This window comes from Triticum urartu, chromosome 2A (genome assembly GCF_056163025.1).
Source record: "Triticum urartu cultivar PI428250 chromosome 2A, HENAU_Tu73, whole genome shotgun sequence".
Classification (NCBI taxonomy): Eukaryota; Viridiplantae; Streptophyta; class Magnoliopsida; order Poales; family Poaceae; genus Triticum; species Triticum urartu.
This window is the reverse complement of record NC_141874.1, coordinates 461,258,550-461,546,907: the sequence shown is the minus strand read 5'-3', so window position 1 is coordinate 461,546,907 and position 288,358 is coordinate 461,258,550. Positions and strand designations below refer to the sequence as shown.

At 44.8% G+C, this 288,358-nt stretch overlaps 1 protein-coding gene across 1 annotated transcript; it reads right to left on the bottom strand.

The window, feature by feature from the left end:
- Nucleotides 1-5,147: 5,147 nt before the first annotated feature.
- On the bottom strand, nucleotides 5,148-6,526 carry LOC125541673 (uncharacterized). Its single transcript, XM_048705018.2, has 3 exons — nucleotides 6,070-6,526; nucleotides 5,647-5,944; nucleotides 5,148-5,561 (listed from the first exon to the last, which is right to left on the bottom strand). The coding sequence occupies exons 1-3, from the start codon at nucleotides 6,378-6,380 to the stop codon at nucleotides 5,328-5,330; spliced, it is 843 nt and encodes a 280-aa protein (XP_048560975.1). The 5' UTR covers nucleotides 6,381-6,526; the 3' UTR covers nucleotides 5,148-5,327.
- Nucleotides 6,527-288,358: the final 281,832 nt, after the last annotated feature.

Sequence of the window (288,358 nt, the reverse complement as noted above, 5' to 3'; positions counted from 1 at the left end):
AGCCTCTTGGCTGACTGTCCAGCGAATGCTTTTATTCAATAAAGCTCTCTAAAGTTCCCCACAAAAAATGGACTTATGACTGAACTGAAAACATACATAACTCTGTCCTGCAGAATTTTGACAAGTTTCCTAGACCAGTTTAGCTATGACCGAACTGAACTGAAAACATACACCATAGTTCTGTCCTGCAGAACCTTGACAAGTTTCCTAGATAATGTAAATTGACCTGAAGAACAACGGATTTGACTACAATATCGTTCTCACACTACTACTTATATTTTACATCATGTGGGGTACTAGAAACTCCACATGACCGTCGTCCATGCCCAAATTTAAGACGGCGGCGACCATGGTCCCAAGAACCGCCACACCTGCAACGGCAATGGCGGCAAACCGTCCAACCTTGCATGTAGCCCATCTGCCTCCCTCCGTCTTCCCCATCTCGCCGGCCGCTGCATTCTCACCTAGCGAGAACAGGGACGTGGACGCGGTAGATCCAGAGGACAATGTGCTCGACGAGAAGCCGCAGCTGCAGCTACAGGGACAGCGCGGGATGGTACACTCGCAGGAGCAGGAGCACGAGGAGGCGGCTGCCATGGCTGCTACAGCGACGAAGGGCGCGGCATCTCCGGAGCATACGCTGGACGCGTCTTCCTCGTAGGTTCGGATCTTGCCACCGCCGTCGACCGTGGCGTCGGTGCTAGCACTGGCGCCGCCGCTGCTGATCTGCTGGAGCGAGGAGATCAGCTTCCTCGGCGTCGTCGGCGAGCGCCCTACGAGTATAGGGCAGAGGTCCGGCGTTATCGGGCCGGCACCGGTGACGATGGCCGAAGAAGGCGAGCCGGCGTTGGTGGTGTCCGAGCGGCTACGGCGATGGCGCAGCCGCGGCGGCATGGCCGTGGAAGTGGAACGGCTGGCCTTGTATTCATCCCAGTACATCTCCAGGTCCCTCAGCCGCCGCTCCAGACAGTCGACACGGAAGCCAACAACGACGTCGTGGTCGCAGGCAGGCCGACGGAGCGCGAGGTCGTGGGGGTGGTGGGGGCTGGTGGCCGTGCTACAGGCGCTCATGCCCGTATACGCCGCGCCGCGGCGAGAGTGGAAGCGTGGAACTGCGGCAGCGCGAGACGACGGTGGCTAAAATAGAGGTGGGTGGTTATGCGCACGATGCAACGAACTGCCGCTATCGTAGGCCACTGCTTTCACGTTCGACGGCCCGGGAAGCGCGGAGGGCTCGCATTTTGAAATGGCGTGAACGACGTTTGCCCGTTGGATTGATCAAGAAAACCAGCCATCCAGCCGGTTCAAGCCCACTAACGCACGTCCCACAGTTGTTCCACGCGCTGACGGAAAATGATCAGAAACTGCGCGCGGTCCGTAAGGGCATGTACAATGGTGCTATCTTAGGAGTGCCACGTAGGATAAATGATGAGGTGGAGGAGAGAGAACTTGTAAGAAAAGGCTTGTCTTCTCTTATTTAAGATAAGACAAGAGATGATCTCTTAGCACAATTTGTCTCATCATGTTTTAAGGAATTGCTAGTTATTGAAGATAAGGCTAAGATATAACTCATTGTAGACATACTTTTTTGTCATCTCTAAATTACATGTAAGACTTAAGATAAGACTATCTTATCAACCATTGTACATGCCCTAAGGAGGCAGGGTAACAGATTCAATTCGAAACGCAGAGAGGAAGTAGGGCCAAAGCAGATTGAATCCAAATGCAGAAGCGATCGAGATGGCACACCGCGCTTTCTCCTTCCCGCCGGACGCGGTTGACGCGGTTGGTAGGCATCTTGGAAATTTCACTGTAGGCTCTTCTATGTGTTATTGTTAAGCAGAGTAGATTGCTTCAATTTAAAGGTTTTTGTTGTTTTCTTCAATGGATTATTTTTTTGTCTGTATGATTGTATCATCATTTTGCGACATGGTATCCTGATTTCTTTATCAGTTCTATATACATTATATATTTTTCCAATTTACAACTCAATTGTTCAATAACTTGCAGTAAAGCTCGTTACTTAATGCAGAATTACTTTAAACCAGAATGTGTCGCCTTTCTCTAATTGTTGTGACTGAACTCCAGGTAGTGATTGGAGAAGCAATATGTTCTCCAAAGTGTTCTTCTCAGCTCAAACTCATATGAACTCGGATGAATAGTAAAATCCAAATAAATAAATAAATTCTGATTTTTTTATGACAAACTTTGGCAAATATTTTCAATGCTTGCAAAGTTTTATCATGAAATGACATTTGTGGAAGTCGTGGCAAATAAAAAAAAACGATTCTCCAAAATGCTTTCGAAAACATTTTTTTTTTAGCATCAATTTTATTTTTTTGCCACGACTTTCACGAATGTTATTCTACGATGAAACTTTGCAAGCATTTAAAACATTTGTCAAAGTTTGCCATGATTTTTTTCAGACTTTTTTTGAATTTATTTTCATTTTTATATTTTACTGATCACTCGAGATCAGTTAATCAGCGTCGTGTTCTCCTGAATATTGACCTTCTCTATGTTCTATCTATTCATTTCTTCCTTAGTATATTCTATGTTCTATCTATTCATTTTTTCCTTAGTATATTGGTTTCTTCATACCGTGTGTGAGCATATTTTTGTCGTGCAAGAAGTTGAAACTATCGGCCTACTAACACGAAACACATTTATTAATAGGTACTTTAGTGTGTCAGTTTCTCCTTCCTTAATGGAAATTAGTGCGTCTTTTTTCAGTTTCCTATCGTCACATCTATAGGAGATTGCTCCTCTTTTCGACAAGTTCCCCAACGACGACGATCTCTTCAACAACATGACAAACGACACATCTGCTTTCGCTGCTTTGTATGTTATATCTATGCTTTCTGTTAGGGTTAGTGTTCGGAGTACTACTAATAGCAATCCTATTCCGACGTCAATGATCTCTTCGACTACATGGCAAACGGGACATCTGCTTCCGCTGCTTCGTATGTCATTCTATGCTTTTTATATGTCATTCTATGCTTTCTGTATGTCATTAAGAAAAAAGGGTTTCCACCCACTTTGTATTACAAAGCAATCATCCGATACAACCATCGATAGGGACTGAAACGAAAGCAGCACAAACACGCCCCAAAAAAAAGAGAAAAAAAGAAGAAACAAATGCCGCTAACGGCGGATCGACAAAAACGACGAAGCCTCATGACTGTTGCGTTCACCGAAGATCGCCCACCAAGTTCCGAGACTTCGAAGCGCCGGTACCAAACAATACCTCCAAGAAGGGACGCAACGATGACTGACGCTGTTGCCAAGGGTTTCCCCCGATACGCGGCAAGGAGAGAGGAAGGGTAGCCCCGACGCCCTCCAGGAAGGTCCGGCGGCACCCTCAAGCGCCACCGCGTCGGTGTCGGCCAAGCCAACAGGGATTTCTCCCGATCCCGGCCTCTACCTCAGGCACTTCAGAACTCGTCACCGGACCAAACCACCACCCTGCGCCAACACGGACACGAAGCTTCCCACGCTGTCTCACCACGGCACCGCGAAGATGGTCTGCACAATGAAGAAGATGAGTCGGGACTAGGGCAGCAACACCGTCGGCATACGGGAGGGCCCCACCTCCACCGTCTACGACGGCAGCCGACCGGACGCCATAGCAAGAGCCTACCGGCCCGTGGCCCCACATGCCCGGCCGGGCCCTCAAAGGCCCGGACAGCTCCCACCTCCGCGCAGCAGCTGGCATGTCGGCGGCGCCGCTGTCCCAGTCCAAGCCGCTCCCCAGCCTCCCCATACAGAGAGCGTCGCGGTCGCACCGAAGCCGACCCGCAAGTACCCAGAAGGGACCCTACGAGCCCAGATCTAGGCCGGGGACGCGCCACCGGCCGGCCAGCACCACCGGACCGCCCCGCTGCCAAGAGGCGGCACCACCACGGCAAGCGACGCCGGCCTCCACACCATGACGTCGGACCGCCACCGGCCGAGGCGCACCGCCGCCGGCCATCACTGCTCGAGCAGGGGAGGGCCGCGCGCGGGGAAGGGCATGCCCACCGCCGCCAGCACAACACGACCGAGGACCGGCGGCGCACGCTGACAGCGGCGGGAGGAGGGAGGGGCGCGGGGGAGGGCTGGAGGAGCGCGGTGGAAGGGCGCCCATCCGCCTTGCTCGGGGGCGTGGAGGAGGGTGGGGGAGGAGAAGGGGAGCAGAAGGGGGAAAGGGCTGGCGGCTCCGACGGGCTCCGGCCGCCATGGCGGTGGCTCCGCACGAGAGAGCCCTTCTGTATGTCATTCTATGCTTTCTGTTACGGTTAAGCCTCTTTGATTCACAGGGTAGAAAGATCAAAAGAATAAAAAAATTATAGAAAATGAGATGACATGTATCTCAAATTCTATGAGTAGGAATAGAAAAAAAAAATGACCTCTGATTCATGTCATAGAATTTTTCATTGAGTCTAGACTAATGTTTATTTTTTTTTGAAATGTAAGAAGAATTCTTCCATAAAAATAAAATTCCATTCGTATAAACCTAAGGGCCCTAAATGAATTTTTCTTATAGAAGTCCTATCTTATGCAGTTCCTATAATTCTATAAGATTCTTCTAAATCAAAGAGTGTTTGTTATTACTAATACTCTCTCCTTTCACTTTTGTAAATCGTTTCATTTTTGTAAATCGTTTCATGTCTGAAATGCCTTCAAGGTCTTTCATTTTTGTAAGTCGTTTCATTTCTGAAATGTCTTCTAAGGTCTTAGGTCTTATAAAAGTAAACAAAGGGAGTAGCAACTTTGAAACGGAGGGAGTGAAATGTCTTCAAGGTCTTAGGTCTTATAAAAGTGAACAATGGGAGTAGCAATTTTAGAACGGAGGGAGTGGTTTCAACAATTTGTTATTTGTCTCGATTATCTTCACTATCATGCTTCCCCCAAAAAAGAATCTTCACTATCATGTTTTTTCAACCGGAAAATGCCTAATTATTCAACAGACGCGGGTGTCAAACTTTTTTTATTCCCCGACTTGTGAGTTCAAAATCAAATTTGTTTAAACTCGTTCAAGTTTGACCAAGTCTAACATCTAGAACATGAAGTTACTCTTTTGAGATTCTGTATATATTTTCATACTATGTATTTTGTGTTGTAGATCTTGACACATTTTTTGAGCTGGCCAACCTTTTAAAAGTTACTTAAAATAAATCTAGAACTTCAATTATGTTGAAACGAAGGGAGTACTACATTCACACGGAATTTCAGAAATGAGAAGCGAAGACCCAAATGTACAAACACCGGTCCACATACAGGTAAGCAACGTTGAAGCTACAGAGCACACTACGAGCGCAGCCGCGCAACGAACACGATCATCGATCTCAGTCGGCCTTCTTGGAGACCTCCGATTTTGCCGCACCGTCATCATCGAGCGAGGACAGATCCCTTGCTCGCTTGTCCTCCGCCGTCTTGGCGTACACCTCGTCGCGCGTGTGGAAGTACTTCTCGAACGCGCGGGGGAGAAACTTGGGGATGAGGAAGACGAACAGGTTGGTGGAGAAGTAGACCAAGTTCGCCACCGCGAGGTACCTGCCGAACCACACCCAGGCCTTATCCTGCATCACGCCGCGGAACGCGATGTTCAGACACACGATGGGAAAGGATTCATATCTGAAACTGGAAATCGTGACATCAACGCACCTGAACGGGGGCGGTGCGGGTGATGAGCTTGTTGGTCCACACTTCGTAGACCCAGTCGACGATGACGAAGACGCGGCGCACCGTGTAGAGAAGCGGCACCAGTGCCCTCAGCGGCGGCGAGAAGACGCCGAGCGAGCCCACGATGTTCTCCGTGAGGATCTGGCACGAGAGCAGGAACAGGTGTGGCGTCGCGGAGCGCACGGCGGCGTCGTCGCCGCGCGCGAACCCGCCCAGGACGTGCGCCAGCGGCAGGAACAGCCCCACCGTGGTGCCCATCACCACATACACCTGAAACAGCCTGCTTGCGCGCGCGCGCACAATTAATCATCCAGAACAGTGCATCCAAATATATACAAGAACAATCCCCACGTGCTAATCAAGTTAATCTTCTCTGAGGAGCGCGGGTTAGCGATGAGAACTTACTTGCTTCCGCGGAAGATCTCCTGGGACGCGGCGGAGTGGGCGGCGGCGGCTTCGTCGTCGAGCTTGCTGTGGAGCGAAGGGAAGGCGAGGCGGGAGAGGGCGAGGAGGTAGAGGGTGGTGACGACCGGGAAGGCGAGGTCGATGAGCGGGACGAGGCCTGACATCGAGAAGACCATGATGAAGGCGACGAGCTGGAGCTCGATGACGCGGAGCGAGCCCATGACGCCCCCGAGCATCGCCGACGACGGCTGCCGCTCCGCCCCGTTGTCCGGGTCAGACCGCGGCGCCACTGCCAGCGATATTCCCGACATGGCAGCTACCTCAATCAGCCCCCTATCAATCAACAGCTACGGCAGGTGCACAACTGATCGCCGACCGCCGGAGAAATGAACAGAGCAGCACCGCGGGACTATAATTTACGAGAGGAAAGCAGAGGAAGGAGTAGCAGGAACTGGGCAAGAGGGAGTGGGAGTATTTGTTTGTTCGCTGGCGCCGGTCAGATGGGATACGTGTCCGGGCTCCCGGCGGGGCACGTACAGGGCCGAGGACACGAGGGCTGGCTGCGTGGCACTTTTGGGGTAACGCATTTTCATTTTTCTATGCGACGCCGTCTAGTTCGGGCACATCTGTCGTCCATGCTCGCGCCTGGATGGTTCCATCGGGAAGAAAGGAAAGAGAGGAACAGCGTCGAGGCTCCAGGATGAGATTGCCTGATAAGGTCCTTGTAAGGCTTCTAGCAGAAGATTACGTAAAAATCATGGATATTTTCAAAGGGATTTCTTTTGTTATTTTTATAGATAGATCATAAAATCGTGGAACAATAATTTTCTAAAAACATGTAATCCAAGATAAACAAAATTATCGGCTCCACCGAGGTTCGGGTCTGCTTAAAAAATAACTCATCCTTGAATGTACTTTATGTTTATTCTTTTGCGAACTCCATCCAAAATAGATTGAAAGACGAGCCACTTCAATTATCGATGCTGACAGGGGTGCTTAAAAAATCATTTCTTGTCTAAGCACCCATACTTATTTATACTCCTTTCGTCTGGTGAAAAATGTACATATAAAAATTGTAGGACAAATTATGGAATGAAGTAAAAAATGCATTTGAAAGGTACAAACCACCATCTTTCTCTTTAATTACCCAATCCCCAATGAGCTAAATGCATATAAAAATTAAGAAGACCATGCATAGAGTGTTATTGGTCTTAATTACCATGTGGTGAGAGAGAAACATTTTTTCTACTTTAAAGTACATTGAGAAGATATAACATAGAAATACATCCTTTTATGGACAAATTTTGAAGCCAAATGCATACTCTTCACCGAACGGAGGGAGTAGAAGACAAACACTTAATTAGGCACCATTGTTATAAAGATAAGCACCTGATTCTTAAGAAAAACATGATTTATTTCAGTAAGCATCTTCTTAAGCGTTTTGCACCATAAAAGGCCTAAATTATATCATGTGCCTTTTAGATTAGTTTAGTATAGATAGTTATGCGAGTTATCTAATTTATTTATTAATTTTGATTTTGTGCTTCATTTAGTGTTTAGACCAAAAGATGCATTGTCTAGTCAGATGTCCTCACATAAATGAATCTCTTACCCATCTTTTATAACCAAGGAGCCAAAATGAAAAGGAAGTTTCTTTGCCCCATTAGACCAACCAAAAAATGCGAGTCATTAGGTTTTCAATAGACTAGGGACACAACTTTTTGGCCTAAAGACTTATTACGCAACATGATTTGTCAACGTCACCTTCAGTAAGTAGTTTGAAGTTTGAACAACAATTTACTAAGTAAGGGTGTGTTCTGATGTCCCCTAGCTTCCAACTTCATGAACTCCATACTTGGAGTCGGGCCGAACGTTTTTGCTCCAAGAAGCTGAATCTGAGAAGGTAAGGCAGCCCATAGTGCAAAATTACGAAGTGGAGAAAGCCTAGCTCCACCCAACCGAGAAGCTAAAAGTTCGTCATAGTTACACAGAGTTGCCCCGCCAAAGAAATTGATTCGTTCTCCTCCCCTCGAAACAAAAAAACCTACCGCTACACGAGCAACTCCCATTCTCGTACATAGGGCTGGCCAACCTGGACTGGTTCCAGCCGGCCCGTTATGGCGCTAAGGCAGGCCAACAACGCTTTGTGGACCATGTTGGCGATGGTGAAGCTCAGCGATGCTTCCGAACAGGATTACTTCGCTACATGGAGCAAGAAGCTGCGTTGGGAAGCTGGAATCGTGGAGTTTGGAGAGTTGGGAGGAGTTCCGAACATGCTCTAAGACATCATTCTTGGCCTGCAGGTCGTGAATGTCAAGGCCACCTTAATTTTTTGCCTACAAACCACACTTCATTTGGTCGGTCGGCACTTTTTCTTTCACTATCTTCTTGCCAAAAGAGTCTGGATCTGCAATAATGCAGCCTTTGCGAGACCCCTCTTGGGAGTTGGAAAAAACAGAGCATATAAAGAACAAAAAATGTGAGGAGAAAATTGATCAAGACCGCCCGCCCTCCAAAAGAGAGCAACTTCTTTTTCCAACTGCTCAACCGTTTTCCTAAGCGCTCCTCCTCATGTTTCCACTCTCACCAGTGAGACGCTGATAATGAATCAGAATTTCAGACATTTTATCAGAAATTGGCCTTTTGCACAACCTAATAGGTAAGTGTAAACCAACTGCGCTCACTCGCTTCTCCAAAGTAGAGAAATTCACTTTTATAGAAGTTAACTTTAAGGCCCGGCATTTTCTCAAATGCTGAAAGCGAGTTTTGCATGTGAAACCTTATCCAGTTCATGTTTCATACAAAGAATTATATCATCGACATATTGTAAACTAGAGAGGCCACCATCCATAAGGTGTGGCGCTACTCCTGCAATTTGACCATCATATTTGACGCGATCAATCAAAATAGCTAGCATGTAAGCAACAATATTAAATAACACTTGATACATAGGGTCATCATCACGTAGACATTTCTTGTCTGAAAGCAACAACATATGTCATTATTGACTTCGACAGACACACTACCTCTACTAACCAAATTTTTGATCCACTGGCGCCATTTATTGGAGAATCCTTTCATTCTTATGGTCCGTTGAAGGAATGACCATAAACTACTCCACTCATGTACCCTCTTGGTCCAACCTCCGAAAAAATTGCCAAAGATTCTTGGCTCTATACAAAGATTTGCGAGAAGTGAATATTGTTGGGTGCTAACTCTAGGCCACCAGACATCTGAGGGCCAACCAGCACTTTCCGCGTCTTTGGACGTGGCCGAAGAAATGCCACTGATGAAGCCTCTATTGCACCCATCCAAGTATCCAAGCCTCCCCTAGCGTCGCCCTCCCAAGGGCGGCTCGAGGACGCCCTCCCTTCGTCTGCCTCCACCCCATTCGGATATCCCCTCCTCGCCATCGTCGGAGGCAGACTCCGGGTTCCCTGGCGGCCGCTGATGAGGGCGACGGGGGGTTCTCGGTCACTCTACTGCATGGCAGGGGGCTAGGATTTGGGGTGGCGGCCCTTGGTGGTGCAGGCAGCGTTCTTTGGCGCGGTGGGCCACTTCCGCCCCACCGTGTGGGCAGCGGGTTGGTGGTCGGCTCCCCGTGGTCCTCCTGCTCCAGATCTGAAGATGACTCCTTCCACATGTGTTGCTACCTCTCCCACGCCTTGTCCGATCGAATCCGGTATTCGAGGTCGTCGTGGGGTGTGGAGCCCTGTATGGGGGTAACATGTTGGCCGACGCCGCCAACCACATCGTTGGCGGCGCTTCGGGTGTCGCTCCCTTTCCTAAACCTGTTCCCGGGTGAAAGTCCACAACCATTGGTTGGGCGGTGGCAGTGCTTCCTGATAACCCACAAGTATAGGGGATCGCAACAGTTTTCAAGGGTAGAGTATTCAACCCAAATTTATAGATTTGACACAAGGGGAGCCAAAGAATATTTGAAGGTATTAGCAGCTGAGTTGTCAATTCAACCACACCTGGAGATTAATTATCTGTAGCAAGTAATCAGTAGAAAAGTAATATGATAGTTTTGATAGTGGTGACAGCAACAATAGTAACGGTAACAATGATAGCTGTAATTTTGTAGTAAGTGTAACAGTGGTGACAGCAGTAGTAACTTAGCAAGAACAATATAAGATAAATTCGTAGGCATTGGATCGATGACTTGTTGGATGATATTCATCATGAGACAGGTATAATCTAGGGCGATACGACACTAGCTCCAGTTTGTCAATATAATATAGGCATGTATTCTGTAAATAGTCATATGTGCTTATGGAAAGAACCTGCATGACATCTTTTGTCCTACCCTCCCATGGCAGCGGGGTCCATATTGGAAACTAAGGGATATTAAGGCCTCCTTTTAATAGAGAACTGGAACAAAGCATTAACACATAGTGAATACGTGAACTTCTCAAACTACGGTCATCACCGGGAGTGGTCCCGACTATTGTCACTCCAGGGTTGCTGGATAACACGTAGTAGGTGACTATAACTTGCAAGATCGGATCTAGAACATGGATATAATGATGATAACATAAACGGTTCAGATCTAAAATCATGGCACCCTGATACGTCTCCAATGTATCTACTTTTTCTCACACTTTTCCTCTTGTTTTAGACTCTAATTTGCATGATTTGAATGAAACTAATCCCGGGCTGACGCTGTTTTCAGCAGAACTACCATGGTGTTGTTTTTATGCAGAAATAAAAGTTCTCAAAATGGAACGAAACTTTTTGAGGATTTTTTATATCAATGATAAGAATTTCTGGAGCCAAGACCTACCGGAGAGGGGCCCCTGGGTGGGCACAATCCACCAGGGTGCGCCCCCCTCTCCTGGCATGCCCAGGTGGGTTGTACCCACCTGGTGGCCCCGCTGACGACCCCCCTGATACTATAAAATCACATATTTATAGAAAAAAACAGGGAGAAAGAATTATCGCGATCCACGAGACGGAGCCGCTGCCAAGCCCTGTTTTTCCTCGGGAGGGCAGATCTTGAGTCCATTTGGGGCTCTGGAGAGGGGGGTCTTCGTTCTTTGTCATCACCAACCCTTCTCCATCGTCAATTCCATGATGCACCCCACCGGGAGTGAGTAATTCCTTCGTAGGCTCGCTGGTCGGTGAGGAGTTGGATGAGATTCATCATGTAATCGAGTTAGTTTTGTTAGGGCTTGATCCCTAGTATCCACTATGTTCTTAGATTGATGTTGCTATGACTTTGCCATGCTTAATGCTTGACACTTTGGGCCCGGGTGCCATGATTTCATATCTGGACCGTTTATGAATTCATCATTATATCCATGTTCTAGATCCGATCTTGCAAGTTATAGTCACCTACTACGGTTATGATCCGACAACCCCAGAGTGACAACAACCGGGCCCACTCTCGGTGATGATCGTAGTTTGAGGAGTTCATGTATTCACTATGTGATAATGCTTCGTCCCAGTTCTCTATTAAAAGGAGGCCTTAATATCCCTTAGTTTCCAATATGGACCCCGCTACCACGGGAGGGTAGGACAAAAGATGTCATGCAAGTTCTTTTAATAAAGCACGTATGACTATTTATGGAATACATGCCTACATTATATCGATGAACTGGAGCTAGTGCCGTATCGCCCTAGGTTATAACTGTCTCATGATGAATATCATTCAACAAGTCACCGATCGAATGCCTACGAACTTTTCCATATTGTTTCTGCTAAGTTACCACTGCTATGATCACTGTTACACTTGCTACAAAATTACTACTATCACTGTTACTATTACTATTGCTGCCATCACTACTATCAAAACTATCAAACTACTTTTCTACTAATCACTTTGCTGTAGATAATTAATCTCCAGGTGTGGTTGAATTGACAACTCAGCTGCTAATACCTTCAAATATTCTTTGGCTCCCTTGTGTCGAATCTATAAATTTGGGTTGAATACTCTACCCTCGAAAACTGTTGCTATCCCCTATACTTGTGGGTTATCAAGACCTTTTTCTAGCGCCGTTGCCGGGGAGCATAGCTATATTTGTTGAGTCACTTGGGATTATTATCATATTATCACTATGAAGAATCTGAAGGATCCTAAAGTTCTACTTTAGATTCACCTTCTGTTATGAGTAAACTTGCGACACCACCACATGCTATTAATTCTGATATGTCGCAAGTTATTGATGATGCTACTTCTACTATGAATGATGCTTATGATGATGCTAGTACCTTGCTTGATAATGATGATGTGCCACTTGGTGAATTCCTTGATAAACAAATTGCTAGAGTTATACAACATGATGTTGTTGAATCTGATGATGAGCTTGAAACTGAATCTCCTGAAACACCTGCTAGAACTAGCCTTCCTAGATATTAATTGCCTAAGGTACTGGAAGGTTATGTTATGAGTGAAGAAGCAACTAGAGATATTCTGGCTTGCAATGATAGAGATGATCTAGAGAAATTATTACACAAGTATGAAGAAAAATCTCTGAATGCTAGAATGAAATGTGATCCTAAGTTTGCTACTTCACTTATCTTTATTGATGACAAGGATTATGAATTCTTTGTCGACCCAGAGTTAATTACTCTGGTTGAATCTGATCCTTTCCATGGTTATGAAACTGAAACTGTTGTGGCACATCTTACTAAGTTGAATGATATAGCCATCCTTTTTTACTCATGATGAGAAAACTCATTATTACTTTATTCTCAAACTATTTCCTTTCTCATTAAAGGGTGATGCTAAAGCTTGGTACAATACTCTTGATCCTGGTTGTGTGCGTAGTCCCCAGGATATGATTTATTACTTATGTGAAAAATATTTTCCTGCTCATATGAAACAAGCTGCCTTACAGGAAATATTTAACTTTGCGCAAACTAAAGAAGAGAGTCTCCCACAAGCTTGGGGGAGGCTTTGCCAGTTACTTAATGCTTTGCTTGATCACCCTCTTAAGAAAAATGAAATACTTGATGTCTTCTATAATGGACTAACCGATGCTTCTAGGGACTTCCTAGATAGTTGTGCTGGTTGTGTTTTCAGGGAACTAACTGTTGGATAAGCTGAAGAATTATTAAATAACATATTGAAAAATTATGATGATTGGACTATTCCTGAACCACCGCCTAAACCCACTCCGAAGAAGAGGGGTATATTATATCTCAGTCCCGAAGATATGCAAGAGGCAAAGAAATCTATGAAGGAAAGAGGTATTAAAGCTGGGGATGTTATAAATTTACCCCCTATTGAAGAAATACATGGGATTAATACACCACCACTGCCTAAGGTGGTAGAGGTAAATTCTCTTATGAACTTTAATGATACTGACAATCCTCACAATATGCATCCTAGCCAATGCCTTTATGAGTTTGAAAACTACATTAGAAAACAAGATCACTTCAATGCAAATGTTATGAAACAATTGAAATAAAATTCTGATATGATTGCTCGATTGAGTGACTTGTTATTTAGACTATCAAATGATGTTAGAGGTGTTGTAAAGCATGCTTCTATGGTACAAACTCAGTTAGAATAAGTTTCTAAATCACAAAGATAATTGCTTGATGAAATGAATCATAATATGCATGACTTTGCTGTTAGAGTTGCAACTAGAGGAGGTAAAATGACTCAGGAACCACTTTATCCTGAGGGACACCCTAAAAGAATTGAACAAGATTCACAAAGAGCTAACACTAGTGCACCTAGTCCTTCCAAGAAGAAAAAGAAAAAGAAAAATGATAGGACTTTGCATGCCTCTAGTGAACCTGAAATAGAGATACCTTCTGATAATGATAATGAAATTTCTATCTCTGATGCTGAAACTCAATCTGGTAATGAACACTCACCTAATGATAATGAAAAAAATAATGCTGAGGTTCATGAAGACTCTCAACCAAGCAATGATAAAGAACCAGACAATGATGTTGAGATAGAACTACCTGTTGATCTTGATAACCCACAAGCTAAAAATAAAAGATATGACAAAAGAGACTTTGTGGCTAGAAAACACGGTAAAGAAAGAGAACCATGTGTTCAAAAACCTATGCCTTTTCCACCCAAGTCAACTAAAAAGAATGATGATGAAGAATTTGAATGCTTTGCTGAAATGCTGATGCTAGTCTTTTTGCGTACTCGCTTGACTGATATCTTGAAAATGCCTCCTTATGCAAAGTATATGAAATACATCATCACAAATAAGAGAAAAATACCGGAAGATAAAATCTCCACTATGCTTGCTAATTACACTTTTAAAGATGGAGTACCTAAAAAACTTGGAGATCCGGGAATACCAACTATACCTTGCTCTATCAAAAAGAACTATGTGAAAACTGCTTTGTGTGATTTAGGAGATGGTGTTAGTGTTATGCCTTTCTCTTTATATAAAAGACTTGACTTGAATAAACTCACACCTACTGAAATATCTTTGCAAATGGCTGACAAATCAACTGCCATACCTTTGGTATCTGTGAGGAGGTGCCCGTTGTTGTTGCTAATGTTACTATTTTGATTGACTTTGTTATACTTGAGATGCCCGAGGACGACAACATATCGATTATCCTTGGTAGACCCTTCTTGAATACTGCAGGGGCTGTTATTGATTGCAATAAAAGCAATCTCAATTTTCATATTAATGGTAATGAGCATACGGTGCACTTTCCAAAGAAACAATTCCAAGTGAATGGTATTAATGTTATTGAAAAATCTCCGACAATCACTATTGGAAGTTTTCAAATACCTCTACCTACTGTCAAAAAGAAATACAAAATTCTTATTGTTGGGGAAATGCATATCCCCATTGAGGTAACTTAGTGAGTTATGAAAGTTCTTCGGTTTCATGCTAATCAAAAGTGGTTGTTAATAAGACTTGATCAACCTTATTAATGGATCATTTTTTAACGGTATGAAGTTGATGAATTTAGTAAGCACTACTTTCTGTCCCTACTTTTTATCCTCTGTTTTTATTAGTTAAATAAAATAAAATGCCATGTTTTGTCTGTTTTCTGAATTTCCCATGCAATAAAAAAATGACCCAAAAATAAAATTTCTTAGAACACCCTGAAAAATTTATATGATTTTTTTGTTTTTGATTATTGAAGAATTTTTGTTGCAATAAACATCAGAGGGAGGTGCACCAGGTGGGTTGTGGTCCCCACGTGGGCCCTCTCACTTATCTCTTTATACCACATCATCACCTACCTCCAGAAAAAATCCCCATTGCTCTCTCTCCCGTGTTCTTGAGCTCAAACCCGCGGATTTTGATCTCTTTGCCCGAAGCTCCTTTCCCGAAACTATTTCGGGGGATTGTTGCTTGGTATGTTACTCCACCTTTTGTCCAATTATTTTTGTTTTAGTGGCTTATACTTTGAAAAATTAGCTACTCTTGGTGTTGCTGTAGATGTGCTTGCATGTTGAATTCTTAGTGTTCTAAGTAGTTTGAATGCTTGCTATGGCATCTATGTATCCTTATGAATAGTTGCTATCAATCTTACAAAGTTTTGTTGATAAATTTTTTTCACTCAAATATTTTTATTTTCAGAAAATTGAACGCGGACATGATGAACCTATTTGGAAGGAGTTCTTCGAGGAGACGATCCTCGGGGTCATCTTCTAGTGACAGTTCTGCTCGTCGGTCTTATGTTGAACCAAGTGAAAGTTCCACGCGAGATGCCGCCACCAAGACATGCTTATGGCCTAGCGATGAATATATGATGCGTGTGGGCATTAAGGAGGAATTTGAGCAATATGTGCACAATGCCAGCCTCGGTCCCTACCTATCAGATAAGTGTGTACAACACCAACTTCTCACTGAATCATTTGTCAAAGGATTTAAATATTTCCCACGTGAGTCTAGGGTGTCGTTTATGCTTTATGATAATCCTTACACTATCCCATTGGAGAATTTTATTTACCATTACAAACTATCATTTTGGGACTCGCTTGATGAGCCGCCAACGGTTGAGTACGAGTCTTTCTTGACTAGCCTTTACTATGGTGAAAATAGGGGAGTGAGACAAGGAAGAATAAAGAGCATTCATTTTCCTGCAATTCAGTATTTTGCATTATTTAATGGGACATGCATAGTAGGCAAGCAAGACTGTATCATATTTGTGCGCCAGACTTGAGCCTCCTTCACACCGCTCTCACTGGTGAAAGGAATTATAACCTTGGAGCGATTGTTGCACGTAGACTTCAGCACAATGCTAACAGTGGTTGGTTCTATGGTGAAATTTATGCCACGCGTTTAGCACGAGAGCTGGGTCTTTCGCCTTTGCCCTTTGATCCTATCCTACCCACGCGGTATTTAGATTTTGACACTTTGAAAGAACACAAGATCCCTAAGGGAAAGGTTGATAATTTCACTTACAATCTAATGTTTAACCAAAAATCTATTGTGGACACATATTTGCCTGCGCCTGCTCTTTTTGATTATAACTGCAAGGGAAGATATTTTGTTCTTGAGAGCGAGGCCCAGGCAACGCAGCAGTGGTGGTGGCACGGCGTGCTGATGCATCCGCACCGAGAGCCTCTATGAGCTACCACGCCGACTACTACCCTCCAGGATACTGATCGACTACCAAGTTAGGCCAAAAGCCTAAGCTTGGGGGAGTACGTGTCTCTCACTGACATTACATTCATGTCCACTTATTCTATTTGTCGATGTTCACACTTTTTCATTGTATCATCCATGCTTAGATTTATTTTCTTGCTTTCTTCTTGTGTGTTTGAAAAACTTTAGAAAAACCAAAAAAATTAGTTGTAGTTAATTTACTTTCTATGCATGCTTAGTAGTAGTACTAAAAAGAAAATCCAAAAAGATTTCCTTATTCTTCTTTTGCTTGTTGGGAGCTTTCCCGTGTAAATAATTGTAAGTGCATCTAGTGCCACCCCTAGTTGGTTTTGGAGTATTGACGACAAACCTAGTTGAGGGACTAATGTGTTTGTGAGAATTGCAGGATAACACAGGTAGAAGTCCCTCATTGATTCGGTTTTCCTACCAGAGATGACCCCTAAAAATGTATGAAGACATTGAAGTCAAAGGTGGTATATGAAGACATTCACATTGAAGACTATGACAAGAGAAGACACCACATGAAGCCTATGGAGCTCGAAGACTTAGATCTTTCGTAGTTCTTTTTCTTTTGTGTTGAGTCATAGGAACCACCGTACTGTTAAGTGGGGTCCAAGAGAACCAGTCAGAATGACTGAAGTGATGCCTAACCAAAAACCTATGTCTTCGAGTGAAGACTATGAGAGCGAATCTTGTCCAGAGTCGGACAAGTCAGCTTTGCTTGTAGCCCAAGTAAAGTTGCCGTGTGAGTTTGAAATCTGACCGTTGGAACACGTGTTAGTTCCTTAGTGACCCAGGGTCATTTCGGACAAATCAGGTCGGGTTGCCAAGTGGCTATAAATAGCCCACCCCCTACAACCATAAACGGTTGGCTGCTCAGATTGAGAGTACGGCTTTTGTCGTTTGAGAGCAACCCACCTCGAAGCCTTTGAGAGAGAATTCCTTGCGAGGATAAAGCCCTAACCACCCAGAGACAAAGAGAATTGGGCATCACTTAAGTCTTCTTGTCTGTGTGATCTGAAGACTTATTACACTTGAGGACTGTGCATCCTCCAGCCGGTTAGGCGTCGCGTTCTGAGCATCCAAGAGACATTGTGGATTGCGGGTGAACGAAGTCTGTGAAGGTTTGGGAGTCTACCTTGAAGACTTACCAGAGTGATTGGGCGAGGTCTGTGTGACCTTAGCTCAAGGGGAATACGGTGAGGACTGGGTGTCCTGAGCTGCGTGTTTAGGACTGGGTGTCCGGGACTGTGTGTCCTAAGGTTTAAATACCTAGCCGCCCCAACCAGACGTACAGTTGTCACAGCAACTGGAACTGGTCCAACAAATCATTGTCTTCAACGAGTCACTGGTTTCATCTTCCCTTCCCTTTACTTACTGTTGCTCCTTGTGAAGTCATTGTATGTTTGCACTATCTTTTGTCTTCACTGAGTGACTGCATGTTCTGTATGGCTTCATAATATCTTCCTACCTGATCCTTACTACATTGCTGCTATTAAGTCATTGTGCTTTCACTTTATTGAATACTTGACTATGGCTTGCTTAATGTAGTCTACCTTCCGCTACATGGTAATAGGTTTACTTCTATCGTTTGTCTTCATGACTTCCACGTTTTGAAGGCTTTCATAAAAATCGCCTATTCACCCCCCTCTAGTCGATATAACGCACTTTCAATTGGTATCAGAGCAAGGTGCTCCCTTGTTCTGTGTGATTCGGTTTAACCACCTGGAGTTTTAGCTATGTCGACTGCAGGGATAATTAAAGTCTCCGCTGCATGCCCCGTCTTCGATGGAACTGAATATCCCTACTGGAAGAATAAGATGCGCATGCATGTTGAAGCCAGTGACGTCGATCTATGGTATGTCGTTGAGAACGGCATTCCCAAGGCTGGAGAAGGTGTCACTGCTGCTGATGTCAAGAAATTCGTTCAACTGGACTCTACTGCCAAAAATATCATCTGTGGTCATCTGACCAAAGGACAGTATGGCCGTGTGAGTGCTTTGAAGATATCTAAGCTGGTCTGGGACTGGCTCTCCAAGGTCAATGAAGGCATCTCAACCCAGAGAGATCAGAGAATCAGTGTCCTTCGCAACCTCTTCAACCGCTTCAAGCGAAATGACAATGAGAATGTCCAGCACACATTTGACCGACTCACTGACATCACAAATGAGCTTCAAGCCCTCGGCGCTACTGAGATCACCAAACATGAAGTCGTCAAGACGCTACTGAGATCACTTGATAGTTTGTTTGACATCCTAGCCCTGATGATTCAAGAACGTCCTGATTTCAAGACACTTGATCCATCTGACATACTTGAGAGGCTCAACACACATGAGTTTCAGCATTCTGAGAAAAGAATATCTACGGTCCAAACTATGGGCGAACTCGTGCCTTGAAGGCAAAAGCTGTCTCCTCATCTGAAGAAGAATCTGACAGCAGTTCTGATGATCCCGAAGACATTGGAAGGGAACTTGCTATGCTCGTGAAGAAGTTCCAAAAATTCACCAAGAAGAAAGGCTTCAGAAAGTCTTCCCGGTCAAGCTCAAGGAATGATGAAGTTTCTGCTCATGACTACAAGAAGAAGAAATACTCAAAGTCTTCTTCCAAGTCTTCCTCAAAGTCTTCATCACACAAGAAGAGCTCATCTGGCAAGGCACATGCGTTTGTTGGCAAGGAAATGGATTCAGAGGAGGAGTCCGCTTCTGAGGAGGCGGAGGTGGAGTCTGAGGAGGAGTCCGACTCAGGCGTCGCAAGTCTGGCTACAGCATACGTTGCCAAGTCCATCTTCAATATTGAAGACAATGACCTCGTCACCGACACTGATGCAAATGACAAGGACTACTCCGCTTCTACCTACTGCTTCATGGCACGCGGTGCCAAGGTAAACACACGCACTACTCACTATCAAACATCTAGTGACGATGACTCTGATTGTGATTCAAAACCCAGCTACAGAACATTTGCTAAAATTGCAACTGAACAACAGAAAGCTATGGAACATATTCAAAAACTGTTAGACAGAAGCGATGATCTGTTAGGTGCTGAAATGACTCGATCTGAATCCTTAATTGAAGACATAAAAAATCTTCACGTTAAGTATCAGGAACTTGAAAGTCGTCATGAAACTCTCTCAACAACTCATGAAAAGCTTTCCTATGATTATCTTCAAAGGAAGCAAGATCTTGAGAAATTGAGAGAGGCTCATGAAGATCTTCAAAAAGAAAGCGAGTCACTTCGTGCCAAACAGATCAGTCCCGCTCAGGAAGGATTTGAACCACAATGTCTTAAATGCATTGAGCGTGATAATGCTACTTCTGTTGCTGAATGTTCTACTGCTACTACTGTTGCAATATCTTCAACTGTTGATGTGGTAACTAACCCCTCTGCTGAGGATACCACTACTATTGCTGATGAGAATGCTAGGTTGAAGACATTGCTTGAAACAGGGATGTACAAAAGTCTTAAAGAGCATCAGACACTATGTGATGTCCTCAAAAAGCAGATACTGAACCGAAACCCGAGGAAACAGGGTGTTGGGTTCATAAGGAAAATGAATGCTGATGGCTCTTACTGGAAACCTGAGCAGTACCCCAAAACCATGTGGGCTGCTGCAAAGGAACCTTCAGTGGACCCATCCAATCTATCTGGCTTCACTTGTGCTAACCCCATTATCATTGATGAATCCTTTGATGCAAACTATATATACTGTTTAAGAATCAGAATGGTGAAGTGTTTGCCAGGTACATTGGTACTAACTGCAGGAATGGACCGCCTATGAAGAAGATCTGGGTTCCGAAAAGGTGTCTAGAGAATCTTCCTGTGAATGTCATCATGACACCTCACGTGAAGAAGACAAACCTCAGACCAAAGGCTTCATACGGTCCAAAGGCTTCATACAGACAGAGGACTCACCTGAGTCGCACTAACGCAAATGTTTTGCAGGGAAACCATACTCATGCATATGAATTTGAAAGCGGTTCATCAAACCGCCATGTTCATAAGACCAAGAACTATTCTGCTTATTCTTATGAGTACTATTGTCCGCCTGCAAGACTGTTTGCTGGGGCTCCAAAGCCAAAATTCTCAGATGCTACACTTAGACTTATTGCTTCTCAGCCACCCTTGAAGATGTGGGTGGCTAAGAAAGCTTAAATCTCTTTTGCAGGGAAAGGTCTCCAGCAGAAAACCAAAATCGTCTGACGCCATTGCTAGGGACCTTAAACATCTTGTAGGGCGCAAGATCAAATGCCTGAATGGTCTTACTATCTACTTCGTTCCTGAATCGCTTGCTACTCTCCCTATTAGTCCTAATATGGATCTAAGCTTTCATAACCCATTGGTTCGTCAAATGTTTTTGCTTCACAATGCTCTTGGTGAAGCCTACCCCCCTAACTGCACTGTAGGGTATGACACCAGCGTCTTCAGAATGGATTATTGATAGTGGGTGTACAAATCACATGACTGGCAAAAGAAGTCTTCTTATGGACTCAACCTTACGTCCATCCGACAAGAGCCACATCACATTTGCTGACACTGGTAAAAGTAAGGTATTGGGTCTAGGTAGAGTTGCAATCTCAAGGGATCAACACATGGATAAAGTCATGCTTGTTGAATCCCTTGGCTTCAACTTAATGTCTGTCTCAATGCTTTGCGATTTGAACATGATCGTAATATTTGGAAAATATCGTTGCCTTGTACTAATGGAATCTGACAAGTCTCTAGTATTTGAAGGGTATCGAAAGGATGATTTTTACGTAGTAGATTTCTCAGCAGGACCACAGCTTGCCGTATGTCTTCTAGCAAAAGCTTCAGAATGCTGGCTCTGGCATCGGAGGCTTGGCATGCTGGCATGAGGAACCTCCACACCCTTGTGAAGAAGAAGCATGTCATAGGCATCGAGGGCGTCAAGTTCAAGAAATATCACTTATGCGGTGCCTGTGAAGCAGGGAAGATGACGAGGGCCAAACATCCCTCGAAGACAATCATGACCACTACTCGACCCTTCGAACTGCTTCACATGGATCTTTTCGGTCCCACTCATTACTCAACTCTTACTACTACTGCTTGCCTCTATGGCTTCGTTATTGTTGATGATTATTCTAGATATACTTGGGTGCTCATAATCCTTTACAAGACTGAACTGCAGGATGTGTTTAGATGCTTCGCCAATCGAGCTATGAACAATTATGGCGCCAAGATAAAGCACATCAGAAGTGACAATGGCACTGAATTCAAGAACACTGGCCTTGATACATATCTTGATACCTTGGGCATCACACATGAATTCTCAGCCCCGTACATGCCACAGCAGAATGGCGTCGTCGAACGCAAGAACAGAACACTCATTGAGATGGCCAGAACGATGCTAGATGAATACAAGACCCCAAGAAAATTCTGGCTTGAAGCCATTGATACTGCATGCCATACAATCAATCGTGTTTATCTTCACAAGCTTCTGAACAAGACATCTTATGAGCTCCTTACTGGCAAGAAGCCAAATGTCAGTTACTTCAGAGTATTTGGCGCAAGGTGCCGGATCAAGGACCCACATCACACCTCAAAGTTTGCACCAAAAGCACATGAGGGTTTTATGCTTGGATATGGAAAGGATTCGCACTCCTACAGAGTCTTCAATCTCTTTCATTACAAAATAGTTGAAACAGTGGATGTGCGGTTCGATGAGACCAATGGTTCACAAAGAGAGCAGCTGCCAAATGTGCTAGATGAAGTTCCATCCAGTGAATCAATCAAGCTAATGGGAACTGGAGAAATTATACCTTCTGAAGCTCATCCTGAAGAAGAACTTATCATCTCAGCACCTGATCAACATGAAGACAATGCTCAGCCTGAAGACATTCCTTCTAACAACGACATTGATCAGCAAGAGCAAAGTCTTCACCCTGTACATCCTCGCGTTGCCAATGAAGTGCAGATTGAAAGAATAATTGATAGTATCAATGCACCCGGTCCACTCACTCGTTCAAGGGCAACTCAACTAGGAAATTTCTGTGGGTACTTCACATTCGTCTCAATAACAGAACCCAAGAAAGTTGAAGAAGCCTTCATAGAACCTGAATGGATTCAAGCTATGCAAGAAGAGCTTCAACAGTTTGAGCTGAATAATGTATGGGAACTAGTTAAGCGTCCTGGTCCATGGAAGCACAATATAATAGGAACCAAATGGATATACCGCAACAAGCAAGATGAGCATGGTCAAGTTGTCAGAAACAAAGCTCGTCTGGTTGCTCAAGGATATACTCAAGTGGAAGGCATTGACTTCCATGAAACATTTGCTCCTGTGGCTAGACTTGAAGCCATACGCATACTGCTGGCCTATGCAAATCATCATAACATACTTCTATATCAAATGGATGTGAAGAGTGCTTTTCTCAATGGCAAGATTGAAGAAGAAGTGTATGTTGCACAACCGCCTGACTTTGAAGATCCAAAACATCCTGACATGGTATACAAGCTCAACAAGGCACTGTATGGCCTCAAACAAGCCCCTCGGGCCTGGTATGACACACTCAAATACTTCCTGAAGAGCAAAGGCTTCATACCTGGTTCCCTAGACCCCACTCTCTTCACGAAGACATATGATGGTGAACTGTTTGTGTGCCAAATATATGTGGATGACATTATCTTCGGCTGCACCAATCAGAAGTACAGTGAAGAGTTTGGATATATGATGCAAGAGCAATATCAGATGTCCATGATGGGAGAGCTGAAGTTCTTCCTCGGTCTTCAAATACGACAACAACGCAACGGCATCTTCATATCTCAAGAGAAGTATCTCAAAGATTGCCTGAAGAAGTTTGGTATGCAAGACTGCAAAGGCTTCACAACACCAATGCCAGCCAAACATCATCTGGGTCCCGACGACAATGGTAAAGAGTTCGATCAAAAGGTATACCGCTCCATGATTGGTTCTTTACTTTATATATGTGCATCTAGGCCAGATATTATGCTTAGTGTTTGCATGTGTGCTCGATTTCAAGCGGCACCAAAGGAGTCGCATCACTTAGCTGTGAAGCGAATTCTTCGATATTTGGCTCACACCCCAACTCTAGGATTATGGTATCCAAAGGGCTCAGAGTTTGATCTGGTTGGATTCTCGGATGCTGATTATGCTGGTGACAAAGTTGATCGCAAGTCTACATCAGGCACATGTCACTTTCTGGGACGATCACTTGTATGTTGGTCTTCAAAGAAGCAGAACTGTGTATCTCTCTCCACTGCTGAATCTGAATACATTGCTGCTGGATCTTGCTGCGCTCAGCTTCTGTGGATGAAGCAAACACTCAAGGACTATGGCATTCATCTGAAGCAAGTGCCACTTTACTGCAACAACGAAAGCGCCATCAAGATCGCCAACAACCCAGTTCAGCACTCGAAGACAAAGCACATTGAAATTCGTCATCACTTTCTCAGAGATCATGTAGTGAAGGAAGATATTGATATCATACACGTCAACACTGAAGAGCAATTGGCAGATATCTTCACCAAGCCCTTGGATGAGAAGAGATTTTGCAAGTTACGATGTGAGCTAAATATCCTGGAATCCTCAAATGTCCTGTAATCAGGCACACATCCTAACCCTAATGCATATTGATGACTTAGATGTGCAACACATGAAGTAAAGTATATCTTCAATCAATGAAGACATACATTCTAAGTGTGAATACATTAATGTGGAATTTGACTCCGGAGCGCCACGATAATTGTGCGCCGTGTCTGGGTGTAATACTTCCTATACGGTGGGTAACGCCACCACCAAATGTTCTATTTTGAAGTGTTTCACTCATGGCGTTACCTTGCAATGTCTTCACATTTGGTTTGGCTTCGATCTCAACATATTTTCATGATTATCTTCACTATGTTGATTATATATATATATATTGGTGTTCTGTCCTCTACAGCATTCACTTATAGCTATGTCTTCATTGTTAAATCTTTTGAACTAAGTGAATGTGATCGGACCCTAACCTCTCTATGCTTTCTATCTCAAATTCTATCTCTCCAAATCATATGCATTCTATTGAAACTGTCGAATGTCTTCTCTGCGTCCTTGTCAGCAGAAGATACATAGACAACCATTAAGTCCGTTTTCAATGCTCATTCCTCCACATGAAACCCAGAGAAGTAGGAACGACCACCCGACAATCCAGGCGTGCGTGAGACGTGGAACAAACCCCAAAATTCCGCATAATGGCCACGTGTTCCTCAGATGCGAATCGCCAGGGGCACCTGTATAATAGCGCAGTGCCGCCCATGTACCTATAAATTCACACTTCACAGCGGTCATTATCTCTTCTTCCACTCTCGCACGAACCCTAGCGCCACCGCTAGCCCTCGGCGACGCCAGCGACGAAGCGCTTCGCTGCCGCAACCTCTCCGACGCCGTCTTCACGCCGACCGCGAACATCGTCCTCTCCGCCGTCGCCGTACGTGTCTTCCGTCGCCAAGTTAGGGCACGGAAGATCGAACTGCTCGGCCTCATCTTCCACTTCGTCTAGCAGTTCTTAGTGTGGTAAATAAAACTTCCTTTTTACAGCACCGTTGATGCTATGGATTTGTCACTTTCTACCACAAGTAGTTTCTATTCACACAAGTTAGATCTCTCTCATACTGCATCTCATAACATGCCTAGTATATTCACTTATGCTTCACAAAGTAGTTAGATTCCTCACTTGTACTGATCTGTGGATTCGTACAAATCTGGAACCAACTCCTTATCTATGAGTGAATGTCTTCGCACGATGAGGTCAATGTCTTCTAAACTGATTTATCTTCAAAATCTTCTGAGAATGCATATGACCTCTTCCCCTTCCCTCGCACCTTAATGCTGTCACAGGTACATGTCCGTGGGAGAATCCTTTGGTTCTCATAGTCTGCATTCATTTGCAGAATTCTTACAGCATCACATTAATTCTCCCGAAGCCAGTTCCTGTTGGTTCAGCAAGCGAAAACCTTTGAAGCCTCTGAACGTGTCGAAGCCTTTCAAGTTAAAGTTTATGGCTTCAGAGAAAGCAGCAAGGAAGGGTGGCAGAAAGCGTCGTGGAGAAACATCCAGAGATCTGCCAGAAGAACTCTCAGAACTGTACAAGACAGATCCTGAAGAGGATTACAATCAGCGCAAGACCCGAATCCAATGGATTCGAAGATATTGGGCAGAACAATGGTTCAAATACCGATGAACCCAGGAATATGCTGAGAAAAATGCCATCAAGAGACCGTGGGGAGACATCCTGTACAAGAATCTTCTACCCAGGTCCAGAGATGAAGCCATTGCACAAGGCTTCTATCCCTGCATGGTCCGTGGCCACAGCCTGCTGATGCACACCCATCATCACTACTATGGTGTCGTGACGACAATCTGTTCAAGCGCAACTTCCAGTTTGCCCAGAACTCAGCGAAGCAGAACAAGAAGACTTTGGGGTTAGACTTCAACCCTGGTCCCTCAGCACCAAGGACAGATGGCACATGACATACAGAACCCAATGTCATCGGTCCTTTCGACAACCTTGAAGGCCTCATCACCCGCATCTTAGTTCAAGGGACTGCAGTGAATGAGCCTGCAGCTGTCGCTGATGAAGCGCCTGCAGCGCCGAAGACAAAGAAGCTGAAGAAGCCTAAAGCTTCAAAGCCTGCCCCTTCACCAAAAATCTCACGGGCGAAGCCACTGGTAACTGCACCTCCTGAAGACAGTGTGCAGTCCGAAGACTTATCTCGCATCTCCAAGCCCCAGAAGGTCAAGATGCCTCTGCCTCACACCGGACAAGAGCTAACTGCTGCTGCCATTCTGCGCAATGACGACATTGATCTGTCAAGTGATGAAGATCTAGCAGATGACGCTCCTGAGCAACTCATCAAGAGCAAAGAAGAAGCAGAAATCTTCAATGATCTGCCTCTCTTTGATGTGACCATTATCAACAACTTCATTGACGAGTGGTTTGACACGCTAAACATCAGCTTTGAAGATCTGCAACTACCAATTGGCCTCAGTGTCGCCTTCCAAGGTGCCATTGCTTCAGAACTCGCCATTGCCCAGCGCATTGTTGAACTGAAGCAAAAGATTGACTATGAAAAGGCTCAGTTCAAGAAGCATATGGCCAAGCTTAGCGTGCAGGAAGTGAAGAACTTCAAGAGTATGATGCACGAGCTCAAGGAAGCCTTTGTAAAGAAACGTGCAGAAGCTCAGGGTTCGCGTGAGCGCATGAAGACTCTGGCTGACAGATGTGTGCAAGCCTACAATGAGGCTGAGAAGCGCAAGGCCCTTGGGCGTCCTGGCATCGACCCCAGGATGGCCGCAAAGAAGAAGAAGAAGCCTGCTACGGCTGAACCTGATGCACCAAGGCAGGAAGCAGTTCCGATTGTCTTCCCAACTAGACTGACTGGCTCGAAGCCAAAAAGCCGGTCAACCGCTTCAGAGCTCAAGAAGACAAGGACTGCTAAGGCTGAAGCCAGGAAAAGGAAACATTCTGAAGCCTCTCCAACTGCCCCCTCCAAGAAGAAGAGGAAGACCAAGAAAGATCGGGCTGCTCCCACAGAGCCCTTAATAGTTGAACCCATTTCTATGGTCTATCCTGAAGCTGAACGCCAACTGACTATCCATGAGCCTGCTTCCACAGAGGCACATGAAGCTGAAGACTTTCCAGCAGCTGATCCCATCGCTGCTGAAGACATTGGTCAACATGACAATGTAGAAGATGGTGCAGTCCTTCCTCAACTTGAAAACAGCAAACTCATCAGCATTGGTCGTCCACTGACGCCAATTGCACAGGATGCTTCATGGGCAGATCGCCCACAAGAGGAAGAAGACTATGAGGCCCAGCCCACTCCAACTCCACAGGCGTCGCTCGCGTTGCGCAGGCTTCGCAAAGGTCCAAGGCCTCAAGTCTCTGCTGAAGACAATCCGGCTGCATCAGCCGCAGAAGAAGAAGTCCCACAAGTTCCCACTCCCCTGTCCCACCAAGAAGTAGTTCTCAAGGAGAACATGCTTGTGACCGACCCTCCAGCTCGTCAAGTGGAGGATGAAAATCTTGAGGCTGCCACAACCACCAATGAAGCTAATGTGGAGCCCTCCCCAACGGAAGAAGAAGACAGCGAAGCCACTGATCTAGTCACTTCTGTTCCTGAGTCTGCTGCCGGTCCATAGTTCGACTATCATGTTGAGCACAGGCCTCAGGTACAGAAACCAATCCCAAGATTGCCAAGGTTCCCAGGTCCTGCATCATCACCTGGCTCCTTCAATATCAATGGCTTCAGGGCAGACAACACATTCTTTGATAGCTCCAGGAACCCCTACTCAAGGGAAAGGATATCATCTGATCGGTTCTGGAGCTATCCTCAGCGAAGCTATTACTCATGCGTTCTTTACAACCAAGGTCGCATCTTCCCACACAAGCGCCTTGGCATTGAAGCCATAGCTGGTCTACCCTGTCTGGAAGAAGCTTTGGATTGCTTCAAGGAAGTTGGACTGCTGCCGTTCGTTACTGACCAAGAGCATTGGAATGAAGAGCTGCTGCTCCAATTCTATGCCACACTTCACATCCGCGGGTACAACAGAGATCCGAAGACTTGGGTCCTGGAGTGGATGACCGGAAACATTCATCATGAAGCCAATGCATTTGACATCATTGAGCTCACTGGCTTGCCCACTCCTGGCGATCTCTACGAGCATGGCTGTCAGCTGCATAGTGAAGCTATTGAGAGCATCTTTAAGAGGCCGGAACCTGATATGAGTCAGATGCTCAGCATGATGAAGCTATTGCCCCAAGATGCTGCTTATCCAACAGAGTTCTTCGTTGAAGACCTTGAGTATCTGCCAAGAACCATCTATCACATCATCAGGCGAACTCTCTGGCCCATCAAAGGGCACTCTCCAAATGCCAAGCTTGAGGGTGCAATGAAGACTTTGGTCTTCTATATTCTTCATGGAAAATGCTTCAATGCACAGGACTTATTCATCCGCCAACTTGCTGCATCAGGCTCTGATCTGTTTGGCTTGAAATTCTACGCCCCATGGGTAATGCGGCTGATTAAACTTCACTCCGATATCTCATATCAGCCATCTGCTCGCAATCATAGAATTTTTCTGCCTGATGTGGATATCTCTACTGAAGCCATCTATCCCGAGCCTGCAAAGGAACCTCTAAGTCTTCACAATGCAAAGCATCAGAGTTTCTCACAGAACATTGAAGGAGTTGAAGCAGTCACTCGGGTGTATCCTTTGGCTGGCACTACACGTGCACCACACCCTGCGTCTACTGAAGCCACTGATAGTACAACTACTCCAAGACCCAAGAAGCGCACTCGTGTTCTCAACGACCGAGAGCTTCTTGTGGCTCTTCATCAGAAACAGGATAGGCATCATGACTAGCTGAAGCGTCAAATGAAAAGCCTCTTGGTGGATGTTAATCGCATTCGCAATCTTGCCACCAAGAATGCTTTCGTTGCCCATGAAACCTGTCGCCGCACATGGAAAGGGCTCACGATGATGTGTTCTGAAGCTGATATTCAAGAGGATGGCTTCACTGAGCGATTCAAGTTTGACTCCACACCTCCTCGAAGAGCTGTGCTGCTAGGAACTCCATCCCTTGAAGACTCTGAGTTCTCTTCATCTGCTGCAACAGTGACTGCCAGAGTTATCGAGGATGAAGATGATGCTACTTCACCACCACCTCCTTCAGCACGCGTCAACTCTGCTCCAAGCTCTCCAGCACCGCCAAACACCACCAACGACCCTGCTACTTCACCTACTCCGCATGGGAACGAGTAGATGTTTTATGTCTTCAAACCTTTTTGGTCCTTACTGACAAAAGGGGGAGAAGCATATGAGGTTGATAGTCTTCAAGCGGGTCCATATGGGCGGGTGCTTTATATTTTGCTTCGTGCTTACAACTCTCGTTTTGCTACATTTGGTTCTTTGAGTTGTAACACTTAAACTCAATGGTCGTCTGCTACTTATTTGCCACTTTGTTTTGCGATAATAAATTCCGCATGTGCGACGATAAATTCCGCACTTAGATCATTCTGCAGACGTCCATTTTCCATTATGCATTGTCATTATCTTCATATACTTTCACATGCATAGTGGATTGTCATCATAAGTTGAAGTGGATCTCCACAAGTACAACCTGCCATGTGCATTTGCATTCCAGAAGCAAATTACTTATATGCACATCTTCAGGGGGAGCCCTTGCAACTTATGAAGACAATTCCTTATCCTTTACAATTTCACAGATTATATTCCCCGTTGAAAACTTCAACTAGTTTTTCATCAATCACCAAAAAGGGGGAGATTGTAAGTGCATCTAGTGCCACCCCTAGTTGGTTTTGGAGTATTGACGACAAACCTAGTTGAGGGACTAATTTGTTTGTGAGAATTGCAGGATAACACAGGTAGAAGTCCCTCATTGATTCGGTTTTCCTACCAAAGATGACCCCTAAAAATGTATGAAGACATTGAAGTCAAAGGTGGTATATGAAGACATTCACATTGAAGACTATGATAAGAGAAGACACCACATGAAGCCTATGGAGCTCGAAGACTTAGATCTTTCGTAGTTCTTTTTCTTTTTTGTTGAGTCATAGGAACCACCATACTGTTAAGTGGGGTCCAAGAGAACCAGTCAGAATGACTGAAGTGATGCCTAACCAAAAACCTATGTCTTCGAGTGAAGACTATGAGAGCGAATCTTGTCCAGAGTCGGACAAGTCAGCTTTGCTTGTAGCCCAAGTAAAGTTGCCGTGTGAGTTTGAAATCTGACCGTTGGAACACGTGTTAGTTCCTTAGTGACCCAGGGTCATTTCGGACAAATCAGGTCGGGTTGCCAAGTGGCTATAAATAGCCCACCCCCTACAACCATAAACGGTTGGCTGCTCAGATTGAGAGTACGGCTTTTGTCGTTTGAGAGCAACCCACCTCGAAGCCTTTGAGAGAGAATTCCTTGCGAGGATAAAGCCCTAACCACCCAGAGCCAAAGAGAATTGGGCATCACTTAAGTCTTCTTGTCTGTGTGATCTGAAGACTTATTACACTTGAGGACTGTGCATCCTCCAGCCGGTTAGGCGTCGCGTTCTGAGCATCCAAGAGACATTGTGGATTGCGGGTGAACGAAGTCTGTGAAGGTTTGGGAGTCTACCTTGAAGACTTACCAGAGTGATTGGGCGAGGTCTGTGTGACCTTAGCTCAAGGGGACTACGGTGAGGACTGGGTGTCCTGAGCTGCGTGTCCTAAGGTTTAAATACCTAGCCGCCCCAACCATACGTACAGTTGTCACAGCAACTGGAACTGGTCCAACAAATCATTGTCTTCAACGAGTCACTGGTTTCATCTTCCCTTCCCTTTACTTATTGTTGCTCCTTGTGAAGTCATTGTATGTTTGCACTATCTTTTGTCTTCACTGAGTGACTGCATGTTCTGTATGGCTTCATAATATCTTCCTACCTGATCCTTACTACATTGCTGCTAATAAGTCATTGTGCTTTCACTTTATTGAATACTTGACTATGGCTTGCTTAATGTAGTCTACCTTCCGCTGCATGGTAATAGGTTTACTTCTATCGTTTGTCTTCATGACTTCCACGTTTTGAAGACTTTCATAAAAATCGCCTATTCACCCCCCTCTAGTCGATATAACGCACTTTCAATAATTTTTCTCGTTTTTGCTTTTCCCTTTTATTTGCTTGTTGAAGAAAACCAAAATCTCCAAAAATATTTCAGTGTGTTTCTCTGAAATTCTTTTCTTTTATTCGAGTTGTACCGAGGAGAAGACGTATCTACTTTTTCTCATGCTTTTCCTCGTCAGGAGAGGGGGGTGTGTCCTGGTGGGTTGTGCCCACCCAGGTGCCCCTCTCCGGTAGGTATTGGCTCCATAAATTCTCTTATTTGATATAAAATTTCCTCACAATGTTTCGTTCCATTCCGAGAACTTTTATTTCTGCACAAAAACAACACCATGGTAGTTCTGCTGAAAACAGCGTCAGTCCGGGGTTAGTTTCATTCAAATCATGCAAATTAGAGTCCAAAACAAGAGGAAAAGTGTTAGGAAAAGTAGATATGTTGGAGACGTATCAACTCCCCGAAGCTTAAACCTTTGCTTGTCCTTAAGCAATTCAGTTGATAAACTGAAAGTAAAAAAGAAAAACTTTTACGAACTCTTTAGCTCTTGTTTGCATAATAAGCTTAAACATCACCCAGATTTTCAGCCAACATTATAACTAACCATGCCGACAATAACTCTTAAAGATTATATTAACTCATATCAATGACATAATCAACTAGCGAGCAATAATAAGACATCTCAAACGGCAACACGTTGTCAAACAACCATGATATAATATGACAATAGTGGTATCTCGCTAGCCCTTTCTGAGACCGAAAAACATAAATGCAGAGCACCTCCAAAGTCCAAGCAGCGACTAAAAATTGTAATTCATGGTAGAAAAGATCCAGTCATGATGCACCCACCATTAGCTACACACAATGCATAAGTCATGACAGCTGTGCTCTCAGGTTCTGGCGCTTGTTTTAGAAGGTGATGACACAACATAAAAGTAAATATATAGTCCCATCGCAGAGGGAAGCAGTGATTTGTAGAGGTGCCAGAGCTCAAGTTTTTAAAATAGAGACAAATGATATTTTGAGACATGCACCCTTCTCATTTACTTCACGACCATCAGATATCAATATCTTCCATGCTAAACACGCCAGTGGCGGTTCCCAAGCGATAAAAGTAAAGGTTTACTCCCCCTCCACCAACAATCACATTCCACGGCTTGTCCGAAACAACGGGTGCCGTCCAAACGAAAAACAGTCACGGGGGAGTTTTGTTTAATTATTTGCATTTTTGAGTTTGGGATTAGGAATCCCTATTACTGCCCTTTTCTTGTGTGATGGTGAGTGAATAAACACTCGACCTGAGAATAACCCGCTTAACATGGAAGATACCGACCACCTCCTGTCGTTCCATGAGCGATCCAAGCACACAAAAGGTTATTTTTAGAAGTTTTTTAGAGGTGGCACATGCAAATTTACTTAGGACGGCAGGGTAATACCGCATATAGGTAGGTATGGTGGACTCATCTGGAATAACTTTGGGTTCAAGGTTTTTTGATGTACAAGTAGAATTCCCACTTAGTACAAGCGAAGGCTAGCAATTAGATTGAGAAGCGGCCAACTAGAGAGCAACAACGATCATGAACATGCATTATGCATAAGTAACATTGGACAGTAGCATGAGTAGGATATGATCACCATGAACATAAATATCATAGAGGCTATGTTGGTTTGATTCAACTACATGCAGAAACATGTGCCAAGTCAAGCCACTCGAACATTCAGAGGAGGATACCATATCATCATACTACATCACAATCATTCTAACGCAATGTTGATATCCAAGATAAATCATTATCCACTCCCAGCTACTTATGCATGGCATGAAAAACTATAATCTCTAATTGTCATTGCAAACATGTTTAATCATAATGGGTTGAATCATGGATACTAGGTTAAACATATTTACACAAACAGAAAAAGTCGAGTTCATACCAGTTTCTCTCTGCCATGACTATTTCATCGAATATCGTCATTATTGCCTTTCACTTGCACGACCGAACAATATGAAAATAATAATAGTGCAAGAGTGCCATTGACTAAGCTGGATTCTGCAAACATTTTATTCAACAAGAGAAGACAAGGTAAAATGGGCTCTTTATTAGATCAACAGTTATTCATATGAGAGCCACTCAACATTTTCATCGTGGCCTTCTCCTTAGTACAACTCGAATAAAAGGAAAAGAAATTCAGAGAAACACACTGAAATATTTTTGGAGTTTTTGGTTTTCTTGAACAAGCAAATAAAAGGGAAAAGCAAAAACGAGAAAAATTATTTACATGGGAAAGTTCCCAACAAGGAAAATAATAACAAGGAAATCTTTTTGGGTTTTCTTTTTAATATTACAACTAAGCATGCATAGAAAGTAAACTAACTACAACTAATTTTTTTTGTTTTTCTAAAGTTTTTCAAACACACAAGAAGAAAGCAAGAAAACTAAATCTAAACATGGATGATACAATGAAAAAGTGTGAACACCGACAAAATGAATAAGTGGACATGAATGTAATGTCGGTGAGAAACATGTACTCCCTCAAGCTTAGGCTTTTTGCCTAAATTGGTAATCGATCAGAAGCTTGGATAGTAGTTGGGGTACTGAGGAGCGGGCATCCACTGATCCCACTGCTGAGGCTCCTCCTCTGCCTCTGCAGTAGCCTGAGCATTCCGATAGGCGATGATGTCTGCAGGCATGATCCTATATCCGCCTCTGGCAAAAGAATCAAACAAAGCAGGAGTAGGCAATGGAATAATATCACGAGTTTCAATGCTAAAAACCGGGTTACAAGGAATAGGAATGTCAGAAGATTTATCATCAGTAAAATGATGGTGATCCATGGCAGCACGGTCTAGGTAAACCTTGGTCAAAGGGTAATCATGAGGGCGTGTCTCAACCTCGAAGTGAGCCACCAAACGAGTAGCATAAATCCCACCATGAATTTTACCCTTGGATTTATTAAGGTGGAGGCGATGAGCCACAATAGCTCCCAAGCTATAAGTATTGTCGCCCTCTAATGCACGAGGCAAAACAACAAGGTCTAGTGAGCTGAGCACACCCACCTTCTCCCTAGCAAGCAAGCATTTTGCAATGAAAAGAGCAAAGTAATGAACCGCAGGAAAATGCAAACCAGCGACAGTGATAGCTGACACCCCTCTCTCATCTTCCACTGTCAAGGTGTGATAAAATGTCTCAAACTCTGCCGGCCTAGGCTCGGCTAAGCTCCCATCAGAAGGGATCATGCATATGTCATAAAATTCAGTAAGTGGTATCTGATGGTTTTCAGCATATAAATCAAAACTCACTTCAGGAGGATTATTCCTTGGCAGGAAAGTAAAGCTTTGAACAAAGATGTTTGTGAGGATTTGGTGTTGTTCACACTCATCTGCGATGAAGTTGGTGAGGCCGGCATTAGCAACATATTGTGTGAATTCCTAAAGGATTCCAGCCTCTTCCAAGAACGAGGTGTGCGGCCATTCACACGGCCGTACTTCCTCCAACCTCCGAGGATGAAGATCACTATTAAATGACTCCCCAATAACACCCTTGGAGTTCTTCTTAGAGCCAAACTTCCTAAAGATATTCATGGTTTTCCGATGAACAAAATTTTGAAATTTATTAGCCCACAAAATTTTCTCAACAAAACTTCACAAAAATGATACCAACTACTCATAGGGATACATAGAGGCCATAACAAGCATTCAAACTACTTAGAACTCTAAGAATTCAACATGCAAGATCATCTACAACATCACCAAGAGTAGCTAATTATTCAAAATATAAACCACTAAAACAAAAATTAATTGGACAAACGGTGGAGTCACATACCAAGCTACAATCCCCAAAACAGTTTCGGAAACGGAGCTTCGAGCAAAGAGATCGAAATCCGCGGGTTTGAGAGTAAGAACATGGGAGAGAGAGCAATGGAGATTTTTTTCTGGAGGTAAGTGATGATGTGGTATGAAGAGATAAGTGAGGGCCCCCACGTGGGAACCACAACCCACCAGGGCGCGCCTGGGGGTCCTGGCACGCCCAGGTGGGTTGTGCCCACCTGGTGCACCTCCCTATGATATTATTTGCACCAGAAATTCAGAAATATTCAGAAAAAAATCTTATTGAATTTTCAGGGCATTCTGTGAACTTTTATTTTTGGGTCATTTTTTATTGCACGGGAAATTCAGAAAACAGACAAAGCATGGCATTTTATTTTATTTTATTTAACTAATAAATACATAGAACAAAAAGTAAGGACAAAAGGCAGTGCTTACTAAATTCATCAACTTCATACCGCTCAAAAATGATCCATTAATAAGTTTGATCAAGTCTTATTAACAACCACTTTCGATTAGCATGAAACCGAAGAACTTTCGTAAATCACTAAGTTACCTCAATGGGGATATGAATGTCCCCAACAACAAGCATTTCATATTTCTTTTTGACAGTAGGTAGAGGTATTTGAAAACTTCCAATAGTGATTGTCGAAGATTTTTCAATAACATTAATACCATTCACTTAGAATTGTTTCTTCGGAAAGTGCACCATATGCTCATTACCATTGATATGAAAAGTGACCTTGATTTTATTGCAATCAATAAAGCCCCTGCAGTATTCAAGAAGGGTCTACCAAGGATAATCGACATGTTGTCATCCTCGGGCATCTCAAGTATAACAAAGTCAGTCAAAATAGTGACATTAGCAACCATAACAGGCACATCCTCACAAATACCGGTAGGTATGACAGTTGATTTGTCAGCCATTTGCAAAGATATTTCAGTAGGTGTGAGTTTATTCAAATCAACTCCTTTATATAAAGAGAAAGGCATAACACTAACACCAGCTCCTAAATCACACAAAACAGTTTTCACATAATTCCTTTTGATAGAGCAAGGTATAGTTGGTATTCCCGGATCTCCAAGTTTTTTAGGAACTCCATCTTTAAAAGTATAATTAGAAAGCATAGTGGAGATTTCAGTTTCCGGTATTTTTCTCTTATTTGTGATGATGTCTTTCATGTACTTTGCATAAGGAGGCATTTTCAAGATATCAGTCAAGCGAGTACGCAAAAAGACTGGCCTCAGCATTTCAGCAAAGCGCTCAAATTCTTCATCATCTTTCTTTTTAGTTGACTTAGATGGAAAGGGCTTAGGTTTTCAAACCCACGGTTCTCTTTCTTTACCGTGTTTTCTAGCCACAAAGTCACTTTTATCATACCTTTTATTCTTAGGTTGTGGGTTGTCAAGATCAACAGGTGGTTCTATCTCAACATCATTGCCTGGTTCTTTATTATTATTTGTTTGGGTATTCTCATGAACCTCATCATTATCTTTTTCATTATCATTAGGTGAGTGTTCATTACCAGATTGAGTTTCAGCATCTGAGATAGAGGTTTCATTATCATTATCAGGAGGTTTTTCTATTTCTGGTTCACTAGAAGCATGCGAAGTTCTATCATTTTTGTTTTTCTTTTTATTTCTAGAAGGACTAGGTGCATGAGTGTTAACTCTTTGTGAATCTTCACTACTGCAGGATGCTGCTAACGTGACACTACAATCAGAGACCCTTCGACAAAACTGTGTGCGATGCAATAATCACAAATAGTGGTGTAAAAGAACCGTCAAAAAGGCGCAAAACATTTGTGATGGCGGAGCCATCAAACACGATTCATATTTTAGTTGCGTGTGTGATGCAGGGCATACGGTTTAGTTCAATGAACTGTTTGCGATGATGTGGAACAAAAGAAACGGGCAGCCAGATGAAGGCGTGTGTGATATACAGCATACGGTTCACTCGGATGAACTGTTTGTGATGAGGAGGAACAATAGAAACGGGCAGCTAGATAAAGGTGTGTGTGCGATTAAGGGCATACGCTTCAGAAGGATTAACTGTTTGCGATTAGGCAACTGGACAGAAATGGGTCAGCCAGATCAAAGTGTCTGCGATTGATGGCATACACTTCACACGGATAAACTGTTTGCGATTAGCCACAACAAACTGAAACAATTAGATAGATCAACGTGTGTGCGCTAGACGGCACACACATTCTAATTAAAAAAAGCGTGCGCGATGGTAATAATGAGCGCGCACGGTTGTTGGAACAAGACGTGTGCTGACATTGCCTATTGCGGTGCACCCTATGGTGCAAACGCCACGTACGCGGCCGAGAAGGCATACGTGCCCACGTTACGCGTTTCAGGAATAGTGCCACACTTATAACCGTTAGTAAATTTTGAGCATGCGTCCCGTCACATTCCAAATTGCAAACTTGTTCACACTGATCAAAACCTAAACGGTTTCCCACTTAGGAGCGTATTACTACTTGGTTATAAATAGTACTACTCCAAGATGACTGCACATTCCTCCTCAACTCCTCATCCACAAAAACAAACAAGTCATTCATCATCGTTCCCTTGCGTCTGCCATATGGCCAGCATGAGTTCTGGGTCGAGGGATTGCCACCAGGGAGATGCGAGCATGGAAGCGGAAGCATGAGAGATGTCCCGCCTCGCCGCGAACGCAGCCGGCATGTCCCACCGTGTGGCCGTAGCAGCATAGAGGTCCCGCCGCGCCGCCAAAGCAGCACGTAGGTCCCGCCGTGCCATCGATGCGACAGACTGGTTCGACCGTGCCGCAGAAGCAGAAGAGATGTCCCGCCACACCGCAAATGCAGCAGAGATGTCCTCCCGCGCCGCGACAGCCTGAGAAAATGTCTCGCGGGTAGGCGATGACTCTTACAGGCGCATCCATGCGATCGTCCATAGCCAGATGGATCAGATCTCCGGCTAGGCGAGGTTCCTGGACGACATGAAAGCCTCTTTTGAACAAGCTACCAGTGTCATCCGGCAACTAAATGAGAGCAATGCGAAGCTTTGAGCCGAGCGCGACCTGCTGAGGGCGAAGATCGTCAGAAGTGCAGAGCAGCAGGAGGAGACCACTGCTTTGTTGAAGAGGACCGACGTCATCGTCGAGAAACATATGGACGAGAATGCCATGCTGCACATCGAGCGTAGAAGGCTGGTGGAGGAATCCGTGGATGCTCTCAAGTAGCATCTTGAGGACAAGAAAGAGCTCATCGCCGCTCGCCGCGGGGACTAGTTCCCGCAGCCTGCAGAAATGCATCAAAAAAGTAGAGATCAACGAGCCCGATTGTTGTCTTCCTTCTACTTTTGCCCTTGTGTATTTCGGGCGTTGCCGCATGTTACTTTTTTTTAATTATGTTCCTAAATATGTAAGACAATTATTATCCACTGTCATCGTCCTTATATTCATCATGCTTGCTATAAGTCACAGTTGATGCTATATAGGTTCGTCAGATCTTACATCAAGATCTGTGCAAAACTTTCTTTTCAGATTTTCATTTTTCTCTCGTAAAAATCTCAGCCCAGTGAGACATATAGCCACGCGGTAGAACATGGGCTCGGGCGCCATTAATGGAGACGTTGGGAGGAAGGTGCGCGACTGGTAGTGGTCAAAGGGCTCTCCTCCCGATGAGCATGCGCAGGGGTCTGATCGCACGCCTCCCGTACTCAAATAACTACCCCACACGGCACCTCCTAGCTAATAAAAAAGGGGACGTGTGGCGGCACGTAATTGTTAAGTAGAATGCCCACGGTTTCAATAATACTTGTGTTACCGATTTGTAACGTGACAACACTTGTTCCAAAATGACTCTGTTGATTGTTAATGTGTGCGGCTTCGCAAATCAGACAGAAAAAATTACCACAACATGTTGGTGCCATGTCATGACACCATGCCAAGTTTCATGATTTTCAGGCGTGTTTTCAATTTATAGGAATTAAAAAACCAAGTTTCTCAATCTTTCCGGCTGAGCCACGATGCCCAGATGTTTCAATCTCATTCCCATTTCTTGCATGGGACCTAGAAATTCACCCAAGGACACACATGTGATTTTTCAAGCAACTTTAGTGCATTGGAGCATGTGCTTGTAGTTAAAATTTGAATTATGCACATTAGATGCCCAGAAACTCAATTAATGTATAAAAAAGGCCAAACAAACCCGGAATAATTCCAAAATTTAGCACTATACTTCTATTTGGTCTAATCTGCCTATGTAAAAAAATTAGGGCGGAAGAAGGCAGTGTACGTATGTCGTTTCACACACAGAGGTGACACGTTCCCTCTCAAAACCATGAGCCTTCTTGAGGGAAGCTCCGGTTTGCAAGAAGCTTACGCCAAAGCTTGTCCCAATTTGTCCAAAAAATTTACCGCAACATGTTGGTGCCATGTCATGACACCATGCCAACTTTCATGATTTTCAGGTGTGTTTTGGATTTACAGGAATTAAAAAACCAAGTTTCTCAATCTTTCTGACCGAGCCACGACGACCAGATGTTTGAATTTCATTCCCACTTCTAGCATGGGACTGCTACCACTTGAGCACTGCGTTGGTTTTCCCCGAAGAGGAAGGGATGATGCAGCAAAGTAGCGTAAGTATTTCCCTCAGTTTTTGAGAACCAAGGTATCAATCCAGTAGGAGGCTACGCGCGAGTCCCTCGTACCTGCACAAAACAAATAAATCCTCGCAACCAATGCGAATAGGGGTTGTCAATCCCTACACGGCCACTTACGAGAGTGAGATCTGATAGATATGATAAGATAATATTTTTGGTATTTTTGTGATAAATATGCAAAGTAAAATAAAGGCAAAGTAAAAAAGCAAAGGAAATAACTTAAGTAGTAGGATATTAATATGATGAAGATAGACCCGGGGGCCATAGGTTTCACTAGTGGCTTCTCTCGAGAGCATAAGTGTTCTATGGTGGGTGAACGAATTACTGTTGAGCAATTGACAGAATTGAGCATAGTTATGAGAATATCTAGGTATGATCATGTATATAGGCATCACGTCCGAGACAAGTAGACCAACTCCTGCCTGCATCTACTACTATTACTCCACTCATCGACCGCTATCCAACATGCATCTAGAGTATTAAGTTAAAAACAGAGTAACGCCTTAAGCAAGATGACATGATGTAGAGGGATAGACTCATGCAATATGATGAAAACCCCATCTTGTTATCCTCGATGGCAACAATGCAATACGTGCCTTGCTGCCCCTACTTTCACCGGGAAAGGACACCGCAAGATTGGACCCAAAGCTAAGCACTTCTCCCATTGCAAGAAAGATCAATCTAGTAGGCCAAACCAAGCTGATAATTCGAAGAAACTTGCAAAGATAACCAATCATACATAAAAGAATTCAGAGAAGATTCAAATATTGTTCATAGATAGACTTGATCATGAACCCACAATTCATCGGTCTCAACAAACACACCGCAAAAAGAAGATTACATCGAATAGTTCTCCACAAGAGAGGGGGAGAACATTGTATTGAGATCCAAAAAGAGAGAAGAAGCCATCTAGCTACTAACTATGGACTCGTAGGTCTGAGGTAAACTACCCACACTTCATCGAAGGGGCTATGGTGTTGATGTAGAAGCCCTCCATGATCGATGCCCCCTCCGGCGGAGCTCCGGAACAGGCCCCAAGATGGGATCTCATGGATACAGAAAGTTGCAGCGGTGGAATTAGGGTTTTGGCTCCGTATCTGATTATTTGGGGGTACGTAGGTATATATAGGAGGAAGGAGTACGTCGGTGGAGCAACAGGGGGTTCACGAGGGTGGAGGGTGCGCCTGGGGGGGGGGGGGGGGGGTAGGCGCGCCCCTACCTCGTGGCCTCTTCTTTTGTGTCTTAACGTAGGGTCCAAGTCTACTGGGTCTTGTTCGTTGAGAAAATCACGTTCCCGAAGGTTTCATTCCGTTTGGACTCCGTTTGATATTCCTTTTCTTCGAAACCCTAAAACAGGCAAAAAACAACAATTCTGGGCTGGACCTCCGGTTAATAGATTAGTCCCAAAAATAATATAAAAGTGGATAATAAAGCCCAACAATGTCCAAAACAGTAGATAATATAGCATGGAGCAATCAAAAATTATAGATACGTTGGAGACATATCATGCATCCCCAAGCTTAATTCCTGCTCGTCCTCGAGTAGGTAAATGATAAAAACAGAATTTTTGATGCGGAGTGCTACTTGGCATAATTTTAATGTAATTATTCTTAATTGTGGTATGAATATTCAGATCCGAAAGATTCAAGACAAAAGTTCATATTGACATAAAGATAATAATACTTCAAGCATACTAACTAAGCAATTATGTCTTCCCAAAATAACATGGCCAAAGAAAGTTCATCCCTACAAAATCATATAGTTTAGTCATGTTTCATTTTCGTCACACAAGAATGCTCTCATCATGCACAACCCTGATGACAAGCCAAGCAATTGTTTCATACTTTAGTAATCTCAAACCTATAAACTTTCACGCAATATATGAGCACGAGCCATGGATATAGCACTATGGGTGGAATAGAATATAATGAGGGGGGTTATGTGGAGAAGACAAAAAAGGAGAAAGTCTCACATCAACGAGGCTAATCAATGGGCTATGGACATGCCCATCGATTGATGTTAATGCAAGGAGTAGGGATTGCCATGCAACGGATGCACTAGAGCTATAAATGTATGAAAGCTCAACAAAAGAAACTAAGTGGGTGTGCATCCTACTTGCTTGCTCACGAAGACCTAGGGCACTTAAGGAGGCCCATTGTTGGAATATACAAGCCAAGTTCTATAATGAAAAATTCCCACTAGTATATGAAAGTGATAACATGAGAGACTCTCTACTATGAATATCATGGTGCTACTTTGAAGCACAAGTGTGGCAAAAGATAGTAACATTGTCCCTTCTCTCTTTTTCTCTCATTTTTTGGGCCTTCTCTTTTTTTATGGCCTTTCTCTTTTTTTGGGCCTTCTCTTTTTTATGGCCTTTTTTTAATTATTCCTCACTTGGGACAATGCTCTAGAAAATGATGATCATTACACTTCTATTTATTTACAACTCAATGATTACAACTCGATACTAGAACAAAAGATGATATGAATGCCTCCGGCGGTGTACCGGGATATGCAATGGACCAAGAGTGACATGTATGAAAGAATTATGAACGGTGGCTTTGCCACAAATACTATGTCAACTACATGATCATGCTAAGCATTATGACAATGATGAATGTGTCATGATAAACGGAATGGTGGAAAGTTGCATGGAAATATATCTCGGAATGGCTACGGAAATGCCATGATAGGTAGGTATGGTGGCTGTTTTGAGGAAGATATAAGGAGGTTTATGTGTGAAAGAGCGTATCATATCACGGGGTTTGGATGCACCGGCGAAGTTTGCACCAACTCTCAATGTGAGAAAGGGCAATGCATGGTACCGAAGAGGCTAGCAATGATGGAAGGGTGAGAGTGCGTATAATCCATGGACTCAACATTAGTCATAAAGAACTCACATACTTATTGCAAAAATCTACAAGTCATCAAAAACCTCGGCACTACGCGCATGCTCCTAGGGGGATAGATTGGTAGGAAAAGACCATCGCTCGTCCCCGACCGCCACTCATAAGGAGGACAATCAAATAACACCTCATGTTTCAAATTTGTTACATAACGTTTACCATACGTGTATGCTACGGGACTTGCAAACTTCAACACAAGTATTTCTCAATTTCACAACTACTCAACTAGCAAGACTTTGATATTATTACCTCCATATCTCAAAACAATCATCAAGCATCAAACTTCTCTTAGTATTCAAAACACTCATAAGAAAATTTTACTAATCTTGAATACCTAGCACATTAGGATTTTAAGTAAATTACCATGTATTTAAAACTCTAAAAATAATCTAAGTGAAGCATGAGAGATAAATAGTTTCTATAAAACAAATCCACCACCGTGCTCTAAAAGATATAAGTGAAGTACTAGAGCAAAACTATATAACTCAAAAGATATAAGCGAAGCACATAGAGTATTCGAACAAATTCTAAATCATGTATGGCTCTCTCAAAGGGTGTGTACATCAAGGATGATTGTGATAAACTAAAAAGTAAAAACTCAAATCATACAAGACACTCCAAGCAAAACACATATCATGTGGCGAATAAAAATATAGCTCCAAGTAAAGTTACCGATAGAAGTAGACGAAAGAGGGGATGCCTTCCAGGGCATCCCCAAGCTTTGGCTTTTAGGTGTAATTAGATTATCTTGGGGGTGCCATGGGCATCCCTAAGCTTAGGCTCTTGCCACTCCTTGTTCCATAATCCATCAAATCTTTACCCAAAACTTGAAAACTTCACAACACAAAACTTAAAGTAAAAAATCTCGTGAGCTCCGTTAGCGAAAGAAAACAAAAGACCACTTCAAGGTACTGTAATGAACTCATTCTTTATTTATATTGGTGTTATACCTACTGTATTCCAACTTCTCTATGGTTTATAAACTATTTTACTAGCCATAGATTCATCAAAATAAGCAAACAACACAAGAAAAATAGAATCTGTCAAAAACAGAACAGTCTGTAGTAATCTGTAGCTAGCGCAAGATCTGGAACCCCAAAAATTCTAAAATAAATTTCTGGACGTGAGGAATTTATCTATTAATCATATGCAAAAATAATTAACTAAATAGCACTCTCCAAATAAAAATGGCAATAGTTCTCGTGAGCGCTAAAGTTTCTGTTTTTTACAGCAAGTGTAACAAGACTTTCCCCAAGTCTTCCCAACGGTTTACTTGGCACAAACACTAATTAAACACAAAAAAACAACCAAAACAGAGGCTAGATTTAGAAACATTACAACCAAGCACTTTTCCAGCCCTCTCATGCTATTAGTATCTCAACCGTCGGATCTGCACTTCTAGGCGTTTTTGGCCGTTGGATGCACCTTCCACCCCGCTCGGAGCCCTAAACGGACTGGGCCGATGCTCCCGCAACAAAATCAGCGATCTGCTGTTGTTTGGGCCTGCCGGGCCGATGCTCCCACTACATGCATGAGCAGTCCTCCCCTCGCCCCCACTCCCTGACGGCCTGACCTCTCGTCTCTCGTCTCTCGTCTGGGATTCAGTTGCGCAGCCACCGCCGAAATCCCCATCCCCATCCGTGGAAGGACGCCTCTTCTTCGCCCAGCCACCGCCATCCTCCTTCTCACGTTTTTACCCTCAAGATGCAACAGGAAGAATCCCCTCCCCGCACCCTCCACTCCACCCGATCTCTCCAGGTGCGCCGCCGCTGTGGTCGTATCCGCAGAGAGAAATAGAGAGAGGTGTGGTGAAAATGTCAACGGCGGGCCAAACGGATCGCCAAGCACATCATGCGGAGTGGAGCTACTCAGATCGCTGCCCTTCTAGACCGAGCCTGCAAATCTCGCACGAAAAAAGGAGATCATGGCAAAGGAGGCGGCCGGAGTCACTTCCTCCATCCGTCCTCTACAGGTCTGTGTATCTCTCCTACTTCTGTGCATCCTCCGTCACCGACCAACCCAGTCTCATTCCAATCCCTCGTGTGCGAGTGATCGCCTAGTGCGAAGCGGCACGAAGCCATGCGTGCTTCACCGATCGATGCGGGGTGAGGGGATGTAGGGCTTCACCGATCGATGCAGGGCGAGGCGATGTAGGCGGCCGATGCGGGGAAGGAGAGGGGTTTGGAAGCGGCTGTCGTGGCGCGCTGGTTGAACTCGCAAGGGCTACTATGTGGTTGCAGCGGACACCTCTCGGGGAAAACCTAGGCTAGGCACCGACTTCATCGTTCTAGTCCTTCGGACTCGATCTGAATCTCTTCCTGCTTGTCAAGTAGGTCGTCAGCCACATGTGCGTTGCCATCCAAGTTCCAAGATGGCCTCTGCCCTGCTGCACTTACTACAGGCTGGTCGTCCTTGCCTACAGGTACATCTCAAGATGGCCGCCGCCCTGCTGCACTTGCTCCACGTTGGTAGTCGCTTGCCTACAGGTACAGTTCTCCTTCCCCCTTATGCCATATGCCTAGGCCACAGGGGAACGCCATGCTTCAGAGGACGAAAACACGAGAATCATCCCAAAAGAAATGGCTGTAGACACTCTCATGCAGCTTGCTAGGTCTTAGAATATCTGCTTTACGCGAGAGCTTTGACATGATACAAGGCCCCTCACAATTATCACTGATACACTCGATTGAATCATGTGAGTTCCATTGTATCTATTTAATCATTTTTTCTACTTGTTCAAGATATTCCAAATAAACTCAAATTTCTCTTAATTCTTTTATGTACAGTTTGATCGTTTTCTGAAGTGTAAAATTTATGTTGGTGATACTTTTTTAATTTGTTCTTTCTCTTTTACAGAATTGAGCAGAAAGAAAAGAATATGATTTTTTGTTTGCTTTAACAATGAAAGGTTCGTACTTGGAAAATACTTCAATTCTGTCACAGGAGTTGATGCTCAAGTTTCTTATGCATTTAAATCTGAGGGGAAACCACATGCAGAAAAATTCAAGAATCAGTTGTATAACCAGGTTTACCAACATCTATGTGTTTCTCTTATTTATTTTGTGCATTCATTACTATTTTTAATTTCTCTCTTCATCTCTTGAAATTAGTACAGTAACCAATCCACTTTCTGATTTGCTGTGCAGCAACTATACTAGAAGCTGGGATGTACAACGAGGATGGTTACGTGCCTCTTTTAAGTTATCCAGTGTTACATTAATTCTTTTCTTTGTACTAATTTGGTAAAAAAAGTGGAATTCCATCTTTGAAAAATGATGTTAGTGAGCATCTCAATTTAAATTTTTACATTCCAAAATAGTCAAGTTTTTTACGTGAAATTTTATTTGGCTCGCATAATTCTTGAATGCCTTCCATGGGATGACAGGAATCTTGCTCATCTAGCAAAATAAAAGATTTCGAAAATAATTGGAAGGTGGGAAAACTTGGAATTTCTCGGAGGTATTGTGATGGCGGTGCCCATGTAGTTTGGGAAATTTTGCTTTCAGCTTGGATGAAGCTTTGTCATAAATGACGGCACATATAATCTTAAAGGTAAGAGGCTTTAGTTGCTTATAAGTAATAAGGTTTATACATCTTGTGGTGGATTCAACCTACAAACCTCATAAAGTGCTCCCCCAGTGTTCGACTAATCAAACCCTGAAAGCTTTCGCTGATGGTATTTAAAAAAAGTTGTGTGGTTACAGGTTTCCTACATTTTTTGGTCACCATGCATTTCCTTCCCATTTAATAAATGAATTTGCACAAAATAAATAGTCAAATTTTAACTTCTGAGATAGGGCAAAGTCAATAACAGTGGAACATATAGTATGTTAAATGTTGATTGCTCTGGCTTACATGATGATAGATTGCTTCTTGAGAGCTCTTTTTGTACAGAGTAATGCTTATACTGGACATTTGAGGGGAGGTTTAACTCAATAGATATTGTTACAGATTGTTTTCTTCTTATTTTTTGAGTCTACCTGATTTGTGAGTTTAGCACTGTAACGATTGATATCTAGAACTCTTTTAAATTGGTGTCGTAGTTGCTTTACCCATTACTAACTTACCATTCTCAAACTTTTTGTATCACATATTTTTGTGACTTTGCACTTGCCTGTTGCCTCTAGGTAAAATTTCTAAGCAGAGATAACATTGATATATGTGTTACAATACTTACTATGAGCCATATGTGAGCCCTTTTCCTTGCAGTTTTATGGTTTTTTTCATTTTCTGTTGTCCATCAATTAGTTGAACCATTAACATGACTGCAAACTATTTCATAGGTGATCCTGGGTCCATGACTAAGATTTCGTCCCACTAGCGCAGCCTGAGCCCACTAAACATTACTTTTATTATACTAGGAAAATATTTAGGCTCGGAGAAAATAAGTAAAGAATAATATTCTTTAGGTTATGAGCTTATCATTTCTAAAGCTTGGCCAGCTTCGATCATCATGACCATCTATGACAATAATAAATTGAATATTTCTCCTTTTTTACTATATTTGTAGTGGACTTATCGTTCGTATGGGTAATGTAGTTTACTAATTCCGTGAGAAGTACCAAGAGGACACAATGTTACAATTGGAACTATTTGTAGCTCTTGACTTTCCTAGTTAGGTTGTTATCCCATGGAATAACTCTCTTTGTTCTGCCTGTTTAGGATAGACTCTGACTTAACCAACTTCGGCACTCTGAAGTTTTGCTACAATGCTCTTCTCTAGCTACTGAGCTCCCTCATTTTGTGAGATTTAGTTAATCTATGCGTTCCTCTTATTCCACAAAGTAGAAAGTTGGCAAACTATTTGACCATGTGTACGATTACATGCAATTATGAGTACAACATTTCGTGTATTTCGTTACAGCCCAAGCTAAGATATCTTCATTTTATTATAAGATCAAAGATACATAATCAGTAAATCTACATGCTTTCTTATATCATATTGCTGCATATTAATTATTTGTGCTGTACTAATGTAGGATGTGGTTGTATTTGATCGAAAGATCCAGGTTGGGAAAGGCACATTTATTTGACAAGCACAAGTAATGGAAGGACCAAAAGATCCATATTAGGAGGACACCGTTCCAAGGTACAAGCACATGTCATGGAAGTATTGCTACCAGTGGTTGTAAAGTCCACATTTCAGTATGTGATGTGGATGAATGATGTTATATCTTCTTGCTTTGTATGTCTAATTTTATGATAGTGAAATGATGGATGTTGACTATTGGACAAGTGATGCCAATTATTTTACCTTGCTAATTTCTAATGAGTAATGCAAAATTGTCTCGGATAAAAATGACTTTACTTTCCAATTTGGTGATCAAGAACTCCCTTATATACTTATGGAACTTATTATCACTATATTGTCAAAATAGACGGGTGTGGCAACACGCGCCATCATGGATCTAGTAAATTATTTATTACTAAACAGGAGAAAAAAGCAAGGAATAAAAATAAAATTGGGTTGCCTCCCAACAAGCGCTATCGTTTAACGCTCCTAGCTAGGCATAACAAGCAAGGATAGATCTAGGTATTGCCATCTTTGGTAGGCAATCCATAAGTGGCTCTCATAATTGATTCATAAGGTAATTTAATTTTATTTCTAGGAAAGTGTTCCATGCCTTTCCTTAACGGAAATTGGAATCTAATATTTCCTTCCTTCATATCAATAATTGCACCAATCGTTCTAAGGAAAGGTCTACCAAGAATAATAGGACATGAAGGATTGCAATCTATGTCAAGATCAATAAAATCGACGGGCACATAATTCCTATTAGCAACAATAAGAACATCATCAACTCTTCCCATAGGTTTCTTAATAGTGCAATTCACAAGGTGCAAGTTTAGAGAGCAATCATCAAAATCACGGAAACCTAACAACTCACACAAAGTTTTTGGAATCGTGGAAACACTAGCACCCAAATCACATAAAGCATAGCATTCATGATCTTTAATTTTAATTTTAATAGTTGGTTCCCACTCATCATAAAGTTCTCTAGGGATAGAAACTTCCAATTCAAGTTTTTCTTCATAAGATTGCATCAAGGCATCAACGATATGTTTAGTAAACGCTTTATTTTGACTATAAGCGTGAGGAGAATTTAGCACGGATTGTAACAAGGAAATACAATCAATCAAAGAGAAATTTTCATAGTTAAATTCCTTGAAATCCATAATAGTGGGTTTAGCAACATCTAGGGTTTTAATTTCTTCAATCCCACTTTTATCAATTTTAGCATCAAGATCAACAAATTCCGAATTCTTGGAACGCCTTCTAGGTAAAGGTGGATCATATTCAGTCCCATCATTATCAATATTCATATTGCAAAACAAATATTTAATAGGGGACACATCAATAACTTTTAGATCTTCATCATTATTTTCATAGGAACTAGAAGAACACGCTCTTATAAAGGCATCTTTCTTAGCACACATCCTAGCGGTTCTTTCTTTGCACTCATCAATGGAAATTCTCATGGCTTTGATAGACTCATTGATATCATGCTTAGGTGGAATAGATCTAAGTTTCAAAGAATCAACATCAAGAGAAATTCTATCAACGTTCCTAGCCAACTCATCAATCTTAAGCAATTTTTCTTCAATCAAAGAATTAAAATTCTTTTGCGAAGTAATAAATTATTTAATATTATATTCAAAATAAGAGGGCATCTTATTATAATTTCCATAAGAATTGTTGTAGGAATTACCATAATTATTAGAGGGATTACTAGGATAAGGCCTAGGATTGAAATTTCCTCTATACGCGTTGTTACCAAAATTGTTGCTACCAACAAAATTCATATCCATAGATTCATTATTATTCTCAATCAAAGTAGACAAGGGCATATCATTAGGATCAGAAGAAACACTCTTATTAGCAAATAATTTCATAAGTTCATCCATCTTTCCACTCAAAACATTAATTTCTTCTATCGCATGCACCTTTTTATTAGTAGATCTTTCAGTATGCCATTGAGAATAATTAACCATAATATTATCTAGGAGTTTAGTAGCTTCTCCTAAAGTGATTTCCATAAAAGTGCCTCCCGCGGCCGAATCTAAAAGATTTCTAGAAGCAAAATTCAATCCGGCATAAAATTTTTATATAATCATCCACAAATTTTAACCATGAGTAGGGCAATTACGTATCATTAGTTTCATTCTCTCCCAAGCTTGTGCAACATGTTCATGATCAAGTTGTTTAAAATTCATAATATCATTTCTAAGAGAGATGATCTTAGTGGGAGGAAAATACTTAGAGATAAAAGCATCTTTGCACTTGTTCCATGAATCAATACTATTTTTAGGCAAAGACGAAAACAAAGCTTTAGCACGATCTCTAAGCGAAAAAGGAAATAGCTTCAATTTAACAATATCATTATCCACATCTTTCTTCTTTTGCATATCACACAAATCAACGAAGCTATTTAGATGGGTAGCGGCATCTTCACTAGGAAGGCCGGAAAACGGATCTTTCATGACAAGATTCAGCAAAGCAGTACTAATTTCACAAGATTCAGCATCGGTAAGGGGAGCAATCGGAGTGCTAATAAAATCATTGTTGTTGGTATTGGTAGAGTCACACAATTTAGTATTATCTTGAGCCATCGTGACAAGCAAGCAAACTAACACAGAAGCAAACAAAAAGCAAGCGGGCAAAAAGAGGCAAATAGAGAAAGAGAGGGAGGATAGAGAGAGAGGGCGAATAAAATGGCAAGGGTGAAGTGGGGGAGAGGAAAACGAGAGGAAAATGGCAAATAATGTAATGCGGGAGATAAGGGTATGTGATGGGTATTTGGTATGTTGACTTTTGCGTAGACCTCCCCGGCAACGGCGCCAGAAATCCTTCTTGCTACCTCTTGAGCACTGCGTTGGTTTTCCCCGAAGAGGAAGGGATGATGCAGCAAAGTAGCGTAAGTATTTCCCTTAGTTTTTCAGAACCAAGGTATCAATCCAGTAGGAGGCTACGCGCGAGTCCCACGTACCTGCACAAAACAAATAAATCCTCGCAACCAACGCGAATAGGGGTTGTCAATCCCTACACGGCCACTTACGAGAGTGAGATTTGATAGATATGATAAGATAATATTTTTGGTATTTTTGTGATAAATATGCAAAGTAAAATAAAGGCAAAGTAAAAAAGCAAAGGAAATAACTTAAGTAGTAGGACATTAATATGATGAAGATAGACCCGGGGGCCATAGGTTTCACTAGTGGCTTCTCTCGAGAGCATAAGTATTCTACGGTGGGTGAACAAATTATTGTTGAACAATTGACATAATTGAGCATAGTTATGAGAATATCTAGGTATGATCATGTATATAGGCATCACATCCGAGACAAGTAGACCGACTCCTGCCTGCATCTACTACTATTACTCCACTCATCAACCGCTATCCAGCATGCATCTAGAGTATTAAGTTAAAAACAGAGTAACGCCTTAAGCAAGATGACATGATGTAGAGGGATAGACTCATGCAATATGATGAAAACCCCATCTTGTTATCCTCGATGGCAACAATACAATACGTGCCTTGCTGCCCTACTGTCACTGGGAAAGGACACCACAAGATTGAACCCAAAGCTAAGCACTTCTCCCATTGCAAGAAAGATCAATCTAGTAGGCCAAACCAAGCTGATAATTCGAAGAGACTTGCAAAGATAACCAATCATACATAAAAGAATTCAGAGAAGATTCAAATATTGTTCATAGATAGACTTGATCATAAACCCACAATTCATCGGTCTCAACAAACACACCGCAAAAAGAAGATTACATCGAATAGTTCTCCACAAGAGAGGGGGAGAACATTGTATTGAGATCCAAAAAGAGAGAAGAAGCCATCTAGATACTAACTATGGACCCGTAGGTCTGAGGTAAACTACTCACACTTCATCGAAGGGGATATGGTGTTGATGTAGAAGCCCTCCGTGATCGATGCCCCCTCCGGCGGAGCTCTGGAACAGGTCCCAAGATGGGATCTCGTGGATACAGAAAGTTGCGGCGGTGGAATTAGGGTTTTGGCTTCGTATCTGATCGTTTGGGGGTACGTCGGTGGAGCAAGAGGGGGCCCATGAGGGTGGAGGGCGCGCCTAGGGGGGGGGGGGTAGGCGCGCCCCCTACCTCGTGGCCTCCTATTTTGTGTCTTGACGTAGGGTCCAGGTCTCCTGGGTCTTGTTCGTTGAGAAAATCACGTTCCCGAAGGTTTCATTCCGTTTGGACTCCGTTTGATATTCCTTTTCTTCGAAACCCTAAAACAGGCAAAAAACAACAATTCTGGGCTGGGCCTCCGGTTAATAGGTTAGCCCCAAAAATAATATAAAAGTGGATAATAAGCCCAATAAGGTCTAAAATAGTAGATAATATGGAGCAATCAAAAATTATAGATATGTTGGAGACGTATCAGGGACCTATAAATTCACCCAAAGACACACATGTGATTTTTCAACCAACTCTGGTGCACTGGAGCATGTACTTGTAGTTCAAATTTGAATTATGCACATTAAATGTGTAGAAACTCAATTAATGTATTAAAAAGGTCAAACGAACCCGGAATAATTCCAAAATTTAGTACGATACTTCTATTTGGTCTAATCTTCCTGTGTAAAAAATTAAGGCAAGAGAAGGCAGTGTACGTATGTCTTTTTGCACACAGAGGTGACACGTTCCCTCTCGGAACCACGAGCCTTCTTGAGGGAAGCTCCGGTTTGCAAGAAGCTTACACGAAAGCTTGTCCCAATTCGGCCAAAAAAATTACAGCGGCATGTTGGTGCCATGTCATGACACCATGCCAAATTTCATGATTTTCAGGCGTGTTTTGGATTTACAGGAATTAAAAAACCAAGTTTCTCAATCTTTCCGGCTGGGCCACGACGCCCAAATGTTTGAATATCATTCCCATTTCTTGCATGGGACCTAGAAATTCATCCAAGGACACACATGTGATTTTTCAACCAACTTTGGTGCACTGGAGCATGTGCTTGTAGTTTAAATTTGAATTATGCACATTAAATGCGTAGAAACTCAATTAATCTATAAAAAAGGCCAAACGAATCGGAATAATTCCAAAATTTAGCATGATACTTCTATTTGGTCTAATCTGCCTATGTAAAAAATTAAGGCGGGAGAAGGCAGTGTACGTATGCCGTTTCCCACACGGAGATGACACGTTCCCTCTCGGAACCACGAGCCTTCTTGAGGGAAGCTCCGGTTTGCAAGAAGCTTACACCAAAGCTTGTCCCAATTCTGCCAAAAAAATTACCACAACATGTTGGTGCCATGTCATGACACCATGCCAAGTTTCATGATTTTCACGCGTGTTTTAGATTTACAGTAATTAAAAAACCAAGTTTCTCAATCTTTCCGACCGAGCCACGATGCCCAGATGTTGAATTTCATTCCCATTTCTTGCATGGGACCTATAAATTCACCCAAAGACACACATGTGATTTTTCAACCAAATTTGGTGCGCTGGAGCATGTGCTTATAGTTCAAATTTGAATTATACACATTAAATGCGCAGAAACTCAATTAATGTATAAAAAGGCCAAACGAACACAGAATAATTCCAAAATTTAGCACGATACTTCTATTTGGTCTAATCTGCCTGTGTAAAAAAAATTAAGGCGGGAGAAGGCAGTGTACGTATGTCGTTTCGCACATGGAGGTGACATGTTCCCTCTCAAAACCACGAACCTTCTTGAGGGAAGCTCCGGTTTGCAAGAAGCTTACACCATAGCTTGTCCAAATTCGGCCAAAAAAATTACCGCATCATTTTGGTGCCATGTCAAGACACCTGGCCAAGTTTCATGATTTTCAGGCGTGTTTTGGATTTACAGGAATAAAAAAACAAGTTTCTTAATCTTTCCGGCCGAGCCACGATGCCCACATGTTTGAATTTCATTCCCATTTCTTGCATGGGACCTATAAATTCACCCAAAGACACACATGTGATTTTTCAACAAACTTTGGTGCATTGGAGCATGTGCTTGTAGTTCAAATTTGAATTATGCACATTAAATGCCCGAAAATCCAATTAATGCATAAAAATGCCAAATGAACCCGGAATAATTCCAAATTTAAACACGACACTCATGTACTAGTTGCATGTTCACTGTACGTAAATGTTCTAGCAATTCAAACACCATCCTTTCCCTCCGTAACACCATTTTGTCTTTCAAAACATAATGAAAAAAAATCAGGTATAGCACAAACAGTTTACTAGAAAGAATCGTGTGGGATGCGATATAAAATATCTTGGCGCACCGTCTTGTCTGGCTTACGCAGGAAGCTTCATCGTCTATAGTCCACCGCCCCCGCCTGAACCACACTTGTGCGCCAGTTTCTCGCGGCACCGAGCGAATTTTTTTGCCACCACAGAAATATCTATCTCCCTGCCCCCTCCCTCCCACCAAAAGCCACATTTCCACTGTTCCTCCTTGCTTTCCAAGTTCAAACCTTCATTGCTGCTTACCGGCAGCTCAGCCTCCTCGCCGGCGACCCTTCTTCTTGCAGCGCTGCCTCCTCGCCAGCTACCCTTCTTCTTGTAGCACCGCCTCCTCACCGGCGACTCTTCTTCTTGCAGCGCCGCCTCCTCGCTGGTGACCCTTCTTCTTATTGCGCGGCCTCCTCGCCGCTGACCCTTCTTGCTGCGTGGCCTCGTCGATATGGCCAGGTAATCCACACCCACCCACACCATCCTCCTCCTTTCCCATCCCACATGCCCCGACCGACGGCACGACAACTTCCATCGAAATCACTGCCCCCCTCCAATTAGGCACCACCCACAACCATTTTGCACGCAGTATAACATGGAGCTCAGTAGCATGCGGCCGCACGCGCGCACGAGGTCTCTATGGCTGCCATGTGCGTCGACCGCCAGATCTTGGAGGAGCACCTCGTCTTCGAGGCCACCGTCGACACCGCTATGCGGTTGTCTACTTTAAAATATAGTTCGTGTTGTTTTCTCGAGGCCAGCGCCAATGCCTTCTAATGATTTGTCCTCTGTAATGTTAATATGCAATCTGATGTTCAGTTAACAGTTTGGTCCTCTGAAATGTAATGTTCAGTTAACACTTTGGTCCAACAATTGCTAAATTTCTTAGTACTGTTCTCAAGCATTCTTTGTTTTGTTAACTGTCTTATCTTCTAGTACATGTTTCTATTCTGCAATGTCGTGCTTAGTTAACTATTTTGGTTCATTTGGTCTGCTATCTATTTAACTGTTTAGTTTGGTTCTGCAATTTGATTTTCATTTGTTGTGGGTACAACTTTGTATTGTTATGCATGTGACACCAATCGAGTTTGGTTGTACTCAATACATATTCTACTGATAGTATGGCAACTCTCAGTTAACCTGATCAAGATCTTCCTTATGTGTGTTGCAGGGAAACAATGGGAGACACCGCAGTTTACCCTCGAGGTTTGTTCAAGCAGGGTCCTTTGGCTAATAGCACATTATTTTGCAGTTGCAGGAATCATTCTAATATTTGGGTTTCTTACAATTTGGTCTTGCACATGTAGGTCCTGCTGTCAGAGGCTTAGACCCACTGTTCGATCCATTTTTCATATGGGGAAATGAGATGTACATGAATATCAGTCAAGTTAAGAAACTCAAAAAGATTGTTAGGATGAAGAAACTTGCGACGAATAACAGCAAGATCTGTGTTTGCACAATGAAGAAGACATTAGTCAACTATAGGATGGTACTAACTCTTTTACCTTGTTTTTACCCCTTGCGCCATTTAAAAATTTATAACAACAATCTATGCATAGCTTTGTTTTCAGAACTTTTCAAAGCACACTACTACATGTTGCTGCTAACGCGACACTACGATCAGAGACCCTTCGACGAAACTGCGTGCGATGCCATAATCGCAAACGATGGTGTAAAACCCATCAAAAAAGGTGCAAAACTTTTGCGATGGAGGATGCATCAAACACGGTCCAGATTTTAGTTGCATGTGCGATACAGGGCATACAGTTCAGCTCAATTAACTATTTGCGATGAGGAGGAACAAAAGAAACGGGCAGCCAGATGAAGGTGTGTGCGATATACAACATACGGTTTAGTCGGATGAACTGTTTGTGATTAGGCAACACAAAAGAAACAGGCAGCTAGATGAAGGTGTGTGTGATATACGGCATGCGGTTCACTCGGATGAACTGTTTGCGTTGAGACAAGAGAACATAAACGGTTCAATATAAAAAGATGTGTGTGATACATGGCAAACCGGTCTGTAATCAGAAATATGTGCGAATACCGATAATAACAGAAATGGTTCCCTAGTGTGGTTCGTGTTCATCTGATCATCATCTCCTTCTTGTGCTAGCTCGATGTTTCTTCTATGCTAAGTTTCCATTAATTAATGGCGTTTTATGAACACGCCACCGTTTCCCGCCATTTCCTCACCTATTTCCCGCCACCCAGCGATATTGCGCATAGGCGGCGCGCGACGCACAGAGGCGACAAGCGTAGCATGTAGCACATCCACCTTTTCCAAGCATGCCAACCTACCAAAGCGCCGCCTCTGCCATCAACCTCGTCGACGAGGAAAACAAGCAGGCGCCACAACCCGTCGAGGCTGAGGCGCTCCCCGGCAACGCGATGGACGACGCCGTGATGCGCATCATCACTAGGGTTGAGCAGACCTTTGGCGCATGGCGCTTGAGCACCAAAGATCAAGATAGGCATGCCAGCGCCGACGGCTGCGGCTCGCCGCACAACATGATCGATGGCGCGCTGCAGAGCAAGCTAGGTGCATCCGCGCTGATAGGCTGCGGCTCGCCGCACGACGAGACTGTTGGTGCGCGGCAGAGCGAGAGGCGCAGCGCGCCGCACAACAAGAGCAGATCCATCGGCGCTTGCCTGCTGTCAACATGCCGTCGAAGCTGGGTACACATCCGGTCAGTACCCCCATTCCTCGCCAGGAGTGGGCAGAGGCCCTTAGCGCCGTACTTGCACTAGAGGCCGGCCGCGCCATACTTGCACCAGACGCTCGCCGCGCCATTCACATGGGTGCCGCCGTTCGCCTTGTCCGCGGCCCACTGGATGCCAACACGCTGGCCCATAGGATCGACTGCCTCCTTGGCCCAGGTGTCCACCTGGGCGCAATAGAGGAACATGGCCGTCGCATCCCCGAGCTGGTGATCTCCGATGAAATAGCCAACTTGGAGCTTGAGATCGCGCTCCAGATGTACCGCGAGCGTGTCGACCGCTTGGACGAACGCCTCCATGAGTTCAGGCAGAGCCAAGAGCTACCATAGGCAAGGGCTGCTGGTCATGGTCTCATGGACGCGTTTTATTTTGAAAAGTCGTTTCGACGTGGATAGCTATCTATTCACAGCAATCATAGTATTGTTCTGTTTCAATGTGTCTACTCTGTTTTCCATTCTTATACGTTCTGTTTCAATGTGTGTATATACGCTTTCCATTCTGTATATGTGGATGATAACAACTAGATTCAAATTAGTATACAAAACCAGATAGAAAATGGAATTCATAATATATATATATATATATTAATTTTCATTAGTTCATCACATAATATATATATATAATATCATCACATATACATGATGATACTTAACTACTAGGTACAATGCATAAAATTGAAAACAAACAATACTAAAACTAATAATCCCTCCTGGGGCCAGTATTCCGGCAGCCCCTCGCCAGCAACTCCCCGGTGCGCGGTGATGTAGGGTAGGAACCCTATAGCCTGATCTTTCACAAAAGGAGCGAATCCCGCGATGAACACGAAGAACACGAGGAGGGAAACGAGGGAAAAACACGAGGGGAACACAAGAGAACACTCAAACCAACAAGAATGATCACACATGCGCTGATCCTCGAATACATAAGAGAAGATACACGATCCACGGACAACTAAGGACGATACAAGGGTAGCCGGTCTTCTCCGTGAGGAGGTCTTGAATCCACGGGGGGATCTTCCCTTAGAAAGGGGGCTTGAATCCAAAGGGATCTTCTCCGAAGAGGCCGCAGTCTCTCGCACGGAGGAGATCCGATATGGATGAGCGCAGCTCTATCTCTCAAATGAGCTATCACAACGCTAACCCTAGAAAGGAGGAGGTGGAGGAGTATATATAGTCTAGGTCCACGAAGGGGTAAGTGAGGGGCGAAAGGGTACATGGGCTTCGGCCCGAGTGTCTGCGCGCAGGCAGGGCCGGAAGTTCTAGGGACGGCCGGAAGGTCCGGGCGCCGGAGGTTCCGGGCGAAGGTCCGGCCAAGGTCCGGGCTATCCAGAGAGTTGGCACACTCTCGGACGGCTTCGATGCGTCAGGGCCAAAAGTTCTGGGACGGCCGGAGGTTCCGGGCAGCGGCCGGAAGCTCCGGGCTTTCCAGAAACTTGTCCAGGCTTCTTTTTCCTTCTCTTACATGCTTCCCTCGCGGATGGTGTAGTTGTTCCTTGGTGCTTGCACTCCTCCTCGACATTCATGAACCTCCGACAATACCTATGCATGCACGATGGAGGGTCAAGTAGTATACCATCCTCGAAGGGGTCAAGTGAGCACGTGTAAAGGAGAGGATTCACCTTTATGTATGTGAAGTAGATGTCGCACGTGTCACTTGCCGAATGAACTCTTGATATGGTGATGTCCATAGGATGCTCCGCATCACGCGGCGTCTTCCAAGTGCGGAGGTAGTACTCCGCCTCCTCCGCCTTGCAGCGCTTGATGTACCGATCAGCCTCTTGCTGGCGGACGTGCGCGGCCGATCTTGCCATTTCATTGGGCGCCCACCGGAGCTCCTCGTCGGTGGCACGCTGGAGCTTATTGGCCCACCTCCACGCAGTGACAAGGCGCCCAGCGTCTATGACCTTCCTCGCAAAGTACCCGTCTTAGTACACCTCCTCGGCACGACGACGCGCCCGCCTCCAAAGCTCCGCCGCCTCCTTTTTCCAGGCGGCATCACGGGCTTCACAGGACGCCTGGTACTTGGCTTCCTCCTCCGCCATCTCCTTCTTGAATGCCACTTTCCTGGCTTTCTCAGCCGGCAGCAGCGACTTCCACAGACAAAGATTGTACTGGCCCCAAAACCAATCCAAAGTTGGGGGGGGGGGTCCGGCGCAAGCTCGTCAGGCGGCGCATAGGGGTCCGCATCGCTGCTAATCGAGTGAGCGTCCTCGGGGGGCGGCGACTCCTTGTCGGCGCGTGGGCAGACCGATGGCACCATGGCAGAGATTTGAGAGAGAGAGAGAGAGGGCAAGCGAGGGGAGGATGTAGATGAGAATGCAGGCGGGACGACGTGAGCAAGGTAGTATTTATTGGCGGCCGGTGTCGGGGTTTCTGGAACGACACCTACGGAATCACAGTGAATCCCTACTACGGTTGACAGGGCGCGGGGCTGTGGAAAGAGCGGGTTTAGAAAATCAACGCGTGGGGGGGGGGATTTTATCTAGGTTCGGGCCGCAAACGATGGATAATACCCTAGTCCTGCTTTGGTGTATATTTTGGCATCCCTGTGTTCTTGAACTAGCTGCGGTGCATGCCTAGCCCAAAAAGTCCCAATCCTTCTTCAGTACGCCTTGGGCCTCCATTTATATGTCAAAGGGGCTGCCACAGTGACACACAGGAGGCGGAAAGTGTCTATAATGTACAAGTCTATCCCTGATATCATGGGAAAAACGGATTTAATGCGCTGCCGACGTGTCTTCTTGCTTTATCGGGGACGACAAGGAAGCTCGTCTTGTCTGTCGCCGCCTCGCCTCGCTTCGACGCGCGTCCAAGCTGATGAGGCATGCAGCACCACGCTGGCTGGTTGGCTGCTGCGCTGGTGCGGTGGCAGGGTCTTCACAAAGATCTGCATGCCACCACACATGTGCTTGCCTGGTTGGCCTAGAAGCTGCATGCTTCCACGTAGGTGCGTGCCTAGTTGGCAGGTTGGCTGCTGCATCGGAACGGCCATGGGGCAGTGAAACCTGGGTAAGTGCGGGCCTGGTTGTGACCCCACAGATGTCCTCGGCAAGGTTCTTGTCGGGGTCTTGTGGGCGTCCCCGGCAAGGGTCTTGTCGGTGGGCCTTCGTCTTCTGGTTCTCATCTAGGCTTGAAGGCCTTTGGTTTCCACAAAGATCTGCATGCCATCGTGCAGGCGCTCTCGAGCCTCGGTCTTGATGTTGCCGACAGCGTCATGACCCTCAGGCGCAAGGGTGGCGGTCTTGCTGGTGTTGGGTAAGTTGCCCCGACAAGGCTCTTGCCGGGCAGCGTAGGTCGTCCTCTGCCGGGGGAAACCCACCTTGCCCCTTCACTCTTTGCGCCTCTGGTTTCAGTGCTGCTTTGGTAGTCTTGTTCCTTGCTTCCTCTGCCCCGCCAAGCGTGGCCGCATGTGTGGCTACATGTAACGCCCCGGATACAACTTTCCATATTTGTACTCCGACTCTTGCCTTTTCCGGAGATGCTATATGAGTTTCCCTTCGTGGTTGGGATTTCGTCTTCGTTTTGCATTTTGTTCGTGTCATGCATTTCATATCATGTCATCATGTGCATCGCATTTGCATACGTGTTCGTCTCATGCATCCGAGCTTTTTCCCCGTTGTCCGTCTTGCAATCCGGCACTCCTACGTCATCCGGCGTCCCGCATTTTTGAGGTGGTTTGGATGACGGATCCGGCGTCCCGCACTCCTTCGTCATCCGTCATCCGAGCCATATTTATGTGGCCGAAAACCTCTCTCCATTTAGACACTCCAAACTCCTCCTACCTATAAATATGTGCTCCTCCCGCATTTTTCGCGTAGTCTAACCCTAGTCATCTCCCTCCTGCGCCGCTGGACACGTCCATCCCGTGTCGGACGCGTCCACTGCCGCCGCCACCTCACTCCGTCCAATCAAGACTCGCCACGTCATCTCCGCCGCCGCTCCAGGCCAACCCCCGCGCGCCACCTGGCCTCCTGCCTCCTCCCCGCCGCCGCGGCCCGCCGGGCCCAGGCGCGGCCCGTCGAGGCCCGCGCGGCCGCCCGAGCCGCCCCCGCGCGCCGCTTCTCTGCCGCTTGCGCCCTACCGCCTCTCCCTACTCGCGCGCCGCTCACCGGACCCCCCGAGCTCCACCGCCGCGCCGGAGCGCGCGCCGCCCGACGCCGAGCTGCCAAGCTCCGGCGACCTCGCCCCGCCATGTCGCCCGCAAGCTCCACCGCTCGCCGGATCCAGTCCGAGCTGCCACGCCCATGCTGGAGCCGCTCCGCCTCGCCCCTCTATCGAACTCCGGTGACCCTGCCATCTCCGGCCATCCTTCGGTGAGATCCGCCCGGGTGGATCAGATCCACCAGGTCGCCGAACCAAACACGTCGTCCCCATGCCCGGATCCCTCCGTCCCGGGTCGAGCCCGTCCCGCGTTGACTTTTCGCGGAGGTGATTTTCTTCTAAGTCCCCGGATCTGCAACATTTTCATGGCATGTTCATTACATCATAACTCCATGGCCGTAGCTCCGTTTCATGCGCATGATATATCAAAATGTTCATCATGATGTGCTCTTCATTTTGTTCCATTGTGCCCTGCTTGTTTGAGTCCATCTTGATGCCCAAATTGTAGATGCAAGAGTGCTATAAAATGTTAGTTACTGTTTCTTAGCAGAGTATGAGCATTTGTCATTTTTGCTACATTTATTGTGTGCTGCATATGGGCATGAGCTCTGCATGTGTTTTGGGCTATGCCATGCCATCTTTACAGGGGTGTATGCCATGTATTTTGGTGATCAATGTGGTGACTAGCACAAGCATGCAAATTAGCTCTCGTAATATTGCTGATTTCAGAGACTTAGAATTTCACTAAGTCATTTCCCTGCTGTTATTTTTTATGCCATGTATTCATGTTGCTACAGTGAGATCCATGCTTCTTTTGAGTATGTTCAGTAAGGATGATTTGGGCATATGGTTGTGCCTATCCATCCATGCCCCTGTTTGAATTTATGGAGTGCCATAGAATGACTTAATCTTGCTCTACTTTTGCTATAAAATGTTCCTGGCAGATTGTTTACATGTTAATCAATTTTGCCAAGGTTATTGTAGTTGATCCATGCATTCTATGAGCTTGTTCTTGCTTTGGCTAGCTTCATGATCATGTCTTCTTGCTGGTAGTATGCTTAGTTTGTCATGCAATGCTTTGTGATGAGTGATTCGAGCTCGCAAACATGCCTTCATAATTCTGTTTATGCCATGCCCTTTTTTCTGCTAAGTCTGAATCTGTTAACGAAACTTGCTATGTTTACATGGGTGCCATCATATCTTCTGATCCTTTTTCGCTTATGGTAAGTAAGGAACTTTTGTTATATGCTTTGAGTAGATTCATGCCATGCCTTGTATTCCTATGTTCTGTTCCTGTAGCATGTTGTTATCTTGCTCTAAACATTGCTTCCTGATGTTAATTCCTGACATGTTATTTTCACTAAGTCTGTGATGCTGATATCTTTTGCACTTTTGCCATGCTTGTTTGAACCTGCTCTTGTGTGTTTTAGCCGTAGCTCGGTGTTCATCTTTTTTCAAGCATCTTGAGTAGATCACTGCCATGTGCTTTGTTGCTATGTTGGAGTGCAGTAGCTTAGTTTCTTGTTGCATTCTAGATGGCATCATGCTGTTAATCGCAGAATGGTGCCATTCTTGTTTTGCTTGCCATTTGCAAACCGTGCATCCGATTCCGGTGATCTTTATATCGATTTCGACCGGAATCAACTCATCTTTCTAGAGGCACACTTGGTTTGCCAAGTTGAGTCCTGGTTCAATCTTTCCCTTTCGAAGCACGCATATGCATTGCATATCACATCTCGCATATCATGCCATGTTTTGCATCATGTTGCTTGCACATTGCACCGTGACTGATTGTTGGTCCGTTGTTTGTGTTCTTGATTTGGGTAGAGCTGGGAGACGAGTTCGTGATCGAGGAACCCATTGAGTACGCTTACGAGGATCAAGCTTTCGTCAACTCGGAGAACTTTGCAGGCAAGATGACCATACCCTCGTGTTATTTTTACGGACTCTATGATAGATTGAACGGAAAGAATAGCTTCGTGTTATTTTTACTACGGACTCTTGAATAGATCGATCAGAAAGGATAACTTTGAGGTGGTTTCTTACCCTACCACAATCTCTTCGTTTGTTCTCCACTATTAGTGACTTTGGAGTGACTCTTTGTTGCATGTTGAGGGATAGTTATGTGATCCAATTATGTTATTATTGTTGAGAGAACTTGCACTAGTGAAAGTATGAACCCTAGGCCTTGTTTCCTAGCATTGTAATACCGTTTACGCTCACTTTTATCATTAGTTACCTTGCTGTTTTTATATTTTCAGATTACAAAAACCTTTATCTACCATCCATATACCACTTGTATCACCATCTCTTTGCCGAACTAGTGCACATATACAATTTACCATTGTATTGGGTGTGTTGGGGACACAAGAGACTCTTTGTTATTTGGTTGCAGGGTTGCTTGAGAGATACCATCTTCATCCTACGCCTCCTACAAATTGATAAACCTTAGGTCATCCACTTGAGGGAAATTTGCTACTGTCCTACAAACCTCTGCACTTGGAGGCCCAACAACGTCTACAAGAATAAGGTTGTGTAGTAGACATCAAGCTCTTTTTTGGGGCCGTTGCCGGGGAGGTTAACGCCTGAAGGTATATCTTTAGATCTTGCAATCGAATCTTTTTATTTCTTGTTTTAGCACTAGTTTAGTTTATAAAAGAAAACTACAAAAAAATGGAATTGAGGGTACCTCATATGCTTCATCTTTTTAATATCTATCATGAAAATAAGGATTCCGATAATTGTGCTCAAGTGCTAGAGGAAGAATGCATTAGAATGTTTGGCACTAAATATTTGAATAATGAGCATGATTGCAATGTTGTTAGTATGAATTCCTTGAATATCTATGGTGCTAATGATATGCAAAGCCACAAGCTTGGGGAAGCTATGTTTAATGAAGATGATGTTTGTAGTCTTCCAAGTTTTGATGTGCAAATTTATTATGATGAAAGCATGCCTCCTATCTATGATGATTATTGTGATGACACGTATGCTTTAAATAATAATGATAAAAATGAAACTTCTCATCTTGATTTCAATTTTCAATCCCATGATAGTTATTTTGTTGAGTTTGCTCCCACTACTATTCATGAGAAGAAATTTGCTTATGTGGAGAGTAATAAAAATTCTATGCTTGTGCATAATGAAAATAGTGCTTTATGTGATAGTTATATTGTTGAATTCATTCATGATGCTACTGAAATTATTATGAGGGAGGAATATATGCTTGTAGGAATTGCAATAATATCAATTTTCCTCTCTATGTGCTTAAAGTTTTAAAGTTATGCTTGTTTTACCTTCCTATGCAAGTTGATTCTTGTTCCCACAAGTAGTTTGCTCACAAAATACCAATGCATAGGAAGTGGGTTAGACTTAAATGTGCTATAGCCATATTCTTCATGATGCTCTCTTTATGTTACAATTCTTATCTTTTATGTGAGCATCATTGAAATCATCATGCCTAGCTAGGGGCATTAAACGATAGCACTTGTTGGGAGACAACCCAATTTTATTTTTGTTCCTTGCTTTTTGTTCCTGTTTAGTAATAAATAATTCATCTAGCCTCTGTTTAGATGTGGTTTTATGTTTTAATTAGTGTTTGTTCCAAGTAAAGCCTTTAGGACCTTCTTGGGTGATTGTTATTTGATCTTGCTATAAAAAACAGAAAGTATGCGCTCACGAGAATAATTTTAATTTCTTACCAGAGAGCGATAAAATACCAATTCCACTTGCAGTATATTAATAAACAAATTGCCTAGACTTCCTAATTTCTCAGGATTTTGGGAGTTACAGAAGTATTCGAATCCTACAGATTACTACAGACTATTCTGTTTTTGACAGATTCTATTTTCATTGTGTTGTTTGCTTTTTTTGATGAATCTATGAGTAGTATCGGAGGGTATGAACCATAGAGAAGTTGGAATACAGTAGGTTTAACACCAATATAAATAAAGAATGAGTTCATTACAGTAACTTGAAGTGGTGGTTTGTTTTCTTATACTAACGGAGCTTACGAGTTTTCTGTTAAGTTTTATGTTGTGAAGTTTTCAAGTTTTGGGTGAAGATTCGATGGACTATGGAATTAGGAGTGGAAAGAGCCTAAGATTGGGGATGACCAAGGCACCCCAAGGTAATATTCAAGGACAACCAAGAGCCTAAGCTTGGGGATGCCCCGGATGGCATCCCCTCTTTCGTCTTCGTTCATCGGTAACTTTACTTGGAGCTATATTTTTATTCACCACATGATATGTGTTTTTCTTGGAGCGTCAATTTATTTTGTTAGGATTTGCTTGATTTTATTTAGAACAATTTTTTTCATCTTTTATTTCAATAAAAGTGGCATTGATAGCCTTTACTATGCCTATTTTACTAAGTCCACATGTTGCTGTTTGAAAACAGAAAGTTTACTGCTGTTGCAAAAACTCCCTAGAAAAGTTAGAATGTGATAAAATGTTGAAACCTTTTGCATAATAAGCTCTGATAAATTTACTACAGTGTAAATTTTCTTTCATAATTTTTGGAGGTAGGGAAGTATCGATCTTGCTGCACTCTTTACAGACTGTCCTGTTTAGGCAGATTGCTGTTATGTTTCCATTGTTTGCATATGTTTGCTTCTTTAATGATTCTATTTGAGGATATGACTATTAAATATGCAGAGGCATTTAGTATGAAATGTTGAATAATAATTTTAGTGATTTGCTACAGTAGAGTATGATAAGGTTTTTGCATTGGTTTATACTAACTTATCTCACGAGTCCTTGTTGAGTTTTGTGTGGATGAAGCTTTTGAGATTTAGGGAGACCGTGATATGAGAGGAATTAAGGAGATACAAAATCTCAAGCTTGGGGATGGCCAAGGCATCCCAAGATAATATTTCAAGAAGTCTCAAGTGTCTAAGCTTGGGGATGCCCCGGTTGGCATCCCACCTTTCTTCTTCAACAACTATCGGTTAGTTTCGGTTGATCCTAAGTTTTTGCTTCTTCACATGATATTTGCCATTCTTAGAATATCATTTTACTTAGTTTTTCTTGCTGTATGAATAAAATACGAAGATCTAAAATTCTTAAATGTTAGAGAGTCTTCACATAGTTGCATAATTATTCGACTACTCATTGATCTTCACTTATATGTTTCGGAGTAGTTTGTCATTTGCTCTAGTGCTTCACTTATATCTTTTAGAGCATGGCGGTGGTTTTATTTTATAGAAATAATTGATCTCTCATGCTTCACTTATATCATTTTGATAGTCCTTTAGAACAACATGGCAATAATAAAAACTTTCTATAAGTGCATTGAATACTATGAGAAGTTTGAAATTTGATAATTGTTTTGAGATATGGAGATGGTGATATTAGAGTCGTGCTAGTTGAGTAGTTGTGAATTTGAGAAATGCTTGTGTTGAAGTATGTGATTACCGTAGCATGCACGTATAGTGAACCGTTATGTTAAGAAGTCGGAGCATGATGTATTTATTGATTGTCTTCCTTATGAGTGGCGGCCGGGGACAAGCGATGGTCTTTTCCTACCAATCTATCCCCCTAGGAGCATGCACGTAGTACTTTGTTTCGATAACTAATAGATTTTTGCAATACGTATGTGAGTTCTTTATGACTAATGTTGAGTCCATGGATTATACGCACTCTCACCCCTCCACTATTGCTAGCCTCTCTAGTACCATGCAACTTTCACCGGCACCATAAACCCACCATTTACCTTCCTCAAAACAGCCACCATACCTACCTATTATGGCATTTCCATAGCCATTCCGAGATATATTGCCATGCAATTTTCCACCCTTTCGTTATTATGACACGCTCCATCATTTTCATATTGCTTCGCATGATCATGTAGTTGACATCGTATTCGTGGCAAAGCCACCATTCATAATTCTTTCATACATGTCACTCATGAGTCATTGCACATCCCGGTACACCGCCAGAGGCATTCATATAGAGTTATCTTGTTCTAAGTATCGAGTTGTAATTCTTGAGTTGTAAGTAAATAAAAGTGTGATGATTTTCATTATTAGAGCATTGTCCCAAGTGAGGAAAGGATGATGGAGACCATGATTCCCCCACAAGTCGGGATGAGACTCCGGACGAAAAAAATAAAAAAATAAAAGAGGCCAAAGAAGCCCAAATAAAAAAAAGAAAAAAAGAGGCCATAAAAAAAGAGAAAGGCCCAAATAAAAAAACGAGAGAAAAAGAGAGAAGGGACAATGCTACTATCCTTTTACCACACTTGTGCTTCAAAGTAGCACCATGATCTTCATGATAGAGAGTCTCCTATGTTGTCACTTTCATATACTAGTGGGAATTTTACATTATAGAACTTGGCTTGTATATTCCAATGATGGGATTCCTCAAAATTCCCTAGGTCTTCGTGAGCAAGCAAGTTGGATGCACACCCACTAGTTTCTTTTGTTGAGCTTTCATACACTTATAGCTCTAGTGCATCCGTTGCATGGCAATCCCTACTCACTCACATTGATATCTATTGATGGGCATCTCCATAGCCCGTTGATACGCCTAGTTGATGTGAAACTATCATCTCCTTTTTGTCTTCTCCACAACCGCCATTCTATTCCCCCCATAGTGCTACATCCATGGCTCACGCTCATATATTGCGTGAAGATTGAAAAAGTTTGAGAACATCAAAAGTATGAAACAATGGCTTGGCTTGTCATCGGGGTTGTGCATGATTTAAATTCTTTGTGTGGTGAAGATGGAGCATAGCCAGACTATATGATTTTGCAGGGATAACTTTCTTTGGCCATGTTATTTTGAGAAGACATGATTGCTTAGTTAGTATGCTTGAAGTATTATTATTTTTATGTCAATATTAAACTTTTGTCTTGAATCTTATGGATCTGAACATTCATGCCAAAATGAAGAGAATTACTTAGAGAAATATGTTAGGTAGCATTCCACATCAAAATTTTTGTTTTTATCATTTACCTACTCGAGGACGAGCAGGAATTAAGCTTGGGGATGCTGATACGTCTCCAACGTATCTATAATTTTTGATTGTTCCATGTTGTTATATTATCTGTTTTGGATGTTTATGGGCTTTATTATACACTTTTATATTATTTTTGGGACTAACCTATTAACCCAGAGCCCAGTGCCAGTTTCTGTTTTTTCCCTTGTTTCAGTGTTTCGCAAAAAAGGAATATCAAACGGAGTCCAAACGGAATGAAACCTTCGGGAGAGTTATTTCTGGAACCGAAGCAATCCAGGAGACTTGGGGTGTACGTAAGGGAAGCAACGAGGAAGGCACGAGGCAGGGGGGGCGCCCTCCACCCTCATGGGCCCCTCGTGGCTCCTCTGACATACTTCTTCCTCCTATATATACCAATATACCCTAAAACCATCGAGGAGCACAATAGATCGAGAGTTCCACCACCAGAAGCCTTCGTAGCCACCGAAAACCAATCTAGACCCATTCCGGCACCCTGTCGGAGGGGGGAATCCCTCTTCGGTGGCCATCTTCATCATCCCGGTGCTCTCCATGACGAGGATGGAGTAGTTCTCCCTTAGGGCTGAGGGTATGTACCAGTAGCTATGTGTTTGATCTCTCTCTCTCTCTCTCTCTCTCTCGTGTTCTTGAGGTGATATGATCTTGATGTATCGCGAGCTTTGCTATTATAGTTGGACCTTATGATGTTTCTACCCCTCTACTCTCTTGTAATGGATTGATTTTTCCCTTTGAAGTTATCTTATCCGATTGAGTCTTTAAGGATTTGAGAACACTTGATGTATGTCTTGCGTGGGATACCCGTGGTGACAATGGGGTATTCTATTGATCCACTTGATGTATGTTTTGGTGATCAACTTGCGGGTTCCGCCCATGAACCTATGCATAGGGGTTGGCACACGTTTTTGTCTTGACTCTCCGGTAGAATCTTTGGGGCACTCTTTGAAGTACTTTGTGTAGGTTTGAATAGATGAATCTGAGATTGTGTGATGCATATCGTATAATCATACCCACGGATACTTGAGCTGACATTGGAGTATCTAGGTGACATTAGGGTTTTGGTTGATTTGTGTCTCTAGGTGTTATTCTAGTACGAACTCTATGATAGATTGAACGGAAAGAATAGTCATGTTATTTTACTACGGACTCTTGAATAGATCGATCAGAAAGGATAACTTTGAGGTGGTTTCGTACCCTACCATAATCTCTTCGTTTGTTCTCCGCTATTAGTGACTTTGGAGTGACTCTTTGTTGCATGTTGAGGGATAGTTATGTGATCCAATTATGTTATTATTGTTGAGAGAACTTGCACTAGTGAAAGTATGAACCCTAGGCCTTGTTTCCTAGCATTGCAATACTGTTTACACTCACTTTAATCATTAGTTACCTTGCTGTTTTTATATTTTCAGATTACAAAAACCTTTATCTACCATCCATATACCACTTGTATCACCATCTCTTTGCTGAACTAGTGCACCTATACTATTTACCATTGTATTGGGTGTGTTGGGGACACAAGAGACTCTTTGTTATTTGGTTGCAGGGTTGCTTGAGAGAGACCATCTTCATCCTACACCTCCTATGGATTGATAAACCTTAGGTCATCCACTTGAGGGAAATTTGCTAATGTCCTACAAACCTCTGCACTTGGAGGCCCAACAACATCTACAAGAAGAAGGTTGTGTAGTAGAAATCAGTGTGCGCCTTCCCCTTGGCCCATAAGGCCCCCCAACGCTTGCCGGGGCCTCCGAAACCCTTTTTGGTCACGCTGGTCGTCACCCGGTACTCCCAGAACAATTCCGGACTCCAATACCCTTCATCCAATATATCAATCTTCATCCTCCAGACCATTCTGGAGTTCCTCGTCATGTCCGGGATCTCATCCGGGACTCCGAATAACCTTCGGTAACCACATACTATTTCCCACAACAACTCTAGCGTCATCGATTCTTAAGTGTGTAGACCCTACGGGTTCGGGAACCATGCAGACATGCTCTCCTGCCAATAACCAACAGCGGGATCTAGATACCCATGTTGGCTCCCACATGTTCCACAATGATCTCATCGGATGAACCACGATGTCGAGGATTCAATCAATCCCGTATACAATTCCCTTTGTCTATTGGTATGTTACTTACCCGAGATTCGATCGTCGGTATCCCCATACCTCGTTCAATCTAGTTACCGGCAAGTCTCTTTACTCGTTCCGTAGCGCATGATCCCGTGGCTAACTCCTTAGTCACATTGAGCTCATTATGATGATGCATTACCGAGTGGGCCCAGAGATACCTCTCCATCATATGGAGTGAAAAATCCCAGTCTCGATTCGTGCCAACCCAACACACACTTTTGGAGATACCTGTAGTGCACCTTTATAGCCACCCAGTTACGTTGTGACATTTGATACACCCAAAGCACTCCTACGGTATCCGGGAGTTGCACAATCTCATGGTCTAAGGAAATGATACTTGACATTAGAAAAGCTCTAGCAAACGAACTACACGATCTTGTGCTATGCTTAGGATTGGGTCTTGTCCATCACATCATTCTCCTAATGATGTGATCCCATTATCAATGACATCCAATGTCCATGGTCAGGGAACCATAACCATCTATTGATCAACGAGGTAGTCAACTAGAGGCTTACTAGGGACATGTTGTGGTCTATGTATTCACACATGTATTACAGTTTCCGGTTAATACAATTATAGCATGAACAATAGACAATTATCATGAACAAGGAAATATAATAATAACCATTTTATTATTGCCTCTAGGGCATATTTCCAATAGTCTCCCACTTGCACTAGAGTCAATAATCTAGTCCACATCGCCATGTGATCAACACTCATAGTTCACATCGCCATGTGACTAACACCAAAAGAATTTACTAGAGTCAATAATCTAGTTCACATTGCCATGTGATTAACACCCAAGAGCTTACTAGAGTCAATAATCTAGTTCACATCACCATGTGATTAACACTCAATGAGTTCTAGGGTTTGATCATGTTATGCTTACGAGAGAGGTTTCAGTCAACGGGTCTGAAACATTCAGATCAGTGTGTTCTTCACAAATCTCTATTTCATATTGTAGATGTTGCTACTATGCTCCACTTGGAGCTATTCCAAATGGTTGCTCCACTACACGTATCCGGTTTGCTACCCAGAGTCATCCAGATAGGTGTTAAAGCTTGCATCGACGTAACCCTTTACGCCGAACTCTTTATCACCTCCATATCGAGAAACATTTCCTTATTCCTAAGGACAATTTTTGACCGTTGTCCAATGATCCACTCCCGGATCACTCTTATACCCCCTTGCTAGACATGTGGCAAGGCACATCGTGGTACACAACATGGCATATTGCATAGAGCCTATGGCTAAGGCATAGGGGACGCCTTTCATCATTTCTCTTTCTTATGCCGTGGTCGAGCTTGAAGTCTTAACTTCACACCTTAAAACTCAGGCAAGAACTCCTTCTTTGACTGATCCATCTTGAACTCCTTCAAGATCATGTCAAGGTATGTGCTCTGTGAAAGTCTTATCAGGCGTCTTGATCTATCTCTATAGATCTTGATACCCAACATGTAAGCAGTTTCACACAGGTCTTCCTTTGAAAAACTCCATTCAAATAACCCTTTATGCTTTCCAGAAATTCTACATCATTTCCAACCAACAATATGTCATCCACATATACTTATCAAAATGTTGTAGTGCTCCCACTCACTTTCTTGCAAAAACAAGTTTCTTGCAAACTTTGTATAAACCAAAATGCTTTGATCACCTCATCAAAGCGTATGTTCCAACTCTGAGATGCTTGCTCCAGTCCTTAGAAGGATCACTGGAGTTTGCATACCTTTTAGCATCCTTAGGATCGACAAAACCTTCTGGTTGTATCACATACAGCCTTTCCTCACAAAAACCGTCAAGGAAACTTTGTTTTGACATCCATCTGCTAGATTTCGTAAGTGAAAATGCAGCAATTGCTAACATAATTCTAACAGACGTTAGCATCACTATGATTGAGAAAGTATCATCACAGTCAACTCCTTGAACTTGTCGGAAACTTCTTTGAGACAAGTCGAGCTCCATAAATGGTGACAATACCATCAGTGTCTATCTTCTTCTTAAAGATCCATTTATTCTCAATGGCTTGCCGATCATTGGGCAAGTCCACCAAAGTCCATACTTTTTTCTCATACATGGATCCTATCTCGGATTTCATGGCTTCCAGCCATTTGTTGGAATCCGGGCCCACCATCGCTTCTTCATAGCTCATAGGTTCATCGTTGTCCAACAACATGACCTTTAAGACAGGGTTACCACTCAGAAGTTGTACACACCCTTGTCGACCTACGAGGTTTGATAGTAATTTGATCCGAAGCTTCATGATCATCACCATTAGCTTTCTCTTCAACCGACGTAAGTGCCACAGAAACATCTTTCTGTGATGCTCTACTCTTTGGTTGAAGTGAAGGTTCAACAACCTCATCAAGTTCTATCTTCCTCCCACTCAATTCTTTCAAGAGAAACTATTTCTCGAGAAAGGACCTGTTCCTAGTGACAAACACTTTGACCTCAGATCTGAGATAGAAGGTATACCCAATCGTCTTGTTTGGGTATTCCATGAAGACACAATTTTCCGCTTTGGGTTCGAGCTTTTCTGGCTGAAGCCTATTGACATAAGCATCATAGCCCCAAACCTTAAGAAACAACAACTTAGGTTTCTTGCCAAACCATAGTTCATACAATGTCGTCTCCACGGACTTAGATGGTGCCCTATTTAAAGTGAATGTAATTGTCTCTAATGCATAACCCCAAAATGATAGCGGTAGATTGGTAAGAGACATCATAGATCACACCATATCCAATAGAGCGTGATTACGACGTTTGGACACACCATTACGCTATGGTGTTCGAGGTGGCGTGAACTGTGAAACAATTCCACCTTGTCTTTAGTGATTGCCAAACTCATAACTCAGATACACTCCCCTTGATCAGATCATAGGAACTTGATCTTCTTGTTATGATGATTCTCAACTTCACTCTGAAATTGCTTGAACTTTTCAGACGTTTTAGACTTATGCTTCATTAAGTAAATATACCCATATCTACTCAATTCAATGGTGAAGGTGAGAAAATAATGATATCCACCGCGTGCGTCAACACTCATCGGACTGCACATCAGCATGTGTGATTTCCAACAAGTCACTTGCCCGTTCCATTGTTCCGGAAAACGGGGTTTTAGTCATCTTGCCTATGAGGCATGGTTCGCATGTGTCAGGTGATCCAAAATCAAGTGAATCCAAAGGTTCATTAGTATGGAGGTTCTTCATGCGCTTTACACCAATATGACCTAAGCGGCAGTGCCACAAGAAAGTGGTACTATCATTATCAACTCTACATCTTTTGGCATCAATGTTATGACCATGTGTATCACTACGACCAAGATTCAATAAACCATTCACATTGGGTGCATGACCATATACGGTATTATTCATGTAAACAGAATAACCATTATTCTCTGACTTAAATGAATAACCCTATTGCAATAAACATGATCTAATCATGTTCATGCTCAACGCAAACACCAATACAAACAACATTTATTTGGGTTCAACACTAATCCCGAAGGTAGAGGGAGCGTGCAATGGTGATCATATCATCCTTGGAAACACTTCCAACACACATCATCACCTCGCCCTTAACTAGTCTCCGTTTATTCCATAGCTTTTGTTTCGAGTTACCAATATTAGCAACTGAACCGGTATCTAATACCCATGTGCTACTAGGAGTACTAGTAAGGTACACATTGCCAGCCTTCTTATCTACCAAGTATTTGAGGCAGTTCCGCTACCAGTGACCGTTCCCCTAATAGAAGCACTTCGTCTCGGGTTTGGGTTCTTGGGTTTCTTCACTGGAGCGGCAACTGGCTTTCCATTCATGAAGTTTCCCTTCTTGCCCTTGCCCTTCTTTGAAACCAGTGGTCTTGTTAACCATCAACACTTGATGCTCCTTCTGGATTTCTACCTTTACGGCCTTAAGCATGATGAACATCTTTGGGACCACCTTCCATTGCATGTTATAGTTCATCACAAAACTCTAGCAGCTTGGTGATAGTGACTGGAGAACTTTTGTCAATCACTCTCTTATCTGGAAGATTAACTCCCACTTGATTCAAGTGATTGAAGTACCTAGACATTCTGAGCACATGCTCACTGGCTGAGCTATTCTCCTCCATCTTGTAGGCAAAGATCTTGTCAGAGGTCTCAAACCTCTCAAGACGGGCATGAGCCTGAAATACCAATTTCAGCTCTTGGAACATCTCATATGTTCCATGGCGTTCAAAACGCTTTTGGAGCCCTGACTCTAAGCCGTAAAGCATGGGGCACTAAACTACCAGGTAGTCATCAGAAGGTGTCTGCCAGATGTTGACAACATCCACAGACGACGCCAGAGGGGTTGGCACACCGAGCGGTGCATCAAGGACAGAAGCTTTCTGTGTAGCAGTGAGGACAATCCTCATACTACAGCCCTAGTCCGCACACTTGCTTATAATATCTTTCAACTTAGTCTTTCTCTAGGAGCGTATTAAAACAAGGAGCTAAAGCGCAAGCTATTAGTCCACAACATCATTTGCAAAGACAATTTAGACTATGTTCATGATAATTAAGTTCATCTAACCAAATTATTTAATGAACTCCCACTCAGATAGACATCCCTCTAGTCATCTAAGTGATACATGATCCGAATCGACTAGGCCGTATCCGATCATCATGTAAGACAGACTAGTCATCAACGGTGAACATCTCCATGTTGATCGTATCTACTATACGACTCATGTTCGACCTTTCGGTCTCTTGTGTTCCGAGTCCATGTCTGTACATGCTAGGCTCGTCAAGTCAACCTAAGTGTTTCGCATGTGTAAATCTGGCTTACACCCGTTGTATGCGAATGTTAGAATATATCACACCCGATCATCACGTGGTGCTTCGAAACAATGAACCTTCGCAATGGTGCACAGTTAGGGGGAACACATTTCTTGAAATTTTTAGTGAGGGATCATCTTATTTATGCTACTGTCGTTCTAAGCAAATAATATATAGCCATGACAAACATCACATGCAAATCATAAAGTGACATGATATGGCCAATATCTTCTTGCGCCTTTGATCTCCATCTTCGAGGCACGACATGATCACCTTCGTCACCGGCATAACACCATAATCTCCATCATCATGATCTTCATCATCGTGTCTTCATGAAGTTGTATCGCCAACTATTACTTCTACTACTATGGCTAACGGTTAGCAATAAAGTAAAGTAATTACATGGCGTTTTTCATTGACACACAGGTCATACAATAAATTAAGACAACTCCTATGGCTCCTGCCAGTTATCATACTCATCTACATGCAAGTCGTGATTCCTATTACAGGAACATGATCAATCTCATACATCACATATATATAATTCATCACATCCTTTTGGCCATATCACATCACATAGCATACCTTGCAAAAACAAGTTAGACGTCCTCTAATTATTGTTGCATGTTTTACGTGGCTGCTAAGGGTTTCTAGCAAGAATGTTTCTTACCTACGCAAAAGCCACAACGGTGATATGCCAATATTTACCCTTCATAAGGACCCTCTTCATCGAATCTGATCCGACTAAAGTGGGAGAGACAGACACCCGCTAGCCACCTTATGCATCAAGTGCATGTCAGTCGGTGGAACCAGTCTCACGTAAGCGTACGTGTAAGGTCAGCCCGGGCCGCTTCATCCCACAATGCCGCCGAATCAAGATAAGACTAGTATCGGTAAGCAAATTGAACAAATCATCGCCCACAACTACTTTGTGTTCTACTCGTGCATAGAATCTACGCATAGACCTAGCTCTGATGCCACTGTTGGGGAACGTAGTAATAATTCAAAAAAATTCCTACGTGTCACCAAGATCAATCTAGGAGATGCTAGCAACAAGAGAGAGAGAGGGAGTGCATCTTCATACCCTTGAAGATTTCTAAGCGGAAGCGTTACAAGAACGCGGTTGATGGAGTCGTATTCGCGGTGATTCAAATCGCGGAAGATCCTATCAAGCGCCGAACGGACGGGGCCTCCGCGTTCAACACACGTACAGCCCGGGGACGTCTCCTCCTTCTTGATCCAGCAAGGGGAGAGGAGAAGTTGAGGGAGAACTCTGGCAGCACGACGACGTAGTGATGGTGGAGCTCGTGGTTCTCCGACAGGTCTTCGCCAAGCACTACGGAGGAGGAGGAGGTGTTGGAGAGGGGAAGGGCTGCACTAGGGGAAGGGTGCGGCTGCCCTCCCACCCCCTCACTATATATAGGGGGAAGGGTACAGGGAGAGGCGCCCTAGGGTTTCCCCTAGGGGGCGGCGGCCAAGGAAGATTGGATCTTCCTAGGGAAATTCTAGGGAGACTTGCCCCCCAAGCCAAGCCAGGTGGAGGCTTGCCTCCCAAGCCAGGTGGAGGCGCCCCACCTCTCCAAGATACGTGAGATGGGGTGGGAGGGGCGCACAACCCCTTAGTGGGTTGGTGCGCCCCTTCCCCTTGGCCCATAAGCCCCCCCCCCCAACACTTGACGGGCCTCCGAAACCCTTTTCGGTCATGATGGTCATCACTCGGTACTCCCAGAACAATTCCGGACTCTAATACCCTTCGTCCAATATATCAATCTTCACCTCCGGACCATTCCAGAGTTCCTCGTCACATCCGGGATCTCATCTGGGACTCCAAACAACCTTCGGTAACCACATACTATTTCCCATAACAACTCTGGCGTCACCGAACCTTAAGTGTGTAGACCCTACGGGTTCGGGAACCATGCAGACATGACCGAGACATCTCTCCGGCCAATAACCAACAGCGGGATCTGGATACCCATGTTGGCTCCCACATGTTCCACGATGATCTCATCGGATGAACCACGATGTCGAGGATTCAATTAATCCCGTATACAATTTCCTTTGTCTATCGGTATGTTACTTGCCCGAGATTCGATCGTCGGTATCCCGATACCTCGTTCAATCTAGTTACCGGCAAGTCTCTTTACTCATTCCGTAGCGCATGATCCCGTGGCTAACTCCTTAGTCACACTTAGCTCATTATGATGATGCATTACCGAGTGGGCCCAGAGATACCTCTCCGTCATACAGAGTGACAAATCCCAGTCTCGATTCGTGCCAACCCAATAGACACTTTCATAGATACCTGTAGTGCACCTTTATAGCCACCCAGTTACGTTGTGACATTTGATACACCCAAAACACTCCTACGGTATCCGGGAGTTGTACAATCTCATGGTCTAAGGAAATGATACTTGACATTAGAAAAGCTCTAGCAAATGAAGAACACGATCTTATGCTATACTTAGGATTGGGTTTTGTCCATCACATCATTCTGCTAATGATGTGATCCCGTTATCAACGACATCCAATGTCCATGGTCAGGAAACCATAACCATTTATTGATCAACGAGCTAGTCAACTAGAGGCTTACTAGGGACATGTTGTGGTCTATGTATTCACACATGTATTACGGTTTCCGGTTAATCTCTCACTAATAATAAAGCACGGATTGAGTCTCCGAGTTCATCGTCACAATACGCTTCCTTTTTTTCATGAGTTTACGCTTTCAGTTTAAACAGTTTTTTACATTAGCCGTCGTCCGGCGCGGCCTACCCGGTCCAACACAATCAACCCGAGCAGGACTCTTTGTATTGAAAGCAACTCGAACAGTCCCTCAAAAAAAAGCAACTCGAACAGGACTCTAAGCCACGTGATCAAATAGAGCCAAAAATCTGGCGGAGCATAAACAACGTTTCTGGGGTATTTTTTCTAAAAAGAATGTTTCGTGGGTACATCCAAAAAACATTAGTCGGACTACCCACCAGCTCGTCCATCCCCATGCCCCGATACCTTTTTTTCGCCCAAGCAAATTGACGGTCACCGCCGCCGCACCTCTCGCCGCTGGCCACTGCCGTTGACGCCAACCTCCCCCAAGTCTCTGATGTCTCCACCGATAGCGCCGCTTCCGACCAATCCTACGAGGCCAGAGCGCCACCTCCGGGCTTCTCCCATCCCTGATCTGGAGAACCAACCTCTTCTCCTCCCTCCACCCCGATCTGGCAGCAACACCGGGAGATCGGCGCGGCGCGGCGCTGGCGAGGGGAGGCCCTGCAGATGAGACGATGGTGGAGGTAAGTAAAGTCGATGGAGCTTGGGCGCGGGGTGGCCAAGGATGCCGTCGCTTGTGCTCCAATCCACTTGCCATCTGTAGCTCGTACTAGAATTGGTTCCGTGCGCCAAAAAATCCCGTTGCAAAAAGGAGATCCGCATGCGATGCTGGACATGTTGAGCTACTCCATTTGATCCAAGCTACTTCAGCCGTGATTGATTTTGGTGGCGGACTGGGAGGAGACAAACAAGGATGGCAAAAACATTAAGATGAAATAGGAAAAACAAAGTTGTTAGGAAAACAGAAGCGCAACAAACAAAAACATTGATCTTGGACCAGCTGAGTGATCAAGGTAGTGTGATTTACAGTTGATAATTCTTTTACCCAAAGCACCGACATGATCGAGACACTGGTTGTCCTGGTTGCCATATAACATGTGCATTATAGTTAGTCCAGTTGGGCTACACGGCTGTTTGAGGAAAACCATAAGCAATTGAGTTCTTTATCAGTAGTCATGCAGAATTAGTGTGAAATATACAGTTTATTTTTCAAGATTATTTTGCAGTTGTACCATCAATTATTTGTTAATGTGCTTTTTCCAGTGGAAACAGTCGTTCGAAACGAGCAGTATACGATTGCTACAACCCAATTATCTTAGATTCTACCTTTGTCTAATGTTCTTAACCTTTATATGCTTCTTAGATACTACCTTTGTTTGATGTTCCTAACCTTTATATGCTTCAGTACAGAGAAATCTTTGGAACTTGACAAGCCAAGGTATGATAAGAGCAGATTATTACTTCGTTCTCGTCCAGCATCCTCTTTACATATCAATATTCGAGCGGTAGTTATTCCATCATGTTACATTACTATTGCATTCATATTTTTATGACTAGCCAGCCCTTTCTATAGTTTTCTCAAAAAAAATATTCATGCGTTTTTATAGTAGTAAATTTTTTTGGGCGATGCAATGTAAGTTATGTTATTTCTATGCCTAAGTGCTATTACCAGCAATTGATTTTTCTGGCAAGGGAATGTTGAGATGATAGCTTGAGCCTCTGTGCCCACATTTTGAAAACTCTAGACTTATCTTTTACTAATTTTAAAATTGGTAAACTACACATCGACCCCTAGATACCTATCAAACTGTATCTGTTGATTCATTTAGCTGTATTATTGTTTGGTTCGTGGAAACTGTCATTTTCTCCATCCGTAGACTTCGTAATTGGGCCTTTGTTAAAAGACGGCGTAAGGGCGAGTTGTGGGGATATTCACCGCAATATCTGCAAGCAGGAAACTACTTTGCTCACCTACCCTTGAACTGGAACTACTAATTAGAAAATATGCATTTCATGTGTCATTTTGCCATTGAGCTAAATTATGTTATTTTCATTCGCCTCCCCTCTTCGAGCCGTCGCTGTATTGGGCCTCACATGGCTTCAAGGCCTGTTTAGGCATCTGTTGTAGAAGAAAATGCTTCTGTTTTTTTGTCGGTCGTCGGCATCGGGTTAGTCAGTTGTCCAATTTGTAATATCGCCCGTGGATGTTGAAGAATACTCGACCACCCGTGTTGACTTTCAACTCTCATTAATAAAGATGAAGCCCCGCGAGATCGTTCATGAGGCGAGACAAACCCGCTGACATCCCCACCCCCACGTCCGACACGCTTGCAGCCCACCGCCTTGGCTGCTAGCCACAAGTTGGGCATGCAGCCGTGCACTAGGGGAGCGCCCGCGTAGGAGACAACGATGCCGCCGCTGACATGGCCAATGTGGATGTGCCCCGAGTAGGTCCAAGGCTAGCGAGGTAGTGCTCAGAGCCAACACCTGCTCGAGCCCCCTGATGCGGACTACCTTGACAGAGCACATGGTTGGCTTGTCGTCGATGCATCGTGACCCGGTGAACTCTTGAATCCCACACAAGGAATCCATCAGCGGCTAATGTTCCATGGAAGGTAAAAATCCATCTTTGGCGTATTTTGTTTTCAGAGTATTGATGTTGGGGATGAGCCTAAGAGGAGAAAGATTAATGATATGGTAAGTTGTCCTTACTGCTTCAGGGGGGAGCTTTTATCACTGCTTTTTGGGGTTGTATTTATGTCAGAGGCATGAAGGGAGCTATAACTAATTTGTGATTCTCGTGGGCCACTTTTTCTCTAAAAAGGGCAGGTTGCCATGTGATCTAAAATTGTGAATCAGAAATGTTTTCATCAATGCCCATCCCAATTGCTAACAATTCTGTTAGCACACTCAGGTTTGTGCTTTTTTGTGGTGATTTACTAAACATATTTTGTCTTATGATCCCCTTTGACATACACTTGTGCCCTCCCCATTATTTTCACTCTGCAAAATAGTAGGTAAGGAACTACAGAAAGTGGATTGTTGAGTTTTGTCAAGCATAATGGCACACCTAATTTTGGCAGATCACCTGGCTTTGAGATTTTCGCATTACTATATGAGGTTCCCATAAGCTCTTGTATTGCCACAATAGCTTCTTTTAGTGCACCAGGAAATTGTATTTTTTTGTCTCAGGTAGAAAGTTCCTTTCTCACCAGTTTTTCCAGACTGAGAACAAGAGATAGAGGGCTGACTGGGGGCGATGACAGCTGGTGTCGTGGCCAAGTGTTGACAAGGCAACTGACGATCATTGCCGAGCACTGGGGAGGTTGCCGGTGCCATGGTCGAGTGCTTGGGGGACGGCCATGGTGGACGAGGGAGAGCAACCAGTACGGGGAGAGACATAGAGATGTGATTCTTTGGTTAGGTCCATGGCAAGGTTCCATGAGATGGCACCGAATTTTTGGGAGGATATATACACTGATTGTGGCTGAGAAGAAGATTACTGCTCCTGCGATTTTGTATGTTGCGTGAGAGAGGAGAAATGGGGCAATTTGTTTGATATGATTTGTGAGCGGATGCTTTACTTTTGTACAGGGATACGCTTCCTGTCCGGCTGATATATGGTGTTCTATGCTCTACTGTGTGCTCTGCTTGTGGAAATTTGTACATGGCAATACATACATCGAAATTGAGATTTGGAGCAATTTGGTTGGATGCCATTATTTGTGTGATGATGTCATTATTGTACAGAGGGACGGGACAGTGAGGGAGATGGATAGAAATTGCTAGCTATTTTAATTATTTGTTTTCGAAGCTTATTATTTATTAGTTGTTGTTGCAAATTGTTGTGATTGAAAGTCAACCATACTTCTGATTATTCCAAAGCAAAGTCAGATTTGAACTAGACTGGACTACAACATGTTGATGTAGATGAGTCTGAACATGATTAACATGATTGTGCATTCTTTAGTGACTAAAACAGGTTGGTGAGGTATTTTTACCCCCGTTGCAACGTACGGGCATTTGTGCTAGTACAATTATAACATGAACAATAGACAATTATCATGAACAAGGAAATATAATAATAACCATTTTATTATTGCCTTTAGGGTATATTTCCAACAGCCCTGACCAAGGTGCTCACCAAGATGGCGTTCTGGAACCCAGTGGTGACTTCGCCGGAGAGCTTGCCGGAGGGTACGAACCTCACGGTGCTCGAAGAGCGTATCGAGCCCATCATCAGCTGCGTCGACGGAGTCGAGGGGGTGGAGGGCCAGTGCCGGGACTAGGCACCCCGTTTCTCATCGCCGCTGCGAGTTCATGACCAAGACAATTTTATCTTAAGTTAGAACCGCAACAACTATTGATGTAACATAACCCTGTAGTACTTTGAAATGAAGCATGCTATCTTCGTGTTCGATCTTTTCTTGTATGTACACACCCATAGCCTAGTTGGATAGGTTTGCCGGCACGTAAACCCATGCTATGGCGCTTTGAAGGACGGATCCTTAGCAGCCAGCTGGGGGACGCTTGCTGCCGGGCAGGCCACCCTCCCGTTCTCAGCGCAGCCGCTTGAACTGTTGAGCGGACTCGAAACAGAACGAGGGTGTTTCCAATAGCAGAAGGGTTCCATCGCGTACATGTTTTTCATACAAGGGGCAAGATTTTTCGAGGAGAATAACCTTATATTAAAAAGGAAATGCTCAAGGTTTTGCGTGACTTAGCTTTTCGGTTGCCACGCGGATGGATGTTGCGGCTGCGGACAACATCGCCTCGCCTGGCTGACGGTGCCGGAGTGTGGCTGATCGACGTTGCCTTCTTCTCTCGAGCCATCGCGATAAAGGATTCGATGAGTTGACTTCAAAACCGGATTTCATAGTTTGCGCCCCCTACCTGGCACGCCAAAGATGTCGGGGTTCTGGAACGACACCTACGGGATCGCAGGGAATCCCTTCTACGGTTGACAGGGCGCAGGGCTGTGGAAAGAGCGGGTTTAGAAGATCAACGTGTGTGTGTGTGGGGGGGATTTTATCCAGGTTCGGGCCACAAACGATGTGTAATACCCTAGTCCTGCTTTGGTATATATTTGGTGTTCCTGTGTTCTTGAACTAGCTGCGGTGCATGCCTAGCCCGAAAAGTCCCAATCCTTCCTCAATACGCCTTGGGCCTCCTTTAATATGTCAAAGGGACTGCCACAGCGGCACACAAGAGGTGGAAAGTGTCTACAATGTACAAGTCTATCATTGACATCATGGGACAAAACACATTTAATGCGTTGCCGACGTGTCTTCTTGCTTTATCGGGGACGACAAGGAAGCTCGTCTCGTCTGTCGCCGCCTGACCTCGCTTCGACACGCGTCCAAGCTGACGAGGCATGCAGCACCACGCTGGCTGGCTGGCTGCTACGCTGGTGCGGCGACAGGGTCTTCACAAAGATCTGCATGCCACCACGCAGGTGCTTGCATGGTTGGCCTAGAAGCTTCATGCTGCCACGTAGGTGCATGCCTAGTTGGCAGGCTGGTTGCTGCATCGGAACGGCCATGGGGCAGTGAAACCTGGGTAAGTGCGGGCCTGGTTGTGACCCTGCAAATGTCCCCGGCAAGGGTCTTGCCGGGGCCCCGACAAGGATCTTGCCCGGGTCTTGTGGGCATCCCCGGCAAGGGTCTTGCCTGGGGGCCTTCGTCTTTTGGTTCTCACCTAGTCTTGCAGGCCTTTGGTTTCCACAAATATCTACATGCCACCATGCAGGCGCTCCCGAGCCTCGGTCTTGACGTTGTCGACAGTGTCATGACCCTCAGGCTCAAGGGTGGCGGTCTTGCTGGTGTTGGGTAAGTTGCCCCGACAAGGCTCTTGTCGGGGCAGCGTAGGTCGTCTGCAACAAGGCTCTTGCCGGAAACCCAGCTTGCCCCTTCACTCTTCGCGCCTCTGGTTTCAGCGCTGCTCTGGTAGTCTTGTTCCTTGCTTCCTCTGCCCCGCCAAGTATGGCCGCAGGTGTGGCTACAACTGCCCGTGCACAAGTAGAGGGGTACAGAAGGCCCCTACTTTTGTACACCGACAGCCGGAATCTAGATCGATGGGGACAGTACACACGCCGGTCGCCGGAATTTACAAGTGCTGTAGTTTGAATTACACATGATTCCCGCAGCAAAATCCGTGTGTGAACATAATAGCCAAAATCCGTGTGTGAAGCTGACGGTTTCCAATGCAGAACCGTATCTGATTAATGATCCCCGGCACTCACCTACCAAACCTCGAGCCGCGAGATAGAGTGCCAATCATGTGGGGGCCGGTTGTCTTGCCAGATCTTTACATTTTCTTTTTTAAACACCAGATTTTTACATCGTCTGATGATTTTTTTAACTCGCACACAAGTACGCAAAAATATGATTTTTCCAACGATTATGGTTAGGCGTTGCATGTAGATGTAGTTCAAATTTGAATTACAGTCATTAAATGGTTAGAATATCACTTTATCGTCTTTAAAAGGTCAAATGACCCCTGAAATTTTCCAAATTTTCACATGACAGTTGTATTAGTGCACGTTAAACATAGAAAAAAAATTAAAGGCGTAAGAGGAAGCTATCTCCCATTCGTCATCAAACATGCATTGTTCCCTCTCGGAACCACGAACCTTCTAGTGAGTTGTTCTGGTTTGTGAGGGGTGTGCGTCCAAACGTTCGTCAAACACGACAATTTTTTTACCACATCATCTTGGTGGCATGACATTAAATCAACCAAGGTTTCATATTTTTCTGATCATTTTTTTAATTTTTTGGAATTAAAATGTCATGTCACTCTATGCATATGTATGCATGTGTCCATGTCGTGAGACCAGTATGTTTGAAATTCCTTCTAATTTACTGCACATGGAATTAACTTGCACACAAGTACACATATATGATTTTTCAAACTGTTTTGGTTAGGCATTGCATGTAGATGTAGTTCAAATTTGAATTACGGTCATTAAATGGCTAGAAATTCACTTAAATGTTTTTAAAAGGTCAAATGACCTCTAGAATTTTCAAAAATTTCACATTACAGTTATAGTAGTGCACGTTAGACATAGAAAAAAAATTGAAGGCCGTAAGAGGAAGCTATCTCCCGTTCGTCATCAAACATGCATTGTTCCATCTCAGAAGCACGAGCCTTCTAGTGAGTTGCTCCGGTTTGTGAGGGGTGTGTGTCCAAACTTTCGTCAAACATGCCAAATTTTTTTCCACATCATCTTGGTGGCATGACATTACATCAACCAAGGTTTCATGTTTTTCTGATCATTTTTTAATTTTTTGGAATTAAAATGCCATGTCACTTCATGCTTAATTGTGTCATAGCCGTTAGACCAATGTGTTTGAAAATTCCTTCCAATTTACTGCACATGAAATTAAATCGCACACAAGTACACAAAATATGAGTTTTCAAACTGTTATGGTCAGCTGTTGTATGTACATGTAGTTCAAATTTCAATTACGGTCATTAAATGGCTAGAAAATCACTTAAATGTCTTGAAAGGTCAAATGACCCCTGAATTTTTTTCCAAAATTTGACATGACAGTTGTATTAGTACTAGAAAATTTCTCGTATATTTAAAACACCATCCGTTGCCACCGTACTCCAAATTCGTCTTTCACAGCTAATAAAAAATATCTACAACGTCACACACAGTTGTTTTCTAGGAACCGTTTGCGATGAAAATATCCGGGTCTATTTAAGTCTCCCTCTTTAAGCTTAGCCGGCTCGTCTGCTCCAGTGCCGGCAACCCCCGAATCCACGAATCCTGACCCCCATTCCCGCACCCCCTTCTTGCAAAGATGACGCCATGGAAACGCTTCTTGAAGGCTCATACGATGGTCGCGTCCCCCAGAGCGCCGCCGCCTGCGCCGAGAGCGCAACCGCCTGCGCCGAGAGCACCGCCGCCTACGCCGGGAGTGCCGCCGCATCCGCATTGAGCACGGCCGCTTCCGCCAAGAGGGCGTCTGCGGCAGTCGAGATGGTTGCAGCTGCTGCTGTGACGGCGGCTGCAAACACCGAGAGTGCTCAAGTTGCCGTCCGTGCCGCCGATGTCGCCCTGGCCCGGGTCGAGGCCATCCATGCCAAGATCGAGGATGCACACGCCAAGATATTCCAGGCCACCTCGGACTCCGGCATGCAACCCACATCTGAAAAGGCGGCGGCGGTCATGGAGCACCTGCTTCCTCAAGAGGTCGCCGAGAGGGATCTGGAGATGCAGGAGGCGGCAGAGATCGAGGAGCTCCGGGAGGAGGAGTTGTGTGTGGCCGTGGTCGAGGTTGAGAAGAGTCTGTCCTTCAAGGAATCGGCGGTGAAGTACCAACGTGAGCTCTGGCGCAACCACTACTACGAGTACTACAACCTAGAGGGCGGCGCCTAGGACGAGGATGCGGTCGGCTTCAGTAGGGGGGACGCGGAGTCCACCAATGGCGGCATGTCGCCAAGACAAGTCATCGACGTCTCATCTCACACCGGCGATGCATAGGCCGACGCGGCGTCCAATTTGTTAAAATTATGCGTACTTAGGCTTTATTTTTAATGTTGGTCTTTTGTTAGAGCAATGTTTAAGTCAATTGGCTCTGCTTAATTACTAAAATTGCTCGATTTAGTAAGTGTGATGTGTCTGCTGTATGCTCTTTTGTGTGCCCAAATTAGCAAGCGGTGTTAAATTATGCAATGACGTACCCGGGGAAATTTCCACCAAAATTTGAATTATCAAACTCATCCCAAGCGCGTAAAGCAGAAGAATCGTTTGCGATGCACACAATCGTTCAAAGTGAGAGGTCCGGTGGCACCGCGCGCAAAGTTTCCCTCCACATTTCCAAAATTTTGGCCTACCGCCAAAATATCTACCCCCGCCCCCTTCCCACCCCCTTTTCTCCCCAACCACAAGTCACATTTCCCATGTTTCCTCCTTCCTTCCTAAGCTATAGCCGCTTCCTTGCTCTCTCCATCTCGCATCCTACCATCGGGGTCGCCATGGTCTTCTGCAAAGACCTCTCCAGCGGTTCCTCCTCCGGCGATGACTCCTTCACCACCCGGGTATGCCTCTCTTCTCTCTCTCAGGCTATGACTTGGAATGAATGATTTTTACCGGGCGGTCGATTTGAGTCATTTCTTTCTCTTGTAGCTCCCTAGGACCATCAGTGGCAACGAATGGAGCGAGGTGGCTGAAGATCTATCTGCTCGTTGTCACCATCAATCTCCATGCGTGAAGCTAGTTGCGTTTGATTCTGTGGATAGTGGGAGGAAGTTTCTGGCATGTGCAGAGAAGGTTAGACCCTCTTTCATTGTTACAAATCATTTGTTAGATGTGATTCAGACACTGTCACGGTCCCAACCCATTCATACCACACCTTCAACCAAACGCATCCTAAGACAGTGTCACAGTTTGTACCTAGTATCTTAAATTGTTGCCATCTCATCAGCAGTGCCATTAGAAAATTATTTGGCACCGTTTCAACAGTTTGTGCAGCCAGCTTTGGTCCACACATCCGAGCACCCAAGCAGTAAAATACTAAATCTTTATGGCATGAAGGAACTAGGCATCAGAGCAACTACGTGCTCCGGAATCCGGGTCCCTGTTGTTTTTCCGCTGCATCGGCTCGCCAGTGTAGGGCACCGGTGCGAGATGTAGCAACAGTTGTCTTTACCCTAGTTTTGGCATACATAGAGGACGACCTTAGTGCTATTAGTTCTATGTTACTAAAATTGTGCATGTACACACCTGTTAGTATCAATTTGCTGTCATCCAAACACTGTTGCTATGCTATTGCAGTTATATTTACCTTCCTCATAAAATGTTCAATTTGTTATTTATTGTACATGAGTAAGAACTTGTAGCGTCGTTGTAGTTAATTATAGCTTCTGATGTTCCAGAATTTGGGTGTTGTCTCAATACCAATTATTTCATTTGCACATTGATCTTTTTGAGAAGATATATCATAATTAACATGTTTCTTTAGTTTTTCAAAATAAGCATTGGTGATTTTCTATGTTGCTATAAACCCATTTCCCCTACAATTTTTACTGATCTAGTTTTAAATATTAGAGGATGAACGAAAGTGTTCTTACTTGGAGTGGGTTGATCAATAGTGGCCACAGTCTTTGAAGATGTGCCCATCGAAGCTCTGGAGCATGTATGCGGAAGAGAACAAACGTAGGCTTAGAGAAACTGTTGTCAACGCTGAAGAATATTTGAAGATGCGCGATAAAAGGTTGAAGGTGGAGAATGAGCTCAGATTTTTAAAATCAGACTTTGCTAAGATGGTGTTGGCGAAGGAGGAGGCACTTTGCCAGTTGGCCTGTGCAAAACAGATTCTTACTGAACTAAAAGCAGAGGTGGATAAGACGAGCCTGGATGATCTTGATTAGGGAAATGAATATATTGTTCTTATGAAGTTGAACTAGATATATGTTGTACCGTGTTGTTTTCATGTAGCTACCGTACTGTGATGTTATAATATATTTATGTGCCTGATATGAAATTGGCAAACAGCTGTTCGATATGAAATGTGAATTTATGTAATACTGGAATTATTAATTGTAAACTAATAAACCTGCTAAATGTGTCATGGACCTTTGCAAACGGTTCTAGCAGTAAAAGCGCTTGCGATGGATAGCCCAATGCTACACAGTTTTCTTCATCAAATCGTGTGTGATATAGCTGATAAAAGCAAACAGTTAACCAAGGCAGACCATGTGTGATAGTTACTCCTTTCACACACGAGCCTACAAATAAAGCTGTGTGGGATGTACGTATGAACGGAAACGTTTTCCCTGGATTGACTGTGTGGGATGTACATAAGAACGGAAACATATTCCTTGGATTGACTGTGTGTGATATACATACGAACGAATATATTTTTCTGGGATTCACCGTGTGGGATGTACATACCTACGGAAATGATTTTCTCGGATTACCGTGTGGGATGTACATACCTACGTAAATGAATGGGTTTCGATGCCTCGCCCGATCGCACACGGCCCCAGCCTGTGTCCTAGGAGGGCCTATCCCCGATGATTTCTGGGTCGTGTGGGAAGGACCCCCCTATCGCCCACACTCACTTGGCGACGGTTCCAAATGCTGTCGCGGAAAGGGGTTAAAAACTGTTTGTTTAGGATCGACACGCACCAGTGGTAGTTCACCGATGATTACTTCTCAAACCACCTGCATGGTCAAGAGTGCGAGGAATGTATTCATTCAACACCCACGGTACAATATTGAAGTCTTGCTAAAGAGGACGAAGGTTGGGCGGGCAATTATCCATAGCCACTGGCCTAAAGTTGCAAGGACATTCAACATCATTGAAGGCTCAATATTTGCCTTCCAGTTCTGCAGTTTCCCAAATGAGATTCATCTGTCTATTTACCGTGTATGATGCTACTTTCCAAAGGTTTTTGATGCTGCATGTGAAACTTGGTGCTGTTGTGTAATGGCGTAACTGAGTGCCGAATCTATCTGATGCAATTCGATTATTAAATCCTGGTTGCTGTTATACGAATATGAAATATCTAGCATGTTTTATAAGAAATATCAATTTGATTAGTACATGGATTATCAATAATAGGCTAATTACCCTGCTTATTGGGGTTTTCTATTGCAGACGGTTACTCAGACAGCACCGTGGGTGATGAACTCAAACAACCAGCACGGTTTCTAGAAAGTAGGCGTGTTCGATCAACTAACAATCACACACAGCTTCCGGCAGCGAACTTTTTGCGTTAGGCCACCTTTCACAAACATTTCCACACAAAGAACTGTGTGATACACATACCTATGGAAATGTTTTTCTAGGATTCACCGTGTGGGATGTACATACCTACGGAAATGATTGGGTTTCAATGCCTTGCCCGATCGCACACGAGCTCATTTGGTGTCCCAGGAGGGCCTATCCCCGACGGTTTCTGGGTCATGTGGGAAGGACCCCCCTATCGCCCACACTCACTTGGCGACGGTTCCAAATGATGTCGCGGAAAGGGGTTAAAAACCGTTTGTATAGCACGTCTTTGTACCAGTGCTTGTTCAATTCTTTTTGGGTGTCCCTCAGGATAAAGTGGTTCCTGAGTCATTTTACCTCCTCAAGTTGCAACTCAACTACAAAGTCATGCATATTATTATTCATTTCATCAAGCAATTCTCTTTGAGATTTAGCAACTTGTTCTAACTGAGTTTTGTTGGGGAACGCAGTATTTTAAAAATTTTCCAAGGATCATGCAAGATCTATCTAGGAGATGCATAGAAACGAGAGGGGAGAGTGTAATGCCCATGATGCGGCTATATCTCCCACGTGTCGAGACACGACTTAGAGGCATAACCACATGGTGGTTTTGTCACAAGAGGGGTAATATTCACACAATCCCATGTACTGAATAAGAAAGGGATAAAGAGTTGGCTTACACTCCCCACGTCACACAATACATAAATAATTCATACATCATCCAAATACACTCATAGACCGACTATGGTCAAATCCGAATAAAAGGAAGATAAACCCCAAATGCTAGATCCCCGATCATCCCAACTGGGCTCCACTACTGATTATCAGGAAACGAAACATAATAACGACCCAGATCCTCATCGAACTCCCACTTGAGTTTGGTAGCATCACCTGCACTGGTATCGTCGGCACCTGCAACTGTTTGGAAGTATCCATGAGTCACGAGGACTCAGCAATCTCACACCCGCAAGATCAAGACTATTTAAGCTTATGGGTAGGATAAGGTAACGAGGTGGAGCTGCAGCAAGCACTAAGCAAGTATGGTGGCTGACATACGCAAATAAGAGTAAGATGAGAAGCTACGCAATAGTCAAAAAGCTATAAGTCATCAAGAAGTGATCCTGAAACTACTTACATTCAAGCATAACACAAGGCCGTGTTCACTTCCCGGACTCCGCCGAAAAGAGACCATCACGGCTACACACATAGTTGATTCATTTTAATTAAGTCAAGTGTCAAGTTCTCTACGACCGGATATTAACAAATTCCCATCTGCCACATAACTGCGGGCACGGCTCACGAAAGTTTATACCCTGCAGGGGTGTCCCAACTTAGCCCATCACAAGCTCTCACGGTCAATGAAGGATATTCCTTCTCCCGGAAAGACCCGATCAGTCTCGGAATCCCGGTTACAAGACATTTCGATAATGGTAAAACAAGACCAGCAAAGCTGCCCGATGTGCCGACAAATCCCGATAGGAGTCGCACGTATTTCGTTCTCAGGGCACACCGGATGGGATAAGCTACGAGTAAAACCAGCCCTCAAGTTTCCCCGAGGTGGCCCCGCAGGTTGCCCGGTTCGGACCAACACTCAGAGGAGCACTGGCCCGAGGGGGTGACGGATTTCGGGTTCCGGCAGACCCTTGAGGTTCGAACACTAGGGTGCGCGCGGAGATCTCTCCCTTATCGATCTACGTCCGATCCTCTCATGCGAACTAAGATGAAAATGATGAACAACACAAGAGACACGAGGTTTATACTGGTTCGGGCCACCGTTGTGGTGTAATACCCTACTCCAGTGTGTGGTGTGGTGGATTGCCTCTGGGGCTCATGATGGACAGTACAAGGGAAGAACAGCCTCGCGAGGGGTGTTCTTGAGCTGGTGCGTTGAACTGCTAGGGTGAGTTCCGTCGCCTCTCTCTCTCTCTGCTAGGGTTCTACCAGATCTCTCCCCCGTCCCTCTACTCTGTGGTGGCTAGCTCTATTTATAGAGGCCCTAGGCCTCTCCCCAAATAACGAGCGGGAAGGGCGCCAACAATTGGCCATTTTGAAGGGGAACATCTAGTACAAGTTATCCTGACCAAAGGTGGTCTTTGGCTGCCAAAAGCACTGGTGGTGACGCCGTCTTGGGCTCCACGGTGACCTCTGTCCGGCCGTCAGGCTGGTCTTGGTCTCGTTGCACCGGAATGGTAACTTTTGCCTGATACCTTGGCCTGTGCTTGCCCCCTTTGCACCAAAGGGGAAACAAGGACACTGCGCGGGCCGGCGCCCGCCTGGTCTCGATCGTCATGGCTTGCATCATGGGATCCTCGCGAGGTACCCTTGCATTGATCTCTCCGCCCCCTCGCGAGCCTGCCTGATGAGGCCGCTCCTGAGGAAGCTTCCTGTCGTCCGCCCCGCGAGGCTTGGCCCCTCGTGAGGGTCTTGAGCTTGGGCTGATGAAGATGGGCCATGCTGGGCCCCCACTTGAGCCACGCCGCAGGCCACAGGCAGGCAAGTCTGGGGACCCCCGTTCCCAGAACGCCGACAGTAGCCCCCGGGCCCAAGGCGCGCGCGGGCTTGGCTTAGCAGAGAAGCAAAGGGGCAAGCACGAAGCGCCGTGGGCCCTAACAGCCTGCGGCCTTGGGCGCCGCGTGGCGGTTGATTGGAAGTGGGCGTCTGCACTTCCCCACGACGCCTCGGCGACCGCACAACTTGACAAGTTCCTGCATGCAGAGATATGGGTCATGATTACCTGCGATCGTGGTGCTCGGCGGTTGGCCTTCCCCGGCTATAAGTACGGGGCCGTGTGAGCTTCCTCAGTTCACTCCTTTCTGCTACTCCCTTCTTCTTCTTGTCCACTCGCCGTTCTCATGGATTCGAAGAGATTCTCGGCCGCAGAGAAGGGAAAGGCCCTCCAGGCGGGGCCCGACCCCCTCGGCCAAGCGTGGCCGGGGTCGTCCTCGCAAGCATCCCGCGGTCCCCGCAGCGGCTTCCTGCGGCCACGGGGGCGGTTCCCTGCGTGTTGGTGAGCGCTCGGCTGCTGAGGGGAGGCATGTCGTGACCGCATGGCCCCCCAGGCCGCGCTTTTGCTCGGCGGAGGTGCTGCCGGAGTTCGTCGTGTGGTCGGCGGACCCGACCAGCTCCTGGCTCCAGCTCCCCCGCTTCTTCATAGGTGAGCTGCCGGCCAGCACCCAGTGTGGCTTTTGGCTCTAGGCGGATGGTTGCTGCAGCAGGGCCTTCTGGGTTTCGCTGGAGGTCTCCCCTTCCGGAAATGGGGCCCTTACTCGCGGCTGGCAAACGTTTGCCCGCGCGCGCGGCCTGAGTCGGCGGTGCACCCTGCACTTCAAGTTCGATGGCGACGCCACCCTCTAGGTGAGGGTGTTTGGGGAAGATGGTCGCCGCGCTGGGTGCTGCCCCGAAGATGATGACCGCGGCCGTCTGCCTAGCCCCGGCACCGACCAGGATGAAGACAGCGCCAGGCACGCCGGCGGCGGTGCTCGGGGTTCGCCAAGTTTCGGCGACTCTCCCTCAGGCAGCAGCTCCTCCAGCGGTGGCCGCGACCAGCCCCCGTGCCGTCGCGCCTGCCTGGGTGAAGGCAGCGGGTCCACCCGTCGCTGCGCCCTGGTGAAGCGAGAGGAGGCGTCCGCCTGAGCCCCAGGAGCAGCTCGAGCTTTTGCTGTAGGTTGGTGTTGGATAGGTCGTGTCCATTTTGCTTCCCTCCTTTCCTGCGTAAGAAGAAGGTAGTATAGGGCCCCGTGGGGGCATGTTAGAACTGTTGCTGTCAAGTGTCGCGTTGCTTTTGCCATTTCTGCGCTATGTTTCCGCGCTGCGTGTCCATGTGCGGGAGTCATTTGAGCTTGGTGGAGTTTGACGCTGCCCTCACCTCCCGAGGCTGAGGCCTCGCCGTGCGCTTCATGCCCTGCAAGGATTAGTTAGAGGGGTAACCTTTGGTCCCGGCAGCAGGGGCGATCAGCCTAGGTCTTGTGTTCGTGTCGCGATGCCCGTGAGACATGGACTGGGAGGGGTGCTCCCGCAGAGGACTCAGACAGGAAATCTCCAGACGATCGGGGCAGAAGATGCTCGCGAGGGCGCCCGCGAACATCCCTCGCGAGACTTGTGCGAGAGAAAACGAGGTGAGCGAGCGAGAAAGACAAAGAGTCACAAGCCAGGAACGTCAGCAACTCCAATAAAACTTCAAACGGGAATAAACAAGCCAACTGCAGAAAGCAAATGGGAAAGCCGCGTCCGGCACCTATTCTAGTCTTTGACGTCTTCTCACCAGCGCAGAGCTAAGTGCTGCCACTGGGCATGGGCGGGAGCCCCCGAGGCCCGAGGGCGGCACTCCGGAGACCCCGGGGTGTGTACAGCCCCACTCATTATTACGTGAGAGTGTCACGGGCGGTGAGCTTCACAGGCATTCTCCTTCTCCACAGGCACCGCGCCTTTCCCAAAACGCAGCAGCTTCATAGGCATTCGCCTTCTTCACAGGCGCCGGGCCTTTCCCAAAACGCGATAGCTTCACAGGCATTGGCCTTCTTCACAGGCACCGGGCCTTTCCCAAAATGCGATAGCTTCACAGGCATTGGCCTTCTTCACAGGCATCGGGCCTTTCCCAAAACGCGATAGCTTCACAGGCATTGGCCTTCTTCATAGGCACCGGGCCTTTCCCAAAATGCGATAGCTTCACAGGCAATGGCCTTCTTCATAGGCACCGGGCCTTTCCTAGGCGCTAGGCCTCGCTCAGGGGTAGAACCTCCGGAGATGTTGAATGTTCCATGCGTTCTGGATGGGTACTCCCTCTGGAGTCTCCAAGCGCGCGGAGCCAGGCCTGGAAACATGAACAACCTTGAACGGGCCCTCCCACATGGGAGAGAGCTTGTGCAGCCCCTCCCTGGAGAGAACCCGTCTGAGCACGAGATCCCCTACCTCAAGGGTCCTGGGGCGGATGTTGCGACAGTGGTATTGTCGTAGCGCCTGTTGATACCTTGCCGCTCGCAGTGCGGCTTCCCGACGGCGTTCCTCCCCCAGCACGAGATCCGTCCCCCGCATGGCATCCTGCTGAGCCTCGTCGAATGCCAGGACCCGCGCGGAGCGACACCTGATGTAACACCCTTGATGCGACTATAACTCCCACGTGTCGAGGCACGACTTAGAGGCATAATCGCATTGAAGGCATATGTCGCAAGTTAGGCAATATTCACAACATCCCATGTAATATAATAATAAAAGGGGAGATAACATAGTTGGCTTACACTCGCCACGTCAATCAAGTACATAAATAACATTACAACATCCAAACACTCATGGCCCGACTACGGCGCCAAAATAAAAGATAGCCCAACATGCGACACGGTCCCGATCACCCCCAACTGGGCACCACTACTGATCATCAGGAAAGGAAACATAGTAACATTGAGAGTCTTCGTCGAACTCCCACTTGAGCTCAAGTGCGTCTCCTGGAGCGGAATCATCAGGCCCTGCATCTGGTGTGATAGTAATCTGTGAGCCACAGGGACTCAGCAATCTCGCACCCTCGCGATCAAGACTATTTAAGCTTATAGGTAAGGCAAGGTGTATAAGTGGAGCTGCAGCAAGCGACTAGCAAAATATGGTGGCTAACTTATTCGCAAAAGAGAGCGAGGAGAGGAGGCAAAGCGCGAGCGCAAAACTAGAGAACAACCTGCGCAAACATTACTTCAACACCGTGTCCACTTCCCGGACTCCGCCGAGAAGAGGCCATCACGGTAACACACTCAGTTGATTCATTTTAATTAAGTTAAGGTTCAAGTTATCTACAACCGGACATTAACAAATTCCCATCTGCCCATAACCGTGGGCACGGCTTTCGAAAGTTCAAATCCCTGCAGGGGAGTCCCAACTTAGCCATGACAAGCTCTCACGGTCAACGAAGGAATAGACCTCCTCCCAAGACGTTCCGATCAGACTCGGTATCTCGATTCTTCAAGACACTTCGACAGGTTAAAACAAGACCAACAACACCGCTCGAATGTGCCGACAAATCCCGATAGGAGCTGCACATATCTCGTTCTCAGGGCACACTCAGATAGGTCAAGCTACGAGTAAAACCAACCCTCGAGTTTCCCCGAGGTGGCCCCGCAGGCTGCCTGGTTCGGACCAACACTCAGAGGAGCACTGGCCCGAGGGGGTTTAAATAAGATGACCCTCGGGCTCCGGAAACCCAAGGGAAAAAAAGTCTAGGTGGCAAATGGTAAAACCAAGGTTGGGCATTGCTGGAAAAGCTTTAATCAAGGCGAACTATCAAGGGGTTCCCATTATAACCCAACCGCGTAAGGAACGCAAAATCCGGGAACATAACACCGATATGACGGAAACTAGGGCGGCAAGAGTGGAACAAAGCACTAGGCGAGAGGCCGAGCCTTCCACCCTTTACCAAGTATATAGATGCATTAAGATAACAAGATAAAATAATGATATCCCAACAAGTAAATAAACGTTCCAACAAGGAACGGCCTTTGATCTTCACCTGCAACTAGCAACGCTATAAGAGGGGCTGAGCAAAGCGGTAATATAGCCAAACAACGGTTTGCTAGGACAAGGTGGGTTAGAGGTTTGACATGGCAATTTGGGAGGCTTGAAAACAAGTGGTAGGCATCGTAGCAATGGCATAGCAAAAGAGCGAGCAAACTAGCATAGCAAAGATAGTAGTGATTTCGAGGGTATGATCATCTTGCCTGCACAGTTGTCAGAGTTGACTGGATCCTCGAAAGCAAACTCAACGGGCTCCTCATTAGCGAACTCGTCTCCCGGCTCTACCCAAACAAGACAAACAAGAAACAAGGATACAATCAACCACGTGCAACTCAAACAACAGGATGCAAAGATGATATGCTATGCGGGATGCGATGCGGGATGCATATGCAAGATATGACAGGAAATGCATGAACCTGGCCTCGACTTGGAAATCCAAGTGTGCCACTGGAAAGATGAGATGAAATCGCTTGAAAACAATATAAAGATCGCCGGAATCAGAGTTACGGTTTGGAAATGGCAAGCGATTCAAGAATGACACCGGTCTGCGATTTACAGCAAGTAGCCATCTAAATGCAATGAGATGAACATGCTACAGCACCCAAACATGACAACAAAATACATGGCAGGGATGCATTCAAGATGCTTAACAAAAGTCTAGCACTGAGCTATGGCCAAAACATCCATTAACAGGTTCAAACAAGCATGGAAAAAATGCATATGGCAAACAGATCTCAGACTTAGTGAAATTAACACTTGTCTGGAATTTCAGATCAGGTAGCACTCTTCGGAGCAACAAAACTACATGCTACAGGACCTGAACATGGCAAGGTAAAGCATGGCATGGAGCTACTCAAAGATCTTAACAAAAGTCCCTTAGTGACCTTGAGCCAAAAGGGATCAGAAAATACAATTGCAAGCATGTGAACATAGCAAAAACATAATCAGATCACAGACTTAGTGAAAACTGGAGCATGCTGAAAACAGATATCAAGTAGGCATGTTTACGAGCTCGATGCACTCACTACGGTGCAAGTCATGACAAGCTAAGCATACATCCATCAAGAAGGCACAAAATTCAAGCTAGACATGGCAAGAACAATAGCATAGCATGCACCGATCAACTACAACATCATTGGCAAAATTGCAAACAAGTTGACAATCTGCCCAGATTCACAAAGTAGCAAAAGTAGAGCTCGATTGACTCAAGCTAGGGTGCTCCATAATTGCAAACAAAGGCATGGATGGATAGAGAACTACAATATTAACAAAACATCCTTACTGATCATCCTCAAAAAAGGCACGTATCAATAGGATACAACATGAACATAGGGCAATATGAGACAAACAGTTCCGGGACTTAGTGGAATTGCTAAGTCCCTGAAATCAGAATTACCGAGTGCACCACTTTGCAAGCTTGCACTAGTCACCACACACATCACAAAAATACATGGGTTGCACCTATGGAAAGATGACAAAACCCTTAACAAAACATATGTAGAGCATCAGGGCATATCATGCACACAATAATCATGGCAAAAATGACAAAAAGCTAAAAGGAGTAGCAGAACTGACAATTATCTCAAGTAGCCCTCTTCTAACAGCATTTCGGGCATCAAGATGAACTCAAATAAAAATGATGCAATGAAATGAAATGATGTACTCTCTGAGATGAACATTTTGATATGCTATATGCATGAATCGGAGCTACGGGTGCAAAGTTACAAGGCCACGAACAGGAGCACTTGGATCTGCAATTCCGAGGACTTAGAAGAAAAAAAATTAGACCTCGCGGGAAACGGGACGAGGAGGACCCGGGACGAGGAGATCCGGGAACGGTGCGGGCGTTTGGATCGGGGACCGGTGGATCTGGTCCAACCACCAGATCCGGCCGGCAAGGGAGGAGAACTCCGGCGAGGCGGCGGCTCCGGCGACGATGGGCTCCGGCGAGAGGAGCGGGGCACGCCGGCGAGGAGAGGTGCTCGGGCCGGCCTAGCAACGGCGGATGGCGGCGGCGAGCTCACGCGCAGGGAGGCGTGAAGGCGGCGGGCGGTGGAGGCGGCGCACGGCGGCTCGGGCCGGCTCGCTCCGGCGGCGGCGGCTCAGAGGAGGAGGCGGCGCACGGGGCGGCGCGCTTGGGCGGCGGGGAGCGGTGCGGGCGGCGGCGCGCTGGGGCGGCCCGGTGAGGCGCAGGAGAGGGCCCACCTCAGGCCTGGGCGGGCCGGCGGGAGTGGCGGCGGCGGTGATTGGCGGCGGTGCGATCCGGACGTTGTCCGGCTTCGTCCCGACACGTCCGGCGGCGGCGGAGACGGATTTTTAGGGTTTCGGGGAGGGGGATCCGAGATTTTCGAGGAGGACCTATTTATAGGCCTAGAGGGAGCTAGGAGAGTCCAAATGAGGTGCGGTTTTCGACCACGCGATCGTGATCGAACGCTCTAGATGATGAAGAAGGCTTAGGTGGGTTTTGGGCCAAATTGGAAAGGTGTTGGGCTGCAACACACACGAGGCCTTTTCGGTCCCTCGGTTAACCGTTGGAGTATCAAACGAAGTCCAAATGATATGAAACTTGACAGGCGGTCTACCGGTAGTAAACCAAGGCCACTTGGCAAGTCTCGGTCCAATCCGGAAATGTTTAATCCCCACACACGAAAGAAAGCTAGAAATGACCACCGGAGGAGAACGAAGCGCCGGAATGCAAAACGGACAACGGGGAAGAGGCTCGAATACATGAGATGAACACGTATGCAAATGCAATGCACATGATGACATGATATGAGATGCATGGCAACGACAACAACACACAGATACAAAAACCTGAACCCGGGAAAAAAAAATAACTTAACCCCGGAAACGGCAAGAGTTGGAGTACAAATTGGGAAAGTTACGTCCGGGGTGTTACAACACTCCACCACTACGAAAGGATCTCGTCCCGAGATCTAGGACTGAAAGAACGCCGGGTACTCAGAACGGAGGTGATCCTCGCGTTCCCAGGTAGCTTCACGGTCGGAATGGTGTGACCACTTGACTTTGAGAAATTTGATTGACTTGTTGCGAGTCTTGCGTTCAGTCTCTTCAAGAATAGCAACTGGGTGCTCACGATAGGAGAGATCTTCTTGGAGCTCAATGTCCTCGAAGTTGACGGTGCGGTCAGGAGTCTTGAAGCACTTTCGAAGCTGAGATACATGGAACACATCATGAACATTTGCAAAGTTTGAAGGAAGCTCGAGTTTATAGGCGAGGTCGCCTCTCTTGCTGACAATCTTGAAAGGTCCCACGTATCTAGGGGCAAGCTTCCCTTTGATACCGAAGCGACGAGTACCTTTCATAGGAGAGACGCGGAGGTAAACATGATCTCCGATCTCGAAAGCCAAATCACGGTGCTTACTATCATAGTAGCTCTTCTGGCGGGATTGGGCTGCTTTGAGGTTATCACGAATGACTTTGCACATTTCCTCTGCCTCTGTGATTAAGTCATTACCCAAAAGCTGATGTTCACCGGTTTCAGACCAGTTGAGAGGGGTACGGCACTTCCTGCCATACAGAATTTCAAATGGGGCCTTGCCCGAACTTGCTTGAAAACTGTTGTTGTAGGAGAATTCAGCATAAGGAAGACAATCCTCCCACTTCATGCCGAAAGAGATCACACAAGCCCTGAGCATATCTTCAAGAATCTGGTTGACACGCTCGACTTGACCGCTAGTTTGAGGATGGAAAGCTGTGCTGAAGCGGATGTTGGTGCCCATGGCCTTCTAAAAACAATCCCAAAACTTTGAGGTAAAGATGCTGCCACGGTCTAAAGAGATCACTTGTGGAATACCGTGCAGAGAGACAATACGAGAGGTATAGAGTTCCGCCAATTGAGCTGCAGTGATCGACTCTTTGATAGGAAGAAAATGAGCCACTTTGGTGAGTTTGTCGATGACAATGAATATAGCATCATTACCACGCTTGGACTTTGGAAGTCCATCTCAATGTGGTCAAACTTCCATTCTGGAATGGCAAGAGGTTGGAGGAGACCAGCTGGCCTTTGGTGTTCTGCCCTCACTCTTCTGCAGACATCACATTCATTCACGAATTGCGCAATCTCGCGCTTCATTCGAGTCCACCAATAAGCCTGCTTGAGGTCCTGATACATCTTCGTGCTCCCAGGGTGGATGGAGAGGAGAGAATTGTGAGCCTCGTTCAAGATCACTTTACGAAGGTCACCTTTGGGTACAACAATACGATCCTCGAAGAAGAGAGTATCCTTGTCATCAAGGCGGTAGCACTTGTACTTGGGTTGACTCTTGGCAATCCCAATCTTCACCTTTTTCACCATAGCATCAAGAAGTTGAGCTTGGTGAATCTGATCTTCTAAGGTAGGAGAGACTTGAAGGTTGGCGAGGAAACCTTGAGGAACAACTTGCAGATTAAGTTTGCGGAAAGCTTCACAAAGCTCGGGTTGATAAGGCTTAAGAATCAGACTGTTGCAGTAAGCCTTTCTGCTCAATGCGTCAGCAATCACATTGGCCTTGCCTGGAGTATACTCGATACTCGGATTATACTCTTGAATAATTTCGACCCATCGAGTTTGCCTGAGGTTGAGATTAGGCTGAGTGAAGATGTACTTGAGACTCTTGTGATCAGTGAAAATGTCCACTTTTCTTCCCAATAGAAGATGTCTCCAAGTCAAAAGAGCATGCACAACTGCCGCCAACTCGAGATCATGAGTGGGGTAGTTCTTCTCATTAGGCTTCAATTGGCGAGAGGTATAAGCAACAACTTTCTTCTCTTGCATCAATACTGCGCCAAGACCTTGGAGAGAGGCATCACAAAAGACCTCATACGGCTTGGATTCATCAGGCAGAGTCAGAACTGGAGCAGTGATCAATTTCTCTTTCAAAGTGTTGAAAGCAATGTCACACTCCGGAGACCAAACGTACTTGACATGCTTCTGGAGAAGATTAGAGAGAGGCTTCGCGATCTTAGAAAAGTTTTCAACAAATCTTCGGCAATAGCTTGTGAGACCGAGGAAGCTACGGAGTTGCTTCACGTTTTGAGGAGGTTCCCAATTCACAATTGCAGACACCTTCTCAGGATTCACGGCAATGCCCTTGGCAGAGATGATATGACCAAGATAAAGAACCTCATCGAGCCAAAATTCACACTTGGAGAACTTGGCGTAGAACTTGTGTTCTCTGAGCTTATCAAGAACCAAACGCAAGTGCTTGGCATGATCTTCCTTATTCTTGGAGAAAACCAGAATGTCGTCGAGATAGACCAAAACGAAGTCATTGGTGTAGGTGTTGAAGATGAAGTTCATCATGCGAGAGAACGTCGGAGGAGCATTGACGAGGCCAAAAGACATGACAGTGTATTCATATGAACCATAGCTTGTCCTGAAAGCCGTCTTGGGAATATCTTGCTCACGGATACGAATCTGATGATAGCCCATACGGAGATCCAGCTTGGAGAAAACTTGGGCACCTTTGAGTTGTTCGAACAGCTCATTGATGTTGGGAAGTGGGTATTTGTTCTTGATGGTCTTCTTGTTCAATGGACGGTAATCAACACAAAGCCGGTCCATTCCATCCTTCTTCTTCACAAAAAGAACACCACAACCCCACAGACAAGAACTAGGCCGGATGAGACCCATTTTCTCTTGAATATCGAGTTGCTTCTTCAGCTCCTTCAACTCTTCAGGTCTGAGCTTGTAAGGACGTTTGCACACAGGTTCCGTGACAGGCTCAAGATCAATAACGAATTCAACTGGCCGGTGCGGAGGCATTCCTGGGAGCTCTTCTGGAAATAAGTCTTGATATTCGCAAACGACTGGAATCTGCGAGATAGCATCCAATTCACCCTTCTCATTGAGAGAAAATAGATGGATGGTATCATCACGAGCGGCAAAGACAATTACATCCTCAGACGAATGAGTCAATTGAATCTGCCTGGCTGCACAATCAAGCCGAGCCTTGTGCTTAGAAAGCCAATCCATTCCGAGAATAAGATCAATATCCGAGTTGCCAAGAACCATTAGGGAATAAAGGAACTTGTAGTCACCCAAGGTGATAGTAACATCTGGCACCTCCAGACTTGCACTCAAACGTTTTCCAGGAGAAACGATATCCATTTGTTTACCCAAATGAGAAGAAACGAACTCATGCTTGGTAAAAAATGGCTTAGACATGAAACAATGCGATGCACCAGTGTCAAAAAGAACTTTAGCTGGAATATCATTAACAGGAAGGTTACCCATGATGACATCTGACGAGTTCTCTGCCTGAGCTGCATTCATCAAGTTGACCTTGGCGTGCTTGGGGTTATGCTTGACCACAGCTGTACTTGCCGATCTGACAGGAGGAGGAGGAAGACGCCTTTGGTTGAAACACTTGTTGGCATAGTGACCCTTCTGTTGGCACTTGTTGCACGTGACCTCTGAAAGCAGACGGTGATACGGAGCACTCGATCTTGGAGCTTGAGATGAAGTCTTGTTCTGAAAGCCAGGGTTGGGTGGGTGGGAAGAACCACTGCCACCTTTGCTCTTCTACTGATACGGCTGATGGAACGGAGGAGGAGGAAGCCAATACTTCTGCTGCTTGGCCACTTGAGTAGAGGAAGAAGGAGTAACATCTCTGACTCGCTTCTTGGAAGCATCACACCTCAATTGAGCAGCCTCTTGCTTCAGTGCCATGTTGTAGAACTCATCGTACCTCAAGGGCTCGAAGAGAACAAGAGCTAGCTGAATTTCTTCTCTGAGACCACCCCTGAACTGGTATATCATGCTCTTCTCATCAGGGACGTCCTGCTTGGCAAAGCGGGCGAGCTTCTGGAACAACCTGTTATAGTCATAGACAGACAAAGAGCCTTGCTTCAGGTTGCGGAATTCCTCACGCTTGCTTTCAACCACGCTCTGGGGAATATGATGAGCTCGGAAATCTCGACGGAAATCATCCCAAGTGATAAAACGTCCACCTCTGGAGTCCTTGTACTGCTGGAACCATTCTGCAGCTTGATCTTTGAGTTGGAAGGAAGCGAATTTGACAAAGTCCTCAGGCCTGACGTTACTGCACCCAAAATGCTTGCACAGATCCACAAGCCAATCGTCAGCATCAGTTGCCTCAACACAATTGCTGAAAGTCTTTGGCCCGTTAGCAAGGAACTGGTTGAGTGTAGCAAAGTGATTCTGATTGCTGCCTTGATTCCCTTGGTTGCCTTGATTGCGCTCTTGGAGAATTTGCATGATCAACTGTGTGTTTGCATTGGTTGCAGCCATCACAACTTGCCATGCCTCCGGAGGAGGTGGAGGTGGTGGCGGATTAGGATTCGGAGTCGTGCGCGTTGGAGGAGCCATCCTGAAGAGGTTGACCACCATTAGCACATTGATAGACAAATATTGAAGCTGAATCCAACGGAATGAAAATTGCAACATATAGTCTTCACATCCGAACAAAATGAACGAATGCATTCCTCTTGAAATGGTCACATATCCATAAATTGAGAAGCCACGTAGAATTAAGGTAGAGAAATAAATCAACAAGGTACGGATCCAGAACAAATAATCGGTAAGAAATCCCAATCTCAAACCAATATCCGTGGAAGAAGAACTCGAGATACTAGAATTCCCACCTATGAAACTCCCGAACCTTTCCGGTTATGCAATCAGGTGTTGGGGATACAGGGGAAGCATAATATCTCACCCAAATCTAGCAAATCCTACATCCAGCGTAGCCATCCTTCAACACATAACCAAGAAAACTTCGGAAACCATCTACCTCAACCTTCAAAAAGCATCCATTATACAAGTTATGGCGATACTCCCGAACTCCCGCCCCAGTACTGGGTGGCGTCGAGGTTATCTCACCAACGAACTGCATAAAAGAGATTTTCGATGTCGGCGTACTAAACTCAGGTATTCCAGAATTGCAACGATAAAATTATGACGACAACACCTCAGAGCTCAACTCCCCGGGACACTTCCACTAAACCCCTGACAGGAGGCACCAAGACAATGTTCTCATCATAAAACCATCGGAACGATTCCAAGATACCCGCGTGATCCTAAAATTTTTTTAGTGAAATTTGAGAAGAGAAGAGTCAAAACTCTAAGTCAGGATGCCTTACCAGAGCGATGAGGAGACTGGGAAGTAAAAAGAATTCCTAAACTCTCCGACATATAATTCCTAAATGACTCGAAACATTTTTCTAGACACAACTCGGCCGCTAAAAACGATCAAGCAATGGGGCTCCTAAGGTCGGGGAAGGCTCTGATTACCAACTTGTAACACCCTCGATGCGACTATAACTCCCACGTGTCGAGGCACGACTTAGAGGCATAATCGCATTGAAGGCATATGTCGCAAGTTAGGCAATCTTCACAACATCCCATGTAATATAATAATAAAAGGGGAGATAACATAGTTGGCTTACACTCTCCACGTCAATCAAGTACATAAATAACATTACAACATCTAAACACTCATGGCCCGACTATGGCGCCAAAATAAAAGATAGCCCAACATGCGACACGGTCTCGATCACCCCCAACTGGGCACCACTACTGATCATCAGGAAAGGAAACATAGTAACGTGGAGAGTCTTCGTAGAACTCCCACTTGAGCTCAAGCGCGTCTCCTGGAGCGGAATCATCAGGCCCTGCATCTGGTGTGATAGTAATCTGTGAGCCACAGGGACTCAGCAATCTCGCACCCTCGCGATCAAGACTATTTAAGCTTATAGGTAAGGCAAGGTAAGTATAAGTGGAGCTGTAGTAAGCGACTAGCAAAATATGGTGGCTAACTTATTCGCAAAAGAGAGCGAGGAGAGGAGGCAAAGCGCGAGCGCGAAACTAGAGAACAACCTGCGCAAACATTACTCCAACACCGTGTCCACTTCCCGGACTCCGCCGAGAAGAGGCCATCACGGTAACACACTCAGTTGATTCATTTTAATTAAGTTAAGGTTCAAGTTATCTACAACCGGACATTAACAAATTCCCATCTGCCCATAACCGCGGACACGGCTTTCGAAAGTTCAAATCCCTGCAGGGGAGTCCCAACTTAGCCCATGATAAGCTCTCACGGTCAACGAAGGAATAGACCTCCTCCCAAGACGTTCCGATCAGACTCGGTATCTCGGTTCTTCAAGACACTTCGACAGGTTAAAACAAGACCAGCAACACCGCTCGAATGTGTCGACAAATCCCGATAGGAGCTGCACATATCTCGTTCTCAGGGCACACTCAGATAGGTCAAGCTACGAGTAAAACCAACCCACAAGTTTCCCCGAGGTGGCCCCGCAGGCTGCCTGGTTCGGACCAACACTCAGAGGAGCACTGGCCCGAGGGGGTTTAAATAAGATGACCCTCGGGCTCCGGAAACCCAAGGGAAAAAGAGGCTAGGTGGAAAATGGTAAACCAAGGTTGGGCATTGCTGGAAAAGCTTTAATCAAGGCGAACTATCAAGGGGTTCCCATTATAACCCAACCGCGTAAGGAACGCAAAATCCGGGAACATAACACCGATATGATGGAAACTAGGGCGGCAAGAGTGGAACAAAGCACTAGGCGAGAGGCCGAGCCTTCCACCCTTTACCAAGTATATAGATGCATTAAAATAGCAAGATAAAATAATGATATCCCAACAAGTAAATAAACGTTCCAACAAGGAACGACCTTCGATCTTCACCTGCAACTAGCAACGCTATAAGAGGGGCTGAGCAAAGCGGTAATATAGCCAAACAACGGTTTGCTAGGACAAGGTGGGTTAGAGGTTTGACATGGCAATTTGGGAGGCTTGAAAACAAGTGGTAGGCATCGTAGCAATGGCATAGCAAAAGAGCGAGCAAACTAGCATAGCAAAGATAGTAGTGATTTCGAGGGTATGATCATCTTGCCTGCACAGTTGTCAGAGTTGACTGGATCCTCAAAAGCAAACTCAACGGGCTCCTCGTTAGCGAACTCGTCTCCCGGCTCTACTCAAACAAGACAAACAAGCAACAAGGATACAATCAACCACTGTAACTCAAACAACAGGATGCAAAGATGATATGCTATGCGGGATGCGATACGGGATGCATATGCAAGATATGACAGGAAATGCATGAACCTGGCCTCGAATTGTAAATCCAAGTGTTCCACTGGAAAGATGAGATGAAATCGCTTGAAAACGATATAAAGATCGCCGGAATCGGAGTTACGGTTTGGAAATGGCAAGCGATTCAAAAATGACACCGATCTGCGATTTACAGCAAGTAGCCATCTAAATGCAATGAGATGGACATGCTACAGCACCCAAACATGACAACAAAATACATGGCAGGGATGCATTCAAGATGCTTAACAAAAGTCTAGCACTGAGCTATGGCCAAAACATCCATTAACAGGTTCAAACAAGCATGGAAAAAATGCATATGGCAAACAGATCTCAGACTTAGTGAAATTAACACTTGTCTGGAATTTCAGATCAGGTAGCACTCTTCGGAGCAACAAAACTACATGCTACAGGACCTGAATATGGCAAAGTAAAGCATGGCATGGAGATACTCAAAGATCTTAACAAAAGTCCCTTAGTGACCTTGAGCCAAAAGGGATCAGAAAATACAATTGCAAGCATGTGAACATAGCAAAAACATAATCAGATCACAGACTTAGTGAAAACTGGAGCATGCTGAAAACAGATATCAAGTAGGCATGTTTACGAGCTCGATGCACTCACTACGGTGCAAGTCATGACAAGCTAAGCATACATCCATCAAGAAAGCACAAAATTCAAGCTAGACATGGCAAGAACAATAGCATAGCATGCACGGATCAACTACAACATCATTGGCAAAATTGCAAACAAGTTGACAATCTGCCCAGATTCACAAAGTAGCAAAAGTAGAGCTCGATTGACTCAAGCTAGGGTGCTCCATAATTGCAAACAAAGGCATGGATGGATAGAGCACTACAATATTAACAAAACATCCTTACTGATCATCCTCAAAAAAGGCACGGATCACTAGGAAACAACATGAACATAGGGCAATATGAGACAAACAGTTCCAGGACTTAGTGGAATTGCTAAGTCCCTGAAATCAGAATTACCGAGTGCACCACTTTGCAAGCGTGCACTAGTCACCACACACATCACAAAAATACATGGGTTGCACCTCTGGAAAGATGACAAAACCTTTAACAAAACATATGTATAGCATCAGGGCATATCATGCACACAATAATCATGGCAAAAATGACAAAAAGCTAAAAGGAGTACCAGAACTGACAATTATCTCAAGTAGCCCTCTTCTAACAGCATTTCGGGCATCAAGATGAACTCAAATAAAAATGATTCAATGAAATGAAATGATGTACTCTCTGATATGAACATTTTGATATGCTATATGCATGAATCGGAGCTACGGGTGCAAAGTTACGAGGCCACGAACAGGAGCACTTGGATCTGCAATTCCGAGGACTTAGAAGAAAAAAAATTAGACCTCGCGGGAAACGGGACGAGGAGGACCCGGGACGAGGAGATCCGGGGAACGGCGCGGGCGTTTGGATCGGGGACCGGTGGATCTGGTCCAACCACCAGATCCGGCCGGCAAGGGAGGAGAACTCCGGCGAGGCGGCAGCTCCGGCGACGATGGGCTCCGGCGACGATGGGCTCCGGCGAGAGGAGCGGGGCACGCCGGCGAGGAGAGGTGCTCGGGCCGGCCTAGCAACGGCGGATGGCGGCGGCGAGCTCGCGCGCGACGAGGCGTGAAGGTGGCGGGCAGTGGAGGCGGCGCACGGCGGCTCGGGCCGGCTCGCTCCGGCGGCGGCGGCTCGGAGGAGGAGGCGGCGCACGGGGCGGCGCGCTCGGGCGGCGGGGAGCGGTGCGGGCGGCGGCGCGCTGGGGCGGCCCGGTGAGGCGCGGGAGAGGGCCCGCCTCGGGCCGGGGCGGGCCGGTGGGAGTGGCGGCGGCGGCGGTGATTGGCGGCGGCGGGATCCGGACGTTGTCCGGCTCCGTCCGGACATGTCCGGCTGCGGCGGAGACGGATTTTTAGGGTTTCGGGGAGGGGGATCCGAGATTTTCGAGGAGGACCTATTTATAGGCCTAGAGGGAGCTAGGAGAGTCCAAATGAGGTGCGATTTTCGACCACGCGATCGTGGTCGAACGCTCTAGATGATGGAGAAGGATTAGGTGGGTTTTGGGCAAAATTGGAAAGGTGTTGGGCTGCAACACACACGAGGCCTTTTCGGTCCCTCGGTTAACCGTTGGAGTATCAAACGAAGTCCAAATGATATGAAACTTGACAGGCGGTCTACCGGTAGTAAACCAAGGCCACTTGGCAAGTCTCGGTCCAATCCGGAAATGTTTAATTCCCACACACGAAAGAAAGCTAGAAATGACCACCGGAGGAGAACGAAGCACCGGAATGCAAAACGGACAATGGGGAAAATGCTCGAATGCATGAGATGAACACTTATGCAAATGCAATGCACATGATGACATGATATGAGATGCATGACAACGACAACAACACACGGAGACAAAAACCTGAACCCGGGAAAACAAAATAACTTAACGTCGGAAACGGGAAGAGTTGGAGTACAAATTGGGAAAGTTACATCCGGGGTGTTACACCTGACCTCGTGAGGGAGAACAACCTCTGCTCCATAGACAAGGAAGAACGGGGTCTTGCCAGTCGGCTTGGTCGCTGTCGTGCGGATTGACCACATCACGGACTGGAGCTCGTTGTACCAGCCCCTACCGCAGGCTTCCAGCTTCTTCTTGAAGGTTCTTGCTTTGAGGCCCCTCAGGACCTCCGCGTTGGCCCGCTCGGCCTGGCCGTTGCTCCGGGGGTGTGCTACCGAAGCGTAGCATATCTGCGTTCCAAGGTTAGCACAGTACGTTTTGAAGAGATTACTGGTGAATTGCGAACCGATGTCAGTGATGATGCGGTTAGGCACCCCAAACCGGCTCACGAGGCCCTTGATGAACTTGACTGCCGAGCCCGCCGGGATTGTGCGGACAGCTTCCACCTCGGCCCACTTGGTGAACTTGTCCACGGCGACGTAGAGGTAGCGATAGCCCCCTGGCGCCCGAGGAAACGGGCCCAGAATGTCGAGCCCCCAAACTGCGAACGGCCATGAGAGGGGTATAGTCTGTAGACCCCCTACAGGCTGATGGATCTGCTTAGCGTGAAACTGGCAGGCCTCGCAAGCCTTCACAAGATCAACGACATCGTTGAGTGCTGTGGGCCAATAGAATCCACTACGGAACGCCTTGCCGACGAGGGTCCGTGACGACGAGTGGTGCCCGCAGTCTCCGCCGTGTATGTCCGCCAGTAGCTCCTTCCCTTGTTCTCGGGAGATGCAACGTAGGGACACGTCATTCGGTCGCTTCCTGTAGAGCTCTCCATCCCTGATGCAATAAGACGTGGCCTGCTGCGCCACACGCTCCGCTTCCTCCTCATTCTCCGGCAGAGTCCCTTGCATCATGTAGTTCTTGAGCTCCGGGATCCAACACCCTTCCCGAGGCTCTATCGCCAGGAGCAGGCGTGCCCCTGAGGCTGGGCCGCAGACCGGGGCTCCTGAGGTAGGCGGCTGAGGGAGCTCCTCCCTTGGTTGTGCCATGCTCGACAGCGACCGCACCGCCAAGGGTTTGAAGAGCCGCTCCTCAAAGACGCCAGGCTCCTGAGGCAGCCGCCTAGATGCCCTCTTGGCAATGTCATCAGCCTCCTGATTGGTGCCGCGAGGCACATGCTACAACTCCAGTCCCCAGAACTGTTTCTCCATCTTGCGAACCTCAGCGAGGTAGGCTTCCATGTGCTCGTCCTTTGGCTCGTATATCTTGTTGGAGAAGTTGACGAGGAGCCGCGAATCGCCCTTGATGATGAGGTGCTTCACCCCTAAGGCAGTTGCGGCCTTCAAGCCTGCTATTAGGCCTTCGTACTCCGCTATGTTGTTGGAGACCTTTTCTCCGTGCTGGAAGCAAAGTTGCACGACATAGTAAAGTTTGTCCTGGGTGGGGGATACGAGCACCGCGCTAGCTCCCGCGCCATGGAGGGAGAACGCCCCATCGAAGTACATGACCCAGCCGTCCGGCGCTTCGCTTCCTGGGGAAAGTGACCGGTCTTTGCTTGCCTCAAGACCCGGTGCTTCTGCCCATTCTGCCACGAAATCCGCAAGTGCGGCTCCCTTGATGACCCTGGTCGTACTGAATTCCAGCTGAAATGCCTGTAGCTCGATGTTCCATTCAGCAACCCTTCCAGCTGAGTTGGGGCTCTTGAGCACTCTTTCCAAGGGGTATGCTGAGACGACTTTGATGGGATGTCCTTGGAAGTAGTGGTGCAGCTTGCGTGATGCCACTAGTAGCGCGAGGAGGAGTTTTTGAGGCATGGGATACTGTGCCCTTGTGTCCCATAGCACCGTGCCGACGAAGTACACGGGATGCTCGACGAGGTTGAGGGTGCTAGCACTACTTGTGTCCTCCAGAGGTCGAGGCGTCTCTTGAGACGACGGAGGTCCCAGTGCTTGGTCACCTGAAGGGGCCTCTCCTGCTCCGGGTGCATTCTCCTGCCGCGGCTGTTCCTTTCCGGTTGCGGTTGCGGCCGTCGCGAGGCCCTCCTGGCTCTACTTTGCTTCAGTTTGGATGGTCGATGTGGCCTTGGCACAACGCTCCTCCCTGACCGCTACCAGGGCTGCGCTAGCGGAGTAGGGGGTGGCCGCAAGGTAGAGCACCAGGGGTTCCCGAGGACGCGGAGCTACCATCACTGGTGGACTGGTAAGGTACCTCTTGAGGTCTTGGAATGCCTTGTCGGCCTCTTCAGTCCATTCGAAGGGGCCCTTTTTCTTCATCAGCTTGAAGAAGGGCAGCGCTCGTTCCCCCAGCTTGGAGATGAAACGCCCCAGCGCAGTTACACACCCAGTGAGCTTCTGCATTTCTCTGAGGGTCCTTGGCGGGCTCATGTCTTCGACTGCCTTGACCTTCTCCGGGTTGGACTCGATGCCCCTGTGGGATACGAGGAAACCCAGGAGCTTGCCTGAGGGGACTCCAAACACGCACTTCTCCAGGTTGAGCCGTAGGTCCACTTCGTTGAGGCTCGCGAATGTTTCATCCATGTCTTGTATCAGGGTCCTTTCCTCACGAGACTTCACCACAATGTCATTGACGTAAGCTTCAGCGTTCCTCCCGAGCTGCCGGCCTAAGGCGATGTGCATCAGCCGCTGAAAGGTCGCGCCTGCGTTGTGCAACCCAAATGGCATGAACGTATATCAGTACACTCCACACGGGGTCAGGAAGGCCGTCTTCTCCACGTCTTCTACCACCATCTTGATCTGGTGATAGCCCTAGAAGGCGTCTAGGAAGCATAATAGGTCACACTTTGCGGTGGAGTCGACTATCTGGTCAATGCAGGGGAGCGGAAATGGATCCTGCGGGCAGGCCTTGTTGAGGTTGATGAAGTTGACGCACATGCTCTCCTTTCCTCCCTTTTTCGGCACAACGACCGGATTGGCCAGCCAATCAGGGTAGCGGACCTCGCGGATAACTCCTGCCGCCTCTAGCTTCCGGGTCTCTTGAACGATGAAAGCCTGTTTCTCAGTAGACTGCCGCCTTGCCTTCTGCTTCACGGGCCGCACATTGGGGCACACGTTGAGGTGATGCTCAATCACTTCCCTTGAGACCCCTGCTAACTGACCAGGTTCCCACACAAACACCTTCTTGTTCGCACGCAGGAACCCGATCAGGGCTTTCTCCTGCTTGGGCTCGAGGTTGGCCCCTATGGTGAAGGTGGCGCTAGCGGACCCGTCCTCGTCGACTGGTACCTGCTTGGTTTCTGCCTTGTCTTGGGTGAACAACTACTTCTTTTTAGCCGGCGCAGCCCCCTTGGGCTCAAGGGCGTCGGTGCCAGTGGGCTGCGCCACCGCGGCCGCCCTGAAAATGGGCTGGAGCACCTGCGCGCATCCCTTGTGTCTCCTGACACGGTGAGGACGCCGCTGCTCCCAGGCATCTTCATGAGGTTGTACGCCGGGTGAGTTGCTACCATGAACCGAGCCAGGGCTGGATAGCCGAGGATGGCGTTGTAGGGGAGGCCGATGGGGGTGATGTCGAAGTCGATCAGCTCCGTGCGGAAGTTGTCGCAGGTGACGAAGGTCACTTGGAGGCGGATCAGCCCCAAGGAGGCGGTGGAACCGGCTCCGACGCCCGAGAAAGGCCTACTGGGTCGGAGCCGCTCTAGCGGCACGTGGAGGAGGCTAAAGGCCTCCACCGAGAGCACGTTGAGGCCGGCACCACCATCGATGAGGGTCCTGGTGACGTCCACTTGGCAGATGGTGGGGGTGCACAACATCGGGAGCGCGCCCGAACCAATGGGGTTGAAGGGGTGGTCCTCCGAGTCGAAGGTTAGATCGGCCTCGGGCGCCACCCAGCCCGGGGGGTTTCTCGGCGCTTGGAGGCGGTGCTGATCCGGCAGGTGAAAGGCTTGACGTGATGGCTCGAGGGTGGTGCCTGGGAGCCACCCAGGAGAGCTGCGACGATAGGCGGCGCTGGTGCGGCGAAATGGGCAAGGAAGAGGTCGCGCAACTCCTCCCAGGAGGTGACAGAGGCCATCGGCAGGTGGAGGAGCCACGCGCGCGGGATGCCGGTGAGGGCCATGGGTAACCAGTTGGCCATCACCCGGTCGTCGCCCCCGGCTCTGAGGACGGCCTCTTCGTACGCCAGGAGGAAAATCATCGGGTCCGTCGCGCCATCGTAGCGCGGCAGCATCCCGGGCCTGAACTTGCGCGACCACTGCACCTGTCGCAAGGCGGGGGCTAAGGCCCGAAGCCCCTGGCCCCAGTGTCGACATCCGTTGCTGGAGCGGGCGGCGCGTTGTCCGCCATGAGGGCGGGATGCGATGTTGGGGGAGAGCGGGTCGTCAGGGGGAGGACTCCGGCGTACCCCTACCTGGCGCGCCAAATGTCGGATTTCGGGTTTCGGCAGACCCTTGAGGTTTGAACACTGGGGTGCGCGCGAAGATCTCCCCCCTACCGATCTGCGTCCGATCCTCTCATGCGAACTAAGATGAAAATGATGAACAACACAAGAGACATGAGGTTTATACTGGTTCAGGCCACGGTTGTGGTATAATACCCTACTCCAGTGTGTGGTGTGGTGGATTGCCTCTGGGGCTGATGATGGACAGTACAAGGGAAGAACAGCCTCGCGAGGGGTGTTCTTGAGCTGGTGCGATGAACTGCTAGGGTGAGTTCCGTCGCCTCTCTCTCTCTCTGCTAGGGTTCTACCAGATCTCTCCCCCGTCCCTCTACTCTATGGTGGCTAGCTCTATTTATAGAGGCCCTGGGCCTCTCCCCAAATAACGAGCGGGAAGGGTGCCAACAATTGGCCATTTTGAAGGGGAACATCTAGTACAAGTTATCCTGACCAAAGGTGGTCTTCGGCTGCCAAAAGCACTGGTGGTGACGCCGTCTAGGGCTCCACGGTGACCTCTGTCCGGCCGTACGGCTGGTCTTGGTCTCGTTGCACCGGAATGGTAACCTTTGCCTGATACCTTGGCCTGTTCTTGCCCCCTTTGCACCAAAGGGGAAACAAGGACACTGCGCGGGCCGGCGCCCGCCTGGCGCCCGCCTGGTCTCGATCGTCAAGGCTTGCGTCATGGGATCCTCGCGAGGTACCCTTGCATTGATCTCTCCGCCTCCTCGCGATCCTGCCCGATGAGGCCGCTCCTGAGGAAGCTTCCTGTCGTCCGCCCTGCGAGGCTTGGCCCCTCGCGAGGGTCTTGAGCTTGGGCTGATGAAGATGGGCCGTGCTGGGCCCCCACTTGAGCCACGCCGCAGGCCGCAGGCAGGCAAGTCTGGGGACCCCCGTTCCCAGAACGCCGACAGGGGGTTAAAATAAAGATGACCCTTGAGTCCGCAGAACCCAAGGGAAAGGTACAGGTGGTAGGTAGGCAAATGGTAAAACCAAGGTTGGGCCTTGCTGGAGGAGTTTTATTCAAGGAGAACTGTCATGGGGTCCCATAACCCCAACCGCGTAAGGAACGCAAAAATCAAGGAACATAACACCGGTATGACGGAAACTAAGGCGGCAAGAGTGGAACAAAACACCAGGCATAAGGCCGAGCCTTCCACCCTTTACCAAGTATATAGATGCATTAATTAAAATAAGAGATTTTGTGATATCCCAACATATCCATGTTCAAATATGGAACAAACTTCAACTTCACCTGCAACTAGCAGCGCTATAAGAGGGGCTGAGCAAAAGCGGTAACATAACCAAACAACGGTTTGCTAAGAAGGTGGGTTAGAGGCTTGACATGGCAATATGGGAGGCATGATATAACAAGTGGTAGGTAGCACGACATAGCGATAGAACGAACAACTAGTAAGCAAACATAGAAGTGATATCGAGGGTATGGTCATCTTGCCTGCAATGTTCTCCGAGTTGTCGAAAGCTTGATCCTCTTTAGCGTACTCAATAGGTTCCTCATTCACGTACTCGTCTCCCGGCTCAACCCAAAGCAAGAACACAAGCAATGGAACAACAATCAATCACGGTGCAATGCACAAGCAACATGATGCAATACATGGCATGATATGCAAGATATGATATGCAATGCATATGCGTGCTCCGGAAGGGAAAGATTGATCAAGGCATCAACTTGGCAAACCAAGTATGCCGCTGGAAATATGAGGTGATTTCGGTCGAAATCGATATAAGGATCACCAGAAACGGATGCACGGTTTGCAAATGGCAAGCAAAACAAGAATGATACCAATTTGCGACTAACAACATGATAGCACTTAGAGTGCAACAAGAAACTAAGCTACTGCACTCCAACATAGAAACAAAGCATATGGCAGTGAGGTACAAGAGATGATTGATAAATCATGAACACTGAGCTATTGCTTGATCACACAAGAACAGGTTCAAACAAGCATGGAAAATGTGCAAAAGATGTCATCTTCACAGACTTCGTGAAAATACTAACATGGCATAAACAACATCAGGAAGCAATGTTTAGAGCAAGCAAAAAACATGCTACAGGAACATATCATGGCCAACAAAGGCATGGAATGATTCTACTAAAACCATAGAACAAAACTCCCTTACTGAACATGAGCCAAAAATGCACAGAAGATATGATGGCACCCATGTAAACATAGCAAGTTTTATAAACAGATTCATACTTAGTGGAACTCCGGACATGGCAGAAACATGAACACTGAGATATGGCTAGATCAGAAAAGAACAGGTTCAAACAAGCATGAAAGAAGTGCAAAAGATATCAGCTTCACAAACTTAGTGAAAATACTAACATGGCATAAACAACATCAGGAAGCAATGTTTAGAGCATGCAAACAACATGCTACAAGAACATGTCATGGAAAACAAAGGCATGACGTGATTCTACTGAAACCATCGAACAAAACTCCCTTACTGAACATGAGCCAAAAAGGCACAGAAGATATGATGGCACCCATGTAAACATAGCAAGTTTTATAAACATATTCATACTTAGTGAAACTCAGGACATGGCAGAAACTGATTCATGATAGCAACTTTGCAAGCTGATGCCACTCACCACAAAGCATTACATGACAACTTAAACAAACCAACAGTAAGAAGATATGTTCATGAAGCTAAAAATGGCAAGAGAAAGTTCAAGATGCACGGATCACTAGCAAAACACATGGAAATATTGATTAACATGTTAACAATCTGCAAGGAACATTATATAGCAAAATTAGAGCATGGTAATGACAATCTAGAGCACTCCATAATTGCAACCATAGGCATGAATGGATAGAGCATAACCAGATGTTAAAAACATCCTTACTGAAGTATCTCAAAACAATCATGGATCTCATGGTAGCAACAAGTTTACATGGCATCAAAATAATAGCAGGAAAATGACTTAGTAAAATCCTAAGTGCTTGAAACCAGCAATATCACTGAGCCTAATTTGCATGCTTGTGCTAGTCACCACATAGATCACATAAATACAAGACTTGCAAACCTGTAAAGATGGCATGATGTATTTCAAAACACATGTAGACCTCATGCTCATAGGACGCACACATAAAATGCAACAAAAATGACAAATCATAAAGTTCTGTTAAGAACCAGCAGTTAACATTTTATAGCACTCTTGCAACAATCATAATGGCATCAATATGGACAGCAACATGCATGCAAATGCTACTAACATGAAGAGCTTAACAAGATGAACATTTCGACATATCATATGCATGATTTGGAGCCACAGTCACCAAGATACGACATGTCAAAGGTAGCATAAAAATATCAGGGGGTTTCGGGACAAAGTGGATATACCCCTCGCGAAACGGATCTAGGGTTCGGTGGCACAAGAACCGAGGCGGCAGGATCTTTGTTGGAATCTCGCCGGAGTCATAGAGGAGGCTGCCAGAGTCGTAGGGGAGGCTGCCGGAGTCGTAGGGGAGGCCGCCGGAGTCGTAGGGGAGGCTGCCGGAGTCGTTGGGGCTCGGGAGAGCGCCGGATCTGGCCGGCCGGCGAGCTCCTCCGGTCGGGATCCGGCGGATCCGGGCGCGGCGACGCGGGGACGCAGCGGGGCGGCGGTGTCTGGGCGGAGCGAGGGCGGCGGAGCTCGGTCGGCGAGCGGCGGCGCAGGAACAGGAGGCAGCGGCACGGGCACAGGAGGCAGCGCTCGGGCGCGGGCCAGGGAGGGCTTCCCGCGGGCCGAGCGGGCCGGCGGCGGAGGTGAGCGGCATGCGGGACACATGGCGATGCGCGATTCGTGATTCGCGGAGGGAGGCGGCGGACGCGTCCGTTGGCGTGGAAGAGGTGGGAGGTTAGGGTTAGACAACAATTTTCGGGGGAGAGGGTCTATTTATAGGTAGGGGAGCTAGGAGAGTCCAAATGAGATGCGGTTTTTGCCCACACGATCATGATCCAACGACGAAGAACATGGAGGTGGTTTAGATGGGTTATTGGGCTGTTTTGGAGGGGTGTTGGGCTGCAACACAAAAGAGGCTTTTGCAGTTACCCGGTTAACCGTTGGGGCATCAAACGACCTCCAAATGGAATGAAATTTGACAGGCGGCCTACCGGTGATGTACCAAGGCCACTTGACAAATCTCGGCCCATTCCAAGAATATTTTTCTCCAGCTCACGAAACAAGACAAGAGGGGTGCGCCGGGTGCATGTGGGAGTGTCGGATTGCGAAACGGACAACGGGGAAAATGCTCGGATGCATGAGACAAACACGAATGCAAATGCGATGCACATGATGACATGATATGAAATGCATGACATCAATAAATGCAAAATGAAGACAAAACCCCAATCATGAAGGGAATATCATATCACAAACCCGAAAATGGCAAGAGTCGGAGTTACGAATATGGAAAGTTACATGCTACCTCGTGAGCACTGCGTTGGTTTTCCCCGAAGAGGAAGGGATGATGCAGCAAAGTAGCGTAAGTATTCCCCTTAGTTTTTGAGAACCAAGGTATCAATCCAGTAGGAGGCTACGCGCGAGTCCCTCGTACCTGCACAAAACAAATAAATCCTCGCAACCAACGCAAATAGGGGTTGTCAATCCCTATAAGGCCACTTACGAGAGTGAGATCTGATAGATATGATAAGATAATATTTTTGGTATTTTTATGATGAGGATGCAAAGTAAAATAAAGGCAAAGTAAATAGCAAAGGAAATAACTAAGTAGTAGGAGATTAATATGATGAAGATAGAACCGGGGCCATAGGTTTCACTAGTGGCTTCTCTCGAGAGCATAAGTATTCTACGGTGGGTGAACAAATTACTGTTGAGCAATTGACAGAATTGAGCATAGTTATGAGAATATCTAGGTATGATCATGTATATAGGCATCACGTCCGAGACAAGTAGACCGACTCCTGCCTGCATCTACTACTATTACTCCACTCATCGACCGCTATCCAGCATGCATCTAGAGTATTAAGTTAAAAACAGAGTAACGCCTTAAGCAAGATGACATGATGTAGAGGGATAGACTCATGCAATATGAAGAAAACCCCATCTTGTTATCCTCGATGGCAACAATACAATACGTGCCTTGCCGCCCCTATTGTCACTGGGAAAGGACACCACAAGATTGAACCCAAAGCTAAGCACTTCTCCCATTGCAAGAAAGATCAATCTAGTAGGCCAAACCAAACTGATAATTCGAAGAGACTTGCAAAGATAACCAATCGTACATAAAAGAATTCGGAAAAGATTCAAATATTGTTCATAGATAGACTTGATCATAAACCCACAATTCATCGGTCTCAACAAACACACCGCGAAAAGAAGATTACATCGAATAGTTCTCCACAAGAGAGGGGGAGAACATTGTATTGAGATCCAAAAAGAGAGAAGAAGCCATCTAGCTACTAACTATGGACCCGTAGGTCTGAGGTAAACTACTCACACTTCATCGAAGGGGCTACGGTGTTGATGTAGAAGCCCTCCGTGATCGATGCCCCCTCCGGCGGAGCTCCGGAACAGGCCCCAAGATGGGATCTCGTGGATATAGAAATTTGCGGTGGTGGAATTAGGTTTTTGGCTCCGTATCTGATCGTTTGGGGGTACGTAGGTATATATAGGAGGTAGGAGTACGTCGTTGGAGCAACAGGGGGCCCACGAGGGTGGAGGGCGCGCCTGGGGTAGGCAGGAGCGCCCCCTACCTCGTGGCTTCCTCTTTTCTTTCTTGACATAGGGTCCAACTCTCCCGGATCACAATCTTCCTAAAAATCACGTTCCCGAAGGTTTCCTTCCGTTTGGACTCCATTTGATATTCCTTTTCTTCGAAACCCTAAAACAGGCCAAAAAAACATCAATTCTGGGCTGGGCCTCCGGTTAATAGGTTAGTCCCAAAAATAATATAAAAGTGGATAATAAAGCCCAATAATGTCCAAAACAGTAGATAATATAGCATGGAGCAATCAAAAGTTATAGATACGTTGGAGACGTATCAAGCATCCCCAAGCTTAATTCCTGCTCGTCCTCGAGTATGTAAATGATAAAAACGGATTTTTTGATGCGGAGTGCTACTTGGCATAATTTTAATGTAATTGTTCTTAATTGTGGTATGAATATTCAGATCCGAAAGATTCAAGACAAAAGTTCATATTGACATAAAAATAATAATACTTCAAGCATACTAACAAAGCAATTATGTCTTATCAAAATAACATGGCTAAAGAAAGTTATCCCTACAAAATCATATAGTCTGGCTATGCTCTATCTTCACCACACAAAATATTTAAATCATGCACAACCCCGATGATAAGCCAAGCAATTGTTTCATACTTTTGACATTCTCAAAACTTTTTCAATCTTCACGCAATACATGAGCGTGAGCCATGGATATAGCACTATAGGTGGAATAGAGTGGTGGTTGTGGAGAAGACAAAAAGGGAGAAGATAGTCTCACATCAACTAGGCGTATCAACGGGCTATGGAGATGCCCATCAATAGATATCAATGTGAGTGAGTAGGGATTGCCATGCAACGGATGCACTAGAGCTATAAGTATATGAAAGCTCAAAAAGAAACTAAGTGGGTGTGCATCCAACTTGTTTGCTCATGAAGACCTAGGGCATTTTGAGGAGGCCCATCATTGGAATATACAAGCCAAGTTCTATAATGAAAGATTCCCACTAGTGTATGAAAGTGATAACATGAGAGACTCTCTACTATGAAGATCATGGTGCTACTTTGATGCACAAGTGTGGTAAAAGGATAGTAACATTGTCCCTTCTGTCTTTTTTTATTTGGGCCTTTTCCTTTTTATGGCCTCTTTTCTCTTTTTTTTCGTTCGGAGTCTCATCCCGACTTGTGGGGGAATCATAGTCTCCATCATCCTTTCCTCACTGGGACAATGCTCTAATAATGATGATCATCACACTTTCATTTTTCTTACAACTGAACAATTACAACTTGATAATGGAACGGTGGAAAGTTGCATGGCAATATATCTCGGAATGGCTATGGAAATGCCATAATAGGTAGGTATGGTGGCTGTTTTGAGGAGGTATATGGTGGGTGTATGATACCGGCGAAAGGTGCGCGGTATTAGAGAGGCTAGCAAAGGTGGAAGGGTGAGAGTGCGTATAATCCATGGACTCAACATTAGTCATAAAGAACTCATATACTTATTGCAAAAATCTACAAGTTATCAAAGCAAAGTATTACGCACATGCTCCTAGGGGGATAGATTGGTAGGAAAAGACCATCGCTCGTCCCCGACCACCACTCATAAGGAAGACAATCAATAAATAAATCATGCTCCGACTTCATCACATAACGGTTCACCATACGTGCATGCTATGGGAATCACAAGCTTCAACACAAGTATTTCTCAAATTCACAACTACTCAACTAGCATGACTTTAATATCACCATCTCCATATCTCAAAACAATTATCAAGTATCAAACTTATCATAGTATTCAACACACTCATAAGAGAATTTTTTTATTCTTGAATACCTAGCATATTAGGATTTTAAGCAAATTACCATGCTATTAAGACTCTCAAAATAATCTAAGTGAAGCATGAGAGATCAATAGTTTCTATAAAACAAATCCACCACCGTGCTCTAAAAGATATAAGTGAAGTACTAGAGCAAAATTTTATAACTCAAAAGATATAAACGAAGCACATAGAGTATTCTAACAAATTCCAAATCATGTATGGCTCTCTAAAAAGGTGTGTACAGCAAGTATGATTGTGGTAAACTAAAAAGTAAAGACTCAAATAATACAAGACACTCCAAGCAAAACACATATCATGTGGCAAATAAAAATATAGCTCCAGGTAAAGTTACCGATAGAAGTAGACGAAAGAGGGGATGCCTTCCGGGGCATCCCCAAGCTTTGGCTTTTAGGTGTCCTTAGATTATCCTGGGGGTGCCATGGGCATCCCCAATCTTAGGCTCTTGCCACTCCTTGTTCCATAATCCATCAAATCTTTACCCAAAACTTGAAAACTTCACAACACAAAACTTAAAGTAGAAAATCTCGTGAGCTCCGTTAGCGAAAGAAAATAAAAGGCCACTTCAAGGTACTGTAATGAAATCATTATTTATTTATATTGGTTTTATACCTACTGTATTCCAACTTCTCTATGGTTTATAAACTATTTTACTAGCCATAGATTCATCAAAATAAGCAAACAACACACGAAAAACAGAATCTGTCAAAAACAGAACAGTCTGTAGTAATCTGTAGCTAGAGCAAAATATGGAACCCCAAAAATTCTAAAATAAATTTATTTAAGTGAGGAATTTATCTATTAATCATCTGAAAAAAGAATTAACTAAATATCACTTTCCAAATAAAAATGACAGCAGTTCTCGTGAGCGCTAAAGTTTCTGTTTTTTACAGCAAGTTTAACAAGACTTTCCCCAAGTCTTCCCAACGGTTCTACTTGGCACAAACACTAATTAAGCACAAAAAACACAACCAGAACAGAGGCTAGATAAATTATTTATTACTAAACAGGAGCAAAAAGCAAGGAATAAAAATAAAATTGGGTTGCCTCCCAACAAGCGCTATCGTTTAACGCCCCTAGCTAGGCATAACAAGCAAGAATAGATCTAGGTATTGCCATCTTTGGTAGGCAATCCATAAGTGGCTCTCATAATAGATTCATAAGGTAATTTAATTTTCTTTCTAGGAAAGTGTTCCATGCCTTTCCTTAATGGAAATTGGAATCTAATATTTCCTTCCTTCATATCAGTAATTGCACCAATCGTTCTAAGGAAAGGTCTACCAAGAATAATAGGACATGAAGGATTGCAATCTATGTCAAGAACAATAAAATCTATGGGCACATAATTCCTATTTGCAACAATAAGAACATCATTAATTCTTCCCATAGGTTTCTTAATAGTGGAATCCGCAAGGTGCAAGTTTAGAGAGCAATCATCAAAATCACGGAAACCTAACAAATCACACAAAGTCTTTGGAATCGTGGAAACACTAGCACCCAAATCACATAAAGCATAGCATTCATGATCTTTAATTTTAATTTTAATAGTTGGTTCCCACTCATCATAAAGTTTTCTAGGGATAGAAACTTCCAATTCAAGTTTTTCTTCATAAGATTGCATCAAGGCATCAATGATATGTTTAGTAAACGCTTTATTTTGACTATAAGAATGAGGAGAATTTAGCACGGACTGCAACAAGGAAATACAATCAATCAAAGAGCAATTTTAATAGTTAAATTCCTTGAAATCCATAATAGTGGGTTTAGCAACATCTAGGGTTTTAATTTCTTCAATCCCACTTTTATCAAATTTAGCATCAAGATCAACAAATTCTGAATTCTTGGAACGCCTTCTAGGTAAGGGTGGATCATATTCAGTCCCATCATTATCAAGATTAATATTGCAAAACAAAGATTTAATAGGGGACACATCAATAACTTTTAGATCTTCATCTTTATTTTCATAGGAACTAGAAGAACACGCTCTTATAAAGGCATCTTTCTTAGCACGCATCCTAGCGGTTCTTTCTTTGCACTTGTCAATGGAAATTCTCATGGCTTTGAGAGACTCATTGATATCATGCTTAGGTGGAATAGATCTAAGTTTCAAAGAATCAACATCAAGAGAAATTCTATCAACGTTCCTAGCCAAATCATCAATATTAAGCAATTTTTCTTCAATCATGGCATTAAAATTCTTTTGCGAAGTAATAAATTCTTTAATGTTAGATTCAAAATAAGAGGGCATCTTATTATAATTTCCATAAGAATTGTTGCAGGAATTACCATAATTATTAGAGGAATTACTAGGATAAGGCCTAGGGTTGAAATTTCCTCTATACAAAAAGGCAATCTTATGGCCACCCGAAGTCCTCAGTATCCGGCTCTTGAAGAGAGCAATCGAAAGAGTCCGGCACCATCTGGTGTGCGGTCAGACGTACTGAGGGATCTGCTAGAGTGAGCGGCTATCTCAGAAGAGCACCACACGTTGATGGGTATGGTGATTGAAAGGATTTCGTCCGCCGAAAGCGGGTTGCATGAAGCCTTTATGAGTCTACTGACGGGTTTTGAGGTACGTGAAATGATGTACATTGTTGACAGTACCGCACATTTTTAGATGTGCCCTGTGTAGATAGTATCCCCTGAGACTCTGGTTGTCATCGAAAACGGCGGAAAACAGAGGATCATAGTCCCAGGTAATAACCAGACCGCCTTTATGTGCAGGTGGTTGAAGCTCCGGTGGCTAGCCGGACTGATGGGTTTGTCGAACTAAGGCGGCAACTGGATGCGCAGATGCCGACATCGTGCTTGTTAACAAGAAGCTTGACGAGGCATAGGGTAGGTGATTTTTCTGGTGATTGTCACAAAATAAGAGCAGCATGATGCCGGTATCTTTAATATGTTGTGACTGCAGATGGAGCTGCCACCATGGAGACCCTTTGGGCGGAGCTTGCCCGAGCCAAGGAGCAAGCAAGGGGTAGCAATGTGGCCGCTTTAAAGGCGGCTGAAGAGTTAAGGGCCGAACAGGCCGCGCATTGCTAGAGCAAAGAAAAAATAGTCAAGATGGCTATAGAGTTAAAAGATGCTGCTGACCGTTACCAGCTTCTTGAAGAAGAAAACCGGGCGAAGGCGACGAACCTGGAAAAGGCCCGGGTGGCTGCCAAGGAAGCCCGCTCCAAAATTAGAGCGACGAAGGAGGAGCTGCATCAAGCTGCGGATATTGTATCTGGGAAGCCCTTCTTGTTGCGGACTAAGTTCAGGGATCCGAAGTATGCACCTCTGGACCGGCTATGGAGTTCTGCGGACGCCTACGTGGATTTGGCTGCAAGTGCTGCTGGTGCGGCCGAGTACTTCAAGGATCGGAAAGTTCACGAAGTGGAAAAACTGTTTTGGTCACAGTTTCATGCTCCAGCCCGTCCGCTGCTGTTGAATGAGAAAATGGCCGAGTGGGCAGAGCTCCATAGATTATCCGGACTTGCCATGAGGTCCGTTGTGGATCATCTTTGGCCGAGAGGGCCAAGGCCGAATAGCTACTTTAGCTTAGTGCAACAATTCCTTGGTGCTGTGCCACACATCGATGCTGTAAAGAGGTCGGCGTGCATAGAAGGCTCGCGGATGGCCCTTGCCCGTGTCAAAACATACTAGGCGGAGATGGATGCCACCACTGTTGCGGCACAGGGTTCGGCCATAGGCCGAGTGGCTGCCGAGCACTACTTTGAAGAAGTTCTTGAAGGCGCTCGTTCGATAGAGGCTCAGTTCTCGAAGAATATTATGTTTGAGTGACATGTATTCCCATTGTAAAAAAATGTTTTATTAAGTTTATCAAGGCTGTATTTATACTTTTGCCCGAAAGTACTATGAGGCCTCCTGTGCGGCCGTTTATGTATATATGTATATAACCTGAAAGATGGCAGTCATCGGCTTCAGCCCCCACGCATATAATGCGGGGGTGCTCGTAGAAGATGCATGTTCACACTTTATCCAACGTCTTGGTCCATTAAGGAGGTGATAGCACAACGAACTAGGCAATCGGACTATAATGCTTTAACACTTTCACTTAGCTAGAGGAGTTTGACAGTGGGGCTACTATATAGCCCCTGGTGGCTCCGCGCTCATCCGAATTCGGGGCGCGTACATGCCTGGCCAGGAAACGACCCTTCATTAAGGCGGAGGAATCCCGAAGATTCCGCTAGGTCATCGAGTGGTTGACCAGTCTCACGCTATATCATGACAGTCAGTTTTTGGCTTTCTCTACCGAGGTGCTCGTCCGGATGAACCAGGGCACAATTGCAGTAGTTCTCTTGGTGCCGCCTTAGCCGATAGAGCGGAATGTAAGGCAGAAAAACACAGGAGCCGGGCAAACCCAACATTTGACCAAAGACATGATTCGGAGCTGATGCATATAAGGCCAAACTCGCGACGCCGAACACTCCCTAAGGTATTCGGTCTTTATGATGTAAACCGGGCTAAACAGTGCCCTTTGTAATAAGCCCCTGGTGTCCAGGTACGTGCAATATTCTGACGTGGCCACATGCCAATACGTCAGCATCCTTCTCAATTGTACTGAGAATTCGGGGGATGTGTATCAACAAGAGACAGTAAAAAAGGTTTACGCAGGGTCTTAATCTAAAAAGAATCCTTGGAACGGGTCCCTGCTGCACGTATGCGCCTGTGTCTCCATTGTGCCGTATCTTGGACGGGTGTAGCACGATGGTCATCTGAAAAAGAGAGGAACTTAGTTGAAAAGTTGCCATGCAAAAGGTAGGTTATACTAAATAAACCATGTATAGTTCCAGATGAGTAAAGTTGAGCCTAATTGTCACTTGTTCACATGCGTTGAGCCCCTTGTATTGTTGTAGGGGTATAGCCATCAAACCTGTATCAATTATATATAGCTACACCGGACTCATCTAACCGTGTCCGTGGTCTTAGCGACCTGTCAGATGCTCTAGTTGTTGAGGCCGTCTAGTGTGCGGCTGCCAAGGCAGCCGCACGGTCTTCCGCGTGCAAGGAGCGCTCAATATTTCCATTTACTGTAATGATGCCACATGGACCGGGCATCTTAAGCATGAGAGAAGCGTAATGCGGTATTGCATTAAAGCGAGCGAAAGCTTTGCGTCCGAGTAGTGCTTGATAGCCACTTTGGAACGGAGCGATGTGGAAGGTTAACTTTTCGCTGCGGAAGTTACCGGGAAAGACGAATATAACCTCTATTAGCAAGGAGCCCGTACAATGGGCTTCTGGGCCTGGCGTTACTCCTTTAAAGGTAGTATTGCTATGGCTGATTTTTGTTGGGTCTATCCCCATTTTGCGGACTGTGTCCTAATATATCAGGTTTAAACTACTGCCGCCGTCCATCAGGACTCATGTGAAGTGGTATCCGTCAATTATCGGGTCTAACACCAAGGCAGCCCATCCTGCATGCCGGATACTTGCCGAGTAATCCCGATGGTCAAAGGTGATCGGTTTGGACGACCAGTGGTAGAACTCCGCGGTGATAGGCCCTGGGGCATGTGTCCCTAGGAGTGCCGCTTTGTTTCTCCCCTTCATCATGTGTAACACGTTTACTGTTTTGACTTCTGGTGGGAATTTTTTCTGTTCCCCAGTGCTTTGCTTGCGAGGCTCGTCCTCGTCTTCGCTTGGTGTATCCTGCCCCTTGTGTTCGGCGTTGAGCTTGCCGGACTGCTTGAAGACCCAACATTCTCGATGGGTATGATTTGCAGGTTTATCGGGGGTGCTGTGGATCTGACATATTTTGTCCAGAATCTTGTTTAGGATGGACAGTTCGTCTCTGTTGCCTTTGGAGGGCAGCTTTTGCTGACCTGGCCGAGAGCATCTGAATCCGGCGTTTACCGCCGTGCTCTTCGGGCTGTCTTCTTTATTCCGGCGCTTGTTTTTGCTGCGTCATGGCTTCCCGTTTCCGTCCCTGACTTCGGATGTACTTGGGTCGCTGGTGCTACAGCGGGCTAACCAGCTATCCTCGCCCGCGCAAAAGCGGGTCATGAGGCTTGTTAATGCTGCCATTGTTCTCGTCTTTTCTTGGCCGAGGTGTCTGGCAAGCCATTCGTCTCGAACGCTGTGTTTGAAAGCTGCTAGGGCTTCAGTGTCCGGACAGTCGACTATTTGGTTCTTTTTAGTGAGAAACCTGTTCCAAAGCTTTCGGGCTGACTCTCTGGGCTGCTGAGTTATATGACTTAAATCGTCTGCATCCGGTGGTCGGACATAGGTCCCTTGAAAATTTGCCCGAAAAGCGTCTTCGAGCTCTTCCCAGCTTCCAATGGAGTTTTCGGGGAGGCTTTTAAGCCAGTGCCGAGCTGGCCCTTTGAGCTTGAGGGGTAAGTACTTGATGGCGTGGAGATCGTCTCCTCGAGCCATGTGGATATGGAGGATGTAGTCCTCAATCCAGACCCCAGGGTCTATTGTTCCGTCGTACGCCTCTATGTTTACGGGTTTGAATCCCTCTGGAAATCCATGGTCCAGCACCTCATCGGTGAAACATAGGGGGTGTACCATGGTGTTTGGATTTTTGTTGTGTTGCATTGCGTGCTGGAGCGCGCTTGCTTGGCCAGTAGATGGATCTGGTTGCGCCGTCCTTTTGATGCACGTCCTCACGTGGATCACTTACTGGCTTGTGTGCGGCATCGTTTGCCGCTCTATGTTGGCCACGAGGTCGTCTAGCCGACCGGATGGCTGTTTTGTTTTTTGATTGCGGGGGCTCTAAGGCCTCCTCATCGAATTCAGGTAGCAGCTTTCGCTTCGGGTAGCTCTTTGTGTGGTGACTACCGCCGTACTTTGCTGTAGTGTTGAGTACTTCACTCCATCTAATTCTGAGTGTGTCTTGTGCAACCCTGAGCCTTTGCTTCTACTTTTTCAGACTCCTCGTAGTGGCAACAAGCCTTTGATGGGTATTCTGTTGCTCCGGGTGCCTGTCCGGTGTGATGTCATCCGGACTGTTGTCTTCGTCGGAGTCGGGTTGTTCGGTTTGATTCTCCGTGTTGCTGTGGTCGGACGGTGGTTCGATGCCGTGTTCATCGTCCGCTGGCTCACCCTGCTCTACCGCTGGGTCTATATGATCACTGTTTCTGCTGAGGTGGGATTTGGAGCGGCGCTTACGCCGCTGCTTTGACTGCTTCTCGAGGGATCGATCCTTCGTTGCGTCCTTCCGTTCCTCGTCGTCTTTTTCTTTGGGCGTGTCCACCATGTATACATCATATGATGAAGTGGGCGTCCAGTGCCCTGTGGGCAGTGGCTCCTGTTCGTCTCCTACATCGTCATCCATACCGTCGATGTCTTCGGAGTCGAAGTCGAGCATGTCGGTCAAATCATCGATAGTGGCTACTAAGTGGGTGGTGGGTGGGCGGCGAATTTCTTCGTCATCCGCATCCCAATCCTGCCAGACATAGTTCAGCCAGGACTCTCCTGACAAGGAGAGAGACTTTAATGAATTCAGTATGTCACCGAAGGGCGAGTGCTGAAAGATATCCGCGGAGGTGAACTCCAAGATCGGCGCCCAGTCGGATTCGATAGGCACCGGCACAGGCGGTCCGGAGTCCGTGGCCGGGGAAGTGTAGCGACTAGACCTCAAACGGTCCAACCTCTGTGCTCCGGCGTCATCCCTGGATCAGTAATGCTGACACCACACAGTACTTGAAGGATTTATAACAGAGTAGCAATCACACACTTATTACATCGAGTGTCTCAAAAAAGAACTTATTACAATAAATATGACATAAGGCCATCTAATAACGATAACAGCGGAAGGCTTGGAAGATAAGCGAGTCCATCAACTCCAACGGCATCACTGAGTATAGAACCACGACCTAAAAGCACTTTACTCGTCGTCTGAAAAGTCTGCAACATGAACGTTGCAGCCCGAAACGGGTCATCACATGGAATATGCTAGCAATGTAACACATAGAGAGCAATGAAAGAATAAGGCTATACTACATGCATATTTGGCTGGTGGAAAGCTCTATGGTTACAGTTTTGCGTAAAGATAATTTTTCCCTACTGCAAAGGAATAAATTTTATTTAACTATGATGGTAGTTGTTAAACATTGAGAGTGTAGACACCCTCTCAATCCCAATTAAACATCATCATTAAAAACCCAACAAATTAATTAGAGTAACATGATGAGATTCACGTGATAATCCAAGTACTAGATACTCAAGATGTCCATAACCGGGGACACAGCTAACCATGATTAGTTTATACACTCTGCAGAGGTTTGCGCACTTTTCCGCACAAGACTCGATCTCCTCCGTTGGGATTCTCGCACTTCATGGTGTTTGAGAAACGGATGACCGAGACATAGTCTTTCAGAAGCGCTAGCACCTTACGATCGGGTAGAGCGGTACACCTACTTTCCCCTACATCTACTAGTCTACCACTGTAAGAGTTTGCACAACTTAATCAACTATGCTAGAGCCCATAGTAGCTTGTGGCTGCACACGGAAGTTTCTAGTATGAATAATCTCATGATCCCTTTGAGCCTGGGTGGCGGTCCAAAAGAAAAACAGGCAATCGCTGGAATACCCAGGTGCCTCAATCCACCCAGATGTGTGTTTAAGTTGTCACCTTAGATAAACCATTAATTTAACAATCTCACATCTGTCATGGATACACTCACCCAATCCATGTCTACTAGCATAGCATGGGAATATAAGCAAACGTAGAAGTAACTCCCAAGGGTTTGATAATAACACAGGTAATAGGTACTACCTCATCTACTTCCCAAAACCCACAATTTAATTAGATCCTAATCATGCAATGTGTGAGGATTGATCTAATGCAATAAAACTGGGTAGTAGGAGGTATGATCAAAGTGTTACTTGCCTTGCTGATGATCCGCAAAACCTAGCGATTCGAAGTAGCAAGCAGCGCACTCCGGGTACTCTATCACAAACAAAGAAGCATACAATAAGTACTCAACTAATGCACAGGTAAAACTCAAATCAGAGATCTAACTAGAAAGTTCAATTTAAGAACTCCGGTTGGCAAAAAGAACCAAATCGAACGAAGCAACGAAAGACAAACGGCAAAAGAAACAAGCTTCGTTTACTATTCTAGATCTAGGTCAAATTTTACAGAGGAAAAAACTCGTTCGAGTTGGTTAAACGGAAAGAGGGTTTCGAGACGAAACTCTAGGCGCTTGAATCGCCTGATTCCGATAAACGAGCGAAAAGTTATACTAAAACGAAAATCGGATCAGAAATCACGATCAGAAAAATCACGGAATAAATCCGAGAAAAAGAAAAAACGACGAACAGATTAACGAACGAACGTTCGTTATCTGTATCTAAACGATGAACACGTTCATTAAAATGAACGAACGAGCGAACGCTCGCTAATTAACTAAACCGAAAAACCGATCTATCTAAAAAACAGATCTAAAAAACCCGGCGAAAAACCGACGGAAAAACCGAACGGGTTTTCTAAAAAAACGGCGGCGGCGGCGGCGGGATCGACTTCGTCGGCGGCGGCGCGGCTCGGGCGCGCTTAGGGTTAGGGCGGCGGCGGCTTGGGCTGATTTGGGCCCCCGGGGCGCTCTATATAAAGCCCCCCCTAGTCGGTTCGCTCCTTTTTTAAAAAAAATTATTACGCACAGAAAAACAAACAAAAGGAATACTAAACGGACTCCAAAAATCCCGAAATAAAATTTCCCCGGCTTCTAAAATCAAGCAGCACAGGATGAGCATTTATTTGGGGCCTAAATGCAATTTTTAAAAACACACATTTTTTCTAAATTCAAATAAAATAGCAAATAAATCCAAAATAAAATCTTATTTGATTTTATTATTAAATCCTCAATATTTCTTTATTTTGGGAAAGTCATTTTATTCCCTCTCTCATATTTTTATAATAGAAATAATTGAAGATAAAATAAATAAAATCAAATGATCCTATTTTCAAAATTTGAGAAAACTCAAATATGAAAAATAACGAAATCCCCAACTCTCTCCGAGGGTCCTTGAGTTGCGTAGAATTTCTAGGATCAACCAAAATGCAAATAAATATGATATGCAATGATGATCTAATGTATAACATTCCAAATTGAAAATTTGGGATGTTACAAACCTACCCCCTTAAGATGAATCTCGCCCTCGAGATTCGGGTTGGCTAGAAAATAGGTGAGGGTGGTCCTTCAGCAGATCTTCCTCTCGCTCCCAGGTGGCTTCACTCTCCATGTGGTGGTTCCACTGAACTTTTCAAAACTTGATAACCTTGCTGCGGGTGACTCGGCTGGCATACTCAAGAATCTTGACTGGTTTCTCCTCATAGGTCAAATCACTGTCCAACTGAATCGCTTCCGGCGGCACTGTGTCTCTCAGCGGTATATCAGCCATCTCTGCATAGCACTTCTTCAACTGGGAACACATGGAATACATCGTGAACTCCTGACAATCCTTCGGGCAATTCCAACTTATAGGATACTTCTCCCATACGCTCCAAAACCTTGTATGGTCCTACAAAACGTGGCGCTAACTTTCCCTTAACTCCAAAGCGCTTAACTCCTCGAAGTGGAGATACTCGAAGATAAACTTGGCCTCCGACTTCGTAAACTGTCTCCTTGCATTTAGAATCTACGTAGCTCTTCTGCCTGGACTGGGCTACCTTGAGCCTATCGCGAATCAATTTCACCTTCTGTTCAGACTCCTTAATCAGATCCGGTCCAAACAACTGGCGGTCTCCAACTTCATCCCACGACAATGGGGTCCTGCACCTCATTCCGTACAAGGCTTCGAAAGGGGCCATCTTCAAACTGGATTGATAACTGTTCTTGTAAGAGAACTCTGCGTATGGCAAATTCTCGTCCCAACTAGATCCGTAATCTAGCGCACAAGCTCTCAGCATATCCTCCAAAATCTGATTGACTCTCTCGGTCTGTCCATCTGTCTGTGGATGGAAAGCTGTACTGAACTCTAGCCTGGTACCCAAAGTTTCATGCAACTGATTCCAGAACTTTGAGGTAAATTGGGTTCCTCTATCTAATACAATGCTCCTTGGAACTCCGTGCAGACATACGATCATGGTCATGTATATCTTTGCCAACTTGGCACTAGTGTAGGTAGTCTTCACTGGGATGAAATGAGCTACCTTTGTCAAATGATCGACTACAACCCAAATCGAGTCATAGCCTGAACGAGTTCTGGGCAATCCTGTGATAAAATCCATGCCTAACTTATCCCACTTCCATTCAGGTATTGGCAATGGCTGTAGCAATCCTGCTGGTTTCTGATGCTCTGCCTTTACTCTCTGACATACATCACAAACTGGTACATACTCCGCAATATCCTTCTTCACTCTGGTCCACCAGAAAGTATCCTTCAAATCCAAATACATCTTGGTATTTCCTGGGTGAATCGAATATGGTGAATCATGGGCCTCCTGCAGAATTAACTTCCTGATCTCCAGGTCATTGGGCACATAAACACGGTCTTCAAACCATAAGGCATCGTGCTCATCCTCATGAAATCCTTTAGCTTTTCCTTTGCTCATTTTCTCCTTAATAGAAGCAATCTCCTTGTCAGTCTTCTGGGATTCTCTGATCTTATCCATCAAGGTAGACTGAATCTCCAATGCTGCTACATAGCCTCTCGGAGCTATCTCCAAACATAGCTCACAAATATTTTCGGCTAACTCCCTTAGTAATTCTCCCGTCATTAAGGTTTTGACATGACTTTTATGGCTCAACGCATCGGTTACTACGTTAGCCTTTCCAGGGTGATAATGCAATCTCATATCATAATCCTTGATGAGCTCCAACCATCTCCTTTGCCTGAGATTCAACTCCTTCTATGTGAAAATGTACTTCAAACTCTTGTGATCCGTGTACACTTCACAATGGTTTCCAATGAGAAAGTGTCTCCAAGTTTTCAATGCATGCACTACGGCTGCTAACTCCAAATCATGCGTGGCATAATTTAACTCATCTGGCTTAAGCTATCACGAGGCATATGAAACAACTCTTCCTTCCTGCATAAGCACCGCTCCAAGTCCTCGACGTGAAGCGTCACAATACACCTCATAATCCTTGGTCTGATCCGGCAAAATCAACACTGGTGAGGTAACCAAACATTTCTTCAACTCCTGGAAACTAGCCTCACATTCCTCAGTCCATTTGAACTTGGTATCCTTCTTCAACAACTCCGTCATAGGCTTTGCAATCTCCGAGAAATTTTCAATGAATCTCTGGTAGTATCTTGTGAGTCCAAGAAAACTCCGGATCTCTCCAACTGTTGTTGGGGCTTCCCAGTTTGTCACAGTGTCAAACTTGGTGGGATCTACTGCTATACCTTCTCCGGATATAACGTGTCCGAGAAATCCAGCTTCCTTCAACCAAAATTCACATTTGCTAAACTTGGCATATAACTGATGTTCTCTGAGCTTCCCAAGTACCAAACGCAAATGCTCCTATGCTCCTCTTCATTCTTCGAGTAAACCAGAATATCATCAATGAACACTACGACGAACTTATCCAAAAACTCCATAAACACTTTGTTCACCATGTTCATAATAAATGCTGTTGCGTTAGTCAGGCCAAATGACATAACGGTGTACTCATACAGCCCATACCTGGTGGTAAAAGCCGTCTTAGGTGTATCCTATTCTCGAATCTTCAACTGATGGTATCCTGATCACAGGTCGATCTTGGAAAATACCTTAGCTCCTTGCAATCGATCAAATAGATCATTGATCATTGGTAGTGGGTACTTGTTCTTGATTGTTACTTCATTCAATCCTCGATAATCAACAACCATCCTTAACGATCCATCCTTTTTCTCCACTAGAAGTACCGGTGGTTCCCAAGGTGAAGAACTTGGGCGAATATAACCTTTATCCAGTAACTCTTTAATCTGCTTCTTAATCTCCTCCAAATCCTTTGTGGGCATCCTATACGGTCTCTTAGATATTGGTCCTGTGCCTGGCAAAAGCTCAGTCAAAAAACTCAATGTCTCTATCCGGTGGCATGCCTGGCAACTCCTTTGGAAATACATAAGGGAAATCCTTCACTACTGGTACTTCCTCCTGCACAACTCATGTTAACGAATTTACTTGAGTCCTTTTAGGCACATGTAGGGATACATACTTGATCTTTCTTCCTTCTGGGGTGGTAAGCAAAATTGACTTATTGGCGCAATCGATGTTTCCTCCATACATCGACAGCCAATCCATACCCAGAATTACATCCAAACCTTGTGATTCCAAAATGATTAAATCTGAGGGAAACACATGCCTACCTATACTCAATGGCACTTGAAAACATCCCTTACTGGCCATATACTCCGCTCCTGGTGAGCTTACTAACATAGGTGTTCTAAGAACCTTAGTGGGCAGGTTATACTGATCCACAAATCCCTGTGATATGTATGAATGCGATGCACCAGTATCAAAAAGAACGATTGCAGTAAATGTCTTAACCAAAAACTTACCGATTACTGCATCCGACTGCTCTTCAACCTCCTCCATGTTAACGTGGTTCACCTGTCCCCTATTGAAAGGGTTCGGCTTCTTCCCAGAGCTTCCATTGCCATTTCCATTCTGGGATTCAGGACATTCTTTGGCATAATGTCCGGTCTTCTGGCACTTAAAGCAAGTGACTTGGCTCAGGTCTCTTTTGGCCGGGGTTGATGGGTTGGTACGGTTCTGGCCGTTGCTTCCTCCATTCACATTACCATTCTTGGGGCCATTATGATTGTGCGAGCTACCTCCTCCATGAGTATGTTGAAAATGTCCCCCGGTCTAGGGGTAAAACGTGGCTTCTGCTGAGCTCCAGAATTGTACTTTCCTTGTCCATACTTCCTCTTGCGGTTCTGAATTTGCTGCTGCTTCCCTTCAATCATAAGAGCACGATCTACCAACTCCTGGTAGTTGTTGAAGGTTGCAACCATCAATTGCATGCTCAACTCATCATTCAGTCCTTCCAGAATCTTCTCCTGCTTAGCTGCATCCGTAGCAACGTCATCTGGGGCATAACGTGCTAGCTTACTAAAGTCCTCCACATACTGGCCAACTATCCGTCCTCCTTGGCGCAAGTTGCGAAACTCTCGCTTCTTCATGGCCATAGCTCCTACTGAAACATGGGCAGTATGGAAAGCCTGCTGGAACTGGTCCCATGTGACAGTGTCGATAGGGAAAGTGGCTGTGAAATTCTCCCACCATGATGCTGCGGGTCCGTCAAGCTGATGTGCGGCAAACTTCACCTTTTTCGCATCTATGCATCCTGCTATGGTTAACTCCCTTGCTGTCTTGCGGAGCCAATCATCTGCTACTATAGGCTCGGTGCTACTGGAAAACACCGGCGGATTCATCCTAAGAAAACGGGCTAAGTGATCAATAGGTGGTGGTGGTGGGTTGTTGTTGTTCCCCTGATTCTGATTCTGGACTAGCAACTGCATCAACGTATTCTGCTGCTGGATCAACTGAGTGAGCTCCGGTGGGAAGGTAAATCCGGGGTCATGTCTCGGAGGCATCTGAGGGGTTTAGAAAAGATGAGATTTAAGAATAGAGAGGGGGTCTAAAGAGAAAACACTACCCATATGCACATGAGGCAAAAGCAAACAATTCACTTCATTCAATCAAAAAAGGGCATACAATCGGTCTAACTATCGCAAAAGTGCTCGGACTACTATATTTACATGGTGGACTACTACTACTGTTGGGGTGGTCTACTAGAAATATTCTTCGGTTGCAGACTCCATGATATCTGCTCCAGCTTCATCAACATAGTCATCATCGCTATCATCTGGATCCGAGTCGGTGTCGTCGATGATGATGTAGTCTTCCGGGCGAATCTCCTTGGGTTCTTCATCTTCTTCTACTGGTGTATGGCCTCCCATAAATATTCCGATCTTCATTGTTAGGTCTGCATTCTTATCTACTAGTACTTCAATTTCCTCTTCATAATCTTCATGTGTAGCCTTGAGTTCTTCCTCCAGTTCTGTGATTCTTGTCCTTGCCTTCTTCAGATCTATCATATCTGCACACATTTGGTTCTCCTGTCGTCGAATGTGCTGGTTTAACTCCTGGATGAAAGCTGTGATTGATCTATCCTTCTTGGTGCTGATCATCTCCCATTTCTCATCTCGGCGCCCACAAATCTGGTAGATAGTATCCTTGAGATCATTGCGGTAAACTTCTCCAATACGTCCCATGGCGATGTGAGCTGCCATGCTCTTTCCTAGACTCCAGGTTGGTGCATCAAAGGAAAATTCTATGGGTTTGGTGACTGGCATGAACGTCCTTCCTGGAACTTGAACTTGAATCATCCAGTGCTTCTCTTCAGGTAAAGTGGCGTTGTAGGTCCCGGTGAAGCTTGGTACTCCGATGTTCAGATATCTAGTGACTTCCTTCAAGTTACGTCCAAAGGGTGTATCTTCATCCGGTTGTGTGAACTTATTCCTTGCATCCGCCATCCTAAAAGAGTAGAAAAGATGAGAAGTCAGAATGAGAAGAGTGAGTAGTGATCTAGGGCTTTAGCTTAGTGGTCGTGTCCTACAGTCAGCGTATGCTCTGATACCATCTTGTAGCGACTAGAGCTCAAACGGTCCAATCTCTGTGCTCCGGTGTCATCCCTGGATCAGTAATGCTGACACCACACAGTACTTGAAGGATTTATAACAGAGTAGCAATCACACACTTATTACATCGAGTGTCTCAAAAGAGAACTTATTACAATAAATATGGCATAAGGCAATCTAATAACGATAACAACGGAAGGCTTGGAAGATAAGTGAGTCCATCAACTCCAACGGCATCACTGAGTATAGAACCACCACCTAAAAGCACCTTACTCATCGTCTGAAAAGTCTGCAACATGAATGTTGCAGCCCGAAACGGGTCAGCACATGGAATATGCTGGCAATGTAACACATAGATAGCAATGAAAGAATAAGGCTATACTACATGCATATTTGGCTGGTGGAAAGCTCTATGGTTATAGTTTTGCGTAAAGCCAATTTTTCCCTACTGCAAAGGAATACATTTTATTTAACTATCATGGTAGTTGTTAAACATTGAGAGTGTAGACACCCTCCCAATTAAACATCATCATTAAAACCCCAACAAATTAATTAGAGTAACATGATGAGATTCACATGATAATCCAAGTACTAGATACTCAAGATGTCCATAACCAGGGACACGACTAACCATGATTAGTTTATACACTCTGCAGAGGTTTGCGCACTTTTCCCACAAGACTCGATCTCCTCCGTTGGGATTCTCGCACTTCATGGTGTTTGATAAACGTATGACCGAGACATAGTCTTTTAGAAGCGCTAGCACCTTACGATCGGGTAGAGCGGTACACATACTTTCCCCTACATCTGCTAGTCTACCACTGTAAGAGTTTGCACAACTTAATCAACTATGCTAGAGCCCATAGTAGCTTGTGGCTGCACACGGAAGTTTCTAGTATGAATAATCTCATGATCCCTTTGAGCCTGGGTGGCGGTCCAAAAGAAAAACAGGCAATCACTGGAATACCCAGGTGCCTCAATCCACCCAGATGTGTGTTTAAGTTGCCACTTTAGATAAACCATTAATTCAACAATCTCACATCTGTCATGGATACACTCACCCAATCCACGTCTACTAGCATAGCATGGCAATATAAGCAAACGTAGAAGTAACTCCCAAGGGTTTGATAATAACACATGTAATAGGTACTACCTCATCTACTTCCCAAAACCCACAATTTAATTAGATCCTAATCATGCAATGTGTGAGGTTTGATCTAATGCAATAAAACTGGGTAGTAGGAGGTATGATCAAAGTGTTACTTGCCTTGCCGATGATCCGCAAAACCTAGCGATTCGAAGTAGCAAGCGGCGCACTCCGGGTACTCTACGCAAACAAACAAGCATACAATAAGTACTCAATTAATGCACAGGTAAAACTCAAATAAGAGATCTAACCAGAAAGTTCAATTTAAGAACTCTGGTTGGCAAAAAGAACCAAATCGAACGAAGCAACGAAAGACAAACGGCAAAAGAAACAAGTTTCATTTACTATTCTCGATCTAGGTCAAATTTTATAGAGGCAAAAACTTGTTTGAGTTGGTTAAACGAAAAGAGGGTTTCGAGACGAAACTCCAGGCGCTTGAATCGCCTGATTCCGATAAACGAGCAAAAAGTTATACTAAAACGAAAATCGGATCAGAAATCGCGATCAGAAAAATCGCGGAATAAATCCGAGAAAAAGAAAAAACGATGAACAGATTAACGAACGAACGTTCGTTATCTGGATCTAAACGATGAATGCGTTCGTTAAAACGAACGAACGAGCGAACGTTCGCTAATTAACTAAACCAAAAAACCGATCTATCTAAAAAACGGATCTAAAAAAACCGATGGAAAAACCGAACGGTTTTTATAAAAAAAAACGGCGGCGGCGGCGGCGGGATCGACCTCGTCGTCGGCGGCGGGCGGCGGCGCGGCAGGGCTCGGGCGCGGCTTAGGGTTAGGGTGGCGGCGGCTTGGATTGATTCGGGCCCCGAGGCGCGCTATATAAAGCCCCCCCCCCCCCCCTGAGGAGTCCGGACCAAACACGGCCCGTAGTCGGTTCGCTCCTTTTTTTTAAATTATTACGCGCAGAAAAACAAACAAAAGGAATACTAAACGGACTCCAAAAATCCCGAAATAATTTTTTCCCGGCTTCTAAAATCAAGCCGCACAGGATGAGCATTTATTTGGGGGCCTAAATGCAATTTTGAAAAACACGCATTTTTCCTAAATTCAAATAAAATAGCAAATAAATCCAAAATAAGATCTTATTTGATTTTATTATTAAATCCTAAATATTTCTTTATTTTGGGAAAGTCATTTTATTCCCTCTCTCATATTTTTATAATAGAAATAATTAATGATAAAATAAATAAAATCAAATTATCCTATTTTCAAAATTTGGGAAAACTCAAATATGAAAAATAACAAAATCCCCAACTCGCTCCGAGGGTCCTTGAGTTGCGTAGAATTTCTAGGATCAACCAAAATGCAAATAAATATGATATGCAATGATAATCTAATGTATAACATTCCAAATTGAAAATTTGGGATGTTACAGGAAGAGTCTGGCAGTTCGGCGTCACGGCTCCCGTGAAGGGTAAGGTCGGTATTTGGCTCGATCGCCGCTGCAGATGTGGCCTTCGTGACGGGGTCTATCCACCTGTACTTGGATGGCGCAATGGGCTCCTAATTGAGGGTCGGAACGGTCGCTGGTGCGATCTCCCGAACACTGTCCGAAGGTAGAGCTAAATCATGCTCGTCGTGACCGTGCGGCGCACTCGGCAAGGGCTCGAATCTGCCAAAGATCAAGTCTCCATGGATGTCGGCCGTGTGGTTTATGCTTCCACACCTGACCCGGTGGCCAGGGGCGTAACTCTCGATCTGCTCCAGATGGCCAAGCGAGTTGGCCCGCAGTGCGGAGCCATCGAATACAAAGATCTGTCCGGGGAGAAAAGTCTCACCCTGGATTACATCGCTATTGATGATGGAAGGAGACATCTAGCCTAACGACAACGACACAGAGGAACTCTCAATGAAAGCACCAATGTCGGTGTCAAAACCGGCGGATCTCGGGTAGAGGGTCCCGAACTGTGCGCCTAAGGCGGATGGTAACAGGAGGCAGGGGACACGATGTTTACCCATGTTCGGGCCCTCTTGATGGAGGTAATACCCTACGTCCTGCTTGATTGTTCTTGATAATATGAGTAGTACAAGAGTTGATCTACCACGAGATCGAAGAGGCTAAACCCTAGAAGCTTGCCTATGGGATGATTGTTGTTCTTGGTCCTACAGACTAAACCCTCCGGTTTATATAGACACCGGAGGGGGCTAGGGTTACACAGAGTCGGTTACAAGGGAGGGGATCTACATATCCGTATTGCCAAGCTTGCCTTCCACGCCAAGGAGAGTCCCATCCGGACATGGGACGAAGTCTTCAATCTTGTATCTTCATAGTCCAACAGTCTGGCCAAAGGATATAGTCCGGCTATCCGGATACCCCCTAATCCAGGACTCCCTCACTCCCCCTTTTACATCAATTTCCGAGAAGGGATCTTCCGGAGTGTGAATCAAATAGGTTTGGTCCTTGATTCACAGAGCAAAGCAACATATAGATTGTGATGTTGGAAGATGACAAGAATCATCGAGTGGAGCTGGAATAAAACTATAGGAACAAATGGCAAATTGTCTTCTTTGCAGTGAAATCGGTGATACCGAGTTGTAGTCTTCGGTGGCACCGAGTTGGTTCGGTGTGACCGAAAGCAACAGATCGGTATGACCGAGTCCAACACAGAGAGAACACTTGTCACCTCCGCTCACTCGGAAAATAAGATCTCACAAATATTTGCAAGGAATTAACCAAAAGATTTTCAAGGAATTGGATGCAGGTAAATGGAGCACTACAACAAAGAAAAGAAAATCTAGATGAAGTATGCAAAAACTCAATGACACACTAGAGAACTTCATCCTAAATTGGGCGGTGACAAAGTCACCTATGTTAGAGTATATTAACTGAGGAGTCAAGTGAGAACACTTGATCGTAAGTCATACTCATTGTTTAAGCTCAAAATGGGGTTACCATTTTTCGTTTAAGCATTTGATGTATTCACATCTTGTTGAGTTGCTTTGACCTATGTCTTGAGGTAAAGCTTCTCTAAGATGGAATTACATACCTTGGGTGGTGGTGTTGATCTTGATCATGTAGTTGAACTTGCGTGGGGTGCTCAAAGTTGATGTAGCGCAAGAATGGTTGGGAGCACCACTTGGAGTTGAGTTCATCTACCTACATCGGTTAGTTTTGCAAGGAAGATCACTTGTGTATCCAAAATGACAATCATGAAATTTGATACCAAATGAAATTTGATACATATAATTTGTCCAAAGATATGTTGAAGGGTTTCATGCTTCCTTGTTTTCAACCACCATGGAGTAGAGACTTGGTGATGTAGAGATTGCTCAAGATGTGAGTGAGTTGCAATCTCATAGATTTAGATTCATACAAGTACCTATAAAGGTTAGATAGCATGCAAGGGTGCAAATATATCCAAGACATATGATCATCATCATAGGAGAAAAGTCAAGGATTAGTCATAGGCTCATGCCTTGCATGTATCCAAATGGAGTTCCTACTCCAAGTTTGAAGCATCAATGATGTTAAATTCACCTCTCAAACGGCAAAAGACTTTCTCATCAAGCGGTTTGGTGAATATATCCGCCAATTATTGCTTATCGGTACGAACATGCTTAAGATCAATGTCCCCTTTAGCAACATGATCTCGAATGAAATGGTGACGAACTTGAATATGCTTAGTTTGAGAATGTTGCACAGATTGTGAGAAATCTTAATAGCACTCTCATTGTCACAATCCAATGGAACATGTTTCACATTGATCCCATAATCTTTAAGATTTTGGGTCATCCAAAGTAATTGAGCACAACATGAACCGGCGGCAATGTATTCCGCTTCAGTGGTGGATAAGGATACCGAGTTTTGTTTCTTGGAAGACCAAGACACAAGAGATCTAACAAGAAATTGACAAGTACCCGAAGTGGACTTTCTATCAACTTTGTCTCCAGCATAGTCCGAGTCAGAATAGCCAACAAGATCAAAAGAGGACCTCTTAGGATACCAAATGCCAAAATTTGGTGTATGTATTAAGTATCTCACTATCCTTTTCACAGCCTTAAGATGACATTCTTTGGGCGCCGCTTGATATCATGCACACATGCACATACTTAGCATAATATCGGGACAAGAGGCACATAGATATAACAATGATCCAATCATAGAGAGAAAAACCTTTTGATCAATCGGTTTACCATCCTTAGTCAAATCAAGATGTCCACTAGTAGGCATGGGAGTTTTCATACCTTTGTTCTTGCATGTTGAACTTCTTGAATAAGTCCTTGGTGTACTTTGTTTGAGAGACAAAGGTGCCTTCCTTAGTTTGCTTGATTTGCAAACCAATAAAGAACTTGAGTTCACTCATCATAGACATCTCAAACTTCTCCGACATTAGTTTTCCAAACTTCTCACTAAAATGAGGGTTACTTGAGCTAAATATGATATCATCAACATAAATTTGGCATACAAATAATTGACCATTAACCCTTTTAGTAAAAAGAGTAGAATCTATCTTTCCAATCTCAAAACCTTTTTCAATAAGGAACTTGGCCAAGCATTTATACCACACTCTAGGAGCTTGTTTAAGACCATAAAGAGCTTTGTGAAGTTTGTAAACATGATCGGGTTTCTTAGGATTGATGAAGTCGGGAGGTTGTTTAACATAAACCTCCTCCTCAATCTCACCATTTAGAAAAGCACTCTTAATGTCCATTTGGTATAAAGTGATATCATGGTGATTAGCATAGGCAAGTAAGATGCGGATGGACTCAAGTCTAGCAACGGGAGCATATGTCTCACTGTAGTCCATACCTTCGACTTGAGTGTAGCCTTGGGCAATGAGACGAGCTTTGTTGCGGATGACTTGCCCATCTTCGTCTTGCTTGTTGTGAAATACCCATTTGGTACCAATGATGTTGTGGTTGTTGTCAGGCTTCTCGACCAATGTCCACACTTGGTTTCTCTCAAAGTTGTGTAGCTCTTCATGCATGGCGTTTATCCAATCCGGATCATGCTATGCTTCTTCAATCTTCATAGGTTCAATGCTAGAGATGAATGCATAATGTTCACAAAAATTAGACAAATGAGTTTTAGAGCGAGTGATTCTCCCGGTTTTAATATCATTGTAGATTTGCTCGATGGGATGGTCTCTAGCGACTCTTGCTCGAACTCATGAGAGATTTTGCTTGGGTCGGGGTGGAACATCTTCTTCATCATCTTGTCCTTTTTCTTGGCCTTCTTCATTGTTGACGTTGTCGTTCTCTTGTTGTGGTGGAGAAGGAGGTTGATGAGGTTCATCTTGGTGTACTTCCTTGTTTTCTTCATCTTGATGTGTCCCACTCGTGGATGCTTCCGTATCAACTCTTGGTTCACCTTGTCGTGAGGTAGAAGCTTCCACTTGGACGGACAAGGTACTCTCCTTCACCTCCGTTGGACGGATCTTGCCAATAGACAAGTCTTGGATTGCTTTCGAAGGATCTTTATCTCCTACATCAATTGGCAATTTCTCTACTTGCGAGCCGTTAGATTCATCCAACTTCACATCTACCATTTCTTCAACCTTTCGGGTGAAATTGTTGTAGACATGGTAAGTGTGAGAGTTTGAGCCATAACCAAGTAGGAAACCTTCGTGAGATTTAGGAGCAAATTTAGAACGATGATGCTTATCAAGAATGTAACACTTTGAGCCAAATACTCAAAAGTATCCAACTTGGGGTTTGTTACCGGTGAGGAGCTCATAAGCCGTCTTGCCGAGTAGCTTGTGAAGATACAAGCGATTTGTTGCATGACAACCTATCTCAACGGCTTCCGTCCAAAAGTATTTTGGAGTCTTGTACTCATCAAGCATCGTTCTTTCCATCTCAATAAGAGTTCGGTTCTTCCTCTCAACAACTCCATTTTGTTGAGGCGTGTACGTAGCCAAAAACTCGTGTGAAATCCCTTCTTCGTCAAGAAAGGTGTCGACATTTGCATTCTTGAAATCCGTTCCATTGTCGCCGCGAACCTTCTTGATCTTCAATTCAAATTGATTTTGGGCCTTCCTAGCGAAGTTCTTGAAGACCTTTTGGACCTGCGATTTATCATCAAGAAAGAACACCCACGTAAATCTTGAAAAATCATCAACTATAACTAGACCGAATGAGTTACCACCAAGACTCTTATAGGCATTGGGACCAAAAAGATCCATATGAAGTAGCTCGAGCGGTCTTCTTGTGGTCATAATGTTCTTCACGAGGTGACTTCCTCCAACTTGTTTTCCTGCTTGACAAGCACTACCAAGTCTATCCTTGTCAAATATAAGATCTTTTACTCCAAGGATATGATCACCTTTAATAAGATTATCAAGATTTCGCATGCCCACATGACCTAACCTTCTATGCCACAACCAACCTTTCAAGGATTTAGCAATTAGGCAAGTTCTAGGTTGAGACTTTTTAGTGAAATCAACAGTGTAAAATCACCTCTACGTGTACCGGTAAAGACCATTTTATGGTTATCTCTATGAAACACTTGGCAATCTACTTCAGTAAATACGACATTGAAACCAAAGTCAGCAAGTCTAGATACGGAAAGTAAATTGTAGCCAAGAGATTCAATGAGCATAACATTTTGTATGGAGCTATCATGTGAGATGGCCACCTTACCAAGGCCAACCACCTTACCCTTTGAGTTATCACCGGAAGTGACATACTTTCGAGGGCCATTGTTTTTAGCAAGCTCACGAAACATATCTTTGTCTCCGGTCATATGATCAGTACATCCACTATCACGGACCCATTCCTTTCCTCCAGCCGTGTAGCCGCGAAGATTAGCCATAAGACCAAAGTGTCTCATCACATCATCAAGATCATAGTCACTATCATCATAGTATCCATGTTCAACATTATCATGTGATGGATCAATTCTAGAGAGAGTGATTCATTAGAAGTATGACCATAGTGGTGTTCATCTCTATGAATTCTAATTACTTCAGAAATGATATTGCTAATGATTCCAACATCTCCTTTTGCACTCGTAAGATTAGTAAGCTCAAATAAGCAATCACCAAATTTGGGATCATTGGAACTCATCTTACTCAAGGCAATAGACTTATGAAGAATCTCATCTAGAATTTTCAAGGAATAATTTGGGAATCGTTCCTCGAGGAATCTCCATAAGGTGTAGGCACAATCAAGAGTAGGCAAGATAGCAAGCAAGTTTCTAGGAAAACCTCTAGTGATTAAATTGACAGTTCTAAGATTACGGATCATGTCAATAGACTCATCAAGGGTAGGATGCAAAGGATCAACATGAGGTGCACAAGGGCTAGTAATGTACCTGTTCAAATGATATTCATTGAAAATCTCAGGCATCTCATTTTTCCACTCATGAAACTACTCTCCATCAAGTATAGGCACTCTATGTCTAAGACTCCCCAACTAGACTCATCCATCTTCCTCCAAAGGTGTTTAAACCAAAGCAATGGAGACCAATACTCTGATACCAATTGAAAGGATCGAGAAGAGGTGTCTAGAGGGTGGTGAATAGACTCTTAGCAAGAAAATTTGCAGTTTTTAATTTCGTTAAGTTGAAGTGGAGTTTTGGCACAAGTTTAAACATTCACAATACATATCAAGCAAGCATGACAAGAGTATATGAGCAGCGGAAAGTAAATCATGCAAGTTGCATGAATGTAAAGGGATGGGATTGGAGTGTGCAAACGCAATTGGAGACACGGAGATTTTGGCGTGGTTTCGATAGGTGGTGCTATCGTACATCCACGTTGATGGAGACTTCAACCCACGAAGAGTAACGGTTGCGTGAGTCCACGGAGGGCTCCACCCACGAAGGGTCCACGAAGAAGCAACCTTGTCTACCCACCATGGCCATCACCCATGAAGGACTTGCCTCACTAGGGTAGATCTTCACGAAGTAGGCGATCTCCTTGCCCGTACAAACTCCTTGGTTCAACTCCACAATCTTGACGGAGGCTCCCAAGTGACACCTAGCCAATCTAGGAGACACCACTCTCCAAAAGGTAATAGATGGTGTGTTGATGATGAACTCCTTGCTCTTGTGCTTCAAATGATAGTCTCCCTAACACTCAACTCTCTCATAGGATTGGATTTGGTAGAAAGATTATTTGAGTGGAAAGCAACTTGGGGAAGGCTAGAGATCAAGATTTATGTGGTTGGAATGGAATATCTTGACCTCAACACAAGTGTAGGTGGTTCTCTCTCAGAAAATGTATGTTGGAAGTGTAGGCATGTTCTGATGGCTCTCTCCACGAATGAAGAGTGGGTGGAGGGGTTTATAAAGCCTCCACACAAAATCTACACAAATCAACAAACTTGGTGGGACTGAATCATATAACTCGGTCGGACCGATTTAGTTCAAAATGTGAACGTTAGGATTTTCGGTGGAACCGACATGATCAACTCAGTGGGACCGATGTGCTAGGATTAGGGTAAAGCGTTATCTCGGTTGGACCGATTACACAAACTTGGTGGGACCAATTTGGGTAATAAGCAAAACAGAGAGTTGGCCAAGCAAACTCGGTGGGACCGATTTCATATTTTGGTGAGACCGAAATTAATGCAATAGGCAACAGAGAGTTTGCAAGCCCATCTCGGTGAGACCGAGATCCCATCAGTGAGACCGATTTGATTAGGGTTTCTCGCAGTGGCTATGTCAAGAGAACTCGGTGGCCCCGGATAGAAAGTTTCGGTGGGGCCGAGTTTGACTTTTGGTTTGGGACAAATGTGGATGTGAGAAAGTGGTTGAGGGCTTTGGAGCATATCACTAAGCACTTTGAGCAAGCAAGCCATTAAGCTACACCTCATCCCCTCTTAATAGTATCGGCTTTCCTATGGACTCAATGTGATCTTGGATCACTAAAATGAAAAATGTAGAGTCCCGAGCTTTGAGCTTGAGCCAATCATTTGTCTTCATCACCTTGAAGGGGTCCCACATCCTCTAGTCCATGCCACTCCATTGTTGGACTTATCTGAAATATGCTAGATGAAAGTATTAGTCCAACAAGAGATATGTTGATATTAATTACCAAAATCACCCAGGGAGCACTGTGCTTTCAGGAGGCTACCACTGAACTCACCGGTTTAAAACACCGTGTGTCTCATATGGTTTCTGCTATCTTCGGTGAGTCGCCTTGTTATTTATCCAAAGCATTTGTCGTCGTAATGTAAGTCGGCATTTTAACCAATCTATGACTTACTCAGGTCCCAGAAGCAGCAACCTTAGCCAAGACACTCTTGTGAAGCTCAAGGCAGTTTATACTCTTGTTGAGAAATTATATACTGGAGCTCAACGTACATTGGCTACCATCTCCCCGGCTAATCAAGGGCCCAATTTGTTAAGCGATGTGCTGAAGAAATTATCCATCCTGCCCACTAGAATCCAAGAGATAAAACGGTCTTGTGCAAGAGCTGGTGCTATGACGGCCTTGAGCCATGCCAAAGCGTGGGTACCGGATAGACCCGGCAGATGGAACCTCTTTCGATCAGCAAGACTTTGCCGCCTGTGTCAAGGAGATTCGTCCTCATGCAACGGTCATTGATGAAGCGACCAATCTTTCCAAATATCAGCCGGCTTATGATGCGGATAATCAGAAGATGCATATGCATGCGTACAAAGTGATGGACCTAATTCCGCCGATTCGTAAGCACACCTTCGCTCCTGATATTGATCTGTCCAATCTGATTGACGATGAAGCTGAATTCTTCGCCTTGTGTGGCTTTGACTGGTCAAAACCCAACTTCCAGACGACTGAGGAGGAAGAAGAACCGGCAAGGGATGAACCGGAAGCCTCCCGTCAACAAGATCAAGAGGATTGAACCGCCAGGTGGTTTAAAGATTTAAGTTTTGACAAAACACTTGACCTCATGTTGGCTCATGGAGCTATGTAATAGGGTAGTTAAAATTTGAATTGGTCGTGCCATTGTGCATGTTTTCTGTTTTCCGTAATTCTGAATGATCCACTGATTTAAAGAACCACTCTTTGTAAGATAGTCTTTGACTTATGCAGATTTGAATTATTATGATCCTGCACACAAAGAAAACACAAGGGCCCTGGCGGCTTACCATCGGGCGGGTCATGATACCCAATGAAAGCCGCTGGGGATGAATAGTCCAAAACCAGGGCCGGTCTGATAACTTCTAAGGAAAACAACATACTTATGATATATACTTAAACTGCCGGCTTATTAGCTTCGTGCAATTTAGAGGTGTTAGAACTATAACTTCAACCATGGTATTCATTACGCTTTGGCGATTTAGAGTCTGTCCTCCCGATGGGTTGTATAAACCCAAAGCATGCTTCCAATGTGAGCCGTAAACAGGGCAGCTGGGCCCGACTTATAAAAAACCGGAAAGCAGCGAAAAACTCAAATACGAATAAGAAATCAAAATAAATTCAGGGCTTTTGGAGACTGTCAAAGTAAAGTGTCATCTTCAATGAAACTAGCCGGAGCCACTGGATTGTTCGTGTTGCCGTGATCCTGAGTCACAGTGTGCCCAATCGACATTTGAACCCTAGATAAGTCTGGTCTTGCTCAAAGACTTATGAGGAGTACGCGGGGCCGGAGCAACAGTATCATGGGCCGATTTATCCAAGTTTCAAGGAAGGCGGCTTATGAAGCCTGCATCCATCTGACTCTGTAAACCATACTCTCGCATGACAAGCCGCGTTTGAACCTTAATCGAGCTCAGATCTTGGTCGAATACGCCGTGAAGACTGATCGTTAAGAGTTCGGCGGGTCAATCAGAATGACCTGATGGAGTTGAAGCAGCTGGTGTTACAGGACGACCCAGTCAGAGTTTGTTCTCTTCGGTCGAATACGCCTATGTTTGAACAAACCTGGTCAAGAGGGTAGTAACGCTATGTTCTCTTTGGTCGAATACACCTATGTTTGAACAAACCTGGTCAAGAGGGTAGTAACACTATGTTCTCTTTGGTCAAATACGCCTATGTTTGAATAGGAAGCCCCCAAGTGACATACTTACAAGCGTGGCGTTGAACCAATCAAAAGGTTACTGACAGCTATGTTCTCTTTGGTGAATACACCTATGTTTGAACAGGAAGCCCCCAAGTGACCATATAACCTTTTGGCCTTGCGCCGATCATGTGGGTACTGACAGCTATGCTCGATGAGCAGGAAGCCCCCAAGTGATCATATAAGTTTTGGCATTGCGCCGATCAAGAGGGTATTGACAACTATGCTCAATGAGCAGGAAGCCCCCAAGTGATCATATAAATTTTGGCATTGCACCGATCAAGAGGGTACTGACATCCATGCTTAATGAGCAGGAAGCCCCCAAGTGATCATCAGGGACCTATGTTTGAGTTGTGCTATGCATCCAACTCTCTTTGGTCCTGGAACTTGTGGGTGTCAAGCCTCTTAAATGATGATAAAGACTTAGCTTTGAATAAGTAAAATGACAGAGGCCCTGAATTGTCAGGGATGCCGGCTTTATTATACTACTTATAATATATACATTAGATAACTATGTACATCATGAGAGCCGAAGGCTCAAGTATAGTAGGGCCGAAGATGAGCAATGTTCCACGGCCGACGGGTCTCCTCCTCCGATGTTCGTGAGTCCTTGTTGTCTTGAATGTCGATAAGGTAGTATGACTCATCATGTAGATTCTTGCTAACCACAAAAGGTCCTTCCCAATGTGGTGATAAGTTGTGCATATCTGTCTGATCTTGGATGAGCCAGACCACTAAGTCGCCTTCTTGAAAGGGTCTGGTTTTGACCCGACGGCTGTGATAATGCCGTAGGTCTTGCTGGTAAATCGCCGAAGCAGCCGAAGGGAGGTCACGCTCCTCATACAATAAGTCAAGTGCGTCTTGACGCGCCTTTTCATTGTCGGCCTCAACATAAGCCGCCACCCGGGGTGAATCGTGATGGATGTCACTAGGGAGAACCGCCTCTGCCCCCATAAACCATGAAGAAGGGTGTGTAACCCATAGACCTGTTGGGGGTTGTGTTGATGCTCCATAACACTGAAGGTAACTCCTCCACCCAACAACCTGGCGTTCTCTGTAAAGGAACCATAAGCCGGGGCTTGATACCTTACAGAATCTCTTGATTTGCTCATTCTGCCTGCCCATTGGATTGAGGGTGAGCTACAGAGGAAACATCGAGCCGGATGTGCTCCCGTTGACAAAATTATTCCATAGCACCTTTAGAAAGATTAGTGCCATTATCTATTATGATGCTGTGCGGAAAACCAAAATGGAAGATCACCTTCTTCATGAATTGAACCGCCGTTGCAGCATCACATTTACTAACTGGCTCTACTTCAATCCACTTAGTAAACTTATCAACCGCTGCCAAGAGGTGGGTCTTCTTATCCTTGGACCTTTTGAAAGGCCCAACCATATCAAGCCCCCAAGTTGCAAACGGCCAAGTAATTGGAATCATCCTTAATTCTTAAGCTGGCACATGAGCTTGTCGTGCAAACTTCTAACAGCCGTCACATCTGCTTACCAAATCCTGAGCATCAACATGAGCTGTTAACCAATAAAACCCATGACGGAAAGCCTTGGCTACCATAGATTTAGAGCCGGTGTGATGACCACAGTCTCCTTCGTGGATTTCTCGTAAAATCTCACAGCCTTCTTCAAGAGAGATGCAATGTTGAAATGCTCCTATAACGCTGCGATGGTGCAACTCTCCATTGACAATCGTCATTGACTTGGACCGTCGGGTTCTCTGCCTGGCCAAGACCTCATCCTCTGACAACTCACCCTGGGTCATGTAAGACAAATACGGAACCGTCCAATCAGGAATAGCATGGAGAGCCGCCACCAATTGTGCTTCTGGGTCAGGAACAGCTAGGTCCTCCTCTTTAGGCACTTTCATAGATGGGTTAAGCAGAATATCCAAAAATGTATTGGGCGGCACCGGCTTACGCTAAGATCCTAGCCGGCTTAAAGTATCAGCCGCCTCGTTCTTCGGGTGATCAATATGTTCAACTTGGTAACCCTTGAAATGACCTGCAATGGCATCAACCTCCCGGCGATAAGCCGCCATAAGAGGATCCTTGGAATCCCAAGTGCCTGAAACTTGCCGAGCCACCAGATCTGAATCGCCGAAGCACCTCACCCAGCTTAAGCTCATCTCCTTAGCCATTCGAAGACCATGGAGTAAGGCCTCATACTCAGCTGCATTGTTAGTACAAGGGAACATTACTGGAGAACATAGGAAAACTTGTCACCTCGTGGGGAAGTCAAAACAACTCCAACCCCCGAGCCCTCCAGCTGTCTGGATCCATCAAAGTGGATAGTCCAATATGTGTTATCCAGCTTTTCCTCAAGCGCCTGTAACTCTGTCCAATCATTAATGAAATCCACCAGTGCTTGGGATTTGATGGACGTGTGTGGCACATACTTTAAACCATGAGGACCGAGCTCAATGGCCCATTTAGCAACCCGACCCGTGGCTTCTCTGTTTTGAATGATATCTCCTAAAGGAGCAGAACTCCCCACGGTGATAGGATGACCTTGAAAATATTGCTTGAGTTTCCGGCTTGCCATGAAAACCCCATAAACAAGCTTCTGCCAGTGTGGGTACCTCTGTTTAGAATCAATAAGCACCTTACATATATAATAAACCGGCCGTTGAACCGGATATTCCTTGCCTACCTCCTTCCTTTTCACCACAATGGCTACTCTGAAGGCCTGGCTATCAATAGCCACATATAACAATAAAGGCTTCTTATCAATAGGGGCAGCAAGCACGGGCGACTCAGCCAGCTGTTTCTTCAGATCCTCAAATGCTTGATTAGCAGCATCACTCCAAAAAAAGTGATATGTCTTCTTCATCATCTGATAAAGAGGAATAGCCTTCTCCCCCAGCCGGCTTATGAACCGGCTCAGAGCTGCAATACAACCCGCCAAACGCTGAACATCATTAGCACACGCCGGTTTAAACTTTGGATCAATATTAAGAGTGTTCTCAGCGAGTTCCCTCGGTACACCCGGCATGTCTGAAGGCTTCCATGCAAAGATGTCCCGGTTCTCACGGATGAACTCGATGAGCGCGCTTTCCTATTTCAGATCCAGATTAGCATTGATGCTGAACTGCTTAGATGAGTCGCCAGGGATGAAATCAACCATCTTAGTATCATCCGCTGATTTAAATTTTAATGAAGGATCATGCTCAGTGGTTGGTTTCTTCAAGGACATCATGTCCGTCGGGTCAACATTGTCTTTGTAAAATTTTAGCTCCTCCATTGCACAAACTGATTCAGCATAAGCCGCATCTCCTTCCTCACATTCCAAGGCCACCTTGCGACTCCCATGCACTGTGATGGTGCCCTTATAACCCGGCATTTTAAGCTGCAAGTAGACATAACAAGGACTCGCCATGAATTTAGCATAAGTCGGCCGTCTGAACAAAGCATGATAAGGGCTTTTGATCTTGACCACTTCAAAGGTTAACGTCTCAGACCTGGAATCATGCTCATCTCCAAAGGAAAATTCTAATGATATCTTACCCACTGGGTAGGCTGATTTACCTGGCACGACACCATGGAAGACAATATTTGACGGCTTAAGGTTCTTATCTGTCAGTCCCATGCGTTGGCAGGTCTCATAATATAGGATGTTAATGCTGCTACCCCATCCATGAGCACCTTAGTAAACTTATAACCCCCAACTTGAGGCGCCACCACCAAAGCCAGATGACCCGGATTATCAACCCGGGGTCGATGATCCTCTCGACTCCATACAATAGGCTGCTCTGACCATCGTAGATAACGTGTGACCGTCGGCTCAACAGCGTTCATAGCCCTCTTGTGAAGCTTCTGATCCCGTTTACACAAACCGGTGGTGAAGACGTGGTACTGCCCACTATTCAATTGTTTTGGATTGATCCGATAACCAGACTACTGGTGCAGTTGATTCCCCTGATTACTTTGCTGATTGTAACCACCCTAGTTACCATGACCTTGAAAACCGGAACTTGAACCGCCGCCTCTATGACCCGGACCATGAGAACAGGACCCTGACCCGCCATTTGGGCCATGGTGGCGCTGGATGGATTCCCGAAAGCTTCTCATTATGCTGCAATCCTTCCATGATTGAGTAGCCGGCTTATGATCCGTTCCGTGTTTTGGACATGGCTGGTTTAACATTGCTTCAAGGTCGAATCCCGCCCTCGAAGCCGGCGGCCCCTGCGGTCCCCTACGGCGCTGATTATCATTGCGCGTACCTATGTTGGCTACAAAGTCATCAGCTTTGCGCTTACCGTTGCCGCCCTAATTGGTAAGGTTGTACTATTGTCCCTTCATGCCATTACACTTCTTTCCCTTTCCCGACCTTTCGTCCCATGAATCGGGGTCCTTGGTACCATCAGAGTCGGCATACTTAACTAGAGCCGCCATCAGCTCCCCCATGTCATTGCAGTGACGTTTGAGCCGCCCAAGCTTCTGCTTGAGTGGAATGAACCGGCATTTTTTCTCCAACATTAGAACCGCTGAGCTGACGGTGATGTTATCTGAAGAATGTATGATGGTTGAGACCCGGCGCACCCAGCTGGTCATGGACTCACCCTCGGCCTGGATGCAAGAAACCAGATCCACAATCGACATCGGCTGCTTGCATGTGTCTTTGAAGTTCTGGATAAACCGGTCCTTCAACTCCGCCCATGACCCGATGGAATTAGCCGACAATCCCTTCAACCAGGTACGAGCCGTCCCTTCTAACATCATGGTTAAGTACTTGGCGTAAGCAACTTCACTAACATCCAGCATCCCCATGGCCATCTCATAACTCTCCACCCATGCCTCAGGGGGTTGATCGGCTGTGTAATTAGGCACCTTGCGAGGGCCTTTGGAGTCCTTGGGAAGACGCTCATTTCGTATGGTTGCCGTTAGACACGGCACACCGAAAGCCTTGGAAGTCACACATGCCTCAATTGAAGCTGTCGGGTAAACCGGTGCGTGCTGATGAGCCGCCTGTTGAGCCGCCAGCTCAGCCTCCTGATGTGCTCTGCCTGGTACACCAAATCCTGTGCATTGGCTCCATTGCGTGCCGGGTCATGTCCATGAGGTTGGTTATGGCGCCATTCAGTACTTGAGACCACTGGCGAGTCAATGTGCATGTTGTAACTCCGGCTCGGACGAGGTGTCTCATGAATCCGATCACGACTATAAGAGTAAGCCTGCTGCCGCACCAGAGCTGTTTGAAGAAGCTCCCTGGCCCTTCGGGTTTCAACCGCTGCTGGAGTTTCACCCTTGTCGGGCAGAGCCACCAATCATGTAGCTGCAGCAAACATGTTGTCCAGAGGGGTGGTGTAATGACCCAGCGGTGTCATCACATGCTGAGGCGGAGTGCTGTTCATACGTGGCTGGCCGGGCGGTTCAACTATTCGGTTCACCACCGGTGGGTTACTGGCCCCAGCTCCAGGGGTGTTGAAGAGGTCCCTTGACTCATAAACCAAGGGAAAATGACTCCGTTGCTTCCTCCTTAAGACTTCGTGTGAGGCGTTCTGATCTACCCTAAGCCGATATGAATCTACTTGAATCCGCTATGCTTGGGCATCCAAAATTGCTTGTTCTGCGGCCATCCTAGTGTTCTCTGCCACTAAGTCTTCCTTAGCTTACGCTATTCCATCACGTAATTTAGGCACTTCTACCTTCTGTTGCTCCTGGTTTTCTGGGGTTACCTCAACCTCCATCAGAGCTGCCAGAGCATCCAATAGATCTGTTAAGACTTGAGCCAGCGGGCGAGCTGAACCGCCAGCCCCAGCTGCCGTGATCGCAGCAGCACCAGAAGTTATATCCGCAGTAGCTGTCGAGCCAAGAACCGGCTATGTGCCATCCATGAAGATCGCCACCCTGTTTGGTGGCTCACGAGGGTCCGGAATACCGTCGCCATCGGAACAGCCCCCAAGACTTCCATCATGTAGCTGATACATTGAATTGGTCTCGCCCATGGACTCACCATCGGAGCAGATCTCTGTCTCACCGCCAGAGATCGAGCCTTCCATTTCAGCCCCATGGGTGAACCCAATGAAGACATGCCTTACGGCCGGCTGAGCCGGGGCGGGTCATGCACGCTGAGCTGTCTCGATGATGTCGGTGCAGACGTCCGGCTCAGGGCCCGGCTCGCCGATCTTGCCAATGAAGATGTGGATTCCACCGAAGGGGATCCGGTACCCATACTCAATTGAGCCGGCCTCGGGGCCCCAGCCTACATCGTGGATGTAGAGCTTGCTGCGACGACTCTTGGTCATCCGGCCTGCAGCGTATCCCTTGAGCCCTTCGAAGCTGCCCTTTAAGAACTTGAAACCACCGTGCGCTCGCCCCATGTTGGGCGCTAACTGTCGTGGAAGTATCATGGTAGATTTCCTCATGGAAGGACTTAGTTGTGGAGCCATTGCGACGAGGTTAGCTTAAAGGGGTTAAATTGGACAGAGGACACAGAGAGTTTATACTGGTTCGGCCCCTTGCGGTGAAGGTAAAGGCCTACTCCAGTTGAGGTGGTATTGCTAGGGATTCAATTACCACGGAGCAAACACGCTTTTCCTGGCCCTCGATTTGATGTTTCTTGCCCTAAGCCGCTGCCGGGTCGTCCCCTTATATACACGGGTTGACGCCCTGCGGCCTACAGAGTCCCTGCTGGCTCATACAATGTGTCTGGCTCGGTGACGTATCTTACATGCCTTATATTAGAAGTCTACTCATACATGGCGGTTTACACTTACGGGCCTTAAGCCGTCTCTGGGCTTGGGCGTCTTACCGGCCTATCTATGAACCGCCGTCTGGTATACTCTTGGGCTTCATGGATGAACCGCCATTGTGGTTGACCCGGCCCCTCCTGGGCGGGTCATACCTGATAGTCATATCCCCAACAACTTGGCTGCTTGTTTGAGGATGGAAAGCTGTGTTGAAGCGAATGTTGGTGCCCATGGCCTTCTGGAAGGAGTCCCAGAACTTAGAAGTGAAAATGCTTCCACGATCAGAAGATATCAATTGCGGAATACCGTGCAAGGAGACTATTCTGGAGGTGTATAGCTCTGCCAGCTGAGCTGCTGTGATAGATTCTTTGATTGGAAGGAAATGAGCCACTTTGGTAAGCTTGTCAATGAAAACGAAGATAGCATCATTTCCACGCTTGGACTTAGGAAATCCAGTAACGAAGCCCATCTCCATATGGTCAAACTTCCATTCTAGAATAGCAAGAGGTTGGAGGAGACCAGTTGGTCGTTGGTGTTCTGCTTTCACCCTTCGGCAGACATCACATTCGTTCACGAATTGAGCAATCTCTCACTTCATTTGCGTCCACCAATACGACTGCTTGAGGTCATGGTACATCTTCATACTTCTAGGATGAATGGACAGAAGAGAATTGTGCGCCTCATTCATTATGACCTTCCTTAGATCACCTTAAGGAACCACAATCCGGTCCTCAAAGAATAAAGTGTCTTTGTCATCAATGCGATAGCACTTGTATTTGGGTTGGCTCTTGGCAATACCATGTTTCACTCTCTTCACCATGGTATCAAGGAGTTGTGCCTCACGAATTTGATCTTCCAAAGTAGGAGTGACTTGAATATTGGCAAGAAAACCTTGAGGAACAACTTGGAGGTTCAGTTTGCGGAAAGCTTCACAAAGATCCGGTTAGAACGGCTTGAGGATTAAGCTGTTGCAGTAAGCCTTCCTGCTCAAAGCATATGCAATGACATTGGCCTTGCCTAGAGTATATTCAATACTCGGATTGTACTCTTGAATCATTTCTACCCATCGAGTCTGCCTGAGGTTGAGGTTGGGTTGAGTGAAGATTCTTGAGGCTCTTATGATCTGTGAAAATGTCCACTTGCCTTCCCAACAAGAGATGTCTCCATGTTATTAAGGCATGGACAACTGCCGCCAACTCAAGATCGTGAGTGGAGTAGTTCCTTTCGTTGGGCTTCAACTGACGAGAGGTATAGGTCACAACTTTCTTCTCTTGCATTAACACAACGCCTAGACCTTGCAAGGAGGCATCACAGAAAACTTTGAATGGCTTGGATTCATCAGGAGGAGTCGAGAGAGGAGCTGAGACAAGCTTCTCTTTGAGGGTGTTGAAAGCAACGTCACACTCAGGCGTCCAAACATACTTGACATGCTTCTGTAGGAGGTTGGAAAGAGGCTTTGCAATCTTAGAGAAACTCTCAACGAATCTTCGACAATAGCTTGCAAGTCCAAGAAAACTGCGGAGCTGCTTGACATTCTATGGAGGTTCCCACTTCAGAATTGCAGACACCTTCTCGGGATTAACAGCGATGCCCTTGGCGGAGATGATATGACCAAGGTAAAGAACCTCATCAAGCCAAAACTCACACTTGGAAAACTTCACATAGAATTGATGCTCTCTGAGCTTGTCGAGCACTAATCTCAAATGCTTGGCATGATCCTCCTTATTCTTGGAGAAGACCAAGATATCGTAGAGATACACCAGAACGAAATCATTTGTGTAGGGGTTGAAGATGAAGTTCATCATGCGAGAGAACATTGGAGGAGCATTGATAAGGCCGAAAGACATGATGGTATATTCATAAGAACCATAGCTTGTTCTGAATGTTGTCTTGGGGATATCTTGTTCATGAATGCGAATCTGATGATAACCCATACAGAGGTCAAGCTTGGAGAATACTTTGGCACCTTTAAGTTTCTCGAATAGCTCATTGATATTGGGAAGTGGATACTTGTTCTTTATTATCTTCTTTTTCAATGGACGGTAGTCGACACAAAGTCGGTCTCTGCCATCCTTCTTTTGGACAAAAAGAACACCACAACCCCATGGAGATGAACTCGGTCTGATCAGACCAAGACTCTCTTGATCATCGAGTTGTTTCTTCAATTCCTTCAACTCCTCTGGTCCAAGCTTGTAAGGACGCTAGAAAACGGGTTCCGTGCTGTAACATCCCAAAATTCTAAATTTTGGAATGTTATATTAAAAATATAGATTTGATTGATTGCTTGATTGTTGTGTGATTGATTGACGGAAATTTGAAACTTTTTGAAAGTTAAATGAGAGGGAATAAAAGGACTTTCCCAAACTTTCATTTTGCATTTATGATCTTCGTGACTTCAAATTATTTTCAAACACAAAACCCTAGAGAGAAAATGACATGACTTCTTCCATTTATTTAAATGAAAAGGGATTTGAGAAGATTTGAATCTTATTTGGAAATATTTCAAATTCAAAAACTTCATGCAACTCAATGATTTTCAAGAGCGAAGATAAAATGACTTCTTCAAAACATATGAAATATGAGCTGGGAGTTTCAAAGAATTAAATTCAAAGCCCCTTTGAATTTATTTCCAATTTGTAGTTATTTGGGTTTTATTCAAATTATTTTTCTCCACAAATGAAATATATAGAAATTAGGGTAAAATGATTCCCTACATCAGAAAATTGGAGAGAAATAAATTTGTATTAATTTTGGTATTTTTAAAATGATTTTTATGGGATTTTACTAGAGCAGGAGCACTGTTTGAATTATTTGAATTTGTGTGGATTTTATTTGACATTAGGAAAATGTTTATCTTGTAGAAAATCTTTTTCTAATTTTTTGATATATTATATGCCTATATAATTTTTTTAGTTATTTTTATTATTATTTTAGATCACTAAAAAATGTTTATTAAAAAAAGAGTTTCCTCTCGCCGACTGGGCCGGCCCAGCTCTTGCAAGGCCGCGGCCTAGCCCAGCTCGCCCGTCGCCCCGTCCCCGATCTCCCGCAGGAGACCGACTCCCGCACGGGAGCGCTGCCGCCGGAGTCTGGCTGGACTCCGCGTCCTCCTCGCTCTACCCCTCGCCCACGCAACACCCGCCCCTTCCCTGGCCTTTATAAGGCGAGATCCGCCGCCGGGCCCTCTCCTCCTCTCTCTCGCGCCGCATCTTGAGCCACCGCCGTCGCCACACATCTCGCCAGAGCTGCCTCCGCCCCTGCTTCGTTCCGTCGCCGTGGACCGCCGCCGACGCCGCCATCCTCCTCGCTGCGACGCGCCGGCCCTCCCCGACCTCTCCGTTGCCCTCCCCGACCATCGGAGCCGCCGCCCCGGCCGAGACCGAAGTCGCCGCCGTCGTCCTCCCCGACTCCTGCGATCGCCGCGGTAACCGCCGCCTCCCGCCCGTTGGATCTGGATCCAACGATCCAGATCTTGTTTTTCTTTTTTTCTTTTTTCAAAACATTTTTTTGTTTGTGAGCGTTCACTAGTTCGATCTTTACAGCGAGCATATTCATTAGATTAGGTACTGTGACGAACGTTCGTTGTTTAGTATTTTTCTTTTTCTTTTTAATTTCGGTCAGGGACCCATTTGTAATTAGTCTCTTCATAGTTTAGTCCCTGATCTTCAATCTATCACAACTTTTTGCTCGTTTTTCCAAATCCAACGAAACCAACGCCCACTTCTTCGTTATGATCCCCTCTATCCAGATAATCAACTTGAACATATTTTTGAAAGTTTTAAAATTTGAATTCAAACAGTTTGGTATTTGAACTTCGTTTGATCATAACTTGAGTTTTATAACTCTGTTTGAGTTGATTCTTTTTACAAATCGAAGCTCTTGACCTGAACTTTCTGATAAGGCCAAATTCACTTAATTTTGGTAATGTTAGAAATTGTTTTATGTTGCAAGAGTTATTTTCTTGGTTTTGACGTTTTCCGAATTGTTTTCTTTGTTCTCTCCGATCTTTGAGTGATTGCTTATGTGTGGTTACTATTGCTTGCTTACGATAGATTGACCGGAGTGTGACGAGTAGAACTATCAAGAGTTTTGAGTGCGAATCATCTTCATCAACATTACAGGAAAGTTCACACTTTGATCATATCCCTTCCATACCCAGTTTTTATGCATTAGTTTCACCCTCAAACATTGCATGAGTAGGATTGATAACATGTGGGTATTGGGAAGTAGTTGATGAGGTAAGAACCTATTGCCCTGCATTCAAACCTTGGGAGTTACTATTACGTTATGCTTATATTGCCATGCTATGCTCGTAGACGTGGATTGGGTTTGAGAGTATTCATGACAGATGTGAGATTGTTAATTAATGGTTTACTTAAGGTGGCAACTTTAACACACATCTGGGTGGATTGAGGCACCTGGGTATTCCAGCGATTGCCTGTTTAGGCACCTGGGTATTCCAGCGATTGCCTATTTTTCTTTATGGACCACCACCCAGGCTCAAAGAAATCATGAGATTATTCATACTAGAAACTTCCGTGTGCATCCAAAAGCTACTATGGGCTCTAGCATAGTTGATTAAGTCGTGCGAACTCTTACAGTGGTAGACTAGCAGATGTAGGGGAAGGTAGGTGTAACGGTCTACCCGATCGTAAGGTGCTAGCGCTTCTGAAAGACTATGTCTCGGTCATCTGTTTCTCAAACACCATGTAGTGCGAGAATCCCAACGGAGGAGATCGAGTCTTGTGGGGAAAAGTGTGCAAACCTCTGCAGAGTGTATAAACTAATCATGATTAGCCGTGTCCCTGGTTATGGACATCTTGAGTATCTAGTACTTGGATTATCATGTGAATCTCATCATGTGACTTTAATTTAATTTTGTTGGGTTTTAATGATGATGTTTAATTGGGATTGAGAGGGTGTCTACACTCTCAATGTTTAACAACCACCATGATAGTTAAATAAAATTTATTCCTTTGCAGTAGGGAAAAATTGGCTTTTCGCAAAAACTATAACCATAGAGCTTTCCACCAGCCAAATATGCATGTAGTGATAGCTATTATTCATCATTATTCTATGGTGTGAATTTTCCAGTACATTCAATGTACCGACCCTTGTGGCTGCAACGTCTCATGTTGCAGGACTTCTTACAACGAGTAAGTGATATGTTAGGGTTGCGATTTCTACACTCAACTTTGCCGTTGGTGTTGATGGGAGTCCACAACCTTTGTTACTTTCGCTATATGGATTGAGGTAAAAGTATTTACGTTACTTTATACATGTGATTTACCTCTGTTATAAATCCTCAAGTACTGTGTGTGTCAGCATACCGATCCAGGGATGACACTTAAACACAGGGACTTGACCGTCTGAGGTCAGGTCGCTACACGTGCCAGGCTCAAGATCGATAACGAATTCAACTGGCCGGTGAGGAGGCATTCTCGGAAGCTCTTCTAGAAAGACGTCTTGGTATTCACAAACGACTGGAATCTAAGAGATGGCATTTGATGACCCACAAGTGTAGGGGATCTATCGTAGCCTTTTCGATAAGTAAGAGTGTCGAACCCAACGAGGAGCAGAAGGAAATGATAAGCTATTTTTAGCAAGGTATTCTCTGCAAGCACTGAAATTATCGGTAACAGATAGTTTTGTGGTAAGGTAATTTGTAACGAGTAACAGGTAATAAAAGTAAATAAGGTGGAGCAAGATGGCCCAATCCTTTTTGTAGCAAAGGACAAGCCTGGACAAACTCTTATATAAAGGAAAGCGCTCCCGAGGACACATGGGAATTATCGTCAAGCTAGTTTTCATCATGTTCATATGGTTCGCGTTCGGTACTTTGATAATTTGATATGTGGGTGGACCGGTGCTTGGGTACTGTCCTTCCTTGGACAAGCATCCCACTTATGATTAACCCCTATTGCAAGCATCCACAACTACAACAGAAGTATTAAGGTAAACCTAACCATAGCATGAAACATATGGATCCAAATCAGCCCCTTACGAAGAAACTAATAAACTAGGGTTTAAGCTTCTGTCACTCTAGCAACCCATCATCTACTTATTACTTCCCAATGACTTCCTCTAGGCCCAAACAATGGTAAAGTGTCATGTAGTCGACGTTCACATGACACCACTAGAGGAGAGATAACATACATCTCATCAAAATATCGAACGAATACCAAATTCACATGACTACGTATAGCAAGACTTCTCCCATGTCCTCAGGAACAAACGTAACTACTCACAAATCATATTCATGTTCATAATCAGAGGGGTATTAATATTCATAAAGGATCTGAACATATGATCTTCCACCGAATAAACCAACTAGCATCAACTACAAGGAGTAATCAACACTACTAGCAACCCAAGGTACCAATCTGAGGCTTTGGGACAAATATTGGATACAAGAGATGAACTAGGGTTTCAGATGAGATGGCGCTGGTGAAGATGTTGATGGATATTTCCCCCCTCCTGATGAGAGGATCGATGGTGATGATTTCCCCCTCCCGGAGGGAAGTTTCCCCGGCAGAACAGCTCCGCCGGAGCCCTAGATTGGTTCCGCCAAGGTTCCGCCTCGTGGCGGCGGAGTTTCGTCCCGTGAGCTTGCTTATGATTTTTTTCCTCGGCGAAAGACTCCATATAGCCAAAGATGGGCATCAGAGGGCTTCCAGGGGGGCCACGAGGCAGGGGGCGCGCCTAGGGGGGTAGGGCGCGCCCCCACCCTCGTGGACGGTGGGTGGACCCCCTCTGGTACTTCGTTCGCCCAATATTTTTATGTATTCTGAAACATGCTCCCGTGAAGTTTCAGGACTTTTGGAGATGTGCAGAATAGGTCTCTAATATTTGCTCCTTTTCCAGCCCAGAATTCTAGCTGCCGACATTCCCCTCTTCATGTAAACCTTGTAAAATAAGAGAGAATAGGCATAAGTATTGTGACATAATGTGTAATAACAGCCCATAATGCAATAAATATCAATATAGAAGCATGATGCAAAATGGACGTATCAACTCCCCCAAGCTTAGACCTCGCTTGTCCTCAAGCAAAAGCCGAAATCGAAAAATATGTCCACATGTTTAGAGATACAAGTGTCGATAAAAATAAAATACGGCCATGAGGGCATCATGATTATTCTTAGAACAGCAACATATACATATATTGTCATATGATCTCTTATGCTAAAGTAACAATTCATTCACAGTTCCAAGTATGAATCATAAACTTCATTGAAAACTAACAAACTATAATCTCAGTCATTGAAGCAATTGCAATTTATCATAACATCGGAAAGAGTAAATATAAGAGCTTTTCAGCAAGTCCACATACTCAACTATCATTTAGTCTTTCACAATTGCTAACACTCATGCAATATTTATGGGTATGAAGTTTTAGCCGGACACAGATAAAGATAGGGGCTTATAGTTTTGCCTCCCAACTTTTTACCTCAAGGGTAATGTCAACAATAATAGTCCATGAAAACTCATATCCAATTAGCTATATATATCAGGATCTTTCCAATACATTGTGCTTGCCAAAGGATAAAATGTAAAAAGGAAAGGTGAAGATCATCGTGACTGTTGCATGAAGTATAAGACAAGAATAAAAGATAGGCCCTTCGTAGAGGGAAGCAGAGGTTGTCATGTGCTTTTATGGTTACTAGTAGAAAAAGGGTCAATCGTGAAGCACATTAGTGCCGGTTTGTGTTTGAGCCGGCACTAATGTATACATTAGTGCCGGTTCCAACGGCTAGCCAGGCCGCTTTCATTAGTACCGGTTCGTGGCGAACCTTTAGCACTGGTTCGTGCCATAAACCGGTACTAATGAGAGTGGTGGCAGGATGTTGTCAGACAGGCACCCCTCCAGCCCCTTTAGTACCGGTTCTTGGCACGAACCGGTACTAAAGGTCGTCCTATATAAACCCTTCGTCCACCAGCACTCTATTCTTCCCCCTTTCCCCTCTCCGGCCCTCTCCTCTGTTCTTCCCTTCTTCCTCTCGAGTTCATCACAAAATTTGCCCAAAATTTGTCAAGATTTGAAGGCCCTCATCCATTCAAATGATCACAAAGGTTAGCAACTTTGTCCTTTCATCTCTCATTGCTAGATTAGCTCTTGCATTGGTTTATATAGTGATTAATTTGTGAGTTTAGTAATTTGGGAGGATATATATATCTGCTAGTATTTGATTTATATGCAATTTCAGGTCAAAAATAACACTTAGTTTGCATATGTAGGTGTGGTTTACTTAGTGCCTTCTAAATCTCCATCGTAGCCACCGTCGATCGCCCGCACCGTCCCGTCGCCGGCACCACCTTGTGGTGAGCCTCTTGTTCATGAAATTTTATGTAAAAATTGATGTGTGTGATTTGGATATATAGTTACTCGTATAATTATCTTACCCGTACGTTGTTTGTTATACATATAGTGCCATGGTTTTGATATCCGTCCCCGTCGGCCCTAGTCCTTGTTATGATTCGGATGTGGTATGTATATTCTCTTTTAAAACTAGTTGCATTTCGTGTTTATGACAAATTATGCCCATCAAGTTGACATAGAAATTTTTTCTAGGAGGTATCTGAACCTGAAATTCCAACCGACCCTATTGCCGAGAGGTTAAATTTAGTTGAAAGAGAAAATGAGTACTTGAAAGAAAAATTGAAAAGAATTGAGGGGGAGAAGATGGAATTGGAGTTGCATGTTGCTGATGTCGTCGATGATCACAAGATCAAGATGGAGAAAATGCGCTTGAAGATTAGAAAGATTAGAAAATATGCCATCGATAGTGAGGCTTGGTATCATTATGCTGTTGGATCCATTGTTACCTTAGTTGCAATCTTGATCGTATTTGTTGTTGCATTTAAATGCTTTAGCTAGAGAGTTATTTGTTTGTTGCATTTAAGTGTTGAATGAACTTTATGTATGAACTTGTATTAATTTGGTCTATTCGGTGTTGTGTAATGAAGATGAGCCGACAATGGATGTACGATGACCGATGCTCTCCCCAGTTCGTTGAGGGCGTGCGTACTTTTCTGCTTGCGGCTGAGGCAAACAAGCGGGCGGATGGTTTTATGCCTTGTCCATGTGCTCGCTGTAAGAATGGTCACAATTACTCTACGTCAAGAACCATTCACGTCCACCAGTTTAAGACCGGTTTCATGCCCCATTATAATGTTTGGACCAAGCACGGAGAAAGAGGGGTTATGATGGAAGACAATGAAGAAGAAGAGGACGACGACAGCTATCCTGGCCATGGGTTCCCTGAATACGATTATACAACAATGGGGGAAGAAGCTGAGCCGGTAATGCGGGAAGAAGCTGAGCCGGCAATGCGGGAAGAAGCTGAAGAAGAGGCATCAGATGAGCCCGTTGATGATCTAGGTCGGGCCATTGCCGATGCAAAGAGAAACTGCGCAAGTGATTTGGAGAAGAAGAAGTTGCAGCGCATGTTAGAGGATCACAAAAAATTGTTGTACCCGAATTGCGTAGGTGACAAGAAAAAGCTGGGCACCACACTGGAATTGCTGCAATGGAAGGCAGAGAATGGTGTATCTGACAAGGGATTTGGAAAGTTGCTGGTAATGATAAAGGATATGCTTCCAAAGGACAACGAATTGCCCGAGAGTACGTACGAAGGAAAGAAGGTTGTCTGCCCTCTAGGGTTAGAGGTGCAGAAGATACATGCATGCCCTAAGGATTGCATCCTCTACCGCGGTGAGTACGAGGATTTGAACGCTTGCCCGGTATGTGGTGCATTGCGCTATAAGATCTGCCGCAATGACCCTGGTGATGTCGAGGGCCGGCGCCCCAGGAAGAAGATTCCTGCCAAGGTGATGTGGTATGCTCCTATAATACCACGGTTGAAACGTTTGTTCCAAAACAAAGAGCATGCCAAGGCGATGCGATGGCACAGAGAAGACCGTAAGAAAGACGGAAAGTTGAGAGTACCCGCTGACGGGTCGCAGTGGAGAAAAATCGAAAGAAAGTAGGGGAAGGAGTTTGCAGATGACGCAAGGAGCGTATGGTTTGGTCTAAGCGCAGATGGCATTAATCCTTTTGGGGAGCAGAGCAGCAACCATAGCACCTGGCCTGTGACTCTATGTTTGTATAACCTTCCTCCTTGGTTGTGCATGAAGCCGAAGTTCATTATGATGCCAGTGCTCATCCAAGGCCCTAAGCAACCCGGCAACGACATTGATGTGTACCTAAGGCCATTAGTTGAAGAACTCTTACAACTGTGGAATGGAACAGGTGTACGTGCGTGGGATGAGCACATGGGGGAAGAATTTGACCTAAAGGTGTTGTTGTTCGTGACCATCAATGATTGGCCTGCTCTCAGTAACCTTTCAGGACAGACAAACAAGGGATACCGCGCATGCACGCACTGTTTGGACGATACCGACAGTATATATTTGGCTAATTGTAAGAAGAATGTGTACCTGGGACATCGTCGATTTCTTCCGAGCAAGCATCCCGTAAGAAAGAAAGGCAAGCATTTCAAAGGTGAGGCAGATCACCGGACGAAGCCTCGCCACCGTACTGGTGCTGATGTACATGATATGGTCAAGGATTTGAAGGTGGTCTTTGGAAAGGGTCCTGGTGGACAACCTGTTCCGAATGACGCTGACGGACGCGCACCCATGTGGAAGAAGAAATCTATATTTTGGGACCTGCCCTATTGGAAAGACCTCGAGGTCCGCTCCGCAATCGACGTGATGCACGTGACGAAGAATCTTTGTGTGACCCTGCTTGGCTTCTTGGGCGTGTATGGGAAGACAAAAGATACACCTGAGGCACGGGAGGACCAGCAACGTATGCACGGAAAAGACGGCATACATCAGGGTCATGCAAGCTACGCTCTTACCAAAGAAGAGAAGGAAATCTTCTTTGAATGCCTGCTCAGTATTAAGGTACCGTCTGGCTTCTCGTCGAATATAAAGGGAATAATAAACATGGCAAAGAAAAAGTTCCAGAACCTAAAGTCTCATGACCGCCACGTGATTATGACGCAACTGCTTCCGGTTGCATTGAGGGGGCTTCTACCGGAAAACGTTCGATTAGCCATTGTGAAGCTATGTGCATTTCTCAATGCAGTCTCTCAGAAGGTAATCGATCCAGAAATCATACCAAGGTTACAGAATGATTTGGTGCAATGTCTTGTCAGTTTCGAGTTGGTGTTCCCACCATCCTTCTTCAACATCATGACGCACATCCTAGTTCACCTATGCGAAGAGATTAACGTTTTGGGTCCTGTATTTCTACACAATATGTTCCCCTTTGAGAGGTTCATGGGAGTCTTAAAGAAATATGTTCATAACCATGCTAGGCCAGAAGGAAGCATCTCCAAGGGCCGTCAAAATGAGGAGGTCATTGAGTTTTGTATTGACTTTATTCCTGACCTTAAGCCGATTGGTGTTCCTGAATCGCGGCATAAGGGCAGACTGGATGGAAAAGGCACGCTAGGAGGGGAACAAATAATATGTATGGACGGACATTCTCTCACTGAAGCACACTACACAGTTCTACAGAATTCCGCTTTGGTGGCTCTGTATATGGATGAACACAAGAATTTGCTACGCTCCAAACACCCGGAGCGGTCTGATGACTAGATTACACGTGAACAAACCAGGAGTTTCGCCAGCTGGTTGCAAGCACGTACCATGCATGACACCTCTATTGAATATGACCTGTACTTGCTGTCCCAGTTACCATCTTCGAATATAATGACTTTCAAAGGGTATGAGATAAATGGTAATACATTTTACACGATCGCCCAAGATAAGAAGAGCACCAACCAAAACAGTGGTGTCCGCTTTGATGCAGAAACGAAGACGGGAAAGGAAACATATTATGGTTATATACAGGACATATGGGAACTTGACTATCGACGTGGTTTGAAGGTCCCTTTGTTTCGGTGCAAATGGGTCAATATGACACGAGGCGGGGTAACGGAAGACCCGCAGTACGGAATGACAACAGTGGATCTCAACAATCTTGCGTATGCAGACGAACCATTCGTCCTAGCCAATGATGTGGCACAGGTTTTCTATGTGAAGGACATGTCTACCAAGCCAAGAAAAAGAAAAGATAAGGAAGCGAATGCATCGTACGATGAGTCAAAGAGGCACATAGTTCTTTTTGGGAAGAGAAACATCGTGGGAGTGGATGACAAGACAGACAAGTCAGAAGATTATGAAAAGTTTGATGAAATTGCTCCTTTCACAGTGAATATTGACCCGAGCATCCCGTTAAATGATGAAGATTTTCCATGGTTACGACGCAAAGGGACACACGCGAAGAAAAAGTTTCACACCCAAAGATCTGGGATGTGATCGGCTTAGCTATCATCACTTTCTTCTGTGTTTCACACCCAGGAGGGAATCTCTGTAGTAGTTAGGGTAGCTAGTTATGTGTTTTGGCATTTGAAACGCGAAGAAATTTTATGTGCAAGCAAATTCTTTCATGCATTTATTGATTTTTTCAGCTAAATGACCCTGAAATTGAAAAGCATTTCAAATGAACTCAGAAAAGGATGAAAGTTGGCATGGTATCGTAATTTCACCCACATAGCATGTGCAAAAAAGTAGAGAGGGTTACCGCAAAAACTGGATGCACTTCGTGTACAAAATGGACAATCTGTTTCGAAGTATCAGGGTTTCGGACGAAAACTCATCCGTTACAAAGGCATTTCATTTTTAAATAACTTAAGCATTACCAAATTGAATATAATGATAAAACACACTAATATTAAACATAAGAAAAAATAATCACTGGAAAATGTATTTTTAAAGTTAAGTTATTCACAAACTAGTGATTCACACAAATTTCAAATAATTCAAAATTTAAACTATTCAAATTTAAAAACTACCGGCACTAACTGAAAGTTTCTAAAAACTATCAAAAATATTCACAGAGAAACTCTAAATACAGCAAAAAACAACTAAAAATAAATAAAACAAAATAAATAAAGCAGAAAAGAAAAAACTAAATGAAAAAAGCCCACCTACCGGGCCACAGCGGCCTGCATACGACTAGAAACCCAACCTGTTGTTGGGCCAGGATGCAGGCCCGCAAGCCCAATAGGCCCCACAGGGCAGAGTAGAAGAGGTAGGCCCACAAGGCCTGCTTTAGAGAGGAGCTCGAGACAGCAGCGGCGGCGGGGCTTATAAGCAGGTGTGAGCGCCCTTCGGCTAGCGAGGTGGGACTAAACTTCTGCGCCCCTCGCCTGGCAGCGCACCCCCTTTAGTACCGGGTTGTGGCACCAACCGGCATTAAAGGGGGGGCCTTTAGTACCGGTTGGAGCCAGGAACCGGTACTAAAGGGGGGTGCTCCCCCCCGCTTGGCCTGGCCAAAACAGGCCTTTAGTACCGGTTGGTGGCTCCAACCGGTACTAAAGGTGTCCCCTATATAAGAAACACTTCGAAAATTTTCAGTTTCTCATCTCCCACTTCTCTCTGCCGCCGCCCCGCCCCGCCCCGCGCCGTCGCCGCCCCCGTCGCGCCGTCCCCGTCGACTCCGCGACGCCCCCGTCCTCGTCGCGTCGTCCCCGTCGACTCCGCGGCACCCCCGTCGCCGTCCCGGTCGCCGATCCCCTCGCTTCGCCGTCGCCGTCGCCTTTGGATCGACCTCGCCCTCGCCGTCGCCGTCGCCGTCGCCTCGACATTGCGCGCGCGCGCTGTGAGCCCCTCCCCCGGCCCCTCTCCTCCCTCCAATCGATCGTAGCGCACACCAGCGCCGGCGCCGACCGTAGCGCACACACACGCGCGCGCGCACACACACACTACATGCACACACACACACACACTACACACACACTAGACGCGCGCACACACACAATTTTTCTGTTTTTAGCTTTTAGTTTTTTCTGTTTTTCATACAAAGTTTTAGATGAATTAATTAATTAGATTAGATTAATGTCAAATAGTATGTAGAAATGTTAGTTATAATATATATAATGTCAAATGTTATAGAAATGTTAGTTATATAGAAATGTTAAAATTTTTGTAAATGTTAGTTTTAGCTAGCTAGATGAATTAGATTAATTTCAAATTGTTAGACGATGATCGATGTTTTTTTAGTTTCTTATATTTTTAGTTATAAAATTTAGAATCTGCATATATGAAATCATCACAATCCATCATTTAAAAAATGTTACTTTCCTTTTGCGGCATATAGTATTTTGTTGTCGACGATGCCCGGCCCGCATCCTCGCCGTCGACACGTCCGCGACGACGTCCTGCTTCAGAGGACCCATGTCCGGGACTGGGCTCCGCCGGGCTGGCACTGGGAGGTGCTACCTTCAGGGGTGCGACGCTTGGTGAGGAACCCGGCCCCGGGTCCTGTCGTCAACCCTCATCTCCTTTGGTGGCATTCACGTGGGCCACTTTCGGTGCGGAGGGAGCCGGCCCCACCGGAGGTGGTACGTCGCCGTGTCAGGGAGGAGGACGAGCACGTCCATCGCTACATGGCTGCTATGGACGTCAGGTTCTCCAATACCTGGCAGGTTCTTTGGGGAGATCACCCGAGCTATGATCCAGTGATGGTTCCTTCTCTTTGGGTGTCCACCGCCCGCACCTCAGGAACCGCGAGTGGCCTAGATTACTCTGTACTATTCGATCTTTATTAGCTTGCTAGCTAGCTAGCTAGTGATGTATTCAATATTATATCTATTATTCGAGATTCTATCTATTATTCGAGACGATGTATTCGAGATTATATCTATTATTCGAGATTATACTAAATTGTTTTATATTTCTTTTGGCATAGTTAAATAAAAGCTATGGCGGACAATACCGATAGAGAGAGAGAACAGACCATGCTCGATATCATACGCGGGCCAGATGATGATCAGAATGGAGAAGATTTTGACGGCTCCGAATTTCTAAACAACACCGGAGAGGGTGATATGAGATTCGATCATGACGACTGAGAAGATGAAGTCATGAACTACGACGAAGAACATGTTGATCCTGAAACAACAAACACCGGCGAGGTATATATATTTATATAAGCAGGAATCTGGTGATCATCACATGTTTTAAATGAGTTGAAGATATATTAACGAATCGATCTTTCTTCTTTCTGCCATCCGGATCGAGCAAATCTTCAGGCAAAAGGACGAAACGAGGCCCGAACAAAAAGTTGAAGGAGGGCATAAAGTACAATATCGAGGCAATCAGACCTAATGGCGAACCATTAGCGCCTAAGAAGATTGCGGACAAGTTCGTTCGTCAGTGCGGAGTTCTTGTGAAGGACCAACTCCCGATCTCCCTTCAAGAATGGAGAAAGCCAGCAAATCCACGTCCAGATGTTACTTTTGTCGACGAGAATCAAAAAATCTGCTTTGGGATACTCTCATGGAACATTTCACCCTACCAGATAATTTCACAGAAGCAGACGTGCGGAAAGTCAAGGACGCTGCTTTTAGGAAGATGGCGGTTGCATTCAAGAACCACAAGAGAATGACGTGGGAGAAGTACGTCAAGGGAGGAAGGAAGACTCCAGTATTCGAGGGGATACTAGAGAATCAAAGTGCTCATTGGGACGATTTCGTGAAATTCAAGGATTCAGAATTAGCTAAGGAACGGTCGAGAATAAACAAGAAGAATGCCGAAAAAAAGGATAAGTTCCATAAGCTGGGGCCAGGTGGCTACGCGGTGGCAATGCCTAAGTGGGATAAGTCTGAGAAAGAGATGGAGGATGCAGGTGTCACTCCGGTTAGTAAGAGCTGGCCCCCCAGGTGCAGGACTTGGTTCTATGCGCATGGGGGGAGTTGGACCCGAAGACAGGCAATGTTTCGACGAAGGCATGTCTGAACGGAGCCGACGATGTGCTACTTGTTGCAATAGAAGAGGCTCAATCGGGGGTGTTCCAGCCCAACAGAGAGAACGACGAGCTTACGCGTGCCCTGGGAAATCCTGAACACCCGGGAAGAACACGAGGCAAGGGAGCTATTCCGTGGTATGAGGGGTTTTCGGACTGGAACGCCGACTACAGAACCCGTGCGAGAAAGAATATTGCGGAGGAGAAGAAGAGGAAGATGGAGAGGAGCAAAGGAAGCTCGACTATGAACGCCTTCAAGGCCTAGAAGCAAGTCAAGCGGAATTGGCAGCTAAATTCCAGCGGCAGCAGGAGCAGATCGACTCACTTAGCCAGCAAAGGGGGTCTCAGCAGCTGCAGCAGCTAGCGGATGATCCAGCATTGGATACCACCGCCCCATCCATGCCGAGAAGCAGCGTGGGTTCCGCCCCGGGCGACGCAGTAGTGCTGGATAGATACCCCATGGATGACATCACGGAGAACACTAACTGCGAGCTACACTTCAAAATGAAGAACATATCCATGAAGGTGGCGGACGCCGTTGCTTTTTCAAATTCCCCCGAGGCAACCTTCCATTGCAACCCGATTCCAGCGGGCTATGCTCGTGTCTTGGTTGATGAGGTGGTGGACCAATATTCGGGGCTAGAGCTTGACATTCCTGGAGGTGATGAGGAGCACACACTCGGAGATGCCAAACATCATATCATCCTATGGAGAAAGGATTGCATCATTTTTCGAAGGCCACCGACACCGCGTCACCCGACTCCTCGTCGAAGTCCGCCACCGAGTCAGCAGACTCCCGCTCCTCCAAGTCCACCAACGCGTGAGGCCACTCCTCCTCCTCCAAGTCCGGCAAAGTGTCAAGCCACTCCTCCTCCAAGTCCGACACAGCGTCAGACGTCCACTCCTCCTCCAAGTCCGGCACAACCTCAGGCCACTCCTCCTCCAAGTCCGGCACAGCTTCAGGCCACTCCTCCTCGTCCAACTCAGCCCCGTCAGCTGTCTCCGCCGCCTCAGCAATTGCAGAAGAGACACCCCGCAGCTATGGTGCGTAGCGGTACCAGTCGAGGTCATAGTACAGGAAGTACAGGCGGAGGCAAGCGATATAAATATGGTCCAAACCTCACTACTCCTCTTCCTGTGAGGGCTTACGACAGGACCAAGGAGCAAACCAATGCCATAGTGCGGGCAGAAGTCGACGCCCATTTTGGACCGAAACTGCCACTGCCGCCAAGGGAGAAAGTGCCTGTGGAAGTAGTTGACCACTTCATTCGTATGGCTCAACCACCAGCTCCTAAGCCTGTTGACACAGACTATGAGCGCCACATCAGGAAGTTACATCGACAACGTCTACAGAAGGAGGCGAGCTCGAGCTCGAGCAAACAACAAGCAGCTGTCGAAAACTGCGGGAAAACCGTTGCCCAGCTGGGAGAACAGGTGGCGCAATCGACCCCCCCGCTTGTTGTGCCGACAACACGTGACAGTACGCGCGCCCAATATTATTGTGGCCAAACAGTTTATGTTCCCGAGGTGGGCGATGTGGTAATAACCCAGGAGCATATAATGCAGGCTGAAGAACTCAAGATCACTGTTGGACAACTCCTCGAGATCGAGGACATGCCTGTGATTACAGAGGAGGAAATAAAACGGAAATATGTCCGAGGCCAACCTTTGGTCAAGCCAGAAGATGTCAACAAGCTCCCAACGAGAATGTATGAATTGCATCAATGGTACATGGACATTACCAAGAGATCCGATCGAGAGTCCCTCATGGTGTATGTCAAGAAGGATCATTACTACCATGAGAAAGCTGTGGTCGTTGAGTATTCTGAACTGTTTCAGTTATACAATCAAGACGCACTCGACAAATCTATCGTCAGTTGCTATTGTCTGTAAGTGATTTCTTTCTGTAATTTAAGTCTCAAGCTAGCTGTAGTGATCCTTTTGATCAATCATTACCTGTAATTATCCTCACTATATTCTTTTCTATGGTATTATGCAGGATGAAGATGTATGAAATGAGAAAAGGTGGACGCTATGGCATTGGGTTCATTGACCCAAACACCGTTAATCAATACACATGGAAAACGAGCAAGTATTATGAAAAGCAGGTAGAGGACAGCATGCTAGAGTTCTTGAAGCGCCTCAAATACAATGAAGATATACTACTTCCTTACAACTTCGAGTGAGTCACACTTTCTTGTACTACAAATTCTCTGCTTTTGCCTACTAGCTAGCTACATGTTTTTGCTTACATATGCCCGCTTAATTAAGACATGCAAACGTCTGTGTATGCAGATTTCACTGGATCTTGTGTATCATTAAAGTTGACACCGGAACAGTTGAAATACTGGACTCGCTACTCAAAGCAAATAGTGACTACAACATCTTGTATGGGATAGTCAACAGGTAATTTCAATCATTATTAACTATATATCTCGGCCTATTTAGTTTGTCATTTCATGATATGAACTATTTAATAACCCTTTTATTCATTTCCTTTGTCGGCGGGCAGGGCTTGGGCAAGGTTCATCAGCGTCACGGAAGGCGAATGGAAACCACAGCTGAAATGGTTTCGATCCAAGGTAAGTAATTAAGTAGTACTAGCTAGCTAGCTAGCTGCCATCTCTTTAATTATCATGCTTGATTAATTATTATCTGATCAAATTAAATTCCATTCTCATAATAAAGTCCCTGAAGCAGACGCAGGGGACTAATCTATGTGCATACCGCGTTTGCGAGAACATTCGCATGATGGCGTCCGAAAGGAGCAGATCTCAAAGACAGGAATGGGTACGCTTGTCAGAACACTATTCACAATTTTTACACCATTATCGATATCTAGTCACACAACTAATACACATGCATATTGATCTCCTTCTTAACAGTTCAAAGAGGTGCGGGACAAGCTCCTAGAAACGGAGCGCGTAGAAGCACTTCAAGAGGAAATAGCGGGATTTTTGCTCGACCAGGTCATAAATCCGAAGGGAGAATACTATTACCCGCTACCACCCCCATCGAACATGTCATGAACCACTTCCAATTGTCATCGTGCTCCGAAGGCACCAATTAGGCTAATGCCACTGGCTCCAAAGGCAACATGCATATGTAGGAGAAATTGTATATAGCTATACATGTGTGTATGTGTAAATTAATATGGTGGTTTGTGAGACATTGATGATATATATATATATATGATTGGTTCTACTAGAAATTCTATTTATATATATATGCATAACGTGTACAATGTGTAGTACCGTAAAATACCAGCAAACGAAAAAGAATTAAAATGGAAAACACAAAATTAAATGAAAAAGAAATCATAAAACCAAAAATCCCCCAAACATTTTAGTACCGGTTGGTGTTACCAACCGGTACTAAAGGGCTGCCGGCCCCCGGAGTTGGCTCGTGCCACGTGGTTGCCCTTTAGCACCGGTTCGTGCTGAACCAGTACTAAAGGGGGGGGGCTTTAGTGCCGAAATGTTAGTGCCGGTTCCAAAACCGGCACTAAAGGCCCTTACAAACCGGTACTAATGGCCCGTTTTCTACTAGTGGTTGGATGCACAAAATCTTAATGCGAAATAACGTCACGTTATATTGCCACTTGTGATATGGACCTTTATTATGCAGTCCGTTGCTTTTATTTCTTCCACATCACAAGATCATATAAAGCTTATTTTCTCCACACTAATAAGTCATACATATTTAGAGAGCAATTTTTATTGCTTGCAACTATGACAACTTACTTGAAGGATCTTACTCAATCCATAGGTAGATATGGTGGACTCTCATGGCAAAACTAGGTTTAAGGATATTTGGAAGCACAAGTAGTATCTCTACTTGGTGCAAAGAATTTGGCTAGCATGAGAGGGAAAGGCAAGCTCAACATGTTGGATGATCCATGACAATATAATTTATTTCAGATGTAAGAAAACATAACCCATTACGTTGTCTTCCTTGTCTAACATCAACTCTTTAGCATGTCATATTTTAATGAGTGCTCACAATCATAAAAGATGTCCAAGATAGTATATTTATATGTGAAAACCTCTCTTTCTTTATTACTTTCTATTAATTGCAACGATGACCAAAACTATGTTTGTCAACTTTCAACATCTTTTATTCATCATACTCTTTATATGTGAAGTCATTACTCTCCATAAGATCCATATAATCTCTTTATTTCTTTTTATTCTTTCTCTTTTATTTTATTCCCTCAAGATCATAGCAAGATAATCAAGCCCTTGACTCAACACTAATCTTTATTATATATAGCTCACAGACTCGATTACATAGAAAGATCATAAAGCAAAAACTCAAAACTAGATCATACTAAAACTTTATTCTACTAGATCAAGATATTACCAAAAGGATTGAACTAAGAAAAACGGTAGAGATAAAAGTGTGATGGTGATATGGTACCGGGGCACTCCCCCAAGCTTGGAAGTTGCCAAGGGGAGTACCCATACCCAATGCTCGGTTCTTCTTTGTTGGTGAAGAAGATGACGGTGATCATGGATAGTCGCACATCGAGCGTAGAAGATCCTCCAATTTGCGGATAATGCCCTTGAGCGCGAGGATATGCTCCTTCAACAAAATATTTTCACTTGTGAGATACTTGTTTTGGATGCGAGCTAACTCAATCATCTTGAAAGCTTCAATCTCCGTTGGGGTAAGGATATTGTGATGAGGTTGAAGGATGTCTTCGTCTTCTACTGCCGGAACTTCTCTCCCATGGCCGTCTTGATCCCATCATCCTTGTTGATCTCCCCGGGTACTTCTCTCTTCAGCTCTATCTTCATTAGCCAAGCATCATTGCCCTCATTGTTGGAGGAGGGAGACGACATGATGCCTGGCCTTGACAACCCTGGTAGAAAATAGCTCGAAACAAAAACAGAGGATATTTGCGTGGTAAGGTGGTCAAAACCTTCGAGAGAGTATATAATGAATTTTTACCGACCAAAAGAAGTATCGTGCAAGAAAATGGAGTCCGGAGAGCACACGAGGTTCCCACGAGGCAGGGGGCGCGCCCTCCACCCTTGTGGAAGCCTCGTGCCCTTCCTGGACTGCTTCTTATTTTCCTATTTTCTTAAATATTCCAAAAGGGAGAAAAATTGCTATTAGAACTGTTTTGGAGTCGGTTTACTTACCGTACCTCATACCTATTCCTTTTTGGAGTCTGAAACATTCTGGAAAGTGCACCTTATGTATTCCTCTAGGGGTTATGGTTTCAATAACATTAGTTTCAACATTTATGGGATTACCTGAGATATAATGTTTGATTCTTTGACCGTTCACCACCCTCAGATTTGTGCCTTCGAAGTTGTTGATTTTTATGGCACTGGAGCGATAGACCTCCTCGATGATGTAAGGACCTTCCCATTTAGAGAGGAGCTTACCTGCAAAAAATCTTAAACGAGAGTTGTATAACAATACATAATCACCTACATTAAACTCACATTTTTGTATCCTTTTGTCATGCCATCTTTTAACCTTTTCTTTAAACAGTTTGGCATTCTCATAGGCCTGGGTTCTCCATTCATCAAGTGAGCTAATGTCAAAAAGCCTCTTCTCACCGGCAAGTTTGAAATCATAATTGAGCTCTTTAATGGCCCAATATGCCTTATGTTCTAGTTCAAGAGGTAAGTGACATGCCTTTCCATAAACCATTTTATACGGAGACATACCCATAGGATTTTTGTATGCAGTCCTATAGGCCCATAATGCACCATCAAGTTTCTTGGACGAATTCTTCCTAGATCTATTAACAGTCTTTTGCAAAATTAATTTAAGCTCTCTATTACTCAATTCTACTTGACCACTAGACAGTGGATGATATGGAGATGCAATTCTATGATTAACATCATACTTAGCAAGCATTTTACGAAAGGCACCATGAATAAAATGTGAACCACCATCAGTCATTAAATATCTAGGGACTCCAAACCTCGGAAAAATAACTTCTTTAAGCATCTTAATAGACGTGTTATGATCAGCACTACTAGTTGGAATAGCTTCTACCCACTTAGTAACGTAATCAACAGCAATTAAAATATGTGTATACCCATTAGAGGAAGGAAACGGTCCCATATAATCAAAACCCCAAACATCAAATGGTTCAATAACAAGTGAATAATTCATAGGCATTTCTTGACGTCTACTAATATTACCAATTCTTTGACATTCATCACAAGACAAAACAAACTTACGGGCATCCTTGAAGAGAGTAGGCCAATAAAAACCGGATTGTAATACCTTATGTGCAGTTCTATCTCCAGCATGGTGTCCTCCATAAGCCTCGGAGTGACACCTGCGTAGGATCTGTTCCTGTTCATGCTCAGGTACACAAGGTCTAATAACACCATCTACTCCTTCTTTATAAATATGTGGGTCATCCCAGAAGTAATGTCTTAAATCATAGAATAACTTTTTCTTTTGCTTGTATGTGAAACTAGGTGGTATAAACTTAGCAACAACATAATTAGCATAATCATCATACCATGGAGCAGTACGAGAAGCATTTATCATAGCTAATTGTTCATCAAGAAAGCTATCATCATTAGGTAGTGGGTCATCAAGAACATTCTCTAACCTAGACAATGCAACGGGGTTCTCAGCTCCCTTTCTATCAATAATATGCAAATCAAATTCTTGTAGAAAGAGAACCCATCTAATAAGTCTAGGTTTAGCATCTTTCTTTTCCATAAGATATTTAATAGCAGCATGATCAATGTGAACAGTTACTTTGGAATCAACAATATAAGGTCTGAACTTATCACAAGCAAATACAATTGCTAAAAACTCCTTTTCAGTAGTAGCATAATTTCTTTGGGTACTGTCTAGAGTTTTACTAGCATGTTGGATAACATTTAATTTCTTATCAACTCTTTGCCCTAGAACAGCCCCTACAACATAATCACTAGCATCACACATAATTTCAAATGCTAAATTCCAATCAGGAGGCTGAACAATAGGTGTAGAAATCAAAGCTTTCTTAAGTATTTCAAATGCTTCTACACAATCATCATCAAAAACAAAAGCAACATCTTTTTGTAAGAGATTAGTCAGAGGCCTAGAAATTTTAGAGAAGTCCTTAATGAACCTTCTATATTAGGACACGACGTCTTTTCAATAGCATCAACTTTAGCTTTATCAACTTCAATACCTCTTTCAGAAATTTTATGCCCCAAGACAATACCTTCATTAACCATAAAGTGGCACTTCTCCCAATTCAAGACAAGATTAGTTTCTTCACATATCTGCAAAACTCGATCAATGTTGCTTAAGCAATCATCAAAAGAAGTTCCTTAAATGGAGAAATCTGTCATGAAAACCTCAACAATCTTTTCAAAAAAGTCAGAGAATATAGCAGTCATACATATTTGAAAAGTAGCGGGTGCATTGCATAAACAAAAAGGCATACGTCTATAAGCAAAGGTACCGAAAGGGCAAGTAAAAGTTGTCTTTTATTGATCCTCTTTTGACACAGGTATTTGAGAGAAACCAGAATAACCATCTAGAAAGAAAAAATGAGTATGTTTGGATAATCTTGCTAGCATTTGATCAGTAAAAGTTAAAGGGTAATGATCCTTTTTAGTAGCTTTATTTAATTTGCGGAAATCAATTACCATTCTATAACCTGTAACAATTCTTTGTGGGGTCAATTCATCTTTATCATTAGGAACAATAGTAATACCTCCCTTCTTAGGGACACAATGGACATGACTTACCCACTGACTATCAGCAACGACATAAATTATACCTGCCTCCAGAAGCTTTAGTATTTCTTTTCTTACCACTTCTTTCATCTTAGGATTTAACCATCGCTGGTGATCAATAACCGGTTTCGCGTATTTCTCCAATTTTAAGACCTTAAGATCATCAAGAATATATCCAATAGCAGCACGGTGCTTCTTCAGAGTTTTCAATAAATTCTTTTCTTCACGCTCTGAAAGATTAGCACTAATAATAACAGGATATATCTCTTTCTCATCAAGATAAGCATATTTAAGAGTACCAGGTAAAGGTTTAAGCTCAAACACAGGATCACCCTTAGGTGGAGGAGGATCCCCTAGGATTTCAACAGGCAAGTTGTGTTTCATAATAGGTCCCTGTTTAAGGAATACTTCATCTATTTCCCTTATTTCATTCATAAACATATCATTTTCATGGTCTAGCAAATATTGCTCTAAAGGATCATTAGGAGGCACGGCAATAGAAGCAAGACCAGTAATTTCATCTTTACTAGGCAATTCTTTATCATGGGGTTGTCTACGAAATTTAGCAAATTAAACTCTTGAGACATATCCCCTAAACCAACAGAAACAATATCCTTATTGTAGTCTATCTTAGCATTAACAGTATTCAAGAAGGGTCTACCAAATATAATGGGACAAAAGTTATCTTGTGGGGAACCAAGAACAAGAAAATCAGTAGGATATTTAACTTTCCCACACAAGACTTCAACATCTCTAACAATCCCAACTGGTGAAATAGTGTCCCTATTGGCAAGCTTAATTGTAACATCAATTTCCTCTATCTCGGCAGGTGCAATGACATGCATAATTTCTTTATATAGGGAATGAGGTATTGCACTTGCACTAGCACCCATATCACATAAGCCATGATAGCAATGATCTCCTATTTTAACAGAAATAACAGGCACAACAGGTCTATGTTTATTTTTAGTATCGGGTCTAGCAATTCTAGCAGATTCATCACAGAAGTAAATAACATGCCCATCAATATTATCAGCCAAGAGATCTTTAACCATAGCAATACTAGGTTCAACTTTAATTTGCTCAGAGGGAGTAGGTGTTCTAGTATTACTCTTATGAACCACAGTTGAAGCTTTAGCATGATCCTTTATTCTAACAGGGAAAGGTGGTTTCTCAATACAAGCAGTAGGAACGACATGATCATTATAAGTGATAGTCGTTTTGTGATGCCCCCGATTTGATTGTACACTAATCATACACGCAAACGTGTACGATTAAGATCAGGGACTCACGGGAAGAGATCACAACACAACTCTACAAATAAAATAAGTCATACAAGCATCATATTACAAGCCAGGGGCCTCGAGGGCTCGAACACAAGAGCTCGATCATAGACGAGTCAGCGGAAGCAACAATATCTGAGTACAGACATAAGTTAAACAAGTTTGCCTTAAGAAGGCTAGCACAAACTGGGATACAGATCAAAAGAGGCGCAAGCCTCCTGCCTGGGATCCTCCTAAACTACTCCTGATCGTCGTCAGCGGCCTGCACGTAGTAGTAGACACCTCCCGAGTAGTAGTAGTCATCTTCGACAGTGGCGTCTGGCTCCTGGACTCCAACGTCTGGTCGCAGCAATCGGGTATAGGAAAGGGGGAAAAGGGGGAGCAAAGCAACCGTGAGTACTCATCCAAAGTACTCACAAGCGAGGAGCTACACTACATATGTATGCATTGGTATCAAATGGAATGAGGGTATCATATGTGGACTGAACTTCAGAATGCCGGAATAAGAGGGGGATAGCTAGTCCTTATCGAAGACTACGCTTATGGCCACCTCCATCTTACAGCATGTAGGAGAGAGTAGATGGTAAGCTCACCAAGTAGCATCGTGTAGCATAAACCTAACCGATGATCCTCCTCTCGTCGCCCTGTGAGAGAGCGATCACCGGTTGTATCTGGCACTTGGAAGGGTGTGGTTTATTAAGTATTCGGTGCTAGTTGTCATAAGGTCAAGGTACAACTCCAAGTCGTCCTATTACCGAAGATCACGACTATTCGAATAGATTAACTTCCCTGCAGGGGTACACCACATTTCCCAACACACTTGATCCCTTTTGTCCGGACACACTTGTCTGGGTCATGCCCGGCCTCGGAAGATCAACACGTCGCAGCCCTACCTAGAACAGAGAGGTTAGCACACCTGCACGTTGCATACGCGGCCGGTGAGCAGACCTAGCCTCCCTTATACAAGAGCAGGCGTTCCAGTCCAACCCGGCGCGCGCCGCTCTGTCGCTGACGTCACGAAGGCTTCGGCTGATACCACGACGTCGAGTGCCCATAACTGTCCCCGCGTAGTTGGTTAGTGCGTATAGGCCAGTAGCCAGACTTAGATCAAATACCCAGATCTCGTTAAGCATGTTATTTTGGAGTAACCACGAACACCGACCAGGGCGAGGCCCACCTCTCTCCTAGGTGGTCTCAACCTGCCCTGTAGCTTCGCCTCAAAGTAACAGTCGGGGGCCGTCAGGAACCTAGGCCCACCACTACCTGCGTGGAACCACCTGCCCCTCCAGCCCCAACATCGGAATCACTTGCGGGTACTCAACGAGCCGACCCGACTTTAGTCACAACATGTATAGTATGTATGTATAGTATATACCCGTGATCACCTCCCGAGTGATCACGGCCCGATAATATAGCATGGCAGACGGACAAGAATGTAGGGCCACTGATGATAAACTAGCATCCTATACTAAGCATTAGGATTGCAGGTAAAGGTAACAACAGTAGTAGCAAGGACAAGCTATGCATCAAGATAGGATTAACGAAAAGCAGTAACATGCTACTCTACTCTAATGCAAGAAGTAGAGAGAAGAGTAGGCGATATCTGGTGATCAAAGGGGGGGCTTGCCTGGTTGCTCTGGCAAGAGAGAGGGGTCGTCAACACCGTAGTCGTACTGGATAGCAGTGGCGTTGGTCTCGGTGTCTAGCGAGAGAAGAGGGGGGAGAAACATAAATATTAAGCAAACAGATGCATAGCGATGCATGACATGACAAGTAGCGGTGCTAGGGGTGCCCTAACGCGGTATGAGGTGGTACCGGTGAAGGGGGGAAACATCCGGGAAAATACCCCCTGTGTTTCGCGTTTCCGGACAGATGAACCGGAGGGGGAAATTTGCATGTTCGCTATGCTAGGGATGCGTGGCGGACGAACGGGCTGCGTATCCGGGTTTGTCTCGTCGTTCTGAGCAACTTTCATATATAAATTATTTCCATCCGAGTTACGGTTTATTTTATATGATTGTTCAAAGATTAAAAGATTTTATGGAAAACTTTTATTTCGAAAATAAATGACTAAAAGCTAGGTGTACCCAGGGTGTGTACACTACCAGTGTCGCTGTTTGACTGCTAGGTGGGGCCAGAGTCAAAGTCAACAGCCCAATCATAGTTGACTAGTCAAAGTCAACAGTGCCGACGGGACCCAATTGTCATAGATAGTAGGTAATTAGATTTTTGTTTAATATCTAGGGTACCCGCATGTCAGTGTCACATGTGCAAAAAAAAGTAGCTAGACTAAATTAATCTAGAAAGGGCCACATGTCATAGGCTAGCATATAACCTAACAATTATTAGCGTAAATCTAGATTATCCTAAACTAATTGAACATGGCCGGCCGGCCACACACACATAACACACGCACACACACCACGCAACACACTCGGCCATGGCCAGCCACAAGCAGCAGTATAGCAGCACAACAGCACCATTAAGTCTAAGCAGCAACAGTAGCGAGTAAAGCATCAGCAGTAGAGAGAAGAGAAGAAGCAACACTAGACAACAGCGGCAGCCGAAGCAGTAAGTAGCAGCCGCAGTAGCGCTAGAGGCAGCAGCAGCACGGCGCATGAGCGGGAGACAGATGGCGCAGCAAGAGCGCGGGCAGGCGCACACAGGGCTCGCCCAGGCGCGGCCAAAGGGACGAGGCAGGGCGTGGCTTGGGCGGCAGAGGCGCGCGGGATCGCGGACTGCTGTGCGGTGAGCATGAGCTCCAGCTGCATCGGACACAATGGTGACTACGGCCTACGGTGTTGACTCGAGGGGGGAATAGGGGAAACCGGAGGAGAGTCTCACCACAAACGCAGAGGAGGGTATGATGAGGCCAGGGATGCAGCAACGGCGGCGGATCGAGCGGCGGAGTTCCGGTGATCCAGTCGGGGACAATGGACGAATATGATGCCCCGGCGAGGACCAGCGACAAATGACCAGGTGTAGACGATGTAGAAGGTGACGACGATGCCGCTGGACATCCCGGTGCATCTCGGGGAAATACTTGGCCATGACAACGATGACGGCGGGGTGACGCAGCTCTCGAACAACGGGGGATTTGGGCGAGGCGGCGAGAGGGGGTGTAGGATCGAAAGTATGTCTAGAGGGGGGGGGTGATTAGACTACGTGACTAACTAAAAATCTAGCCTTTTCCCAATTTTAGTTCTTGGCAGATTTTAGATATCTTAGCACAAGTCAAGCAATCTCCACACAATTCAAGCAAGCATGCAAAAGAGTATATGAGCAGCGGAAAGTAAAGCATGCAACTTGCAAGAATGTACAGGGAAGGGTTTGGAGGATTCAAACGCAATTGGAGACACAGATGTTTTTGTCGTGGTTCCGATAGGTGGTGCTATCGTACATCCACGTTGATGGAGACTTCAACCCACGGAGGATAACGGTTGCGCGAGTCCACGAAGGGCTCCACCCACGAAGGGTCCACGAAGAAGCAACCTTGTCTATTCCATCATGGCCGTCGCCTACGAAGGACTTGCCTCACTAGCGGTAGATCTTCACGAAGTAGGCGATCTCCTTGCCCTTACAAACTCCTTGGTTCAACTCCACAATCTTGTCGGAGGCTCCCAAGTGACACCTAGCCAATCTAGGAGACACCACTCTCCAAGAAGTAACAAATGGTGTGTTGATGATGAACTCCTTGCTCTTGTGCATCAAATGATAGTCTCCCCAACACTCAACTCTCTCTCACAGGATTTGGATTCGGTGGAAAGAAGATTTGAGTGGAAAGCAACTTGGGGAAGGATAGAGATCAAGATTCATATGGTTGGAATGGAATATCTTGACCTCAACACAAGTGTAGGTGGTTCTCTCTTAGAAAATGTGTATTGGAAGTGTAGGTATGTTCTGATGGCTTTCTCCATGAATGAAGAGTGGGTGGAGGGGTATATATAGCCTCCACACAAAATCTAACCGTTACACACAATTTTCCAAACTCGGTGGGATCGAATGGTTAAACTCGGTCGGACCGATTCAGCAAACCTAGTGACCGTTAGGATTTTCGGTGGGACTGAGATGCAACTCGGTAGGACCGATATGGTTAGGGTTAGGGCATAACGTAATCTCGGTGTGACCGATTACACAAATTCGATGGGACCGATTTTGGTAATAAGCTAACCAGAGAGTTGGTCAGGTAAACTAGGTGGGACCGATTCGCTCATCTCGGTGAGACCAAAATGTTACAAAAGGGAAACAGAGAGTTTACATTACAATCTCGGTGGGACCGATTGCTCATCTCTGTAAGACCGAAACATTACGAAGGGAAACAGAGAGATTACAATCCCATCTCGGTGAGACCGAGATCCCTATCGGTGAGACCGATTTTCCTAGGTTTTTTGGCAGTGGCTATGACATATGAAACTCGGTGGCGCCGGATAGAAAGAATCGGTGGGGCCGAGTTTGACTTTTGGTTTAGGTCATATGTGGATGTGGGAAGGTAGTTGAGGATTTTGGAGCATATCACTAAGAACTTTGAGCAAGCAAGCCATTAAGCAACACCTCATCCCTCCTTGATAGTATTGGCTTTTCCTATAGACTCAATGTGATCTTGGATCACTAAAATATAAAATGTAGAGTCTTGAGCTTCAAGCTTGAGCCAAACTTTTTATCCTTAGAATTTTAAGGGATCCACTTTCCTCATCCATGCCATGCCGTTCATTGAGCTTTTCCTAAAATATTAATCTTGGAATAATGTTAGCTCAATGAGCTATATGTTGTTAGGAATTACCAAAACCACCCAGGGATAGTTGGACTTTCAGTCTCCCCCTTTTTGGTAATTGATGACAACATATAGATCAAAGCTTCGACAAATGATAATAAGAGTGAAAGATATTGTCGCTTTGAGAAGTATGTGAAAAGCAAGAGCTCCCCCTAAATTTGTGCATATCTTAAGATTTGCTTTGGACTGCAAATGCACAATGAGTTAGGATCATGGGTTACTCTTCCATGTCACATACATCTTGGTGGAGCGCTCAAAATGATAAGAACTAAATACATGCACTCATCACCAAGCAAAGTGAATGATCATATAAGGATAAGTAAGATAATATCATCTAACAAGCATAAGTGTAGCTTATGATCAACCACATGATCATCAATGTCTCACAGATAATAGCATAGTATCTCAAGAAATCAAAAGACAAACGAAGTTCAACCACCAAAGCAAGAGAGAATAAAAAGCAACGCTCTCTCTCGAAGCCTATGATCTATACATTTTCTCCCCCTTTGGCAACAAGTTACCAAAAAGTTCATAGAAAATGCATAGCACTAAAACGTCTCTCAGGCTTGGTGTTCAGGTGGTGGTGTCCGGAGAACTCCAAGAACGAAGGCTTCAGTCGAAGTAGATGAAGCTGCTGGGGTAGGTGCTGGAGCTGGTGGCACTGAAGCTGTAGCTGGTGCAGATGAAGTGGCTCTAGTGTCTGTTACTGGCACTGCAGTTGATCTCTGAGCTCTAGGCACTCTGGCAAATGCATCAGTGGTTGTTCTGCCCTTCCTCTCCTGCATGTCATCCTGTAGCTGCTCCACAACTGACTGAAACTCAGTTACTTTCACATCCAAGTCATAGAATTTTTGCTCCACGACTCTTTCCAAGATCTCCTGGTTTTGAGTCAGGGTGGCCAGTCCCTTCTCAATCCTCAGAGTGGATGCAATCAGGTAGACAAGCTGATCTTGCTTGCTTTTCAAAAAGTACTCAGATGCCTCCTCTTGAGTTGGCATCTTGGCAGCCTTCTCTTTCTTTGCTTTCTCCTTCTTCTCTTGAGCTTGTACTGATGATGGTTCATTCTCATTCATCACAACTTGATTGTCCTTGAAGTCTAGGTAGATAGGCAAGTGTTCCTTATCCAACAAGTATGCATGTGCCCATCTTTGAGTTTATCAACTCCTGGATTTGTGGGGCATATCCACAACTTCTTTTCTGGTCAGCTACAGTCCTCTTGATAGTCTCAACTATAAGGCTCATGACCTTGAACTTCTGTGGCACATCAAATATATGTAGCAAGTTAATTGCATGGCCTCTGATCATTCTGTGATCACCAGACTTGGGCAAGAGAGTGTGCCTAAGGATCCAATTGATTGTAGGCAGCCCTGACAGCAAGTGTTTTACTGAGTGTGCCTAAGGATCCAATTGATTGTAGGCAGCCCTGACAACAAGTGTTTTACTGACCCAAACTGGTGAGTCTCAAGATCATCTTCAGGAATCTCCTTGTACATGTTTGCCATAGAGTTGTGATCCATCTTCTTCTTGGCATAGATATCCAAGTCTTCTTCTTCTTTCTTAGGAGCATTGATCAGATTTGCCCATTCCTCAATAGTTGAGTGGTACCTTGTACCTTCAGACATCCATACTATCCTGTCATCTGGATAGAAGTGTGTTGTGGAGTAGAATTGCATTATGAGCTCCTCATTCCACTTTGTGAGCTTCTGCCCAACAAAGTCTGCAACTCCACAAGCACTGAAGCTGTCAAACACACCAGGATAGTGTTCCTCATTTTCCTTGATATACTTCCAGTCGATCCACTTCATTTCACACACTATAGGCTTCTTGTCCAGCAGCACTATCTCATAGAAATCTTGCTGTTCCTTTGTGTGGAACCTGTAATCAACAACAGTCCTTCTCCTGGTAGCATATGCATCTGTCTCTCTCCATAGCCTCAACCCTGAGTCTCTCCTGATCTTCATGTTCTCAGCCACAGGATGAGCATCATTGTGGTCTAGAATCTTGGGTTTGAGCTTTCTCAGGACTTGTCCTTCATCATCTTCATCAGCAGCAACTTTAGGCACTGGGGTCTTGTTCTTCTCAGCAGCTGGTATACTCCTGGTATTCCTCTTAGGTGCACTCTTGGGCTTGGAGGCTGCTTTGGGTGCTTCTTTGGGCTTTGATGAAGCAGCCCCTATCCTGATAGCATCACCCATAAGCTTCTAGGCCTTAGGTGCTGGTGCAGCAACCTCTTCTTCCTCTTCATCTTCAGAATCTCTCATGATTGAGGATCTCCCAAGCACTCTAGCAGTGGTCTTTTTTGATCCTCTCCTTCCTCTTCTCCCCTTCTGCAGCAGCCTCTTTGGGTTCAGATCCCAAAGGGACTTGAGTAGATGCTCTGGCCTTAGACATTGGAATTCTCTTTGCAGGAACCTTTTGCTTCATGCCTGGCTTGGTGGCAGCAGCAGTGCTATATTCCTTCTTAACCACTTTCTTCTTGGAAGTGGCCTCATCCTCAACTGCCACATAGTCTTCATCCTCAGACTCTGAAGTTTTCTTCTTCCTTGTTCTGGTAGCAGCTTTGGGCAAGTTGCTGGGAGTGCTCATGCTACCATCATCTGAACTGCTAGAGGTACTAGTGCCCTCACTCAGGTGAACCTGCTCCTCTGACCTGTTCTGGCTGTCACTCTGATCAGACATATTGCAAACACTGACAGCAGACCATGTGAATAGATATAGATGAGATAGAGTGGATGAGCATCACAAAATGCAGAGGTTTTTGCAAAAGAATGAGTCAAAAACTTAGTTTTAGTTTTCCACAGAAAGCATTTCGGATCAACCGATTTGTAAACTCGGTGATACCGAAGCAGCTGTTGGAACCTAAACTAGTGAACTCGATCAGACCGAGTCACAGTTCAGTGGCACCGAGACTGCTAGGGTTTCACAAAGTCCTGAACTCGGTCACACCGATTTGCAATTCTCGGTCAGACCAAAAATTACATGTGCAATGGCCTGAGCCGAATCGGTGGTACCGAGTTCCACAACTCGGATGGTCCGAGATGGTTTCGGCGGAAACCTAACCCTAAATTTTCAATTCAACTCTAATCTACGGAGTGTTTTGACTGGATAGAATCGTTTCAATCGTGGTAAGAATCATAATGAATACAATGTGCTAGGAATCGGACGGGGATAGCACTGTGATCGAGTCCATACCCTAGTTCGGCGATGAACTCGCTATGGCGGCAACGGCGGGGAAGAATTCCGTTGACGGCGGCGGAGACCAGCGACAGGAGGCGGCTGGCGACGAGGAGGACGATCCGGAGACCTAGGAGGCAGAGCGAGCTATGCACGGGCGAAGGGGTTTCGGAGAAATTTCCAAAATTTTGCCCGTGAGTACATATAGCCCGACCCTGTCGGTGTGACCGAGTGGAACAACTCGGTGGCACCGAGATTGAAAACCTAGATCGACTTACTAATCTCGGTATGACCGAAATTGATGAATCGGTCAGACCGAAACGCACAAAGAAGTTTTGGAAGTTTAAGTCTATGACGAATTAGGGACTCTGAGTTCTCCTCACACAGAGTGGTTCGAATCTGACTTGATCAAATTTTGTGATGTAGCATGAATAGAGTTTGAGACGAGAAAAGCATAGATAGCTAGAGAGGGTTCTTAGGCATTCTTGTCCATCCACTTGGCAAAAGAAAAGAAAAACAATCAATCAAAACAACAAGTGGATGTCCTTGAATGAGTGAAATATGCAATCAACATGCTCACACAATAAAATGGCAATTGAAATATGTGGCAAAGCATGCACAACCAATTCTAGCATCTATCAAACAATTTGCGATGACTAGGTCATCTATATATGAGTATATTGACTTAAGAGTCAAATGAGAACATTTGATCATAGGTCATACTCATCGTTTAAGCACAAGTGGGGTTACCACTTTTACATAAATCATTGTTGTGTTCACACCATTAGAGTTGCTTTAGCTCAATTCTTAGAGTAAAGCTCCCCTTAGATGTGAGATCCCCCCTAAGAGGGATGAACTAACCTTGGGTTTTGTCGATGATGACTTCATGTAGATGTTGAAGATGTGGATGCTCAATGTTGATGATCATTTGGAGCTATCCATTGGAGTGAGTTGCACTTTCAATACCTACATGGGTTAGTCCCACAAGGAACAAACAAGGATATCCATTGACATAGAGTGATGCACACACAAGATGATGTCTATGAAAGCTTTTAGGTTACCTTGTCCCTTGTCTTACCAACAAGAGGGTTTGTGACTCCTTGAACTAGTGCAAGATGTGGAAGTTGATTGCACTTGTTCTTGCCAAGATGATAAGAGTGAAGTATGTTGGCAGAGTCACCCTCAAGAACTCTCTAGTTCTTCTTCGGGATCCACACCATCTTGATGGGAATCCTTGGTGTTGTAGTTGTACTTGGTGAAGTGGAACTTGAAGTAGTCTTGGGAACCCACTTGACCAAGGCCTTAGGAGCTTCTTCAAATGCATCAATTTCCTCTTGAAGCTTGTCCTTGCCTTTTTGCTTGTGGTCTTGTGGTGGAAGATCATCTTGAGCTTGTGTCCCTTTGAAAGAAGTAGGATCATACTTCTCTTGTTAAGGAACAAACTTCGTCTTGGGGTATTGATCTTCTTTCCACTCAACTCCATTGGCATTGAACTTTCGTTCAAAACCAACACCTTGATTCTTCCGGTGCCTTCCTTGCTTGCGTACAATTTCCTCGAATTGCTTACTTCTGGCAAGGCTCTTGTAAACACCTTTCTCTATAATTCCCTTAAATAAGCTATTTTCTTGCTCAAGTGTAACTTGGCTAAGAGAATCATTAGTGGAATTAAGAGAACTACTAGAAGCAACAATATTGGATTTAGCATGATTATTGTTACTACTAGAGGAAGAATCTTTCTTGTTCTTGTTACTAGACTTGACTTGAGGCATGTAAGTGGATAAGAGTAAATGCTTGGCAATGTAAGAAGAACTTTTCTTACAAAGATCATCATTGATTGCTTTTAAGAACTCATGCTCTTGCTCAAGGTTGAGCTTTTCAAAGCGTAATTTCTCATGAGTCCTTAAAAGTTCTCGATGATCTCCTAAGATAGTTTCATGAGCTAACTTAAGAGTGTTTAGTTCTTTAGTTAGAGACTCAATCTTCTCCTTATCATTGTCCTTCGTTTTATCTTGATTAGCATGATTAATTGACGTTTCATCATAGTATTCATCACTAGAGTTGTCAACAAGTAAATCATCATCACCTAACTAGTCATCTTCATCACTATTGAAATCAACATACTCGGGGTGTGATACCTTTGGGCCTTTAGCCATGAAGCATGTTCCAACTCCTTCATTTGGTGAGTCAAATATGTCGTAGGAGTTGGTTGTCACAAGTGCTAGACCGGCAACACCTTCATCTTGAGTATATTCAGAGTCGGAGTGATAGCTTCTCTTGAAGTGGTTGTCGGAGTCGGAGTCGGATACCCATTCACCAACATGAGCTTGATGTCTTTGTTTTGTGTAGCTCCTTGATGACTTGTCCTTTCTTTCCGAATCCTTGCTTCTCCGTGAGGGTCTTCGTTCATAACGATCATCTGTACTCCTTCTTTCTCTAGATGGTGATTTTTCTCTTCTACTTCTTCTCTTGGGAGAATCTTCTCTTCTCTTGTAGGGGGCCGTACACTCATTGGAATAGTGTCCGGGCCTTCCACAATTGTAGCAATTTCGCTCCCGACTAGAAGATCTTTTGTCATTGTAGGACCTTGACTTGGAGCTTCTCTCTTTGCTTCTACTCTTGTAGAACTTGTTGAAGTTCTTCACCATTAAGCTCAATTCTTCATTGAAGGTTTGTTTCTCACTCGATGATGTGGGGGCTTCACATGAGGCTTTGTAAGCACCACTTGATTTGTTGTGAAGTTCCTCTTTATCCTTGAGTGACATCTCATGAGCAACAATTCTTCCGATGACTTCCGTTGGCTTGAGATCTTTGTAATTGGGCATCATTTGGATCAATGTGCACACGGTATCATATTTTCCATCCAAGGCTCTTAGGATCTTCTTGATGATGAATCTATCGGTCATCTCTTCACTCCCTAAGCCGGCAATCTCATTTGTGATAAGAGCAAGCCTAGAGTACATTTCAGCGACACCTTCACCATCCTTCATTTTGAACTTGTCAAGTTGACTTTGAAGCACATCCAATTTGGATTCCTTGACGGAGTCGGTACGTTCGTGCATATCAATCAAAGTATCCCAAATTTCCTTTGCATTCTCAAGACGGCTGATTTTGTTGAATTCTTCGGGGCACAATGCGTTGAAGATGATATCACAAGCTTGAGCGTTGTATTGCAGCATTTTCAACTCTTCCGTGGTGGTTTCACGGTTCTGTTCTTTCCCATCAAAGAATTCACCTTGCAAGCCAATACACACAATAGCCCAAATGGCGGGGTTATGTCCAAGAATATGCATTTTCATCTTATGCTTCCAACTAGCAAAATTAGTGGCATCAAAGTAAGGACCTCTATGGTGATAATTTCCCTCGCTAGACGCCATACTCTCCTAGGTTGTGAAACCAAGGCTATGACCACCAAAAGCGATGGAAATCAAAGCAAATGGAGACCAAAGCTCTGATACCACTTGTAGGATCGAAAGTATGTCTAGAGGGGGGGTGATTAGACTACTTGACCAAATAAAAATCTAGCCTTTTCACAATTTTAGTTCTTGGCAGATTTTAGCTATCTTAGCACAAGTCAAGCAATCTCCACACAATTCAAGCAAGCATGAAAAAGAGTATATGAGCATCGGAAAGTAAAGCATGCAACTTGCAATAATGTAAAGGGAAGGGTTTGGAGGATTCAAACACAATTGGAGACACGGATGTTTTTGTCGTGGTTCCGATAGGTGGTGCTATCATACATCCATGTTGATGGAGACTTCAACCCACGGAGGGTAATGGTTGCGCGAGTCCATGGAGGGCTCCACCCACGAAGGGTCCACAAAGAAGCAACCTTGTCTATTCCATCATGGCCGTCGCCCATGAAGGACTTGCCTCACTAGCGGTAGATCTTCACGAAGTAGGCGATCCCCTTGCCCTTACAAACTCCTTGGTTCAACTCCACAATCTTGTCGGAGGCTCCCAAGTGACACCTAGCCAATCTAGGAGACACCACTCTCGAAGAAGTAACAAATGGTGTGTTGATGATGAACTCCTTGCTCTTGTGCTTCAAATGATAGTCTCCCCAACACTCAACTCTCTCTCACAGGATTTGGATTTGGTGGAAAGAAGATTTGAGTGGAAAGCAACTTGGGGAAGGCTAGAGATCAAGATTCATATGGTTGGAATGGAATATCTTGACCTCAACACAAGTGTAGGTGGTTCTCTCTTAGAAAATGTGTATTGGAAGTGTAGGTATGTTCTGATGGCTTTCTCCATGAATGAAGAGTGGGTGCAGGGGTATATATAGCCTCCACACAAAATCTAACCGTTACACACAATTTTCCAAACTCGGTGGGATCGAATGGTTAAACTCGGTCGGACCGATTCAGCAAACCTAGTGACCGTTAGGATTTTCGGTGGGACTGAGATGCAACTCGGTAGGACCGATATGGTTAGGGTTAGGGCATAACGTAATCTCGGTGTGACCGATTACACAAATTCGATGGGACCGATTTTGGTAATAAGCTAACCAGAGAGTTGGTCAGGTAAACTAGGTGGGACCGATTCGCTCATCTCGGTGAGACCAAAATGTTACAAAAGGGAAACAGAGAGTTTACATTACAATCTCGGTGGGACCGATTGCTCATCTCTGTAAGACCGAAACATTACGAAGGGAAACAGAGAGATTACAATCCCATCTCGGTGAGACCGAGATCCCTATCGGTGAGACCGATTTTCCTAGGTTTTTTGGCAGTGGCTATGACATATGAAACTCGGTGGCGCCGGATAGAAAGAATCGGTGGGGCCGAGTTTGACTTTTGGTTTAGGTCATATGTGGATGTGGGAAGGTAGTTGAGGATTTTGGAGCATATCACTAAGAACTTTGAGCAAGCAAGCCATTAAGCAACACCTCATCCCTCCTTGATAGTATTGGCTTTTCCTATAGACTCAATGTGATCTTGGATCACTAAAATATAAAATGTAGAGTCTTGAGCTTCAAGCTTGAGCCAAACTTTTTATCCTTAGAATTTTAAGGGATCCACTTTCCTCATCCATGCCATGCCGTTCATTGAGCTTTTCCTAAAATATTAATCTTGGAATAATGTTAGCTCAATGAGCTATATGTTGTTAGGAATTACCAAAACCACCCAGGGATAGTTGCACTTTCAGGGGGAATGGGGATGCACTAGGGTTTGCAGGGGTCGCGGGCGATGTCTTAAAGGGGCCGGGGAGGTCGGGGATGGTCTACACGGCGCGGCCTCGGCGGCCGGATGACTGCCATGGCTCCCCCGCCTCCCTGTAGCTACAGGAAGTAGGAGATGAGTGGGGTGTCTAGGTTGGGCCACCAGCCACATGGGCCTCTTCCTCCCTTCGCTTCCATTTTTCTGTTTTGTTCCTTAGCTTTCTTTTCTATTTTTCTTTTTTTGTGAGAGCTTTGTATTTTAGTTAGCCAACAAAAGACTTTTGTAAAATATGGGACTTAGCCACTTAATTAAAATGCAATATTTGGCACTGCCACAAAAAGTTTGGGAGGTCACTACATCTGTTTGAAATTTTCTTAAATGGAAAAGCATTTGAAAAAGCTGATACGGCACTGTTTTAAATAGTTTAGCGGCAATTTATTAACTCAAATGATTGTTGCTTATGTATGAAAATTACTTGAGGAATATTTGCAACCCACCAAACATTTTTATTTGATAGTTTGAAGAAATAAGAATTTGTCTTCATTTTAAATTTGAATTCGAACCGATTTTGGATTTGAGTGAGATTAGCAACAGAAACGGTGGTGACATGATATCATTAACATAGGATTAATGTAGCTTAATTATCCGGGTGTCACAATTCTCCTCCACTACAAGAAATCTCGTCCCGAGATTTAAGAGGAGCGTAAGGGGGAAAATTCTGGTTACGAAATTCTATCGAGTCTTCTCGGTCTTGGTTGCTCTTCTTGAAGAGGTCGGTCCATTACTTGAGGTTTTCAGTCCTCTGCTTTAGTTCATCATGATGAAGTCGACATGCTTTCTTCGGGAATTCCATCGTACTTATGAAGAATAAAGGGTGGGTATTCCTGGGAAACGAACCTCTGCAAGGTTGACTATTTGGTCGATAATATCGAGGAAGGTGGCAGAAAGTAACTCTCGAATTGAAGCTTAAGAAAATATCAAGAGCAAAGTATGGAGGTATCATGGGAAGTTTCGAGTGGGTAGGCAATCGTTCGATGCCTGTTATAGGGCGTGAAAGGTGTTCATAGCAACTGGAATAAGTATTGTGTCTGATACTAGAATAGATCACTAGGCAGGTGGTCCGTGAATCATATACGAAGTCAAGCGCGAGGAATAACTTGGACAACAGGGTGTACAGGAGAGTCAGGTTTTGATCCTGTGGAACTGTGGGTTATGGGCCCACCATGTAGGTTAAAAGTAGAAAGGGCGATGATATCTTGCACAGCCATGATAAAAAGGCATGCCAGAGGATAGCCTATCAGTTATGTTGGCACAACATCGGTACTAAGGGCGAGGGACGAAGAGAACCATTCTCCTGCTCGTTGAACAAGGTAGACCATTAGGCAAAGTTCTCGTCCATCGGTGGATACCGGAATGTCACCAATCAATAGTAACAGGTTCTTACTGACAGAGTTGTACACCGAGGTGCTTACAAAAGCAGTGACTTATTACTTCTTAGATCATATAAACCTCAAGAAGGTTAAACAAAACAATGGAAAGGAAAATGTGAGTATCTGATTAAACAGAAGAATGGAAAGGAAAATGTGCTTAAACATATATTTCAAGGGTATATCCTTCGGAAGGGTAAGTAGAGCATGATATCCATGACAGGATATAATGTAGAAAACTCTTTAGGTAAGGGGAGAGAAATTTCATGACATTACCCATACAACGGTGTCTGGATAATTGAGCAAGAAACATTTAGTATTGGGCTTTAAATGTTCTTGTTGAAAATCGGAGTACCACAGACATGCTTCGAGATAGCATTGACATGGTCTTCAAGCAAGGTCGGACTTTGGATACAAAGGATCCATCGGAAACAACTTATAGAATAAGTCTTACAATTTCCTAATGGAAAAATGGATAACCTTGCTGAAAAGGAATCTGTAACAATAGGGCCTCCGGCCAGATGTGCTGGGCATGACATCACCTTATCGGGTTAAAGACCAATGTTATAACTCTTGGGAATATGTTCCAACCATCATATCTGACCAAGATTCAAATCTGATTGGGATCAGGATACCTCAGACTCAGGATGCCTGAGAAGAAAGGTGCAACACAAATTGACGAGATGCCATTGTAAGATTCTCGGGAAATGATCTATGAAATCAAGTTCCGAAACAAGAGTTCATCATTAAACCAGGGAGACGATGAGGATGTGGCTGATGGATTCAGCGAAAAATTCATCGAGATTTCCAATAAAATGGATTTCCACAATTATGTGAACAAAGAGATAACATTTGTCAGATCAAATGATATAATGAGGTATGCTCGAGGAAAACATACACAATTAAACATTGGTTGAAAAGTGCACCCGAAATATGGGCTTAGGTAGTACGATCAATGTTAGAACGGTGATTCGATAAATAATAGTCTAAGAATGAACTGTTGACCATTAACTCCAAAGCAATAGGGTTGCTAGAAGTTTTGAAGTCGCACACCATAGTTCAATTGTCGGTTTTGCGGTTATAAACATCACAAGGATCAAGGAATGAACGGATATGGCAATAAGTATCACCTATATCAAGAATTCTTAAAAGGTGGTGAAATTCTCATGACATTATTGACATAAAAGATGGTAATACTCCAAGGTAAGGAAGCAATGCTGGATAGCAAGGATCTCAAGGTATAACATGAAACACGAACAAGTTTGTGTTGAACAGAAGGCATTAAAGTGGTTGATGATAACACAATTCATCGAGGGCAAGGATGGTATTTCTCATCATGAATTCGATATATATCTTGGAAGAGCTTAGGATGTTGATGATGACCACGACACAGTTGTCGAGAGATTTCATGAAGATGTAATCGATTGGCGATGACATCAAGTCAAAGGTATGATGAAGCGAAAGGTTAATGGATCCAAGGGTACGACACAAACTCGAAATCAATCTTGCTGTTCAAGGCGAGATGATATGACAAGGAAGATTGATGTAAGCTTAGCTCATCGTCGAAAGTTGTGCTTTGGGAATAAGGACCAGGTAGCACAATTAAAATTTAGCACGATAATGATATAGCCGATCAGGCTTGGGATGACTTGAAGGATTATTAAAGTCGTAAGCAACAAATTTTTTACTTATAGTTATTGAATCGGAGTGCGGAATCAATTCACTATTTGGTGTTCTTGGTTGAAGACAACCCAGAACCTAGGAACAATTGGATCCGGTGAGTAATAGTAGTTGATGAAGAACCCATAAGAAGTTATGATGTCCCATGATATCTCGAGATACCATGGGGTAATACTCGATGACAGACCAAAGTAGAGGTTGGACTGGGGTATTGCTCTGCAGAAGACAAATGCTTAAACTTGCATGAGAAATGGTATTTGAAAGAGAACATGGTCGGAACCACGCCCACAGATACAAGATGAACTTATAACAAGGGGATAATTATTTTAAGAGAAGCTTCCATGATAAGGTATACATCGGGTCCATGGGCATGAACACGGGGTTCAAGGTCTACTCCCACTTGTTCAACGCATAACATTTCATTCACCTCTCGTATTTTGAAAATGACATTAGTTGTCGAAAATTTTACCTGGTGCAATACCAGATAAGTATGACCCGTGAAATCTCTCGGGTTCACACGGATTAGGGAAGGCATAGGTTCAACCCATCAGGGCATCTTAGAACATATACCACAAACTTCAGAGTAAATAATACAAGATCGAAAGTAGAGCATGGTTCACAAAGAAGAGGATACAATTTACGAAAGGCATTATACCCATGGAAAGGCTCACAAGGTTATTCAATATGAAGGACACGGTCGGATAAAATCCAACAAAGGGTCTGGTGGTCCACAAGGGATCTGATGTGAGCATCGGTACTCAACCAGAGAAAGAAAGAATACAAGGAGGTCAGATTATAGAAACAACTGACTAACTCAAAGCTTAAATGCAAAGGAATCATGAATTCCAAGACAAGGGATTAGAATCAGTGCTCTGATTAGGGATGGATAAGTTGAATAGACTTAGGGATACAACCGATCAAGGCATTGATTGGTTAAGAACCAGCTCATATCCAAATGACGTCTGAGCTGGAAGGATGAATTCTAGGATCTAAGTGAGGATTGCGAGCATTCGCAACAAATTGAATCAACGGACTCAAAATAAAAATGACAAGGGATGCCAATAAGATTACGAGACTTATGGGATTAAACGTAATGCAAGCAAGCAAGAATTTCAAGAGCATTAGGCTGCTGAGGATCTTCAGAAAGTCGAATGGTATTTCGAGGACTTCTGTGAAACACATGAACAGCTAGGGATGAGCGGATACTCGGCATGTGCGAGGAATTATCCGTAGGGGTATTTATGTGGCAAGGAACTGCAAGGTAGTAGGCACAAAGTATACCCGGACCAATAGAGAGAATTTCAGGGTATCTTGTAATAACAAGATCAACGAGGAATGATTGTATGGATGGCAAGTGTACGACGTTATCCATAAGGATATGTCGGTGGTAGGAAAATGCAAAATCAATGAGCACAAAGTTTCGGGAGAACATTGGAGAGTATCTCCTGAATCTGCTGGTGCAGCAGGCGATCATCTGTAATAAGGGGCTCTCCGGAAGGAAGTAATTACGAGAACCTAGAGTTAGAGTTAGTAAAATCTTTTAACCCAATTAGAAGAGAGATCAGAGTCCCAGAGTATAGACGAGGAATAAAAGATCCTAATACCACCCAAATGGTGACGTGGGCCCGTAAGCCACACAACCATGTTAGTAAAAGTTTTGTAATGTCTAGACTCGACTTCGGCCAAGGAGTGTGGAAGGGGGATTCCTACAGGCAGTCAGCTCTGATACCAACTTGTGACGCCCCCGATTTGATCGTACACTAATCATACACGCAAACGTTTACGATTAAGATCAGGGACTCACGGGAAGATATCATAACACAACTCTACAAATAAAATAAGTCATACAAGCATCATATTACAAGCCAGGGGCCTCGAGGGCTTGAATACAAGAGCTCGATCATAGACGAGTCAGCGGAAGCAACAAGATCTGAGTACAGACATAAGATAAACAAATTTGCCTTAAGAAGGCTAGCACAAACTGGGATACAGATCAAAAGAGGCGCAAGCCTCCTTCCTGGGATCCTCCTAAACTACTCCTGATCGTCGTCAGCGGCCTGCACGTAGTAGTAGACACCTCCCGAGTAGTAGTAGTCATCATCGACAGTGGCGTCTGGCTCCTGGACTCCAACGTCTGGTCGCAACAATCGGGTATAGGAAAGGGGGAAAAGGGGGAGCAAAGCAACCGTGAGTACTCATCCAAAGTACTCGCAAGCGAGGAGCTGCACTACATATGTATGCATTGGTATCAAATGGAATGAGGGTATCATATGTGGACTGAACTGCAGAATGCCGGAATAAGAGGGGGATAGCTAGTCCTTATCGAAGACTACGCTTCTGGCCACCTCCATCTTACAACATGTAGGAGAGAGTAGATGTTAAGTTCACCAAGTAGCATCGTGTAGCATAAACCTAACCGATGATCCTCCCCTCGTCGCCCTGTGAGAGAGCGATCACCGGTTATATCTGGCACTTGGAAGGGTGTGTTTTATTAAGTATCCGGTGCTAGTTGTCATAAGGTCAAGGTACAACTCCAAGTCGTCCTATTACCGAAGATCACGGCTATTCGAATAGATTAACTTCCCTGCAGGGGTGCACCACATTTCCAAACACACTTGATCCCCTTTGTCCAGACACACTTGTCTGGGTCATGCCCGGCCTCGGAAGATCAACACGTCGCAGCCCTACCTAGGCACAACAGAGAGGTCAGCACGTTGGTCTAAAACCTATGCGTGCAGGGGTCTGGGCCCATCTCCCATTGCACACCTGCACGTTGCGTACGCGGCCGGTGAGCAGACCTAGCCTCCCTTATACAAGAGCAGGCGTTCCAGTCCAACCCGGCGCGCGCCGCTCAGTCGCTGACGTCACGAAGGCTTCGGCTGATACCACGACGTCGAGTGCCCATAACCGTCCCCGCGTAGTTGGTTAGTGCGTATAGGCCAGTAGCCAGACTCAGATCAAATTTCTTCAACTTTAATAGGTGCAACTACTTTTACTTCAATGGGAGGATTATATTTAAACCACTTGTCCTTAGGGAGATCAACATGAGTAGCAAAGGATTCACAGAAAGAAGCTACTATCTCAAAGTCAAGTCCATATTTAGTGCTAAATTCACGGAAACCATCGGTATCCATAAAAGATTTAACACAATCAAGCTTAGGTGTTATACCTGACTCCTTACCTTCGTTGAGGTCCCAATCTTTAGAGTTGCATTTAATTCTTTCTAATAAATCCCATTTGAATTAAATAGTCTTCATCATAAAAGAGCCAGTACAAGAAGTATTGAGCATGGAGCGATTATCGAGAGAAAGTCGAGCATAAAAAATTTGAATAATAATTTCTCTTGAGAGCTCATGATTGGGGCATGAATATAACATTGACTTAAGCCTCCCCCAAGCTTGAGCGATGCTTTCTCCTTCGCGAGGCCAAAAATTATATATATAATTACGATCACGATGAACAAGATGCATAGGATAAAACTTATGATGAAATTCCAATTTCAATCGGTTGTAGTTCCATGATCCCATATCATCACATAGCCTAAACCCTGTCAATGCCTTTCCCTTCAAAGATAAAGGGAAAACCTTCTTATTGATAACATCCTCGGGCATACCTGCAAGCTTAAAGAATCCACAAACTTCATCCACATAGATTAGGTGCAAATCGGGATGTAATGTTCCATCACCTGTAAAAGGATTAGCTAGCAGTTTCTCTATCATACCCGAAGGAATTTCAAAGTAAACATTTTCAGCAGGTTCAGTAGGTTGAGGAGCAACTCTTTGATCTACTGGTCGGGGTGAAGATACCCCGAACAAGCCCCTCAACGGATTATGTTCCATAGTAACAAGTGACAGTAAATCTCAGCACACTGTATAAATTTTTCCTTACCAAATTCCACCTACCAAAGGCGCTTCACTCCCCATCAACGGCGCCAGAAAAGAGTCTTGATGACCCACAAGTGTAGGGGATCTATCGTAGCCTTTTCGATAAGTAAGAGTGCCGAACCCAACGAGGAGCAGAAGGAAATGATAAGCGGTTTTTAGCAAGGTATTCTCTGCAAGCACTGAAATTATCGGTAACAAATAGTTTTGTGGTAAGGTAATTTCTAACGAGTAATAGGTAATAAAAGTAAATAAGGTGCAGCAAGATGTTCCAATCTTTTTTTAGCAAAGGACAAGCCTGGACAAACTCTTATATAAAGGAAAGCGCTCCCGAGGACACATGGGAATTATCGTCAAGCTAGTTTTCATCACGTTCATATGGTTCGTGTTTGATACTTTGATAATTTGATATGTGGGTGGACCGGTGCTTGGGTGCTGTCCTTCCTTGGACAAGCATCCCACTTATGATTAACCCCTATTGCAAGCATCCGCAACTACAACAGAAGTATTAAGGTAAACCTAACCATAGCATGAAACATATGGATCCAAATCAGCCCCTTACAAAGCAACTCATAAACTAGGGTTTAAGCTTCTGTCACTCTAGCAACCCATCATCTACTTATTACTTCCCAATGCCTTCCTCTCGGCCCAAACAATGGTGAAGTGTCATGTAGTCGATGTTCACATGACACCATTAGAGGAGAGACAACATACATCTCATCAAAATATCGAACGAATACCAAATTCACATGACAACTTATAGCAAGACTTCTCCCATGTCCTCAGGAACAAACGTAACTACTCACAAATCATATTCATGTTCATAATCAAAGGGGTATTAATATGCATAAAGGATATGAACATATGATCTTCCACCAAATAAACCAACTAGCATCAACTACAAGGAGTAATCAGCACTACTAGCAACCCACAGGTACCAATCTGAGGCTTTGGGACAAAGATTGGATACAAGAGATGAACTATGGTTTGAGATGAGATGGTGCTGGTGAAGTTGTTGATGGATATTAACCCCCTCGCGATGAGAGGATCGATGGTGATGATTTCCCCCTCCCGGAGGGAAGTTTCCCCGGCAGAACAGCTCCGCCGGAGACCTAGATTGGTTCCGCCAAGGTTTCGCCTCGTGGCGGCAGAGTTTCATCCCGTGAGCTTGCTTATGATTTTTTCCTCGACGAAAGACTCCATATAGACAAATATAGGCATCAGAGGGCTGCCAGGGGGCCCACAACGCAGGGGGCGTGCCCAGGGGGTAGGGTGCGCCCCCACCCTCGTGGACGGTGGGTGGCCCCATCTGGTACTTCTTTTGCCCAATATTTTTTATATATTCTAAAACATGCTCCCGTGAAGTTTCAGGACTTTTGGAGATGTGCAGAATAGGTCTCCAATATTTGCTCCTTTTCTAGCCCAGAATTCCAGCTGCCGGCATTCCCCCTCTTCATGTAAACCTTGTAAAATAAGAGAGAATAGGCATAAGTATTGTGACATAATGTGTAATAACAGCCCATAATGTAATAAATATCGATATAGAAGCATGATGCAAAATGGACGTATCAGCATTCACATCGCCCTTCTCATTGAGAGAAAACAGTCGAATGGTTTCGTCCCGAGCGGCATATATGATCACATCATCAAAAGAGTGTGTTAATTGAATTTCCCTGGCAGCACAATCAAGGTGAGCCTTGTGCTTAGAAAGCCAGTCCATGCCGAGAATTAGATCAATATCCGAGTCACCAAGAACAATTGGAGAAGACAGAAATTTATAGTTTCCCATCTTGATATCGACATTCGGAACCATCATGCTAGAGCTCAAACACTTAGCCGGAGAAACAACTTTCAATGCTTTAGGTAAAGCCTCTGTGTCGAAATTGTGCTTCAATGCAAATGGATATGACATGAAAGAATGCGATGCACCAGTATCAAATAAAACTTTTACAGGAATATCATTAACTAGAAGATTACCCATGATCACTTCTAAAGAATCCTCTGCCTGAGCTGCGTTCATCATGTTCACCTTCGCATGCTTGGGATTATGCTTGACCACTGCATTGTTGAAAGATCTCACAGGAGGAGGAGGCGGAAGGCGCCTTTGGTTGAAGCACTTGTTTGCATAGTGCCCTTTCTGCTAACACTTGTTGCAAGTCACCTCCGAGAGCGGACGATGATAAGGAGCACTTGACCTTGGAGCTTGAGACTCAGATTTGTTCTGATAGCCTGGGTTGGGTGGGTGGGAAGATCCATGGCCACCTTTGCTCTTCTGCTGGTAGGGCTGAAGAAACGAAGGAGGAGGAAGCCAGAACTTCTATTGCTTAGTTGCCAGTTGTGAGGAAGAAGCAGACTGAACTGCATCCCTGACTCTCTTCTTAGAAGCCTCACACTTGAGTTGAGCAACTTCTTGCTTGAGTGCCATGTTATAGAATTGATTGAATTCAGTCGGCTCAAGAAGCACGGGAGCTAACTGCAGATCTTCTCTGAGGCAACCTCTGAATTGATAGATCATACTCTTTTCATCTGGAATGTCTTGTTTAGCCAAGCGAGCAAGTTTCTGAAACTGGATATTGTATTGGTACATGGACATGCTGCCTTGCTTGAGATTGCGGAACTCCTCACACTTGCTCTCAGCAACACTTGTTGGAATATGACAAGCTTTGAAGTCTTGGCGGAAACCAACCTAGGTAATCACACGACCTCCTCTGGAATCTTTGTATTGTTGATACCAATCAGCAGCTTGGTCCTTGAGTTGAAACGAAGCAAACTTGACGAAGTCCTCGGGCCTGACATTGCTACATTCCAAATGCTTGCAGATGTCCACGAGCCAATCGTCGGCGTCTGTGGCCTCGACATAGTTGCTGAAAGTCTTCAGCTGGTTTGCGAGGAACTGGTTGAGGGTAGCAAACTGAGGCTGATATTTGAAATTCCCTTGGCTTTGATTTCCTTGGTTGCCTTGACCTCGGTTGCGCTCTTGCAAGAGTTGCAAAAGCATTTGAGTGTTTGCGTTGGTGGTTGCCATGACAACTTGTCATGCCTCCGGAGGTGGAGGTGGTGGCGGAGGGTTTGCCTGACTCCCATCATTGCGGTCCGGATGAGACGCATTGGAGGAGCCATCCTGAAGAGGGTGACATCCGTTAGAATCTTGATAGACAGATAGACAAGCTGAATCAATGGATAGAAATTGCAACATATAGTCTTCACAATAAACAATCGAACAAGGATGAACGAATGAATTTGAAAGTAAACATCACACATCCAATAAGGTGAGAAGCCACTTAGATAAAGGTTGATGAAAGAAACAACAAGGTACGATTAGGAACAAATAAGTGGTAAGGATTACCCAATCACAAACCAAATATATGCGGGAAGAAATACTAGAGCTACTTGAACCCACCTATGAACTCCCCAAACTTTCTGGTTATGCAATCAGGTGTTGGGGATACAAGGGAAGCATAGTATCTCACCTACACTAACAATCCCTACATCCAGCTGTATCCATCCTTCAACACATAACCAAGAAACCTTCGGAAATCATGTACCTCAACCTTTGAAAAGCATCAGTTATACGAGTTATGGCAATACTCCCAAACTCCCGCCCCAGTACTGGGTGGCGTCGAGGTTATCTCACCAACAACTACATAAAAGAGATTTTCGATGTCGGCGAACTTAGGTATTCCAGAACTGCAACGATAAAATTGTGAAGACAACACCTCGGAGCTCAACTCCCCGGGACACTGCCACAACCCCTAAATGTCAGGAGGCACCAAGAACAATGTTCTCATCACAAGAATATCAGAATGATTCCAAGATACCCGCGTGATCCTGAAAAAAAGTTTCATGAAATTTGAGGAGAGGAAAGTCAAAACTTCTACGTCAGGAGGCCTCAACAGAGCGACAAAGGGACTGAGGGGTAAAAAGAATCCTACTCTCCGATATATATAATCCTAAGAATCAAAACATTTTGTTCTAGACTCAAGAACATCAGCGATTTGATCAAGCAGGGGCTCCTAAGTCGAGGATGGCTCTGATACCAACTTGTAACGCCCACGATGCGGCGATATATCCCACGTGTCGAGGCACGACTTAGAGGCATAATCACATGGTGGTTTTGTCGCAAGAGGGGTAATCATCACACAGTCCCATGTACTGAATAAGAAAGGGATAAAGAGTTGGCTTACACTCGCCACATCACACAATACATAAATAATTCGTACATCATTCAAATACACTCATAGACCGACTACGGTCAAATCCGAATAAAATGAAGATAAACCCCAAATGCTAGATCCCCGACCGTCCCAACTGGGCTCCACTACTGATCATCAGGAAACGAGACATAGTAACGACCCAGATCCTCGTCGAACTCCCACTTGAGTTCGGTAGCATCACCTACACAGGTATCGTCGGCACCTGCAACTGTTTGGAAGTATCCGTGAGTCACGAGGACTTAGCAATCTCACACCCGCGAGATCAAGACTATTTAAGCTTATGGGTAGGATAAGATAATGAGGTGGAGCTGCAGCAAGCACTAAGCAAGTATGGTGGCTGACATACGCAAATAAGAGTACGATGAGAAGCTATGCAACAGTCGAAAAGCTATAAGTGATCAAGAAGTGATCCTGAAACTACTTACGTTCAAGCATAACACAAGGCCGTTTCCACTTCCCGGACTCCGCCTAAAAGAGACCATCATGGCTACACACGCGATTGATTCATTTTAATTAAGTCAAGTGTCAAGTTCTCTACAACAGGATCTTAACAAATTCCCACCTGCCACATAACCATGGGCACGGCTCATGAAAGTTTATACCCTGCAGGGGTGTCCCAACTTAGCCCATCACAAGCTCTCACAGTCAATGAAGGATATTCCTTCTCCCGAAAAGACCCGATCAGTCTCGAAATCCGGGTTACAAGACATTTCGACAATGGTAAAACAAGACCAGCAAAGCCGCCCGATGTGCTGACAAATCCTGATAGGAGTTGCACGTATCTCGTTCTCAGGGCACACCGGATGGGACAAGCTACAAGTAAAACTAGCCCTCAAGTTTCCCCGAGGTGGCCCCGCAGGTTGCCCGGTTCGGACCAACACTCAAAGGAGCACTGGCCCGGGGGGGTAAAATAAAGATGACCCTTGAGTCTGCAGAACCCAAGGGAAAGGTATAGGTGGTAGGTAGGCAAATGGTAAAACCAAGGTTGGGCCTTGCTGGAGGAGTTTTATTCAAGGCAAACTGTCAAGGGGGTCCCATAACCCCAACCGCGTAAGGAACACAAAAATCGAGGAACATAACACCGGTATGATAGAAACTAAGGCGGCATGAGTGGAACAAAACACCAGGAATAAGGCTGAGCCTTCCACCCTTTACCAAGTATATAGATACATTAATTAAAATAAGAGATATTGTGATATCCCAACATATCCATGTTCGAACATGGAACAAACTTCAACTTCACCTGCAACTAGCAACGCTATAAGAGGGGCTGAGCAAAAACGGTAACATAGCCAAACAACGGTTTGCTAGGAAGGTGGGTAGAGGCTTGACATGGAAATATGGGAGGCATGATATAACAAGTGGTAGGTAGCACGACATAGTGATAGAACGAACAACTAGCAAGCAAAGATAGAAGTGATATCGAGGGTATTATCATCTTGCCTGCAATGTTCTCAGAGTTGTCGAAAGCTTGATCCTTGTTAGCGTACTCAACAGGTTCCTCGTTCACGTACTCATCTCTCGGCTCTACCCAAAGCAAGAACACAGGAAATGGAACAACAATCAATCACGGTGCAATGCACAAGCAACATGATGCAATACATGGCATGATATGCAAGATATGATATGCAATGCATATCCATGCTCTGGAAGGGAAAGAATGATCAAGGCATCAACATGTCAAACCAAGTATGCCGCTGGAAATATGAGGTGATTTCGGTCGAAATCGATATAAGGATCACCGGAAATGGATGCACAGTTTGCAAATGGCAAGCAAAACAAGAATGATGCCAATCTGTGATTAACAGGATGATAGCACTTAGAATGCACCAAGAAACTAAGCTACTGCACTCCAACATAACAACAAAGCATATGGCAGTGAGGTACAAGAGATGCTTGACAAAACATGAACACTGAGATATGGCTAGATCAGAAAAGAACAGGTTCAAACAAGCATGGAAAAAGTGCAAAATATATCAGCTTCACAGACTTAGTGAAAATACTAACATGGCATAAACAACATCAGGAAGCAATGTTTAGAGCATGGAAACAACATGCTACAAGAACATGTCATGGAAAACAAAGGCATGGCGTGATTCTACTGAAACCATCGAACAAAACTCCCTTACTGAACAAGAGCCAAAAAGGCACAGAAGATATGATGGCACCCATGTAAACATAGCAAGTTTTATAAACAGATTCATACTTAGTGAAACTCAGGACATGGCAGAAACAGATTCATGATAGCAACTTTGCAAGCTGATGCCAGTCACCACAAAGCATTACATGACAACTTAAGCATACCAACAGTAATAATACATGTTCATGAAGCTAAAAATGGCAACAAAAATTTCATAGGATGCATGGATCACTAGAAAAACACATGGCAATATTGATTAACATGTTAACAATCTACCAGGAACATTATATAGTAAACGTAGAGCATGGTAATGACAATCTAGAGCACTCCATAATTGCAACCCGAGGCATGAATGGATTGAGTATAACCACATGTTCAAAAAATCCCTACTGAAGTATCTCAAAACAAGCATGGATCTCATGGTAGCAATAAGTTTACATGGCATCAAAATAATAGCAGGAAAAGGACTTAGTAAAATCCCAAGTGCCTGAAACCAGCAACATCACGGAGCCTACTTTGCATGCTTGTGCTAGTTAACTCATAGATCACATAAATACAAGACTTGCACCCCTGTAAATATGGCATGATGTAGTTCAAAACACATGTAGACCTCATGCTCATAGGATGCACAAATAAAATGCAACGAAAATGACAAATCATCAAGTTCTATTAAGAACCAGCAGTTAACATTTTATAGCGCTCTTGCAATGATGATAATGGCATCAATATGGATAGTAACATGCATGAAAATGCTACTAACATGAAGAGCTTAACGAGATGAACATTTTGACATATCATATGCATGATTTGGAGCCACGGTCACCGAGATACGACATGTTAAAGGTAGCATAAAAATATCAGGGGGCTTCGGGACTTTGTGAAATATACCCCTCGCGAAACGAATCTAGGGTTCAGTGGCACGCGAACCGAAGCGGCCGAATCTTTGCCGGAATCTCGCCGGAGTCGTAGAGGAGGCCACCGGAGTCGTAGGGGAGGCCGCCGGAGTCATTGGGGCTCGGGGGAGCGCTGGATGTGGCCGGTCGGCGAGCTCCTCCGGTTGGGATCCGGCGGATCTGGGCGCGGCGGCGTGGGGACACACCGGGGCGGCGGCGTCTGGGAGGAGCGAGGGCGGCGGAGCTCGGTCGGCGAGCGGCGATGCAAAAGGCGGCATGCCATGGTGCAGGAACTAGAGGCGGCGGCGCGGGCATAGGAGGCAGCGCTCGGGCGCGGGCCGGTGAGGGCTTCCCGCGGGCCGAGCGGGCCGGCGGCGGAGGTGGGCGGTGCGCGGGACACGTGGCGAGGCACGATTCGCGGAGGGAGGTGGCGGACGTGTGCGGCCGTCGGTGGACGCGTCCGGCGGCGTGGAAGAGGTGGGAGGTTAGGGTTAGAGTGCAATTTTCGAGGGAGACAGTCTATTTATAGGTAGGGGGAGCTAGGAGAGTCCAAATAAGGTGCGGTTTACGCCCACACGATCGTGATCCAATGATGGAGAACCTGGAGGTGGTTTAGATGGGTTATTGGGTTGTTTTGGAGGGGTGTTGGGCTGCAACACAAAAGAGGCTTTTGCGGTTACCCAGTTAACCGTTGGGGCATCAAACAACCTCCAAATGGAACAAAATTTGACAGGCGGCCTACCGGTGATGTACCAAGGACACTTGACAAATATCGGCCCATTCCGAGAATGTTTTTCTCCCGCTCACGAAACAAGACAAGAGGGGTGCACCGAGTGCATGTGGGAGTGTCGGATTGCGAAACGTACAACGGGAAAAATGCTCGGATGCATGAGACGAACACGAATGCAAATGCGATGCACATGATGACATGATATGAAATGCATGACATGAACAAAATGCAAAACTAAGACAAAAACCCAACCATGAAGGGAATATCATATCACAAAGCCGAAAATGGCAAGAGTCGGAGTGACGAATATGGAAAGTTACATCCGGGGTGTTACGGAGAGTGTGTCCACGTACCCTTGTAAACCGAAAGCAGAAGCGTTTAGTAATGTGGTTGATGTAGTCGAATGTCTTCGCGATCGAACCGATCGTAGCACCAAACGTACCGCACCTCCGTGTTCAGCACATGATCAGCACGATGATGTCCCTCAAGATCTTGATCTAGTTCTGGACGAGGGAGAGTTCCGTCAGCAAGACGACATGCTGACGGTGATGATGAAGTTACCGGCGCAGGGATTCACCTAAGCACTACGACGATATGACCGAGGTGTGTAACTGTGGAGAGGGCACCGCACATGGCTAAGAGAAGACTTGGTGTGCCCCCTCCCACATATATAAAGCAGGGGGAAGAGGAGGCCGCCCAAGGGGGGCGCCAAAGGGGGGAGTCCTACTTGGACTCCTGGTCCAACTAGGATTCGCCCCCCTCCCCTATTTTAACAAGGAGAAGGAGGGAAGGAGGAAGAGGGGAGAAGGAAAGAGGGGGGCGCCGCCCCTCCTAGTCCAATTTGGACCAGCCATGGGGGGCGCCGCCACCCCTTGAGGCCTTCTCTCCTTTCCACTAAAGCCCATTAAGGCCCACTACTTCCCCGGGGGGTTCCGGTAACCTCTCGGTACTTCTAAAAATACCTAAAACACTTCGGAACCATTCCGGTGTCCGAATATAACCTTCCAATATATCGATCTTTACCTCTTGACCATTTCAAGACTCCTCGTCATGTCCGTGATCTCATCCGGGACTTCGAACAAACTTCGGTCATCAAATCACATAACTTATAATACAAATCATCATCGAACATTAAGCGTGCAGACCCTACGGGTTCGAGAACTATGTAGACACGACCGAGACACATCTCCGGTCAATAACCAATAGCGGAACCTGGATGCTCATATTGGTTCATACATATTCCACGAAGATCTTTATCGGTCAAAACGCATAACAACAAACGTTGTTCCCTTTGTCACCGGTATGTTACTTGCCCGAGAGTCGATCATCAGTATCTTCATACCTAGTTCAATCTCATTACCAACAAGTCTCTTTACTCGTTCCATAATGCATCATCCTGTAACTAACTCATTAGTCACATTGCTTGCAAGGCTCATAGTGATGTGTGCTACCTCTTGAGCATGCGTTGATTTTCCCTTGAATAGGAAAGGGTGATGCAGCAAAGTAGCATAAGTATTTCCCTCAGTTTTTTAGAACCAAGGTATGAATCCAGTAGGAGATTACACGCAAGTCCCTAGTACCTGCACAAACAAACAAGAACCTCGCAACTAACGCGATAAAGGGGTTGTCTATCCCTTCACGGTCACTTACGAAAGTGAGATCTGATAAAGATAATAAGATAAGTATTTTTGGTATTTTTGTTGTATAGATTGGAAAATAAAGATTGCAAAATAAACGACGACAGAAATGTCTAGTTGTTGGGAGAATAACATAATGGAGAATAGACCCGGGGGCCATAGGTTTCACTAGTGTCTTCTCTCAAGATAGCAAATTCTACAGTGGGTGAACAAATTATTGTCAAGCAATTGATAGAAAAGCGCATAGTTATGAGAATATCTAGGCATGATCATGTACATAGGCATCACGTCCACGACAAGTAAACCGAAACGATTCTGCATCTACTACTATTACTCCACACATCGACCGCTATCCATCATGCATGTAGAGTATTAAGTTCATAAGAATAGAGTAACACATTAGGCAAGATGACATGATGTAGAGGGATAAACTCAAGCAATATGATATAAACCCCATCTTTTTATCCTCGATGGCAATAGTAAAATATGTCCCTTGCTGCCCCTGCTCTCACTAGGAAAGGACACAACAAGATTCAACCCAAAGCTAAGAACTTCTCCCATTGCAAGAAAGATCAATCTAGTAGGCCAAACCAAACTGATAATTCAAAGAGACTTGCAAAGATATTAAATCATGCATAAAAGAATTCAGATAAGAATCAAATAATGTTCATAGATAATCTTGATCATAAACCCACAATCCATTGGATCTCGACAAACACACCGCAAAAAGAATTACATCGAATAGATCTCCAAGAGAATCGAGGAGAACTTTGTATTGAGATCCAAAGAGAGAGAAGAAGCCATCTAGCTAATAACTATGGACCCGAAGATCTGTGGTAAACTACTCACACATCATCGGAGAGGCTATGGTGTTGATGTAGAAGCCCTCCGTGATCGATTCCCCCTCTGGAGGAGCGCCGGAAAAGGTCCCAAGATGGGATCTCATGGGTACAGAAGGTTGCGGCGGTGGAAATAGGGTTTCGTGGTGCTCTCGGATGTTTTCGGGGTATATGAGGGGCCCACGAGGGTGGGGGGCGCGCCTACCCCCCTGGGTGCGCCCTCCTACCTCATGGCCGCCTCGTTGCGTCCTTGACGTCCACTCCAAGTTTCCTGGATTGCGTTTGTTCCAAAAATAACTCCCCTGAAGGTTTCATTCCGTTTGGATTCTGTTTGATATTCCTTTTCTGCGAAACACTGAAATATGCAAAAAAAAATAGCAATTTGCACTGGGCCTTTGGTTAGTAGGTTAGTCCCAAAAATAATATAAAAGTGCATAACAAAGCCCATTAAACATCCAAAACAGATAATATAATAGCATGGAACAATCAAAAATTATAGATATGTTGGAGACGTATCAATGTGCATTACCGAGAGGGCCCAGAGATACCTCTCCGATACACGGTGTGACAAATCCTAATCTAGATCAATGCCAACTCAACAAACACCATTGGAGACACCTGTAGAGCATCTTTATAATCACCCAGTTACGTTGTGATGTTTGATAGCACACAAGGTGTTCCTCCGGTATTCAGGAGTTGCTGAAAGTGCAACTATCCCTAGGTGGTTTTGGTAATTCCTAACAACATATAGCTCATTGAGCTAATGCTATCTGAAGATAAATATTTATGGAAAGCTCAATGATTGGCATGGCATGGATTAGAAAGTGGACCCCTCAAAATGCTAAGGACAAAAGATTGGCTCAAGCTCAAAGCACAAGACTCTACATTTTACTTTTAGTGATCCAAGATCACATTGAGTCCATAGGAAAAGCCAATACTATTAAAAGGGGGTGAGGTGTTGCTTAATGAGTTACTTGCTCAAAATGCTTAGTGATATGCTCCAAAAACCCTCAACTACCTTCTCATATCCACATACGTCCCAAATCAAAAGTCAAACTCGGCCCCACTGAAATCTTCTATCCGGCGCCATCGAGTTCACTTGACATAGCCACTGCTTGAAACCCTAGTCACTTCGGTCTCACCGATAGGGATCTCGGTCTCACCGTGATGGGATTGCAAACTCTCTATTTCCCTTCATAACGTTTCGGTCTAACCGTAATGAGCGATCGATCCCACCAAGATTGCAATGCAAACTCTCTGTTTCCCTTTCGTAACGTTTCGGTCTAACCAAGATGAGCTAAGTTGCTAAAATCTGCCAAGACTTAAAATTGGGAAAAGGTTAGATTTTTATTTGGTCAAGTAGTCTAATCACCCCCCCTCTAGACATACTTTCGATCCAACAAGTGGTATCAGAGCTTTAGTCTCCATTTGCTTTGATTTCCATAGCTTTTGGTGATCATAGCCTTGCAGAGTATGGCTTCTAGTGAGGGAAATTACCACCGTAGAGGTCCTTACTTTGATGGTCCGCTTTGAGGTTCTCCTGACGGCTTTGGTTTTGGGACGGGATGGCTTTGCCGCTTTATCTGCGGATTTCCGCTTCCAAAAGGGATCATCACCCTGTTTATACACAAATAGAAGAAAGTTTACAAGTTGAACAATTTAAAGATATCAAAGATAAAAAGGAAGCATAGTGCTTACAGCAGGCCTTTTATTTTGAGTGTAGAAGGGGTTCAAGCCGGTTTGGCGACAGACTGATTCCGATTCATTCAAAATTTTCTTAACGCCTTCAGTGACCTCTTCATCGGTTACCTGAATGTTGATGTGGCATTGGGGGTCTTCTAATTCACCGGTGTACTCACACATTAAACCGGGGCGGCGGCTTAGTGGCAAGACACTCCAAGATATCCAGCAACGCACAAAATCAACGCCTGATAAACCATTGGCCATAAAGGCCTGGAGCTTGGCCAGTTGAGGGGCATATTTGGCCTGTTCCGCAGAACTTAAACGTTGCGGCAATGGATGAGTGTTGGAAGAGGGTTCTCATCTTCACGAGAGGTATCTATGCAGTAGAACCAAGTCTGGTTCCATTCCTTAGGGTGACTGTGCAGTTTGGCAAGAGGGAATTCAACTTCTTTCCGCTTTTGAATAGACACACCACCAAGTTCAGTGTTGGGACCATTTACAAATTATGTACGCCGGTTCAGATGAAAAAAGTCCCGGAACAGCTCAGCAGTTGGTTCTTCTTGTAAGTACACTTTATAGAAGACTTGGAAGTTGCATAGATTGGACACCGAGTTGGGTCCGATATCTTGAGGATGGAGTTGGAAACTAGCAAGAACATCTCGGAAAAACTTTGACCCGGGCGGTTTGAAACCACGGCCTATGCGGTCGACAAAGACCACTACCTCACCCTGCCTCGGGGTAGGAGGATTCTCTGTTCCTGGAACTCGCCATCGAATTTCAGTTTTCTTGGGCAAGGTGCCAATACTGACCATTCCGTTCAACTGTTCTTCGGTGACCCGGGAAGGAGCCCAGTTGCAAGCGTAAAACTGTTTGGCCATTGTGAAACGAAAAGCTGAAAAAGAAATGTCGGTTTACAAATCATTCATGGTGGTATGCAAGATGCAATGGAATAAAGATATACAGATATGTGAAATTGCGTAAACCGGAGACTGATACAATAATGAATGACAAGTCCATATCAAGGGTATACATGTGTTGTTAAATCGGACTGTTACAATGAATGTAAAGGGGGTTTGCCGGTTTACCAGGGGACTAATGGTATGAGATAGATTGTTTTTACAAGGGTAAACCGCCTACATGGTAAAGAGGATACAGACCCAAGGTAAAATGACTAAGTAAGGAGAAACAGATTCCGCAAGAGGACATGGAAATTTTGGATCTACTAAAAGATAGGAAAGCAAAAATATTTTGACCTAAAAGGGTTGGACCCAAAGCAGTTCGTAATGGTTCAGATCAGTTTTTGCGTACAAAAGGTATGTTGTGGTAGTGGAAGGTAAACCATTACGAGCAATATATCAAGCTTGAAGTTTTTTATCCATAAGATAAGGAGGAACAGGGAAGAGCCGTACTGGAGCCCTGATGAACTTCAATGAACTGCGAAGAACGAGGGAACCCTAAACAGATCTACAAAGGGGGAAAGGGAAAGACTTATAGAGACTGATTGAAGCAACGAAGGAGCGTCGCAGCTTTCTGGCGCAACTAGGTTGATGCAGCGGCCGGCGGAGAGACGGAGGCAAAGCTCGGTGGCGGCGGCGGTGTTCAGAGACAGAGATGTCGCAAGGAGGAAGAAGAGGTGAAGGAGACGAAGGGGAAAAGAGAAGGGCCCGTGGTCCTATTTATAAGGTGAACCGATAAGCGATAGGTGCGTAAATCGAGGAGCTAGAAATGGGTAGTTAATAAGGATGCCGCCTCGAGGGTTGAACGTTCATTAATGAAGGGTATCTTAGGCTTCAACGGGTAGATGACGTCATAACGATTTACAACAGATTAAAAGGATGACGTCACAGCGGTTTACCAGATTTATACGAAGGTGCCAGGGCAAGAATTTTTCTAAGTACTAAAGATTGACATGAACAAGTTCAAATCAATCTGGGGCCTAATGTTGGGGATATGGTTACTGGAGGTAAACCTGCTAGGAGTGTGTGACGCCCCGAGTCCGATGCGCCAGGTGTCCTCCAGTTATTCGCTGTTGTTGCCTTGTCATTTGCTTGCGTGTTGCATCTTGCCATGTCATCATCCGCATTGCATCATCATGTTTTCAAAACTTGCATCTGTCCGGGTTCCCCCAGTTCTCTCCGTTGTCCGTTCTGAGCCCAACCACACTTGCCCGCGCCCGCGGCACGTCCGAAATAATATTTTATAAGTGGCCGGAGAATGTTCTCAGAATGGGATGAGAGTTGGCGTGCGGTCTTATTATAGTGTAGGTAGGCTGCCTGCCAAGTTTCATCGCATTCGGAGTCCGTTTGACGCCCCAACGGATAACTATAGCGGCAATATAGCCGGTCTAACGTCGGACGTTTTCGGTCTCCGGAAACAGATGCCGGGCCCTCTCTCTCTCTCTTCTCCCCCTTGCAGTCTCACCACAGCCCATCTAGTCCATCCTCCTTCCCCTCTTCACTTCCGGAGTTGTCCGATGCGATCGCACGGTCCGAAACCCTCTCTACTCAGTGCATCAAACCCCCCTCGCGCGCGCATCCGAGAAGTTGTCCCGGACCTGACCCGGACAGTCATCACCGTTGGATCCGGATCATCCCCAAACGTCTACAAAACGTCACCGTTTTCTTCTTTGGACTCCCTAGCCAATTTTTCCTGGACGTCCGATTTTGATCGGAGGGACGGGATAGCCCCTAACCTAATCCGCAGGCGTATATAAACTAGTCCAACCCTAAACTTTAGGAGGTTTGTCCCATCAGTATCGTCCCCGCCGCCAGACATCCACCCACTCGCCTCCCACCTTGGGATCCTCCCAGATCCGATCGAACCAACCACCTGCAATCATCTCCCTCCTCGATTTCATCCTCGACCCCATCCTCTCACCACCACCAGTGCCTCCACTGCCGCCCAATGACCTCCTCCTTCCTCTGGCCGTAGCCAGCTGCCTTCCGCGGAGCCAGCATCTCGCAGGAGCCTGCAGATGAGCGCCTCCCCTATTGGCTCTGTTCTTCGCTTGCTCCCCATTCCTCTAATCTCTCTCCCTCATCATTTTAAACATGAGCCCGTATGCGTCGCCGCCGTCGTCTTCGTGCCGCAGCCCAAGCGCTGCCCCGAGCCCCGCCTGCTCCTTCAAGTCCTCTGCCGTCTCCCAAGGCCTCGGCTCCGCCGCCCCGCCAAGTTCCACGCCGCCCTGTCTGCTCATTCTTGCCGCCGTGCCCATTGATCGCCTGACCGCGGCCAACACCTGAACCCGAGGCTGCTTTGCTGCTCGCCCTGTCGTCCAATTCAGGTCGAAGCCGCCTCCTCCCGCCGCCATGGCGCCCAAGGCCTCCCTGCAGGACCACCAGCGCTGCCATGGACCAGCGCTGCCATTCAAGCTCATGTCAGGCCCCGTTCTGGACGAGATTCTCCCTCTCCGCCGTCAGGAACGAGCTTCCCGCGCCAGGCCCTGCCTTCGCCGGAGTTCCCTCGTGCCAAGTTCGCCATCCGCCGCGCCAAGGCCCCTGCCTCGCGCCCTCCTCCTCATTGCCCTTCGTCACCTGGAGTTGCCGGGAGCCAGCGCCAAGTCCCTCGCCTCGCCGCCCCTTCGTCCCGCTCGCCAGAGTACCGATCCCGGTGTCAGCCTGAACCTGCCGCTGTCGTTCTGCTTCAGAAACGAGTAGAGTGCCTCAGCTGCTCGCGGTGACCGATTCCAGATTGACCGCACGCGCCTGGGCCGGCCTCGCCTCGGCCCAGCTGGCGGCCTACAAGCTCCTCCACTAACTGGGCTTGGCCCATGGTGAGGCCTAGTCCGCCCCAGTTTTGGCCCCGTAATGTTTTTTATTGTATGGAGATTTTTCTATTTTCCAGAGGCAGCAGTTTTTACAGAAAAACCCTCCTGTTTCATGCATATAATAACTCATCATCTATGCACTGGTTTAAAATGATTTATATATGAAAGTTTCTTAGAATTTTGTGTAGTTTCATAATATGTCATTTCCATCCTTGTTCAAAATGTTTAATATGTTGTTTGTTTAAATTTGCTTAAATAACTTGTTAAAATGTTTTATTTCATAACTAAATAACCGTAGCTCGGTTTCTAATAAACTTTATATGTAATTGGGGTAGTAAAATGCCTAGTTTAACATGATGGCTTTACTTTGCATGTTTAACAACTCTAAAATTGTGTTTAGGGCAGAACAGTACCATAACCAAAATATGCATATGGGGATTTACCGGAATTGTTGTTCGTTGCTTCCGGCCTCATTTAAACTTGACTAGATAGGTAGTTTTACTTTGCTTCACCCTCTTGCCATGTTTAACAACATTTAATATTGTTGGGTACGTAAACGAGATCGAACTAAATAACTTGAATGTGGTGTTTCGTCAATATTGCATATTGAGCTCCACTTAATTTGTAGTGTTGTTTGTTGCACTTTGCCATGCCATGCCCTCTTTTAAATCGGACATGCATCATACTTGTTGTGCATCATTCCATGTTGTTGTAGTGGTTGTTTACTATGTTGTTTGCTTCTTTCCGGGTTGCCTTTCTCGTGAGCTTCGGTTCCGTTCCGGAGTTGTGAGGATCCGTTCGACTTCGTCCGTGTGTCTTCTTCATGACTCGTTCTTCTTCCTTGCGGGATCTCAGGCAAGATGACCATACCCTCGAAATCACTTCTATCTTTGCTTGCTAGTTTCTCACTCTTTTGCTATGCCTATGCTACGATACCTACCACTTGCTTATCATGCCTCCCATATTATTGAACCAAGCCTCTAACCCACCTTGTCCTAGCAAATCGTTGTTTGGCTATGTTACCGCTTTGCTCAGCCCCTCTTATAGCGTTGTTAATTGCAGGTGAAGATTGAAGTTTGCTCCTTGTTGGAATATGGAGATGTTGTTCCTTGTTGGGACATGTTTACTTGTTGGGATATCACAATATTTCTTATTTAATTAATGCATCTATATACTTGGTAAAGGGTGAAAGGCTCGGCCTTATGCCTGGTGTTTTGTTCCACTCTTGCCGCCCTAGTTTTCCGTCATATCGGTGTTACGTTCCCGGATTTTGCGTTCCTTACGCGGTTGGGTTATAATGGGAACCCCTTGACAGTTCGCCTTGAATAAAACTCCTCCAGCAAGGCCCAACATTGGTTTTACCATTTGCCACCTAGCATTTTTCTTTCCCTTGAGTCGGTCGGCTCAAGGGTCATTGTCGGTGTCAAAACTGGCGGATCTTGGGTAGGGGGTCCTGAACTGTGCGTCTAGGCCGGATGGTAACAGGAGGCAGAGAACACGATGTTTTACCCAGGTTCGGGCCCTCTTGATGGAGGTAAAACCCTACGTCCTGCTTGATTAATATTGATGATATGGGTAGTACAAGAGTAGATCTACCACGAGGTCAAGGAGGATAAACCCTAGAAGCTAGCCTACAGTATGATTGTTGTATATGGAGTTGATTGCCTACGGACTACAACCCTCCGGTTTATATAGACACCGGATAGGGTTAGGGTTACATAGAGTCGGTTACAATGGTAGGAGATCTTGAATATCCGCATCGCCAAGCTTGCTTTCCACGCCAAGGAAAGTCTCATCCGGACACAGGACGAAGTCTTCAATCTTGTATCTTCATAGTCCAGGAGTCCGGCTGAAGGTATAGTCCGACTACCCGAACACCCCCTAATCCAGGACTCCCTCAGTAGCCCCTGAACCAGGCTTCAATGACGACGAGTCCGGCGCGCAAATTGTCTTCGGCATTGCAAGGCGGGTTCCTCCTCCAAGTCCTTCATAGAAGATTGTAAACACCAAGAGTAGTGTCCGGCTCTGCAAAATAAGCTTCCACATATTGCCATAGAGAGAATAATACTAACACAAATCAAATCTGCTGACGTATTCCGCAGTGCGTCATCACACTACAGCCAAGTCCTTCACTCGAATCGTTTTCACTTTTCCACCTCAGCATGTTTTGCGAGGCGGTTTCCTTGGCACGTCTTGTCAAAGCAGAGATCGTGTGCCCCCTTTTAAGGGATTCTCATCAATACGGACGTGGGTAACCCAATCGTGCCCGTTAGCATGTTTTCTCGATTAAAGGCGGGTCCCAAACAGTTACGGGGAGGGCTCTTGGTATTCAACCTCTTATAAAGGGACCAGGGCCTTACTCCTTTTCTCCAATCCCAAAACAAGTTCGCCCGTCGCCTCGAGTTCCAACACCCTAGGCTCCAGATTCCGGGCGCCTCAGACCTCGACAATGTCCGTTTCCGACCTTCAAGGCCGACGGATGCCCTCCTCCGTCACGGAGGAGGACGTGCTAAAGTTGAGAAAGGCTAAGTTCTTAACCGCCGAAATTCCGCACAGGTTGCCTGCTCAAAGGCTGGCTATCCCCAGTCCCCAGCCCGGTGAGAGCGTAGTGTTCGTGTCTCACTTCCTTCGGGGGTTAGGCTTCCCGATGGATCCCTTTGTGAGGGGACTGCTGTTTTTATTACGGGTTGGAATTCCACGACTTAGCTCCGGAGTCCATCCTCCATATCTCCTCGTTTATCGTTGTATGCGAAGCGTTCCTCCGAGTTACCCGTCACTTCGGATTATGGCTCAAGACATTCAAAGTGGAGCCAAAGATGATCAAGGGACGGCATGCAGAGTGCGGAGGCGCTGTTATAAGCAAAAATGCTGATGCTCCATGGCCCGAGGGCTCTTTTCATGAGGAGCTGGGCTTGTGGCAACGAGAGTGGTTTTATATCACTGCTCCCCGGAGCGCCAAGTGGGTGGCGCTTCCTGCCTTTCGCTCGGGTCCTCCACCACGGCTAGCGTCATGGGTTAACAGAGGGTTAGATTGGGGTTTGCCCAAAGACGTGCCCTTGTTACAGGGCCGAATTAAGGATCTCTTGTAAGGAGACCTCAGCTTGGTCAAGGTGACGCAGGTCATGCTGATTCGTCGAATATTGCCCGGCAAACGTCGCCCCCTTCGCCTCTAGGAGTTTAATCCAGAGGGACCGCGAGCTCTCCAGAACTTTATGGGCGCAACGCCCGCGGAGATGTATAGAATGTTCTTCGGATCACAAGAGATGTGTCCGGATTTAACCGAGGACTCAGGCCTAAGCTGCAATCGCCCGGATACTCAAGTAAGCAACCTTGTGCCCGGACCTTCTATCCGTATAATTGCCATAAACTTGCCCCTAAAAGAGCCGTCCTTTTAAACAGGAGTGGATAGCGAAGGCAAAGCTGATCAGGTGTCCGGCTCCCCTTCCTAAAACCAGGCCGGATCCCGTGCTGGTCAGGATGCTGGAGATAATGCCTTTGGAGGGGGAGGACAAGGAAGCTATGGCCTCCTCGAAGGAGGCTGCTCTGAAGGGAGGAACCGACAATTCCTCTCCTAAGGGGAAGAAGAGGGCCGCCTCTGACGACCCAGAAACCATGGCCTCGAAGCGGGGGAGAAAATCCTCGTCAGAGGGTCCGACGCCAGGGAGTTCCTCGGCCGGACTACGCCCTCAAGGGGATCAGCCCTCCAGCGAGCCGTAAGTGGAGAAAAGATTTTCATTTTGAGGGATGAGGGAAATCCTTGATTTATATCTGAGAAGATTAACCAAACCTTTACCTTGTAGCTCGGACCTCAGCCCTTCTCAGCAGAGCTCGTCTTCGGGGGATCTCCTTCCAGAGATGATGGAGAGCGGGACGCCTCCCCCTGCCGTGCTGCCTAGCGAGGCGGGCGACCCTGAGGTGTCATCGCGGAGGGTTTCTCCGAATCCGGCAGGGGCGGAAGGTAGCTATGCGGCCCCCCGAGGTTCTCCGTGTCCGGCCTTCGAAAGAGGTCATGGGACGAGCCCGGCACCATCTGGTGCTCGGCCGGAGGAGCTAAAGATTCTGCTGGGGCGAGCTTCTATCTCAGAGGAGCACCGCGCATTGATGGGCACGGTTATTGAAAGGATTTCATCCGCAGAGAGCGGATTGTATGAGGCCGTCAAAAGTTTATTGACGGGTTTCGAGGTACATTAGATAATGTATACTTTTGTCAGTTGCGCATGAATAAGATGCGCCCTATGTAGATAGTAGCCCCTGAGACTCTGCGCGTCATCAGGAAATGACGGCACGTGGAGGATCATAATCCCAGGTCTAAGATGCCGCCTTTGTATGTAGGCGACAGGGTGTCCGGAATCGAGCCGAACTGACGATTTTGCCGAACTAAAGCGACAATTGGACGTGGCAGATGCCGACATCACGCTTGTCAATAAGCGGCTTGATGAGGTTCAACGTATGTAATTCCTCGGGCGGCATCAGGTAAGAACAGTTTTATGCCTGTGTCTTACGATGTGTGTGCTTGACGCAGATGGTGCGGCCGCCGTGGAGAGTCTAAGGGCAGAACTTGCCCGAGCTAAAGAACAAGCCAGCGAAAGTGATGCGGCCACCAGAAAAGCCCTTGAAGAGCTGAGAGCCGAACAGGCTGCTCATTGCCGAAGCAAGGAAGAGATGGCCGAGATGGCCGAAAAGTTAAAAAGCGCGACAGACCGTTGCAGACTTCTTGAAAAAGAAGACCAGGCGAAACAGACGGACTTAGAGAAGGCCATTGCCAATGCCAAGGACTCGCGCTCTGCGATGAGAGCTGCGAAGGAGGAGCTGTGTCAGGCCGAACAGATTGCGGCTGGAAAGCCCTTTATGCTGCGGAGGAAATTTTGTGATCCGAAGTTTGCTCCGTTGGACTGGATGTGGAGTGTGGAGGATACCTATCTGGACTTGGCAGCGAGTGCTGCTGATGCGACCGAACACTTTCGAGATTAGGAAAATCGCGAAGTGGAAAAGCTTTTCTGGTCGCAGTTTCACAATCCAGAGCGTCCACTGGTAGTAGATGATCGTTTGGCTCAATGGGCCGAACTAAATAGGTCGTCTGGACTCGCCATGAAGTACGTCATGGGTCACCTGTGGCCGGGGAGATCGGAGCCGAAGAGTTATTTCAGCTTAGTGCAGCAATTCCTTGACGTGGTGCCGCGTATAAATGCAATGAAGAGGTCAGCATGCATAGAGGGCGCTAGGATGGCTCTTGCCCGTGTTAAGACATACTGGGCAGAGATGGAGACCACCGTTGTTGCGTCCCGAGATTCGGACAAAAGCCGAGTACCCTCCGAGCACTATTTTCAGGAAGTTCTTGAAGGCGCTCGTGTAATAGAGACGCAGTGCCCGAAAGATGCTATGTTATGATAGCATATGTAATTATAAAGTAATATTTTGATAAACTGTAGTGGCCTTTTTTATACTTGTGCCTCCAAGTATTGGGAACACCTCCTGTGCGGCCGTTTTAAGATATATATATATATATATATATATATATATATATATATATATACAAAATCTGAAAGATGGCAGTCGTTGGCTTCAGCCCCCACGCACATAGTGCGGGGGTGCTCGCAGAAGACGCATTTTCACACTTAACCCAACGTCTTGGTCCTACAAAGGAGGTGAGAGCGCAGCGGGCCAGGCAACAGGACTATAATGCTTTGACACTTTCACTTAGCCATAGGAGTTTGACAGTGAGACTATTTAGGTAGCCCCTTGGTGGCAACTGCGCTCGTCCGAGTTCGGGGCGCGTATGTGCCTGACCGGGAAGCGGCCCTTCGTTAAAACGGAGGAATCCGATAGATTCCGATAGGTCATCGAGTGGCTGACCAGTCTCACGCTACATCATGATAGTCAGTTTTCGGCTTTCTCTACTAAGGTGCTCGCCCGGCCGAACCGGGGCACAATCGCAGTAGTTCTCCTGGTGCTACCTTAGCCGATAGAGCGGAACGTAAGGTAGCCGAACTCAGGAGCCGGGCAACCCAACATTTGACCAAAGACATGATTCGGAGCTGATGCATATAATGCCAAAACTCGCGACGCCGAACACTCCCTAAGGTGTTCGGTCTTTATGAGTGCGGGCGAAACAACACTCTTCATTAAAAAAGAAAGCCCCTAGTGTCCAGGTACGTGCAAAAATTCTGACATGCCCACATGCCAAGACGCCAGCCTCCTCCTTGGTTATATCAGAAAAAACCAGGGGATGTCTAGCAACAAGAGACAGTAAAAAAGGTTTACGCAGGGTCTTAATCTAAAAAGAATCCTTTAGGATGGGTCCCTACTGCACGTCTGCGCCTGTGTCTCCGTTGTGCCGTATTCTGGACGGGCGCCGCACGACATTCATCTGTAAAAGAGAGGAACTGAGTTGAAAACGGGTCGTGCCGAAAAAGTTTAAAATAAACAAAGTATAAAGTGAAATATATAAGATTGAGCTTTATTGTCTCTTATTGTATATGCGTGGAGCCCCTAGTGCGGGGGTATATGGCTTCTAGGCCTGCATCAATGATGATTTTGCACCGAACTCGTCTATCCGCGTTCGTGGTCTTGAACGACCTATTTCGAAGTTTTTTTTTGGCCGGTGAGGCCATTTTGCTGTGGGGCTGTCAAAGCGGCCGCATAGTCCTCCGCTTGGGGAGGCGCACTTTGGTGCTTCCCCTTCAAAGAGATGATGCCTCGTGGACCGGGCATCTTAAGCGTAAGAGATGCATAATGCGGTATTGCGTTAAAGCGAGCGAAAGCTTCGCGTCCGAGTAGTGCTTGATAGCGACTTGAGAACGGGACGATATGAAAGGTCAACTTTTCGCGGCGGAGGTTATCAGCAGAGCCAAATATGACTTCGAGCCGGAGAAAACCCATACAATGGGTGTCTGCACCAGGTATTACCCCTTGAAAGGAGGTTTTGCTGCGGTGGATTCTTGCTGGGTTTATCCCCATGTGCTGGATTGTATCCTGATATATCAGGTTTAGTTCACTGCCGCCGTCCATAAGGACATTTGAAAACTGGAGTCCGCCAATTATTGGATCGAGTATCAAGGCAGTCTAGCCTACACTCTTGATATTCCTAGAATAATCTAGCTGATCGAAGATGATCGGTTTTGACAACCAGTGGCAGGACCCTTTGGGGATGGGCCGTGTGGTGCGTACCTTTACGGGCGCCACACGTTTTGTTATGTGAAGTGAGTTCACTGTTTTTACTTCTTGTGGGAAGTTCTTTTGTTTCCTGGTGCTCTGCTTTTGGGGTTCGTCCTCGTCTTCGCTTGGTGTGTCGAGCCCCTTGTGTTCGGCATTGAGTCTGCCGGATTGTTTGAAAACCCAACAGTCTCTATGGGTATGGTTAGCAGGCTTCCCGGGAGTACTGTGTATCTGACATATCCTGTCCAGGATTTTATTTAGGTCGGATGGATCGTCCCTATTATCCTAGGGGCGATTTTTCCTGATTTTGTCATGAGCCTTTGAATCCGGCATTGACTGCCATGCTCTTCGGACTTTTGTCCTTAGTCCAGTGACGGTCCTTGTTGCGTCGCGGTTTTCCGTTTCCATCCCTAGTTTCGGATGTACTTGGGTCGCTGGGGCTGCACCTTGCCAACCAGCTGTCCTCCCCTGCACAAAAGCGGGTCATGAGGCTTGTTAGTGCGGCCATTGTTCTTGGCTTTTCTTGGCCGAGGTGTCTGGCGAGCCATTCGTCTCGGACGTTATGCCTGAAAGTTGCTAAGGCTTCGGCGTCCGGACAGTCAACTATCTGATTCTTTTTAGTGAGGAATCTATTCCAGAACTGCCGAGCTGATTCTCCGGGTTGTTGAGTTATGTGACTAAGATCGTCTTCATCCGGAGGGCGGACATAGGTCCCTTGAAAGTTTGCTCGGAAAGCATCCTCGAGCTCTTCCCAGCTTCCAATTGTGTTTTCGGGAAGGCTTTTAAGCCAATGCCGGGATGGAGATCATCTCCTCTAGCCATGTGTATGTGGAGGATATAATCCTCGATCCAGACTCCAGGGTCTGTTGTTCCATCATATGCCTCTATGTTTACGGGTTTGAATCCCTCTGGGAATTCATAGTCCAGAACCTCATCGGTGAAACATAGGGGGTGTGCGGCGCCCCTGTATTTGGGTGTGCCGGATTCTGATGATGGCTTCATAGCGTTGCTCACGAGAGCTTGCTTTCTTGGCCCATAAATGGACCTGACTGGGCCATGGTGCGAATCCTTAAGTGGGTCGCATGCCGATTTAGGTGCGGCGCCGCTTGTCGCTTTATGGGGTCGTCTATCCGACCGTGCGGCTTTCTCATTTTTTGAATGCGAGGGCTCTAGGGCCTCTTCGTCGAATTCAGGCAGTAGCTTTCTTTTCGGATAGCTTTTAGTGCGGCGACTGTTGCCGTATTTATCTGCGGTATTGATTACTTTGCTCCATCTAATCCGGAGTGCATCCTCAGCTGTTTTTAGCTTCCGCTTCTGCTTTTTTAGGCTGCGTGCAGTTGCAGCGAGCCTCTCGTGGAGATTCTTCTGCTCCATAGGTTTATCCGGCGTGAGGTCATCCGAAATGCCGTTTACGCCGGAGGAGGGATGTTCGGTTTCTCTATCCGTGTTGCCCTGTTCGGACGGTTGCTCTAAGGCCTGCTCGTCGTCTACCGGCTCATCCTGCTCTATGGCTGGGTTTTTGTCGAGGCGGGGCTTGGGTCGGCGTTTATGCCGACGCTTTGATTGTTTTTCGGGGGGTCGATCTCCCGTCCCATCCCCTTTTTCCTCGTTGTCACTTCCTTTAGGGGTATCCACCATGTACACATCGTGAGATGAGGTGGCTGTCCAGTGCCCTATGGGCGTTGGTTCGTCGGTATCTCCTGCATCGTCATCCATGTTGTCGATGTCTCCGGAGTCGAAGTTGAGCACGTCGTTTAAATTGTCGACAGTGGCTACCAAATGGGTGGTGGGTGGGCTTTGAATTTCTTCATCGTCCGTATCCCATCCTTGCCAACCGTAGTTCGGCCAGGGCTCTCCTGATAAGGAGAGAGACTTGAGAGAGTTCAGGATATCGCCACAAGGCGAGTGCTGAAAGATGTCTGCGGCGGTGAACTCCATTATCGGCACCCAATCGGATTCGGTCGGCAGGGGCGCAGGGGGTTCGGAGTTCGGAAAGGAGTTCGGATCCTCGGAGTCACGGATCATGCAGAGTGCGGGGCTAGCGTTCGGCTCGATCGCTTTTGGGATCGCAGCCCCCGAGGTGACGTCCAACCGCTCACCCTCGATTGGCGCAATAGGCTCCGAGTTAGGGGTTGGAACCGATGCGTGTGCGGCCTCAAGGACACTGTCCGGGGCAGAGCTAGATCATGCCCCTCGAGATAGTGCGGCGCGCTTGGCCGTGGCTCGAACCCGTCGAAGATCAAGTCTCCGCGGATGTCAGCCGTGTAGTTTAAGCTTCCAAGCCTGACTTGATGGCCAGGGGCGTAGCTTTCGATCTGCTCCAGGTGGCCGAGCAAATCGGCCCGCAGAGCGAAGCCACCGAAGACGAAGATCTGTCCGGGAAGAAAAGTCTCACCCTGGACCGCATCGTTGTTGATGATCAAAGGAGCCATCGGGCCTAAAGGCGATGACGCAGAGGAACCCTCAATGAAAGCACCAATGTCGGTGTCAAAACCGGCGGATCTCGGGTAGGGGGTCCCGAACTGTGCGTCTAGGCCGGATGGTAACAGGAGGCAGGGAACACGATGTTTCACCCAGGTTCGGGCCCTCTTGATGGAGGTAAAACCCTACGTCCTGCTTGATTAATATTGATGATATGGGTAGTACAAGAGTAGATCTACCACGAGATCAAGGAGGCTAAACCCTAGAAGCTAGCCTACGGTATGATTGTTGTATATGGAGTTGATTGCCTACGAACTACAACCCTCCGGTTTATATAGACACCGGATAGGGTTAGGGTTACATAGAGTCGGTTACAATGGTAGGAGATCTTGAATATCCGCATCGCCAAGCTAGCCTTCCACGCCAAGGAAAGTCCCATCCGGACACGGGACGAAGTCTTCAATCTTGTATCTTCATAGTCCAGGAGTCCGGCTGAAGGTATAGTCCGGCTACCCGAACACCCCCTAATCCAGGACTCCCTCAGTCATCTTATTTTAACCCCCCGGGCCAGTTCTTCTCTAAGTGTTGGTCCAACTGAGCGATGTCCGAGGCTACCAGGGGCAACTCTGGGCTGGCTTACCCGACGTCTTGCTCATCTGGTGTGCCCTGAGAATGAGATATGTGCATCTCCTATCGGGATTTGTCAGCACATCTGGGTGGCTTTGCTGGTCTTGTTTTACCATTGTCAAAATGTCTTGTAACCGGGATTCCGAGTCTGATCGGGTCTTCCCGCTAGAAGGAATATCCTTCGTTGACCGTGAGAGCTTGTGATGGGCTAAGTTGGGACACCCCTGCAGGGATTTGAACTTTCGAAAGCCGTGCCCGCGGTTATGGGCAGATGGGAATTTGTTAATGTCCAGTTGTAGAAAACCTGAAGTTGACCTTAATTAAAATGCATCAACCGCGTGTGTAACCGTGATAGTCTCTTCTCGGCGGAGTCCGGGAAGTGAACACGGTGTTGGAGTTATGCTTGACGTAGGTTGTTCTAGGATGACTTCTTGATCATAGTTGTTCGACCGTGCTTTTGCCTTCTCTTCTCGCTCTCTTTTGCGAATAGGTTAGCCACCATATATGCTAGTCGCTTGTTGCAGCTCCACATCATACCTTTACCTTACCCATGAGCTTAAATAGTCTTGATCGCGAGGGTGTGAGATTGCTGAGTCCCCGTGACTCACAGATACTTCCAAAACTAGCTTGCAGGTGCCGAGGTTACCATGCAGATGACTCAACCAAGCTCAAGGAGGAGCTCGATGAAGATCTTGTCCTTTGTGTTGTTTCGTTCTAGTTGATCAGTAGTGGAGCCCAGTTGGGGTCGATCGGGGACCATGTCGCTTTTGGGGTAGTCTTCTTTTGTTTTGGGTTCCGTAGTCGGACCTTGATTGTATCTGGTTGATGTAATGCTTTATTCATGTATTGTGTGAAGTGGCGATTGTAAGCCAACTATGTATCTCTTTCCCTTATGTATTACATGGGTTGTGTGAAGATTACCTCACTTGCGACATTGCTTTCAATGCGGTTATGCCTCTAAGTCGTGCTTTGACACGTGGGAGATATAGCCGCATCGAGGGCGTTACAAAGTGGCCGGATTAGCTCCATGAAGATTGAAGCCCATGAAGATGAGAAGATACTGGCGCTTTAAGAAGGCCGAAGGCCCAAAGACGGATTAAAGCCTATAGATGTAAACCGACTTTATCATGTAAACTTGTATTGTAAGTTAGAGGAATAGAGACCGAGTCGGACACCTCTATGATCCGGCCTCGGGACTCTGTAAACCGGCGAGTGTCAACCTGTGTATATAAAGGGACGACCCGGCCACGGTTTGAGGACAGAAAACAACAACTCGAGGACCAGTCAAAGCGGATTTGCTCCCTGGTCATCGAAACCCCAGCAATACCAATCACAACTAGACGTAGGCTTTTACCTTCATCAAAGGGGCCGAACTAGTATAAACTCCCCATGTCCCCTTGTCCGGTTTAACCCCTTTAAGCTAACCCGTTGCGATGGCTCCATGACTAAGTCTTTTCACGAGGACATCTGTCGTGACAAACCCACGACAGTGTGTATTGGCTTGCAAGGTGAATTCTTTGATGGGAGAGAACCAAACTGTGAAGCAACCGCGGAAGAGTTGAAGATGCTGCAATACAATGCTCAAGCTTTTGATATTCTCTTCAAAGGATTGTGCCCCGAAGAATTCAACAAAATCAGCCGTCTTGAGAATGCAAAGGAAATTTGGGATACTTTGATTGATATGCACGAAGGTACTGACTCCCTCAAGGAATCCAAATTGGATGTGCTTCAAAGTCAACTTGACAAGTTCAAAATGAAGGATGGTGAAGGTGTCGCTGAAATGTACTCTAGGCTTGCTCTCATCACAAATGAGATTGCCGGCTTAGGAAGTGAAGAGATGACCAATAGATTCATCATTAAGAAGATCCTAAGAGCCTTGGATGGAAAATATGATACCGTGTGCACACTGATCCAAATGATGCCCAATTAAAAAGATCTCAAGCCAATGGAAGTCATTGGAAGAATTGTTGCCCATGAGATGTCACTCAAGGATAAGGAAGAGCTTCACAACAAGTCAAGTGGTGCTTACAAAGCCTCATGTGATGCTCCCACATCATCAAGTGAAAAACAAACCTTCAACGAAGAGTTGAGCCTAATGGTGAAGAACTTCAACAAGTTTTACAAGAGTAGAAGCAAGGAAAGAAGTTCCAAGTCAAGGTCCTACAATGACAAAAGATCTTCCAGTCGTGAGCGCAATTGCTAAAATTGTGGAAGACCCGGACACTATTCTAATGAGTGTACGGCTCCCTACAAAAGAAGAGAAGATTCTCCTAAAAGAAGAAGTAGAAGAGAATCACCACCAAGAGAGAGAAGGAGTAGAGATGAATGTTATGAACGAAGAACACCATGGAGAAGCAAGGATTCAGGAAGGAAGGACAAGCCATCAAAGAGCTACACAAGACGAAGACATCAAGATCATGTTGGTGAATGGGTATCTGGCTCCGACTCCGACGATCACTCCGAGAGAAGTTATCACTCCGACTCCGAATATACTCAATATGAAGGTGTTGCCGGTCTAGCACTTGTTTCAACCAACTCCTACGACATATTTGACTCACCAAATGAAGGGATTGGAAGATGCTTCATGGCTAAAGGCACCCCGAGTATGTTGATTTCAATAGTGATGAAGATGATTTGCTAGGTGATGATGATTTACTTGTTGATAACTCTAGTTATGAAAACTATGATGAAATTGATATTAATCATGCTAATCAAGGTAAAACGAATGACAATGATAAGAAGGAGATTGAGCGTCTAACTAAAGAACTAAACACTCTTAAGTTAGCTCATGAAACTACCTTGGAAGATCATCGAGAACTTTTAAAGACTCATGAGAAGCTACGCTTTGAAAAGCTCAACCTTGAGCAAGAGCATGAGTTATTAAAGGCAATCAATGATGATCTTCGTAAGAAAATTTCTTCTTACATTGCTAAGCATTTACTCTTGTCTACTTACATGCCACAAGTTAAATCTAGCAACAAGAACAAGAAAGATTCTTCCTCTAGTAGTAACAACAATCATGCTAAATCCAATGTTGTTGCTTCTAGTAGTTCTCTTGATTCCACTAATGATTCTCTTAGCCAAGTTACACTTGAGCAAGAAAATATCTTATTGAAGGGAATTATAGAGAAAGGTGTTTACAAGATTCCTGCCGGAAGAAAGCAATTTGAGGAAATTGTACGCAAGCAAGGAAGACACCGGAAGAATTAAGGTGTTGGTTTTGAAGAAAGTTCAATGCCAATGGAGTTGAGTGGGAAGAAGATCAATACCCCAAGATGAAGTTTTTTCCTCAACAAGAGAAGTATGATCCTACTTCTTTCCAAGGAACACAAGCTCAAGATGATCTTCCAGCACAAGACCACAAGCTAAAAGGCAAGGACAAGCTTCAAGAGGAGATTGATGCATTTGAAGAAGCACCTAAGGCCTTGGTCAAGTGGGTTCCCAAGACTACATCAAGTTCCACTTCATCAAGATGACTACAACTCCAAGGATTCCCATCAAGATGGTGTGGATCCCTAAGAAGAAGAACTAGAGAGTTCTTGAGGGTGACTCCGCCAACATACTTCACTCTTATCATCTTGGTAAGGACAAGTGCAAACAACTTCCATATCTTGCACTAGTTCAAGGAGTCACAAACCCTCTTGTTGGTAAGACAAGGGACAAGGTAACTTAATGCATTCATGGACATCATCTCATGTGAACATCACTCTATGTCTATGGATATCCTTGTTTGTTCCTAGCGGGACTAACCCGTGTAGGTATTGAAAGTGCAACTCACTCCAAAGGATTGCTCCGAATGATCTACTTCAACATTGAGCATCTACATATTCAACACCTACATGAAGTCATCATCGACAAAACCCAAGGTTAGTTCATCCCTCTTAGGGGGGATATCACATCTAGGGGAGCTTTACTCTAATCAAGTGAGCTAAAGCAACTCTCATGATGTGAGCACAACAATGCTTTATGTAAAAGTGGTAACCCCACTTGTGCTTAAACGATGGGTGTGACCTATGATAAAATGTTCTCATTTGACTCCTAAGTCAATATACTCATATATAGATGACCAAGTCATCGCCAAATTGCTTGATAGATGCTACAGTGATTGTGCTTGCTTTGTCACATGTTTCATTTGTCATTTTATTGTGTGAGCATGTTGATTGCATTTTTCACTCATCCAAGATCATCCATTTGTTGCTTTGATTGTTTGGCCTTTTCTCTTTTGCCAAATGGATGGACAAGAATGCCTAAGAACTCCCTCTAGCTATCTATGCTTTTCTCATCTCAAACTCTATTCATGCTATGCTACCTCTTGAGCACTACGTTGGTTTTCCCTTGAAAAGGAAAGGGTGGTGCACTAAAGCAACGTAAGTATTTCCCTCAGTTTTTGAGAACCAAGGTATCAATCCAGTAGGAGACCACGCGCGAGTCACCTCGTACCTACACAAACAAATAAGAATCTCGCAACCAACGGGATAAAGGGGTTGTCAATCCCTTCACGGCCACTTGCAAGAGTGAGATCTGATAGAGATGATAATAATAAGATAAGTATTTTTGGTATTTTTGTGATATAGATTGAAATTAAATGATAGCAAAATAAAGTAGATGGGAAACTTATATGATGGATAATAGACCCGGGGGCCATAGGTTTCACTAGTGGCTTCTCTCAAGAGCATAAGTATTACGGTGGGTGAACAAATTACTGTCGAGCAATTGATAGAAAAGCGAATAATTATGAGAATATCTAGGCATGATCATGTATGTAGGCATCGCATCCGTGACAAGTAGACCGAAACGATTCTGCATCTACTACTATTACTCCACACATCGACCGCTATCCAACATGCATCTAGAGTATTAAGTTCATAAGAACAGAGTAACGCCTTAAGTAAGATGACATGATGTAGAGGGATAAACTCATGCAATATGATGTAAACCCCATCTTGTTATCCTCGATGGAAACAATACAATATGTGTCGTTTCCCTTTCTGTCACTGGGATCGAGAACCGCAAGATTGAACCCAAAGCTAAGCACTTCTCCCATTGCAAGAAAGATCAATCTAGTAGGCCAAACCAAACTGATAATTCGAAGAGACTTGCAAATATAAACCAATCATACATAAAATAATTCAGAGAAGATTCAAATATTGTTCATAGATAATCTGGATCATAAACCCACAATTCATCAGATCTCGACAAACACACCGCAAAAGAAGATTACATCGAATAGATCTTGAAGAGAATCAAGGAGAACTTTGTATTGAGATCCAAAGAGAGAGAAGAAGCCATCTAGCTACTAGCTATGGACCCGAAGGTCTGAAATAAACTACTCACACATCATCGAAGGGGCATTAGAGTTGATGTAGAGGCCCTCCGTGATCAATGCCCCCTCTGGCGGAGCTCCGGAAAAGGCCCCAAGATGGGATCTCTTGCGTACAGAAGGTTACGGCGGTGGAATTAGGTTTTCGTGGTGCTCCAGGATGTTTGCGGGGTATATGGATATATATAGGAGGAAGAAGTAGGTCAGTGAAGCAACGAGGGGCCCACGAGGGTGGAGGGCGCGCCCAGGGGGTGGGCGCGCGCCCCTGCCTCGTGGCCTGCTCGACTGTTTCTTGACGTCCACTCCAAGTCTCCTGGATCACGTTTGTTCCAAAAATAACACTCCCGAAGGTTTCATTCTGTTTGGACTCCGCTTGATATTCCTTTTCGGCGAAACTCTAAAATAGGCAAAAAAACCAGCAATTTGGGCTGGGCCTCCGGTTAATAAGTTAGTCCGAAAAATAATATAAAAGTGTAAAAATAAGCCTATTAACATCCAAAATAGATAATATAATATCATGGAACAATAAAAAATTATAGATACGTTGGAGACGTATCAGCATCCCCAAGATTAATTCCTGCTTGTCCTCGAGTAGGTAAATGATAAAAACAGAATTTTTGATGTGGAATGCTTCCTAACATATTTCTCAATGTAATTTTTCTTTATTGTGGGATGAATGTTCAGATCTGAAAGATTCAAGATAAAATTTTAATATTGACATAGAAATAATAATACTTCAAGCATACTAACTAAGCAATCATGTCTTCTCGAAATAACATGGCCAAAGAAAGTTATCCCTACAAAATCATATAGTCTGGCTATGCTCTATCTTCATCACACAAATAATAAATCATGCACAACCCCGATGACAAGCCAAGCAATTGTTTCATACTTTTGATGTTCTGAAACTTTTTCAATCTTCACGCAATATATGAGCGTGAGCCATAGAGAAGACAAAAAAGGAGAAGATAGTCTCACATCAACTAGGCGTGTCAACGGGCTATGGAGATGCCCATTAATAGATATCAATGTGAGTGAGTAGGGATTGCCATGCAACGGATGCACTAGAGCTATAAGTGTATGAAATCTCAACAAAAGAAACTAAGTGGGTGTGCATCCAACTGGCTTGCTCACGAAGACCTAGGGCAATTTGAGGAAGCCCATCATTGGAATATACAAGCCAAGTTCTATAATGTAAAATTCCCACTAGTTTATGAAAGTGACAACATAAGAGACTCTCTATCATGAAGATCATGGTGCTACTTTGAAGCACAAGTGTGGAAAAAGGATAGTAACATTGTCCCTTCTCTCTTTTTCTCTCATTTCTTTTTTCTTTTTTTTATTTGGGCCTTCTTCTTTTTTTGGCCTCTTTTTTTCTTTTTTTTTCGTCCGGAGTCTCATCCCGACTTGTGGGGGAATCATAGTCTCCATAATCCTTTCCTCACTAGGACAATGCTCTAATAATGATGATCATCACACTTCTTTTTTTACTTATAACTCAAGAATTACAACTCAATACTTAGAACAAAATATGACTCTATGTGAATGCCTTCGGCGGTGTACCGGGATATGCATTGAATCGAGAGTGACATGTATGAAAGAATTATGAATGGCGGCTTTGCCACAAATACGATGTCAACTACATGATCATGCAAAGCAATATGACAACGATGAAGCGTGTAATAACAGACGGAACAGTGGAAAGTTGCATGGCAATATATCTCGGAATGGCTATGGAAATGCCATAATAGGTATGTGGTATATGGTACCGGTGAAAGTTGCGCGGTACTAGAGAGGCTAGAAAATGTGGAAGGGTGAGGGTGCGTATAATCCATGGACTCAATATTAGTCATAAAGAAGTCACATACTTATTGCAAAAATTTATTAATTATCGAAACAAAGTACTACGCGTATGCTACTAGGGGGTTAGATTGGTAGGAAAAGACCATCGCTCGTCCCCGACCGCCACTCATAAGGAAGGCAATCAATAAATAAATCATGCTCCGACTTCATCACATAACGGTACACCATATGTGCATGCTACGGGAATCACAAACTTCAACACAAGTATTTCTCAAATTCACATCTACTCAACTAGAATGACTCTAATATCACCATCTCCATATCTCAAAACAATCATCCAGTATCAAACTTCTCATAGTATTCAATGCACTTATATGAAAGTTTTTATTATGCCTAAAAGAAAATTTCCATGTTGTTCTAAAGGACTCTCAAAATAATATGAGTGAATCATGAGAGATAAATTATTTCTATAAACTAAAACCACCACCGTGCTCTAAAAGATATAAGTGAAGCACTAGAGCAAAAACTATATAGCTCAAAAGATATAAGTGAAGCACATAGAGTATTCTAATAAATTCTAATTCATGTGTGTCTCTCTCAAAAGGTGTGTACAGCAAGGATGATTGTGGTAAACTAAAAATCAAAGACTCAAATCATACAAGACGCTCCAAGCAAAACACATATCATGTGGCGAATAAAAATATAGCTCCAAGTAAAGTTACCGATGAACGAAGAAAAAAGAGGGGATGCCTTCCGGGACATCCCCAAGCTTAGGCTTTTTGGTGTACTTGTATTTTACCTTGGGGTGCCATGGGCATCCCCAAGCTTAGGCTCTTGCCACTCCTTGTTCCCTAATCCATCAAATCTTTACCCAAAACATGAAAACTTCACAACACAAAACATAAACGAGAATCTCGTGAGCTCCGTTAGCGAAAGAAAACAAAACACCACTTCAAGGTACTGTAATGAACTCATTATTTATTTATATTGGTGTTAAACCTACTTTATTCCAACTTCTCTATGGTTTATAAACTCTTTTACTAGCCATAGATTCATCAAAATAAGCAAACAACACACGAAAAACAGAATCTGTCAAAAACAGAACAGTCTGTAGTAATCTGTAACTAACGCAAACTTCTGGAACCCCAAAAATTCTAAAATAAATTGATTGACGTGAGGAATTTATCTATTAATCATCTGCAAAAAGAATTAACTAAATAGCACTCTCCAATAAAAAATGGCAGCAATTCTCATGAGCGCTAAAGTTTCTGTTTTTTACAGCAATATCAAAAAGACTTTCCCCAAGTCTTCCCAACGGTTCTACTTGGCACAAACACTAATTAAACACAAAAAACACAACCAAAACAGAGGCTAGATAAATTATGGAAAAAACTAACTCCCACACGTGTGGCATCTTGCACATCGCCCACACGCCTCTTTTACCATTCATTTTGCCACATATGAACGGATGACATCTGCACGAATCTTTTTGGTTTTCAGCTTTAAAAAGTTTTATCTCCTAATTAAAAAATCAAATTAAAAATTTGTTTTCACCATTAAATCCGTCTCGACGAGATCTTCAAAACTAGACCCCATGTTGATATGCTTCGACGAAATTTTTTTATTTGCCCAAAAGTTGGCATGATGTTTACACTGTAGTTGCCATAGTGCTTAAACTAAAGTTGCCATGTGGTAGTTTCAGTTTGTAGAGTATGGCAATTTTAGTATTTTGATCATGGCAACTCCAGTACTTTGACCATGAAATTTATTTTTTGTATGAACCATGGAAATTTTAAGTGCATGTATCATGTCAATTTAAGTTTATGTTTCATGGCAAGTCTAGTTTCTTAATTCCCGTTTATAAATGTCAAAATTTACTTTTAAATGTAGAAGAAAATAGCTGAAACATATTATGGCAACTTCAGTGTAAACACCATGGCAATTCATGTGCAATAGACATGGCAACTTTTAACCCAAAAAATCATCAAAATATATTGATATGAGATCTAGTTTCAAAGATCTCGTCGCGAGGGATCTAATGGTGAAAACGGATCTTCAATCGGATTTTTCATTTAAGAGATAAAACATTTTAAAACTGAAAATCCAAAAAGATTCCCACATGCATGCATGCGGTGACGTGGCGCAATCTCTGTGTTATAGAACGTGTGGGCTGGTTTCGCTCCCACCACACGTGTGGGGGTTAGCGCTGTCCTAAATTATTTATTATTAAACAGGATCAAAAAGCAAGAAATAAAAATAAAATTGGGTTGCCTCCCAACAAGCGCTATCGTTTAACGCCCCTAGCAAGTCATAAAAGTGAGGATAGATCTAGGTATTGTCATCTTTGGTGGGCAATCCATAAGTGGCTCTCATAATAGATTCATATGGTAATTTAATTTTCTTTCTAGGGAAGTGTTCCATGCCTTTCCTTAACGGAAATTGGAATTTAATATTCCCTTCCTTCATATCAATAATTGCACCAATCGTTCTAAGGAAAGGTCGACCAAGAATAATAGGACATGAAGGATTGCAATCTATATCAAGAACAATGAAATCTACGGGCACATAATTTCTATTTGCAACAATAAGAACATCATTAATCTTTCCCATAGGTTTCTTAATAGTGGAATCCGCAAGGTGCAAGTTTAAAGAACAATCATCAAATTCACGGAAACCTAGCAAATCACACAAATTTTTTGGGATTGTGGAAACACTAGCACCCAAATCACACAAAGCATAGCATTCATTATCTTTAATTTTAATTTTAATTGTAGGTTCCCACTCATCATAAAGTTATCTCGGGATAGAAACTTCCAACTCAAGTTTTCTTCATAAGATTGCATAAAAGCATCAACGATATGTTTAGTAAAAGCTTTATTTTGACTATAAGCATGAGGAGAATTTAACACACATTGCAACAAGGAAATACAATCTATCAAAGAGCAATTATCATAATTAAATTCCTGGAAATCCAAGATAGTGGGTTTGTTGCTATCTAAAGTTTTAACCTCTTCAATGCCACTTTTAACAATTTTTGCATCAAGGTCTAAAAACTCCGAATTTTTGGGACGCCTTCTAACTAAAGTTGACTCATCTCCAGTCCCATCATTATCAAGATTCATATTGCAAAAAAGATTTAATAGGGGACACATCAATCACTTTTAGATCTTCATCCTTATTATCATGAAAACTAGAAGAACACGCTTTCACAAAGCAATCTTTCTTAGCACGCATCATAGCGATTCTTTCTTTGCACTCATCAATGGAAATTCTCATGGCTTTGAGAGACTCATTGATATCATGCTTAGGTGGAATAGATCTAAGTTTCAAAAAATCAACATCAAGAGAAATTATATCCACGTTCCTAGCCAACTCATCAATCTTAAGCAATTTTTCTTCAAACAAAGCATTGAAACTCTTTTGCGAACTAATAAATTCTTTAATACTAGATTCAAAATCAGAGGGCATCTTATTATAATCTGCATAAGAATTGTTGTAGGAATTACCGTAATTATTAGAGGAATTACTAGGAAATGGCCTAGAATTAAAATTACCTCTATACGCGTTATTACCAAAATTGTTATTACCAACAAAATTCACATCCATAGATTAATTATTATTCTCAATCAAAGTAGACAAAGGCATATCATTAGGATCAGTAGGAGCACTCTTATTAGCAAACAATTTCATAAGTTCATCCATCTTTCCACTCAAAACATTAATCTCTTCAATTGCATGCACCTTTTTACTAGTAGATCTTTCAGTGTGCCATTGAGAATAATTAACCATAATATTATCTAGGAGTTTGGCAGCTTCTCCTAAAGTGATTTCCATAAAAGTGCCTCCCGTGGCCGAATCTAAAAGATTTCTAGAAACAAAATTCAATCAAGCATAAAAAATTGTATAATCATCCATAAATTCAATCCATGTGTAGGTCAATTACGTATCATTAATTTCATCCTCTCCCAAGCTTGTGCAACATGTTCATGATCAAGTTGATTTAAATTCATAATATCGTTTCTAAGAGAGATGATCTTAGCGGGAGGAAAATACTTAGAGATAAAAGCATCTTTGCACTTATTCCATGAATCAATACTATTTTTAGGCAAAGACGAAAACCAAGCTTTAGCACGATCTCTAAGTGAAAACGTAAATAGCTTAAGTTTAACAATATCATTATCCACATCTTTCTTCTTTTGCATATCACACAAATCAACAAAGTTGTTTAGATGGGAAGCGACATCTTCACTAGGAAGGCCAGAAAACGGATCTTTCATGACAAGATTCAGCAAAGCAGTATTAATTTCACAAGATTCAGCATCGGTAAGAGGAGCAATCAGAGTGCTAATAAAATCATTATTGTTGGTATTGGAAAAGTCACACAATTTAGTATTATCTTGAGTCATCGTGACAAGCAAACAATCCCACACACAAGCAAAAAAGCGAAGAAGCAAAAGAGGCAAATTGAAAAGGAGAAGGGGAACGGAAAAAGAGGGAAAATAAAACAGCAAGGGTGAAGTGGGGGAGAGGAAAACGATAGGGTGGGTACTGGGTATGTAATGCGAAAGATAAGAGTTGTGATGGGTACTTGGTATTTCTTGACTTGGTGTAGATCTCCCCGGCAATGGTGCCAGAAATCCTTCTTGCTACGTCTTGAGCACTGCGTTGGTTTTCCCTTGAAGAGGAAAGGGTGGTGCACTAAAGCAGCGTAAGTATTTCCCTCAGTTTTTGAGAACCAAGGTATCAATCCAGTAGGAGACCATGCACGAGTCACCTCGTACCTACACAAACAAATAAGAACCTCGCAACCAACGCGATAAAGGGGTTGTCAATCCCTTCACGGCCACTTGCAAGAGTGAGATCTGATAGAGATGATAATAATAAGATAAGTATTTTTGTGATATAGATTGAAAGTTAAAGATAGCAAAATAAAGTAGATGGGAAACTTATATGATGGAGAATAGACCCGGGGGGGGGGGGGCATAGGTTTCACTAGTGGCTTCTCTCAAGAGCATAATTATTACGATGGGTGAACAAATTACTGTCGAGCAATTGATAGAAAAGCGAATAATTATGAGAATATCTTGGCATGATCATGTATATAGGCATCACGTCCGTGACAAGTAGATCGAAACGATTCTGCATCTATTACTATTACTCCACACATCGACCGCTATACGGCATGCATCTAGAGTATTAAGTTCATAAGAACAGAGTAATGCCTTAAGTAAGATGACATAATGTAGAGGGATAAACTCTTGCAATATGATGTAAACCCCATCTTGTTACCTCGATGGCAACAATATAATACGTGTCGTTTCCCTTTCTGTCACTGGGATCGAGCACCGCAAGATTGAACCCAAAGCTAAGCACTTCTCCCATTGCAAGAAATATCAATCTAGTAGGCCAAACCAAACTGATAATTCAAAGAGACTTGCAAAGATAAACCAATCATACATAAAAGAATTCAGAGAAGATTCAAATATTGTTCATAGATAATCTGGATCATAAACCCACAATTCATCGGATCTCGACAAACACACCGCAAAAGAAGATTACATCGAATAGATCTCCAAGAGAATCGAGGAGAACTTTGTATTGAGATCCATAGAGAGAGAATAAGCCATCTAGCTACTAGCTATGGACCCGAAGGTCTGAAATAAACTACTCACACATCATCGGAGGGGCCATGGAGTTGATGTAGAGGCCCTCCATGATCAATGCCCCTCCGGCGGAGCTTCGGAAAAGGCCCCAAGATGGGGTCTCTTGGGTACAGAAGGTTGCGGTGGTGGAATTAGGTTTTCGTGGTGCTCCTGGATGTTTGCGGGGTATATGGATATATATAGGAGGAAGAAGTAGGTCGGTGGAGCAACGAGGGGCCCACAAGGAGTGCGCGCCCAGGGGGTGGGCGCACCCCCTACCTCGTGGCCTCCTCGATTGTTTCTTGACGTCCACTCCAAGTCTCCTGGATCACGTTTGTTCCAAAAATAACGCTCCCGAAGGTTTCATTCCGTTTGATATTCCTTTTCGGCGAAACTCTAAAATAGGCAAAAAAAACAGTAATTTGGATGGGCCTTCGGTTAATAGGTTAGTCCCAAAAATAATATAAAAGTGTAAAAATAAGCCTATTAACATCCAAAATAGATAATATAATAGCATGGAACAATCAAAAATTATAGATACGTTGGAGACGTATCATGCTACATCACAAAGTTTGATCAAGTCAGATTTGAACCACTCTGTGTGAGGAGCACTTGGAGTCCCCGATTCGTCATAGACTTAAACTTCCAAAACCTCTTTGTGCATTTCGGTATGACCGAGTCATCCATTTCGGTCACACCGAGATCACTAAGTTGCTCTAGGTTTTCAATCTCGGTGCAACCGATTTGAACTTTTCGGTCACACCGAGTTGCAGTAACCGCTTGCGATTCTGCATCTGGGTGCCACTGAATTGTTCCACTCGGTCACACTGACAGGGTCGGGATATATAAACCCACACGTGAGATTTTGGAAATTTCTTCAAAACCTCTCAGCCCACGCGTGTCCTGCTCTGCCGCCTCGGGTCTCCGGATCGTCCTCTCGCCGCCAGCGACCTCCCGCCGCTGGTTTCCATCGCCGTCAACGGATATCTGCCCCTCTGTTGCCGCCGTAGCGAACTCCGCTGAATTAGGGTACGAGTTTGATCCTTTGTGTTACTCTTTTAACTCCGATTCATAGCACATTACTTTGCCATGTTCATGACCACGTATGCAATCAATCTACCCACTAAAAACATCCTCTAGACTAGATTGGATTTGAAAATTTAGGGTTAAGTCTCCGCCGAACTCATCTTGGACCGACCGAATTGTAGAAATCGGTCTCACCGATTTGGCTTAGGCCATTGCAGTTGCACTTTCGGTCTGACCGAAAACTGCAAATCGGTGTGCCCGAGTTCGATTCTTTGTGAAACCCTAGAAGTCTTGGTGCCACTGAACTGTGACTCGGTCTGACCGAGTTCACTAGTTTAGGTTCCAAAAGCTTCTTCGGTATCACCAAGTTTACAAATCGGTAGCTCCGAAATGCTTTCTGTGAAGAACTAAAACTAAGTTTTTAAGTCATCCTTTTTGCAAAACCTCTGCACTTTGTGATGCATATCCACTCTACCTCGTCTGTTTTCAGTATCACCGAGTTCACAGGGTCTGCTGTTAGTAAGTTTGCCGAGATGTCTGACCAGAGCGACAGCCAGAACAAGTCAGAGGAATAGGTGCAATTGAGTGAGGGCACTAGTCCCTCTAGCACTTCTGATGATGGCAGCAGGAGCACACCAAGCAACTTGCCCAAAGCAGCCACCAGGTCAAGGAAGAAGAAAACCTCAGATTCTGAAGATGAGGACTATGTGGCTGTTGAGGAGGAAGTCAGCTCCAAGAAGAAGGTGCTGAAGAAGGAGTATGGCACAGTTGCATCAACTAAGTCTGGCTTGCACAAGAAGGCCCCTGCCAAGAGGGTGCCAACCTTAAAGGTGAGAGCCTCAACTGCTGAAATATCCAAGCCAACTGAAGAGGTTGTTGGAGAAGGAAAGAAGATGAAGTAAAGGGTCAAGAAGATCACTGCCAGAGTGCTTGGTAGATCCTCCATTATGAAAGATCCAGAGGAAGAGGAGGAGGAAGAGAATGCTGCACCAGCTCCCAAGTCTCAGAAGCTTATGGGAGATGCAATTAAGTCAGGGGCTGCTCCATCTAAGCCCAAATCTGCTCCCAAGGCTGCTGCTCAGAAACCCCCAAAGCCCAAGAGGAACACCAGGAGTATACCTGCTGAGGAGAAGAACAAGGCCCCAATGCCTGAAGCTGAACAAGAGGAAGATGATTGTCTTGTTTTGAGGAAGTTGAAGCCCAAAATTCCTGACCACAATGATGCTCATCCAGTCACCGAGGGCATGCATGTCAGGAAAGAAGCAGGACTGGGATTGTGGAGACAGTCTGATCCTTATGCTGTTAGGAGGAGGACTGCAGTTGACTACAGGTTCCATACAAAGGAACAACAAGACTTCTATGAGACAATTTTGCTTGACAAGAAGCCCATTGTATGTCACATGAAATGGGTCGATTGGGAATACATCCAGGAAAATGAAGATCACTTCCCAGGAGTTTATGACAGCTTTAAGGCATGTGGAGTAGATGAGTTTGTTGGACAAAAGCTCACCAAATGGAATGATGAGCTGATCATGCAGCTTTACTCCACTGCCCACTTCTATCCAGATGGGAGGATAGTATGGATGTCTAAAGGTACCAAGTACCAGTCCACAGTTGAAGAATGGGCCAAGCTAATCAATGCCCCCGAAGAACATGAAGATGACTTGGATGTGTATGCCACCAAGAAGAAAGACCACAACTCCATGCAAACATGTACAAAGAGATCCCTGATAAGGCTTTGGAAACACATAAGCTTGGATCTGTACACTTCTTGTTGTCTAGTCTGCCTACCATTAACTGGATCTTAAGGCACACATTGCTACCCAAGTCAGGAGATCACAAGATGATCAGAGGACACTCCATCAACATGCTGCAAATTTTTGATGTCCCTCAGAAGTTCAAAGTTATGAGCTTGATTGTAGAAACGATCAAGAGGACTATTGCTGATCAAAAGAGGAGTTGTGGGTATGCTCCACATATTCAGGAGCTCATCAATTCTAAGATGGTCACAGGAATTTATTTGTTGGACAAGGAGCATCTACCCTTACATCCTGAGTTTAAAGACAACACTGTTGTGATGAATGAGGAGGAACCATCATCAGCTCAAGTCCAGGAGAAGAGAGCCAAGGCAAAGGCTGAGAAAGCTGCCAAGATGCCCAGTGTTGAAGAGGCGTCTCAAGTTTTCCTAAAGAGCAAGCAAGATCGGTTAGGCTATCTGATTCAAGCTACATTGAGGATTGAGAAGGGCTTGGCCACCCTGACTCGGAATCAGGAGATCCTAGAGAGGATTGTGGAGACAAAATTCTATGATCTTGATCTGAAGGTGACTGAGATTCAGACTGCAGTTGAGCAGCTTTAGGAGGAAGCAGAGGAGAGGAGAAGAAAAGCAACTACCGATGCTTTTCAGCATGTGCCACGAGGTCCAAGATCTATTGCAGTGCCAGTTTCAGATACTAGAGCTACAGTGTCAGCACCAGCAGCTACAGCTCCAGTGCCACCTCCAGCATCCACTCCACCTCCACCAGCTCCAACTACATCATCAGAAGCCTCCTGAAGACCACCTCCCGAAGACCAAGCCTGAGATACGTATAGCACTATGCATTTTCGAACTTTTTGGTAACTTGTTGCCAAAGGGGGAGAAATATGTATAGATCATAGGCTTCGAGAGAGAGTGTCTTGCTGTTGGTTGAACTTTTTTAAGCGTGTGCTTGTGTGAGATACTTTATGACCTTATGTCCTTGTGAGATACTTATGTGATCATGTGGTTGATCATATGCTACCTTAATGCTTGTCGAATGATGCTATCTTTTACATCTCATATATGATCATTCACTTGCTTGGTGATGAGTGCATGCTTTTAATTTCTATCATTTTGAGTGCTCCACCAAGATGTATGTGACATGGAAGAGTAACCCATGAACCTAATCGATTGTGCATTTTCATTCAAAAGCAAATTTTAAATAATGCAAAAATTTAGGGGGAGCTCTTGCTTATCACATACTTCTCAAAGCGATGATGTATTTCAATCTTATTATCATTTGTCAAAGCTTTGATCTATATGTTGTCATCAATTACCAAAAAGGGGGAGATTGAAAGTGCAACTATCCCTAGGTGGCTTTGGTAATTCCTAACAACATATAGCTCATTAAGCTAATGCTATTTGAAGATAAATATTTCAGGAAAGCTCAATGATTAGCATGGCATGGATTAGAAAGTGGACCCCTCAAAATGCTAAGGACAAAAGATTGGCTCAAGCTCAAAGCACAAGACTCTACATTTTACTTTTAGTGATCCAAGATCACATTGAGTCCATAGGAAAAGCCAATACTATTAAAAGGGGGTGAGGTGTTGCTTAATGAGTTACTTGCTCAAAATGCTTAGTGATATGCTCCAAAAATCCTCAACTACCTTCTCATATCCACATATGTCCCAAATCAAAAGTCAAACTCGGCCCCACCGAAATCTTCTATCCAGCGCCATCGTGTTCACTTGACATAGCCACTGCCTGAAACCCTAGTCACTTCGGTCTCACCAATAGGGATCTCGGTCTGACCGGGATGGGATTGCAAACTCTCTGTTTCCCTTTGTAATGTTTCGGTCTAACCGAAATGAGCGATCGGCCCACCGAGATTGCAACGCAAACTCTCTGTTTCCCTTTCGTAACGTTTCGGTCTAACCGAGATGAGCGAATCGATCTAACCGAGATGAGCGAATCGGTCCCACCAAGTTTGCCTGACCAACTCTCTGTTTGTCTATTACCAAAATCGGTCCCACTGAGTTTGTGTGATCGGTCTCACCGAGATTACGTTATGCCCTAACTCTAATGGAATTGGTCCCACCGAGTTGACATGTCGGTCCCACCAAAATGCCTAACGGTCACATTATGAACCAAATCGGTCTGACCGAGTTTTATGATTCGGTCCCACCGAGTTTGGTGATTTGTGTGTAATGGTTAGATTTTGTGTGGAGGCTATATATACCCCTCCACCCACTCTTCACTGAGTGAGAGAGCCATCAGAATATTCCTACACTTCCAACACACATTTCGTGAGAGACAACCACCTACACTTGTGTTGAGGTCAAGATATTCCATTCCAACCACATAAATCTTGATCTCTAGCCTTTCCCAAGTTGCTTTCCACTCAAATCATCTTTCTACCAAATCCTATCCTATGAGAGAGAGTTGAGTGTTGGGGAGACTATCATTTGAAGCACAAGAGCAAGGAGTTCATCATCAACACACCATCTATTACCTTTTCGAGAGTGGTGTCTCCTAGATTGGTTAGGTATCACTTCGGAGCCTCCGTCAAGATTGTGGAGTTGAACCAAGGAGTTTGTACGGGCAAGGAGATCGCCTACTTCGTGAAGATCTACCCTAGTGAGGCAAGTCCTTCGTGGGCGATGGCCATGGTGGGATAGACATGGTTGCTTCTTCGTGGACCCTTCGTGGGTGGAGCCCTCCAAGGACTCGCGCAACCGTTACCCTTCGTGGGTTGAAGTCTCCATCAACATGGATGTATGGTAGCACCACCTATCAGAACCACGCCAAAAATCTCCGTGTCTACATGGCGTTTGCTCCCTCCAAACTCCTCCCTTTACCTTCATATGCAATTGTTTTACATTACGCTGCTATACTCTTAGAATTGCATGTGTAGGTTGATTACTTTTATTGTGCTAAGTTGCTAAAATCTGCCAAGACTTAAAATTGGGAAAATGTTAGATTTTTATTTGGTCAAGTAGTCTAATCACCCCCCCTCTAGACATACTTTCGATCCTACAGTTGCATTGTCAGCGTTCTGGGAACGGGGGTCCCCAGACTTGCCTGCCTGCGGCCTGCGGCGTGGCTCAAAGGGGGCCCGGCACGGCCCATCTTCATCGATGCAAACCCAAGACCCTCGCGAGGGGCCAAGCCTCGCGGGGCGGACGACACGGAGCTTCCTCAGGCACGGCCACATCATGCTGGCTCGCGAGGAGGCGGAGAGATCAAGGCGGGGTACCTCACGAGGTGCCCGTGACGCAAGCCATGACGACCAAGGGCGCCAGGCGGGCGCCAGCCCGCGCAGTGTCCTCCTTTCCTCTTTGGTGCAAAGGGAGCAAGCGCAGGCGAGAGCATCAAGCAAAGGCACCCGTTTCGGTGCAACAAGACCAAGACCAGTCCAACGGCAGGGAGGAAGTCATTGTGGAGCCCAAGCCAGCGTCACCACCAGAGTCTTTGGCAGGCGAGGACTAGCTTTAGTCAGGATAAGTGTACCAGATGTTCCCCTTCAAAATGGCCAATTGTTGGCGCCCTTCCTGCTCAATATTTGGGAAGAGGCCCAGGGCCTTTTCCTATAAATAGGACTAGCCACCCACAAGGTGAAAAGGGGGGAAAATCAGAGAGAGAATCGAGAAGAGAGAGAGAGAGAATGGTGACTGAACTCCTCCTAGCAGTTCATCCCCACAGCCAAGAGCAGACCCTTGCGAGGCTGTTCTTCCTTGTATTGCTCATCATCATCAGCCCAAGAGGCAATCCACCGCACCACACACTGGAGTAGGGTATTACACCACAACGGTGGCCCGAACCAGTATAAACCCTGTGTCTCTTGTGCTGTTCTTCCCATAGCTTAGATCTCAGCGAGGCGGAGGGGTGCAGGTAGGTAGGAGGTGAAATCTCCGTGCGCACCCCAGTGTTCGAACCTCAAGGGTCAGCCGGAACCCGAAATCCGACATGCATAATCTCATAGTTAGAGGAACATCTATAAGTCATGAAGAAAGCAATAGCAATAAAACTAAACGATCATTATGCTAAGCTAACGGATGGGTCTTGTCCATCACATCATTCTCTAATGATATGATCTCGTTCATCAAATGACAACACATGTCTATGGTTAGGAAACTTAACCATCTTTGATTAACGAGCTAGTCAAGTAGAGGCATACTAGGGACACTCTGTTTGTCTATGTATTCACACATGTACAAAGTTTCCGGTTAATACAATTCTAGCATGAATAATAAACATTTATCATGATATAAGGAAATATAAATAACAACTTTATTATTGCCTCTAGGGCATATTTCCTTCAAGTTTGAACCATAGAAGCATGCTTTCCAACACCTCTAACATCATTTGATATTCTAAATAACAAGTCACTCAAGCAAGCAATCATATCATAATTGTATTTCAATTGTTTCATAACATTTGCATTGAAGTGATCTTGTTTTATAATATAATTTTCAACCTCATAAAGGCATTGGCTAGGATGCATATTGTGAGGATTGTCATTATCATTGAAATTCATTAGAGAATTTACCTCTACCACCTGAGGCAGTGGTGGTGTATTAAGCCCATGTATTTCTTCAATAAGGGGTAAATTTTTAACATCCTCACCTTTAATACATTTTTCCTTCATAGATATCTTTGCCTCTTGCATATCTTCAGGATTGAGATATAATATACTCCTCTTCTTCGAAGTGGGTTTAGGCAATGGTTCAAGAAGAGTCCAATCATCATAATTTTTTAATATATTATTCAATAATTCTTCAGCTTGCCCAACATTTTGTTCCCTGAAAACACAACCAGCACAACTATCTAGGAAGTCCCTAGAAGCATCGGTTAGTCGATTATAGAAAATATCAAGTATTTCATTTTTCTTAAGAGGATGATCAGGCAAAGCATTAAGTAGTTGGCAAAGCCTCCCCCAAGCTTGTGGGAGACTCTCTTCTTTGATTTGAACAAAGTTAAATATTTCCTACAAGGCACCTTGTTTCTTATGAGCAGGGAAATATTTTTCAGAGAAGTAATAAATCATATCCTGGGGACTACGCACACAACCAGGAGCAATAGTATTGTACCAAGCTTTGGCATCACCCTTTAATGAGAACGGAAATAAGTTGAGAATAAAGTAATAGGGAGTTTTCTCATCATGGGTAAAAAGTGTGTCTATGTCATTCAACTTAGTAAGATGTGCCACAACAATTTCAGTTTCATAACCATGGAAAGGATCAGATTCAACCAAAGTAATTAACTCTGGGTCGATAGAGAATTCATAATCCTTATCATCAATAAAGATAGGCGAAGTAGCAAACTTAGGATCACATTTCATTCTAGCATTCAGAGATTTTCTTTACGCTTGCATAATAATTTATCTAGATCATCTCTATCTCTGCAAGCAAGAATATCTCTAGTTGTATCCTCACTCATAACATAAACTTCCGATACCTTAGGGAATTCATATCTAGGAGGGCTAGTTCTAGCAGGTGTTTCAGGAGTTTCAGTTTCAAGCTCATCATCAGATTCAACAACATCATGTTTTATAACTCTAGCAATTTGTTTATCAAGAAATTCACCAAGTGACACATCATCATTAAGCAAGGTACTAGCATCATCATAAGAATTATCCATAGCAGAGGTGGCATCCTCAATAACTTGTGACATATCAGAATTAATAGCATGTGGTGGTGTTGCAAGTTTACTTATAACAGAAGGTGAATCTAAAGCAGAATTGGATGGCAGTTCCTTACCTCCCCTTGTCTTTGAGGGAAATATCTTAGTCTTAGCATCATTTAGATTCTTCATAGTGATAAAGTGATAATAATCCCAAGTGACTCAACAAATATAGCTATGCTCCCCGGCAACGGCGCCAGAAAAAGGTCTTGATAACCCACAAGTATAGGTGATCACAACAGTTTTCAAGGGTACAGTATTCAACCCAAATTTATAGATTCGACACAAGGGGAGCCAAAGAATATTTGAAGGTATTAGCAGCTGAGTTGTCAATTCAACCACACCTGGAGATTAATTATCTGCAACACACTACTGTAGGATGCTGCTAACGCGACACTACGATCAGAGACCCTACGAGGAAACTGTGTGCGATGCAATAATCGCAAACGGTGATGTAAAAAAAACCGTCAAAAAAGGTGCAAAACTTTTGTGATGACGGATGCATCAAACACGGTTCAAACTTTAGTTGCGTGTGCGATGCAGGGCATACAGTTTAGTTCAATTAACTATTTGCGATGAGGAGGAACAAAAGAAACGGGCAGCCAGATGAAGGTGTGTGCGATATACATCATAGGGTTCACTCGGATGAACTATTTGTGATTAGGCAACACAAAAGAAACGGGCAGCCAGATGAAGGTGTGTGTGATGTACATCATACGGTTCACTCAGATGAACTGTTTGTGATTAGGCAACACAAAAGAAACGGTCAGCCAGATCAAGGTGTGTGTGATATGCGGCATGCGGTTGACTCGGCCTTGTAGTGAGTGTGTGACCTCTGTGGCAACCGTTCACTCCCCACTAGCCTCTTCTTGTACCGTGGCAACCGTCCACCGCCTCTTCACCTTTCCCTCTCGATTTGAAACTACTGTCGCATGCTCTTCCTCCCTCCAGAAATCTCAGACTGCCCAGAGGTTGAGTACACCGGTATTCTACTGAGTTCAAATACGATCATGGTGACTGTCGTTCTACGGAAGATAGAAATTTGTCGAGTTCCCAACCGCTCTTGGGTGTCGGGACCCCGATCCTAAGTCACACCGATCTAGCATGTAACACATCATATCACTTTGTGGCCTCACGCACGGTATTCCCATGGGTGCCACCTTACCTGTCCCGGGACCGTTTGCGCCTTTTGGCTCACGTATATGATAGTGTCGCTAGCATCCATATGACAGAGAACCCGGGCCAACATGACTAGTCGTGAATCCAAAGTGGCACTAACTTACAGGTACATGCATACATGACCCAGCAACGAACGTGTCGATCATCAACGTATGAACCCAAGTCATAGCAAGCTACAAGGACGTAAAGGAACAATGCGTGACATTTCCCCGAAGGGACAGACACAGGAATAAAGAAGGACACATGCCGTCCAGCTTAAGTGTTCCAGAGCAGTAGCAAGCTACCATGGCTCAGTGGAAGCACTAGGAGACATTTCCCCATAAGAAAGGCTACCAAGAATAAACAACTAGGTGTTGGATCCCACACATGGCAATACACATTACATGTACGCATAACGTGCAAGTATGTGTTGTACAACAAGGCATCACAACATAACTCAACAACTCATATAGATAAAGGCCCAGAAGAGCCAACATAGCATTATATTACAAACAGGGGTCACATGACCCATCATTCAGAGCATACAAGCAACGAAAGCATAACATGTCTGAGTACAGACAACAACAACAACAACAACAACAAAAGGAAAAAACTGAGAAGCCTTACTATCTACAAGGCCCTCCCAAGGGTACAAGATAGTAGCTGAGATAACAAGCTACTCGTCGAAGTCCATGAGGAACTACTAGTGAGACTGAGGTCTCCTCTACAAAACATAAATAAAGCAAACGTGAGTACAAAGGTACTCAGCAAGACTTACATCAGATCCTATCATACATGCATTAGTATCAAGAAGGCAATGTGGAGTTTGGCTGCAGCAAGCCAGCTTTGACTCAGTGGCTATCCTGTTCTACGACTATGAGTAACTTCTTTGAGGTGAGAAAGCGCACACGAATCCACTAATCACCACTTCAATACACTACTATGGATTCAATCCCGTCTCCCTATGAGAAGGCCATCCATAGCACTCACACTTGTCTTGAGCATTTTAGAGTAACCACTTCAAGTTGTCTATGTACCATGTAAGCATCCAAGAAGTCCATTAGCGAGGACGCGGCTATTCGAATAGATCATGATAACCCTGCAGGGGTGTCCTTCTTCACCATGCTCTCACCATTTATCACCATGTACATGTTGTGTATCTTGGCAACCTTCAAGCAGAAGCCTGGCGAGGGTGTCGGCCACGACCTGACTAGCCACGGAAAACTCTAGTCCAGGTTTATTGCCTATTCGGGTTCTATCCGCAAGGGAGTCCGGCCGAGTTTCCATCACGGCCCCAAACGATGTGAGCAGGGTTCCCAAGCCCACCATCTGGGTGCCACTTAGTACACTGTGCCACTATGCCTAGTCTGTCCCAAGCCCACCCTGCCGGGTGCCACTCAGTAGAAAAATAGCACTACCTACAAACACCAGAAACTAGTTGCAACTCCTGGACAGAGATCAAGGCAGTTAATAAGTCGAGAGAGCTTGGAGCGCCCGGAGCCCAATGTGTGGTAGTAGCTAGTCATTGGACAACATACAAAGAACTCGGTTCTTAAGGACGGTCCCAATGAGACAACCCACCATGTACTCCTACATGGCCTCTCACCACTGCCTTTACCAAATCGTGTTCACACACTTAACTCTCAGCATCAGAACATGGCATAACACTCCAATTCATTCCTGATGAATCAAACCTGACACAACTCTAAGCAATAGTAGGCATGGCATGGTATGAACACAACATGGCTCAATCAACTCCTACACATGCTAGTGGGTTTCAACTATTTACTGTGGCAATGACAGGTCATGCAGAGGAATGGGTTCAACTACCGCAACATAAAGTGGCAGTTGAATCGTTGTTGTCCTAATGCAATAAAAGAGAGCAGGAGCAAGAGAGTGGGGTTGTATTGGAATGAACAAGGGGCTTTGCTTGCCTAATAGATCAACAGGGGGTCACTGCTCCTCTGACAGGTACTCTAGAATGGTCTCGGAAGCAGGACCTATCGAGAAGGACGGTGCCGGCAATCAATACACAAACATATGCAACAATATCATGCATGATCATGGCATGTAGATGTGATGTTGTTTGTGCTAATGCAACCAGCAACAAGTTCAATGGAGCTCATTTGAATCAAGGATTCAAATGCAACTCCAAACTTAAGCATTTAAAATGCCCTTTATGTGTTTTCACTTATACAGTAGGTATAAGTTGGTTTGTTGATAACCCACAAGTATAGGGGATCGCAATAGTTTTCGATAAGTAAGAGTGTCAAACCCAACGAGGAGCTAAAGGTAGAACAAATATTCCCTCAAGTTCTATCGACCACCGATACAACTCTACGCACGCTTGACGTTCGCTTTACCTAGAACAAGTATGAAACTAGAAGTACTTTGTAGGTGTTGTTGGATAGGTTTGCAAGATAATAAAGAGTACATAAATAAAAAGTAGGGGATGTTTAGATAAAGAAACAATAAAGTAAATATAGCAAGTGTGGAAAAGTGGTGGTAGGAGTTGCGAAATTGTCCCTAAGCAATTGACTACTTTACTAGACCGATAGCAAGTATTATGTGGGAGAGGCCACTGCTAGCATGTCATCCTAGACTTGGAATTCTATGCACTTATGATTGGAACTATTAGCAAGCATTCGCAACTACTAATGTTCATTAAGGTAAAACCCAACCATAGCATTAAGATATATTGGTCCCCCTTCAATCTCGTATGCATCAATTTCTATGCTAGGTTGAAGCTTCTGTCACTCTTGCCCTCCAATACATAGTCCTATCAACATACAATTAACCCTAGGGTGTGATCCACGCGCGCAATCATATGATGGGAACCAAAGGACAGCAACATAACCACAAGCAAATTAAATCAATCATAGAAATTCATCAACCACCGATAGGACACCGAAAATCTACTCAGACATCATAGGATGGCAACACATCATTGGATAATAATATGAAGCATAAAGCACCATGTTCAAGTTGAGGGTACAGCGGGTTGCGGGGGAGTGGACCGCTGTAGATAGAGGGGGGAAGGTGATGGAGATGTTGGTGAAGATGGCGGAGGTGTTGGTGTAGATCGTGGTGATGATGATGGCCCCCGGTTGCACTCCGGTGCCACCGGAAGCGAGGGGGAGAGAGCCCCCCTCCTTCTTCTTCTTCCTTGACCTTCTCCCTAGATGGGAGAAGGGTTTCCCCTCTGGTCCATGGCATCCATGGCACGGGAGGTGTTGGGGATATTACTACTGGGCATAAACCGGCCTACCTGGGCCGGATTAACGCCATCAGTAGTTCAAAGGTGTTAAAGCCCAAAGAGGCAGATAAAGGCCCAGGGCCCGTAGTCGGTTTACAACCTGTAGCCGTACATCAGCTTTGTGTATATACTTGTAATATAAGTTAGGAACAAGGAGAGACCAACCCGGATACGAGTATGAACCGGTGTTGGGACTCTCTGAACCGGCAGGCGTCACCCATGTATATAAGGGGACGACCCGGCGGCGGTTCAGGAACAACGGACAACAATTTGAGACATAGGCGAAGCTTATTTGCTCCCTAGTCATCGAAACACCCATCAATTCCATCACAACTAGAGGTAGGCTTTACCTTCATTGAAGGGGCCGAACTAGTATAAACTCTCTTGCGTTCTTGTGTCCGCTTTAACCCCTTCAAGCTAACCCGTAGCGATGGCTCCACGACTAAGTCCTTTCAATAGGACATCTGCCGTGACAAAACCACGACAGTTGGCGCCCACCGTGGGGCTATCGCATGATGGTTTCCGGTTCTTGGAGGGCCGCTTTGAAGGACTCGAGGGCTAGGCTGTAGGCCGGATGACTAAGAGTCATCGCGGCAAACTCTACATCGACGACGCAGGCTGGGGCCCCGAGGCCGGCTCAATTGAGTACGGGTACCGAGTCCCCTTTGGTAGCATTCATGTTTTCATTGGCAAGATCGGTGAACCGGGCCCTGAGCCGGACATCTGCACCGACCTCGTCGAGACGGCTCAGCGTACGCAATCCGCCCGGGTTAAACCGGCCATGAAGCGTGCCTTCGTGGGAGTCATCCATGGAGGAGGTCATGAGGACGGATCGGGATTTCGCGGGGCGACTGTCATTTGTTCCGGTGACGAATCTTCGACCAGAGAAACCGAATCTCTTTATCAGCTACAAGATGGCCGGATTGGGAGCTGTTCTGATGGCGACAGTATTCTGGACCCCTCTGATCTGCCCAACCGGGTTGGAATATTCATGGCCGGAACACAAGCAGCGCTTCATTCTTCGACAGCTGCGGCAACGGTTTCCGGTTCAGCAGCGGCAACGGCCGCCGGGGCAGGAGTCCCTGTGCGCCCGCCGGCTCAGGTTCTATCAGAGCTATTTGATGCGTGGGCTGTGCTTATGGCGGAAGTTAATCCACCAGATCAGGACGTTCACAACACGGAGATTGCAAGGGTAAAGGAACAGATCACCCAGGCCAAGGCGGATCTGGCGGCTGAGGACACCAGGATGGCCGCAGAGCGGGCCTCTTTAGACGCACAGGCCTACAGGCTTATGTTAGATCAGAGCGCGTCGCATGAAGTCATGAGGAGGAAGCACCGGTCCCGCTTGCCTCCGGTTTTCGAGGCCAGAGACCTTTTCAACACTCCAAGACCAAGAGCCGGTAATCCGCCAGAGGGGAACTGGGCAGAAGCCCCTGGGACCGGTGCACCGGTTCAACCCCGTCAGACGGACCCGCCTCGTCAAAACACCGTTATACCTCGGGATGCTTTAACACCTCCGGGTCACTACTCCAACCCAATGGACAATCTTGTTGCCGCTGCTGCATGACTGGAGGCCATTCCAGTTGACGGTGACTCACCGCAAGCAGTAGAGACGCGACGGGTCAAGGAACTTCTGAGGACAGCTTTGGCCCAACAGGAGGCGTACTCGTACAGCCGCGACCGAATCCACTCGACCCCCCGTCCAAGCCGGAGCTATAGCAGACATATGGATGAGCCAGCAGTGTCGAGTAATGAACAACATGGAGCACCCCGTGGTAACAACCCGACGGGTAATGCTGATGACGCTCAGGAAGTGGTGAACCGGGCCCGAGCGCGTAGGGAGGCCGAGTTAGCCGCACAGCATCAGGCTCGGCAGCTCACGCCGGTTCGTCCAACAATTTCAATCGAGTCTGGTGTTACTTCTAGTTCTTTGGGGGTGCCTTGCCTCGTCCCCGCTTTACGCAACGTGCATTTTCCCAAGGAATTCAAAGGCCCATGCAAGGTACCAAATTATACGGCGGATCAACCACCAGAGACATGGGTAGAGAGCTATGAGATGGCCATGGAGATGCTTGATGTGGATGACGCGGCATGTGCGAAATACTTCACCATGATGCTTGAAGGAACGACCCGTACTTGGCTAAAAAGCTTGCCTGCTAATTCTATCAGCTCGTGGGCCCAATTACGAGCCCGGTTTATCAACAATTTCAAGGATACCTGTAAACAGCCAATGTCGATAGTGGACTTAGCTGCATGCGTCCAGGAGGAAGGAGAGTCAACGACTCATTGGGTGCGCCAGGTTTCGCAAGTGTTGCACTCCTCAGACCACATCAATGCTGACACCGCAGTATTAACCCTAGAAGGCAACTGCCGGTTTGGGCCCCTGAAGTTAAAATTGGGGCGGATGAAGCGTCATTGCACCGACATGGGAACCCTCATGGCCGCTTTGGTAAAATATGCTGATTCTGATAGTACCAAGGATCCCGAGTCTGATGATGACAAGACAAGGAAGGGGAAGAAGAACAACAGCTCCAAAGGTCAGCAACATCACTAGGTAGGCAATGGCGGAGGAGGCAAGCGTAAAGCGGATGGCAACATGGATTTTGTGGCTAATACCAACGTACAGGACAATGGCCAGCGGTGCAAGCGCAGGCCGAAAAATCGTAGTGGAGCGCCCAACCCCAACCCAAACCGCCTGAACTATTTGCTAAACCAGCCCTGTCCAAAACATGGGACGAAGGAGGAGCCAGCAAACCACCTTTGGAAGGATTGTTTTATTATGCAGGAGTTCAAGAATTCTAATAGTTTCCGGTATGATCACGGATCTGGCGGCGGCTCAGGATCCGGGCCGGGTTACGGTGGAGGAAGTTCCGGTTCAGGATTTAATGGTAATCCGGGCGGGCATAATGGTCAAAATAGTCAGAACAACCAGGGTGGTTACAACCAACAGCAGCAACAGTCAGGTTACCAAAGCAACCCAAAGCAGTTGAGTAGTGGGCAGTACCATGTCTTTACCACTAGCTTGGACAAGCGAGACCGGAAGGTTCAGAGGCGGGTAGTCAACTCTGTTGAACCGGCCACACCCCGTTATCTACGTTGGTCTGAACAGCCAATCATATGGAGCAGAGACGATCACCCACTCCAGGTCAATAATCCGGGTTAGTTGGCTCTGGTAGTGGCGCCTCAGGTGGGAGGTTATAAGTTCACCAAGGTGCTCATGGATGGAGGGAGCAGCATTAACATCCTATACTATGAGACCTTCCGTCGTATGGGACTTACAGATAAGAATCTCAAACCGTCCAATATAGTATTCCACGGTGTAGTGCCTGGCAGTTCAGCCTATCCCGTTGGTAAGATAGCTCTTGAAGTGGCCTTTGGGGATGATCATGATTCCAGGTCGGAGACATTAACGTTTGAAGTGGTGAAAATCCAAAGTCCATATCATGCCCTGTTTGGGCGTCCGGCATACGCCAAATTTATGGCTCGGCCCTGTTATGTGTATTTGCAGCTCAAGATGTCAGGTCACAAGGGGACAATAACGGTTCACGGAAGCCGCAAAATCGCTTTGGAATGCGAGGAAGGAGATGCGGCTTATGCAGAGTTGGTTTGTGCCACCGAGGAGTTGAAGTACTATAAAGACAATGTTGATCCAGCGGACATGACTCCGTTGAAGAAGCCAACTACGGAGCATGATCCGGCCCTGAAGTTCAAATCGGCAGCAGAAACTAAGCTTGTTGACTTCATACCTGGCGATTCGTCCAAGCAGTTCAGCATTAGTGCCAACTTGGATCAGAAATAGGAAAGCGCGCTCATCGAGTTCATCCGTGAGAATCGGGACATTTTTGCATGGAAGCCCTCCGACATGCCAGGTGTACCGAGCCAACTCGCTGAGCACACACTTAATGTGGATCCTAAATACAAACCGGTGAAACAGTTCCTCCGCCGGTTTAACGAAGAAAGACGCAAGGCGATTGGAGAAGAGGTAGCCAGGCTCTTAGCAGCTGGTTTTATTGTTGAAGTTTTTCACCCTGAGTGGCTTGCCAATCCGGTGCTAGTCCTTAAGAAAAATGGCACCTGGCGTATGTGTGTGGATTACACAGATCTTAATAAGGCTTGTCCAGCAGATCCTTTTGCCCTCCCCCGTATTGATCAAATCATTGATGCTACAGCGGGTTGTGAGCGTTTAAGTTTTTTGGATGCATATTCTGGCTATCATCAGATCAAAATGGCAGTTAAGGACCAGGAGAAGACGGCATTCATAACTCCCTTTGGAGCCTTCTGCTATGTGTCTATGCCCTTTGGGCTCAAAAGTGCCCAGGCAACTTATCAACGGTGTGTACAAAACTGTCTTCACAAGCAGATTGGCCGTAATGTACATGCTTACGTGGATGATATCGTGGCTAAATCCGGGGAGAAGGAGACTCTGGTTGATGATTTGAAGGAAACCTTTGATAACCTAAGGACGTACAAGATGATGCTTAATCCGGACAAGTGTGTCTTTGGTGTACCGGCGGGCAAGTTATTGGGTTTTCTGGTGTCCAACAGGGGAATTGAGGCTAATCCAGAGAAGATCACAGCCATCACCTCCCTAGCTAAACCGAAGTGTATCAATGATGTTCAACGCTTGGCAGGCTGGATTGCCGCGTTAAGCCGGTTTATCAGCCGCCTTGGTGAGAAGGCGATCCCTTTGTATCAGATGTTGAAGAAGACGGATCAGTTCGTCTCGAGTTCTGCTGCTGATGAAGCATTTGAGGACTTAAAGCGGCAATTGGCCAATCCGCCTCTGCTCGCTGCTCCCATTGACAAGGAGCCATTACTGCTATATGTTGCTGCTAATGCTCGAGCGATCAGCGTGGCTATTGTGGTGGAACGAAAGGAGGCAGGTAAGGAGCATCCGGTTCAACGTCCGGTCTATTATATCAGCGAGGTGCTCATTGAGTCCAAGCAAAGGTATCCACATTGGCAGAAGCTGGTGTACGGAGTTTTTATGGCAACCCAGAAGCTTAAGCAATACTTCCAAGGGCACCCAATTACGATGGTCAGTTCTGCTGCTTTGGGAGATATCATCCAGAACCGGGAAGCAACTGGCCGGATTGCAAAGTGGGCTATAGAACTAGGGCCGTACGGTTTGAAATATGTGCCTCGGACAGCGATCAAGTCTCAAGCACTTGTGGATTTCATCAATGATTGGACGGAAATGCAGGCACCTGAAGAAAAGCCGGATCATACGTATTGGACCATCCATTTTGACGGATCCAGGCAGTTGGAAGGCTCGGGGGCTGGAGTCGTATTAACTTCCCCACGAGGTGATAAGTTTTGTTATGTTCTCCGTTTAATGTTCCCTTGTACTAACAATGCAGCTGAGTATGAAGCCTTGCTCCATGGTCTTCGGATGGCTAACGAGATGAATCTAAGTCGAGTTAAGTGCTTCGGTGATTCGGACCTTGTGGCTCAGCAAGTGTCTGGCACTTGGGATTCCAAGGACCCACTCATGGTAGCATATCGTCGTGAGGTGGATATTGTTGCAGGTTATTTCAGAGGCTATCAGGTGGACCACGTGGACCGGCAAAAAAATGAAGCGGCGGACGCTTTAAGCCGGTTGGGCTCTCAGCGCAAACCGCTCCCACCCAATATTTTTCTAGATGTGCTGCACAACCCGTCGGTGAAGATCCCTGGTGAAGAGGATTTGGCCATTCCTGATCCGGAGGCTCAATTGGTGGCAGTTCTTCATGTTATTCCGGATTGGACGCTTCCTTATCTGGCGTACAAGAACCAGGGCGAGTTGCCGGAAGATGAGATTCTAGCCTGGCAGATAATCCGGCGATCCAAGTCCATGGCTGTCATCAACGGTGAGTTGCATCATTGCAGTGTATCAGGAGCTTTTCAACGTTGCGTGTCTCCTGAAGAAGGCCGTGAAATTTTGCGGGAGATCCATGAAGGAGGTTGTGGTCATCACGCCGGTTCAAAGTCTCTGGTGGCTAAAGCGTTTCGCCATGGTTTCTATTGGTTAACTGCTCATGCTGATGCGAAGGATCTGGTCAGACGATGTGATGGTTGCCAAAGGTTTTCAAGACGTGCTCATGTACCGGCTCAAGAATTGAGGATGATTCCAATTACCTGGCCGTTTGCAACTTGGGGGCTGGATATGGTTGGGCCTTTCAAAAGGTCCAAAGATAAGAAGACCCACCTCCTGGTGGCGGTGGACAAGTTTACAAAGTGGGTGGAGGCAGAACCTGTTAGCAAGTGTGATGCGGCCACGGTGGTTCAGTTCATCAAAAAGGTGATTTTCCGGTTTGGCTTTCCGCACAGTATTATCACAGATAATGGTACCAATTTATCCAAAGGTGCTATGAAGGAGTTCTGTGAATGGGAGCACATCCGGCTCGACGTTTCATCAGTGGCACATCCACAGTCTAATGGTCAAGCGGAAAGAGCTAATCAAGAGATCTTGAGAGGCATCAAGCCCCGGCTCATGGTTCCTTTGCAGAGAATGCCGGGTTGTTGGGTAGAAGAATTACCATCTGCGTTATGGAGCATCAATACAACACCCAACAGATCAACAAGATACACACCGTTCTTCATGGTTTATGGAGCGGAGGCAGTTCTCCCCAGCAATATCCATCATGACTCACCTCGTATCACGGCTTATGTTGAAGCGGACAACGAGACAGCACGGCAAGATGCTTTGGACTGGTTGGATGAAGAGCGTGACATCGCAGCCGCCCGATCAGCGATTTACCAGCAGGATCTTCGTCGTTATCACAGTCGCCGAGTCAGAACCAGAGCCTTCCAGGAAGGAGATTTGGTGCTTTGGCTCATCCAAGATCGGACTGATATGCATAAACTATCCCCACCTTGGGAGGGGCCTTTCGTGGTTAGCAAGAATCTGCACAACGGGTCGTACTATCTGATCGATATGCATAAGGACTCACGTACATCAGAGGAAGAGACTAACAGGCCATGGAATATAGCTCATCTTCGGCATTACTATACCTGAGCCATTGGCTATACTTATGTACATACAAAGTATATATTATGATTAATTATAATAAACCGGAACCTCAGCTAAAGCGGAGTATCTGTTCTTTTACATCATGTGAGGTTACACGGAGTTGCTCTAAAACGGCCTCCGGTTTACCCCTTGAGCTCGCTTTGCTAGAAGCATCGTGTTATATCACTTGGAGGATTGGTCGTGTCCGAACCAATACCATGCCTCTTGATAGGCGAAAGCCACCAGATCACTTGGGGACTTGGTCATGTCTGAACCAGTCATGCCTCTTGATCGGCCTAAGGCCACAGAATCACTTGGGGGCTTGGTCGAACCCGAACCATGACCATGCCATTTGGTCGGCATAAATGCCACAAGAATCACTTGGGGACCTGGCTAACTAGAACCATAGTTACACTTAACGGGAGCTTGGTCGTGTTTAGCCATGGTTACGCCATTTGATCAGCTTAAATAAATCTTTTTTGGCAAACGTTTTTGTCGTAGCTTTTGCTTCATACTTTTCTTTGAAGGGGTTTTTTTGCTTTTTATTGTGTTCTTTAAACCAACAAAGTTTTTTAACCAATCAATTGACGGAACACAGTTCACGTCAATCTAGAGACTATTTGTCCGGTTTGATCCTTGTTGTTAAACATCCTCTTATGGAGTAACACGGTGTGTATCATAACCCGGCACGGTTTACATGGTAAACCAGCGTCATATATATATACAGGAGCTGTTATATCCTCCAACAGTATGGGTTTGCAAAACTCCGCTTCAAGATTGGCCAAGCCAACTTCACGCTCAATGACGGCATGTATTATGTATCTCGAAATTTGGTCATACTTAAAATTTTGTTTTGATTTCATATATGAAGACATCATATTCCGCCTGACGGTACAACCGCGGTGGCACTTGACGAATTTTTCATTTCAGAAAAGTATTTTGGAAAGTTCATTACCACAGGAAGAACAAATTATGCACGAAGGCATATCAATATCAAAGGTATCAGCTAGCCTATTACAAGGCAACATGGTGCCCATAATAATATAATTGTTTTTCGCGAAGAAGAGGCAGTTTTAAACCGGCGTCCGGTTCAAGCTTGGTCACTAGCCTGGCCTGATGGTTGTGGGTCGTCCTGCGCCGCTTCAGCCTCCGTATCCCTACCAGTGGCTGGAAATCCATAGTTGTCCAGTCGATTCCCATTAGTGCTTGAAAAACAGCTTCATCGTGGATCAGCAAGGACGGGTCAATATCGGGAGCGTAAGTATGCTTACGGATTGGAGGAATCAGATTTTCCAATTCATGGATTGGCGCAGCTATTCGCTTGTTCTGACTGTCATATTGCGCTTGATAATGAGACAAGTCTGCTTCCTCAGCCAACTGACAAGCTAGTGGACGCACCTCGCGGTTTATCGCTCGCAATCCGCTTCACCGAATTCTGATCCGTCTTCCTTCAAGCTAGGATAGCCCTGAGCCGCTTCAACAAGATCAAAATCCGGCACCCAGGCTTTTGCCCGGATTAAAGCATTGATTGCGCCGGTTCGAGCAGCAGATTTCTTTAGCTCTTCAATCCGGGCAGGAAGCACTGACAGTTTCATCAGAGTATCTTGAATCAAAGTAGGCGCCGATTTGTTATGAGAGGCGGTACAGATGATCCGCTGGGCACCAGTATACAATTGTTCAACCAATGTATAGGCGGCTTTTAGCTTCTACCGTACATCTGACCCCAAGTGACCAATGCGTGTCCCTGAAATACCATAAAGGGTTAATAAACCGGCGACTTTGTCAGAAGGCAGAGCCAATTCAGTAGGAAAACTGGCTTACCAAAGATAGCAGCAGTCATGGCATGCACGTGCCGCTTTATGCTGGTCAGTTCATCTGCCACTGGTTTTAGTGCAGCCTCAGCATCCTCTGCTCGTTTGATCAAAGAGGATTTCTCAGTGGCCCAGTCCGCCCGTTTCTTTTTGAAGTTTTCCTTAAGTTGTTCCATGGCGCTTAAAGCACTGGCTAATTCCTCTTTTGCTTTGGAGGTTTCAGCTTGTTGGGTTTTCAGGGCTTCTTGAAGATCGATGACTTGGTTCTCTTTCGTATTTAGCTCCGCCTGCATGCATACAGATATATGCTTCAGCAAATTGGTAGAAGGATTCAAGTGCCAACCACATAACAAGTTATGTGCTTAACACTTGGGGGCTAATGCATATTCGATCTTCATCTTTCAATGGTTTACAAAGTCCCAAGCTTAATACAAGTATTCAACTTGGCACTTGGGGGCTAATGCATATTCGATCTTCATCTTTCAATTGTTTACAAAGTCCCAAGCTCAATACAAGTATTCAACTTGGCACTTGGGGGCTAATGGCTATTTGATCATACGTATTCTGATGTGGCAGTTTCATTTACTTAAAGTACCGGTTTAACTACGCTAAGTTGAACCGGCCCTTGGGGACTACATCAGCAAATTTCAAAGCATACAAGCAAGAAGGAGCATATGGAAGTTACCTCATATTTATCCTTCATCATATTAACCATACCGACTTCATAGTCACGGCTGGTATACAGCCGGTTCAGATAGCCGGAATGGATATCTCGGGCGTTCAGAGCAGCGTAAGCAGTCAGATCAGCATTCCACTTGCCTTTGCCAAAAGCAGCTAATTCCTCCTTGGCAGAATGTTTGGATAAAGCGACAGGGTTGCTTGGCTCAGTATGGCCAGTGCCAGTAATGACAACTTCATCATCATTCGTACTGCCGGTTTGCACTGGAGCTGTTGGCTTGTCAGTAGGTTTTGCGAGACCGGTGGAGCTTTCAACCCGGAGGGAACCTGTGGGCTGATGGATAGGACCTGAGGTATCAGTAGGTCTTTCCTCAGCAGTAAGATCATCATCTGGCTGCGGTGGATCATTGGGAATATCCTCAGGAATAGCCGCTTCAAGATTGGGTGTTGTGCCTGGTTCAAGAATGACATCTTCTTCAGCAGCTTTATCCACGCGGGTCTTCTTGCTCGGCCTAGGTTTGGCCCTGAGAAAAATAACAAAATTAAATATAGCATATGTTCTAAGGCAATATACTGCAAACATCACAATAAATATAGCATACCCAAGCACCGTTTTGAGCGGTGGGAGCTGAGTAGCCGACGACTCGCCAGAAGATGAGTGGGAAATAGCCTGATAATCGGAGTCAGACGGATTAAGAGGTTGACGAAAGCAGCCCACTTTAGGACAAGTACTGACAAGCGAATTAGAGACCTCTGAATGACGTTTCCGAACCGGACTGTTCGGTAAACCGGCAGAGGTAACTACCTGGCCGCTGTGCCGGGTGGTGCGGCGAGCTTCGTGTTGTTGAGTCTTCATAAGAAGTTTAGGATCCAAATAAGCAAGAGGATGAGAAAATTTAACTTTCCGGTTTGCCTGACAGATTTTTTGTGAAGGCAAAGTTTCTGAATCGGAAGAGAGAATAATTACCTCTGCAACATCTGCATGGCTGGCGTCGGCATCATCCTGACAAATATCATCATCAATAAGATGCATGAAAAATAAACCAAGTGAGTCAAGCTCTACCTCAAAGTCCGGATTATCCACCTCGTCATCAGGGGCCGGATTAGAAGATGCAGTGGTTCTTTTCCAGTGAGTAGTCTTCTTCACAGCTTTAGTTTTTTGCCGGGTTGCCCTTTCCGGTTTATCTGTTTTCTCTGGTTTCTCCTGCGGCAGCTTTTTGCTCCAAAACAGGTCATCACCCTGATTATGCAGACACTGATATTAGAAACAATGCCCAGACATATCGATAACAGATTAAGCAAAGAGAAAAATCAAAGTCTTACAACTGGTGGTTTATTGGTGGCACAGAAGGGAAGCAGGCCGGTTCTAGCGCAGATGTGCTCCGGTTCATTCAGTATCTTACGCACAGCCTCCGTGATTTCTTCACCGGACAGCTGGAGTCTTGAATGTCGCAGTGGGTCATCCACACTATCAGTATATTCGCACATCAAACCGGAGCGCTGATTAAGGGGCAGTATGCTCCATGATATCCAACAGCGAGCAAGGTCAACCCCTGTTAAACCGTTGGCCATAAAGGCTCTGAGTTTTGACAGCTGGGGAGCATATTTGCTTCTCTCCTGGGCAGTCAATCGTTGAGGAAAAGGATGGGTATTGCTGAGCCACTCCGGATGAAAACCAGGCAAGGGATTCTCACCAGCAGGGGAGGTATCTTTGCAGTAGAACCATGTCTGATTCCACTCCTTGGGGTGACTGTGCAGCTTGGCGTGAGGGTATGTGACCTCTTTCCTTTTTTGAATCGCCATGCCACCCAACTTCGTATTAGAGCCATCAGTAAACTCAGTACGGCGGTTTAGATGGAAAAGATCTCTGAATAATTCCACCGTGGGCTCCTCTTGAAAGAACACCTCACAGAGCACTTGGAAGTGGCACATATTTGTAACAGAGTTGGGGCTAGTGTCTTGCGGATGGAGTTGGAAATCAGCTAGAACATCCCGGTAAAATTTAGAACCGGGCGGTTTAAAACCCCGGGCTAAGTGGTCTACGAAGACAACAACCTCTCCTTCCCGAGGTGTGGGGGGGGGCATTCTTTGCCAGGGGCCCTCCAATGGATGGTGTCTTTGCTGCCCAAGGCGCCAATCAGGACTAAATCGTCCAGTTGATCCTCTGTGACGCGAGAAGGGACCCAGTTGCACGCGTACACTTGCTTGGCCATGATGAAATCTACAAGGTATATTGATATGTGCAACGTTAAACCGGAAGCAGATCTATCTAAACCGGAGTTTTATGAGGCAACAACATATGGCGGTTCAACAAGGGGACTAATGGCATGTACCGGTTTGGAAAATTTTCTATCATGTTAAACCGCCTGATCTAAACATTGAAGCAATTGAGATTGCGGATGGTTAAAGTATGCAGAAACAGATTTCACAAGGTCTTGTTACGGCGTTGGATCTGAAGCAAGTTCAGAAAATAAGAAAAATAGTCGAAGATCAAAGCAGAACAGTATTGAATCAATGGGCAGAAGTATATATGAGATCTACGGTTTTGGGCAGGAAACTAACGGCGGATACTAAAAGTTACCGCTACACAAAGCAAGGGTTCGCCTGTGCATCCAGGAGATAGTACATGAGTATGAACAAGTGATGAACACTGCAAGAACACGAAGCCCTAGATCAGATCTATGTTGAGAAGAACAGAAGACCTACCAGAGCTGAGGAAAACGCGGAAGGTCGCCGCAGCTTTCTGGCGCGTTCAAGTTGATGCAGCGGCCAAGGGTGATGCAGAAGACGACGGCGGCGGCGGAGCTCTGGGACTGGCGACGCGAGGAAGACGAAGAGGAAGGGCACGAAGGGAAGAAAAGAAATGACCCTTCGGGCCTGTTTATAAGGCAAAGGACATGTGTCAGGCGCGGGAATCAAGGGACCGCAGATTTTGGAAGTAGGGCGGTCACCTCGGTCATTGCGAATCTATTAAACAAGAAGATAGCATGGATGTTTTCTTTATGACAGATGATGTCACGCCGGTTTACAGCAAACAGAGAAGATGACGTCACGGCGGTTCAACAACTACAAGAAGATGTTGAAGACGAAGATTTTTGCTAAGGATTGACATGAACCTATTCAAATCAATCTGGGGCCTAATGTTGGGGATATTACTACTGGGCATAAACCGGCCTACCTGGGCCGGATTAACGCCATCAGTATTTTAAAGGTGTTAAAGCCCAAAGAGCCAGATAAAGGCCCAGGGCCCGTAGTCGGTTTACAACCTGTAGCCATACATCAGCTTTGTGTATATACTTGTAATATAAGTTAGGAACAAGGAGAGACCAACCCGGATACGAGTATGAACCGGTGTTGGGACTCTCTGAACCGGCAGGCGTCACCCATGTATATAAGGGGACGACCCGGCGGCGGTTTAGGGACAACGGACAACAATTCGAGACATCGGAGAAGCTTATTTGCTCCCTAGTCATCGAAACACCCATCAATTCCATCACAACCAGAGGTAGGCTTTACCTTCATTGAAGGGGCCGAACTAGTATAAACTCTCTTGCGTTCTTGTGTCCGCTTTAACCCCTTCAAGCTAACCCGTAGCGATGGCTCCACGACTAAGTCCTTTCAATAGGACATCTGCCGTGACAAAACCACGACAGGAGGGGCGAGAGCCCCTCCGAGATTGGATCTGTCTCTCTGTCTCTCACTATTTCTGCGTTCTCAGATTCTTCCATTTCACCGTTTTTTATATTCCCGGAGATCCGTAACTCTGATTGGGCTGAAATTTTAACACGATCTCTATCCGGATATTAGCTTTCTTGCGGCGAAAGAAGGGCTCCAACCGCCATACGGGGTGGCCACGAGGGTCAGGGGCACGCCTGACACCCTGGGGCGCGCCCCCCTACCTCGTGCCCCCCTCGGGCACCGTCTCGCGATGATTCCACTTCCCAAAATTCATAAATATTCCAAAATAAATCTCCGTTAGTTTTTATTCCGTTTGGACTCCGTTTGGTATGGGTTTTCTGCGTAACAAAAAACATGCAACAAACAGGAACTGGCATTGGGCACTGGATCAATATGTTAGTCCCAAAGATAGTATAAAAAGTTGCCAAAAGTATATGAAAGTTGTAGAATATTGGCATGGAACAATAAAAAATTGTAGATACGACGGAGACGTATCAGCATCCCCAAGCTTAATTCCTGCTCGTCCTCGAGTAGGTAAATGATAAAAAAAGATAATTTTTGATGTGGAATGCTACCTAGCATAATCTTGATCATATGTCTAATCACGGCATGAATATTAAGACACGAGTGATTCAAAGCAATAATCTATCATTTGACATAAAAACAATAATACTTCAATCCCACTAATAAAGCAATCATGTCTTTTCAAAATAACATGGACAAAGAAAGTTATCCCTACAAAATCATATAGTCTGGCTATGCTCCATCTTCACCACACAAAATATTCAAATCATGCACAACCCCAATGACAAGCCAAGCAATTGTTTCATACTTTTGACGTTCTCAAACCTTTTCAACTTTCACGCAATACATGAGCGTGAGCCATGGACATAGCACTATAGGTGGAATAGAATATGATGGTGGAGGAGACAAAAAGGAGAAGATAGTCTCACATCAACTAGGCGTATCAACGGGCTATGGAGATGCCCATTAATAGATATCGATGTGAGTGAGTAGGGATTGCCATGCAACGGATGCACTAGATCTATAAGTGTATGAAAGCTCTAACTGAAACTAAGTGGGTGTGCATCCAACTTGCTTGCTCATGAAGACCTCGGGTATTTGAGGAAGCCCATCATCGGAATATACAAGCCAAGTTCTATAATGAAAATTCCCACTAGTATATGAAAGTGATAACTCAAGAGACTCTCTATATGAAGAACATGGTGCTACTTTGAAGCCCAAGTGTGGAAAAAAGGATAGTAGCACTGCCCCTTTTCTCTTTTTCTCTTATTTTTTTGTTTTCTTTTCTTTTTTTCTCTTTTTTTGGGCCTTCTCTTTTTTTTGTCCGGAGTCTCATCCCGACTTGTGGGGGAATCATAGTCTCCATCATCCTTTCCTCACTGGGGCAATGCTTTAATAATGATGATCATCATACTTTTATTTACTTACAACTCAATATTACAACTCGATACTAGAACAAAGATATGACTCTATATGAATGCTTCCGGCGGTGTACCGGGATGTGCAATGATCTAGCGTAGCAATGACATCAAAAAACGGACAAGCCATGAAAACATCATGATAGCTATCTTACGATCATGCAAAGCAATATGACAATGAATGCTCAAGTCATGTATATGATGATGATGGAAGTTGCATGGCAATATATCTCGGAATGGCTATGGAAATGCCATAATAGGTAGGTATGGTGGCTGTTTTGAGGAAGGTATATGGTGGGTTTATGGTACCGGCGAAAGTTGCGCGGTACTAGAGAGGCTAGCAATGGTGGAAGGGTGAGAGTGCGTATAATCCATGGACTCAACATTAGTCATAAAGAACTCACATACTTATTGCAAAAATTTATTAGTCATCGAAACAAAGTACTACACGCATGCTCCTAGGGGTATAGATTGGTAGGAAAAGACCATGCTCGTCCCCGACCGCCACTCATAAGGAAGACAATCAATAAATAAATCATGCTCCGACTTAATCACATAACGGTTCACCATACGTGCATGCTACGGGAATCACAAACTTCAACACAAGTATTTCTACAATCCACAACTACTCACTAGCATGACTCTAATATCACCATCTTTATATCGCAAAACTATTGCAAGGAATCAAACATATCATATTCAGTGATCTACAAGTTTTATGTAGGATTTTATGACTAACCATGTGAATGACCAATTCCTGTCATCTCTCTAAATAGATATAAGTGAAGCAAGAGAGTTTAATTCTTTCTACAAAAGATATGCCCATGCTCTAACAAATATAAGTGAAGCAAAAGAGCATTCTACAAATGGCGGTTGTCTAAGTGAAGAGAAACAGGCAATCCAAACTTCAAATGATATAAGTGAAGCACATGAAGCATTCTATAAAGCCATACTCAAAAGATATAAGTGAAGTGTAAAGAGCATTCTATAAATCAACCAAGGACCATCTCATACCAGCATGGTGCATAAAAGAAAAGTAAAAACCTAAATGCAAAAGATGCTCCAAGATTGCACATATCGCATGAACGAAACGAATCCGAAAACATATTGATACTTGTTGAAGAAAGAGGGGATGCCTCCCCAGCATCCCCAAGCTTAGACGCTTGAGCCTCCTTGAATATTTACTTGGGGTGCCTCGGGCATCCCCAAGCTTGAGCTCTTGCCTCTCTTCCTTCTTCTCACATCGAGACCTTCTCGATCATCGAACACTTCATCCACACAAAACTTCAACAGAAAACTCGGTAAGATCCGTTAGTATAATAAACCAAATCACCACTATAAGTACTGTTGAAAACCAATTCATATTTTGTTTTTTCATTGTGTCTACTGTAATATAACTTTTTCATGGCTTAATCCACTGATATAAATTGATAGTTTCATCAAAACAAGCAAACTATGCATCAAAAACAGAATCTGTCTAAAACAGAACAGTCTGTAATAATCTGAACATTCACCATACTTCTGATACTTGAAAACTTCTACCAAAATTAGGAAAAATAAAAAATTTGTATAGGAAGACAGTGCAAAAATAATCAGAACCATTTGACGTTCCAACTAAAAATGTAAAATCGCGCACTACAGCCAAAGTTTCTGTCCTGCACCGTACAAACCATCAAGCAAATGTAAACATCCTAAAGGCAAACATTGGCACATTATTTTTATAATACAACGGAATTGTACAAGGGAATAATTATTTTTGTTGAAAAGTTTCTGTAATCAAGATTCACAAAGTTTCAGTGAGCATGAACAAAGTTCAAGGAGCTCTCCCACTTCAACAATGCTTGTCTTTCTCACTTTCACTTTCCTTTTTGAAAAAGTTTTGGGTTCCCCTCTTTATTTTTGTTGTTTTTAAACTGTATGAAAGCACTCAACAGAAATAAATGACTCCCTAAAACTTCCGGGTTGTCTCCCTGGCAGCGCTTTCTTTAAAGCCATTAAGCTAGGCTTATAGTGCTCAAGTAATGGATCCACCCGGATCCCAAGGTATATCAAAGCCAATTTTAATTAACAATGATTTAGCATTTAGTAGTGAGCACAAAGTAACATATATCATGTAACAACGAAGTCTAACTCTCTTCCTATGCATCGGCATGTCATAAAAGGACAATTCATGCACACATAGTAAAGGCCAATGCATAGTATAAATAGTTTCTTGCAATTTTATCATATTGGAAACATAGAGAGGTGGAGATATAGTTCCTCTCTCATAATAATTGCAATTAGGAGCAGCAAGCACATGCATATTATATTCATCAAAATCATCATGTGCAACGGTAAAAGGCAACCCATCAATATAATCCTTAATAAGTGCAAACTTCTCCGATATAGTGTAGTCGGGAGAATTCAAAAAGATAATAGGACTATCATGCATGGGTGCAATAGCAACAATTTCATGTTTAACATAAGGAACTATAGCAAGTTCATCTCCATAAGCATAATTCATATTGGCATCTTGGCCACAAGCATAGCAAGCATCATCAAAAAGGGATATTTCAAAAGAATCAACGGGATTATAACAGTCATCATAGCAACCATCCTTCGGTAAGCACGAAGGGAAATTAAACAATGTATGCATTGAAGAGTTACTCTCATTAGAAGGTGGGCACGGGTGATCAATCCGCTCTTCCTCCCTTTGTTCTTCACTCTCCTCCTCATCTTTTTCATCCAATGAGCTCACAGTTTCATCAATTTCTTCTTCCATAGACTCCTGCAAAATATTAATCTCTTCTTGGACAGCGGAGTATTCCTCAATATATAGTTCAACATAGGCATTAGAAGCATAATTATCATAGAAATATTTAAATATAGCAAAATTTTCAGATTTGTAAAGAGTAGCATCATACTTTTCAATCAAAAAAGCAATTTCAAAAGCACCCTTAAAAGCAACAAATTCTTCAATTTGTTGAACATCATAGTAATTATAAACACCCTTAGCATATGAAGATAAGATTCCATTATCAATAAACTCACATTGGTAGGGAAGGTGTTTCTTAGGGTTTTCAGAACAAGTAAAATCATATATTTCACATAAATTCCAAGCATAGCATTGCAAATGTTGAATTTGACCCCATAATAGTTTCCCTTTTCCAGATATACGGTGTCGCACATAACAAGCATGCTCATCTAAGGATTTGCCCTCAACTAAGCTAGTTGGGGTTTCAGCACGAGCACATAGGGATCGAAGATGATCCAAGTAATAAGCTTCAGCAATGTGATAGATTTTGAGTGGTTCTTCAACCATTGGTTCAGTAGGTATAACTAATTTTTTTTGGTATTTTGTGTTTCCTACCCATAAATAAAGATAGAAAACAACTAAGAACAGCAAATACAAATTACTTAGTGATAAAGCAAACAAGCACACACGAGAATATTCACCCCATGCTATTGCTCCCCGGCAACGTCGCCAGAAAAAGGTCTTGATAACCCACAAGTATAGGGGATCGCAATAGTTTTCGATAAGTAAGAGTGTCGAACCCAACGAGGAGCTAAAGGTAGAACAAATATTCCCTCAAGTTCTATCGACCACCGATACAACTCTACGCACGCTTGACGTTTGCTTTACCTAGAACAAGTATGAAACTAGAAGTACTTTGTAGGTGTTGTTGGATAGGTTTGCAAGATAATAAAGAGTACATAAATAAAAAGTAGGGGCTGTTTAGATAAAGAAACAATAAAGTAAATATAGCGAGTGTGGAAAAGTGGTGGTAGGAGTTGCGAAATTGTCCCTAAGCAATTGACTACTTTACTAGACCGAGATCAAGTATTATGTGGGAGAGGCCACTGCTAGCATGTCATCCCTGACTTGGAATTCTATGCACTTATGATTGGAACTATTAGCAAGCAACCGCAACTACTAATGTTCATTAAGGTAAAACCCAACCATAGCATTAAGATATATTGGTCCCCCTTCAATCCCGTATGCATCAATTTCTATGCTAGGTTGAAGCTTCTGTCACTCTTGCCCTCCAATACATAGTCCTATCAACATACAACTAACCCTAGGGTGTGATCGACGCGCACAATCATATGATGGGCACCAAAGGACAGCAACATAACCACAAGCAAATTAAATCAATCATAGCAATTCATCACCCATCGATAGGACAACGAAAATCTACTCAGACATCATAGGATGGCAACACAACATTGGATAATAATATGAAGCATAAAGCACCATGTTCAAGTAGAGGGTACAGCGGGTTGCGGGAGAGTGGACCGCTGTAGATAGAGAGGGGAAGGTGATGGAGATGTTGGTGAAGATAGCGGAGGTGTTGGTGTGGATCGCGGTGATGATGATGGCCCCCGGTGACACTCCAGTGCCACCGGAAGCGAGGGGGAGAGAGCCCCCCTCCTTCTTCTTCTTCCTTGACATTCTCCCTAGATGGGAGAAGGGTTTCCCCTCTGGTCCATGGCCTCCATGGCACGGGAGGGGCGAGAGCCCCTCCGAGATTGGATCTGTCTCTCTCTGTTTCTGCGTTCTCAGATTCTTCCCTTTCACCGTTTTTTATATTCCCAGAGATCCGTAACTCCGATTGGGCTGAAATTTTAACACGATCTCTATCCGGATATTAGCTTTTCTGCAGCGAAAGAAGGGATCCAACCGCCTTACGGGATGGCCACGGGGGTCACGGGCGCGCCTGACACCCTGGGGCACGCCCCCCTACCTCGTGCCCCCCTCGGTCACCGTCTCGTGATGATTCCACTTCCCAAAATTCATAAATATTCCAAAATAAATCTCCGTCAGTTTTCATTCCGTTTGGACTCCGTTTGGTATGGGTTTTCTGCGAAACAAGAAACATGCAACAAACAGGAACTGGCACTGGGCACTGGCTCAATATGTTAGTCCCAAAAATAGTATAAAAAGTTGCCAAAAGTATATGAAAGTTGTAGAATATTGGCATGGAACAATCAAAAATTATAGATACGACGGAGACGTATCATTTGTCATGCATGAAACTGGTATAGATGGATAGATTGAATTTTTCTAATGATTTTTCATATATAAATTATTTCAATCTGAGCTATGGTTGATTTACTGTGATTTTTTGAAGTTTATAACATTTCTGGAATTTCCTAAATTATTTAAATCCATAAAATCACTTATTGCATCAGCAAGTCAACAACGCTGACTGGAGTCAAACCTAGCGTGTGCGGTCAACACGTCAGTGGCATAGGGTTAACAGGGGGTTATCTTAGCCTAACTAAAGATTTGGGGCGACGGGGCCCATCTGTCCGTGTCAGGGGTTTAGTTAACTAGTGATTAGCCTTAAGCTAATCACCTGGCAGGTTGAGCCCGCATGGCAGGGCTCAGGCGGCAGGGCTCGTCGCTGGCGACCTCTGGTCATGGCGGTGTCCGTGCTACAGGCGATGGGGGCGGCGGCTGAGAGCACCGGGGCGTAGCCCGGGCTCGTCCACATCTAGGGGGTAGGTGGGAGGACGCAGGACGGTTGGAGCTCGCTGGAGTGGAGCTCGCGGTAGTGGCCGAAGCTCGGCTCCAGCGGTAGGAGGGCTAGAGGGCTCAAAAGGGTAGGGGACTAGGGGAAACAACGGCGGGGCTCACAGCAGATCGGCCTACATGCTCGGCGGGCTCGCGGAAGGACGAATGGCGATGGGGCGTTGACGGCAATCCTGGGCGGCCGACGATGAAGACGAGGACGAGGACGATGATACAGGGCTTCCGATGTCACGTGCGTCAGCGGAGAGGACGAGGGTGTCAAGGCGGAGCTCCTGGGCATGACTAAGGGGCAAGAGGGTGGCTCTGGCGACGACTACGACTACGGCAAACAATAGCGAGGATGGTGCTCGGCCATCATGGGAGAGGGCGAGGGAGACGAGGGGGAGAGAGGTGAGCCGGTCGGCTCGATCGGGACGGCTCCCCCGGGTCTATCCGCGGTGCCACGCAAACTAGTAGGCAGGAGGTGGCATGGGCGCGTGTGCAGCATGCATTGGGCGCATGCCCCTGTCCTCCTAGCGAGAGGAGAGGGACGACTCGCAGGGGCCAGTCGGCTGGGCCAACTTGCTGGGACGCCAGGTAAGGCCCAGGTAAGTTTCCTTTCCCTTTTTCTTCTGTTTTGTATTTTCTGTAATTTGTTTCTGATCTAGTGAAAATAGTTAATCAATTTATTTTCTTCTGATAATTTTTGTAGGGACTATTTGGATTATTCCAGAGCCCCTCACCAATTAACAAAATTATTGGAGCTAATAAATATTTTATGTGAATTATTAGCCCCAATTCAAATACCATATGAATTAATTCAGAAATCCAAAATGTCAGGGAAAATGTGCATCACCTCTGGTTACTGTTTCCAACATTTTCCAAAAATGATGTACATTTTTGAAAGCCATTTGGAATCACTGAAAATATTTTAGTTGAAACAGGTGGATGAAGGAAATATGCCCTAGAGGCAATAATAAAGTTATTATTTATTTCCTTATATCATGATAAATGTTTATTATTCATGCTAGAATTGTATTAACCGGAAACATGATACATGTGTGAATACATAGACAAACAGAGTGTCACTAGTATGCCTCTACTTGACTAGCTCGTTGATCAAATATGGTTATGTTTCCTAGCCATAGACATGAGTTGTCATTTGATTAACGCGATCACATCATTAGGAGAATGATGTGATTGACTTGACCCATTCCGTTAGCTTAGCACTTGATCGTTTAGTATGTTGTTATTGCTTTCTTCATGACTTATACATGTTCCTATGACTATGAGATTATGCAACTCCCGTTTATCGGAGGAACACTTTGTGTGCTACCAAACGTCACAACGTAACTGGGTGATTATAAAGGTGCTCTACAGGTGTCTCCGAAGGTACTTGTTGAGTTGGCGTATTTCGAGATCAGGATTTGTCACTCCGATTGTCGGTAAGGTATCTCGGGGCCCACTCGGTAATGCACATCACTATAAGCCTTGCAAGCATTGTAACTAATGAGTTAGTTGCGGGATGATGTATTACGGAATGAGTAAAGAGACTTGCCGGTAACGAGATTGAACTAGGTATTGAGATACCGACGATCGAATCTCGGGCAAGTAACATACCGATGACAAAGGGAACAATGTATGTTGTTATGCGGTTTGACCAATAAAGATCTTCATAGAATATGTGGGAGCCAATATGAGCATCCAGGTTCCGCTATTGGTTATTGACCGGAGACGTGTCTCTGTCATGTCTACATAGTTCTAGAACCCGTAGGGTCCGCACGCTTAAAGTTCGGCGACGATCAGTATTATGAGTTTTTTTGTTTTGATGTACCGAAGGTAGTTCGTAGTCCCGGATATGATCACAGACATGACGAGGAGTCTCTAAATGGTCGAGACGTAAAGAACGATATATTGGACGAGTATGTTCGGACACCGGAAAGGTTCCGGAAGGTTTCGGACATATACCGGAGTACCGGGGGGTTACTGGAACCCCCCGAGGGGCTTAATGGGCCTACATGGGCCTTAGTGGAAATGGAGGGCAGCAAGGGGAGTGTGGGGCGCGCCCCCCAAGGCCCAAACCAAATTGGTTTAGGGCAAGGGGGCCGGCCCCCTCTTTCCTTCTCCTCCTCTCCCTTTCCTTCCCCCTCTCCTACTCCTCCTAGGAAAAGGAGGAGTCCTCCTAGTGGGAGTAGGACTCCCCCTCTTAGCGCGCCTCTCCCTGGACGGCCGTGATACGTCTCCATCGTATCTATAATTTTTGATTGTTCCATGCCAATATTCTACAACTTTCATATACTTCTAGCAACTTTTTGTATTATTTTTGGGACTAACATATTGATCCAGTGCCCAGTGCCAGTTCCTGTCTGTTGCATGTTTTATGTTTCGCAGAATATCCATATCAAACGGAATCGAAACGGGATAAAAACGGACAGAGCTTATTTTTGGAATATTTGGAAAATCTGGGAGAAAGATCAACGCGAAACGGTGTCCGAGGTGGGCACGAGGTAGGGGGGTGCGCCCCACCCCCTGAGCGTGCCCCTGACCCTCGTGCTCCACCCGTAAGGTGGTTGATGCCCTTCTTCGGCCGCAACAAAGCTATTTTTTGGTAAAGAATCACGGCAAATATTTCGGTCCAATCGGAGTTACGGATCTCCATATATATACGAAACAGTGAAAGGGCAGAAAACCAGAACGCAGAAACAGAGAGAGACAGAGAGACAGATCCAATCTCGGAGGGGCTCTCGCCCCTCCCATGCCATGGAGGCCAAGGACCAGAGGGGAAACCCTTCTCCCATCTAGGGAGGAGGTCTAGGAAGAAGAAGACGAAGGGGGCCCCTCTCCCCTTCTCTTCCGGTGGCGCCGGAACGCTGCCGTGGCCATCATCATCATCACCGCGATCTACTGGAACACCTCTGTCATCTTCACCAACATCTCCATCACCTTCCCCCCTCTATCTACAGCAGTCCACTCTCCCGCAACCTGTTGTACCCTCTACTTGAACATGGTGCTTATGCTTCATATTATTATCCAATGATGTGTTGCCATCCTATGATGTCTGAGTAGATTTTCGTTGTCCTATCGGTGGTTGATGAATTGCTATGATTGATTTAATTTGCTAGTGGTTATGTTGCTGTCCTTTGGTGCCGATCATATGAGTGCGCGTGTGGATCACACCATAGGGTTATTTGTATGTTGATAGGACTATGTATTGGAGGGCAAGAGTGATAGAAGCTTCAACCTAGCATAGAAATTGATGCATACGGGATTGAAGGGGGACCAATATATCTTAATGTTATGGTTGGGTTTTACCTTAATGAACGTTAGTAGTTGCGGATGCGTGCTAATAGTTCCAATCATAAGTGCATAGAATTCCAAGTCAGGGATGACATGCTAGCAGTGGCCTCTCCCACATAATACTTGCTATCGGTCTAGTAAAGTAGTCAATTGCTTAAGGGGCAATTTCCCAACTCCTACCACCACTTTTCCACACTCGCTATATTTACTTTATTGCTTCTTTACTTACAACAGCCCATTCTTTTTATTTACGTAATCTTTATTATCTTGCAAACCTATCCAACAACACCTACAAAGTACTTCTAGTTTCATACTTGTTCTAGGTAAAGCAAACATCAAGCGTGCGTAGAGTTGTATCGGTGGTCGATAGAACTTGAGGGAATATTTGTTCTACCTTTAGCTCGTCGTTGGGTTCGACACTCTTACTTATCAAAAACTGTTGCGATCCCCTATACTTGTGGGTTATTAGGCCGCCTCCTCCCCTTGCTCCTTTATATACAGGGGCAGGGGGCACCCCATAGACACAACAATTGATCATTGATCTCTTAGTCGTGTGCGGTTCCGCCCTCCACCATAATCCACCTCGATCATATCATAGCGGTGCTTAGGAGAAGCCCTGCGTCGGTAGCATCATCATCACCATCACCACGCCGTCGTGCTAACGAAACTCTCCTGTGAAGCTTTGCTAGATCGGAGCTTGCGGGACGTCATCGAGTTGAATGTGTGCAGAACTCGGAGGTGCCGTGCGTTCGGTACTTGGATCAGTCGGATCATGAAGACGTACGACTACATCAACCGCGTTGTGCTAACGCTTCCGCATTCGGTCTACGAGGGTACGTAGACACACTCTCCCCTATCGTTGCTATGCATCACCATGATCATGTGTGTGCGTAGGAAATTTTCTGAAATTACTACGTTCCCCCAACGGTGGCATCCGAGCCTAGTTTTATGCGTAGATGTTATATGCACAAGTAGAACACAAGTGAGTTGTGGGCAATACAAGTCATACTGCTTACCAGCATGTCATACTTTGGTTCGGCGGTATTGTTGGATGAAGCGGCCCAGACCGACATTACGCGTACGCTTACGCGAGACTGGTTCTACCGACGTGCTTTGCACACACGTGGCTGGCGGGTGTCAGTTTCTCCAACTTTAGTTGAACCAAGTGTGGCTACGCCCGGTCCTTGAGAAGGTTAAAACATCACTAACTTGACGAACTATCGTTGTGGTTTTGATGTGTAGGTAAGAACGGTTCTTGCTCAGCCCGTAGCAGCCACGTAAAACTTGCAACAACAAAGTAGAGGACGTCTAACTTGTTTTTGCAGGGCATGTTGTGATGTGATATGGTCAAGACATGATGCTATATTTTGCTGTATGAGACGATCATGTTTTGTAACCGAGTTATCGGCAACTGGCAGGAGCCATATGGTTGTCGCTTTATTGTATGCAATGCAATCGCCCTATAATGCTTTACTTTATCACTAAGCGGTAGCGATAGTCATAGAAGCATAAGTTTTGCGAGACGACAACGATGCTATGATGGAGATCAAGGTGTCGCGCCGGTGACGATGCTGATCATGACGGTGCTTCGGAGATGGAGATCACAAGCACAAGATGATGATGGCCATATCATATAACTTATATTGATTGCATGTGATGTTTATCTTTTATGCATCTTATTTCGCTTTGATTGACGGTAGCATTATAAGATGACCTCTCACAAAATTTCAAGATAAAAGTGTTCTCCCTGAGTATGCACCATTGCCAAAGTTCGTTGCTACGTCTTGAGCTTGCGTTGGTTTTCCCCGAAGAGGAAGGGATGATGCAGCAGAGTAGCATAAGTATTTCCCTCAGTTTTTGAGAACCAAGGTATCAATCCAGTAGGAGCCCACGCTCAAGTCCCTCGTACCTGCACAAAGCGATAGCTACTCGCAACCAACACGATTAGGGGTTGTCAAGCCCTTCACGGTCACTTACGAGAGTGAGATCTGATAGATATAATATTTTTGGTATTTTTGGTATAAAGATGCAAAGTAAAAAGTAAAGGCAAAGTAAAAAGCAAAGCAAGATTAAAGTGATGGAGATTGATATGATGAGAATAGACCCGGGGGCCATAGGTTTCACTAGTGGCTTCTCTCAAGAGCATAAGTATTCTACGGTGGGTGAACAAATTACTGTTGAGCAATTGACAGAATTGAGCATAGTTATGAGAATATCTAGGCATGATCATGTATATAGGAATCACGTCCGTGACAAGTAGATCGAAACGATTCTGCATCTACTACTATTATTCCACTCATCGACCGCTATCCAGCATGCATCTAGAGTATTAAGTTAAAAACAGAGTAACGCCTTAAGCAAGATGACATGATGTAGAGAGATAAATTCATGCAATATGAAATAAACCCCATCTTGTTATCCTCGATGGCAACGATACAATACGTGCCTTGCTGCCCCTTCTGTCACTGGGTAAGGACACCGCAAGATCGAACCCAAAGCTAAGCACTTCTCCCATGGCAAGAACTACCAATCTAGTTGGCCAAACCAAATGGATAATTTGAAGAGACTTGCAAAGATAACCAATCATACATAAAAGAATTCAGAGAAGATTCAAATATTATTCATAGATAGACTTGATCATAAACCCACAATTCATCGGTCTCAACAAACACACCGCAAAAAGAAGATTACATCGAATAGATCTCCACAAGAGAGGGGGAGAACTTTGTATTGAGATTCAAAGAGAGAGAAGAAGACATCTAGCTACTAACTATGGACCCGAAGGTCTGAGGTAAACTACTCACACTTCATCGGAGAGGCTATGATGATGTAGAAGCCCTCCGTGATGACGGCCCTCTTCCGGCGGAGCTCCGGAACAGGCCCCAAGATGGGATCTCGTGGATACAGAAAGTTGCGGCAGTGGAATTAGATTTTTGGCTCCTGTTCTGATCGTTTGGGGGTACGTGTGTATATATAGGAGGAAGAAGTACGCCGGAGGAGCAACGAGGGGCCCACGAGGCAGGGGGCGCGCCCCCCACCCTCGTGACCGCCTCTTTTGTTCCTTGGAGCAGGGTCCAAGTCTCCTGGATCACGTTCGGTGAGAAAATCACGTTCCTGAAGATTTTATTCCGTTTGGACTCCGTTTGATATTCCGTTTATCCGAAACACTGAAATAGGCAAAAAAACAACAATTCTAGGTTGGGCCTCCGGTTAATAAGTTAGTCCCAAAAATAATATAAAAGTGGAAAATAAAGCCCAATATAGTCCAAAACAGTAGATAATATAGCATGGAGCAATCAAAAATTATAGATACGTTGGAGACGTATCAGGCATCCCCAAGCTTAATTCATGCTCGTCCTCGAGTAGGTAAATGATAAAAAGAGAATTTTTGATGCGGAGTGCTACTTGGCATAATTTCAATGCGAATCTTCTTAATTGTGGTATGAATATTCAGATTAGAAAGATTCAAGACAAAAGTTTATATTGACATAAAAAATAATAATACTTCAAGCCTACTAATAAAGCAATTATGTCTTCTCAAAATAACATGGCCAAAGAAAGTTATCCCTACAAAATCGTATAGTCTGGCTATGCTCCATCTTCACCACACAAAGTATTTAAATCATGCACAACCCCGATGACAAGCCAAGCAATTGTTTCATACTCTAACTTTTTCAGAACTTTTTCAATCTTCACGCAATACATGAGCGTGAGCCATGGATATAGCACTATAGGTGGAATAGAATGGTGGTTGTGGAGAAGACAAAAAGGAGAATATGGTCTCACATCAACAAGGCGTATCAAGGGGCTATGGATATGCCCATCAATAGATATCAATGTGAGTGAGTATGGATTGCCATGCAACGGATGCACTAGAGCTATAAGTATATGAAAGCTCAAAAAGAAACTAGGTGGGTGTGCATCCAACTTGCTTGCTCATGAAGACCTAGGGCAATTTTTGAGGAAGCCCATCATTGGAATATACAAGCCAAGTTCTATAATGAAAAATTCCCACTAGTATATGAAAGTGATAACATGAGAGACTCTCTACTATGAAGATCATGGTGCTACTTTGAAGCACAAGTGTGGAAAAAGGATAGTAAAATTGTCCCTTCTCTCTTTTTCTCTCATCATTTTTTTATTTGGGCCTTTTCTCTTCTTTTTTTATGGCCTCTTTTTTTATTTGGGCTTCTTTGGCCTCTCTTTTTTTATTTTAATTTTCGTCCGGAGTCTCATCCCGACTTATGGGGGAATCATAGTCTCCATCATTCTTTCCCCACTGGGACAATGCTCTAATAATGATGATCATCACACTTTTATTTTTCTTATAACTCAACAATTACAACTCGATACTTAGAACAAAATATGACTCTATGTGAATGCATTCGGCGGTGTACCGGGATATGCAATATGACAATGATAAATGTGTCATGAACGGAACGGTGGAAAGTTGCATGGCAATATATCTCGGAATGGCTACGGAAATGGCATAATAGGTAGGTATGATGGTTGTTTTGAGGAAGGTATATGGTAGGTGTATGATACCGGCGAAAGGTGCGCGGCATTAGAGAGGCTAGCAAAGGTGGAAGGGTGAGAGTGCGTATAATCCATGGACTCAACATTAGTCATAAAGAACTCATATACTTATTGCAAAAATCTAGAAGTTATCAAAGCAAAGTATTACGTGCATGCTCCTAGGGGGATAGATTGGTAGGAAAATACCATCGCTCGTCCCCGACCGCCACTCATAAGGAAGACAATCAATAAATAAATCATGCTTCGACTTCATCACATAACGGTTCACCATACGTGCATGCTACGGGAATCACAAACCTTAACACAAGTATTCTTTAAATTCACAACTACTCAACTAGCATGACTTTAATATTATCACCTCCATATCTCAAAACAATTATCATGCTTCAATCTCTTCTTAGTATTCAACACACTCAAAAGAAAGTTTCACAAATCTTGAATACCAAGCATTTTATTATTAAGAAAATTACCACGCTATTAAGAGACTCCCAAAATAATTTAAGTGAAGCATGAGAGATCAATAGTTTCTTTAAAACGAATCCACCACCATGCTCTAAAAGATCTAAGTGAAGCACATAGAGCAAAATTATAACGCTTAAAAGATATAAGTGAAGCACATAGAGCAAAACTACTACACTCAAAAGATATAAGTGAAGCACATAGAGTATTCTATCAAATTTTAATTCATGTATGGCTCTCTCAAAAGGTGTGTACAGCAAGGATGATTGTGGCATACTAAGACACAAATACACAAATAATACAAGACGCTCCAAGCAAAACACATATCATGTTGGTGAATAAAAATATAGTTCCAAGTAAATTACCGATGGAAGTGGACGAAAGAGGGGATGCCTTCCGGGGCATCCCCAAGCTTTGACTTCTTGGTGTCCTTGGATTATCTTGGGGGTGCCATGGGCATCCCCAAGCTTAGGCTCTTGCCACTCCTTGTTCCATGATCCATCAAAAGAATTCACCCAAAACTTGAAAACTTCACAACACAAAACTCAAAATAGAAAACTCGTGAGCTCCGTTAGTGAAAGAAAACAAAAGACCACTTCAAGGTACTGTAATGAACTCATTCTTTATTTATATTGGTGTTAAACCTACTTTATTCCAACTTCTCTATGGATTATAAACTATTTTACTAGCCATAGATTCATCAAAATAAGTAAACAACACACGAAAAACAGAATTTGTCAAAAACAGAACAGTCTGTAGTAATCTGTAGCTAGCGCAAGATATGGAACCCCAAAAATTCTAAAATAAATTTCTGGACGTGAGGAATTTATCTATTAATCATCTTCAAAAAGAATTAACTAAATAGCACTCCTCAAATAAAAATTACAGCAGTTCTCGTGAGCGCTAAAGTTTCTGTTTTTTCACAGCAAGTTCAACAAGACTTTCCCCAAGTCTTCCCAACGGTTCTACTTGGCACAAACACTAATTAAACACAAAAAAACACAACCAAAACACAGGCTAAATAATTTATTTATTAATAGCAGGAGCAAAACGCAAGGAATAAAAATAAAATTGGATTGCCTCCCAACAAGCGCTACCGTTTAACGCCCCTAGCTAGGCATAAAAGCGAGGATAGATCTAGGTATTGCCATAATAGTAAGATAGATTATTAAAACTCATTTCATATTCTCTATGTTCGGCAGCAAGCTTTATTTGAGGCAAGCAAAAGTAATCAAAAGGAATAAATTTAACGGGACAAAAGTCCCCAAGATCAACCTTGGGAGGTATAGGTTCCTCCTTTGGTCCTTCATAATGCACAACCAATTCATCATTATAAGCATTCTTTTGACAGAACTTTGTAAGCCTATATTCAAGAGAATATCCTAGCTCATTATTTCGAATAGCCAAATCATCATTAAGTTCAGAAATTCTACCAACTAAAACATTTGTAGGAACCTTTCTTCTAAGATTTTCATTGAAAGCAACATAATCTAGAGATTGAAAACGCATTATTTCTTCTTGATCAAAGAGGATAGCCTCTATGGGAGGACGACAAGCGTCCACCCTATAATGCGCAAAGATTTCTTTGGCTTCTATTATCATGAATCTAAACTCATGAGCCAAAAAGATAGTAGCGGCATGCTTAACAGAAGAATGCTCAATATTAGAAAATTCCAGAAAAATCCTTTGTATGGAAGGATGCATGTGCATGAATTGTCTTTCAAGTTCAACTACAAGCATGGCAATAGCGTCCGCAAGACTACTAGTTCTGTGAAGGATAGAACTACCCATAGAAGGTAAAGCACCGGCACAAGTAAAGAAATCTTGAATAACTCCTTTTCCAATAATATTACCACTACCAACACGGAATTTTTTTGTATGAAAGATGGTAGGTTCTTTAGCAGGAGCATCAGAATTTTCCATAATATTGTTATCGCTCATATTGGCGATAACTTCCCCAGTTTCAGACATAATGACAAGCAAGCAAACTAGCACACGAGCAAACAAGAGGCAAATAGAGAGGGAGGATAGGGAGAGAGAGAGGGCGAATAAAACAGCAAGGGTGAATTGGGGGGAGAGGAAAACGAGAGGCAAATGGCAAATAATGTAATGCGAGAGATAGGGATTGTGATGGGTAGTTGGTATGTTGACTTTTTGTGTAGACTCCCCGGCAATAGCGCCAGAAATCCTTCTTGCTACGTCTTGAGCTTGAGTTGGTTTTCCCCGAAGAGGAAGGGATGATGCAGCAGAGTAGCATAAGTATTTCCCTCAGTTTTTGAGAACCAAGGTATCAATCCAGTAGGAGCCCACGCTCAAGTCCCTCATACCTGCACAAAGCGATAGCTACTCGCAACCAACGCGATTAGGGGTTGTCAAGCCCTTCACGATCACTTACGAGAGTGAGATCTGATAGATATAATATTTTTGGTATTTTTGGTATAAAGATGCAAAGTAAAAAGTAAAGGCAAAGTAAAAAAGCAAAGCAAGATTAAAGTGATGGAGATTGATATGATGAGAATAGACCCGGGGGCCATAGGTTTCACTAGTGGCTTCTCTCAAGAGCATAAGTATTCTACGATGGGTGAACAAATTACTGTTGAGCAATTGACAGAATTGAGCATAGTTATGAGAATATCTAGGCATGATCATGTATATAGGCATCACGTCCGTGACAGGTAGATCGAAATGATTCTGCATCTACTACTATTACTCCACTCATCGACCGCTATCCAGCATGCATCTAGAGTATTAAGTTAAAAACAGAGTAACGCCTTAAGCAAGATGACATGATGTAGAGAGATAAATTCATGCAATATGAAATAAACCCCATCTTGTTATCCTCGATGGCAACGATACAATACGTGCCTTGCTGCCCCTTCTGTCACTGGGTAAGGACACCGCAAGATCGAATCCAAATCTAAGCACTTCTCCCATGGCAAGAACAACCAATCTAGTTGTCCAAACCAAACAGATAATTCGAAGAGACTTGCAAAGATAACCAATCATACATAAAAGAATTCAGAGAAGATCCAAATAGTATTCATAGATAGACTTGATCATAAACCCACAATTCATCGGTCTCAACAAACACATCGCAAAAATAAGATTACATCGAATAGATCTCCACAAGAGAGGGGGAGAACTTTGTATTGAGATTCAAAGAGAGAGAAGAAGCCATCTATCTACTAACTATGGACCTGAAGGTCTGAGGTAAACTACTCACACTTCATCGGAGAGGATATGATGATGTAGAAGCCCTCCGTGATGACGGCCCTCTTCCGGCGGAGCTCCAGAACAGGCCCCAAGATGGGATCTCGTGGATACAGAAAGTTGCGGCGGTGGAATTAGGTTTTTGGCTCCTATTCTGATCGTTTGGGGGTACGTGTGTATATATAGGAGGAAGAAGTACGCCGGAGGAGCAACGAGGGGCCCACGAGGCAGGGGGGACACGCCCTAGGGGGGCGCACCCCCACCCTCGTGACCGCCTATTTTGTTCCTTGGAGCAGGGTCCAAGTCTCCTGGATCACGTTCGGTGAGAAAATCACGTTCCCGAAGATTTTATTCCGTTTGGACTCCGTTTGATATTCCGTTTATCCGAAACACTGAAATAGGCAAAAAAACAGCAATTCTGGGTTGGGCCTCCGGTTAATAAGTTAGTCCCAAAAATAATATAAAAGTGGAAAATAAAGCCCAATATAGTCCAAAACAGTAGATAATATAGCATGGAGCAATCAAAAATTATAGATACGTTGGAGATGTATCATTCGTCGTGCCGAGACACCACGTGATGATCGGGTGTGATAAGCTCTACGTTCATCTACAATGGGTGCAAGCCAGTTTTGCACACGCAGAATACTCGGGTTAAACTCGACGAGCCTAGCATATGCAGATATGGCCTCGGAATACTGAGACCGAAAGGTCGAGCGTGAATCATATAGTAGATATGATCAACATAGTGATGTTCACCATTGAAAACTACTCCATCTCACGTGATGATCGAACATGGTTTAGTTGATTTGGATCACGTGATCACTTAGATGATTAGAGGGATGTATATCTAAGTGGGAGTTCTTAAGTAATATGATTAATTGAACTTAAATTTATCATGAACTTAGTACCTGATAGTATTTGCGTATCTATGTTGTAGATCAATAGCTCGCACATAGCTTCCTCGTTTATTTTTGATATGTTCCTAGAGAAAAATAAATTGAAAGATGTTAGTAGCAATGATGCAGATTAGATCCGTGATCTAAGGATTATCCTCATTGCTGCATAGAAGAATAATGTCCTTGATGCACCGCTAGGTGACAGACCTATTGCAGGAGCATATGCAGACGTTATGAACGTTTGGCAAAGCTTGGTATGATGACTACTTGATAGTTTAGTTTAGTGCACCATGCTTTACGGCTTAGAACCGGGACTTCAAAAATGTTTTGAACGCCACGGAGCATATAAGATGTTCCAAGAGTTGAAATTAGTATTTCAGACTCATGCCCATGTCGAAAGGTATCAAACCTTTTGACAAGTACATTGCCTACAAAATGGGGGAGAATAGCTCAACTAGTGAGCATGTGCTCAGAATGTCTGAGTGCTACAATCACTTGAATCAAGTGGGAGTTAATCTTCCAGATAAGATAGTAATTGACAGAATTCTCTAGTCACTATCACCAAGTTACTAGTACTTCGTGATGAACTATAATATGCTAGGGATAACGGAAACGATTCCCAAGCTCTTTGTGATATGGAAATCGATGAAGGTAGAAATCAAGAAAAGCATCAAGTGTTGATGGTTGACAAGACCACTAGTCTCAAGAAAAAGGGAAAAGGGAAGAAGGGGAACTTCAAGAAGAACGGCAAGCAAGTTGCTGCTCAAGTGAAGAAGCCCAAGTCTAGACCTAAGCATGAGACTAAGTGCTTCTCCTACAAAGGGATATGATTGGATCATGTTTATTGCAATACGGTTATTCATTTAAGTCAAAGAATAATTGTTGTTCTGTTTACATGAATAAAACCTTCTATGGTCATACACTCAATATAAATGGTTTATTGAATCTCGATCGTAGTGATACACATATTCATAATATTGAAGCCAAAAGATGCAAAGTTAATAAGATAGTGCAACTTATTTGTGGAACTTCCGTTTAGGTCATATTGGTGTAAAGTGCATGAAGAAACTCCATGCTGATGGGTTTTTGGAATCACTTGATTATGAATCACTTGATGCTTGCGAACCATGCCTCATGGGCAAGATGACTAAGACTCCGTTCTCCAGAACAATAGAGCGAGCAACTGACTTATTGGAAATAATACATACTGATGTATGCGGTCCGATGAGTGTTGAGGCTCGTGGTGGGTATCATTATTTTCTGACCTTCACAGATGATTTGAGTAGATATGGGTATATCTACTTGATGAAACATAGGTCTGAAACATTTGAAAAGTTCAAAGAATTTCAGAGTGAAGTGGAAAATCATCGTAACAAGAAAATAAAGTTTTTGCGATCTGATCAGGAGAATATTTGAGTTACGAATTTGGTCTTCATTTGAAACAATGCGGAATAGTTTCGCAACTCACGCCACCTGGAACACCACAGCGCAATGGTGTGTCCGAATGTCATAACCGTACTTTATTAGATATGGTGCGATCTATGATGTCTCTTACCGATTTATCACTATCATGTTGGGGTTATGCATTAGAGACAGTTGCATTCGCATTAAATAAGGCACCGTCTAAATCCGTTGATACGACACCATATGAACTGTTGTTTGGAAAGGAACCAAAGTTGTCGTTTCTTAAAGTTTGAGGTTGCGATGCTTATGTGAAAAAGTTTCATCTTGATAAGCTCAAACCCAAATCGAAAAAGTGTATCTTCATAGGATACCCAAAAGAAACTGTTGGGTACACCTTCTATCACATATTCGAAAAGCAAGATCTTTGTTGCTAAGAGTGGATCCTTTCTAGAGAAGAAGTTTCTCTCGAAAGAAGTGAGTGGGAGGAATGTAGAAGTTGATGAGGTAATTGTAACTTCTCCCGAATTGGAAAGTAGTTCATCACAGAAATCAGTTCCAGTAATCTCTACACCAATTAGTGAGGAAGCTAATGATGTTGATCATGAAACTTCAGATCAAGTTACTACCGAACCTCGTAGAACAACCAGAGTATGGTCTGCACCAGAGTGGTACGGTAATCCTTTCTGGAAGTCATGTTACAAGACCATGATGAACCTACGAACTATGAGGAAGCGATGATGAGCCCAGATTCCGCGAAATGGCTTGAGGCCATGAAATCTGAGATGGGATCCATGTATGAGAACAAAGTATGGACTTTGATTGGCTTGCCCGATGATCAGTGAGTCATTAAGAATAAATGGATCTTCAAGAGGAAGACGGACGCCGATAGTAGTGTTACTATCTATAAAGCTTGAATTGTCGCAAAAATGTTTTCGACAAGTTCAAGGTGTTGACTACGATGAGATTTTCTCACTCGTATCGATGCTTAAAAGTCTATCCGAATCATGTTAGCAGTTGCCGCATTTTATGAAATTGGCAAATGGATGTCAAAACTGCATTCCTTAGAGGATTTCTTAAAGAAGAGTTGTATATGATGCAACCGGAAGGTTTTGTCGATCCAAAAGGTGCTAACAAAGTGAGCAAGCTCCAGCGATCCATCTATGGACTGGTGCAAGCATCTCGGAGTTGGAACATATGCTTTGATAAAGTGATCAAAACATATGGTTTTATACAGACTTGCGGTGAAGCCTGTATTTATAAGAAAGTGAGTGGGAGCACTACAACATTTCTGATAGGTATATGTGAATGACATATTGTTGATCAGAAATAATGTAGAATTTTCTGGAAAGCATAAAGGAGTGTTTGAAAAGATTTTTTCAAAGAAAGACCTCGATGAAGCTGCTTACACATTGAGCATCAAGATCTATAGAGATAGATCAAGACGCTTGATAAGTTTTTTCAATGAGTACATACCTTGACAAGATTTTGAAGTAGTTCAAAATGGAACAGTCAAAGAAGGAGTTCTTGCCTGTGTTGCAAGGTGTGAAGTTGAGTAAAGACTCAAAACCTGACCACAGCAGAAAATAGAAAGAGAATGAAAAGTCATTCCCTATGCCTCGGTCATAGATTCTATAAAGTATGTTGATACGTTTCCAACGTATCTATAATTTTTGATTGCTCCATGCTATATTATCTATTGTTTTGGATGTTTATGGGCTTTATTATACACTTTTATATCATTTTTGGGACTAACCTATTAACCCAGAGCCCAGTGCCAGTTTCTGTTTTTACCTTGTTTTAGGGTTTCGAAGAAAAGGAAAACCAAACGGAGTCCAATTGACCTGAAACTTCACAGATCCCATTTTTGGAAGGAAAGAAGCCCAGAAGACTTGAAGTGCACCCACCCCCCCTGGGCGCGCCCTCCACCCTCGTGGGCCCCTCGTGGCCGCCCTGACGTACTTCTTCCGCCTATATATCTCCATATACCCTAAAAACATCCGAGAGCACAATAGATTGGGAGTTCCACTGCCAGAAGCCTCCGTAGCCACCGAAAGCCAATCTAGACCCGTTCTGGCACCCTGCCGGAGGGGAATCCTTCTCCGATGGCCATCTTCATCATCCTGGTGCTCTCCATGACTAGGAGGGAGTAGTTCTCCCTCGAGGCTGAGGGTATGTACCAGTAGCTATGTGTTTGATCTCTCTCTATCTCTCGTGTTCTTGAGGTGATACGATCTTGATGTATCGCGAGCTTTGATATTATATTTGGATCCTATGATGTTTTCTCCCCCCTCTACTCTCTTGTAATGGATTGTGTTTCCCCTTTGAAGTTATCTTATTGGATTGAGTCTTTAAAGATTTGAGAACACTTGATGTATGTCTTGCCATGTGTATATGTGGTAACAATGGGATACCACGTGATTCACTTGATGTATGTTTTGGTGATCAACTTGCGGGTTCCGCCCATGAACCTATGCATAGGGGTTGGCACATGTTTTCGTCGTGATTCTCCGGTAGAAACTTTGGGGCACACTTTGAGGTTCTATGTGTTGGTTGAATAGATGAATCTGAGATTGTGTGATGCATATTGTATAATCATACCCACGGATACTTGAGGTGACATTGGAGTATCCAGGTGACATTAGGGTTTTGGTTGATTTGTGTCTTAAGGTGTTATTCTAGTACGAACTCTAGGGCTGTTTGTGACATCTATAGGAATAGCCGAACGGATTGATTGGAAAGAATAAATTTAAGGTGGTTTCGTACCCTACCATAATCTCTTCGTTCGTTCTCCGCTATTAGTGTCTTTGGAGTGACATCTTTGTTGCATGTTGAGGGATAGTTATGTGATCCAATTATGTTAGTATTGTTGAGGGAACTTGCACTAGCGAAAGTATGAACCCTAGGCCTTATTTCCTAGCATTGCAATACCGTTTACGCTCACTTTTACCATTAGTTATCTTGCTGTTTTTATATTTTTCAGATTATAAAAACCTTTATCTACCATCCATATACCACGTGTATCACCATCGCTTCACCGAACTAGTGCACCTATACAATTTACCATTGTATTGGGTGTGTTGGGGACACAAGAGACTCCTTGTTATTTGGTTGCAGGGTTGCTTGAGAGAGACCGTCTTCATCCTACGCCTCCTACAGATTGATAAACCTTAGGTCATCCACTTGAGGGAAATTTGCTACTGTCCTACAAACATCTGCACTTGGAGGCCCAACAATGTCTACAAGAAGTAGGTTGTGTAGTAGACATCAAGCTCTTTTCTGGCGCCGTTGCCGGGGAGGTTAGCGCTTGAAGGTGTATCTTTAGATCTTGCAATCGAGTCTTTTAGTTTCTTGTTTTCTCACTAGTTTAGTTTATAAAAGAAAACTACAAAAAAATATGGAATTGAGTCTACCTCATACGCTTCATCTTTTTAATATCTTTTGTGAGTATGATGGAAAGGAAAATTGTGCTCAAATACTAGAAGAAGAATTACATAGAATGCTTGGCATAAAATATGTGAATTATGAGCATGATTGCAATGTTGTTCGTACAAATTCTTTGAATATCCATGATACTAAAGGTGATTGCACTAGTTATGATGAAAATGTCTCCTATAAGCATGTCAATTTTTGTGGAGTGCATTGAAAATGTCTCCTA

Coding starts and splice junctions, on each gene's coding strand:
- LOC125541673 (XM_048705018.2), bottom strand. CDS start 6,380: ATGTCGGGAATATCGCTGGCAGTGGCGCCGCGGTCTGACCCGGACAAC. Junction 5,945..6,069: donor GAGATCTTCCGCGGAAGCAA/GTAAGTTCTCAT, acceptor GCGCGCAAGCAG/GCTGTTTCAGGTGTATGTGG. Junction 5,562..5,646: donor CCCGCACCGCCCCCGTTCAG/GTGCGTTGATGT, acceptor GGCGTGATGCAG/GATAAGGCCTGGGTGTGGTT.